This window comes from Pseudophryne corroboree, chromosome 7 (genome assembly GCF_028390025.1).
Source record: "Pseudophryne corroboree isolate aPseCor3 chromosome 7, aPseCor3.hap2, whole genome shotgun sequence".
In the NCBI taxonomy this organism is placed as follows: domain Eukaryota; kingdom Metazoa; phylum Chordata; class Amphibia; order Anura; family Myobatrachidae; genus Pseudophryne; species Pseudophryne corroboree.
The window spans coordinates 49,206,080-49,494,437 of record NC_086450.1 but is presented as its reverse complement, the minus strand read 5'-3'; the positions used below and the strand labels follow the sequence as shown (position 1 = coordinate 49,494,437).

General features: G+C 48.0%; 1 protein-coding gene across 5 annotated transcripts; it reads left to right on the top strand.

Moving 5' to 3' along the window:
• The first annotated feature begins 76,498 nt into the window (after nucleotides 1-76,498).
• Nucleotides 76,499-226,436, top strand: IKZF2 (IKAROS family zinc finger 2). Of its 5 annotated transcripts, none has more exons than XM_063933145.1 (9): nucleotides 76,499-77,076; nucleotides 87,603-87,800; nucleotides 87,899-87,947; nucleotides 97,466-97,570; nucleotides 190,989-191,180; nucleotides 200,848-201,015; nucleotides 210,180-210,317; nucleotides 212,317-212,460; nucleotides 215,917-226,436. In XM_063933145.1, the coding sequence occupies exons 2-9, from the start codon at nucleotides 87,630-87,632 to the stop codon at nucleotides 216,639-216,641; spliced, it is 1,692 nt and encodes a 563-aa protein (XP_063789215.1). In that variant the 5' UTR covers nucleotides 76,499-77,076; nucleotides 87,603-87,629; the 3' UTR covers nucleotides 216,642-226,436. The 5 variants fall into 5 exon arrangements, with proteins under 5 accessions (XP_063789215.1, XP_063789214.1, XP_063789217.1 ...); XM_063933144.1 differs by having other exon boundaries at nucleotides 190,989-191,258; XM_063933147.1 differs by lacking the exon at nucleotides 87,603-87,800 and having other exon boundaries at nucleotides 190,989-191,258.
• The last annotated feature ends 61,922 nt before the right edge of the window (nucleotides 226,437-288,358 follow it).

Below are 288,358 nucleotides of genomic sequence, written 5' to 3'. Positions count from 1 at the left end.
AAACCCAAAAATGGCCCACTCAGGGGAGAGGGGGACATAGTTAATTAATGTGGCTCCTGCATCACGTTTGACCCTCATCCAAAAGCCTCCAATTATTGGACAGTCCCAGAAACAATGGTATAAGTCTGCAAGACCCCGTGTGCATTTGGGACAACTATCAGAGGGGATTAAGCCTATGAGAAACTGTCTATTAGGAGAAACACAAGTTCTGTGTATGATATTATAAAACAGTTCTTGGTACATACTCGAAGATAAAAGTTTGCAAGAAACATTAAGAAATCGCAAAAGGTCCTGTGTGGAGAGAGTTGTTAAGTGGACCAACCACTGGCTCATCCCTGATTGTCTGGTGGTGTAATCAATAGGATTGCCCAGGAATAGTGAGAGGAAATAGCCTTTTTTTGTGAAGGTCCTTGACGAATAAGAGTATCTAGAGGGTTTTCCCAGTCGGGATCTTTAAGTTCCCTCAGCACAGTACAGATATAGTGTTGGGCTTGTAAAAATGCCACTGGATAGGATTGGAGTAATTCATACCTAGCCTCAACTTCTAAAAATGTGAGAGGTCTTTTAGCTTTCAAATGAAGTAAGTTCCCAATTAAAATAATCCCTCTTAACTGCCATAAAGTGAAGGGGTGAGCTGCCATGCCGCCCTGAAAGTCTGGATTTTTGCAGAAGGGAAGATGTGTGGAGAAATGAGCATTAAATCCATTTTTGGGTCTCAAAATGTGCCAGACCTTCCTCGTACTCCAAAGGAGAGAATTGTCTCGAAGAACAAGCGGGATATCCTGATCACAAGTGTGAAGAAAACTAGCAGTATTTGAATTGCCCAATAGCTGTGATTCAAGTAGTGTGTTTGCGTAAACGTTAGTGCCATGAATCCAGTCAATTAAATATCTCAAATGGGCTGCATGGCTATATCGCACCACATCTGGAAAATTAATTCCTCCATTGGCCCTAGTCTGGCACAGTTTGAGAAAACTAATGCGAGGCCTCTTTCCCTGCCATATAAAGGAACAAAACTGACTATTTATATGTTGTATATCTCTTTGGGTAAGTAACAGAGGAAGAACCTGTAATAAATAGAGTAATCTAGGAAAAGTGATCATTTTGATCAAGTTTTCTCTTCCAAGATAGAGAGTCAGATGTTTCCATCCCCTTAGCTCAGTAGAAATATTGTGAATTGCCTTGGTGATATTGTATTTATATAAGTTAGAAGGGTTTCTAGTTAAAGTTATACCCAAATAAGTTAAGGAGGAAGTCCATTTTATGTGGATAAAATTGCTCCACTGCGGAATAGGCCAACCTGATCCTAAGAGCATCCCCACCGATTTGTCTGCATTAATAACCAATCCAGAGATGTTGCCATAAGAGTTAATTTTGTCCAAAATAAGAGGGACTGTTTCGCGGGGATTATTAATTTATAATAGATCATCCGCGAAGGCAGATATTTTTATTTCACGCGATCCAAACACGCACAGCGTGGAATTGTGTCCAATTTTAAAGAATCCGTAATAGAGGGTCAAGTGATAAATTGAAAAGCAGGGGAGAGAGAGGGCATCCCTGACGAGTGCCCCTATAAAGGGTCAATGCATTGCTTCTCAAACCATTAATCAGGAGTGAAGTAGTGGGAGAATGATAAAAAAAAAGAAATTAATCTTCTGAAATCCATATCAAAGTCCCTATGTTCCAATATAGAGAACAAATGTGGCCAGAGCACTGTGTCAAATGCTTTGTGAGTATCTACACTAAGCAACATATTGGTTGAACCAGATGACTGAAAAGAGGAAATGGTTGCTGCTAATGACACAAACAGAGTGTCTACCTGCTACAAAGCCAAGTTGATGGTTAGTAAGCAAGTTCGGCAAAATTTGTTGCAATCGATTAGCCATGATTTTAGATAAAATTTTAAAGTCAACATTCAGTGGTGTTATGGGCCTATAAGACCCTAACAGTTGGGGGTCTCTGTCCGGTGTCGGTATTAAGATTATATGCGATTCGTTAAATGATGGGTAGATAGGAGAGTCTCTATAGATGGTTTGATAGAGCTCATGTAAGGTCGGGAGTATATTATCATGAAGAATTTTGTAGTAATCTCCTGGCAGACCATCCGGTCCTGGGGCTTTACGAGGCGCAAGCTTCCTGATGACCTGGGAAATTTCATCAAAGGTAATGGCACCACTCAGTTGGTCTCTTTGGATCTGTGTTAATTTTGGTAGACGGGCCTCTTGAAGAATACGATTTTGCAAATCTGAATCTATCCCGATCCGCATAGAGGTTGCTATAATATTCATGGAATAGGTTTAGGATTCGTTTAGAGTCCGTGACAAGGGTACGATTGTGAGGGTTTTTAATAACCACAACATGAGTCTTAGTTTTCCAGGGACAGGACATGGTTGCCAAAAGTCTGCCTGCCTTATTTCCCCACCTATAATATTTATGTTTAGATATTTTCCAATGATTTTTTGGCCTGGGTAATAAGAAAGGTCTCCAACAATTGCTTAGCTTTTTTATATGATTCCAAGGTACCGACATCTGGAGTTGAGGAATATGCAACAAAGCTGGATGAAACTTCCGCTCTAAGGGCATTATATGTGGCCATAGATTCCTTCCTTTTATTAGCTACATAACTTATAATGTGCCCCCTCGTCACAGCCTTCGAGGATTCCCAAAAGAGAAGGGGTGAATCCCAATGCTCAATGTTATCGTCTGTGAATGCAGCATCCAGTTTAGTATTTAAATCCTCAAGGGGCTTGTTTAGGAGGGGTAAGATGATTCTGGACATTTCTTTCGCCATATCAGCCAATGGAAGAGATTCCACTGGAATTACCTGTAGGATGGTGGGTGTACGGGAGTCTTGTGAGTCACCTGAAACCGGTGCAGAATGTGAAGGGACAGTCTTATCTCCCTTATTTTTGTGGAAGGAGACTGGTGTGATACCATTAATTTGTCCACAAATTTATCCATGCCCTACCCAGGGCCTGTCAGTAAGAATACGTTTCCTAAGTTACTCAGTTGAGAATCAGTAAATAGAAGCAAAGTTAACACTTGTAATTCACAGAATGGTCACACATTATCGCTGATAAATAACCCTTAGCCCCCATACTATAAGGCTAACATCCTAATTTACATGGTACAATGTGACAAAATAACGAATTTAGGGATATAACTAAAAGCTCCTCAATATTGCGAAGTCAACAATAGCGCAACTGGAGAGACTGGTGACCGAGCCCAATGCAGCAAGTAACACTAGTGCAGTGGAGCTCGTTATGTGGGAGAGTAAGTGATTAAACAGAAAGTGCTTGAAGAGAAAAAAAAAAGTGAAAAAAAAGGGGATATACCAGTATGAAATGTTCAGTTATGTGGTACAACAGAACTACAATACTCACAATCTGAGCGACAGGTTTAGTGTTAGTGTGCACTTAGATCACTAGCTGGAACAGTATCTTTTATAAGTGGCAAATTGTTATACTGTTGAAGTATCAATATATAAATTTACGAAAACCACTGCAATCTACGAAATGAGAGAGGTCAGTGTAACAGCCCTAGAACTGCTATAACCCTGCAGAGGGGTTACAAGCGACCTTAAATCTTGCAATCCAAGCAACAATGATTTTAGCTTTATATAGCAAAAAGCCTGGTAGTCCAAAACTATCTAAACAGTAAAGTCATAAACGGCAGTAGTAAACATGCAGTAATGTGGAAAAATATACACTGCTCAAAAAAATAAAGGGAACACTAAAATAACACATCCTAGATCTGAATGAATGAAATATTCTTATTAAATACTTTGTTCTTTACATAGTTGATTGTGCTGACAACAAAATCACACAAAAAGTATCAATGGAAATCAAATTTATTAACCCGTGGAGGTCTGGATTTGGAGTCACCCTCAAAATTAAAGTGTAAAACCACACTACAGGCTGATCCAACTTTGATGTAATGTCCTTAAAACAAGTCAAAATGAGGCTTAGCATCCGCCAACTCCTGGACAGTCTGTGGTGTAACGTGGCGTTGGTGGATGGAGCGAGACATGATGTACCAGATGCAGTGCCAGATTAAGGTTCACATGGGCCTGGAGCTGAAATTTATGAAGGGCCTATTGTGTGCCTCTGATGGAGGTGTGACAGTCGCTGCGGTGGTGTGACTAGTGATGTGACCAGTGTGGTGTGGTCTAAATAGGGGGTGTGGCCATCTCCATGAAGATCATAGCTAGTGTTTACCTTTAATCACTTAATAGTTAACTATAACAATAAAAAGTTTGTGACAACCATATAATACAGAACATCCGTGACCATAATATCAAGAATGGAGCATCACAGTGACCGCCATATAATACATAGAGCTGTATCAACATGCAAAGAAGGATGAAGGGCAATGATGGGGCAAAACAGAGCAGATGTGGAAAGATTACAAAAGATGGGGGCAATACAGACAGGGAACTGAGGGCTCTTGGGACACACTTACCGACACAGACGACACTTACTGACATAAACCCCCTACTGACACAAACACATTTCTATAGACACGCACACACACACACACACACACACACACACACACACACACACACACACACACCACTTATTCACACACACCACTGACACATACTGACACACGTTACTGACAAACACCTACTGATACACACATTTATTGATTCAGACACCACTTACTGACAGATACCCATTACGGACACAGACATCACTTATTGGCACATACTTAATGACAGACACCCCTTACTGACACAGATACAACTTACTGACACAAACACACCTTACTGACAGATGGCACTTACTTACACAGATACCCCTTACTGACACAGATACAACTTACTGACACAAACACACCTTACTGACAGATGGCACTTACTTACACAGACCCCTTACTGACACAGATACAACTTACTGACACAAACACACCTTACTGACAGATGGCACTTACTTACACAGACACCCCTTAATAAAACAGATTCCACTTACTGACGTGGTACACTGATACAGACACACTTACTGGCACATACACACTAAAGGTGCATACACACGGAGAGATTTTGACTATGAGAGATTGTGACTGAGCGTTATGCACTTTCTGAGAAAATTTGACTATATAGTCAAAATCGCTTAGCTATATCACTCCGTGTGTATGGACATTTACTGACAAACACACTTACTGACAACCAAATTTACTGACACAAACACCCTTTACGGATACCACTTACTAACACAGACACCCTTTACTGACACAGATTCCACCTACCGACAAACATACTGATAGTCAAACTTACTGACACACTGATGCACACACTTATTGATGCAGATACCCCTTACTGACAGATACCACTTACTGACACACATACCACTTACTGACACACACGACAGATACCACTCATACCCCTTTTCCACCTACGAGCACGGCTCGCAGCCGGGAGCCTGACACGGGAGCTGCCCCCTGCTGCGACCCGTGCTCGGCCCCTTTTCCATCAGCAGTCACAACCCGGCATATGCCGGGTTGGTGACGCTACTAGTGACGCGGCAGGGGCGGCGCAGGGAGATCACATGATCTCCCAGCGCCGCCCTTCCATACAGTGTAAACGGGAGCCGTGTCGCATCGACACGGCTCCCGTTTACACTACAACCCTACCCGGATCATTCCCGTGTCCTACCCAGGTAGATAGCCGGGTAGGATTCACGGGTCACTTGATCCGGGTTTACCCTTTTCCACTTGCAAAAAACACGGGTAAATGCGCGCCCCCGTGCATTTACCCGTGTTTTTTGAGCTAGTGGAAAAGGGGTTTTACTGACACATATACCATTTACTGAGACATAGACCACTTAATGTTCAATACCGCTTACTGACACACACATACTGACTCAGATACCACTTACTGACACAGAAAATACAGATAAACTTACTGACAAAGAAACCACTTAAATATGGGAGAGGAGACCCCCAAGCCTGGTGTGTTCTGCAACTCGCCGGGTTTTGCATGCCAGCTCTGCTCTGACATCCATGGAAGCATGGGCGAGCCAACGCGGTTTTCCAATGGACGGTAAACTGCGCATGTGCAGAACAGGTCCTGCAATCGCATCGTAGGGATGCTAACGTCTCTGCCTGTGTTATGCACACCAGTGCCTGCAGGAATGTACTGGTGTTTGAACTGTTATGCAAAACAAATGGACTCACAGACAAACTGGGGAATATGACATAACGTACACAGAAGGTGATAGGGTAACAAAATACACACACAGTGAACAGAGAAGCCCAGAGGCTAAGGAACTGGGTATCTCCCTTGTATTAGAACTGCTCAGATGTAAAAAGCAAGATGTTGTGTTTTAATACGTAGAGAACCCGAAATGCTGTTGCTAAGGGCAACAGCAAAACCCTAAAGGGTTACCAACGGGTGTGGCAGTAAACTCCTTGGTCAGAGATGGAATGATAGACACAAGGAGAGCCTCCACAATCCTGATTCTCACTTGCAGTGCACAGGTTTAAGCTTACTGCCACTAAACTGACCCCTGACACCTAGCACAGTGAGACAGGATTAGACAGGCAAGTGTTAGAATACAGCCGCAAACTTGCTAAGTTCACAGAGTAATAACAGAACCCCAGCAAGCTAAACGACTGACTCCAGTCTTACTGCTAGGTCTGGATTGGCAGAGTGTAATACCAAATCCCCAGGCCTATTTGCAGTAAGCAACAAACAAATACAAAGCTACACAGTACTGGCTAACTTTCATGAACTGACTAACCAACAGAGATTCAGCAGCATCTGCTTACCCTGAAAAGAGGCCTTATAAAGCAGGTGCTGTCCACGCCCCACTCAGACCTCACAGACGGTGAGCACAAAAACCAGCACCGGATCCCCTGCCGTGCACAGAGCCTATAACCACTGCACAGCAAAAGACCCGAACCGGAGTATCAGCTGCGCTCAGGTTACTCCACTAGCACTTGTCTCCCGGTTGCCATGACGACGTGGCAGCACAGGGCAGGAGACCCTAACAGTACCCCCCCTCTGACGAGGGGTCAAAGAACCCCTACCACCGGGTTTATCGGGGAACTGCGAGAAGAAAGAGCGTATCAGTCTGGGGGCATGAAGATCACAACTGCGCACCCACGACCGCTCCTCCGGGCCATACCCCTTCCAGTGCACCAAAATTGACAGCCGACCCCGAACCACCTTGGAGTCAAGAATCCTTTCAACAACAAACTCCCTCTGGCCACGTATCAGAAGAGGGGAAGGTCTTCCACTGGAAGAAGGATTACTAATCGCCCGTTTTAAAAGGGAACAATGAAATGTTTTATTGATACCCAAAGAACGGGGCAGATCTAACTGAAATGCCACCGGATTGATAACCCTGGTGATCTTATAAGGGCCGATGAACCGGGGCCCTAACTTATGAGATGGCTGTCTCAACTTCAAATTCTTGGTAGACAACCAGACGAAGTCTCCTAATTTGAAGCTGCAGGGTCTTTTCCGCTTATCAAAAACCCTTTTGGTCACTAATGACACAGACACAAGGGCTTTCTTCACTTTCCGCCAAATACCTCTAAGGACCGAAACCACAGAGGAACCACCAGGCGTGGAGTCCAGGGGGTCAAAAGAATTGGCCTTAGGATGATGCCCATACACACAAAGGAAGGGAGAGATCCCTGTAGCAGAGTGAGCCGCGTTGTTATAGGCAAACTCCGCCATGGACAGATATGCAACCCAGTCAGTCTGACACTTGGAGACATAACACCTGAGGAACTGCTCCAAGGACTGGTTCACCCTTTCAGTCTGCCCATTAGACTGCGGATGGTAGCCTGACGACAAGCTGACAGAAATCTGGAGATCGGAACAAAATGCCCTCCAGAATTTGGCCACAAACTGGGATCCGCGGTCAGAGACCACATCAAGTGGCAACCCGTGGAGACGCACAACATGCAGCATAAATAATTCAGACAGGCGTCTGGCTGATGGCAGCCCAACCAGTGGAACGAAGTGCGCCATCTTCGAAAACCTGTCAACGACAACCCAGATGGCTGTCATCCCCGAGGATTTGGGCAAGTCCACCACAAAATCCATTGAAATGTGGGTCCATGGCTTAGATGGGATAGAGAGTGGATGTAATGGGCCAACAGGAACCCCTCTAGGAGTCTTATTTCGGGCACAGATGTCACATGCCCGAACCCACTGATCCACATCCTTAGCCACCGAGGGCCACCACACCGCCCTAGATAGCAACTCCCGAGTTCTGGCAATACCCGGGTGACCTGCCGACTTCTTGGCATGGAATTCCAGGAACACTCGCTGTCTTAACCTAGGAGGCACAAACAAAAGACCTACCGGAAGGTCTGGAGGAGCCTGCTCCTGTGCTCTAAGGACTAATGATAAGAGGTCCACTTTAATACATGATGGGGAAACAATGGGCAACGGCTCCTCGGTGGTCTCCTGGATTGGAGCAAAACTCCGCGAGAGCGCATCAGCCTTGATGTTTTTTGACCCAGGGCGATATGTTATCAAAAAATTAAAGCGAGCAAAAAACAAAGCCCATCGTGCCTGCCTGGCATTGAGACGCTTCGCTGACTCTAAATATGCCAGATTCTTATGGTCAGTGAGAATTGAGACCACAAACTTAGCCCCCTCAAGCCAGTGTCTCCACTCCTCGAGTGCATCCTTAATAGCCAACAATTCCCGGTTACCCACGTCATAATTCATCTCGGCAGGCGAAAATTTACGGGAAAAGTAAGCACAGGGATGAAGGCGATTATCAGACACTCCCATCTGAGAAAGCACCGCCCCAATACCCATCTCAGAGGCATCCACCTCCACCACAAAAGGACGCTCTGGATCTGGGTGTCGCAGCACCTTGGCCGAAACAAATGCCCTTTTGAGACGGGCAAAAGCCGCTTTAGCCTCACAAGACCAGTGAGCAACATCCGCCCCTTTCTTAGTGAGTGCCACCAAGGGCGCCACTATAGACGAAAATCCAGCGATAAATCGTCTATAAAAATTCGCAAAGCCCAGGAAACGCTGAAGCGCCTTCAAACTAGTGGGCTGCACCCAATCCAGGACTGCCTGTACCTTGGAACCCTCCATTTGGAAACCTTCTGGGGAGATAATATATCCTAGAAATGCGATTTGCTGAACTTCAAATTCGCACTTCTCCAGCTTCGCCCCAAGCCGGTGGTCTCTGAGTTTCTGGAGGACTAAGCGTACATGCTTCCGATGTTCCTCCAGGGAATGGGAGAAGATTAGGATGTCATCTAAGTATACAACTAAGAATCTATCCAAATATTCCCTGAGCACATCATTCATGAAATCCTGGAAGACTGCCGGGGCATTACAGAGCCCAAAAGGCATCACCAAATATTCATAATGCCCTGAGTGGGTATTAAAGGCAGTCTTCCATTCATCCCCCTCTCTTATTCGGATTAGATTGTACGCACCGCGTAGGTCAATCTTAGAAAAAATGGTGGCAGTACGAAGCTGGTCAAACAAGACCGAAATGAGAGGCAGTGGGTATGAGTTTTTAATCGTGATACGGTTCAATTCCCTGAAGTCGATGCAGGGTCGCAACGAACCGTCCTTTTTACCCACGAAGAAGAACCCCGACCCAACTGGAGACTGTGAAGGTCTGATAAATCCCTTAGCCAAGTTCTCCTGAATGTACTCTGCCATAGCCTGAGTCTCAGGACGTGACAGGGAGTACAACCTGCTCTTGGGAAGCTTAGCATTTGGCAACAAATCAATGGCACAGTCATAGGGGCGATGGGGAGGTAGTACCTCTGCAACTTTTTTGGAGAACACGTCTGCAAAATCTGCATAACACCCTGGCAATCCTGGCAAACTTAGCTGCGAGAGCCTGACTGGAAGGCTCAAGCAACTCCTGAAACAATCAGTACCCCAACTAAGAATCTCCCCAGAGACCCAGTCAAATTGAGGATTGTGGGCCCTTAACCAGGGTAACCCCAACACCAATGGGGCAAAAGTACAGACAGTCACATAAAAGGACAACTCCTCAGAGTGTGTGGCTCCAATAAACAAAGAAATCTGGCTAGTGCAAGAGGTAATTTTACCTTGGGATAATGGTTCCCCGTTTAACCCACAAATCTCAATTTCCGATGCCAAGGGTACTAAGGGAACAGAGTGTTTTAGGGCGAATTGGCGGTCCATAAAAACCCCGTCGGCCCCACTGTCCACAAAGGCCTCAGTCTTGACAGTTTGACCGAGGATCTTCAAGGTCACCGGAATGATAAAAGTCTTCTTGGGAAATTCTGACTTCTGGCCTGACAGGATATTTCCCATCACCCTCAGGCCCTGAAGTTTTCCGGCTTTTCTGGGCATGATACTACCACATGACCTTTATTCCCACAGTACAAACACAACCCCTGCTGTCTCCTCCGCGTCTTCTCACGCGAGGAGAGGCGGGTAGCCCCAATCTGCATAGGCTCCTCAGAAAATTCCTCAGAGTCTGAGGTTCCCTTGGGAAGGAAGGAAATCTCAGTCTCCCTTTCAAGCCTACGCTCTCTCAGCCGTCTATCCACCCGGATGGATAACTGCATGAGCTGATCCAAGCTATCAGGCAAGGGATATTGTACCAGTTGGTCCTTTATCTGGTTAGAAAGACCTCTTCGGTACTGGTGTCTCAGGGCTGGGTCATTCCACTGGGTATCATGGGCCAACCTCCGAAACTCCGTACAGTAAACCTCAACTGGCCTTCGCCCTTGCTTAAGGATCGAAATCTGAGCCTCGGCTGAGGCCGTCTTGTCAGGGTCATCATACAACATGCCCAGTGCCGTAAAAAAAGCATCAACACTTTTAAGCGACGGACAGTCAGGCTGCAACCCATATGCCCAGACTTGTGGGTCTCCTTGTAGCAAGGAAATCACTATGCCCACCCGCTGAATCTCCGACCCAGAAGACTGAGGCCTAAGCCGGAAGTATAGCTTGCAGCTCTCCTTGAAACAAAAGAACTGCGAGCGATCTCCAGAAAAACGATCCGGGAGATTTACTTTCGGCTCCTTAACCCCTGCAGGTGCTGCTGCTGCGGGAGCTCCGCCAGCAGCCTGGGAGGTGTGCATTTTAATGGACAAATCATTAAATTGCCGAGTCAGGACCTGCACCTGATCGACCACCTGTTGCAACGTATTTTGAGGGGTATGCTCCATATTCCCACAAAATTTCAACAGGAGTATTAGGCTGCTGAATATGTTATGCACACCAGTGCCTGCAGGAATGTACTGGTGTTTGAACTGTTATGCAAAACAAATGGACTCACAGACAAACTGGGGAATATGACATAACGTACACAGAAGGTGATAGGGTAACAAAATACACACACAGTGAACAGAGAAGCCCAGAGGCTAAGGAACTGGGTATCTCCCTTGTATTAGAACTGCTCAGATGTAAAAAGCAAGATGTTGTGTTTTAATACGTAGAGAACCCGAAATGCTGTTGCTAAGGGCAACAGCAAAACCCTAAAGGGTTACCAACGGGTGTGGCAGTAAACTCCTTGGTCAGAGATGGAATGATAGACACAAGGGGGTATATTTACTAAGCTCCCGATTTTGACCGAGATGCCGTTTTTTCTTCAAAGTGTCATCTCGGTTAATCTCGGTCATTTACTAAACACTAATCACGGCAGTGATGAGGGCATTCGTAATTTTTTGCTAGTTCAGGTAAAAAATTACGAATGAATACACCATCGGTCAAATTACGCCTGTTTAGATATGAATCTCGGTCATTTACTAAGAAGTGCAAAGCAAAAAAACACAAAACACTGCCGTGAAAAATTACAACTCGTAAAAAAGTCCTAAAAAAAAACAGACCTGCTTTTTTTTTCCGTGATTTGAGATGCATGCAGGGATCCATGAGATCCGTGCATGTATATCAGTGGGAAGGGGTGGGAAAGTGTTTTTTTTTGCCAAAAAAAATTGCGTGGGGTCCCCCTCCTAAGCATAACCAGCCTCGGGCTCTTTGAGCCGATCCTGGTTGCAGAAATATGGGGAAAAAAATGACAGGGGTTCCCCCATATTTAAGCAACCAGCATCGGGCTCTGCGCCTGGTCCTGGTCCCAAAAATACGGGGGACAAAAAGAGTAGGGGTCCCCCGTATTTTTAAAACCAGCACCGGGCTCCACTAGCTGGACAGATAATGCCACAGCCGGGGGTCACTTTTATATAGTGCCCTGCGGCCGTGGCATCAAAAATCCAACTAGTCACCCCTGGCCGGGGTACCCTGGGGGAGTGGGGACCCCTTCAATCAAGGGGTCCCCCCCCCCAGCCACCCAAGGGCCAGGGGTGAAGCCCGAGGCTGTCCCCCCCCATCCAATGGGCTGCGGATGGGAGGGCTGATAGCCTTTGTTGTAAAATAAAAGATATTGTTTTTAGTAGCAGTACTACAAGTCCCAGCAAGCCTCCCCCGCATGCTTGTACTTGGAGAACCACAAGTACCAGCATGCGGCGGAAAAACGGGCCCGCTGGTACCTGTAGTACTACCACTAAAAAAATACCCAAAAAAACACAAGACACACACACCGTGAAAGTATAATTTTATTACATACATACACACATACATACATACTTACCTTATGTTCCCACGCAGGTCGGTCCTCTTCTCCAGTAGAATCCAAGGGGTACCTGTTGAAGAAATTCTACTCACCAGATCCAGTGGTCCAGGCTCCTCGGCAAATCCAGGGATAATCCACGTACTTGAATAAAACAAAAAAACGGTTGCCCGACCACGAACTGAAAGGTGACCCATGTTTGCACATGGGTCACCTTTCCACGAATGCCAGAAACCCACTTTGCCTTCTGGCTAAGTGGGTTTCTTCAGCCAATCAGGGAGTGCCACGTTGTAGCACTCTCCAGATCAGCTGTGTGCTGCTGTCCTCACTGACAGGCAGCACGCGGCAGTGTTACAATGTAGCGCCTATGCGCTACATTGTAACCAATGATGGGAACTTTCTGCTCAGCGGTGACGTCACTTTAGGTCAACCGCAGGGCAGAAAGTTCCCATCATTGGTTACAATGTAGCGCATAGGCGCTACATTGTAACACTGCCGCGTGCTGCCTGTCAGTGAGGACAGCAGCACACAGCTGATCAGGAGAGTGCTACAACGTGGCACTCCCTGATTGGCTGAAGAAACCCACTTAGCCAGAAGGCAAAGTGGGTTTCTGGCATTCGTGGAAAGGTGACCCATGTGCAAACATGGGTCACCTTTCAGTTCGTGGTCGGGCAACCGTTTTTTTGTTTTATTCAAGTACGTGGATTATCCCTGGATTTGCCGAGGAGCCTGGACCACTGGATCTGGTGAGTAGAATTTCTTCAACAGGTACCCCTTGGATTCTACTGGAGAAGAGGACCGACCTGCGTGGGAACATAAGGTAAGTATGTATGTATGTGTGTATGTATGTAATAAAATTATACTTTCACGGTGTGTGTGTCTTGTGTTTTTTTGGGTATTTTTTTAGTGGTAGTACTACAGGTACCAGCGGGCCCGTTTTTCCGCCGCATGCTGGTACTTGTGGTTCTCCAAGTACAAGCATGCGGGGGAGGCTTGCTGGGACTTGTAGTACTGCTACTAAAAACAATATCTTTTATTTTACAACAAAGGCTATCAGCCCTCCCATCCGCAGCCCATTGGATGGGGGGGGACAGCCTCGGGCTTCACCCCTGGCCCTTGGGTGGCTGGGGGGGGGGGACCCCTTGATTGAAGGGGTCCCCACTCCCCCAGGGTACCCCGGCCAGGGGTGACTAGTTGGATTTTTGATGCCACGGCCGCAGGGCACTATATAAAAGTGACCCCCGGCTGTGGCATTATCTGTCCAGCTAGTGGAGCCCGGTGCTGGTTTTAAAAATACGGGGGACCCCTACTCTTTTTGTCCCCCGTATTTTTGGGACCAGGACCAGGCGCAGAGCCCGGTGCTGGTTGCTTAAATATGGGGGAACCCCTGTCATTTTTCCCCCCATATTTCTGCAACCAGGATCGGCTCAAAGAGCCCGAGGCTGGTTATGCTTAGGAGGGGGGACCCCACGCAATTTTTTTTAGGATTTTACTTTGTTTAATTTAAAAAAAAAAAAAAATACGAACCCCAGCACGGATCACACAGATCCGGCCGAGATTGATTGTAAAAAAAAACGGCAGTGTTTTGCTAATCACTGCCGTCAAATTAGGTAAAAAAACACGAATGACATCGACATCGGAAGCAAAGAAAAATACGAATACGACAGCTTAGTAAATTAGTCGTAATCAATTCAAAAAGTTGCAGTTTTACACTGCCGATGTCATTCGTGATTGAACTTTGACCTATTTTCGGAAATTACGAATCTTAGTAAATATACCCCAAGGAGAGCCTCCACAATCCTGATTCTCACTTGCAGTGCACAGGTTTAAGCTTACTGCCACTAAACTGACCCCTGACACCTAGCACAGTGAGACAGGATTAGACAGGCAAGTGTTAGAATACAGCCGCAAACTTGCTAAGTTCACAGAGTAATAACAGAACCCCAGCAAGCTAAACGACTGACTCCAGTCTTACTGCTAGGTCTGGATTGGCAGAGTGTAATACCAAATCCCCAGGCCTATTTGCAGTAAGCAACAAACAAATACAAAGCTACACAGTACTGGCTAACTTTCATGAACTGACTAACCAACAGAGATTCAGCAGCATCTGCTTACCCTGAAAAGAGGCCTTATAAAGCAGGTGCTGTCCACGCCCCACTCAGACCTCACAGACTGTGAGCACAAAAACCAGCACCGGATCCCCTGCCGTGCACAGAGCCTATAACCACTGCACAGCAAAAGACCCGAACCGGAGTATCAGCTGCGCTCAGGTTACTCCACTAGCACTTGTCTCCCGGTTGCCATGACGACGTGGCAGCACAGGGCAGGAGACCCTAACAGCCTGATTGACAGGCAGATGCATTCAGAGAGAGGGGCAGGGGAGGCCGACGTTTATGGAAATGGGAGTGGCGAGGCCTTGGCCACGCAAGCCGCATAGTGACTGCTAGTCTGAGTAAACTCAGGCTTACTAGCCTGCAATCACAGATGAACATCGCGACCGATGGTTGCTATGTTCATCCAGAACTGCGATTGCATTACAGTTTAGAGATCGCAAATGCAGGAAGGTGGTGGTATGCACCTCCACCTGCAATTGCATTGCTAAGTTTTGCATTTGCAAAGCCCTATGTTCCCTACCACATGTACACGCACACACTTACACACTAGAGTTAATTTATGTCAAGAACCAATTAACCTGTGGGAGGAAACCAGAGCACCTGGAGGAAACCCACACAAGTATGGGGAGAATATACAAACTCCACACAGAGCCATTGTGGAAATCAAACCCACAACCTCAGTGCTGTGAATAAATGGAGTCATCTGTAACTTTATTATACATAAATGACCTTTAATATGAGAGAACTCCGCCCCTCTATAATACACTTTAAGATTATCGACGCAAGTTCCATTCTATGACAATACCAAGCACATCCTACATTAGGTTAGACCCATACCAAAATTCTGACAATACTTGGGGTTAAATAACATGAACCAATTTCATTTTTGTGCAATTACCCTATAAAAAAATATGTATACAGTATTTAATTCTTATATCCCTCCTGCCTTCACTCCTTATATAGGCATGGATTCAGCTTGTGTTTAGGGAGGCCAATCCCGGGGCATTTTTTCAATCCCGGGAATCGGGATTGAAAAATGCTCAATCCCGGGATTCCCGGGATCCCAGGATTGAACCGTGATTCAATTTTTCTCCCACCCAAGCCCCGCCCATTTCAAATTTAGATGAAAAAATAAATAAATAACATACTCACTACAGGCATGAGCACAGTCTGGCGGCGTCCTCCTCCATTTAAGGTCAAAGAAGGCGGGCTGGAGGGCAGCCACGATGCAGACCAGATGCGGTGGTCCGCCGGAGGGAAGGTGTGCGGATGCGCAGCGTGACCTCGCTGACGTCACGCCGTGCACAGACGGGCAGCCGGGGCCGGCCTCCTCCACTGATCAGGTGGGCTGGAAGGCAGCTGAAGAGTAGATGCTGCGGGCCACCGGGGGAAAGGTGTGAGATGCGCACGCCACGCACAGCCAGGGCCGGGCAGCGTCTGAGGCTGAGCCGAGCGCTAGTGCTCAGCAGCGCTGCCCGGACAAGAAAACCACAATGCGCATGTGCACTTTAATCCCGTGAATCCCGGGATTGGAGGCTCCAATCCCGGGATTCAAATCCCGGCATTTTTGGCCTCAAATCCCGGGATCCCGCCGATCCCGGGATTGGCCACCCTACTTGTGTTGTAGTCTTGCGAAAAATCGCGAAACTAAAACTCCTTTCTCTAGCATGCCGGGTCCTTCGCTAATTGCATTTTAAGGGAAGCCCCTTGTCAGTTGCCGGGCCGACATGTTTTGGATCGCAGTGGCTGCAATGAATGTTACGCAGCCTGCCCCACAAACGGTCCGGACACACCTCCGTCGCCCGGACTGCACCCCTGCATCACCGAATCCAAAACGCCGCCCACACCGGGACTTACACTGCGTGCAATCACAATCTTAGACTTCACGCATGCCCGCAGCGGTGTGCATGCTCAGAAGTGCGGAATTCTCTTCTGCTAACGATACTGAATCGGGCCCGTAACGTCTCATTAATGTGTGCAACCTGTTCTCTTTTATGCTTAATTTTAATGTGTACTTTATTTAAGTCACGTGCTCTTCCCTCACATATATATATTTAAGTTGTACCCCCGGTCTCCTCTTAAATAATCAATTTGTGTCCCCTGCCCAGCCTTATATATTTATCTTGTGCTTCCAGTTCTCCCTTATATAGTTAACATATGCCACTGTCCCAGCGTTAGATAATATTGTTCTGCCACCTACACCCCACATTTATATTTAACTTGTGCCCATCCTTCCCTTATATATTTAACTTCTGCCGCTATCTAATCTTAAATAATATATTAATGTATGATTTTATTAATTTATGTCACATGCCCCCATACATATTTAATTATATTGTCACTTGTCCCGTGATATGTATTTAGTTTGTACCCACATCCCCCCTTTTATATTTAAGTTGCGCCTCCTGAGTGACCCCGTTTATATTAAAATTGTGGCCCTTTTCCTCCTTATATTTAACTTATGCCCACTAACCCCCCTTTTATATATTTGTATAACTTGAGCTTCCTGGGGGGCTTTTACAATATCATTATTTAACTTTATATATGTACTGATGTTATGAAACCTGCCTTGCTCTTCTGCTGTGCTGTAACTTGTATTTATTATGTGCAGCCCCACACCATACAGGGTAAACTAAGAGGCTTACTGTATGTGCTGCCAGTGCCACAAACCACATCGAGTGTGGGGGCGGAGCTTCGGGCGGTCTGGGGGCGGAGCCTCGGACGTGACTGGGGGCGGAGCCTCAGGTATATATGGCAGGGGAAGCAGCCCGTTCTGGACAGGCTTTGGGGTAGTCAGAAGTCGGACTTTAACCAGCCGATCAGGGGTGGAGGTGAGTGAGCTGCTGGTGATGGCAGGATTTTTTTTTTCTCTGTCAACACTGGCTGCACTAGAGGGAGCCTGTGGGCCTATTTTCAATGGGGGGCCTGGAGCTGCAGCTCCATCCGCCCCATTGTTAATCCGGCCCTGCCCAGATGTGCTCAATTGGATTCAGGTCTGGGGAATGGGCGGGCCAGTCCATAGCATCAATGCCTTCGTCTTGCAGGAACTGCTGACACACTCCAGCCACATGAGGTCTAGCATTGTCTTGCATTAGGAGGAACCCAGGACCAACCGCACCAGCATATGGTCTCACAAGGGGTCTGAGGATCTCATCTTGGTACCTAATGGCAGTCAAGCTACCTCTGGCGAGCACATGGAGGGCTGTGCGGCCCCCCAAAGAAATGCCACCCCACACCATTACTGACCCACTGCCAAACCGGTCATGTTGGAGGATGTTTCAGGTAGCAGAACGTTCTCCTTGGCGTCTCCAGACTCTGTCACATGTGTTCAGTGAGAACCTGCTTTCATCTGTGAAGAGCACAGGGCGCCAGTGGCGAATTTGCCAATCTTGGTGTTCTCTGGCAAATGCCAAACGTCCTGCACGGTGTTGGGCTGTAAGCACAACCCCCACCTGTGGACGTCGGACCCTCATACCACCCTCATGGAGTCTGTTTCTGATCATTTGAGTAGACACATGCACATTTGTGGCTTGCTGGAGGTCGTTTTGCAGGGCTCTGGCAATGCTCCTCCTGTTCCTCCTTGCACAAAGGCGGAGGTAGCGGTCCTGCTGCTGGGTTGTTGCCCTCCTACGGCCTCCTCCACGTCTCCTGGTGTACTGGCCTGTCTCCTGGTATCGCCTCCATGCTCTGGACAATACGCTGACAGACACAGCAAACCTTCTTGCCACAGCTCGCATTCATGTGCCATCCTGGATGAGCTGCACTACCTGAGCCACTTGTGTGGGTTGTAGACTCCGTCTCATGCTACCACTAGAGTGAAAGCACCGCCAGCTTTCAAAAGTGACCAAAACATCAGCCAGAAAGCATAGGAGCTGAGAAGTGGTCTGTGGTCATCACCTGCAGAACAACTCCTTTATTAGGGGTGTCTTGCTAATTGCCTATAATTTCCACCTGTTGTCTATTCCATTTGCACAACAGCATGTGAAATTGATTGTCAATCAGTGTTGCTTCCAGAAGTGTGATTGACTTGGAGTTACATTGTGTTGTTTAAGTGTTCCCTTTATTTTTTTGAGCAGTGCAAATTCTTTTCTGCTTTGTTGTGAGGACCACCTATTTTATGTAGTCCACAATAACAGCAGACTGCGTATCATCAATAAGATGGTATGTGTGGACACAGTACCCAGAAGGATAACAGCTATAGAGCTGGTAGGCAAACAGATATGGGGAGAGCAGTGTAGACCCTCAATAAAAAAAAAAAAGGAAAAAACAAGTAGAAGTTTAGAGAGGAAAGCAGAAGGGGGAATCAAGACAGGGTAGGGGTGGAGAGGGGGAAGGTTGCAGTGGCTGGATAGAAATGACACAATAGGAGGGTATGGGACAAAGCAGGGAAAGAAGAGTATTAGAGTGGAATAAATAAAAATTGTTACAGACAGCGTTAGTACCGGGGGGGGGGGGGGGGGGGGAGGAGAAGGTGCAGCTGGATCATTAGGTCTCTCCAAAGTCTCTTTGAAGATGCAGACAGTCCCCAGTTACCGGAAGACTCCAATGGGCACCAGTCACAGGAGTACGGCAAGGAAAGTGTCCAGGAGCCAGAGGCAATCCTGCACCAGCCAGAGTGGATGTTCCCGCCAGCAACAGGGACAATGTGGAGGGTCCGGGCACAAGACCGCCAGCAGGAAATAGAGCGCGGCTCCTACAAAGCAATGGTCTCCGCACCCCACTGAACTTGAGAGACGCAGGAGGGAGAGTCCAACAGGCGGCAGGTGGAGAGGTCCGGAAGCGGTGAGGCCGAAATCTAGCCGTAGGACAATTAGTAGGTACAAGCGGGTATGTGTAAGCAGATGGGTGGAGGAGGTGACTTTACACAGCCGGCACGAGATAGAGGAAGGTCCCAACACCGAGCTCATTGGGGAGGTCAGGCCCCTGTCCAGCAGAGGTGGGCAGGTCCAGGAAGCGCCCTAGTTTAGCAGGCAAGAGGAGGAGGGAAGTCCCAACACTGCAGGTCACTGGAGATTCAGCTGCCTGGCAGGTATCGGTGATCAGGTTCAAGATACAGCGTAGCACAGCTGGCAGGCGAGGGATGGAGGTCTCGTCACTGCAGCCCACCTGGGACCCCGTTTTTGGGCACTATGTAGACACAGCGGGCAATGCCGAGGAGCAGCTCAGCGCAGCCTACAGGAGGGGGGGGGGGGGAGGGTCACGGCGCTCCAGTCACTGGCAGACTCAGGCGGGGAGTACGGGGAGCGGCAACGCGCCGCTGTATTAGAGCGGGTGTCTAAGGTTGACTCAGTGCACGGATACAGTATTAATCTAACGCTGGGTAGACAAGTGGGAGCATAAAGTCAGGTGAAGATTAGCAGTACAGAAAGCTCCAGCGTGAGCATACCGAGTACTACGACAAGCTTAACGCCAAAGAGATGGTGGTCATGCGGGCTGCTAAGTTCCGTTGCCAGACTCCGATGAATACAAAACCTCCCGATGTGAGAAAGGTATGCAAAGAGTCCCCTCCGCTTGGGCTATTTAATGGAGCATAGCTTTCCCTCCAAACGGGGGATGTTGTTAGATGTTATTAGCCTCCGTCGAGAGAGAAGCTAAGAAGCGGCTATTCCAGATGCCCCGCCCACCGGAAGTCCAAGTTGATGCAAGATTTATAGCGGCTTCTGTACTCTGGACAAGTCTCCAGGGGCAAAATTTACTAAAGTTCGATTGGTGATTCAAGGGATTTGGGATTCTATTTCAATTCCAATTCCATTCTATTTGGGTTGAACAGATTTTCTAAAGACCAGATCGAATGTCAAATCGATTCTATTGGCAGATTCAATTCATAGCCCAATAGAAATCAAATTTCTAAAAAGCATCGAAGTTTTCCCATAGAACAACATGAAATAGCCTCATTTACTAAGGTTCAATTTGAAATGGACCTCCAAATCGAACCTCAAATCTCCAAATGTTTAGAATGATCCTAGACATTCGATTTTTGGCTTCTAACCCAATTCTAAAGATAGGGAAATGATAGTGATTACTTTTTAAGTACCCCAGAACACATAGGTCATTGTGAAAGTATCAAAAATGGATGCCCAAGACAATGGTATGTTGTGCACCTACCTATACCATGCAAAACACCACCTGACTAAAAAAACTCAGAAATATACGTTATGGTATATATATATATATATATATATATATTCCCGCCCACTGGCTCAGGCAAATCAGTTGTATTCCAAAGCATCTAGGCAGGAGCATCATGTAGAGTCCTAATCAGGTGAGAAAAACACACATGCACACCCTTCCATACAAGAAGGAAGAGGTTTAGTGAGTAGAAAGATCCTCACATCAGGGGCTTCAGGGTGGGATCCCTGTGGACTTAGGAGAAATACAGTTATCAACGGTAAGTTCTTACCATAACGTATATTTCTCCGGCAGAGTCCACAGGTTATCCACAAGATAACAATGGGATTTCCCAAAGCAATTTAGTGGTGGGGACGTTCCTGATTAGACAGGAGAACCTTACGTCCGAATTCAGCATCATGAGAGGCAAAAGTATCCAAGGAATAATGTCTAATGAATGTGTAAATGGAAGACCATGTGGCTGCCTTACATGTCTGTTCTGTTGAAGCACCATTTTGTGCTGCCCATGAAGGACCTACCTTACGAGTAGAGTGAGTAGAGACATTATCCGGAACAGGGAGATCAGCTCGAGAATATGCTTCTAAAATTGTCATTCAAAGCCATCTTGCCAGCGTCTGTTTAGTAGCAGGCCATCCTCTCTTGTGAAATCCGTTGAGAATGAAGAGAGAATCTGTCTTTCTGATGGCACTGGTACGATCCACGTAGATCCTTAATGCCCAGACTACGTCCAGCGACGCATCTCCCGCAGAAAGTCCCGATACCTGAAAAGCCGGGACTACAATTTCTTCATTAAGGTGGAATTTAGACACCACCTTCGAAAAATACCCAGATCTAGTTCTTAGAACTGCTTTATCTGGATAAAAAGTTAGAAAAGGAGAACGACAAGACAGCGCTCCTAAATCTGATACTCTTCTAGCTGATGCCATAGTCAGTAGAAAGAGAACTTTAGCTGTCAACGATTTAAGATCCACTTTATTAAGTGGTTCAAATGGAGCAACTTGAAGGGCTTTCAGGACTAAATTTAAGTCCCAAGGCACTGTAGGAGGAACAAAGGGAGGTTGAATGCGCAGCATTCCCTGGAAGAAAGTACGCACATCCTGTAAATTGGCAATTTTCTTTTGGAACCATACAGTCAATGCTGATAATTGTACTCTCAAGGAAGCCACCTTCAAACCCTTATCCATTCCTGCCTAAAGGAAATCTAAGACCCTAGAAATTTGGAAAGATTTCGGGTCCACATTTCTTTCACTGCACCAATGAATAAAGGCCTGCCATATTCGGTGATAAATGCGAGCTGAGGAGGGTTTCCTTGCTCTGAGCATTGTTTGAACTACCTGTTGTGAAACTCCTCTTGACTTTAGGATAGAGGTTTCAAGAGCCACGCCGTCAACGATAGTCGATCGAGATGCCTGTGGTAACAAGGACCCTGCATTAGTAGATCTGGACGTTGAGGGAGCAGACGTGGAGCATCCATCGACATTCTCTGCAGATCTGTGTAACAATGCCTTCTGGGCCAAGCCGGAGCTATTAGAATCACGGCACCCTTTGCTTCTTTTATCTTCCTCACCACCCTGGGTAGCAGGATGATCGGAGGAAACAAATACGCCAGATGAAACCCCATTTCACTAACAGGGCGTCCACAAAGATTGCTCCGGGATCCTTTGTTCTTGACCCGTACACGGGTACCTTGTTGTTCAGACGGGACGCCACGAGATCTTTCTCTGGCAAACCCCACTTGTCTACTAGAGTCTGAAAGACTTCCAGATGTAGAGCCCATTCGCTTGCTTGAATGACGTGTCGACTGAGAAAGTCTGCTTCCCAGTTTAGGACTCCCGAAACGAATACAGCAGACAATGCTGGAAGATGGAGCTCTGCCCATTTTAGGATGCGACTTACCTCCTTCATTGCTGTTTGACTGCACGTTCCTTCCTGATGGTTGAGGTACGCTACCGCCGTTACATTGTCCGAGCGAATCTGGACTGGTCTTCCTTGAAAAGTGTCCTTTGCCTGAATCAGTGCCATGTATATGGCCTGAAGTTCTAACAGAGTTATTGGCAGGCAACTTTCTTCTGCGGTCCATTGTCCCTGGAACCATAATCTTCCTGACACTGCTACCCAGCCCTGAAGACAGGCATCTGTTGTCAGGATCTCCCAATCTGATATACAAAAGGGTCTCCCTTTGTTTAGATGGGATGTTTGTAGCCACCAGGCTAATGACTTTCTTACCTTTTGTGAAAGTACCATAGTCTGTTTCTTTATTGTCTGATGTATTCCATTCCATCTGGCCAGAATCAGATGCTGCAGAGGTCTTGAGTGGCATTGTGCATACTCCACCATGTCGAATGTTGACACCATCAAACCCATCAGTCGCATCGCTGCGTGGATTGATATTGTTTGACTGTGTAACAACTCCTGAGTCCTTGACTGTACCTTGGCTATCTTGTCCCGAGGTAAAAATATTTTCTGCAGACTTGAATCCAGTATAGCCCTCAAGTGAGTCATCCGTTGTGACGGAACTAGAGACGATTTTGCCCAATTTTTGAGCCATCCGTGTCTCTGCAGACATTGTGATTGTCTGTTGGAGATGGTCCCGGGGCATTTCCTGTGATTGTGCTAGAATTAACAGGTCGTCGAGGTATGGAAAAATTCTTATCCCCTGCTTGCAAAGATAAGCTGCCATAACCACCATGATTTTGGAAAACACTCTACGTGCCGTGGCTAACCCAAAAGGTAATGCCTGGAACTGAAAATTCTGCTGGAGGATAGCGAACCTGAGATAGCACTGATGGGACAGTGCTATAGGAACATGTAGTTAAGCATCCTGAATATCTAGGGATACCATATAATCCCCTGGTTCCATGGCCAAAACTATGGAGCATAACGTCTCCATTTGAAACCAAGGTACCCAAATGTATTTGTTCAGCATTTTGAGATTGAGAATTGGCCGGATTGACCCATTTGGCTTCTGAACCAAAAATAGGTTGGAGTAAAACCCCTGTCCCCGTTGTGCAGAGGGTACTGGAATGATTACTCCTGACTGAAGCAATTTCTGAACTGCTTCTTGCAAAGCCATGGCCTTTGTCTCTACCCGAGATGGGCTGGTGCAGAAGAACCTTGGAGGAAGATGCTTCTTGAAGGGAAAAAAATAACCCAGAGATACCACTTCTTGCACCCACGCATCTGTTGTAGACTGCTGTCATATCTGTGCAAACTGAAGAAGTCGGACCCCTACCATGGGGTCCCCCAGGAGGAGGCCTGCACCATCAAATGGCTTATTCTCTGGTTTTGAGGCTGGCGTTCTGGTAGCCCATTGCTTTTTCGCCTTACCAAATTTATTGTATTAGGGCTGCTTACGATCACTTTTCTCATACGTCCTAGAACAGAGGTTCTCAAACTCGTTCCTCGGGGGCACACACAGTGCATGTTTTGCAGGTCTCCTCACAGAATCGCAAGTGAAATAATTAGCTCCACCTGTGGACCTTTTAAAATGTGTCAGTGAGTAATTAATACACCTGTGCACCTGCTGGGTTACCTGCAAAACATGCACTGTGTGTGCCCCCGAGGACCGAGTTTGAGAACCTCTGTCCTAGAAGATGCTGGGGTCCACTTCATGACCATGGGGTATAGACGGTTCCGCAGGAGCCATGGGCACTCTTAAGACTTTTCAATGGGTGTGAACTGGCTCCTCCCTCTATGCTCCTCCTCCACACCTCAGTTTTAGAAATGTGCCCAGGCAGACTGGATGCACTCCAGGGGAGCTCTATTTATTTATTTATTACCAGTTATTTATATAGCGCACACATATTCCGCAGCGCTGTACAGAGAATATTTGCCCATTCACATCAGTCCCTGCCCCAGTGGAGCTTACATTCTATATTCCCTACCACATGTATACAGACACATTCATACTAGTGTTAATTTTGTTGGGAGCCAATTAACCTACCAGTATATTTTTGGACTGTGGTAGGAAACCGGAGTACCCGGAGGAAACCCACGCAAGTACGGGGAGAATATACAATCTCCACACAGTTAGGGCCATGGTGGGAATCGAACCCATGACCTCAGTGCTGTGAGGCAGTAATGCTAACCATTACACCATCCGTACTGCCAGCTCTACACAGCTCTACTGAGTTTCTCTGGAAAGACTTATGTTAGGTTTTTTATTTTCAGGGAGAACTGCTGGCAACAGACTTCCCGGTTCGTGGGACTGAGGGAGAAGTAGGAACCAACTTCCTGAAAAGTTTCATGGCTCTGCTTCTGGCTGACAGGACACCATTAGCTCCTGAAGGGAACTGAACGCTAGCCGTGTCTAGATGCTCACTCCCACAGCATGCCGTCACCCCCTCACAGAGCCAGAAGATAGGTGAGTGTAAGAAGATAGATCTTCAATCAAGTAAAGTGATGGCTGAGGTACCGCGTGGCTGGCTGGAGCGCAGCGCGCCATTGCTGCCCACACACACAGGCACTGCAGGGTGCAGGGCGCGGGGGGGCGCCCTGGGTAGCAAAATACCTATATAAACTGGCTAAAAGGGGGCATAAGATGCCCAGACACAGCCCTACCCCCGCCAGTATAAATATTCTGAAAACTCTCTGTGGTAAAAACGCGCCATTGCGGGGGCGGAGCTTCTTCCTCAGGCAGCCAGCACACTGCTCAGCGCCATTTTCTCTCTCTCCTCAGGCTGCAGAGACATCGCTGGTCCTCCTCCACTTCTGACTACAAGTATCAGGGTGCAAAACAGGGGGGCACAAGCGAATTTGGTGCTTTACAAGTGTGTTTACTGTGTAAAACAGCACTGCATGTCAGTGGGCATTTTGTGTTCACAGGCATTAGATACTGGCGCTGGGGTTGTGAACTGGCTGCTCCTAAACGGTGTCCCTCTTACAGATTTTACTGTGGGTCTGTCCTCTATAAGTCCCAGTGTGTCTGTGTTGTGCACATGTGTAAGACATGAATAAAGGCGGTAATTCCAAGTTGATCGCAGCAGGAAATTTTTTAGCAGTTGGGCAAAACCATGTGCACTGCAGGGGAGGCAGATATAACATGTGCAGAAAGAGTTAGATTTGGGTGTGGTGTGTTCAATCTGCAATCTAATTTGCAGTGTAAAAATAAAGCAGCCAGTATTTACCCTGCACAGAAACAAAATAACCCACCCAAATCTAACTCTCTCTGCAAATGTTATATCCCCCCCCCCCCCCCCCCTGCAGTGCACATGGTTTTGCCCAATTGCTAACAAACTTGCTGCTGCGATCAACTCAGAATTACCCCCAAAATACAATCACCCTTAATTGGATGATAATCCTCATATGATGATAAATGATGAATAGAGATTCACTCTAATTGATCCTTTTGTCGAGCACAATATTCAAATAGGACTAATAATATCCTTGAGAGACCTGAAAAATAAGTGCCTCTTTCCCCAATATGAATGGGAATGAAATAAGAGGCACCATTAAGCACAGACCATAGTGTAGTACTTTTTTAAAAACACGCACCAATTTAATGCACAGATATTATTAGTCCTATTTGAATATTGGGCTCGACAAAAGGATCAATTAGAGTGAGTATCTATTCATCATTTATCATCATATGAGGATTATCATCCAATTAAGGGTGATTGTATTTTATTCATATCATTTGATTATGTGTATGTTCTGTCATGGTATTTGGTGAGCGCTGTATCTACGTGTGCAAATTCTCTTTACACCTGTTGTTTTGCTCGAAGTGTGGGGTACACCTCTATCTGCACTCTTTATAGCTGCACTCCAAGTTTTATTGCGAATATACATTGAAAACAATTGTTAAAGCCATGTGTAAGACATGTCAGAGGCAGGGAGTTCTTCCCCGGAGGAAGCCATTTTAGGGACACAGACTTATTTATTTATTATTTATTAGCAGTTTCTTATATAGCGCAGCATATTCCGTTGCGCTTTACAATTAGAACAACAATTATAGAACAAAACTGGGCAAAGACAGACAGACAGACAGAGGTAGGAAGGCCCTGCTCGCAAGCTTACAATCTATAGGAAATAGGCATTGATACACAAGGATAGATGCTACCTGTTACATAATGGTTCCCCAGGTTGCTAGGTTCTTAATGGGTTGTATATGATATGATCACCCAGCAATGTTGGAAGACAAAATGTGAGTTTATGTGGACTGTACAGAGGGGATGTAACTTGATAGGGAAGCTGTGAAGGTTATGTGTGTGGGTCTGAAATTTGGTAGGCTTGTCTGAAGAGATGAGTTTTCAGAGAACGTTTAAAGGTTTGGAGACTAGAGGAGAGTCTTATTGTGCGTGGGAGTGCATTCCACAGAGTGGGTGAAGCCCGGGTAAAGTCCTGTAATTTTGAGTGGGAACAGGTAATACATGTGGATGAGAGACGCAGATCTTGTGCAGAGCGGAGAGGTCTGGTAGGGAGATATTTTGAGATGAGTGAGGAGATGTATGATGGTGCAGTTTGGTTAATAGCCTTGTATGTAAGTAAAAGTATTTTATATTTGACACGGTAGAATACCGGTAACCAATGGAGGGACTGACAGAGCAGATCAGCAGATGAAGAACGTCTGGCGAGGAATATTAGCCTCGCAGCTGCATTTAAAATGGATTGAAGTGGTGATAGCCTATGTTTGGGAAGACCAGTAAGGAGACTATTACAATAATCAATGCGGGAGATGATGAGTGCATGGATTAGAGTTTTTGCAGTGTCTTGTGTAAGATAAGGGCGTATTTTGGATATGTTTTTAAGGTGCATGTAACATGATTTAGAGACAGATTGAATGTGTGGAACAAAGGATAGTTCAGAGTCAAGAGTGACACCTAGGCAACGAGCTTGTGGGGTGTGGTGGATAGTTGCATTGTCAACAGTTATAGAGATATCAGGTTGGTAACTACTCTTAGCTGGTGGTAAAATAATTAATTCGGTTTTGGAAATGTTGAGGTGGCGAGATGACATCCAAGATGAAATGGCAGACAGGCATCCAGTGACACGATCCAATACTGGTGGTGACAAATCTGGGGAGGATAAGTAGATTTGAGTATCATCAGCATACAAATGATACTGAAATCCAAAGGAGCTGATTAGTTTACCAAGAGAGGAGGTATAGATTGAGAAAAGCAGAGGACCTAAGACTGAGCCTTGCGGTACTCCAACTGATAGAGGTAGAGAAAAGGAGGTAGAATCAGAGAAGTGAACACTGAAAGAGCGATTAGATAGGTAGGATGAGAACCAAGAAAGGGCTGTGTCCTGAAGACCTAGGGATTGTAGTGTTTGTATGAGAAGAGAGTGGTCAACAGTGTCAAAAGCAGCAGAGAGATCTAGAAGAATAAGTAGTGTGTAATGGCCTTTTGATCTAGCAGTGACTAGATCATTCACTACTTTGGTCAGTGCCGTCTCTGTGGAGTGTTGGGCACGAAAGCCTGACTGAAGTGGATCCAATAAGTTGTGCGAGTTAAGAAAGTGTGTAAGGCGAGTGTAGGCAAGCCTCTCAAGTAGCTTGGAGGGACTGGGTAGCTGAGAAATGGGACGGTAGTTAGAGAGTGTGTTTGGGTCAGAGTTGTGTTTTTTTAGAATGGGAGTAATGACTGCATGTATAAACAGAGAGGGAAAGATACCAGTAGAGAGAGAGAGAGATTACAGATTTTAGTTAAGGTTGGGATAAGCACAGGAGACAAAGTTTTACTGACCTGTGAGGGTATAGGATCAAGAGGAGAGGTAGTGGAGTAGGAGGATGAAAAGAGTGTTGATACTTCATCTTCACTTGTGGGATCAAATGAAGAGAAAGTGCCAGAGGGTTCAGGTAGGGAATTGAGCAGGTCACTGGCTGAGTTAGAGCATACCATTTCATCTCGGATTTTATCAATCTTATCCTTGTAGTAGGAAGCAAGTTCTTGTGCACTGATAGTAGCTAGTGGGGGAGGTGAGGGAGGGTAAAGAAGTGATTTAAATGTATTAAAAAGTCGCTTGGGGTTGTTGGCATGATAAGAGATGAGAGATTGGAAATATGTTTGTTTGGCAGTGTCCAGGGCCTAACGATAGGAGTGGTAGGTAGTCTTATATGTGAGAAAGTCACTTGGATTCTGAGATTTCCGCCACTGACGTTCTACTTTACGTGACAGTTTTTGTAGGTGTCTTGTTGATTTAGAGTGCCATGGTTGGCATCTAAGCCTACGTGGAGTATGATGGGTAGCTGGAGCCACTTCATCAAGGGCACTCTCTAGGGTCTGGTGCAGGTGTGATACAGCAGTGTCAGGTGTAGTAAATGTCGAGATTGGTGAGAGCAGTTGTTGCAGAGAAGTGGAAAGTTGTTGAAAATGTATATTGTTAGTGTTTCTGCGGGTTAGAGGAGGCTTGCTTGGTTTTAGTGTCCTAGAATTTAAAGTAATAGAAGAGATTGTGAAGGTGATCAGGTTGTGATCAGAGAGAGGGAAAGGAGTGTTAGTGAATTCGGAAACTGAGCAGAGCCTGCTGAACACAAGATCAAGGCAGTGGCCCTCATGGTGAGTAGAGGAGTCGGACCATTGGGTTAGGCCAAGAGAGGAGGTTAGAGAGAGGAGTTTGGATGCATGAACAGATTGTGGACTGTCAAGAGCTATATTGAAATCGCCCATAATGATGGTGGAGATGTCAGAGGATAAGAAGTGTGGGAGCCAGGCAGACTTGTAATGTGGTCGCGCTACCGGCACACCAAGAGCCTGCATGGGTGTATGCATCATATCAATAGGTGGTTAGATAAGTCTGAATCTCGTGCAGAATGCTGGAGAAAGTCTGTGGAAGATGTGATTTTTCAGGGTTCTGTTCTTCCACCCGCAGACGACCCCTCTGGGTCACATAAGAGACCGTTTGCAAATATTGTAAATACTGATACAGACACGGACACTGATTCCTGTGTCGACGATAGTGATTCCAGGGAAATAGATCATAAATTGGCGAAAAATATACAATATATGATTGTGGCTATAAGAGAAGTTCTGGAGGTTACTATAACCACTCCTGTACCTCAGGAGAAGGCCTATTTCTATAAGGAAAAGAAATCTAAGGTGACCTTCCCTCCTTCCCACGAGCTACATACTCTCTTTGAAGGGGTGTGGGTGAATCCCGAAAAGAAATTTCGTATTCCCAAGAGGATTCAGATGGCTTATCCTTTTCCTACAGAGGACAGGAAAAAGTGGGAGTCACCCCCGGTGTTAGACAGTGCACTGTCCAGGTTGACAAAGAAAGTAATTCTCCCTGCACCTGGGACGGGTTCACTAAAGGAGCCAGCATACCGCAAAATGGAGACTACATTAAAATCCATTTATATTGCCAATGGTACGCTGCTCAGGCCCACAATTGCTTGCGCGTGGGTGAGTCGCGCTATTGAAAAATGGTCAGAAAGCTTGTCATCAGAAATTGACACGATTGATAAAGATGAGATACTCCTTAAGTTAGGGAATATCAAAGATGCTGCCGCATACATGCTAGAGGCGATTAAAGAAATTGGACTCTTGGGTTCAACAGCCGCTACCATGGTAGTATCGGCTCGGCAAGCGTTGTGGATTCGCCAGTGGAACGCGGATGCAGATTCCAAAAAGAATATGGAGGCTCTCCCGTATAAAGGTGAGGTCTTATTTGGTGATGGACTGGATGCGTTAGTCTCAGCGGCTACCGCAGGTAAGTCGACTTTTTTGCCTTCTGCTCCTGCACCAGCGAAAAAGACATATCACTCTCACATGCAGTCCTTTCGGCCCAATAAATACAAAAAGACCAAAGGTTCCCCCTTCATTGCAGGTAGGGGAAGGGGAAATGGAAAGAAGTCCTCCATGACTTCAGGATCCCATGCGCAGAAGTCAACCCCTACTTCTGCCAAATCTACAACATGACGCTGGGGCTCCCTTGCGGGAGGCCGCTCGGGTGGGGGCACGTCTCAAACTGTTCAGTCAAAGTTGGATTCAATCTGGCCTGGATCCCTGGGTTTTACAAATAGTGTCCCAGGGGTACAAGCTGGAGTTTCAAGACGTTCCCCCATGCCGATTTTTCAAATCGACCTTGCCAGCTTCTCTTCCAGAAAGAAAGGCAGTAACAACGGCGATTCAAAAATTATGTCAGGATCAGGTCATAGTCCTGGTACCTGTGTCACAGCAAGGGGAGGGGTTTTATTCAAGCCTCTTTGTAGTTCCGAAGCCGGACGGCTCGGTCAGACCAATTTTGTACCTAAAAAATCTGAATCTCTACTTCAAGTTCAAAATGGAATCACTGAGGGCAGTGATTTATAGTCTGGAAGATGGGGACTACATGGTGTCAGTAGACATAAAAGATGATTACCTGCATGTTCCCATTTATCCTCCTAACCAGGCTGATCTGAAATTCGCGGTTCAGGATTGCCATTACCAATTCCAGACGTTGCCTTCCAGTCTCTCCACGGTGCTGAGGGTATTCACCAAAGTGATGGTGGAAATGATGGTCCTCCTTCATCAAAAAGGAGTCAGTATAATCCCTTATCTGGACGATCTTCTGATAAAGGCAAGATCCAGGGAGCAGTTGCTACAGAACATCACACTCTCCCTGTTAATACTCCAACAACATTGGCCCTCATTCCGAGTTGTTCGCTCGTTATTTTTCATCGCATCGCAGCGATTTTCCGCAAACTGCGCATGCGCAATGTTCGCACTGCGGCTGCGCCAAGTAAATTTGCTAAGAAGTTTGGTATTTTACTCACGGCATTACGAGGTTTTTTCTTCGTTCTGGTGATCGGAGTGTGATTGACAGGAAGTGGGTGTTTCTGGGCGGAAACTGGCCGTTTTATGGGTGTGCGTGAAAAAACGCTGCCGTTTCTGGGAAAAAACGCGTGAGTGGCAGGAGAAACGGGGGAGTGTTTGGGCGAACGCTGGGTGTGTTTGTGACGTCAAACCAGGAACGAAACTGACTGAACTGATCGCAGTGGCAGAGTAAGTGTCGAGCTACTCAGAAACTGCTTAGAAATTTCTATTCGCAATTTTGAGAATCTTTCGTTCGCAATTCTGCTAAGCTAAGATTCACTCCCAGTAGGCGGCGGCTTAGCGTGTGCAATGCTGCTAAAAGCAGCTTGCGAGCGAACAACTCGGAATGAGGGCCATTGTTGGATCATAAATTTCCCAAAGTCACAGTTGGAACCGATGACAAGATTGGCTTTTCTCGGAATGATTCTGGACACAGAGGTTCAGGGAGTATTTCTTCCGGTGGAAGGGGCTCTGGAAATCCAGGAAATGGTGAAACAGATATTGAAGCCAACAAGTGTGTCGATCCATCAGTGCATTCGGTTGTTGGGGAAGATGGTGGCTGCTTACGAGGCCATACAGTTTGGCAGGTTCCATGCCAGAGCATTCCAGTGGGACCTGTTGGACAAGTGGTCGGGATACCACCTACACATGCACCGGAAGATTATCCTGTCGTCGAAAGCCAGGATTTCACTCCTGTGGTGGCTACACAGTTCTGACCTACTAGAGGGATGCAGGTTCGGGATTCAGGATTGGCTCCTGGTAACCAAGGATGCAAGTCTCTGAGGCTGGGGAGCTGTCACTCAGGGGGAAATCTTCCAAGGAAGATGGTCAAGTCAGGAAGCCTGCCTTCACATAAACGTGCTGGAATTGAGAGCCATTTACAATGGCCTTCATCAGGCGGTACAACTTCTTCAAGATCATCCCGTCCAGATCCAGTCGGACAATGTAACAGCAGTCGCATACATAAACAGGCAGGGTGGACCGAAAAGCAGAGCGGCAATGGCAGAGGTGACAAAGATCCTCCTCTGGGCAGAAAGACATGTACAGGCTCTGTCGGCGATTTTCATTCCGTGAGTAGACAACTGGGAAGAAGACTTCCTCAGCAGACACAATCTCCATCCAGGAGAGTGGGGCCTCCACCAAGAAGTCTTCGCAGAGGTGATAAGTCTTGGGGAATTCCTCAAGTAGACATGATGGCGTCTCGTCTCAACAAGAAGCTTCAGAGATATTGTTCCAGGTCGAGAGACCCTCAAGCAATAGCAGTGGATGCGCTGGTGGCCCAGTGGGTGTTCAGGTCGGTGTATGTCTTCCCTCCACTTCCGCTGATCCCAAAAGCTCTCAAGATAATAAGAAGAACATGAGTTTGTGCAATCTTCATTGCCCCAGACTGGCCAAGGAGGGCTTGGTACACAGATCTTCAGGAGTTGCTCATAGAAGAGCCTCGGCCTCTTCCTCTTCGCAAGGACCTGCTACAGCAGAGGCCGTGCGTGTATCAAGACTTACCGCGGCTATGTTTGACGGCATGGCTGTTGAGCGCCGGATCGTAGCCCGAAAGGAAGTCATCCCCACTCTTATTCAGGCCAGGAAAGGAGTAACGTCTAAACATTACCACCGTATTTGGAGAAAATATGTGTCTTGGTGTGAATTCAAGAAAGCTCCTATGGAAGAATTTCAGTTGGGACGTTTTCTCCATTTTCTACAGGCTGGTGTGGAGGCGGGCCTTAGATTGGGATCAATCAAGGTCCAGATTTCGGCCTTATCAGTCTTCTTCCAGTAACAATTGGCCTCTCTTCCAGAAGTTCAGACCTTCGTGAAAGGGGTGCTGCACATCCAGCCTCCATTTGTGCCTCCAGTGGCACCATGGGACCTTAACGTGGTAGTGCAGTTCCTTAAATCGGATTGGTTTGAACCTCTACAAGAGATAGAGTTGAAGTTTCTCACTTGGAAAATGGTGATGCTTTTGGCTTTGGCATCCGCAAGGCGGGTGTCTGAATTGGGGGCCTTGTTTTACAAGAGCCCTTATCTGATCTTCCATGAAGATAGGGCAGAGTTGAGAACTCGCCAACATTTTCTTCCAAAGGTGGTTTCATCTTTCCACATAAACCAACCTATTGTGGTGCCAGTGGCTACTGACACCTTCAGTGAGTCAAAGTCTCTTGATGTGGTGAGGGCTTTGAAGATTTATGTTGCTAGAACAGCTAGAATACGGAAAACAGAGGCTCTGTTTGTCCTGTATGCTCCCAACAAAATTGGGTGTCCTGCTTCCAAGCAGACTATTGAGCGCTGGATCAGAGGAACGATTCAGCATGCTCATTCTACGGCTGGTTTGCCGTTACCTAAGTCGGTGAAGGTACATTCTACTAGGAAGGCGGCTGCCCGGGGGGTCTCGGCATTACAACTCTGCCGAGCAGCTACTTGGTCAGGGTCAGACACATTTGCAAAGTTCTACAAGTTTGACACCTTGGTCGATGAGGACCTCAAGTTCAGTCAATCGTGCTGCAGGGTCATCCGCACTCTCCCGTCCGTACTGGAGCTTTGGTATAAACCCCATGGTCATGAAGTGGACCCCAGCATCCTCTAGGACGTATGAGAAAACAGGATTTTAATATCTACCGGTAAATACTTTTCTCCTAGTCCATAGAGGATGCTGGGCGCCCGTCCCAGTGTGTACTTTACCTGCAGTTTTGTTATTAAGAGTTACACAAGTTGTGTCATATTAGTTTCAGCATTTTGCTGTAATTGGTTCATGCCTGTTGGCGTTTGTTATGTTGAAGGCCATGTGTGCGGCATGGTTGCGGTGTGAGCTGGTATGTATCTCACCGTTAGTTTTAAAGTAAATCCTTTCCTCGAAATGTCCATCTCCCTGGGCACAGTTCCTATAACTGAGGTCTGGAGGAGGGGCATAGAGGGAGGAGCCAGTTCACACCCATTGAAAAGTCTTGAGTGCCCATGGCTCCTGCAGAACCGTCTATACCCCATGGTCATGAAGTGGACCCCAGCATCCTATACGGACTAGGAGAAAAGGATTTATCGGTAGGTATTAAAATCCTGTTTTTCCTTTTGCTTTTCCTTGTGACCCACAGGGCCGAAAAGCGGGACCCCTATGTTTGGGGTTATATGTGGAAGGAAATTTTACCTTTTTGGAGTCTGCTTCTGACTCCAGAATATCTGTCAATTCTTTATCAGAGTGCTTCCAGTAAAAGGCAAAGATTCCAGAACCTTCTTAGATTCTGAATCAGCTTTCCATGTACGTAACCAAAGTGCTCTACGAGCAGCTATTGTTGAAGCTTATGCCCTCGAGGCGATAGTGCCCATATCTAATGCTGCTTCTTCCAAGAATATTGCAGCATGTTTTATGTGAGCTATATAGGATTCTTGCTCCCTTGAAGGTGCTGAAAGACCGTCTTCCAGTACCTCTATCCAAGCAGCAACTTCTTTTGCCATCCAAGCTGAAGCCATGGTTGGCCTTATAACTGCCCCAGACAGAGAAAATATGGTTTTCAGAAAACCATCCACTCTCCTATCCGTGACATCATCCAATGCCGTTGATGGCAAAGGCAATATAGAGTTTCGCACTAATCGAATGACATGCGTATCTACTTTGGGAGCCATTTCCCATTTTAAACAGTCCCCAGCTGGAAAAGGATAAATGGAATCCCATTTTTTGGGAATTCTATATTTTTTACTGGGTGTAGCCCAAGCCTCTTCCATGATTTCCGTAAGCTGGTCTGAACCTGGAAACTCAGTCTTACCTGCTTTGGACCGTTTAAATACAGGTGCCTTGTATCACTGACCTGGTTTGGGAGTGTTGTGGACTCGGGGTTTCTTCCGGTGACCGGGAAGAGGAACCGCAACTGGGCCGCAACAGAGATGGCCGGATGTAAGTTTTCCTCATGCAGGATCAGGTCGGCAGACAGGAGGCACGTGTGGACGCTGAAGGTCTCCTGAAAGACAGAACTTGAAAGGTGCTGGTGAATCAGAGAAGAATACTAGGTGCTGGAGGCACAACTGCGCTAACGTGCACTGGGGCTTGGAGACACTGAAGTGTTTGTAGGCGCTGAAGTGCTTGGAGGCGCTGAGGTGCTTGGAGGCGCAGAAGCGCGTGGAGACACTGAGGTGCTTGGAGGCACGGAGGTGCTGGGAGGCACGGAGGTGCTGGAGGCACGGAGGTGCTTGGAGGCACGGAGGTGCTTGGAGGCACGGAGGTCTGGCGATCACCACTCCTGGGGAACTGATGATACTCAGGCACTGATACAGTGCCTGATGCCTGAATTTCATACTTCCCACCACCAGCTGGTTGGTGGGAAGTACCTGATGACGTCACCCGCCCAGACGCCGGGCCGAGCGACGGGAGCCGCCAGCGAGGACGGCCGCAGAGAGGACCAGCGCGCCCGGAGAGGTAAGTAAAGAGCCAGCGGCAGCGTGACAGTACCCCCACCTCTAGGGGTGGCCCCTGGACACTTACCGGGTTTCGTAGGGTGCTTGGCGTGGAAGATCCGAAATAGTCGAGGAGCTGAGACCTCAGAAGCTCCTATCCAACTTCTCTCCTCAGGACCATAACCTTTCCATTCTACCAGGTATTGCAGGTTCTTATGAAGATAACGAGAGTCCAGAATAGTTTTGATCTCGAAGTCTGTCCCAGTTTCAGTTTCTACCGGAGTAGGGTTTGAGGGCTTAGAATGAAAACGATTAAGGATGAGAGAACGAAGGAGAGAAACATGAAAGGCATTCGGTATGCGTAGGTGGGAAGGTAATCCCAACTTGCAGACCACAGGATTCAGGATTTGTAGCACAGGGTATGGACCGTTGAACCTTGGGGCGAACTTCATGGTGAGTACCTTTAGCCGAAGGTTACGTGTGGAGAGCCATACCCTGTCACCAACCTTGTATTGAGGAGCGGATCGCCGTTTCTTGTCCGCGAAGAACTTGTATCGGACAGAAACCTTTTTAAGACTAGCATGAACCTTACTCCAAATTTGTCTGAAGTGTAGTAGAGTGGAAGTCACAGCTGGAACCTCCCCTGTTGGCAGAATTGGTAATTCCGGAACCTGTGGGTGGAAGCCATAGTTGATGAAGAACGGAGATTTGCCAGTAGAGGAATGAAATGAATGATTATGTGCAAACTCTGCCCAAGGCAATAACTCTACCCAGTTGTCCTGTGAAGGGGATAGATACAGGCGGAGGAAAGTCTCCAAGTCTTGATTGACCCGTTCCGTTTGCCCATTAGTTTGGGGGTGATAAGCGGATGAAAACTTAAGTTTAATTTGTAAGGCCGAGCAGAGAGCTTTCCAAAACCTTGCGGTGAACTGTACCCCTCGATCAGAGACTATTTCTTGAGGCAACCCATGCAACCGAAAATGTTCTCGGACAAATATTAGAGCTAATTTAGGAGCTGTCGGCAGACCAGTCAAAGGAACGAAATGCGCCATCTTCGAAAAACGGTCGACGATCACCCAGACATTGTTGAACCCTTTGGAACAGGGTAAGTCGGTGACGAAGTCCATGGAAATGTGAGTCCAGGGTTTCATAGGAATGGACAGAGGACGAAGTAACCCAGCAGGAGGTAGACGGGGAGATTTATGCTGTGTACACTGGGGACAGGAATTAACGTAATCCTGTACATCCTTCCTCATGAAGTCCCACCAGTAAGATCTTTGCAGAAACTTGTACATCTTCTGGGCGCCGGGATGACCGGAAAACTTGGAGATATGGGCCCACTGTAGTATCCTCGACCGGAATTTAGCTGGTACGGACATTCTTCCAGGGAGAGGACCTGGAGTAGTTGAGGCAGCAGAGACAGAAATTGGATTCAGAATTAAACTCCGTTCAAAAGAATCCTCTTCATCTGTGGGAGTTTGTGAACGGGACAGTGCATCCGCTTTAGTATTGAAAGTCCCGGCTCGGTACTTGATAACAAAAGAAAATCGAGTGAAGAAGAGTGCCCATCTAGCTTGGCGAGGATTCAAGCACTGTGCGGTTTTGATATACAACAAATTTTTGTGATCAGTGTAAATGGTAATCACATGTTTGGCCCCTTCTAAGAGATATCTCCACTCTTCCAAGGCAGATTTAATCGCCAAGAGTTCCTGGTCTCCAATAGTGTAATTTCGTTCAGCCGGAGAGAATTTACGAGAGTGAAAGCCGCACGGATGTAATTTCTTATCTGAGGCGTACTGAGAGAGAACGGCCCCAACTCCGACCGAGGATGCGTCGACTTCTAGGAATAAAGGTTCCTCCAAATTTGGTTGTTGGAGTACTGGAGCGGACATAAAAGCCGATTTCAAGTGGGAAAAGGCCTCTATGGCTTCGGGAGGCCACAAACCCGGGTTGGAACCCTTTCTCGTCAAGGCGGTAATGGGTGCAACAATGGTGGAGAAACTTCTAATGAACTTTCTATAATAGTTCGCAAAACCCAGGAATCTTTGTATTGCTTTCAAGGAGAGTGGCTGTGCCCAGTCCCGAATGGCGGAGAGTTTCTCCGGGTCCATGCGAAGCTCTATCCCCGAGATGATATAACCGAGGAACGGTATTGATGTTACTTCGAAGGTACACTTGGATATCTTGGCATAGAGATGATTCTCACGTAGACGGCGGAGTACCTCTTTGACCTGTATCCTGTGTTCAGCAAGGTCTTTTGAAAAAATCAGTATGTCATCCAAATACACCACGACACTTAGGTATAACATGTCTCGGAAGATTTCGTTGACGAATCCCTGGAAGACAGCAGGAGCATTGCTAAGACCGAACGGCATCACCAGATACTCATAATGCCCATCCCGGGTATTGAAGGCGGTCTTCCATTCATCTCCCTCTCTGATGCGTATAAGGTTATAGGCCCCCCTCAAATCGAGCTTGGAAAAAACGTGGGCACCACGAACTCTATCAAATAGCTCTGTGATTAGAGGCAAGGGGTATTTATTTTTGATGGTAATATCATTTAGGCCGCGGTAGTCGATACATGGTCTTAACCCTCCGTCCTTCTTTTTCACGAAGAAGAAGCCCGCTCCAGCCGGGGAGATAGAGGGGCGGATGAATACCTTGTGAAGATTGGACTTGATATAGTCTGACATAGCTTGTGTCTCTGGAAGGGACAGAGGATAAATGCAACCCCGAGGCGGCATTTTCCCTGGGATAAGGTCAATGGGGCAGTCCCAAGACCTATGGGGTGGTAACTGGTCAGCCGCCTGTTCCGAGAATACATCCCTGAACTCTTGGTACGCCTCTGGGATAAGTTCTTCCTCCGCCTTAGAAGAAACACGAAGCGGACAGACAGGGGTGAGACAGTTAGCGTGACAAAAAGAACCCCAAGACCGAATCTGTGCGGTCTTCCAATCGATATGGGGATTGTGAATTTTGAGCCAAGGTATTCCGAGAACCCGATCGTGATGCATTTCCGGAATCACCAGGAACTCCAAATATTCTTGATGTAGAGCCCCGACCTGTAATTTAACTGGAACCGTGCGTTCTGTTATGATACCTTTGGATATTCTAGTACCATTGATAGCTGTCAAGGAAATAGGCCGTTCGATGGACCGTACTTCCAAATTCAGGCTTTGGACACAGAGGGAAGAAACGAAATTCCCCGCAGCCCCGGAGTCCAACAGGGCTTCAAAAGACTTGGAAGTAGCCTTGGTGATTAACGTTACAGGAAGCAAACAGTCCGAAGTCGGAGAAGATTTGGTCGTAACCCCCAACTTGACTCCTCCGGAACAAGCTAGGCCTGCCCGTTTCCCGGACGGGATTTGCAGGACTTGATGAAGTGACCCGCAGCTCCGCAGTACAGACAGAGCTTACCCTCATGACGACGCTGTCGCTCCTTCGGGGACAATCGGGATCGGTTAATCTGCATGGGTTCGTCTGGACTTGGGACCACCGCTTGCCTTGCAGGGGGAAGCCGGAACCTAGAACGATCCGATCGGCTACGTTCACCTCCACGTTCCTGCATCCGGAGATCTACCTTGACACAGAGAGAGATCAATTCCTCTAAAGAATCCGGAAGCTCTCAAGTGACCAACTCATCCTTCAGGCGATCAGAAAGACCGTTCCAGAAAGCAGCTCTCAGAGCCTCATTATTCCAGCGAAGTTCAGAGGCAATGGTTTGGAAATGAACCACATACTGACCCACGGATCGGGAGCCTTGACGGATGCGGAGCAAGTCAGAAGAGGCCGAGGTCATCCTGCCGGGCTCGTCAAAAATTCGTCGAAAAGACGTGATGAATTCGGAGTAATTGGAAACCAGTGAATCAGAACGTTCCCATAATGGAGACACCCAATCCAAGGCAGATCCTTCCAGCAGAGAAATAATATATGCCACCTTGGACCGGTCTGTAGGAAAGTTGTGTGCAAGTAGCTCGAAATGTACTTCGCATTGGTTTAAAAAACCACGACAATTTTTAGGATTCCCATTATAACGGGACGGAGTAGGCAGCTGAAGGCGCGGAGCGGCACCGGCCGATGGTTGGACATTGCTGGAAGCGGCAACTGGTGCGGCTACTGGAACTGGTGCCGGAATTACCGAGGCTAGAGACGCCTGAATCTGATCCAGACGCCCGGACAACTCCTGGAGGTACTGCATCACCTGACCTTGTGCCGCTTCCTGACTTTGTACTCGGGAAGCCAGGTTCTGGATGGCACTTGAGTCCGTGTTCCGATCCCCCGGGTCCATGTGGCCTGAGTATACTATCACTGACCTGGTTTGGGAGTGTTGTGGACTCGGGGTTTCTTCCGGTGACCGGGAAGAGGAACCGCAACTGGGCCGCAGTAGAGATGGCCAGATGTAAGTTTTCCTCATGCAGGATCAGGTCGGCAGACAGGAGGCACGTGTGGACGCTGAAGGTCTCCTGAAAGACAGAACTTGAAAGGTGCTGGTGAATCAGAGATGAATACTAGGTGCTGGAGGCACAACTGCGCTAACGTGCACTGGGGCTTGGAGACACTGAAGTGTTTGTAGGCGCTGAAGTGCTTGGAGGCGCTGAGGTGCTTGGAGGCGCAGAAGCGCGTGGAGACACTGAGGTGCCTGGAGGCACGGAGGTGCTTGGAGGCACGGAGGTGCTTGGAGGCACGGAGGTCTGGCGATCACCACTCCTGGGGAACTGATGATACTCAGGCACTGATACAGCGCCTGATGCCTGAATTTATACTTCCCACCACCAGCTGGTTGGTGGGAAGTACCTGATGACGTCACCCGCCCAGACGCCGGGCCGAGCGGCGGGAGCCGCCAGCGAGGACGGCCGCAGAGAGAACCAGCGCGCCCGGAGAGGTAAGTAAAGAGCCCGGGGCGGCAGCGTGACACCTTGGTTTTTAACACAGGCTCTGCTGAATCCTCTGAGGATAGAATGGCCTTTATTTCTCTAGCTCAGCTATATCCACTGAGCCGAGACCTTCTACTTGTTCTTCGTATGCCGAAGTGGAGTATATAGAGCTTTCATCGTCCGATGAATCATTCTGTGTAGCCTGTGAAGTTGACAGTTTACTTACACTTGGTTTATCAGCTTGTCTTTTAGGAGAAGCTGGTGAAAGAAATGATATACCGAAAATAGGGAGCTGCATGTATGGGTTATTACTGTACCCCATTCCTGGTAGTGAAGCTGTAGGAATTACCTGTTCAGCTATACTTGATAAGGTCTGTGCAAACATCGCCCAAGGTGGATCTATCTGTACCTGACGTTGAACAGGGATCTGCCTTGTAATCTGCTGAAACGCAAAACAATTTGCACATAAACCATCCTGTACCAGATCCTGAGAGGAGAGGATAATACAGTTTTGCAAGACAAAAATGATATGAGTGTTGGTGTTACTGTGAGTGTACCCTCGTCACCTTTGCCGCTCTTAGACATCATAATCAGCACTTTCACAGTGTACTACACAATTTGTGACTGTCATCACTTTAACCTTCTAAAAGTGATATCAATCTGACCCTACCCATGCACCAGCATTGATCACCAGAAGAAACAACTGACAAACATATATTAAAGTCAGTAATCACACTAGCAGTCACATGTTATATATTAGTCTGTGAGCACATAATCAACAACAAACACATTTTAAAGTATGTAGGAGTACACATTACTGAATTCTGTTTTATACAGATCTTAAAGTATTCAGACACAATGCGAAGAAACCCACAGTAATGTACACAGACTCATATGCAATAGGCACTTAAATTTAACTATTCATACTGACAAAAGTAGATAGAAATTTAGTGCTGTATAACCCGTACTCAGTAGAGTGGGATACAGGGAGACTCACCCCACTTCCAGGATCAATCAATACGTTAGCGAATGCTGAATGGATCCAGACGCTACTAGTGTACACTGCTGCTCTGGGAACTCTTAAGTGGACACAGATGCACCGGTCATACAGACGCCTGTACTGCGACCGGGTCTCCTCACGGTAGCGCTTAGTGAACACAGACACAGCGGCCTATGCTGTGACCGAGACCCCTCGTGGTAGCGTCTGAGATGGAAGTGAGGCAACAGTCCATGGCTGGAGACTCGTGGAAACCGGTCATGAACTGGGGGGAGGGGCGACCAGAAGAGTGTCTAACTCCCCACCACTGACATCAACCCTAGGGATAGCAGCCTCATACTAGTCCTGGTGCCTTATGATACCTAAGGCCTAGCGCTGGAGCACCCATGGTGGCGGCGCGTCAGCTACTGTTTGGTAGTCTCCTCCCAATACAGTGCGGCTGTGTCCGTATTCCCCGACTACGTGGAACCGATGCCTTACCTTCTCCATGTGCTCCGGCCACAGCCTGGTAATGTCTCCTGGACCTGCTATTATATCAGTCACAGACACCCGTCGAGACAGCACTGTACGCATGGGTAAGCGTTGTTGCGACCCGGCGGAGAGTTGTTGGAGCGACTCTTTCCAATATGTGTATAAGACGCTGTTAAGAAAGATCGCTCAAAAACATAGTAAGACTATACAAATAAAATAAGAAAGCTTAAAGCTGCCAAAAACAGCAGCCCTCTGACCATGGTCCGGCTCCTGCCGCACCAAACTAAAATCTGATTTGCCTGAGCCAGTGGGCGGGGATATGTGGACGAGCCCGTTGCATCCTGGGAGGACTGAAAGCTTGTGATAATTTGGTGCCAAACTGCTGTCGCGCCATCATATCCCATTGTTATCCTGTGGATCCTGCCGGAGGAAAAAAATAAGATTTTACTCACCGGTAAATCTATTTCTCGTAGTCCGTAATGGATGCTGGGGACTCCGTAAGGACCATGGGGAATAGACGGGCTCCGCAGGAGACTGGGCACTCTATAAGAAAGATTTGGTACTATCTGGTGTGCACTGGCTCCTCCCTCTATGCCCCTCCTCCAGACCTCAGTTAGGATACTGTGCCCGGAAGAGCTGACACAATAAGGAAGGATTTTTTGAATCCCGGGTAAGACTCATACCAGCCACACCAATCACACCGTATAACTCGTGATACTATACCCAGTTAACAGTATGAAATATAACTGAGCCTCTCAACAGATGGCTCAATAATAACCCTTTAGTTAGGCAATAACTATATACAAGTATTGCAGACACTCCGCACTTGGGACGGGCGCCCAGCATCCACTACGGACTACGAGAAATAGATTTACCGGTGAGTAAAATCTTATTTTCTCTAACGTCCTAGTGGATGCTGGGGACTCCGTAAGGACCATGGGGTTTATACCAAAGCTCCCAAACGGGCGGGAGAGTGCGGATGACTCTGCAGCACCGAATGAGAGAGCTCAAGGTCCTCCTCAGCCATGGTATCAAATTTGTAGAATTTTGCAAACGTGTTTGCCCCTGACCAAGTAGCAGCTCGGCAAAGTTGTAAAGCCGAGACCCCTCGGGCAGCCGCCCAAGATGAGCCCACCTTCCGCGTGGAATGGGCTTTTACAGATTTAGGCTGCGGTAAGCCTACCGCAGAATGCGCCAGCTGAATAGTGCTACAAATCCAGCGCGCAATAGACTGCTTAGAAGCAGGAGCACCTATCTTGTTGGGTGCATACAGGACAAAAAGCGAGTCAGTCTTTCTGACTCCAGCCGTCCTGGAAACATAAAGTTTCAGGGCCCTGACTACATCCAGTAACTTGGAATCCTCCATGTCCCCAGTAGCCGCAGGCACCACAATAGGTTGGTTCAAGTGAAAAGCAGATACCACCTTAGGGAGAAACTGGGGACGAGTCCTCAATTCTGCCCTATCCATATGAAAAATCAGATAAGGGCTTTTACAAGACAAAGCCGCCAATTCTGACACACGCCTGGCCGAAGCCAAGGCCAATAACATGACCACTTTCCACGTGAGATATTTCAGATCCACAGTTTTAAGTGGTTCAAACCAATGTGATTTTAGGAAATTCAACACCACATTGAGATCCCAAGGTGCCACGGGAGGCACAAAAGGGGACTGAATATGAAGCACTCCCTTTACAAAAGTCTGAACTTCAGGCAGTGAAGCCAGTTCTTTCTGGAAGAAAATCGACAGGGCCGAAATCTGGACTTTAATGGAACCCAATTTTAGGCCCATAGTCACTCCCGACTGCAGGAAGTGTAGAAAGCGACCCAGCTGAAATTCCTCTGTTGGGGCCTTCTGAGCCTCACACCACGCAACATATCTTCGCCAAATACGGTGATAATGGTTCGCGGTTACTTCTTTCCTGGCTTTTATTAGCGTAGGAATGACTTCCACCGGAATGCCCTTTTCCTTTAGGATCCGGAATTCAACCGCCATGCCGTCAAACGCAGCCGCGGTAAGTCTTGGAACAGACAGGGCCCCTGCTGCAGCAGATCCTGTCTGAGCGGTAGAGGCCATGGGTCCTCTGATATCATTTCCTGAAGTTCCGGGTACCAAGCCCTTCTTGGCCAATCCGGAACCACGAGTATCGTTCTTACTCCTCGCCTTCTTATTATTCTCAGTACCTTTGGTATGAGAGGCAGAGGAGGGAACACATAAACCGACTGGTACACCCACGGTGTCACTAGAGCGTCCACAGCTATCGCCTGAGGGTCCCTTGACCTGGCGCAATATCTCTTTAGCTTTTTGTTGAGGTGGGACGCCATCATGTCCACCTGTGGCCTTTCCCAACGGTTTACCAACAGTAGGAAGACTTCTGGATGAAGTCCCCACTCTCCCGGGTGTAGGTCGTGTCTGCTGAGGAAGTCTGCTTCCCAGTTGTCCACTCCCGGAATGAACACTGCTGACAGTGCTAGTACGTGATTTTCCGCCCATCGGAGAATCCTTGTGGCTTCTGCCATTGCCATCCTGCTTCTTGTGCCGCCCTGTCGGTTCACATGGGCGACTGCCGTGATGTTGTCTGACTGGATCAGTACCGGCTGGTTTTGAAGCAGGGGTCTTGCCTGACTTAGGGCATTGTAAATGGCCCTTAGTTCCAGAATATTTATATGTAGGGAAGTCTCCTGACTTGACCATAGTCCTTGGAAGTTTCTTCCCTGTGTGACTGCTCCCCAGCCTCGAAGGCTGGCATCCGTGGTCACCAGGACCCAGTCCTGTATGCCGAATCTGCGGCCCTCTAGAAGATGAGCACTCTGCAGCCACCACAGTAGAGACACCCTGGTCCTTGGAAACAGGGTTATCATTTGATGCATCTGAAGATGCGATCCCGACCACTTGTCCAAGAGGTCCCACTGGAAGGTCCTCGCATGGAACCTGCCGAATGGAATTGCTTCGTATGAAGCCACCATTTTTCCCAGGACTCGTGTGCAACAATGCACCGATACCCGTTTTGGTTTTGGGAGGTCTCTGACTAGAGATGACAGCTCCTTGGCTTTCTCCTGCGGGAGAAACACTTTTTTCAGTTCTGTGTCCAAAATCATCCCCAGGAACAGTAAGCGAGTGGAAGGAACCAGCTGTGACTTTGGAATGTTCAGAATCCAGCCATGCTGTTGTAGCACCTCCTGAGATAGTGCTACTCCGACCAGTAACTGCTCCCTGGACCTCGCCTTTATAAGGAGATCGTCCAAGTATGGGATAATTAAAACTCCCTTTTTTCGAAGGAGTATCATCATTTCTGCCATTACCTTGGTAAACACCCTCGGTGCCGTGGACTGTCCAAACGGTAGTGTCTGGAATTGGTAATGGCAATCCTGTACCACAAATCTGAGGTACTCCTGGTGAGGAAGGTAAATAGGGACATGCAGGTAAGCATCCTTGATGTCCAGGGATACCATGTAATCCCCCTCGTCCAGGCTTGCAATAACCGCCCTGAGCGATTCCATCTTGAACTTGAATTTTGTTATGTAAGTGTTCAAGGATTTCAAATTTAAAATGGGTCTCACCGAACCGTCTGGTTTCGGTACCACAAACAGTGTGGAATAGTAGCCCCGGCCTTGTTGAAGTAGGGGTACCTTGACTATCACCTGCTGGGAATACAGCTTGTGAATGGCCTCTAGTACAGCCTCCCTGCCCGATGGAGTCGTCGGTAAGGCTGATTTGAGGAAACGGCGGGGGGGCGGCGCCTCGAATTCCAGCTTGTACCCCTGAGATACTACTTGAAGGATCCAGGGATCCACCCGTGAGCGAGCCCACTGATCGCTGAAATTTTTGAGGCGGCCCCCCACCGTACCTGGCTCCGCCTGTGGAGCCCCACCGTCATGCGGCTGATTTGGAAGAAGCGGGGGAGGACTTTTGGTCCTGGGAACCGGCTGTGTGTTGCAGCTTTTTCCCCCTTCCTCTGCCTCTAGACAGAAAGGACCCGCCTTTTCCGAGCCTGTTTTTCTGGGGTCGAAAGGACTGTACTTGGTAATACGGTGCTTTCTTAGGCTGTGAGGGGACATGGGGCAAAAATGCAGACTTCCCAGCCGTTGCTGTGGAAACAAGGTCTGAGAGACCGTCCCCGAATAACTCCTCACCCTTATAAGGTAAAACTTCCATGTGCCTTTTAGAATCTGCATCTCCTGTCCACTGCCGAGTCCATAAGCCTCTCCTAGCAGAGATGGACAAAGCACTTATTCTAGATGCCAGCCGGCAGATCTCCCTCTGTGCATCTCTCATGTATAAGACCGAGTCTTTTATATGCTCTATGGTTAGCAATATAGTGTCTCTGTCTAGGGTGTCAATATTTTCCGACAGGGAATCTGACCAAGCAGCAGCAGCACTGCACATCCAGGCTGAGGCAATAGCTGGTCTCAGTATAACACCAGTGTGTGTGTAAATAGATTTTAGGATAGCCTCCTGCTTTCTATCAGCAGGTTCCTTTAGGGCGGCCGTATCCGGAGACGGTAGTGCCACCTTTTTAGACAAACGTGTGAGCGCTTTATCCACCCTAGGGGGAGTTTCCCAACGTGACCTATCCTCTGACGAGAAAGGGAACGCCATTAGTAATTTTTTTGAAATCACCAATTTTTTATCGGGGAAAGCCCACGCTTCTTCACACACCTCATTCAATTCCTCAGATGGGGGAAAAACTATAGGTAGTTTTTTCTCCCCAAGCATAATACCCTTCTTTGAGGTACCCGGGTTTATATCAGTAAGGTGTAATACCTCTTTCATTGCCTCAATCATGCCACAAATGGCCCTAGTGGACATTAAATTTGACTCATCGTCGTCGACACTTGCATCAGTATCCGTGTCGACATCTGTGTCTGCCATCTGAGGTAGTGGTTTGTTTCAGGGCCCCTGACGGCCTTTGAATCGTCTGGGCAGGCACGAGCTGAGAAGCCGGCTGTCCCGCATTTGGCATGTCGTCAAATTTTTTATGTAAGGAGTCGACACTTGCACGTAATTCCTTCCATAAATCCATCCACTCAGGTGTCTGCCCCGCAGGGGGTGACATCACATTAATAGGCATCTGCTCCGCCTCCACATAAGTCTCCTCATCAAACATGTCGACACAGCCGTACCGACACACCGCACACACACAGGGAATGCTCTTACAAGGAGACAGGACCCCACAAAAGCCCTTTGGGGAGACAGAGAAAGTATGCCAGCACACACCAGAGTGCTATAATAATACAGGGACTAACTGAATTATGACCCTTTATAGCTGCTTATTATATTAAACTGCGCCCAAATTTAGTGCCCCCCTCTCTTTTTTACCCTTTCCGTAGTGTAGACTGCAGGGGAGAGTCAGGGAGCTTCCTTCCAGCGGAACTGTGAGGGAATAATGGCGCCAGTGTGCTGAGGGAGAAGGCTCCGCCCCTTTTTCGGCGGCCTTTCTCCCGCTTTTTTCTGTAATTCTGGCAGGGGTAATTACCACATATATAGCCTCTGGGACTATATATTGTGGTTATTTTTGCCAGCCAAGGTGATATTATTGCTACTCAGGGCGCCCCCCCCCAGCGCCCTGCACCCTCAGTGACCGGAGTGTGAAGTGTGTATGAGGAGCAATGGCGCACAGCTGCAGTGCTGTGCGCTACCTTGGTGAAGACTGATGTCTTCTGCCGCCGATTTTCCGGACCATCTTCATGCTTCTGGCTCTGTAAGGGGGACGGCGGCGCGGCTCCCGGAATGAACACCAAGGACGAGTCCTGCGGTCGATCCCTCTGGAGCTAATGGTGTCCAGTAGCCTAAGAAGCCCAAGCTAGCTGCAAGCAGGTAGGTTCGCTTCTTCTCCCCTTAGTCCCACGATGCAGTGAGCCTGCTGCCAGCAGGTCTCACTGTAAAATAAAAAACCTAATTTTAAACTTTCTTTCTAGCAGCTCAGGAGAGCTCCTAGTGTGCAACCAGCTCGGGCGGGCACAGAAATCTAACTGAGGTCTGGAGGAGGGGCATAGAGGGAGGAGCCAGTGCACACCAGATAGTACCAAATCTTTCTTATAGAGTGCCCAGTCTCCTGCGGAGCCCGTCTATTCCCCATGGTCCTTACGGAGTCCCCAGCATCCACTAGGACGTTAGAGAAAAAACATTCTAAATACTGTCAGCAGCTTCATGAATTGAGTAGAGCTCAAGAAAAAAATATGCAAAAGATACCACCAAGCACAATATTTGCAAATTTACAGTAAATTAAGATGAAATTAGCAAAAAACAAGATAGCAGTATGTGTTAATTTTGTAAAAAATCTTTGAGGGATATATAGCCACCCAATCCTTGGTAGAATGCATCTTTGTTTGATTTCAATAATATTTTTTACAAATTGCATATTTTTTTTATCAATATTTGCAAAAATTGTCTTTTTGCCCAGCTGCCGTCTATTGCATAATCGAGCAAACAGTAATAAAAATATAAAAATATATATATATTTTCATGTATAAAACAATGTAATGTGTGTTTCCCCTTTAATTAGTGAGCATGTGATACAAATGGACCAATAGGAAGCAATGAGAATGTTCTATTCGATTTTACATTCTGTTTGACTGGGGATTTCAATGGGGGTTCGATTTAGAAAGGGATTTCATAGATTCAATTCTAAAACCCTTCTAAACATGATTCAACATCGAATTGGATTTTAAAATCGAATGCAAAATCGATTTTCAGTGAATAAGGTAAAATTCAAAATGTTTAGAAAGACCAAATAGAATCAATTTCAATCGATTTGGAAGATTCATAAAGCCCCTTTCAAAATCGAATTTTAGTAAATATACCCCCAGATGCTCATTTTGTTCATTTCTGAAATGATTCCACTGATATGAAACATGGAACAATCTTTTTTTCATATTAAATTATTTAATAGGAGACACTGGGCCCGATTTAGGGGCGTACGCTAACGGCGCCCAATGAGCAATTATTTGCGACTGCGCATGCACTAAAATTTCAGAAACCTTCAACAGCGCACGCATTGCCGATTGTCCGCACAAAAGCGCTGGTGTGTACTGCTCAGGTGGTATCAGAAATAGAACGGCAAAGAGATGGACGGTGACTGGGAGGTGGCCGGAAGAGAATGCATAAAAAGTCAGTTTCGTGGGCGTGTTATGGGGGAATTGCAGGCGTGTCAGTGACAGTAGATCCGTTCTCAGGCGCACAGCCACTTCTACAGAAGCAATAGTCATATGGAGAAACTGCTCATGCAAGAGTCGATGATACACTGATGGTGACGTGTCCAGAATCACTGTCAGTATTACAGTGTGGAGAGATGCAGAAAGCGGGCATCTCAGGGCTTGCACATACATTCAGAGGGAGGCTGAAACCAGAATCTGCATACTATCATTCTCGTGACTCCGCCAACAGACGCGAGAGCAAGCAGAGCAACATCGACCTCTGTATCAAGACCACTATGTGTCATGCTTTCTGTCTGTATCAATCCACCATGACTAAAGGAGTGTGAATGATCAGCCACCTGCAGGATGCCATCTTGGGTCACCAGTGGAACGGCCCTGTCACCCAGCAGGGAGTGGGAGCTGCCCTATCAGGCAGTAGGGGATGGGGAGCTGCCCTGTCACCCAGTACAAGGGGTGGGAGCAACTCAGTTACATAGCAAGGGGTGGGAGCTGTCTTGTCACCCAGCAGGGGGTGGGAGCTGCCCTGTCACCCAGCAGGAGGTGGGAGCTGTCCTGTCACCCAGCAGGGGGTGGGAGCTGTACTGTCACCCAGCAAGGAGTGGGAGCTGCCCTGTCACCCAGCAGGAGGTGGGAGCTGTGCTGTCACCCAGCAGGAGGTGGGAGCTGTCCTGTCACCCAGCAAGGAGTGGGAACTGTCCTGTCACCCATTAGGGGGTGGGAGCTGCCTTGTCACCCAGTAGGGGGTGGGAACTGTCCTGTCACCCAGCAGGAGGTGGGAGCTGTCCTGTCACCCATTAGGGGGTGGGAGCTGCCTTGTCACCCAGTAGGGGGTGGGAACTGTCCTGTCACCCAGCAGGAGATGGGTGCTGTCCTGTCACCCAGCAGGGGGTGGGAGCTGTCCTGTCACCCAGCAGGGGGTGGGAGCTGTCCTGTCACCCAGCAGGGGGTGGGAGCTGTCCTGTCACCCAGCAGGGGGTGGGAGCTGCCCTGTCACCCGGCAGGGAGTGGGAAATGCCCTGTCCCCCGGCAGAGGGTGGGAGCTGCCCTGTCACCCAGCAGGAAGTGGGAACTCTCCGGTCACCCAGTAGGGGGTAGGAGCTGTCCTGTCACCCAGCAGTTAATGGGAGCTGCCCTGTTACCCAGCAGGGAGTGGTAAATGCCCTTGTCCCCCAGCAGAGGGTGGGAGCTGCCCTGTCACCCAGTAGAGGGTGGGAGCTGTACTGCCACCCAGTAGGGGGTGGGAGCTGCCTTGTCACCCAGTAGAGGGTGGGAACTGTCCTGTCACCCAGCAGAGGGTGGGAGCTGCCTTGTCATCCAGCAGGGGGTGGGAGCTGTACTGTCACCCAACAGGGGGTGGGAACTCTCCGGTCACCCAGCAGGGGGTGGGAATTGTCCGGTCACCCAGCAGGGGGTGGGAGCTGTTCTGTCACCCAGCAGGGGGTGGGAGCTGCCCTGTCACCCAGCAGGGGGGTGGGAGCTGCCCTGTCACCCAGCAGGAGGTGGGAGCTGCCCTGTCACCCAGCAGGGGATGGGAGCTGTACTGTCAACCATTAGGGGGTGGGAGCTGCCTTTTCACCCAGTAGGGGGTGGGAACTGTCCTGTCACCCAGCAGTTAGTGGGAGCTGCCCTATCACCCAGCAGGGAGTGGGAAATGCCCTTGTCCCCGAGCAGAGGGTGGGAGCTGCCCTGTCACCCAACAGGGGGTGGGAGCTGTACTGCCACCCAGTAAGGGGTGGGAGCTGCCTTGTCACCCAATAGAGGGTGGGAACTGTCCGGTCACCCAGCAGAGGGTGGGAACTGTCCGGTCACCCAGCAGAGGGTGGGAGCTGCCCTGTCACCCAGCAGGGGGTGGGAACTGCCCTGTCACCCAGCAGGGGGTGGGAGCTGTCCTGTCACCCAGCAGGGGGTGGGAGCTGTCCGTCACTCAGTGGGGGGTGGGAGATACTTAGTCACCCAGCAATGGGTGGAAGCTGTCCTGTCACCCAGCAGGGGTTGGGAGCTGCCCTGTCACCCAGCAGTTAGTGGGAGCTGCCCTGTCACCCAGTAGGGGGTGGGAGCTGCCCTGTCACCCAGCAGGGGGTGGGAACTCTCCGGTCACCCAGCAGGGGGTGGGAATTGTCCGGTCACCCAACAGGGGGTGGGAGCTGTTCTGTCACCCAGCAGGGGGTGGGAGCTGCCCTGTCACCCAGCAGGGGGTGGGAGCTGCCCTGTCACCCAGCAGGAGGTGGGAGCTACCCTGTCACCCACCAGGGGGTGGGAGCTGTACTGTCACCCAGCAGGGGGTGGGAACTGTCCTGTCACCCAGCAGTTAGTGGGAGCTGCCCTGTTACCAAGCAGGGAGTGGGAAATGCCCTTGTCCCCCAGCAGAGGGTGGGAGCTGCCCTGTCACCCAGTAGGGGGTGGGAGCTGTACTGCCACCCAGTAGGGGGTGGGAGCTGCCTTGTCACCCAGTAGAGGGTGGGAGCTGCCCTGTCACCCAGCAGAGGGTGGGAACTGTCCGGTCACCCAGCAGAGGGTGGGAGCTGCCCTGTCACCCAGCAGGGGGTAGGAACTGCCCTGTCATCCAGCAGGGGGTGGGAGCTGTCCTGTCACCCAGCAGGGGGTGGGAGCTGTCCGTCACTCAGTGGGGGGTGGGAGATACTTAGTCACCCAGCAATGGGTGGAAGCTGTCCTGTCACCCAGCAGGGGTTGGGAGCTGCCCTGTCACCCAGCAGTTAGTGGGAGCTGCCCTGTCACCCAGTAGGGGGTGGGAGCTGCCCTGTCACCCAGCAGGGGGTGGGAACTCTCCGGTCACCCAGCAGGGGGTGGGAATTGTCCGGTCACCCAACAGGGGGTGGGAGCTGTTCTGTCACCCAGCAGGGGGTGGGAGCTGCCCTGTCACCCAGCAGGAGGTGGGAGCTACCCTGTCACCCACCAGGGGGTGGGAGCTGTACTGTCACCCAGCAGGGGGTGGGAACTGTCCTGTCACCCAGCACTTAGTGGGAGCTGCCCTGTTACCAAGCAGGGAGTGGGAAATGCCCTTGTCCCCCAGCAGAGGGTGGGAGCTGCCCTGTCACCCAGTAGGGGGTGGGAGCTGTACTGCCACCCAGTAGGGGGTGGGAGCTGCCTTGTCACCCAGTAGAGGGTGGGAGCTGCCCTGTCACCCAGCAGGGGGTGGGAGCTGCCCTGTCACTCAGCAGGGGGTGGGAGCTGCCCTGTCACCCAGCAGGGGGTGGGAGCTGCCTTGTCATCCAGCAGGGGGTGGGAGCTGTACTGTCACCCAGCAGGGGGTGGGAACTCTCCGGTCACCCAGCAGGGGGTGGGAATTGTCCGGTCACCCAGCAGGGGGTGGGAGCTGTTCTGTCACCCAGCAGGGGGTGGGAGCTGCCCTGTCACCCAGCAGGAGGTGGGAGCTGCCCTGTCACCCAGCAGGGGGTGGGAGCTGTACTGTCACCCATTAGGGGGTGGGAGCTGCCTTTTCACCCAGTAGGGGGTGGGAACTGTCCTGTCACCCAGCAGTTAGTGGGAGCTGCCCTGTCACCCAGCTGGGAGTGGGAAATGCCCTTGTCCCCCAGCAGAGGGTGGGAGCTGCCCTGTCACCCAGCAGGGGGTGCGAGCTGTACTGCCACCCAGTAGGGGGTGGGAGCTGCCTTGTCACCCAATAGAGGGTGGGAACTGTCCGGTCACCCAGCAGAGGGTGGGAACTGTCCGGTCACCAAGCAGAGGGTGGGAGCTGCCCTGTCACCCAGCAGGGGGTGGGAGCTGCCCTGTCACCCAGCAGGGGGTGGGAGCTGTCCTGTCACCCAGCAGGGGGTGGGAGCTGTCCTGTCACCCAGCAATGGGTGGGAGCTGTCCTGTCACCCAGTAGGGGGTGGGAGCTGCCCTGTCACCCAGCAGGGAGTGGGAAATGCCCTTGTCCCCCAGCAGAGGGTGGGAGCTGCCCTGTCACCCAGTAGGGGGTGGGAGCTGCCCTGTCACCCAGCAGGGGGTGGGAACTCTCCGGTCACCCAGCAGGGGGTGGGAATTGTCCGGTCACCCAACAGGGGGTGGGAGCTGTTCTGTCACCCAGCAGGGGGTGGGAGCTGCCCTGTCACCCAGCAGGGGGTGGGAGCTGCCCTGTCACCCAGCAGGGGGTGGGAGCTGCCCTGTCACCCAGCAGGAGGTGGGAGCTGCCCTGTCACCCAGCAGGGGGTGGGAGCTGTACTGTCACCCAGCAGGGGGTGGGAACTGTCCTGTCACTCAGCAGTTAGTTGGAGCTGCCCTGTCACCCAGCAGAGGGTGGAAGCTGTCCTGTTACCCAGCAGGGGGTGGGAGCTATCCTGTCACCCAGCACATGGTGGGAGCTGTCCTGTTGCCCAGCAGGGAGTGGGAGCTGCCCTGTCACCCAGCAAGGGATGGGAACCATCCTGTCACCCAGCAGGAGGTGGGAGCTGTCCTGTCACCCAGCAGGGGGTGGGAGCTGTCCTGCCACCCAGCAGGGGGTGGGAGCTGCCCTGTCACCCAGCAGGGGGTGGGAGCTGTCCTGTCACCCAGCAGGGGGTGGGAACTCTCCGGTCACCCAGCAGGGGGTAGGAGCTGTCCTGTCACCCAGCAGGGGGTGGGAGCTGCACTGTCCCCCAGCAGAGGGTGGGAGCTGTCCTGTTGCCCAGCAGGGGGTGGGAGCTGTCCTGTTGCCCAGCAGGGGTGGGAACTGTCCTGTCACCCAGCAGTTAGTTGGAGCTGCCCTGTCACCCAGCAGAGGGTGGAAGCTGTCCTGTCACCCAGCAGGGGGTGGGAGCTATCCTGTCACTCAGCACATGGTGGGAGCTGTCCTGTTGCCCAGCAGGGAGTGGAAGCTGTCCTGTCACCCAGCAGGGGGTGGGAGCTGTCCTGTCACCCAGCAGGAGGTGGGAGCTGTCCTGTCACCCAGCACATGGTGGGAGCTGTCCTGTTGCCCAGCAGGAGGTGGGAGATGTCCTGTCACCCAGCAGGGGGTGGGAGCTATCCTGTCACCCAGCACATGGTGGGAGCTGTCCTGTTGCCCAGCAGGGAGTGGGAGCTGTCCTGCCACCCAGCAGGGGGTGGGAGCTATACTGTCACCCAGCAGGAGGTGGGAGCTGCCCTGTCACCCAGCAGGGGGTGGGAACTGTCCTGTCACCCAGCAATTAGTTGGAGCTGCCCTGTCACCCAGCAGAGGGTGGAAGCTGTCCTGTCACCCAGCAGGGGGTGGGAGCTATCCTGTCACTCAACACATGGTGGGAGCTGTCCTGTTACCCAGCAGGGAGTGGGAAATGCCCTTGTCCCCCAGCAGAGGGTGGGAGCTGCCCTGTCACCCAGCAGGGGGTGGGAGCTGTACTGCCACCCAGTAGGGGGTGGGAGCTGCCTTGTCACCCAGTAGAGGGTGGGAACTGTCCGGGCACCCAGCAGAGGGTGGGAGCTGCCCTGTCATCCAGCACAGGGTGGGAGCTGCCTTGTCACCCAGCAGGGGGTGGGAGCTGTCCTGTCACCCAGCAATTAGTTGGAGCTGTCCTGTCACCCAGCAGGGGGTGGGAGCTGTCCTGTCACCCAGCAGGGGGTGGGAACTCTCCGGTTCACCCAGAAGGGTGTAGGAGCTGTTCTGTCCCCCAGCAGGGGGTGGGAGCTGCCCTGTCTCCCAGCAGAGGGTGGGAGCTGCCTTGTCACCCAGCAGGGTGTGGGAGCTGTCCTGTCACCCAGCACGGGGTGGGAGCTGCCCTGTCACCCAGCAGTTAATGGGAGCTGCCCTGTCACCCAGCATGGGGTGGGAGCTGTCCGATCACCCAGCAGGGGGTAGGAGCTGTCCTGTCACCCAGCAGGGGGTGGGAGCTGCCCTGTCCCCCAGCAGAGGGTGGGAGCTGCCTTGTCACCCAGCAGGGGGTGGGAGCTGCCCTGTCACCCAGCAGTTAATGGGAGCTGCCCTGTCACCCAGCAGGGAGTGGGAAATGCCCTTGTCCCCCAGCAGAGGGTGGGAGCTGCCCTGTCACCCAGTAGAGGGTGGGAGCAGCCCTGTCACCCAGCAGAGGGTGGGAGCTGCCTTGTCACCCAGCAGGGGGTGGGAGCTGTCCGGTCACCCAGTAGGGGGTGGGAGCTGCCTTGTCATCCAGTAGGGGGTGGGAACTGTCCGGTCACCCAGCAGAGGGTGGGAGCTGCCCTGTCACCCAGCAGGGGGTGGGAGCAGTCCTTTTACCCAGTAGAGGGTGGGAGCTGCCCTGTCACCCAACAGAGGGTGGGAGCTTCCTGTCACCCAGCAGGGGGTGGGAGCTGTCTGGTCACCCAGCAGGGTGTGGGAGCTGTACTGTCACCTATCAGGGGGTGGGAATTGTCCGGTCACCCAACAGGGGGTGGGAGCTGTCCTGTCACCCAGCAGGGGGTGGGAGCTGCCCTGTCACCCAGCAGGGGGTGGAGGCTGTCCTGTCGCCCAGCAGGAGGTGGGAGCTGCCCTGTCACCCAGCAGAGGGTGGGAGCTGTACTGTCACCCAGCAAGGAGTGGGAGCTGTCCTGTCACCCAGCAGGAGGTGGGAGCTGTGCTGTCACCCAGCAGGAGGTGGGAGCTGTCCTGTCACCCAGCAGGGGGTGGGAGCTGTACTGTCACCCAGCAAGGAGTGGGAGTTGTCCTGTCACCCAGCAGGAGGTGGGAGCTGTGCTGTCACCCAGCAGGAGGTGGGAGCTGTGCTGTCACCCAGCAGGAGGTGGGAGCTGTCCTGTCACCCAGCACGGGGTGGGAGCTGCCCTGTCACCCAGCAGGGAGTGGGAGCGGTCCTGTCACCCAGCAGGGGGTGGAAGCGATCATGTCACCCAGCAAGGAGTGGGAGCTGCCCTGTCACCCAGCAGGAGGTGGGAGCTGTCCTGTCACCCAGCAGGGGGTGGGAGCTGTACTGTCACCCAGCAAGGAGTGGGAGCTGTCCTGTCACCCAGCAGGAGGTGGGAGCTGTGCTGTCACCCAGCAGGAGGTGGGAGCTGTCCTGTCACCCAGCAAGGAGTGGGAACTGTCCTGTCACCCAGCAGGAGGTGGGAGCTGTCCTGTCACCCATTAGGGGGCGGGAGCTGTCTTGTCACCCAGTAGGGGGTGGGAACTGTCCTGTCACCCAGCAGGGGGTGGGTGCTGTCCTGTCACCCAGCAGGGGGTGGGAGCTGTCCTGTCACCCAGCAGGGGGTGGGAGCTGTCCTGTCACCCAGCAGGGGGTGGGAGCTGTCCGTCACTCAGTGGGGGGTGGGAGATACTTAGTCACCCAGCAATGGGTGGGAGCTGTCCTGTCACCCAGCAGGGGGTGGGAGCTGTCCTGTCACCCAGCAGGGGGTGGGAGCTGCCCTGTCACCCAGCAGGGGGTGGGAGCTGTCCAGTCACCCAGCAGGGGGTGGGAGCTGCCTTGTCACCCAGCAGGGGGTGGGAGCTGCCCTGTCTCCCAGCAGTTAGTTGGAGCTGTCCTGTCACCCAGCAGGGGGTGGGAGCTGCCCTGTCACCCGGCAGGGAGTGGGAAATGCCCTGTCCCCCGGCAGAGGGTGGGAGCTGCCCTGTCACCCAGCAGGAAGTGGGAACTCTCCGGTCACCCAGTAGGGGGTAGGAGCTGTCCTGTCACCCAGCAGTTAATGGGAGCTGCCCTGTTACCCAGCAGGGAGTGGGAAATGTCCTTGTCCCCCAGCAGAGGGTGGGAGCTGCCCTGTCACCCAGTAGAGGGTGGGAGCTGTACTGCCACCCAGTAGGGGGTGGGAGCTGCCTTGTCACCCAGTAGAGGGTGGGAACTGTCCTGTCACCCAGCAGAGGGTGGGAGCTGCCTTGTCATCCAGCAGGGGGTGGGAGCTGTACTGTCACCCAACAGGGGGTGGGAACTCTCCGGTCACCCAGCAGGGGGTGGGAATTGTCCGGTCACCCAGCAGGGGGTGGGAGCTGTTCTGTCACCCAGCAGGGGGTGGGAGCTGCCCTGTCACCCAGCAGGGGGTGGGAGCTTCCCTGTCACCCAGCAGGAGGTGGGAGCTGCCCTGTCACCCAGCAGGGGGTGGGAGCTGTACTGTCAACCATTAGGGGGTGGGAGCTGCCTTTTCACCCAGTAGGGGGTGGGAACTGTCCTGTCACCCAGCAGTTAGTGGGAGCTGCCCTATCACCCAGCAGGGAGTGGGAAATGCCCTTGTCCCCGAGCAGAGGGTGGGAGCTGCCCTGTCACCCAGCAGGGGGTGGGAGCTGTACTGCCACCCAGTAAGGGGTGGGAGCTGCCCTGTCACCCAGCAGGGGGTGCGAGCTGTACTGCCACCCAGTAGGGGGTGGGAGCTGCCTTGTCACCCAATAGAGGGTGGGAACTGTCCGGTCACCCAGCAGAGGGTGGGAACTGTCCGGTCACCCAGCAGAGGGTGGGAGCTGCCCTGTCACCCAGCAGGGGGTGGGAGCTGCCCTGTCACCCAGCAGGGGGTGGGAGCTGTCCTGTCACCCAGCAGGGAGTGGGAAATGCCCTTGTCCCCCAGCAGAGGGTGGGAGCTGCCCTGTCACCCAGTAGGGGGTGGGAGCTGCCCTGTCACCCAGCAGGGGGTGGGAACTCTGCGGTCACCCAGCAGGGGGTGGGAATTGTCCGGTCACCCAACAGGGGGTGGGAGCTGTTCTGTCACCCAGCAGGGGGTGGGAGCTGCCCTGTCACCCAGCAGGGGGTGGGAGCTGCCCTGTCACCCAGCAGGAGGTGGGAGCTGCCCTGTCACCCAGCAGGGGGTGGGAGCTGTACTGTCACCCAGCAGGGGGTGGGAACTGTCCTGTCACTCAGCAGTTAGTTGGAGCTGCCCTGTCACCCAGCAGAGGGTGGAAGCTGTCCTGTTACCCAGCAGGGGGTGGGAGCTATCCTGTCACCCAGCACATGGTGGGAGCTGTCCTGTTGCCCAGCAGGGAGTGGGAGCTGCCCTGTCACCCAGCAAGGGATGGGAACCATCCTGTCACCCAGCAGGAGGTGGGAGCTGTCCTGTCACCCAGCAGGGGGTGGGAGCTGTCCTGCCACCCAGCAGGGGGTGGGAGCTGCCCTGTCACCCAGCAGGGGGTGGGAGCTGTCCTGTCACCCAGCAGGGGGTGGGAACTCTCCGGTCACCCAGCAGGGGGTAGGAGCTGTCCTGTCACCCAGCAGGGGGTGGGAGCTGCACTGTCCCCCAGCAGAGGGTGGGAGCTGTCCTGTTGCCCAGCAGGGGGTGGGAGCTGTCCTGTTGCCCAGCAGGGGGTGGGAACTGTCCTGTCACCCAGCAGTTAGTTGGAGCTGCCCTGTCACCCAGCAGAGGGTGGAAGCTGTCCTGTCACCCAGCAGGGGGTGGGAGCTATCCTGTCACTCAGCACATGGTGGGAGCTGTCCTGTTGCCCAGCAGGGAGTGGAAGCTGTCCTGTCACCCAGCAGGGGGTGGGAGCTGTCCTGTCACCCAGCAGGAGGTGGGAGCTGTCCTGTCACCCAGGACATGGTGGGAGCTGTCCTGTTGCCCAGCAGGAGGTGGGAGCTGTCCTGTTCCCCAGCAGAGGGTGGGAACTGCCTTGTCACCCAGCAGGGGGTGGGAGCTATCCTGTCACCCAGCACATGGTGGGAGCTGTCCTGTTGCCCAGCAGGGAGTGGGAGCTGTCCTGCCACCCAGCAGGGGGTGGGAGCTATACTGTCACCCAGCAGGAGGTGGGAGCTGCCCTGTCACCCAGCAGGGGGTGGGAGCTGTACTGTCACCCAGCAGGGGGTGGGAACTGTCCTGTCACCCAGCAATTAGTTGGAGCTGCCCTGTCACCCAGCAGAGGGTGGAAGCTGTCCTGTCACCCAGCAGGGGGTGGGAGCTATCCTGTCACTCAACACATGGTGGGAGCTGTCCTGTTACCCAGCAGGGAGTGGGAAATGCCCTTGTCCCCCAGCAGAGGGTGGGAGCTGCCCTGTCACCCAGCAGGGGGTGGGAGCTGTACTGCCACCCAGTAGGGGGTGGGAGCTGCCTTGTCACCCAGTAGAGGGTGGGAACTGTCCGGGCACCCAGCAGAGGGTGGGAGCTGCCCTGTCATCCAGCACAGGGTGGGAGCTGCCTTGTCACCCAGCAGGGGGTGGGAGCTGTCCTGTCACCCAGCAATTAGTTGGAGCTGTCCTGTCACCCAGCAGGGGGTGGGAGCTGTCCTGTCACCCAGCAGGGGGTGGGAACTCTCCGGTTCACCCAGAAGGGTGTAGAAGCTGTTCTGTCCCCCAGCAGGGGGTGGGTGCTGTCCTGTCACCCAGCAGGGGGTGGGAGCTGTCCTGTCACCCAGCAGGGGGTGGGAGCTGTCCTGTCACCCAGCAGGGGGTGGGAGCTGTCCGTCACTCAGTGGGGGGTGGGAGATACTTAGTCACCCAGCAATGGGTGGGAGCTGTCCTGTCACCCAGCAGGGGGTGGGAGCTGTCCTGTCACCCAGCAGGGGGTGGGAGCTGCCCTGTCACCCAGCAGGGGGTGGGAGCTGTCCAGTCACCCAGCAGGGGGTGGGAGCTGCCTTGTCACCCAGCAGGGGGTGGGAGCTGCCCTGTCACCCAGCAGTTAGTTGGAGCTGTCCTGTCACCCAGCAGGGGGTGGGAGCTGCCCTGTCACCCGGCAGGGAGTGGGAAATGCCCTGTCCCCCGGCAGAGGGTGGGAGCTGCCCTGTCACCCAGCAGGAAGTGGGAACTCTCCGGTCACCCAGTAGGGGGTAGGAGCTGTCCTGTCACCCAGCAGTTAATGGGAGCTGCCCTGTTACCCAGCAGGGAGTGGGAAATGCCCTTGTCCCCCAGCAGAGGGTGGGAGCTGCCCTGTCACCCAGTAGAGTGTGGGAGCTGTACTGCCACCCAGTAGGGGGTGGGAGCTGCCTTGTCACCCAGTAGAGGGTGGGAACTGTCCTGTCACCCAGCAGAGGGTGGGAGCTGCCTTGTCATCCAGCAGGGGGTGGGAGCTGTACTGTCACCCAACAGGGGGTGGGAACTCTCCGGTCACCCAGCAGGGGGTGGGAATTGTCCGGTCACCCAGCAGGGGGTGGGAGCTGTTCTGTCACCCAGCAGGAGGTGGGAGCTGCCCTGTCACCCAGCAGGGGGTGGGAGCTGCCCTGTCACCCAGCAGGGGGTGGGAGCTGCCCTGTCACCCAGCAGGGGGTGGGAGCTGTACTGTCAACCATTAGGGGGTGGGAGCTGCCTTTTCACCCAGTAGGGGGTGGGAACTGTCCTGTCACCCAGCAGTTAGTGGGAGCTGCCCTATCACCCAGCAGGGAGTGGGAAATGCCCTTGTCCCCGAGCAGAGGGTGGGAGCTGCCCTGTCACCCAGCAGGGGGTGGGAGCTGTACTGCCACCCAGTAAGGGGTGGGAGCTGCCTTGTCACCCAATAGAGGGTGGGAACTGTCCGGTCACCCAGCAGAGGGTGGGAACTGTCCGGTCACCCAGCAGAGGGTGGGAGCTGCCCTGTCACCCAGCAGGGGGTGGGAACTGCCCTGTCACCCAGCAGGGGGTGGGAGCTGTCCTGTCACCCAGCAGGGGGTGGGAGCTGTCCGTCACTCAGTGGGGGGTGGGAGATACTTAGTCACCCAGCAATGGGTGGAAGCTGTCCTGTCACCCAGCAGGGGTTGGGAGCTGCCCTGTCACCCAGCAGTTAGTGGGAGCTGCCCTGTCACCCAGTAGGGGGTGGGAGCTGCCCTGTCACCTAGCAGGGGGTGGGAACTCTCCGGTCACCCAGCAGGGGGTGGGAATTGTCCGGTCACCCAACAGGGGGTGGGAGCTGTTCTGTCACCCAGCAGGGGGTGGGAGCTGCCCTGTCACCCAGCAGGGGGTGGGAGCTGCCCTGTCACCCAGCAGGAGGTGGGAGCTACCCTGTCACCCACCAGGGGGTGGGAGCTGTACTGTCACCCAGCAGGGGGTGGGAACTGTCCTGTCACCCAGCAGTTAGTGGGAGCTGCCCTGTTACCAAGCAGGGAGTGGGAAATGCCCTTGTCCCCCAGCAGAGGGTGGGAGCTGCCCTGTCACCCAGTAGGGGGTGGGAGCTGTACTGCCACCCAGTAGGGGGTGGGAGCTGCCTTGTCACCCAGTAGAGGGTGGGAGCTGCCCTGTCACCCAGCAGAGGGTGGGAACTGTCCGGTCACCCAGCAGAGGGTGGGAGCTGCCCTGTCACCCAGCAGGGGGTGGGAACTGCCCTGTCACCCAGCAGGGGGTGGGAGCTGTCCTGTCACCCAGCAGGGGGTGGGAGCTGTCCGTCACTCAGTGGGGGGTGGGAGATACTTAGTCACCCAGCAATGGGTGGAAGCTGTCCTGTCACCCAGCAGGGGTTGGGAGCTGCCCTGTCACCCAGCAGTTAGTGGGAGCTGCCCTGTCACCCAGTAGGGGGTGGGAGCTGCCCTGTCACCCAGCAGGGGGTGGGAACTCTCCGGTCACCCAGCAGGGGGTGGGAATTGTCCGGTCACCCAACAGGGGGTGGGAGCTGTTCTGTCACCCAGCAGGGGGTGGGAGCTGCCCTGTCACCCAGCAGGGGGTGGGAGCTGCCCTGTCACCCAGCAGGAGGTGGGAGCTACCCTGTCACCCACCAGGGGGTGGGAGCTGTACTGTCACCCAGCAGGGGGTGGGAACTGTCCTGTCACCCAGCAGTTAGTGGGAGCTGCCCTGTTACCAAGCAGGGAGTGGGAAATGCCCTTGTCCCCCAGCAGAGGGTGGGAGCTGCCCTGTCACCCAGTAGGGGGTTGGAGCTGTACTGCCACCCAGTAGGGGGTGGGAGCTGCCTTGTCACCCAGTAGAGGGTGGGAGCTGCCCTGTCACCCAGCAGGGGGTGGGAGCTGCCCTGTCACCCAGCAGGGGGTGGGAGCTGCCTTGTCATCCAGCAGGGGGTGGGAGCTGTACTGTCACCCAGCAGGGGGTGGGAACTCTCCGGTCACCCAGCAGGGGGTGGGAATTGTCCGGTCACCCAGCAGGGGGTGGGAGCTGTTCTGTCACCCAGCAGGGGGTGGGAGCTGCCCTGTCACCCAGCAGGAGGTGGGAGCTGCCCTGTCACCCAGCAGGGGGTGGGAGCTGTACTGTCACCCATTAGGGGGTGGGAGCTGCCTTTTCACCCAGTAGGGGGTGGGAACTGTCCTGTCACCCAGCAGTTAGTGGGAGCTGCCCTGTCACCCAGCTGGGAGTGGGAAATGCCCTTGTCCCCCAGCAGAGGGTGGGAGCTGCCCTGTCACCCAGCAGGGGGTGCGAGCTGTACTGCCACCCAGTAGGGGGTGGGAGCTGCCTTGTCACCCAATAGAGGGTGGGAACTGTCCGGTCACCCAGCAGAGGGTGGGAACTGTCCGGTCACCCAGCAGAGGGTGGAAGCTGCCCTGTCACCCAGCAGGGGGTGGGAGCTGCCCTGTCACCAAGCAGGGGGTGGGAGCTGTCCTGTCACCCAGCAGGGGGTGGGAGCTGTCCTGTCACCCAGCAATGGGTGGGAGCTGTCCTGTCACCCAGTAGGGGGTGGGAGCTGCCCTGTCACCCAGCAGGGAGTGGGAAATGCCCTTGTCCCCCAGCAGAGGGTGGGAGCTGCCCTGTCACCCAGTAGGGGGTGGGAGCTGCCCTGTCACCCAGCAGGGGGTGGGAACTCTCCGGTCACCCAGCAGAGGGTGGGAGCTGCCCTGTCACCCAGCAGGGGGTGGGAGCTGCCCTGTCACCCAGCAGGGGGTGGGAGCTGTCCTGTCACCCAGCAGGGAGTGGGAAATGCCCTTGTCCCCCAGCAGAGGGTGGGAGCTGCCCTGTCACCCAGTAGGGGGTGGGAGCTGCCCTGTCACCCAGCAGGGGGTGGGAACTCTCCGGTCACCCAGCAGGGGGTGGGAATTGTCCGGTCACCCAACAGGGGGTGGGAGCTGTTCTGTCACCCAGCAGGGGGTGGGAGCTGCCCTGTCACCCAGCAGGGGGTGGGAGCTGCCCTGTCACCCAGCAGGAGGTGGGAGCTGCCCTGTCACCCAGCAGGGGGTGGGAGCTGTACTGTCACCCAGCAGGGGGTGGGAACTGTCCTGTCACTCAGCAGTTAGTTGGAGCTGCCCTGTCACCCAGCAGAGGGTGGAAGCTGTCCTGTTACCCAGCAGGGGGTGGGAGCTATCCTGTCACCCAGCACATGGTGGGAGCTGTCCTGTTGCCCAGCAGGGAGTGGGAGCTGCCCTGTCACCCAGCAAGGGATGGGAACCATCCTGTCACCCAGCAGGAGGTGGGAGCTGTCCTGTCACCCAGCAGGGGGTGGGAGCTGTCCTGCCACCCAGCAGGGGGTGGGAGCTGCCCTGTCACCCAGCAGGGGGTGGGAGCTGTCCTGTCACCCAGCAGGGGGTGGGAACTCTCCGGTCACCCAGCAGGGGGTAGGAGCTGTCCTGTCACCCAGCAGGGGGTGGGAGCTGCACTGTCCCCCAGCAGAGGGTGGGAGCTGTCCTGTTGCCCAGCAGGGGGTGGGAGCTGTCCTGTTGCCCAGCAGGGGGTGGGAACTGTCCTGTCACCCAGCAGTTAGTTGGAGCTGCCCTGTCACCCAGCAGAGGGTGGAAGCTGTCCTGTCACCCAGCAGGGGGTGGGAGCTATCCTGTCACTCAGCACATGGTGGGAGCTGTCCTGTTGCCCAGCAGGGAGTGGAAGCTGTCCTGTCACCCAGCAGGGGGTGGGAGCTGTCCTGTCACCCAGCAGGAGGTGGGAGCTGTCCTGTCACCCAGGACATGGTGGGAGCTGTCCTGTTGCCCAGCAGGAGGTGGGAGCTGTCCTGTTCCCCAGCAGAGGGTGGGAACTGCCTTGTCACCCAGCAGGGGGTGGGAGCTATCCTGTCACCCAGCACATGGTGGGAGCTGTCCTGTTGCCCAGCAGGGAGTGGGAGCTGTCCTGCCACCCAGCAGGGGGTGGGAGCTATACTGTCACCCAGCAGGAGGTGGGAGCTGCCCTGTCACCCAGCAGGGGGTGGGAGCTGTACTGTCACCCAGCAGGGGGTGGGAACTGTCCTGTCACCCAGCAATTAGTTGGAGCTGCCCTGTCACCCAGCAGAGGGTGGAAGCTGTCCTGTCACCCAGCAGGGGGTGGGAGCTATCCTGTCACTCAACACATGGTGGGAGCTGTCCTGTTACCCAGCAGGGAGTGGGAAATGCCCTTGTCCCCCAGCAGAGGGTGGGAGCTGCCCTGTCACCCAGCAGGGGGTGGGAGCTGTACTGCCACCCAGTAGGGGGTGGGAGCTGCCTTGTCACCCAGTAGAGGGTGGGAACTGTCCGGGCACCCAGCAGAGGGTGGGAGCTGCCCTGTCATCCAGCACAGGGTGGGAGCTGCCTTGTCACCCAGCAGGGGGTGGGAGCTGTCCTGTCACCCAGCAATTAGTTGGAGCTGTCCTGTCACCCAGCAGGGGGTGGGAGCTGTCCTGTCACCCAGCAGGGGGTGGGAACTCTCCGGTTCACCCAGAAGGGTGTAGGAGCTGTTCTGTCCCCCAGCAGGGGGTGGGTGCTGTCCTGTCACCCAGCAGGGGGTGGGAGCTGTCCTGTCACCCAGCAGGGGGTGGGAGCTGTCCTGTCACCCAGCAGGGGGTGGGAGCTGTCCTGTCACCCAGCAGGGGGTGGGAGCTGTCCGTCACTCAGTGGGGGGTGGGAGATACTTAGTCACCCAGCAATGGGTGGGAGCTGTCCTGTCACCCAGCAGGGGGTGGGAGCTGTCCTGTCACCCAGCAGGGGGTGGGAGCTGCCCTGTCACCCAGCAGGGGGTGGGAGCTGTCCAGTCACCCAGCAGGGGGTGGGAGCTGCCTTGTCACCCAGCAGGGGGTGGGAGCTGCCCTGTCACCCAGCAGTTAGTTGGAGCTGTCCTGTCACCCAGCAGGGGGTGGGAGCTGCCCTGTCACCCGGCAGGGAGTGGGAAATGCCCTGTCCCCCGGCAGAGGGTGGGAGCTGCCCTGTCACCCAGCAGGAAGTGGGAACTCTCCGGTCACCCAGTAGGGGGTAGGAGCTGTCCTGTCACCCAGCAGTTAATGGGAGCTGCCCTGTTACCCAGCAGGGAGTGGGAAATGCCCTTGTCCCCCAGCAGAGGGTGGGAGCTGCCCTGTCACCCAGTAGAGTGTGGGAGCTGTACTGCCACCCAGTAGGGGGTGGGAGCTGCCTTGTCACCCAGTAGAGGGTGGGAACTGTCCTGTCACCCAGCAGAGGGTGGGAGCTGCCTTGTCATCCAGCAGGGGGTGGGAGCTGTACTGTCACCCAACAGGGGGTGGGAACTCTCCGGTCACCCAGCAGGGGGTGGGAATTGTCCGGTCACCCAGCAGGGGGTGGGAGCTGTTCTGTCACCCAGCAGGAGGTGGGAGCTGCCCTGTCACCCAGCAGGGGGTGGGAGCTGCCCTGTCACCCAGCAGGAGGTGGGAGCTGCCCTGTCACCCAGCAGGGGGTGGGAGCTGTACTGTCAACCATTAGGGGGTGGGAGCTGCCTTTTCACCCAGTAGGGGGTGGGAACTGTCCTGTCACCCAGCAGTTAGTGGGAGCTGCCCTATCACCCAGCAGGGAGTGGGAAATGCCCTTGTCCCCGAGCAGAGGGTGGGAGCTGCCCTGTCACCCAGCAGGGGGTGGGAGCTGTACTGCCACCCAGTAAGGGGTGGGAGCTGCCTTGTCACCCAATAGAGGGTGGGAACTGTCCGGTCACCCAGCAGAGGGTGGGAACTGTCCGGTCACCCAGCAGAGGGTGGGAGCTGCCCTGTCACCCAGCAGGGGGTGGGAACTGCCCTGTCACCCAGCAGGGGGTGGGAGCTGTCCTGTCACCCAGCAGGGGGTGGGAGCTGTCCGTCACTCAGTGGGGGGTGGGAGATACTTAGTCACCCAGCAATGGGTGGAAGCTGTCCTGTCACCCAGCAGGGGTTGGGAGCTGCCCTGTCACCCAGCAGTTAGTGGGAGCTGCCCTGTCACCCAGTAGGGGGTGGGAGCTGCCCTGTCACCTAGCAGGGGGTGGGAACTCTCCGGTCACCCAGCAGGGGGTGGGAATTGTCCGGTCACCCAACAGGGGGTGGGAGCTGTTCTGTCACCCAGCAGGGGGTGGGAGCTGCCCTGTCACCCAGCAGGGGGTGGGAGCTGCCCTGTCACCCAGCAGGAGGTGGGAGCTACCCTGTCACCCACCAGGGGGTGGGAGCTGTACTGTCACCCAGCAGGGGGTGGGAACTGTCCTGTCACCCAGCAGTTAGTGGGAGCTGCCCTGTTACCAAGCAGGGAGTGGGAAATGCCCTTGTCCCCCAGCAGAGGGTGGGAGCTGCCCTGTCACCCAGTAGGGGGTGGGAGCTGTACTGCCACCCAGTAGGGGGTGGGAGCTGCCTTGTCACCCAGTAGAGGGTGGGAGCTGCCCTGTCACCCAGCAGAGGGTGGGAACTGTCCGGTCACCCAGCAGAGGGTGGGAGCTGCCCTGTCACCCAGCAGGGGGTGGGAACTGCCCTGTCACCCAGCAGGGGGTGGGAGCTGTCCTGTCACCCAGCAGGGGGTGGGAGCTGTCCGTCACTCAGTGGGGGGTGGGAGATACTTAGTCACCCAGCAATGGGTGGAAGCTGTCCTGTCACCCAGCAGGGGTTGGGAGCTGCCCTGTCACCCAGCAGTTAGTGGGAGCTGCCCTGTCACCCAGTAGGGGGTGGGAGCTGCCCTGTCACCCAGCAGGGGGTGGGAACTCTCCGGTCACCCAGCAGGGGGTGGGAATTGTCCGGTCACCCAACAGGGGGTGGGAGCTGTTCTGTCACCCAGCAGGGGGTGGGAGCTGCCCTGTCACCCAGCAGGGGGTGGGAGCTGCCCTGTCACCCAGCAGGAGGTGGGAGCTACCCTGTCACCCACCAGGGGGTGGGAGCTGTACTGTCACCCAGCAGGGGGTGGGAACTGTCCTGTCACCCAGCAGTTAGTGGGAGCTGCCCTGTTACCAAGCAGGGAGTGGGAAATGCCCTTGTCCCCCAGCAGAGGGTGGGAGCTGCCCTGTCACCCAGTAGGGGGTTGGAGCTGTACTGCCACCCAGTAGGGGGTGGGAGCTGCCTTGTCACCCAGTAGAGGGTGGGAGCTGCCCTGTCACCCAGCAGGGGGTGGGAGCTGCCCTGTCACCCAGCAGGGGGTGGGAGCTGCCTTGTCATCCAGCAGGGGGTGGGAGCTGTACTGTCACCCAGCAGGGGGTGGGAACTCTCCGGTCACCCAGCAGGGGGTGGGAATTGTCCGGTCACCCAGCAGGGGGTGGGAGCTGTTCTGTCACCCAGCAGGGGGTGGGAGCTGCCCTGTCACCCAGCAGGAGGTGGGAGCTGCCCTGTCACCCAGCAGGGGGTGGGAGCTGTACTGTCACCCATTAGGGGGTGGGAGCTGCCTTTTCACCCAGTAGGGGGTGGGAACTGTCCTGTCACCCAGCAGTTAGTGGGAGCTGCCCTGTCACCCAGCTGGGAGTGGGAAATGCCCTTGTCCCCCAGCAGAGGGTGGGAGCTGCCCTGTCACCCAGCAGGGGGTGCGAGCTGTACTGCCACCCAGTAGGGGGTGGGAGCTGCCTTGTCACCCAATAGAGGGTGGGAACTGTCCGGTCACCCAGCAGAGGGTGGGAACTGTCCGGTCACCCAGCAGAGGGTGGAAGCTGCCCTGTCACCCAGCAGGGGGTGGGAGCTGCCCTGTCACCAAGCAGGGGGTGGGAGCTGTCCTGTCACCCAGCAGGGGGTGGGAGCTGTCCTGTCACCCAGCAATGGGTGGGAGCTGTCCTGTCACCCAGTAGGGGGTGGGAGCTGCCCTGTCACCCAGCAGGGAGTGGGAAATGCCCTTGTCCCCCAGCAGAGGGTGGGAGCTGCCCTGTCACCCAGTAGGGGGTGGGAGCTGCCCTGTCACCCAGCAGGGGGTGGGAACTCTCCGGTCACCCAGCAGGGGGTGGGAATTGTCCGGTCACCCAGCAATGGGTGGGAGCTGTCCTGTCACCCAGTAGGGGGTGGGAGCTGCCCTGTCACCCAGCAGGGAGTGGGAAATGCCCTTGTCCCCCAGCAGAGGGTGGGAGCTGTTCTGTCACCCAGCAGGGGGTGGGAGCTGCCCTGTCACCCAGCAGGGGGGTGGGAGCTGCCCTGTCACCCAGCAGGAGGTGGGAGCTGCCCTGTCACCCAGCAGGGGGTGGGAGCTGTACTGTCACCCAGCAGGGGGTGGGAACTGTCCTGTCACTCAGCAGTTAGTTGGAGCTGCCCTGTCACCCAGCAGAGGGTGGAAGCTGTCCTGTTACCCAGCAGGGGGTGGGAGCTATCCTGTCACCCAGCACATGGTGGGAGCTGTCCTGTTGCCCAGCAGGGAGTGGGAGCTGCCCTGTCACCCAGCAAGGGATGGGAACCATCCTGTCACCCAGCAGGAGGTGGGAGCTGTCCTGTCACCCAGCAGGGGGTGGGAGCTGTCCTGCCACCCAGCAGGGGGTGGGAGCTGCCCTGTCACCCAGCAGGGGGTGGGAGCTGTCCTGTCACCCAGCAGGGGGTGGGAACTCTCCGGTCACCCAGCAGGGGGTAGGAGCTGTCCTGTCACCCAGCAGGGGGTGGGAGCTGCACTGTCCCCCAGCAGAGGGTGTGAGCTGTCCTGTTGCCCAGCAGGGGGTGGGAGCTGTCCTGTTGCCCAGCAGGGGGTGGGAACTGTCCTGTCACCCAGCAGTTAGTTGGAGCTGCCCTGTCACCCAGCAGAGGGTGGAAGCTGTCCTGTCACCCAGCAGGGGGTGGGAGCTATCCTGTCACTCAGCACATGGTGGGAGCTGTCCTGTTGCCCAGCAGGGAGTGGAAGCTGTCCTGTCACCCAGCAGGGGGTGGGAGCTGTCCTGTCACCCAGCAGGAGGTGGGAGCTGTCCTGTCACCCAGCACATGGTGGGAGCTGTCCTGTTGCCCAGCAGGAGGTGGGAGCTGTCCTGTTCCCCAGCAGAGGGTGGGAACTGCCTTGTCACCCAGCAGGGGGTGGGAGCTATCCTGTCACCCAGCACATGGTGGGAGCTGTCCTGTTGCCCAGCAGGGAGTGGGAGCTGTCCAGCCGCCCAGCAGGGGGTGGGAGCTATACTGTCACCCAGCAGGAGGTGGGAGCTGCCCTGTCACCCAGCAGGGGGTGGGAGCTGTACTGTCACCCAGCAGGGGGTGGGAACTGTCCTGTCACCCAGCAATTAGTTGGAGCTGCCCTGTCACCCAGCAGAGGGTGGAAGCTGTCCTGCCACCCAGCAGGGGGTGGGAGCTATACTGTCACCCAGCAGGAGGTGGGAGCTGCCCTGTCACCCAGCAGGGGGTGGGAGCTGTACTGTCACCCAGCAGGGGGTGGGAACTGTCCTGTCACCCAGCAATTAGTTGGAGCTGCCCTGTCACCCAGCAGAGGGTGGAAGCTGTCCTGTCACCCAGCAGGGGGTGGGAGCTATCCTGTCACTCAACACATGGTGGGAGCTGTCCTGTTACCCAGCAGGGAGTGGGAAATGCCCTTGTCCCCCAGCAGAGGGTGGGAGCTGCCCTGTCACCCAGCAGGGGGTGGGAGCTGTACTGCCACCCAGTAGGGGGTGGGAGCTGCCTTGTCACCCAGTAGAGGGTGGGAACTGTCCGGGCACCCAGCAGAGGGTGGGAGCTGCCCTGTCATCCAGCACAGGGTGGGAGCTGCCTTGTCACCCAGCAGGGGGTGGGAGCTGTCCTGTCACCCAGCAATTAGTTGGAGCTGTCCTGTCACCCAGCAGGGGGTGGGAGCTGTCCTGTCACCCAGCAGGGGGTGGGAACTCTCCGGTTCACCCAGAAGGGTGTAGGAGCTGTTCTGTCCCCCAGCAGGGGGTGGGAGCTGCCCTGTCTCCCAGCAGAGGGTGGGAGCTGTCTTGTCACCCAGCAGGGTGTGGGAGCTGTCCTGTCACCCAGCACGGGGTGGGAGCTGCCCTGTCACCCAGCAGTTAATGGGAGCTGCCCTGTCACCCAGCATGGGGTGGGAGCTGTCCGGTCACCCAGCAGGGGGTAGGAGCTGTCCTGTCACCCAGCAGGGGGTGGGAGCTGCCCTGTCCCCCAGCAGAGGGTGGGAGCTGCCTTGTCACCCAGCAGGGGGTGGGAGCTGCCCTGTCACCCAGCAGTTAATGGGAGCTGCCCTGTCACCCAGCAGGGAGTGGGAAATGCCCTTGTCCCCCAGCAGAGGGTGGGAGCTGCCCTGTCACCCAGTAGAGGGTGGGAGCTGCCCTGTCACCCAGCAGAGGGTGGGAGCTGCCTTGTCATCCAGTAGGGGGTGGGAACTGTCCGGTCACCCAGCAGAGGGTGGGAGCTGCCCTGTCACCCAGCAGGGGGTGGGAGCAGTCCTTTTACCCAGTAGAGGGTGGGAGCTGCCCTGTCACCCAGCAGAGGGTGGGAGCTGTCCTGTCACCCAGCAGGGGGTGGGAGCTGTCTGGTCACCCAGCAGGGTGTGGGAGCTGTACTGTCACCTATCAGGGGGTGGGAATTGTCCGGTCACCCAACAGGGGGTGGGAGCTGTCCTGTCACCCAGCAGGGGGTGGGAGCTGCCCTGTCACCCAGCAGGGGGTGGAGGCTGTCCTGTCGCCCAGCAGGAGGTGGGAGCTGCCCTGTCACCCAGCAGAGGGTGGGAGCTGCCCTGTCACCCAGCAGGGGGTGGGAGCTATCCTGTCACCCAGCAGAGGGTGGGAGCTGCCCTGTCACCCAGCTGGGGGTGGGAGCTGTCCTGTCACCCAGCAGGGGGTGGGAACTCTCCGGTCACCCAGTAGGGGGTGGGAGCTGTCTTGTCACCCAGCAGGGCATGGGAGCTGCCCTGTCACCCAGCAGTGGGTGGGAGCTGTACTGTCACCCAGCAGTTAGTGGGAACTGTCCTGTCACCCAGCAGCGAGTGGGAGCTGTCCTGCCACCCAGCAGGGGGTGGGAGCTGTCCAGTCACCCAGCAGGAGGTGGGAGCTGCCCTGTCACCCAGCAGGGGGTGGGAGCTGTCCAGTCACCCAGCAGGGGGTGGGAGCTGTCCAGTCACCCAGCAGGGGGTGGGAGCTGTCCAGTCACCCAGCAGGAGGTAGGAGCTGCCCTGTCACCCAGCAGGGGGTGGGAGCTGTCCAGTCATCCAGCAGGGAGTGGGAGCTGTCCTGCCACCCAGCAGGGGATGGGAGCTGTCCAGTCACCCAGCAGGAGGTGGGAGCTGCCCTGTCACCCAGCAGGGGGTGGGAGCTGTCCAGTCATCCAGCAGGGGGTGGGAGCTGCCCTGCCACCCAGCAGGGGGTGTGAGCTGCCCTGTCACCCAGCAGGAGGTGGGAGCTGCCCTGTCACCCAGCAGGGGGTGGGAGCTGTACTGTCACCCAACAGGGGCTGAAAACTGTCCTGTCACCCAGCAGTTAGTTGGAGCTGCCCTGTCACCCAGCAGAGGGTGGAAGCTGTCCTGTCACCCAGCAGGGGGTGGGAGCTATCCTGTCACTCAGCACATGGTGGGAGCTGTCCTGTTGCCCAGCAGGGAGTGGGAAATGCCCTTGTCCCTCAGCAAAGGGTGGGAGCTGCCCTGTCACCCAGTAGGGGGTGGGAGCTGTACTGCCACCCAGTAGGGGGTGGGAGCTGCCTTGTCACCCAGTAGAGGGTGGGAGCTGCCCTGTCACCAAGCAGGGGGTGGGAGCTGCCCTGTCACCCAGCAGGGGGTGGGAGCTGCCTTGTCATCCAGCAGGGGGTGGGAGCTGTACTGTCACCCAGCAGGGGGTGGGAACTCTCCGGTCACCCAGCAGGGGGTGGGAATTGTCCGGTCACCCAGCAGGGGGTGGGAGCTGTTCTGTCACCCAGCAGGGGGTGGGAGCTGCCCTGTCACCCAGCAGGAGGTGGGAGCTGCCCTGTCACCCAGCAGGGGGTGGGAGCTGTACTGTCACCCATTAGGGGGTGGGAGCTGCCTTTTCACCCAGTAGGGGGTGGGAACTGTCCTGTCACCCAGCAGTTAGTGGGAGCTGCCCTGTCACCCAGCTGGGAGTGGGAAATGCCCTTGTCCCCCAGCAGAGGGTGGGAGCTGCCCTGTCACCCAGCAGGGGGTGCGAGCTGTACTGCCACCCAGTAGGGGGTGGGAGCTGCCTTGTCACCCAATAGAGGGTGGGAACTGTCCGGTCACCCAGCAGAGGGTGGGAACTGTCCGGTCACCCAGCAGAGGGTGGAAGCTGCCCTGTCACCCAGCAGGGGGTGGGAGCTGCCCTGTCACCCAGCAGGGGGTGGGAGCTGCCCTGTCACCGAGCAGGGGGTGGGAGCTGTCCTGTCACCCAGCAGGGGGTGGGAGCTGTCCTGTCACCCAGCAATGGGTGGGAGCTGTCCTGTCACCCAGTAGGGGGTGGGAGCTGCCCTGTCACCCAGCAGGGAGTGGGAAATGCCCTTGTCCCCCAGCAGAGGGTGGGAGCTGCCCTGTCACCCAGTAGGGGGTGGGAGCTGCCCTGTCACCCAGCAGGGGGTGGGAACTCTCCGGTCACCCAGCAGGGGGTGGGAATTGTCCGGTCACCCAGCAATGGGTGGGAGCTGTCCTGTCACCCAGTAGTGGGTGGGAGCTGCCCTGTCACCCAGCAGGGAGTGGGAAATGCCCTTGTCCCCCAGCAGAGGGTGGGAGCTGTTCTGTCACCCAGCAGGGGGTGGGAGCTGCCCTGTCACCCAGCAGGGGGTGGGAGCTGCCCTGTCACCCAGCAGGAGGTGGGAGCTGCCCTGTCACCCAGCAGGGGGTGGGAGCTGTACTGTCACCCAGCAGGGGGTGGGAACTGTCCTGTCACTCAGCAGTTAGTTGGAGCTGCCCTGTCACCCAGCAGAGGGTGGAAGCTGTCATGTTACCCAGCAGGGGGTGGGAGCTATCCTGTCACCCAGCACATGGTGGGAGCTGTCCTGTTGCCCAGCAGGGAGTGGGAGCTGCCCTGTCACCCAGCAAGGGATGGGAACCATCCTGTCACCCAGCAGGAGGTGGGAGCTGTCCTGTCACCCAGCAGGGGGTGGGAGCTGTCCTGCCACCCAGCAGGGGGTGGGAGCTGCCCTGTCACCCAGCAGGGGGTGGGAGCTGTCCTGTCACCCAGCAGGGGGTGGGAACTCTCCGGTCACCCAGCAGGGGGTAGGAGCCGTCCTGTCACCCAGCAGGGGGTGGGAGCTGCACTGTCCCCCAGCAGAGGGTGGGAGCTGTCCTGTTGCCCAGCAGGGGGTGGGAGCTGTCCTGTTGCCCAGCAGGGGGTGGGAACTGTCCTGTCACCCAGCAGTTAGTTGGAGCTGCCCTGTCACCCAGCAGAGGGTGGAAGCTGTCCTGTCACCCAGCAGGGGGTGGGAGCTATCCTGTCACTCAGCACATGGTGGGAGCTGTCCTGTTGCCCAGCAGGGAGTGGAAGCTGTCCTGTCACCCAGCAGGGGGTGGGAGCTGTCCTGTCACCCAGCAGGAGGTGGGAGCTGTCCTGTCACCCAGCACATGGTGGGAGCTGTCCTGTTGCCCAGCAGGAGGTGGGAGCTGTCCTGTTCCCCAGCAGAGGGTGGGAACTGCCTTGTCACCCAGCAGGGGGTGGGAGCTATCCTGTCACCCAGCACATGGTGGGAGCTGTCCTGTTGCCCAGCAGGGAGTGGGAGCTGTCCTGCCACCCAGCAGGGGGTGGGAGCTATACTGTCACCCAGCAGGAGGTGGGAGCTGCCCTGTCACCCAGCAGGGGGTGGGAGCTGTACTGTCACCCAGCAGGGGGTGGGAACTGTCCTGTCACCCAGCAATTAGTTGGAGCTGCCCTGTCACCCAGCAGAGGGTGGAAGCTGTCCTGTCACCCAGCAGGGGGTGGGAGCTATCCTGTCACTCAACACATGGTGGGAGCTGTCCTGTTACCCAGCAGGGAGTGGGAAATGCCCTTGTCCCCCAGCAGAGGGTGGGAGCTGCCCTGTCACCCAGCAGGGGGTGGGAGCTGTACTGCCACCCAGTAGGGGGTGGGAGCTGCCTTGTCACCCAGTAGAGGGTGGGAACTGTCCGGGCACCCAGCAGAGGGTGGGAGCTGCCCTGTCATCCAGCACAGGGTGGGAGCTGCCTTGTCACCCAGCAGGGGGTGGGAGCTGTCCTGTCACCCAGCAATTAGTTGAAGCTGTCCTGTCACCCAGCAGGGGGTGGGAGCTGTCCTGTCACCCAGCAGGGGGTGGGAACTCTCCGGTTCACCCAGAAGGGTGTAGGAGCTGTTCTGTCCCCCAGCAGGGGGTGGGAGCTGCCCTGTCTCCCAGCAGAGGGTGGGAGCTGCCTTGTCACCCAGCAGGGTGTGGGAGCTGTCCTGTCACCCAGCACGGGGTGGGAGCTGCCCTGTCACCCAGCAGTTAATGGGAGCTGCCCTGTCACCCAGCATGGGGTGGGAGCTGTCCGGTCACCCAGCAGGGGGTAGGAGCTGTCCTGTCACCCAGCAGGGGGTGGGAGCTGCCCTGTCCCCCAGCAGAGGGTGGGAGCTGCCTTGTCACCCAGCAGGGGGTGGGAGCTGCCCTGTCACCCAGCAGTTAATGGGAGCTGCCCTGTCACCCAGCAGGGAGTGGGAAATGCCCTTGTCCCCCAGCAGAGGGTGGGAGCTGCCCTGTCACCCAGTAGAGGGTGGGAGCTGCCCTGTCACCCAGCAGAGGGTGGGAGCTGCCTTGTCATCCAGTAGGGGGTGGGAACTGTCCGGTCACCCAGCAGAGGGTGGGAGCTGCCCTGTCACCCAGCAGGGGGTGGGAGCAGTCCTTTTACCCAGTAGAGGGTGGGAGCTGCCCTGTCACCCAGCAGAGGGTGGGAGCTGTCCTGTCACCCAGCAGGGGGTGGGAGCTGTCTGGTCACCCAGCAGGGTGTGGGAGCTGTACTGTCACCTATCAGGGGGTGGGAATTATCCGGTCACCCAACAGGGGGTGGGAGCTGTCCTGTCACCCAGCAGGGGGTGGGAGCTGCCCTGTCACCCAGCAGGGGGTGGAGGCTGTCCTGTCGCCCAGCAGGAGGTGGGAGCTGCCCTGTCACCCAGCAGAGGGTGGGAGCTGCCCTGTCACCCAGCAGGGGGTGGGAGCTATCCTGTCACCCAGCAGAGGGTGGGAGCTGCCCTGTCACCCAGCTGGGGGTGGGAGCTGTCCTGTCACCCAGCAGGGGGTGGGAACTCTCCGGTCACCCAGTAGGGGGTGGGAGCTGTCTTGTCACCCAGCAGGGCATGGGAGCTGCCCTGTCACCCAGCAGTGGGTGGTAGCTGTACTGTCACCCAGCAGTTAGTGGGAACTGTCCTGTCACCCAGCAGCGAGTGGGAGCTGTCCTGCCACCCAGCAGGGGGTGGGAGCTGTCCAGTCACCCAGCAGGAGGTGGGAGCTGCCCTGTCACCCAGCAGGGGGTGGGAGCTGTCCAGTCACCCAGCAGGGGGTGGGAGCTGTCCAGTCACCCAGCAGGGGGTGGGAGCTGTCCAGTCACCCAGCAGGAGGTAGGAGCTGCCCTGTCACCCAGCAGGGGGTGGGAGCTGTCCAGTCATCAAGCAGGGAGTGGGAGCTGTCCTGCCACCCAGCAGGGGATGGGAGCTGTCCAGTCACCCAGCAGGAGGTGGGAGCTGCCCTGTCACCCAGCAGGGGGTGGGAGCTGTCCAGTCATCCAGCAGGGGGTGGGAGCTGCCCTGCCACCCAGCAGGGGGTGTGAGCTGCTCTGTCACCCAGCAGGAGGTGGGAGCTGCCCTGTCACCCAGCAGGGGGTGGGAGCTGTACTGTCACCCAACAGGGGGTGAAAACTGTCCTGTCACCCAGCAGTTAGTTGGAGCTGCCCTGTCACCCAGCAGAGGGTGGAAGCTGTCCTGTCACCCAGCAGGGGGTGGGAGCTATCCTGTCACTCAGCACATGGTGGGAGCTGTCCTGTTGCCCAGCAGGGAGTGGGAAATGCCCTTGTCCCTCAGCAGAGTGTGGGAGCTGCCCTGTCACCCAGCAGGGGGTGGGAGCTGTACTGCCACCCAGTAGGGGGTGGGAGCTGCCTTGTCACCCAGTAGAGGGTGGGAACTGTCCGGGCACCCAGCAGAGGGTGGGAGCTGCCCTGTCACCCAGCAGTTAGTTGGAGCTATCCTGTCACCCAGCAGGGGGTGGGAGCTGTCCTGTCACCCAGCAGGGGGTGGGAACTCTCCGGTTCACCCAGAAGGGGGTAGGAGCTGCCCTGTCTCCCAGCAGAGGGTGGGAGCTGCCTTGTCACCCAGCAGGGGGTGGGAGCTGTCCTGTCACCCAGCAGGGGGAGGGAGCTGTCCTGTCACCCAGCACGGGGTGGGAGCTGCCCTGTCAATCAGCAGTTAATGGGAGCTGCCCTGTCATATGATTTGTTTAACCCTTCCCACCCCCACGCCGCTATGGAGATGGATAAGTTATGTATGCAGACACAGCGATGCTGACAGGTGCCCTCTCGCCAGCACTGGGCGGCGGGAATACAGCGCGGCATGCACACCTTGCAGCGGGCAACTTTATCTTCCTTGTAAACTAGCAGTGGGCATAGGGGAGAGGCCAGCGCCGAGCACAGTGCCAGGCGGGGAGCGAGTGGGAGCGGGGCTGCAGATCCCGGGGATACTGTGTCCTGGATCCACCCCTGGCTGCTGCTGCTGCTGAGATCACTGGAGACATTCAAAGCAGCAGCGGATCAAGTGCATTGTCCTGTAATCGATTGCCGAGCGCCAGCCTGTGTGCACTGGCCGTGTGTCTGGGGAAGGCTGGTTGGCGGCTGCTGGATCCGTTTCTCTGGGTTTGACCAGCTGTCCCGGGCTAACCCCTGCCGCCTGGCTGGCTCTGCTGCTGCTGCTGCTGAAGATGGAGGAAGTCAGAGCTGGAGGATTATTACCTTGCTAGCACCAGCAGCGGCAGCGCTGCCCCGGCGCCCACACTCAGCCCCGCCGCGCATAGGGATGGCAGTGTGGCCCCGCATGCACTGCTGAGGTGAGTGCAGCCCGCCTGCGGGTGACTGGGGCACAAACTTCTTATTATGTATCATGGTGTCAGTGCGCTGCCGGGGACTTGTTGCTGTCAGGATGAGAGGAGAAGGGGAGGGCTGCTGTAGTGTCACCCTACTGTACCTGTCATCCCCCCTGTCATCCTACTGTACCTGTCACCCTACTGTACCTGTCATCCCCCCTGTCACCCTACTGTACCTGTCACCTTACTGTACCTGTCATCCCCCCTGTCACCCTACTGTACCTGTCACCCTACTGTACCTGTCATCCTCCTAGTCATTCTTCCTGTCACCCTACCTGATACCTGCCTCTTAACCTGTTACCCCCCTGTCATCCTACCTGTTACCCTACCTGTCATTCTCCCTGTCACCCCCGCTGTTACCCTACCTGTTACCCCCCCCTGTCACCTTACCTGTCATCCTACCTGTTACCCCCCCCCTGTCACCTTACCTGTCATCCCCCCTGTTACCCTACCTGTTACCCTACCTGTCACCCTACCTGTTACCCCCCCCCCCCCCCCTTACCTGTCATCCTCCTTGTTACCTTACCTGTCACCCTCCCTGTCATTCTCCCTTTCACCCTACCTGTCAGGGTGACAGGGAGAATGACTGGGAGGATGACAGGTAATGTCATCCTACCAGTTACCCTACCTGTCACCTCCCTTTTACCCTACCTGTCACCCTACATGTCATCCTCCAATGCATTCTTCCGGTCACCCTACCTGTCCCCTGCCTGTCACCGTACCTGTCACCATCCCAGTCATTCTCCCTGTGATCCTACCTGTCACCCTCCCAGTCATTCTTCCTGTCACCCTACCTGTTACCTGCCATACCTGCCAGCCTACCTGTTAACGGCCTGTCACCATACCTGTCACCCTACATGTCACCCTGCCTGTCACCCTGCCTGTCACTCTTTCTGTCACCCTACCTGTCATCATCCCTGTCACCTCCCGTCACCCCCCATCACTCTAACTTTCACCCTCTCTGTCACTCTACCTGTCTCCCTTCTTAACACTCTGCCTGTCACCCTAACTGTCACCAGCCTGTCACTCTACCTGTCACCCTACTTGTTACCCTCCCTGGTATCTGCCTGTCACCCTCCCCGTTATCCTACCTGTAACTCTACCTCTCACCCTCCCTGTTACCTGCCTGACACCCTCCCTGCTACCTACCTGTTACTCTACCTGTCACCCTCCTTGTTACCCTTCCTGTCCCCATTCTTGTTACCTACCTGTCCCCGTTCTTGTTACCTACCTGTCCCCGTTCTTGTTACCTACCTGTCCCCATTCTTATTACCTACCTGTTTCCATTCTTGTTACCTACCTGTTTCCATTCTTGTTACCTACCTGTTTCCCTACCTGTCCCCGTTCTTGTTACCTACCAGCTACCCTCCTTGTTACCCTACATATCACCCTTTCTGTTACTCTACATGTCATCCTCCTTGTTATCCTACACGGCACCCTCCTTTTTACCTACCTGTCTCCCTCCTTGTTATCTACCTGTTAGCCTACCTTTCACCTTTCCTGTTACTCTGCTTGTTACCCTCCCTTGTTACCTACCTGTTAACCTCCCTGTTACTTGCCTGTCTCCCTCCCTGTTATTTACCTGTCACCCTCCCTGTTACCTGCCTGTCAGCATCCTTTTTACTCTACCTGACACCCTCCCTATTACCTGCTTGTCACCCTAATTGTTACCCTACCTATTACCCTCCCTGTTACCCGCCTGTCACCATCCATGTTACCATGCTTGTCACCCTTCTTGCCACCCTGCCTGTCACCTTTCCTGCCATACTGTCTGTTGCCCTCTCTGATTCCTTATCACCCTTCCTTCTACCGTGCCTGTCACCTTCCCTGTTACCCAGTATGCTGGGGACATGATAATAGTGTAACAATAGTGTGACACTGGTAACACTGACACATGGAATGTTGTAGGGCACCTACACCCGTATTACAGATAGTGGGGATATATTGTGACACAGCTTACAGTGTGGGGTGCAATAGTTGTATACAGTGTGACAATATGCATGTCGGACAGCAGGTTCGAGTTGGTGACATTTAATATCGTGACAGGGGCCACAGAGTGGGTTTTTCTGATATACACTAGCGGTGTGGCGGGATTTCTCACAGTGACTCTCTGCAATATAGGGGTTATCACGGAATGCTGTGACACCAGACAAGAGGGAAAGGTCACAAGGTAGGAGGAGAGACAGGACTGATGCAGTTGTATATGAGGAGATGACACTTTTACTGACTATAACACAGGTGTATAGATAAAGTAGCAGTGTCCGTAGTATTACCACTTACACTGGTCTGGGTTATGATCAGGACTGAGAAAGGGACAATTACTGTGATAATCAGATATGAGTGTGAGTGAGCACAGGAGCAGGATTATTTATTATAGTACACTGTCAGGACTGACACTGGACATAAAGGAACACTGCGAGTGAATGGTGAGACATGCAGAATAATGTTATAACAGTGTAGTACTGGGAATGGTATCACACTGGTGACATATGATCGCATGACACTGGTGACAGTGTAGTATTGGGTATGGTGTGACACTAGTGACAGTGTAGTATTGGTTATGGTGTGAAACTGGTGACAGTGTAGTACTGGGAATGGTATCACACTGGTGACATATGATCGAATGGCATGACACTGGTGACAGTGTAGTATTGGGTATGGTGTGACACTCGTGAAAGTGTAGTATTGGTTATGGTGTGGCACTAGTGACAGTGTAGTATTGGTTATGGTGTGGTACTGGTGACAGTGTAGTATTGGTTATGGTGTGGCACTAGTGACAGTGTAGTATTGGTTATGGTGTGGTACTGGTGACAGTGTAGTATTGGTTATGGTGTGGCACTGGTGACAGTGTAGTATTGGTTATGATGTGGCACTGGTGACAGTGTTGTGTTGGTTATGATGTGGCACTGGTGACAGTGTTGTGTTGGTTATGGTGTAACACTGGTGACAGTGTAGTATTGGTTATGGTGTGGCACTGGTGACATTGTAGTGTTGGTTATGGTGTGACACTGATGGCAGTGTAGTATTGGTTATGGTGTGACACTGATGGCAGTGTAGTATTGGTTATGGTGTGACACTAGTGACAATGTAGTATTGGTTATGGTGTGGCTCTAGTGACAGTGTAATGTTGGTTATGGTGTGACAGTGTAGTGTGTTGGTTATGGTGTGGCACTGGTGACAGTATGGTATTGGTTATGGTGTACCACTAGTGACAGTGTAGTATTTGTTGTGGCGTGACACTGTACTATTGGGAATGGTGTGACACTGGTGACATGATATTGGAAATGGTGTGACACTAGTGACAGTGTAGTATTGGTTAAGGTGTGTGACATTGGTGACAGTGTAGTATTGGTTATGGTGTTACAGTGTTGTATTGTGAATGGGGTGCACTGGTGACAATATGATATTGGGAATGAAGTGACTTGTGACAGTGTAGTATTGGGAATTATGTGACACTGGTGACAGTGTAGTGTGTGTTATGGTGTGACACTGGTGACAGTGTAGTGTTGGTTATGGTGTGACAGTGTAGTATTGGTTATGGTGTGACACTAGTTACAGTGTGGTATTGGTTATGGTGTGGCACTAGTGACAGTGTAGTATTGGTTATGGTGTGGTACTGGTGACAGTGTAGTATTGGTTATCGTGTGGCACTAGTGACAGTGTAGTATTGGTTATGGTATGGTACTGGTGACAGTGTAGTATTGGTTATGGTGTGGCACTGGTGACAGTGTAGTATTGGTTATGGTGTGGCTCTTGTGACAGTGTTTTATTGGTTATGGTGTGGCACTGGTGACAGTGTTGTATTGGTTATGGTGTGGCACTGGTGACAGTGTAGTGTTGGTTATGGTGTGACAGTATAGTATTAGTTATGGTGTGACACTGGTAACAGTGTAGTGTTGGTTATAGTGTGACACTGGTAACAGTGTAGTGTTGGTTATGGTGTGGCACTCGTGACAGTGTTATATTGGGAATGAAGTGACACTGGTGACAATATGATATTGGGAATAAAGTGACTGGTCACAGTGTAGTATTGGGAATGATGTGACACTGGTGACAATATGATATTGGGAATAAAGTGACTGGTCACAGTGTAGTATTGGGAATGATGTGACACTGGGGACAATGTGATATTGGGAACAGGGTGACAGTGTAGTATAGGGAACGCTGTGACAGAGTGGTATTGGGAATGGTGTGATACTGGTGACAGTGTAGTATTGGGAATGGTGTGAAACTGATGACAGTGTAGTATTGGGAACACAATAATACTGGTGACAGTGTCATATTGGGAAATGGTGTGACATGGTGTGAAATTGTGGTATTGGGAATGATGTGACACTGATGACAATATGATATTGGAAATGGTGTGATGCTGGTGACAATGTAGTATTAACAGTATTGTGACACTGGACACTTTAATACTGTGAATATTGTGACACTGGACACTAATACTGGGAAGATTGTGACATTGGACACATACTGGGAATATTGTGATACTGGACACTAATACTGGGAAAATTGTGACATTTGACACTAATACTGGGAATATTGTGACACTGGACACTAATACTGGGAAGATTGTGATACTGGACACTAATACTGGGAATATTGTGACACTGGACACTAATATTGGGAATATTGTAATACTGGACACTAATACTGGGAATATTGTAATACTGGACACTAATATTGGGAATATTGTAATACTGGACACTAATACTGGGAATATTGTGATACTGGACACTAATACTGGGAATATTGTGACACTGGACACTAATACTGGGAATATTGTAATACTGGAGACTAATACTGGGAATATTGTGACACTGGACACTAATATTGGGAATATTGTAATACTGGACACTAATACTGGGAATATTGTAATACTGGACACTAATACTGGGAATATTGTGACACTGGACACTAATACTGGATAAGATTGTGATACTGGACACTAATACTGGGAATATTGTGACACTGGACACTAATACTGTGAATATTATAATACTGGACACTAATACTGGGAATATTGTAATACTGGACACTAATACTGGGAAGATTGTGATACTGGACACTAATACTGGGAATATTGTGACACTGGACACTAATACTGTGAATATTATAATACTGGACACTAATACTGGGAATATTGTAATACTGGACACTAATACTGGGAAGATTGTGACATTGGACACTAATACTGGGAATATTGTGATACTGGACACTAATACTGGGAATATTGTGACATTGGACACTAATACTGGGAATATTGTAATACTGGACACTAATACTGGGAAGATTGTGACATTGGACACTAATACTGGGAATATTGTGACACTGGACACTAATACTGGGAATATTGTGACACTGGACACTAATACTGGGAAGATTGTGATACTGGACACTAATACTGGGAAGATTGTGACATTGGACACTAATACTGGGAATATTGTGACACTGGACACTAATACTGGGAATATTGTGACACTGGACACTAATATTGGGAATATTGTAATACTGGACACTAATACTGGGAATATTGTAATACTGGACACTAATATTGGGAATATTGTGATACTGGACACTAATATTGGGAATATTGTGATACTGGACACTAATACTGGGAATACTGTGACACTGGACACTAATACTGGGAATATTGTAATACTGGAGACTAATACTGGGAAGATTGTGACATTGGACACTAATACTGGGAAGATTGTGACACTGGACACTAATACTGGGAATATTGTGACACTGGACACTAATACTGGGAAGATTGTGATACTGGACACTAATACTGGGAAGATTGTGACATTGGACACTAATACTGGGAATATTGTGACACTGGACACTAATACTGGGAATATTGTGACACTGGACACTAATACTGGTAATATTGTGACATTGGACACTAATACTGGGAATATTGTGACACTGGACACTAATACTGGGAATATTGTGACACTGGACACTAATACTGGGAAGATTGTGACACTTGACACTAATACTGGGAAGATTGTGACACTGGACACTAATACTGGGAATATTGTAATACTGGAGACTAATACTGGGAATATTGTGACACTGGACACTAATATTGGGAATATTGTAATACTGGACACTAATACTGGGAAGATTGTGACACTGGACACTAATACTGGGAATATTGTGACACTGGACACTAATACTGGGAAGATTGTGATACTGGACACTAATACTGGGACGATTGTGATACTGGACACTAATACTGGGAATATTGTGACACTGGAAATTAATACTGGGAATATTGTGACACTGGACACTAATACTGGGAATATTGTGATACTGGACACTAATACTGGGAATATTGTGACACTGGACACTAATACTGGGAAGATTGTGATTAGAGATGAGCGGATTCGGTTTTACTCGGTTCTCAAAACGGCATCTTATTGGCTCACGGATGTCACGTGTTTTGGATAGCCAATAAGATGCTGTTTGAGAACCGAGTAAAACCGAATCCGCTCATCTCTAATTGTGATACTGGACACTAATACTGGGAAGATTGTGATACTGGACACTAATACTGGGAAGATTGTGACATTGGACACTAATACTGGGAAGATTGTGACACTGGACACTAATACTGGGAATATTGTAATACTGGACACTAATACTGGGAATATTGTGACACTGGACACTAATATTGGGAATATTGTAATACTGGACACTAATACTGGGAAGATTGTGACACTGGACACTAATATTGGGAATATTGTAATACTGGGAAGATTGTGACACTGGACACCAATACTGGGACGATTGTGATACTGGACACTAATACTGGGAAGATTGTGACACTGGACACTAATACTGGGAAGATTGTAATACTGGACACTAATACTGGGAATATTGTGGCACTGGTGACTAGGAATGGTGTAACTGTGTGATATCAGGTATTGTGTTACAGTGTACAATATTGACACTATTACAGGCTAATATTGGGAAATATGTGACATGGTGTGACTGGTGACAGTGGGAGAGGTGTGATATTAGGAATGGTATGACACTGCTGATAATGTGATAATTGCAGTGGTGTAATGTTGTTGATAGTGTCTGATTATTGTGACATGAGACAGCTCCAGCAGACACATGGAACAGACTGAGAACTGATTGCCTCTCTCCGAGTACACCATGTCATTATTACTGGTGCTGTGTAATGTAAATGATCCAAGTACTGAACTGCGATAACATGGGCAGAATATGGGGGTCATCCCCCTTCTCTAGCAATAGAATAATATTATTATTAATGTGGCATCAGAATCCATGGGCCTCCTAGGTGCTTTTTATCCAACTCTGCATTACACTCATCCCCTGATGGTCTTGCTCGTTAGTCCCTCATCCCACCCACCTTACCTTGAATTTGGAGCTGGTCTTTTCCTGCTTCCCTCCCTGTTTTCTTCTCACCCCTACCTCCTCCCCTTTCCTCTCCTTTTCTTCTCCTGATTTTTCTCAGCTGCTTCAGAAATAACCGGTGGATCCAGTTTTGTTTCTTGTTAATCTCATTGCTGGAGCGATGACCTCCCTCTCCTTCTTGCTTTCCTGAAAGTACGTGACATTCCTAACTTTCTTCACTAGTCTGCCTAACAGCTCTACCCTGTACTGCACTCATCTCCTCCGCTGCCCTACTGATAGTCACCCACCCCAGGACTCCTCAATACTCCTGCCATCCACGGCCGCCCTGCTCCTCTTCATCTTCACCTGCTCACAGAAACCAATGGGACAGTCCTACACGTGAGGTAGCTACATCTGCAATGTGTGTTCTTACTCCCAACCCACATATCGACTCTTGTTGCACACGCATTATACAGCCAGAAATGTATACATAGTAGTACCTGCTCCAACAGCATCACACATTTTATATACAGTATGTGTATGTGTGTGTGTTAGATTGCTCATATATTTGCATGTACCTATATGGTTTGGTTTCAATAAAAAAAAAAAAGGAACTCTGACAGTTAGGGTTCTTTTTACTAAGCCTTGGAGAGAGATAAAGTACTAGTCAAGTCAATCCGCTCCTAACTGCCATGTTACGGGCTGTGTTTTGAAAAATGTCAGGAGCTGGTTGGTTGATAGTTTATCTTTTTTTATCTCTTTCTCCAAGGCTTGGTAAATAGACCCCTTAATATGTTATTTAATCTTGATTATCGTTTTTCAGGACATGTAGTGAGTCTTACTAGTGTTTTACTTGCCCCTAATCACTCCACGCTTGACATCACCATCCAGCCAGTTCTATCTGATGGGTAACTTGTTATCTTTTTTTCTCAACTTTTTTTTTTTTTTGTTAATCTCCTCCTAGGGGACAGTTAGATTAGGTGGTGAAACCTGCCGGTTCATTGAGCCATGCCTTCCCCTTATCACTTGCCCCATTTTTATCTAGCATTGCTTCCTGATTTTATCACTGCCTGTTCCTAGGCGTCTAACTGACAGGTCATGAGTGATTGAACTAAAAAGTCTGCTGTGTATTTTATATGTTCAGAAGTTTTCCATACTTTTCTTTCTCTTTTTCTCATGGTCGGCCTGTAGCGTGTTGAAACAAATGTGTTATCTGTTGCTTGTGACAGCAATTTGATTGTCTGACAGGGAAAAAGAAGGAGAGAAGGGGAAAACTGCTTATTCAGTATATGCAGCAGTTAGAATTATACGCGTTCTTTTCTTTTCTTTTTTTTTTTTTTTTACTTTTTTGGGAAGTGATTTGGAGACAAGACTTGAAGCAGCCTACTTTCCAGTAAGTAATGAAGAAATTCCAGGAGCAGTAGCTAAATATACTTGGTGGATCAATACAGAAATGGCTGCTTGTGAATAATTTAGCTGGCAGTGCTGGAACAGTTTGGATGCTGAAAGCAAACAGGGAAGAGGTGATAAGAAAATTCCACCTCCTGCCCTGTAATGTAGCTTTGAGCTCCGGACTAGTTTTCTGCTTCTTTGTTACAGTATTTATGCTATGCTACTTACCGGAGGAGTGTGACATTCATTCCACAGGTTCATGTGACACTTGCAGCCCAACTTCTGCGTTCTACTGTAGGTCCTTATAGTTGTGTAGCAGAAATCGCATTTCATGCAAAAATACACACAGCCTATAAATCCTTATGGCATCAACTTGACGTACAACCTTAATATCCATCCTGCATACAAATTTGTCCTGGGGGTAACTTTTTAATTCTCTTGTAAATTTCTAATCCTTAAACAACTTTTCTAAACTTGCTCTTCATGTGGGTTTTCCACGATCGGTTTACGCGGCTCATGGAAATTATTTTGAAAGAAAAAAAAAAGTTTGTAAAGATTATTATAACGTTGCGATGCTGAATTGTATGGTTCTCGACGCGGATGATGCTGTCTCTGAAATCTGCTTGCAAAGAGTTAAGGCGGTCATTACTTTCCTATAAATGTTTTGTTTAATGTAATGTCCGAGCGATCAGGAAGTAATCGCAGACTGACCACATAGTGATTTGGTTCCATATACTGTGCCCAGTGGGTTTCTCCGCAGCCATATACCCCATACATTATTTAATCTGGCACAACATTACCATGTCCATCAAATATAGCATACACAGTGTTGTAGAGGAAACCCACTTACGTACTCTGTATATTTTGCACGAAAGTGTGAGACAGACAATAGTGCCCCTTTTTGTGCGAGCGGAATCAGGTAAGACACTTGCTTTTTGTTTTTATAGCCATGCTAGAAAGAACTAACTTTGGACATTGTTGTCTGTCAATTGATAATACTTGAATCCATATCACCTACTAAGACAATATATGTAACTTGGGTTATTTTGTACATTGATGACGAAGAGCTTGCTTTGAATTTGGAGCCTGTACTTCAGAATTACTGACAAACGTAGAATAACTGCAAGGAATGCACACTGATATTACTCCAATTCCTATGCAGCACCTTAAAATGAATCTGCACCATTATATAATTGGTATACAGAAGGTTAACTGTGTGATGTAATAAGTCTTTTGATGATATGGTAACCTATAGCGCTTTGTGCAGAGTTGCAGCTTTTTGCTGGTTAGAGAAGGGTTAAGTCACATAACACAAGAAGACTTTAGCTTGTCACAGAAGTCATCTGACAGTGGGACATACGTATGTACATGTGTGCTGGGCTCTTGTTGGGAGACCATTTGCTCATCAAATTTTATTGGATTTTTTTATGTTTTTTTATGCTTTTGCTACGCCTTTTTTTTTTTTTTTACTTGTCTAAACTAACTTAGCTTCTATCTGGCAGTGGACATCTGACTTTTGAGCACCTGCCGTATAAATTTCATGTTCCCCGAGAAGCCTGACACCTTTGTAGAGAAAAAAGTTTAATAGTGTTAGCCCCTTTTTTATTTTATTTTTGTTATTTTTTTATATTTTTTATAACGTGAACCTTATTACTACATTACTCTATTAAATTGGAATTTTATTTTATTTTTTCATTTTATTTACAAAACTTATTTAATTTCAGTATCTGCTTAATTAGCAAAGCCATGCTATGCAGTTCATGGAGACGAACGACAGCAAAGCTTTTGAGAGGGAGTGTCAGTTTCCCAAAAACTTAAAGCAGACAGACTCCTCTGGAGTTCTACATCCTAGGAAGCGAAAGGCATGGATCACGGCAGGCTACCCAGTTATATGCCCAGTACAGCAGAAGCAACAGAAAAATGTAAATACATTGCAAAAAATGAAATGATCTATTGATTGTGGAAAGTTTCCAGATTTTTTAAAGATGTCCTTTTTTTTTTTTCTCGTTATATATTTCAGCACGGCTTTTTTACTATGGAAACAGAGAGACCTGATGGATATGTGACTAGTAAGTGCCTATTTTATTCCAACGTTGTGTACCACTGTTACTGCTGCTTTATTTGTGTTATTACCTCTTGTGCCAGTTCTGTTTATATAGTAAATCTATGTAGGCATTTTACAGAAGTGCATATTGGAACATACAGCATGGTAGCTTAGGAACATCATTAACAAATAATATATATATATATATATATATATATATATATATATATATATATATATGTATGTGTGTGTGTGTGTATATTCCCTTCAAACTACTTCCTGCAGGTTAAAGACTGTATGGCAAGTTGAAGTTTAAAGAGTCAGGGATGGCAGGGATCTTTGTGACAGTACATACATATATAGATATATGCATATATATCTGTTTTAATCAGACTGGGATGATTGCCTATTCTCTTGGTCAATGTTGGTCATGCTACTGCATTGATATATGGCAATGGTGCATGGTACATCCAGTATTCCTGGCTTCTTATAATGTCTAATAGACTCTATATGTAAGCACTTGGTTTCCGAATTCTGCATTATATTGCTTAGGCTATCTCTTGATTGCAAACTGTATTTGGCATGCATTGTTTGTCTATACAACCTGCTATTGGAATTCACTACAGCAAGGTACATTGTTGCCTGTAAAACTGAAATAATGGGAAATCCCCCCCCCCCTCCCCAAGATAATGAAATACAGTGTAGTCATTCTTATAGCCAATATAAAATCATCAAGTTAACAAATAAGAATTTGAATTAAAAAATGTTGCCAACAGGTGCAAGTACAGTAATGTACAGTATAATAAGGGATTTACTATAACGTGGGGTCATCAGCAGTAGTCCAATGTTAAACTTTACCCATTTTAAACACATTCTGCGTTCTTACCGCCATGTATGTAAGCTGGAATATCACTTTATCTAAGTCTTGATACCTGTGCATTATACGAGTCATTTTTACATTTTATATTTTTAATTTATGGTCTACACTATTTATTTGTTGTTGCAGCAGACACTGTATGTTTGGCAGGTTTTGGTTTGATTAAAACACCAGCATTGTTATTCAATTAAATGTAGGTACTCCTAGACACTGTGTCACTCATTCACTCTGTTGTTCTAGGAATTGTGTCTTTTCTGCATTCTAAACTTTTTGTTCTAACAATGTTTTGTGTTGTGACAGTTTTATCTTCAGGTATTAAATGCTACTTTGTCGAATAGCACAATATGGTTTTGTTTTATGTTGTTTATTGTAAATAAATGGGTCATGCAAAGTATTAGGAATTTCTAAAATGAACGCTGCCAGCCACTGTGGCATTCTAAGACTGGATAGGTGGAACTTTATGTCCATTTTATGTCACTCGCCATCAGTTGTAAACTTGTGATCTGACCTGGAACCACTTGACTGTATGTACTTGCCTTAATGGTAGTTTGCATATTTTTCAGAAATTAGTTCCAAGGATGTCAACTCGATAATTGTTCCTGCTGAGCATATTTGTTGTGTGATATAGTATAGTATTTTGGGCCAGTCATTTTGTGGAATCTTGGGTTTGTTTGTTATTTACCACCCATCTGATACCCCTTATTCATTTATTCTGTCTCTGTCACATCGGTGGGAACCGTTACCTAGGGGACTGCAAGCAGTATTAGTGCATGCTCCTGCTCCCACTGTGCATGATGGAGAAAGAACAACTTACAGCATTATATAATAGACAAAGAATACTGTACAACCTACTTTAAAGTTTAACTGTTCAAGTATCCTCATATCGTAGACTGAATATACTATCGTTATTATATATTCTGTGCTCAATGGCTGATCTATAGTAACGAGTACAAAGATTGTGACTACATAAAGGCACAAAACAGGCCAGTGAATTTCTAGATGACTTGTAATAGCCACACTTCTCCTACAGTAGAGGGCATGCTGTTTCTTATAGTACACGTTATAATAGACACACTCTCAGCCGCTGATAATTATATTTATAATTTACCCTCTAGTGTAGAAGTATTTCGCGAGCGAGTTGAAGTCACAAGTTAGTTATGTAACCATATCATTAGGGAACCCAATCCTTCCCAGTTTGTGGCCATTAGGCACTTCTTTGTTAATTAATGTAAGGCGCCCCCTGTCCTTTTATACTGTTCTAGATCATTTTTATAAAGCCGCATACTAATATATAGAAGATGTTTTAAAAGTCCGAAATACGTTTACGGGTAGGTTTTATTTAAGTTGTGACTGATAACACACCAAAATGCACTAATCTAAATACAGTCATTACAGATACAGAGTTCACCAATAAAGAAAGGAAGAAATGATTAAAGAGATCTAACTGAACCTGTTAAATATGCAAACCCCACTAATTACAATCTTCAGTACTGAATAGGCCTTTTACTAGCATTGCTAACCAATGCCAAGACTGTTGCACTTACAGGTTATATGGATCAAGAGGTTATTCTGTATATATTATATATATATATATATATATATATATATATATATATATATATATATATATATATATATAAAAACACCAATAGAATCGGCACTCACTGTAATTTTTATAAAATGCTCAGGTGCCCTCCGGAAAATTTTGTATAGTTACCACTCCTAGCAGGCGGCGGCACTCAGAGTCTGGTCTCAGCAATAAGGTGCAAACAGTGCTTTAATGGATCACTCCATTAAAGCACTGTTTGCACCTTATTGCTGAGACCAGACTCTGAGTGCCGCCGCCTGCAAGGAGTGGTAACTATATATATATATATATATATATATATACAGTACAAGAACCGGCACTCACCCTGCTAATTTCCAATATGCTCCTGTGCCCTCTGGAATCATTCGTATATATGTATCAATGTCTAACACGCAACGGCACTCAGAGACTCAGCACAGCAGATAAAGTCAAATGAACTGTGTTTTTAACCCATCACTAATACAGGTGACCAACGTTTCTGGGCCGTGATGCCCCTTTGTCAAGGTGATCACCTTGACAAAGGGGCATCACGGCCCCGAAACGTTGGTCACCTGATCCAGTGATGGATTAAAAACACAGTTCATTTGACTTTATCTGCTGTGCTGAGTCTCTTGGATGGATTCAATTTTTTTCACCCCTTTCCACACCTGTTCTGTTTCGGCCCTCAGGGATGTTGTATTATTATTTCAGCTAGCTACCCCCGGAGTAGCAAAGCACCCATCCCTTTACACAGCTAAACCTGATTACTATGGGAGCAATATGCGCGATAGCGGAGATCATTTTAGAAAGGAAATTGGGCTTGATATATTATTTGAATCTCACCCTCTGAGTGGCGCTGCGTGTCGGACATTGATATATATATGGGATGCAGTCAGTTTACCTCCAATCAAAATACCGACATTCAAAATACGACACCAATTGACCGATGGTCAAAATCCCGACATGGACAAAATACAGACATTTAAAATACCGACAAGGTCAAAATACCGACATGTAAAATGCCGACAGGTCAAAATACCGACATGAGTTTTTCATGATTTTTTTCATTGAAACCGACTTGTTCATACTTTACCATCCCAGTGGACCTGGAGGGGGAATATAATAGTGTGCCGAGCGCAGCGAGGCACCGTGCCCTAAGCATGGAGAGTGCAGCAAGCCATGCGAGGGGACGCGGTACACTTTATATGGTGTCCATGTTGACTTATGTCGACATACACACAAAAAAACAACAAAAACGGCATGTCGGTATTTTGACCTGTCGGCATTTTACATGTCGGGATTTTGACCATCGGTCAATTGGTGTCGGGATTTTGAACGTCGGGATTTTGATTGGAGGTATTTCATACCGATCCCATATATATATATATATATATATATATATATATATATATATATATATATATATATATAAAATGACAGTTGTCTCGGTGGAGCCTATGAAATGTCACAGGAGTGATAACTTGCTATATATTATATATATATACTATTTCAGTAGACTACCCATTTTTTTAAGTGGCACCTGTAATTTTTATTGGGCTGTAAAACGGTTCTTAGAACTGTCAAAATGCTTCTTAGAACTGTTTCCCAACTTTTCACTCAGCTGAGCACATCTTTGGCACACGGCTGACTCTTCTCAATCCTCAAGCACGTCTTCCGCTGTGTTCCATGTCCCACTATGGCTTTATTTGCAAAACTCAGCGTAGATTAAAAAAAAAAAAAAAAAATGTTTCATTAGAGGTTTTATCTGGATTCATTCAAATGGATATTGGTGAGTCACCCAAAGAATGCGTAGAACACGGTTGTTTGTTTCTACTTTTTATTTTTTTAAGATGATTGCTTTAAAAGTTCTAGCTGATAATAATTCTTAGCTGTGAGAAGTCATAAAAATCCCTAAGCAATGGAATGCCCTTCTAGCTGGGAATTGCATCCACAGGAAAGAACATGTTAAGACTCTGGGAGAAAACATTCTGTGAAGAGAACAGGGATCCTGTTGCAGATGTGATGTTCCTCAGGAGTTTGTTTAGGAAGGCGCGATGGATGTCCGTGTCTGTCCTGAGACTGCTGTTCTTTAGATTCCAAGTATCACGAAACAGTATCAAATATGAACAAATAGCTCCTACAATACTACTAGTAGCGTTATAGGCAATCAGCATCTCTACACATAATTTCCTTTCTTGGCATCAGTATTCCAATAATCAGTACTGACGGGGATATTCCATTTGCCCCGAAGAGACATCTAGAGTAAAAAACCCTGATGTTTCTTTGGGTGCTGCGGGCAGGCTATTCAATTAGCTCGGCTGGTAACATGTGCTTTTACACCCGTAAACACACAAGTTCAGTGAAACCTGTGTGTTTTCGGGGGAAATAGCCCCGTTTTCAGAATGAAAACGGGGCTGTTATCGGGGATCTTGCTTCGCCTGCTGGAGGCAGGTGAAACAAAATCCCCAATAAGCCGCAGCATGCACCGACTTATCGGGGCAATTAGATAGCCCCTTTCCTCGGCGAGACTTATCACCCGACAGTGACAGGGCTAATTGAATATCGGTGAGAGTAAATAGACAGGGTTGGGACAGATAGCTGTTCACCAATATGCTTAGTTCTAACAAGGCTGCCGTAACTGATGCTTTCTCAGCTGTTCTTGAACTACCTTGGACTACCCCAAAACGGTTTTGCAAGTTTCACCCCTCTCGCACAGATAGTTAGAAGAAGAAGTTGTGTTTGTCCCGTGCGTCGTAGAAATGCTTCGTTTAAAAGTAGAGCAACGTGTTATTTTATATTTTTCATTACATTGAACAAAACGCCCACCGAATATTTCTGTGTGCTAACCAAGGGTTACGGGGCAGATTGTATGCCACACACACATGTGTTTGAGTGGCACAAAAGATTTACTGATGGTCATGAGGATGTCAAAGATGATAAATGTCCCTGAAGGCCTTGCATGTCAAAAACAAATGAAAATGTGGAGAATTTTTTTTAATTGACAGTCGACTCAGCATCCCAATGATAGAAGAAATGGTAAACGTCTACAAAGAAACTTTTAGGCAAGCTTTGCATCATTGTCTAGCACAAAAGTTTGTGCTATGATGGTTCCAAGGCTTCTCACTGCTGAGAAGAAATAAGATTGAAAGCAAATTTGTACAGACATTTTGGAACAAATTCAAGCGGATTTGCATTTTTTAGATAAAGCACGATCCTGAGACAAAATGCCAGTCCATGCACTGGAAAACACTATCATCACCAGGAATGAAGAAAGCACGTCAAACCAAATCCAAATTCAAAGCCATGTTAATTGTTTTCTTTGATCAAGGGTGTTATTTTTGCAGACTGGGTACCAAAAAGTGCAACTGTGCATCAACATTACTACAAAAATGTTCTAGAAACTTCAGATCAGAAAAAAGAGGCCAGAGTTGTGGAAAATGGTTTCATCCTCTAAAAGGATAATACACCAGCCCACACAGCTCTCTCGGTGAAGAAGTTTTTGGCCGAGAAACAGATTGCAGTGCTAGAACACCCTCCACCTAGCACCGTGTGACTTCTTTCTTTTCAAATTTGTTGTCAAGGGAAGTGTTTTTTCATGAGTTACTGAGGTAAATCCATCATTTTTGAAGGATGCAGCCATCTTTCTTTGTCGCAGAGTTCAGTTGGGCTTGGAAATAATGTAATCACGAGAATTTACCTAAGTGTGACTGTAAATTCCCTAGATTTGGTACATATCTATATTGTCTCTTACCTGATCCACCTATTACATTTGCACCTGATCTCAACTTGATTCCACAATTACTTCTTCCTTTCAAGAGGGAACAAGACCCTTTCCACCAGATACTGTAGATTCAGTGCACTAGGGGTCCATAGGCGTAGTCTGACCTAGGCAAAAATAAATGCTGAATGTGGGAATTGTCCATTAAACAATTGTGTGATTTTTTTCTTTTCTTTGAATGTTAGAAAGACTTGTCAGCTGTAGTGAGCTTAGTATGTTTTTACCAAAAGTCCCCAATTCACGGTCAATGACTGTTGAAGTTTATGATGCAAGAATAAAAAGCAAATATATACGGTGTGTAAATATATATACAGTACAGTGTGTATATTTATATATATATATATATATATATATATATATATATATATAAAACATACACTCGTTTATGCTAAATTGAGACGTAATCTCCTTCTTCCAAGGGTGTTTGGGAATTCCCATTTCTTGTTTGGAGCTTTCCAATGAAGCACTCGGTGACTTCTGGGTAATTCCATCTGCACTATAAATATTTATTGCATGAATACGTTTCACCTGCTATAAAGTCAGATTGCCCTAAAGGTTCACTTAAAAGTGGTATATAAAACAAGTGACACATTTTTGCTGGTCCGCAGATTCTCACAACTTGCAGGGTTTCAGGCACAAATGACCACGGATACGTCTTACTTTGGGATGCGGTTATGTCACTGCCGGTCACAATACCGACGCCGGGATCCCGAACACTGAATAGCCTGCCGGTCGGCATGGCGACCAACAGGGACTATTCCCACGGGATTAGAACCTGTGGCGAGCGCAGCGAAGCTCTGTTGCGCTCGCATCCCCCTGCCAGCCAACTAGAAGCCAGGATTCCGGCGAACCCCTTATTTTGAGTCCTGTTGGAAAAAGAGCGCTATTTTAAAAAAATATATATATTATTATTATTAATATTATTATTATTATTTTGCACTGTTATAACTACTGTATAACAAAGCACTGAATATCACAGGCATCCACGAGGTGGATGTTTAAAGTGAATTCAAAGCGAGATTGACACTGTGGATATTATGTGAAGAGTTTATTCACATAGGTCTACATAACAGATCCCCAAAAGGGGACAGTCAGGGAGGAGAGAGAGGAATTTGGATCAGTCAGTAGGGGGACAACAAAGGACTCATGAAAAAAAACAAAACCCCATAGCCTAAGGATTTTGTTTGACATATGTGTTTGAATAACACGTACGCACATTGCAGTCTATAGAGGTGGTAGACGATTATACAGGGCTATTGATTTGCAGCAGGCAAGTAGTGTAAGTGATCATTGTTTCCAATGCCTAACTATTTGCATTGTTCAGACAGCACCTATTAAAAGCAGTACACAGTCCTAATGCTAAAAAGCCAGATATGAGATCATTCACCAGGATCAATAATTCTCTGCAAAACGCGCCGTGTATAAGTGCAGTTAAATTGCATAAATACTACTTTTGCTGATTGAGCCTTTACAATAGGTTACAACTACTTACCCCGTTGTCCCTATCTGAGCAGTCGAGAACTATCTCTATGGACTATCTTCTTTATACAAATTAAAAATGTTCCCATCATCTGCTAGTATTCAGAGTTAGCATTCGAAGTCTTAAATGCCTTTAAAAGTTAATGTACTGTACTTAGAAAAAAAAATAATCCAATTTTTCCCAATTCGCTAGTAGTTTTTAGCAGCCGTGCAAACGCTATGCCGCCGCCCACTGAGGAGTGTATTTTAGCTTAGCAGAAGTGCGAACGCATGTGCAGCCGAGCTCTGCAAAAAAAGTTTGTGCAGTTTCAGAGTAGCTCTGAACCTACTCAGCGCTTGCGATCACTTCAGCCTATCCGTGTCTGGATTTGACGTCATACACCCGCCCAACCACGCCTGCGTTTTTGCAGACTCTCCCTGAAAACGGTCAGTTGACACCCAGAAACGCCCCCTTCCTGTCAATCTTCTTGCGGCCGTCAGTGAGACTGAAAACTTAGCTAGAACCTGTGCACAACCACAACGGGCTTTGTACCCGTACGACGCGCGTGCGCATTGCGGCCCATACGCATGCGCAGAAATGCCGATTTTTAGCCTGATTGCTGCGCTGCGAACAACGGCAGCTAGCGATCAACTCGGAATGACCCCCATAGTGTGATGTTCGCTGTGGGAAAACACGCAACAGCAATGTGTTACGTTATGATCTGCTCTCACATACATCGCATTACTTTGTATCAGGGATATTTGGGGGCTGCATGTAAATGCGCATTCACCAAACCGTCCAAATGCCACCATAAACACTGGAAGAAGAAACCCAAGCACCTGACCAGCGCCAGTTCAGTAGATAGAACAGGCCTGGCCAACCTGTGGCTCTCCAGCTGTTGTGAAACTACACATCCCAGCATGCCCTGTCACAGTTTTAGAATTACTTAATGGCAAAACTGTGGCAGGGAAGGCTGGGACTTGTAGTTTCACAACAGCTGAAGAGCCACGGGTTGGCCTGGCCTGAGCTAGAACAAAGCACTATTATTCTATAGAATTCACAAGTGGGGCGGATATGGAGGTGGTCGGGGGTTCAACTTTTACTGGTTATAATCTAAATATTGGCACTAAAAACACTGTAATATAATGAGAATAACACAGAACTCTCCAAATATACTCAGAACAGAAAGATTAAAGCAGAAATGTCAAATCCATTGTCTAGTAATCAGTTCTGTATATTGGGCCTCATTCCAAGTTGATAGCACGCTGCCGATTTGCGCAGCGATCAGGTTACTACAGCGCATGCATATGCACCGCAATGCGCACGCGCGTCGTACGGGTACAAACAGCATTGTTGCTGTGCAATGCTTCTAGCGACGTCCATCCGCACAGCCGTTCGCAAGGAGATTGACAGAAAGAGGGCGTTTGTGGGTGTCAGCTGACCGTTTTCTGGGAGTGGTTGGAAAAACACAGGCGTGTCCAGGCGTTTGCAGGGCGGGTGTCTGATGTCAATTCCAGGACCGGACAGGCTGAAGTGATCGCAAGGGCTGAGTAAGTCCAGACCTACTCAGAAACTGCAAAAATCTTTTTCGTCCCGCTCGGCTGCACATGCGATCGCACACTTGCAAAGTGAAAATACACTCCCCCCGTGGGCCGCGACTATACGTTTGCACGGCTGCCAAAAGTAGCGAGCGATCAACTCGGAATAAGGGCCAATGTTCTTTAACACAAACATCCCATTAACTTTTCTTCCTGGCTTGACTTTAAAAAGTTGTGGCCATTTGGTTTTGCATTCCTAGCGCCTGCTAAGCTCTTGCCCCGCGGGCAGAAGAATCCTAACAGGTCTGTTCTTTATTTTCACAGGTGATAATGAGCTTGTGCCCGAGAGGGAGCATTCAAACATGGCTATAGACCTGACCTCCTGTGCACCGAATGGACAGCATTCCTCTCCCAGCCACATGGCAAGCAGTAAGTCACCCTTCAGTAGTCCATTCTTTCAGTAGACTGCACCATGTACGTGTGTGTGAATTGGCAAAACAATACTCCTTGGGGTAAATTTACTAAGATGGGAGTTCTATTTCAGATGGGATGTTGCCCATAGCAACCAATCAGATCCTACTTCTCATTTATCTAGCACCTTCTAGAAGATAATACCTGGTATCTGATTGGTTGCTATGGGTTAACATCCCATCTGAAATAGAACTCCCATCTTAGTAAATTTACCCCCTTGTCTAAGTTGAACATTTCTACTAGTTTCTTGTTGGATGAATGAAGAACAGTTACTGTAAATGATATTTGGGGGGAGATTCAAATGTTTGAAAAGTCAGTTGGGTGTCTGTTTTTTCCTATCTAATAGACAGGAAAAAACAGACACCCAACCGACTTTTCAAACATTTGAATCTCCCCTTGGTGTTTATAAAGCAGCTTTTCTAATTCATGCACATATTGCCATGTCCTGGCCATATAATTATTATTCAAACCAGTATTTAGCAATACACGAATTACAATCTTTCTTTAGTCTCAGACGGAGCACTTGTCTGATTGAAATTACATTCCTAGAAAGTTTATTGCAATATTACATAAGCAGACAGCAACAGTTTTGCTGTTCCCGTAGCGTGAGAAAGGCACGTTTATGGCAAGGCAGTAGTGTTTATTTCACTTATTGGTTTATACGCGCTGATTCATGCAACTTTTACTAATTATGTTGCTTTATTTCTGCTTGCCTCTGTGTTTTTCAGTCATGTAGTTATGCAATCGGGAAACTTGTATTTATTTATTTTTTGTGCATCGCCCTGGGATGCGACACTGCATAGGGAATAACTTAGTGTAAGATATCAAGGCAACACGATTATATTATGCCTGATATATAAAGACAGGGATAAAAAAATGTAGAAAGATAAAGCAATGTATTTGAATATTGGAATGTAAACCAATAAATGGTCCTACGTGTGCTACATAAGAGAGAAGTAGGGGATACTCAATTGCTGACCATATACGTGACGTGCCGTCTTGGTGGCCAAAAAGCTGGCACTTTGTGACTGCCAACGTCACCAGTTTTCCCTCGCACTGTATAGAGATGTACAGGAACGTTGGCAGTGTTTTGGTGCTGTGTTCTACCTTGATGTGTGTGGCTGTTTGCTGCAGAAAATAAGCCTCGGCCTTTGTGAAATTATGCTATGGACGGTAACACCTGTTTCTTACTGTGGGATCCTAATTCTCACAATGTGCTCTCCGATATGACGAACACCCACCTGCCTGCATGGAGTTGCTGCCTCCTGTACGCATTTCACTCGTAATGACAGTATACAATATTAGTACATTATTGCAGAATAAAATCTGTGACCTCCCAGTTGGTGTCTTGAATCTGTTGCTTTAATCCACATACATCTACACGCAGCTAAATAGCACTATAGCCCCGGAGTAACATTCTATCCCATTCTACAATGACCATTTGTAAATAGCACTGGCAACGACGTTTCAAGGCCGTAAAGCCATTTCGTTAGGTTGTGCATGAATTTCAAGTGAAAAAAATTGAATAGGTATCAGGATGATAAGGTCTACAGTCAATAGGTCGACTTCATATGGTTGTGTCGACAATTTGAACTTGTCGACCTAAGTTTTTGAATTTTTTTTTCATACTTTACCATCCACGTGGACTACATTTGGAAATGGTAACCTGTGCCGAGCGCAGCGGAAGCAGAGCAAGGAACCTTGCCTGAAGTGTAGCGAGCCCGCGAGGGTTACACATTTCCACTAATTTCACTTTTACATGGCTCGACATACAAAATGACACAAAAAGTAAAAAAAAAATAATCGGTGGCGACCATTTTTGTGTCGACTGTTTCCAAGTCGACCATTTCACCCTGTCGACCTTTTGTACCTGTCACCGACTCAGGTGTCTACCTTTTACATGTCTACATATACTGTATATATAGATATATATATATATATGTGTGGGTGTCTCGCGCTCTCTCTCTCTCTTTCTCTCTCTCGCTCTCTCTCTCTCCATAAAAATGTGTGTGTGTGTGTGTGTGTGTGTGTGTGTGTATATATATATATATATATATATATATATATATATAAAGATAGCATAGGTCCGGCACTCCTCGATGAAAATACACTATTGCATCGGTGCCTTCACATGTACTGCTGTACACAAATATAGTTACCCCAGTGCGGCACTCGATTCTTAACAAACGGACTCTGGAGACCGGTAAAGTTTCAACTTTACTGGTCTCCAGAGTCCGTTTGTTAAGAATCGAGTGCCGCACTGGGGTATCTATATATATATATATATATATATATATATTAATATGAGGCAGGGGTCCGGCACAGCCACTGAATAAGTAATCACACTGGGTGCCCTCACGAGACGGGTAAACATATACTCAGAGAAGGTGCGGCACTCCAATGATTTTCACACGACCACGTATTAGAACCACAACGTTTCAATGCCTTTAATCGTACAGCATTTTCATCAGGTAGTACAACAATGATTAAAATCGCTTACCTTATAAAGAAAGGTATCACCTCGTGGCGCCTGCACACCCGGCGGCCGCGCTTAATAGTGACGTCATGGCGCTCTACGGGAGTAAGCCAGACGACGTGTAAAAGAAAAGCCATCACCATGGTTACATAGAAAACAATGCACATTTAAAGCACTACAGAAAGCAATCGTATTATCAAAGCGGTAGAACAGATATAACCATATGAAAAGTATCATATATTACAACTGGAAACATAGTGATGAATGGCAGAATGTATCAATGAAGCATAAGTTAATAGCGCATGTTGCATATAAAGCTAGATCACTATAAACCAAACACTGGTGTATGTATCCATATATATAAGATCAGCAAATTAACTATTAATAGCAAGGACATTAATACCTGAATGTTCGTTCAGGCCTCTAGGGGCTAAGGTCCCCAATTTAAAAATCCAACGGGCCTCACACTGTACTAATTTTAAGCCACGGTTACCACCTCTCAACGACAGCGGTATGTGGTCAATCATACGGTATTTAAGTGTGGTCAGATTGTGTGCCGCTACTGCAAAGTGTCTTGCGACAGGCTGATCACTGGTCCCCGATGCCAGGGTGGCCTTAATGGCCGATCTATGGGCAGCCATTCTCTCTTTAAATGAACGTTCTGTCTTGCCTATGTATGATAGGCCACATGGGCAAATGATCTGATATACTGTAAATTTTGAATTGCAGGTAAGTCTATGTCTAATATATAGTGTTTTACCTGTCTGTGGGTGATAGAAAGTATCCCCTGGGATCAGAAATTTACAAGTACATCGGATACAACCAAATGTGCCTCTATATATATTAGGTACTGGCTCTGAAATATCTGATTTGACCAAAATGTCGCGTAGGTTACGACCTCTCTTGTAACATGACAATAGGTGAGTGTCAGTTAGATTGCATTCAGGGTCAGATTTAACGATAGGCCACAATTTTTTAGAGATCTTATTAATGGTTGAGCTGGCCGATGTAAATTGAGTGACCCATGGTAAAATCTTATCATTCTTGATTTTAGGTACAAGTAAGGTTTCACGCTCAATGTTTAGTACCTTAATTTTAGCTTGCTGTAAAAGGGAAAAATCATAACCACGTTCCAAGAATTTGTTAAACAAAATGTCAATCTCAATTTCCGCCTGCTTAGCATCAGACGCAATGCGTTTGGCTCGAATGAATTGAGAGTATGGGAGCCCTTTGATAAGGGAAACCGGGTGACAGCTACTGGGTAGTAACAAATTATTACGGTCTGTTATTTTGGAGTACAGGTTGGTTGTAATAACACCATCCTGGATAGAGATAGCAACATCCAAAAATTGGAACACCTCAGAGCTATAAGTGAAGGTAAATTTAACCGGGCTGGTACCCGAATTATGTAGGTTAATATGATTAACCAAATCATTGCTGTCTCCCTTCCAAAAAATTAGCAGGTCGTCAATATAACGACAAAAAAAGAGGATCCTGCTAGCAATCACCGGATCAGAAAAAAATACAGACTGCTCTATCTCAAACATAAAAATGTTGGCATATGACGGGGCTACTGCCGCCCCCATAGCACAGCCAACCAATTGGAGGTAAAACGACCCATTGTACAAGAAAAAATTACGTGTAAGGACAAATTCCAATAAATTTAACACAAAAGAGATGTCAGGCCCATTATAAGAGGTTTGACCTCTAAGGAAACGGCCTACTGCCGCCATACCTACATCATGGGGTATGACGGTATAAAGGCTGGCTACATCTATGGTAAACATAACTACATCTGAGTCCAACCTAGGCAAAGCTAACAATTTAATCAATAATGAAGTTGTATCCAAAAGGTATCTAGGGTGGACTCTGATGTATGGCTGTAATAAACTGTCTAAATAGACAGAAACAAATTGGGACAATCCGCCACGGGCTGCGATAATAGGTCTGCCCGGGGGGTCAACCAAAGATTTATGTATCTTGGGGGTAGTGTAAAATAACGGGACAAGAGGAAATGCAGGTAAAAGGGCTTTATAAAGCTGGTCAGAAATAAATCCATTATCCGTGGCCTCCTTGAGGATCCTTGAAAGTTCCGTTTTAAATATAGTAGAAGGATCTTGTGGTAGCAACCGGTAGGTAGCAGAATCATTTAGATGTAGTGCCACCTGTTCTTTATATAAAGTTAAGTCCTGAATCACCAGGGCACCCCCCTTATCCGCAGGACGGAATACAAGTTCTTTGTTATTAGATAAGTCCTCTAGCGCCAACTTTTCTTCAAGGGTTAAGTTGTGTCGTTTCGGTTGTATTCTCTGTATGGATGACTCCACATCATCTTCTAGTAACCGCATGAAGGTTTTTTTTTTTTTCAAATTATTTTTATTGCAATCTCACATCGTACAGGATAAGTAAGCAGCATTTCGAGACATGAAATATAGTATATAGTTAACAGTGTATAACATAAAATACATCATGCAAAGTCCTCCTAGCAGGAGATAAGGAGTCACATATTATTCAGTCTCATATAATCTCAGGTAGAGATCCAAACATATTTTCAAACTTTTCTTCTTATAATAACTTTTATACCCTTCCAAGAAAGGGAACATGTGTAGAACTAATGGTATCAGGGAATTTATGGTGTGCTTTAATCACAAGAGCGGAGAAGATTATAGATGGAACAAAATGTATCAAACACCGATTCTCCACTAGTAAAACAGGGTATCCAGAAAATCCCTAAACTTATATAAAATACCTAAAACATAAAGAAAAATAAACCAACATGTAATGCCTACTATGGGACACGGGTCGTCGATCCATCCACAGCACAATTTTCCCAAATCGGGGGTCTATATTTCCAAGCAGCCCGGTATATGGTTGAAAATAGAAGGGAGTGGAGAAGGGTCCAGAGAAGGAGAGAAAGGATAAGTCAGATATTTAAGGGGTTAGGGTGGTCTATAGCGTGGAGGAGGTACCATGAGGTGGATTGAAAGCATTTGTCTATGGCTTGTTTAGTATGTAGGGGGAGTGTCAAAATGTAAGGGTTCCAACATTGGAACAAAGCAGGGGTGAGCCTCTCCTTATGGATAGAGGTCTCCAGCCAGTCCATGGTGAATAGAAAAAATAGTCTAGAGGTCACCATCGAAATATTAGGAGGTATATTATGAATCCATTGTTGCAGGATTGCCTTCCTGCCAGCTGCTGATAATATCATAAGCAGTTTTTTGTTAGCCTTGGGGATGTCAGGTTGATCGGTTAGACATCCGAACAGTGCCCAGGAAGTGGTGCAGCTAAAGGATATGCCCAAGGATATAGTTCCATAGTGATGTACCTCATGCCAAAACTGTGACACCAGAGCGCATTCCCAGAAGCAATGGAAGAGGTCGGCCCCCTCCATTAGGCATTTAGTGCATTTACTATCCTCTGAGATGCCCATCAGTGATCGGCGTTTAGGGGAAATGTATGCCCTATGGAGCATTTTATAGGCCATTTCTTGGTAAGAACTTGCAGGAATAAGCTTCAAGGTCAACTGAAAGTGATTTAAGAGGGATTCAGGGGTGGCCGTTGAGATGTGGGAGGACCATTGGGACAGCTCCGGAAGGTCCGCATCTGGGATAAGTTCAAGACGGATACGTGAATAAATGGTTGATATGGAGTAGCAGGTCGACTGGATTAGTGTGTCCAGAGAGTTAAGAAAGTCGATCCCTGTCAGTTTAGATAGTACAGTTTTAAGATAGTGTGTTGCTTGGAAATAGGCAAACTCGTGGTGAGGAAGTAGGCCGTATTTCTCTCGCGCCTCCACGAAAGACAGCGGGGCGCGGGAGGGGTTAAGCAGGTTGCGCAGGTTGCGAACGCCAAGAGAGTGCCAGGTAGTAAAAGGTTGTAAAGCTCCCCCCTCCTGAAACTCTAAGTTGCCGATAAGGGGCAGTGAAAGTGAGTATAGATATTGGAGTTTGAGAGATTTCCTTGCCATTTTCCACGCCTGCATTATGGGGAATAGTAGTAAATTAGTGGTGATATGTAAGGCCAATTTGGAGGGCTTGGCATGTAAAAGATAACTGAGGGATAAGGGAGCACATAGTTGAGAATCTAGTCTAGAATCTGTGTAATAATTATTATTTCCAAGCCAATCCATAGCAATGCGTAAGAGGCACGCAAGGTTGTATTGTTTAATATCGGGTAGATTGATTCCCCCTCTAGGTACCGTCTGGGTTAATTTTTTCATGCTAATCCTCGGGCGTTTACCAGCCCAGATGTATTTGGAGATAGAAGCGTTCAAAGAGGATAGGTCTGATTTAGATAACAATAGGGGGGTCATCTGTAGAACATAGAGGAGCTTTGGGAAACTGGCCATCTTAAATAAGTTACATCTTCCTAGCATATTAAGGGGGAGGGATTGCCAGAGGCCAAGTTCGGTTCTAATCCTATGCAGGACTGGAGTGATATTGAGCCTATATAGGTGGCATGGTTGAGCAGGGAGTGCAACGCCTAGAAAGGTAATATGTGTGTTCGCCCATTTAAAGGGAAAGGTGGTTCCCCAACCCAGTTTCGCCTGTCCATATATGGCCAACGCTTCTGACTTACTATAATTGATGGTAAACCCTGCAAAAGAGGAGAAGCGATCAGTCATGGCAATTAGTTGCGGGATTGTATGGTGAGGGTCTGACATAAAAAGGAGGAGATCATCTGCGAATGCCACCGCCCTTAATTCCTGTGTTCCCACAGCAATGCCCTTATAGTTCTTGTGTGACAGGATATGGCGTATAAGGGGTTCCAGTGCCAGGTCAAAAAGGAGGGGGGACAGGGGGCATCCTTGCCTAGTGCCTCTTTCTAACGTGAAAAATGAAGATGTCACATTATTGACTAAGACCTGCGCCACTGGGTTGGTATATAAGGTTTGCACTAGGTTGCAAAACACTGTGCCAAACCCCTGGTGGGCGAGCACTCGGGATAAGTGAGGCCAGGCAATTTTATCAAATGCCTTCTCTGCGTCTAAATTTATAATGATGTTATTTTTGGCCTGGTTAAGGCGGGTGTAGGATATTGCAGTTAGGGCCGCCCGCACTCCCCGTGTGGATTGTCTACCTTTGACGAATCCCATCTGTGCAGGTGAAATGAGATGGGGTAAGTATACTTGCAACCTGTTAGCTATGATTTTAGTCAAGATTTTAAAATCCTGATTGAGGAGTGAGATGGGGCGGTATGACCCAACCTGAGTAGGGTCTTTACCAGGTTTTGCTAGCACTATGAGTTTGGCTTCATTGAAACGAAGGGGAGTCTCCCCTGTTGTTAGTATATGGTTATATAATCGTGTTAATATGGGGAGTATGTCGGCCTCTAGCACCTTGTAAAATTCAGCGCTGAAGCCATCAGGGCCAGGGCTTTTTCCATTAGGGAGGGACTTAATGGTGGCCCGCACCTCCTCCTCAGTTATGGGGGCATCCAACGATTCCCTCTCCTCTAATTCCAGCTTCGGTAACTGCGCCTCATCTAGGAATGATTGACCATCAGTTGCATTATCAACGTCGGCAGTATATAGAGACTTATAGAAGCGCATGAAAGCCGAGCAGATGTCAGTGGGATCAGAAAGAACACTTCCAGAGCTGTGCAACGAGTCAACCCATGTTTTGTTTCGGGGTCCCCTAACCAGGTTGGCCAGGAGCTTACCGGATTTATTCCCCCACCTATGAAACCTGTTCCTGCCGTAGTCATAGCTGATCTGGGCCTGCTCGGTGAGAAAAGTATCATAGATTTGTTTTGCCATGAGGTACGCCTCCTTGTGGGTAGGGCTATCGTTTTGTTTATATGTGCGATATGCAAGTGTGAGAGCCGCGCTGAGTTCCTGTAATTTTATATTAAATTTCTTGCGCTTAGAATTGACGTAGGAGATGATATGGCCACGGAGGACTGCTTTAGAGGCTCCCCAAAAAAGTGGAGTGTTAGATTCTTGATCTAGGTTGTCAGTAGTATAATTCTGCCAGGTGTGTTTAAGATGTAATAAGAAGTCCTCTGAGTGTGTGAGATATGCTGGGAATCTCCAACATTTAGATATGTTTTGAGGTAGGGACAGGTGTAGGGACAAGGTAATGGGGGCGTGGTCCGAAATAATGATGTCTTTAATTGAGGTGTGGGTAACTTTAGAAAAGAGGTGTTTGGATAGAAATAGATAGTCAATGCGAGAGTGAGTAGAATGTGGGTGGGAATAGAAAGAATAATCTCGTTGAAGGGGGTTATGTAGACGCCAGGGGTCTAATAAGGTGAGTTGAGAACAAAACGAGGAGAGTAGAGTAGAGGAGGGTTCGGGTTTTTTGGTACTTACCCCCGACCTGTCCATGGATGGATCGACTACCGTGTTGAAGTCTCCCCCTAGGATTAAGTTCTGGCTACCCCAGGATAAAACTCTTTGAAGAATATCTGCAAAAAAGAGATTGTTAGATCCAGTAGGTGCATACACGTTTAGAAAGGTATATATCACATTGTCGATTAATACATCTAAAAATATAAATCTGCCCTCAGGGTCGACATACTTTTTAAGAATAGAGAATTGAAGATTCTTATGAAAAAGGATGGCCACACCTCTGGTTTTATTGGTGTAAGGAGCAGACACGCATTCTCCGATCCAAGGGGCTCTCAATGACACAGGGGAGTTATGCTCCCAGTGCGTTTCTTGCAGGAACACTACTTGAGGGGACAAGCGAGAGAGATGAGCAACTACCTTCTTGCGCTTAATGGGGCTATTTAGACCCTCCACATTCCAGGAAACTATATTAAAGTCTAAAAGTGGGGTTGTCACCGGGGTTGAGGTCTGGGAAACAGTGTGGTTAGCCATGCTATCCTACCCCCGTAGATGGAGAATAGAATATCAAAATTGTACAGGTAAAACGGTGCCCCCCCCCGTCCCAGTGAGCAAGGAGGGGCCAACCTATGGAGGATCGAGACACATTATCCCAGCAGGCAAAACAAACAGACACATAAACATACAAAAATATCAAACTAACAAATAGAGAACAATGGGAGGCTAAGCCTCCAGCATGCATGAGTAGCATGCCTTGATCATATCCCGAACACTGTGTGACCTGTAGATGAAAGCAGTTGTGAAGATAGGCAAGCTATAAGTAAGGGTGGACAGTCAAGCGTCAGGGTGTGCCAAATGGGTCTTTGCCGCCATCGGATCGTCAAAAAAGCACGGTTTTCCATTGACCAAGACCCGGAGGCGGGCAGGGTATAACAATGAGAACTTGACGTTTTCTTCAAACAGTCGCTTGCATATCGGAGCGAACTCTCTGCGCTTGTTGGCGACATGGGTGGAGAAGTCCTGGAATATAAGCAGCCTTTCTCCCTTATAAAGGAGGTTCGCTGATTGCCGGTAGTGGTCCAAGAGCTTAGCTTTATCCGCGTAGTTTAAAATCCGTAGGATAACAGGTCTAGGGCGTCCCGCGGATTCTCTGCGTTCGGGGCCAATCCTGTGTGCCCTTTCAATGGCTAATGGTGAGCCCTGAAGATCCATACCTAATTTGTCGGGTAGCCAGTTGGATAGAAGGTCCAGTAGTGCGTGGCCTCTCACCGATTCCGGGATGCCCACCACCCGCAGGTTGTTTCGACGGCTCCGATTCTCCAAATCATCGAGTTTTTCCGTGAGGCCTTTGATTTCTGTGGTTTGGGTCTTTATGGTAGACTGTGCGGCTTGTAGATCGTCTTCCAATGTTGAGACCCTCTGCTCGACTTCATCTAAACGGTTACTGTGATGAGTCAGCTGGGCTAAGGTGGAATCGATGGCTTCTTTGATGCCCGCCAGTTTCTCGTCTAGCAGAGGTCCAAGAACCGCAGCGATGTCAGTGGGTTTCATTTTAGGCTGTTTGGTAGTTGAAGCGCCAGTACGTTTTCTTTGGGATCGAGATCGGGTGGTGGAGCAATCGGAGTCAGATGAATTTCTGCGGGACGTGTCTTCGCGTGTGCCTGAAATAGGACCAGTCGAGGACATTGGGGTGGATACCAGGAACTTTTCCATAAGAGGTCGCTAGAATTAAATATGTAGAGTAGAAGCAATGTAGGGCACAGCGAGTGGTTTAATGATGGTCACATCAGCGTTGGGAGGGTACTAGAAAGTTACATTGCTATGAAGATAGCAGGCATGTCAGGACGTTACGGATCAGGGTTGCCGGCAGCAACGTTGCAGAGGCGTCAGAGCGTGGCACCGCTGGGTACCTCAGCGACGTGATGTATATGTCAAAAGGTTCGGGGTAAGGTAGCGGGAGCCAGGCATCCACCGCTATGAGTCTGTAATTCCCGGGTGCGGCAGGTGACGATCGGGCCGATAAAGTATCACATCTGTTGTTGTAAGGCGTGATATAATGGTTCCTCTCCAGCCACCAAATAGGAGATATGAGAATAGGTAAAATGATGGGATTAGCTGTATAGTGGCTGCAGGTTGTCTAATTTAGAAGTCGCCACAAGAGGGAGCTGTGGTCATGGCTATTTCCAGCCATGAAGTGTGGACTGTGCCAATCGCAAGATGGCCGCCGCTTATCAGAAGTTGCTGTGCCAGTCGTAAGATGGCCGCCGCTTGTTGGTGTGGCCTGGTCCCTCCGGAGGTCACCCAGCCGTCAATTTTCATCGGTGAGGGGGGAAATCCTGCATATGAGTGGACATGTGAGGCGGGGGCCAGAAGGTGAGCGCTCAGTGGAGCCAGGTATTAGTGAGGCCCGGCGCAGGGTTCGGGCGGCGCCAACCACAAGATGGCCGCCGGCTGCCAGCCACACGCGGCCCAGCCTTCACCTCCCGCCGGCCGCCTGTTTCTCTGTCTCCCGCGCTGGCCAGCGCTCGATGGGCAGGCTGCCAGGTGTCAGGGGGTGCCCCTCAGGTGGAAGAGGGAGTTTGTAGAGCCGTCGTACCGGCTCCGATGCGTCGACGGGTCTGTTTTAAAATCGAGGTCCCGGCTTCTGAGACGGAGGTAGGCCGCAATCCGCAGGGGGCAACGCAGGGCCCCCCCGATTCCGCAGCTTCAACCTCCGGGTGTGGGGTAGTGCAGCAGGGTGAGGGGTTGGTGTTCCTGCAGGTGGGCTCTTAGATTTGGATCGGTAATGGGTTTTTTTTGGTTAACTAGCTGGAGCTGCACAAAAACCCCGACCTTCCCTGATGCCAGCTAGGCCACGCCCCCCCGCATGAAGGTTTTAATAGAGGGGTTAAATGACTGTGGCTCAAATGAAGATTTCGGTAATAATTTAGATAATTGCGGGGGAATCTCCGAGTTGAAAGCAGGGTCCCCGTAAGTCTGATCAGTGGCACTAGTAGCTTTACGTTTGCCATAGAATTCTTTTAATTTCAATTGTCGATGTAGTCTGTGCTGTTCAATTTTCCAATCTAGAGGGTTGAATCTAGATGAAGGTACAAATGATAAACCCCTAGATAGGACATCAGTCTCTATTTTAGAGAGCTCATATGATGACAGATTCACAATCAGGTTTTCTTCTTTATTTGCTTTTTGCCTCGACCCCTGCCTTTTCCTTTGGCCACCTCTCCTGGTGTACTTTCGGCGTCTCGGGAATACTGTGCTCGGGTAGTAACCCCTAAAGGGTCACTTTGTCCACGATTACTAGTATAAGCATTATTCCTCTCATTGTCGCTGGTGGATGAATTGAAATCTGTGGACGAGTCTCTCTGTGTGCCCCCCATTCTTCTATTCCGTCTAAAGAAGGGCCTTCTATAATCATTACCTCTTGCTGGGTATGTCCACTGATAGACAGTATTCAATTCGTAATCAGCGTCAACTTTCGCTTGTTGAGACTTTTTAAATTTAATTAGGTCTCTCTTATAAATCTGAAGCTGTGCATTCAATTTAGTGTACCAGTCAGTATCTTTATCATCAGTGAGGCTGGGTTTATGGATGGTTTCGAACGCATCAATTTTCTCTTTCATAGATTTGACCTCTTTAGTGGAGAATTCTATTATCAATAACATAAGGTCAAATGAACACTTATTTGTTATAGATATCCACTTTCTGCAAAAGGCAGGGTCATGCTTCCCAATATATATATACATATATATATATGTGTATATATATATATATATATATATATATATATAAATGTGTGTGTGTGTGTGTGTGTATATATATATATATATATATATATATATATATATATATATATATATATATATATATAATTTTCTTTTTTCTTATCTTACATTCTTTGAAGTGACTTCAGCATACCTAACAAGCGTTGCATTAAATAATCATGAATTCCGATTTAGTGTTAAATATAATTTCAAATATTCATTGCTCCATTAGGTTTTCGGTCAAATAATTATTTCCATGTGCCTTCCATACTTAAATGAAAAGCGTGCTGGGTAATTATTTTTACTGCGACAAAACCATGGTATTGATGGCTCCACTTTGCAGGAAGCATTAAGTTTTACAGTTTTACACGCTTTCAATTTCTGAAATTCTAATGAGGCCTCACGAGCTCCTACAGCAAGACGAATGTCTCAGGGCTGTCTGATCAAACGGTCCACAATCGAGAGCAACGGTCTCGCAGTGGTCAGCATCGCCATGATCTAATTTACATAGTAGCACAAGATCGAGAGCCTGCAATAATGGCTAATTCGTCAGGGTACATGGCAATATCTCAAGGCTTTATTGCTACGCCACAGAACTATCACTTGAATGCAGCTGAGGGTAACCTCTGCCTCAGCAAACCCGTCTCTAGAGAACCGTACACCTCATCTACAGGAACCGCGGTGTTAGTTTCTCCTGGGATCCCGGCATTAGATAACAGGTGATTCCAGCACAGATGCTGCTGCACATTGCTGTCTTGCTGGTAGATTTATGTACTGTATCCGTCATATTAACGTTATCCTCCCAATGACAGTTTCATTGGGGGATTTGCCATTTACAAGCTGTAAACTTTTGCTATCTAGAAAGGAATGTACATCACTCCGTTTTCACGGGGATCACTATAAACGGATGAAAGTTTATTAAATGACTTTAAGGGATTTGTGGCACTTGTGATACTTCACTTCGGATTTTTTGGGTGGAATTCAAATGTTTGAAAAGTCGGTTGGGTTCTGTTTCTCCCTGTCTATTAGATAGGAAAAAAACAGACTCCCAACTGACTTTTCAAACATTTCAATCTCCCCCATAGATGCTCTAGGTGAAATCACAGTGTTCATTGGCTGGGGTTATCTGTAGCGTAAGGCCGTGCGTGGCCAATGTGTAGATTATAATCTGACTTGGTCACGTCCAGATTTGACCTATTGCACTAAATTTTGTATCCATCCACCGTAATAAATGTATTAGCCTAGTAAGTCAATTTCCCGTAAGTAATGCTGTTCAGGTTTTCTTTTCTTGTTGTTCTAGCGCACAGGTTCTCAAACTCGGTCCTCAGGACCCCACACGGTTCATGTTTTGCAGGTCACCTGTAGGTTTTTGAAATGTGACAGTTGGTGATACACAGTGCAGCTGCTGGGTGAGAAGGAAAACGTGAACCGTGTGGGGTCCTGAGGACCGAGTTTGAGAACCACTGTTAGAGCACTAGCACTGGTTGAATTCGGCACTGGGTTTTGTAACTTTTCTTTATATTTACTATGTAAAAAAAGAAAAAACAAACGGCATAAAAACTTTCGGCCCCCAAATGCAATGGGTTCTATTTGGATAAGAGACAGATGTACTAAGCCTTGAAGAATGATAAAGTGGAGAGAGATAAAGGGGTCTATTCATGAAGCAATGAAAAGTGAGGAGAAGTGAGCCGGTGGAGAAGTTGCCCATGGTAACCAATCAGCATTGAAGTAACATTTATAATTTGCATACTGTGTACAGTGTACGGAAACAGCTGATTGGTTGCCATGGGTAACTTCTCCGCAGGCTCACTTCTCCACTCTTTTCACTGTTACAGGAGCTGATTGGATGGTACTTTATCACTCTACAAGGCTTAGTACATCTCCCCCAAAGTGTTTGGTTGAGCTAAAGCTTTTTTTTACATTATCTAGGATAATTACATGCATCTGCAACAAAACAGCATTTTCTACACAACCCCAAATGGGGAAGCGGTCAACATTCCGGCATTGGTGATGCCGGCACTCAGGTGACCGACGCCGGAATCCCGACATCTCTCGGAATCTTGGCACCAGAACACTGCATACCAGCATCTAGTGGGTAAGTATTGGGGCCAGGCCACTTAGGGGGCAGGGGGTTAGGGTAAGACACTAGAGGGGGGGTTAGGGTAAGACACTAGAGGGGGGGGGTTAGCCGTAGCTGCCACCCCCCTCGAACTTGTCCCTAGCCGCTACCCCCTGGGTCTTAGCACTAGCCGCCACTCCCACTATCTTATACCTAGTCACCACCCACCCCAGACGGGTTAGGGTAGGGGGCAAGGGAGGGTTAAAGTAATTACCCCGTCCCGTGTCAGCATTCTCATGGGATGCCAGTGTTGGTCATGTGAACGCTAGCATCCAAACCACCTTGGATCCCGTATCACCCCCCCACCAAATGTATGGGCTAGTTTGTGGAGACCTGTAAATTGCTTGTTATCTGATGTTGTATTCAGTGCCAGTAATCACTATACATCTGATTCTCATTATGATATACCCATGACCATATTATAGGACAAAAGGTGCCCATACTCTAGACGACTTGTAAACGATGCGTTCTCGTTAACGATTTCCCTTGAACTCCCCCGGCAGCTCCCCGGCAGTACTGGGCAAATGACATAGGGGGTTATTCCAAGTTGATCGCTCGCTGATTTTCGCAGCGCAGCGATCAGGTTTCTACTGCGCATGCGTATGCACCGCAATGCGCACGCGCATCGTACGGGTACAATGCGGATCGTTGCTGAGCGGTGGTTTTAACGAAGAATCCATTCGCATGGACGATCGCAAAGAGATTGACAGGAAGAGGGCGTTTATGGGTGTCAACTGACCGTTTTCTGGGAGTGGTAGGGAAAAGGCAGGCGTGTCCGGGCGTTTGGAGGACGGGTGTGTGACGTCAATTCCGGGACCGGACAGGCAGAAGTGATCGCAAGCGCTGAGTAAGTTCAGACCTACTCAGAAACTGCACAAACTGTTTTTGCAGAGCTCGGCTGCACATGCGTTCGCACTATTGCAAAGCTAAAATACTCTCCTATGCACCATGCGTTTGCACGGCTGCTAAAAGTAGCTAGCGAGCGATCAGCTCGGAATAAGGGCCATAGTACAATACACATAAGGTATATTTTAAGATGTGGGAGTGGCTACATCCAGGAGCATGCTGTCGTTGACGATAGCTTCAGTTCTTCCCTGCAGCAGGGAAGATCAGAAGCTACGACCAACGACCAGCGGGGAACCGCGCATCATGCTCATTATCGTTCACAGACACTGAACGATCTGCACTTTTAGGAACGATTTGTAGTAGTGTTCACTCTAAGCTCCTTTCGCAGGGCGCTGCGCCCTGCCCCTTTTCTGAGTGACAGAAAGCGCCCTGCCCGTTTGTGCCCGCCCTGCCGCCCTGTTAATCACCAAAGGACTGCCTTCTGCCAGCGCTGTCACTTCTCCCCGCGCCAGTGTGCTGTCATTTCTCCCCCCGCCGCACTGTTACTCCTCCCCCCGCCGCGCTGATAGCTCTCAGTTGAAGGTGGAGACAGGGTCAGCGTGCAGCGTGGAGGAGCAGCCAATCAGAGCCTGCGGTGTCTCCCGCCCACCAGTCCTCCGGCATAGTTTGAAATTCCCCCTCACCACGGCGCTGCACGGCCATTCCCCCTCACCACGGCGACCTGGGCTCCGCCGTCAGCATCAAGAGACTGGACCCGCTGCAACGGTGAGTGCTGCTCTGCATCTGCCCGTCCTCCCCTCCCTCCCAGTGCTCTCTCCCTGGTGCAATGTGTATAACGTGCTCTCTACCTGGTGCAATGTTTCTCAGTGCTCTCTACCTGGTGCAATGTTTCTCAGTGCTCTACCTGGTGCAATGTTTCTCAGTGCTCTCTACCTGGTGCAATGTGTATAACGTGCTCTCTACCTGGTGCAATGTTTCTCAGTGCTCTCTACCTGGTGCAATGTTTCTCTGTGCTCTCTACCTGGTGCAATGTTTCTCAGTGCTCTCTACCTGGTGCAATGTTTCTCAGTGCTCTCTACCTGGTGCAATATTTCTCGGTGCTCTCTACCTGGTGCAATGTTTCTCGGTGCTCTCTACCTGGTGCAGTGTTTCTCAGTGCTTTCTACCTGGTGCAATGTTTCTCAGTGCTCTCTACCTGGTGCAATGTTTCTCAGTGCTCTCTACCTGGTGCAATGTGTATAACGTGCTCTCTACCTGGTGCAATGTTTCTCAGTGCTCTCTACCTGGTGCAATGTTCTCGGTGCTTTCTACCTGGTGCAATGTTTCTCAGTGCTCTCTACCTGGTGCAATGTTTCTCAGTGCTCTCTACCTGGTGCAATGTGTATAACGTGCTCTCTACCTGGTGCAATGTTTCTCAGTGCTCTCTACCTGGTGCAATGTTTCTCGGTGCTCTCTACCTGGTGCAATGTTTCTCGGTGCTCTCTACCTGGTGCAATGTTTCTCGGTGCTCTCTACCTGGTGCAATGTTTCTCGGTGCTCTCTACCTGGTGCAATGTTTCTCGGTGCTCTCTACCTGGTGCAATGTTTCTCGGTGCTCTCTACCTGGTGCAATGTTTCTCGGTGCTCTCTACCTGGTGCAATGTTTCTCGGTGCTCTCTACCTGGTGCAATGTTTCTCGGTGCTCTCTACCTGGTGCAGTGTGTCTCAGTGCTCTCTACCTGGTGCAGTGTGTCTCAGTGCTCTCTACCTGGCGCAGTGTGTCTCAGTGCTCTGCCTGGCGCAATATGTATAACGTGCTCTACCTGTCGCAGTGTGTATAGGAGGTTCTACCTGGTGCAGTGTGTATTAGCTGCACTATTGTGTGGTGTAATGTGAATTGCCACTATTATGTGGCCATGCCCCTAACCCCACGAAAAACAACGCCCCTAAATTTTCGCCTTTGGCGCGCACTGCCCATTCTTTATCGTGTGGGAATGGGAGGACCAAGCATTATAGTATGTACCTAATTTTGCCCTTCTAACTGAAAAATGTGCCCTCCCGAACGAAAAATGTGCCCTCCCGAATGAAAAATGTGCCCTACCCGTGATCAGCACCCTGCCCTAAAAAATTCCTAGAGTGAACACTATGTAGTAGTATATCGTCTAGTGTATGGGCTCCTAAACTCTGTGTATTCTACTATACTTGCCCACTGTCACTTTAGATGGAGTGTATTGTAGATAGTTTTACTACAGTGAAGAGCTTTTAGATGTCACCTGAGCCACTGATTCATAAAACATTTGGTTCAGAGGTCACCTTGGCCGTTCCACTAAAAGAGACTCCTGTATAGAACGTTGTCCGTTATGGTGGAGGAAGTCCATCATTCTCCTCCTCAGCCCCGCACTGTCTCTCTCTGTGTTTGCGGTATCCAGGCCCTTTTCTCCTTCCTGCAGACTTCATTCTCTGACAAATCCATAGACAATAGCTGGGCAGACGGGATGCAGCGTATGCTTTAGAAACCACCCTACCTAGCTGCATTTTCCCAGCGTCCGCCTAGGACAATAGGAAGTTGAAAAACAAGTTGTTTGACGGAACAAGAGCAATGATGTTGAGGAGCTGCATGTTTTATATACATAAGACACAGGCAAACACTACTTAGGAGTTAGTCCCAATGCAAACTAAGGCAAAGGTTTGCTCTATGCATCGTGGTATTGCAGGAAAATTCAGGAGCGTAACGCTGAATGCACCCATGTGTGAGTCGGGAGATCAGATGTGTAAGGGCTGAACAGGACATTTATTAACTCCTGACGTGCCACAATGAAAGAGCCAACTTGGGTAGAGTGTATGGTCTGAAGAGCTTACAATCACCATTACACAGTTTTCCAGATATATTGCGATAAAATAAAAATATATGTAAGGGCTAGCTGCACCAAACTGGTAATTATATGCTTGAATGTGTATTAAGAGGGGGATAAAGAAATTGATATGCTATGTTTTCACCAGTAATAGCTCCATTCATGCTTCACAGACACTCTTATACAAAGCATTGGTACAGACCAAGATGGATGTGCGTCATGTCAGTCTGTAGATGACTGCGCTGTTATTATTAGATCTCGGACGCTGGTTCTGCATTGGCTGGAAGTATCTGACCTTACACTGCACCGCTCACTGTGCTACTGTATGTGGGCAGGCCTTAAAAATGTGTGAAACTCTAACTGGGCATTTAGCAGGCAGAAACTTTTATTCATGTGCAGTTGTGTAGGCATGCTGACCAGCGCTCGCACTTGCTGTAACAAACCATGGGGTACATTTATCAACGAGTGATAAACTTGTTGTGAATGATAAAACTCATTGCGTATACCAGTGGTTCCCAATTATTTTTTTTATTCAAGGCCTCATAGGGTATCAGAATTTGTTTCACGGCACCCCAAGGCCAAGAGTTTCTTATTGAGAAATTTACAAAGGAATATTAAATCAAGTAAATTGTGTTTTATAGTTCATCCTTGTGTACAATTGTGTGGTGAGGGACAGGATTTGCTTCTGTTTGTCCACATATTTTATGATCGGCGGCGACCAGCACTGTTTTTTTGCCTATTACATTGACCATAAATAATTTGAATTGGTCCTGGACCACTAATCCAAGGCACCCCTGCAAGTGTCCCGAGGCACCCCAGGGAGCCACGGCACACAGTTTGAGAACCACTGGCGTATATAATAAATGCTGCTCCAGCCAATCAGCTCCCAACTGTAATTTTTTTAAAACATGACATTTGGGAGCTGAAGACATGACAGTTGGGAGCTGAAGACATGACTGTTTGGAGCTGAAGACATGACCGTTTGGAGCTGAAGACATGACCATTTGGAGCTGAAGACATGACCGTTTGGAGCTGAAGACATGACCGTTTGGAGCTGAAGACATGACCGTTTGGAGCTGAAGACATGACAGTTGGGAGCTGAATGAGTTGGGAGCTGAAGACATGACCGTTTGGAGCTGAAGACATGACCGTTTGGAGCTGAAGACAGTACGGATGGCGTAGTGGTTAGCATTACTGCCTCACAGCACTGAGGTCATGGGTTCAATTCCCACCTTGGCCCTAACTGTGTGGAGTTTGTATATTCTCCCCGTACTTGCGTGGGTTTCCTCCGGGTACTCCGGTTTCCTCCCACAATCCAAAAATATACTGGCAGGATAATTGGCTCCCAACAAAAAAAATAACCCTAGGGTGAATGTGTGTGCGTGTACATGTGATAGGGAATATAGATTGTAAGCTCCACTGGGGCAGGGACTGATGTGAATGGCCAATTCTCTGTAAAGCGCTGCGGAATATGTGTGTGCTATATAAATAACTGGTAATAAATAAATAAGACATGACCGTTTGGAGCTGAAGACATGACAGTTGGGAGCTGAAGACATGACAGTTTGGCTGAAGACATGACAGTTTGGAGCTGAACACATGACCGTTTGGAGCTGAAGACATGACAGTTTGGAGCTGAAGACATGACAGTTTGAAGCTGAAGATATGACAGTTTGAAGCTGAAGACATGACAGTTTGAAGCTGAAGACATGACAGTTTGAAGCTGAAGACATGACAGTTTGAAGCTGAAGACATGACAGTTTGAAGCTGAAGACATGACAGTTGGGAGGTGAGCACATGACAGTTGGGAGGTGAACACATGACAGTTGGGAGCTGATTGTCTGGAGCACCATTTATTATACGCAGCAAGTTTTATCTTGCACAATGAGTTTTATCACTCGTTAATAAATGACCCCCCCATGTTTTAGTCTATGGCCACGTGTAGCTTTTATTCTGTACCCATGCGATTGACCTCGGTGTCTGCATTACTATGTTACTAGGGAGGAGAGATAAAGTACCAACTAGTAAGCTCCTGTCATTTATTAAACACAGGGGCATATGTACTAATCTGTGGAGAGAGATAAAGTACCAGCCAATCAGCGCCTAACTGCCACGTTACAGGCCGTGTTTGAAAATTGACAGAAGCTGGTGCCTTATCTGTCTCCACTTTATCTCTCTCCAAGCATCATGATAGTCATTATTAGGTCCTTTATCTCTCTCCAAGGTTTGATACATCTCCCCCCCTAGGTCTAATAAGCATAACGGCTCAACGGCCAAAGACCCCGTGATAATACTGGCAGCGCACGCTATTTCTACCAGTTATAGCAACTTTAATCACAACGTTTGAGCAGCTGTAAGAATCAAAGATCACTTTTTAAATAACTCATGTTAAACTAGCCTAGAGGTTCAGTAGGCTACATGCATGTAGCTGGATTATGTCTAATTACCACTTACTGTATGTGGCTGTGATTTAGTATTAAGGAACCCCGGCCAACATCATATTCAATGCCAGATACAATGTGTACAGTTTTCTGATGGTTCTCTACTTCTTATTACATATCTCCGCTTATATGGAAGGCAGTGTGCAGAAAACATGGGCGGAGTTTACTTTGTTCATGGTAACGTGCATTTATACTAAATATTATCTTCTGCTGCCCTTGGGTTAAACATAGAACAACGAGAATTACATCTTACATAAGGACACATTTTCAGTTCCTGGGTCTGTCACTGGGAGTTTGGGACAGTAGGCAAGTACAGTATAAGTAAAGTCGGTATATAAATCATTTATCATTTCCTAATACATTGTACTGCCTTATGGTATCTGCAAATATCATAGGACAGGTTGGACAGTCTTTTGCACCTGTTCTTTAGTCTCATGGGGGTCATTCCGAGTTAATCGCTCGCTAGCAGTTTTTAGCAGCCGTGCAAACGCATAGTCGCCGCCCGCGGGGGAGTGCATTTTCGCTTTGCAGGAGTGCGAACGCTTGTGCAGCAGAACGCCTGCAAACACATTTTGTGCAGAATAAGACCAGCCCTGTAGTTACTTATCCTGTGCGGTGATTGCTGGGACGAGTGACACGGTAATGACGTCAGATACCCGCCCAGCAAGGCTCAGTATTAGGACCGCTATTGTTCAATATTTTCATTAACGACCTAACAGAAGGTCTAGAGAGCATGGTGTCAATTTTTGCAGATGATACCAAATTGTGTAAGGCTATAAATACAGAGGAGGATGCCGAGTCTCTTCAGAACGACTTAGTTAAATTAGAAGCATGGGCAGCCAAATGGAGAATGCGCTTCAACACAGACAAGTGTAAGGTAATGCACTGTGGTAACAAGAACAAAAATTACACCTACCTACTAAATGGGGTAAAATTAGGGGATTCTGTACTGGAAAAGGACTTAGGTGTCCTCATTGATAGCAAGCTAAGCAGTAGTACCCAAAGTAGGACTGCAGCAAAGAAGGCTAATAAGATATTAGCATGCATAAAACGTGGTATTGATGCTAGGGACGAGAGTATTATACTCCCGTTATATAAATCACTAGTGAGGCCACACCTTGACTACTGTGTACAATTCTGGGCACCGTACTACAAAAAGGATATCCTGGAGCTTGAAAAGGTACAGAGGAGGGCGACCAAACTAATTAAGGGCATGGAGACGATGGAATACAAGGAAAGGCTTGAAAGACTAGGCATGTTTACATTGGAAAAGCGGAGACTAAGAGGGGATATGATCAACATCTACAAATATATAAGGGGACAATACACAGAGCTTGCGCGGGACCTGTTTTTGGTTAGATCAACACAGAGGACTCATGGACACTCGCTCAGGTTAGAGGAAAGGAGATTCCGCACAATACGGCGTAAAGGCTTTTTCACGGTAAGGACAATACGTGTTTGGAATTCCCTGCCCGAGGGAGTTGTAATGGCGGAATCTGTCAACACCTTTAAGAATGGGTTAGATAAATTCCTAATGGATAAGGATATCCAGGGGTATGGTGCATAGTCATGCATTATAGTTACTATAAATAGGGATAAAATGCAACGGCTGACAGCAGCATCAGTCAGAAATTTTAGTCAAATCATCATGCATAGGAGACCACAAATAGGTTGAACTCGATGGACAATTGTCTTTTTTCAACCTCAGATACTATGTTACTATGTTATGTTCGCAAACGCCCGGCCACGCCTGAGTTTTTCCAAACACTCCCAAAAAACGGTCAGTTGACACCCATAAACGCCCTCTTTCTGTCAATCTCCTTGCGTTCGGCTGTGCGATTGGAATCGTCACTAGAACCAGTGCAAAACCACATTGGACTTTGTACCCGTACGACGCGCGTGCGCATTGCGGTGCATTCGCATGCGCAGATTATCCGTTTTTTTCACTGATCGCTACGCAGCGAACAACGGCAGCTAGCGATCAACTCGGAATGACCCCCGATATTCGTTTAATAGGAATAAGTATTTCACATGAACAATTGCCCGCTGTCAGTCCATCTTTGTACATGAGTCTTTAAATGCTTTCTCAACGTTTCGGTTTTGTAAAAGTTCCTGTCACTTTATGGCCGGCGTGGATCTTGCGTGTTCTTGCTCTGGAACCATGCGTACGCAACTACGGGTGATGCAGAGTTGGACCCAAGTCAGTCGCTCCTCCATTGGAGTCTGAAAGAGCTTAACTGGGCTGCAAGGGGTGTAAATACATTAATTATTTTTTGCATGCAGGGTAAATATTGGCTGCTTTTGCATGTAGCCCACAAATGCTGGACAGCTTTATATTTGCACTGCAACTTCGATTTGAACTAGGACACTCCCAAATCCGAATTTCTCTGCACATTTTAATTGTCCTGCACCTGCAGTGCGATATGGTTTTACCAATGTGTAAAGTTACTGCAACTCAGGATAAGCCTCTTAGGTCAGTGCACTAAGTTATTGAGCAGTATACGTCCGGCATAAGTTCAACTCTGCAGCGGCTCTCCTCAGTGTCGGATTGGGGCATGAAGGGTGCTCCGGGGGAATCTTAACCAAACCGCTAAATTTGATTGCCAAGATGGCGGATCTTATATGGAAGCATTCATGTTCATCCATTCTCTTGTTCTTCCAGGTAACTTACCATCTAACAGAGTAGCAATGTATAATGCACAGTCTGGAACCTTACATTAGAGGAGGGGTTGGGGCCAGGCTCTACTATATGTCAGATCCTGGCACAGGGAAGTGAGTAAGCTGCTTTGTCACTAACCTAGTGTGCAGCTGACAGGTCCGCTCTTACCTGGCACTTGCTGTAGGTGTACAGTAATTAGAGCGCTGTAGCTGAAAAAGACTATTACACAGCAACGACCGCAGAGTGCAGATTGTGTAGGACACTAAAGAACAGTCAGTCATTTCTCTGTTACTGATGGCAATTCCTAGCAGTAACAGAGAAATGACTGACTGTTCTTTAGCCTCTGGGTGTCTCATTTGCATAATATATATAATGAGAAACCGAGAAGATTGGTGTTAATGTAATAGTGAACATTTTCTTTGGGCGATATTTAAACATTCTCGCCCCCCTTCGTGCCCACGATTACGCCTGCCGGCAGCTATTCAAATTTGTGCTGCCGACGGGCGCAACATCAGCATTTCGGCTCACTACCCCCGGGGTGGCGAGCTGAAATGTGTAAAAAGTAACCCATTTGAGCACCCAAACGGGACTTTTCTCATTGCATCCAATAGTTTATTTGGGTTTAGCCGACTGCTATGGGCGCGATCAGTGCGACTGCAGGGGACATTTGTATATCGCCTCCTGCGATCTTCCGCCACTTTAGACAGGAGATCGGGGGCGATAACATTTGAACCTCGCCCTCTGAATAATGTTAGTGCATGTCTTTTGGTATTCTACAGTAAATTACCCAGCATCTGTATGGATGAGCCAGTGCTCCGCCTATTGAGGCCTCTCAGTTACAAAGTGTCACTGGTGTGGTATAATACATGGTAGACAGTCGGGTTGGGGATGGAATCCCGGAGGTCCGTATGCCGACACCGGGATCCCAGCCGTCAGAATGCTCTCCACGCTGCGTATCCCAGTCGTCAGAATGCTCTCCACGCTTCCTAATCGTAGTCCACATGTGTCGACCAACGTCATATCGACGTTTTGAATCTGTGCACCTTAAGCACTGTTGACCTTTTGCAGCGGTCGACCTCGACTGTGTAGAGCTTTCATCCAGATACCAGTGTCACATACCTCAGCGATATTATTACCGCCTAGTAAATTAATTTTCATGCGTATATGTTTAGCAAACAAAAAATTTACTACTTCCATTAGTCCATCATAAAGTAACAGACAGAGCCGAGCCCAGATACTTATTCAATGTCCCTCTCAAGTCCTTTTCGTAATGGAAGTTACTTTTTACCTGTTTGCGCAATGAGGATCACTCCTAAAAACGCGCCCTCTGCACCCATTCATCTAATATCAGTAATGCTGCTCGGCAAACTAAGTTTACACGGCTTTCTAAAATGAGGTGCCCCGTTGTGTCTGCTCTTCTCTTAGCAAGGAGCTCCCACACTACGCCCAACGCCCATCTGTTATTGCAAATAGCTGCTCCTCTACAGATGTCACCACCTTGCTCCCTGCACTCACCTGTATGTGCTTTTTTAAAATGTAGGCACACTTGCGCGTATTGAGGAGGACAACACTAGGAAAGAGAGTTTTTTTTTTAAACAAACCATTCCACCGTGCTTCCAGTTTTCCTTATCATTTTGTTTTATGTAATTGAATTAGGTCATTATGGATTGATGGGCATTACAAAATCAGCAACTATTAATTAGAGCAGTAAGTTTGTTTTCCTCCCCAATTCCTTCCACCAGACTCATTCCATGACACCCTACTCCATACTCACTTTATTTTATGGTACTATTTACACTTTTTTAGTCATCAGTTATTTTGTTTTCCTTATGTATTCTTAATTGCAAATCATTTTACTTTACTATTGCAGCGTACATGGTGTAAAGATTCACTTTGAGGGGTAGATTTTCCCAACCTGCAGTTTGTCATCACCGGCGGCTTTGACCAATGGACTTAAACATCAAATGTAATGAATGCTGAACAAGCTTAATTTAACAATTTATTACAGTTGCCGTTTTAAGGGCCCGATTCAGCATGAGTTGTAGTTTTGCGAAAATTTGCATATCTAGCATGCGGGTCAAGGCCCCCCCCCTCGCGGAAATGCGCTCGCATCTTTAGGGTAGCCCCCACGAAGGCAGTTGACGGACTGCTAAGTTGTGGGTCGCAGCGGCGTCATGTAACATCATGCAGCCGCCGCGGTCCACCTCGCTAATGGTCTGGACATGCCTCCATTGTCCTGACCGCGTGTCCAAAAAACTACACGATGCCGCCCCGTCTCGGCCTTCCGCCGGCACTTAGACTGCGATCACTTGCGATCGCAGTTTATGTCCTTGCACGTGCGCAGAAGTGCGGAATAGCGATTTCCGCACTTCAGCGATCAATGTTGAATAGGGCCCAAAATTCATTGCTCGAATTCGCAGGTCATCGGGACATCTACCCTTGAATATTGTAATGTAGTTGTTTTTCCAAAATATATTATAAATTGCCTCCAGCCTCCAATAACAAGAATCCTTATTGCGGCATTAAGAATTCATTACCATCCGGTATTGCCGGAACTTGGGCTCCAATAATATCCCATCCCAGCGATCAGCTGAGCCACTGTGCATGTGTGGCTTTTCATCTGCTCATGAGAATGTATTGCAATTGGATTTGCGAACAGATCCAGTCTATCGGAGAGGGATCGCAATATCACTCACCGCCAGGGCAGCCCCATTGAAGATAACAGGCTAACGAAAATGGCGTTAGGCCACCCATGTAATTACGCTTTACGGATCTTGTTAAATACCGTCCCCAGTGAAAACTATCCCTCTCTCCGATATCTCCTGCTTTCTCTCTTGTTAAACATGGAGAAATAGCAGTTTTAAGTGCAGTATTGCTTAATAAATATCCTCTAAATGTTTATATTATTGTTAATATTAACATTTAATTGTACTGCACCAGCATATTCCATTGCACTTTACCATTTCTCTCGATTGTGATATTTGCTTGACTTGTTTTCTTCTTTCATTGCAATTGTGAATTCTTTAATAGACAGACTGAAAAAACAGGAAATCTGTTTAATATTGTACAGTTTATGCAGGAGAAGTGTAGTAGCCGACTTACAGTGCATCCAGTAAGTGTTCACAGCACTTCACTTTTTCCACATTTTGTTATGTTACAGCCTTATTCCAAAATTGAATAAATAAATTTTTCCCTCAAAATTCTACACACAATACCCCATAATGACAACGTGAAAAAAGTGGTTTTTTTTATAGATTTTTTCAAATTTATTAAAAATCAAAAACTAAGAAATCACATGTACATAAGTATTCACAGCCTTTGCCATGAAGCTCAAAATTGAGCTCAGGTGCATCCTGTTTCCACTGATCATCCTTGAGATGTTCGTACAGCTTAATTGGAGTCCACCTGTGGTAAATTCAGTTGATTGGACATGATTTGGAAAGGCACACACCTGTCTATGCATGTCTGAGCACAAACCAAGCATGAAGTCAAAGGAATTGTCTGTAGACCTCCATGACAGGATTGTCTCGAGGCACAAATCTGGGGAAGGGTACAGAAAAATATCTGCTGCTTTGAAGGTCCCAATGAGCACAGTGGCCTCCACCATCCGTAAATGGAAGAAGTTCGGAACCACCAGGACTCTTCCTAATGCTGGCCGGCCGTCTAAACTGAGCGATCGGGGGAGAAGGGCCCTCTTGAGGGAGCTGACTAAGAACCTGATGGTCACTCTGTCAGAGCTACAGCATTCCTCTGTGGAGAGAGGACAAACTTCCAGAAGGACAACTATCTCTGCAGCAATTCACCAATCAGGCCTGTATGGTAGAGTGGCCAGATGGAAGCCAGTCCTTAGTAAAAAGCACATGGCAGCCCGCCTAGAGTTTGGCAAAATGCACCTGAAGGACTCTCGGACCATGAGAAACAAAATTCTCTGGTCTGATGAGACAAAGATTGAACTCTTTGGCGTGAATGCCAGGCATCATGGGGGTAATTCTGAGTTGATCGCAGCAGCAAGTGTGTTAGCAATTGGGCAAAACCATGTGCACTGCAGGTGAGGCAGATGTAACATGTGCAGAGAGAGTTAGATTTGGGTGGGTTATTTTGTTTCGGTGCAGGATAAATACTGGCTGCTTTATTCTTACACTGCAATCTAGATTCCAGTTTGAACACACCCCACCCAAATCTAACTCTCTCTGCACATGTTATATCTGCCCCTCCTGCAGTGCACATGGTTTTGCCCAACTGCTAACAAAATTGCTGCTGCGATCAACTCAGAATGACCACCCATGTTTGGAGGAAACCAGGCACCGCTCATCACCAGGCCAATATCATCCCTACAGTGAAAGCATGGTGGTGGCAGCATCATGCTGTGGGGATGTTTTTCAGTGGCAGGAACTGGGAGACTAGTCAGGATAGAGGGAAAGATGAATGCAGCAATGCACAGAGACATCCTGGATGAAAAGCTGCTCCAGAGCGCTCTTGACCTCAGACTGGGGGCGACTGTTCATCTTTCAGCAGGACAACGACCCTAAGCACACAGCCAAGATAGGAGTGGCTTCAGGACAACTCTGTGAATGTCCTTGAGTGGCCCAGCCAGAGCCCAGACTTGAATCCGATTGAACATCTCTGGAGAGATCTGAAAATGGCTGTGCACCGACGCTTCCCATCCAACCTGATGGAGCTGGAGAGGTGCTGCAAAGAGGAATGGGTGAAACTGGCCAAAGATAGGTGTGCCAAGCTTGTGGCATCATATTCAAAAAGACTTGAGGCTGTAATTGCTGCCAAAGGTGCATCAACAAAGTATTGAGCAAAGGCTGTGAATACTTATACACATGTGATTTCTTCGTTTTTTTATTTTTAATAAATTTGCCAAAATCGGAAACAATTTTTTTGACGTTATCATTATGGGGTATTGTGTGTGTAGATTTTTGAGGGGAAAAATGTGGAAAAAGTGAGGTGCTGTGAATGCTTTCGATGTGCACTGTATTAACCTGCTGTGATGTTTCTCCACCTTCCATATGACCACATTGTTCCAGCAGAGTGATAAGGAGCGATCTTGCCATGGCAAAACCAGCTTGGTATTGCCCTTAAGAAAATGCTGCTTTAAATCCTGCGGCAAAATCACCGGAAAATCATCACTTTTGCAGAATTGAACCCGTGGTCTTTCTATCATCAATGTAGCCAGGTAGCTGCACTTGCAGACACTGTTAACAAAAACACACGGCCACATACGATCTCAGAAATGAGGACATTGACTCCCTTACACGTTGGATCCAGCTAGAGCAGTCTGCACACCACTGTCATAGGCATCCAGGCGCCTTCTGATAAATGTAATTTATTCGTATCTTTGTGGCTGACCGCTCCATTTTTTTTTTTGTCATGCATTTACAGTATATAATCCGTCAAACTTGAAAGACATAGCGATGTATCTATTTAAAGTTATGGAGAGCACGCACAGGCAACAAATTAGATAACTAAAGGTGGAAACACCGTTTAAGGTATTTTTGAGAAGTGGAAATTTTGTATATTTGTCCATTATCCCCGGTTTGCAGTCACCAACTGGGTTGTACAGATGAATCACTGAGCACGCAAGTCCATACGGTAGACGGATCATGTGACTCTTCCCCCTGCGCACGCGCTATGGGGGTTTCGGAGTCTTATGCATCTCAGCCGCACGTTCACTTGCGGCTGAGTGGATATAATCAGGCGTTGTAATTGATTGTAATGGGGCTGATTCAGAAGTGGTTGCAGCTGCATCGGTTGGCGGTCACCTGTCTGCAGCTCTGTACAAACGCCTCTACAAGGTCTTTCCCTGGCATACATCCGTGCTTCCGAATGCGCAAGGACTGAGATGCCCACTGTCTGCGTCCGTACGCGCTGAAATACCGCTTGGTGCATCTTTAGGCGCACCATCGAGACTTGCACCTGTTCTAGGTGCAGTTCCTCTGCCTGAGTTTGGTCTCCTAACTCAGCGGTTGAGCGTCTGTGTACGCAATCACTTTTACCGCCAAGCCCCCAACATACAGATGCGTCCTCATACATGTTCACTGCAGTCACGGCAAACAGCCCCTGTTGGCACGCCAGTTCGCGCGAGAATCTTCTAGCTTTGGGCATCTTTTATGCCAAAAATGCATCTTAGTCGCAATGCAATTTATTTATTACTTGTTATTTATGTAGCCCACACTTATTACGCTGCGATTTACAGAGAGAATATTTGGCCATGCACATCAGTCCCTGCCCCAGTGCAGCTTACAATCTATTTTCCCTATCACATGCACACTCACACGCATTCACGCTAGGGTTCATTTTGTTGGGATCCAATTAACCTATCGGTATATTTTTGGATTGTGGGAGGTAACCAGAGCACCCATGGGAAACCCACGCAAGTACGGGGAGAATATACAAACTCCACAGCTAGAGCCATGGTGGGAATCGAACCCATGACCGCAGTGCTGTGAGGCAGTAATACTAACCATTACACCATCCATACTACCCCAATGTGACTAGGACACACTGTGCTGATTAATGCAATATATGACACTTGTATATCTGTGTGCGACTGAGTCTCTGAATCTGTACATGAAGTGCTACACTGTAGCAGCTGCAGCTTTTTGCCAGTACAAGTCCTGTTCAGCTCCGTATACAGACTCAGGGCCTAATTCAGACCTGATTGCAGCAGCAAAATTGTTCTCTAATGGGCAAAACCATAGGGGTAATTCAGACCTGATCGCTGCTGTGCGATCCAAACTGCGCATGCGTATGCACCGCAATTCGCAGTCGCGACGGACAGCTGCAAAGCGGAACGCCGGTCAGCGACGGGTTTGTGCAAAGGATCCATTCGCACGGGCATTCGCAAAGAGATTGACAGGAAGAGGGTATTTGGGGGTGGTAACTGATCGTTTTCAGGGAGTGTTCAAGTAGGCGTGTCCAAGCGTTTGCAGGGAGGGTGTCTGATGTCAAATCCGGTCCTGAACAGCCTGATGTGATTGCAGCGGCTGAGTAAGTCCTGGGCTGCGCGGAGACTGCACAAAATCTGTTTGTACAGCTCTGCTACACATTCGTTCGCACACTTGCACACCTAAAATAGACTCCCCCTGTAGGTGGCAACTATCTGATCGCAGGGCTGCAAAAATCACTGGCCAGCAATCAGGTCTGAATGACCCCCCATGTGCACTGCAGGGGGAGGGGGGGGGGGGGGGGCAGATGTAACATGTGCAGAGACATTTAGATTTGGGTGGGTTATATTGTTTCTGTGCAGGGTAAATATTGGCTGCTTTATTTTTACACCGCAGTTTAGATTTCAGTTTAAACACACCCCACCCAAATCTAACTCTTTCTGCACATGTTACATCGGCCCCAACTGCAGTGCACATGGTTTTGCCCATTAGAGAACAATTTTTCTGCTGCGATCAAGTCTGAATTAGGCCCACAGTCACACACAATATACAAGTGTCATATATCACATTACTCAGCCCAGTCTCATTTGTGTAACGCATGTGCCGTATGAGTTTTTAGTAGAGATGAGCGGATTCGGTTTTACTCGGTTTTACTCGGTTCTCAAAACCGAATCTTATTGGCTCACGGATGTCACGTGTTTTGGATAGCCAATAAGATTCGGTTTTGAGAACCGAGTAAAACCGAGTAAAACCGAATCCGCTCATCTCTAGTTTTTAGGGATTTTCCTTCACGCACAGTAGCAAAGAGTCGCTCTACTACTGTACGGGATAACTCTATCAACAAAGTTCTTTCATTGTTTCTCTAAACAGTTTGTGTCCATATTCTGTTTCTTTGTGCATCGATCAGTGTGTAATTTGTCTTCATTGCAGGTTACTGTGCAACATGTTGGATCGTTTTGTATAGACAACACTACACAAAGCAGTTGTAAAACATTCTTTCTGCAGAGAGAAGCTGACTAGTCGTTCATATTGTATTACACCATAGTCTGGATTAAATCTGCTAATTATATAATATTAATAGTGTTTTCATAAGGCTACAGTTTTTTGTTATCGCTTGAGGTGCACTGAAAGTAGGAATTAAATTGGCCTCTATATATCACCTTATCGCTGGCCGTACAAGTGCGTTCGCTGGGACAAAGGTCTGGGTTTCAGGTGGAGGGAAGGGAAGCAAGAAGATCCAGTTCTGATTTATCGTCTAAACAACCATGTCAAATTCCACCTTCTTACAGGTATTTTTCCTCTAAACCCCTCCAGCAAATCAGTCCTTATGGGTGAAGTTTGTAGTTCTGCTTTGCAATTATAATTACTTCTTGTGAAGTTTAAACCATCGATCTGTCTGGCCATGTACATCTGCCTTTCCATATAATTGCCTACAGAATAAACTGCACAGATATTTATTTACTCAGGGGGGAGATGCACTGAGCCTTAGAGAGAGCTAAAGTACCAGCCAATCAGCTCTAGCTGCCATGTCAGGCTGTGTTTGAAAAATGAGAGTTAGGAGCTGATTGGTTGGTAGTTTAGCTGTCTTAACTTTAGCTCTCTCAAAGGATTAGTATGTGCCCCAAAGAGTGATGCTTAAATAGACATAATAGAATTCTGACCAATCTGACGCAGAAGTAAATGGCTAGTTCATTAGGTGCTAAAGCTTCTGATACTGAAGTGTATTCTTTCTCTGCTTGCCCTATGTACGGTATCCAGTCCTTAGGTCGACAGTAAGTAGGTTGACACTGTCTAGGTCGACCACTATTGGTCGACAGGGATTCTAGGTCGACATGAAAAAAGGTTGACATGAGTTTTTCAGTTTATTTTTTTTACTTCATTTTTTGAACCTTTTCATACTTTACGATCCACGTGGACTACAATTTTGAACAGTAACCTGTGTCGAACGCAGCGGTAGTGGAGGGAAACACCTTGGCGAGCCATGCAAGGGGACGCGGTGCACTAATTGGGGTTCCCGGTCACTGTGTGAAGAAAACAACACCATAAAAATTTTCAAAAATCACGTCGACCTAGAGTCCCTGTCGACCTAGAACCCATGTCATCCTACTTACTGTCGACCTAGACACTGTCGCTCTAACTCTAGTCTATCTAACATACCACACCCCTATGTACTTATGTCTGTTCAGTAGGTCTTATTCAGATAATTGGGTGATTTTAAAGGCAAAGATTTACTTTTTTAATGGTGACTTTTGCATGTGTCATTATATTTCTTTAAAGTACTTTATATGCGTATACGCATTCTTTTTCAGTTTTCTATGAAGGGGTTAATTCGTAGGTTGTAGAAGTAAGGACCTGATCAGGTGTCCGACTTTTACTCTTCCTGACCTTAAAAGTTGGTTTGCCTCTTCTCCAGTTGACACTGGGCGTGGCATCAAAGGGAGAGAAAACTTGGGGTGGCCGAAGGGAGAAATTGAGCCGGTCTGGAGAGGAAAGCTGACACGCTTGCCGGGAGTCTGGGAAACACAACTTCTCCCACTCCCTTAAAACATTTATATGCATTGATAGACAGCTCAGCTGAGATCTGCACAGGATAGCAGCTAAGGTGCAGCCACACGCTGGAATTTCGAGGCTCACTAAGTTATTGAGTGAATATTACTATTATAATATATAATATAACTACTTTTCGTGAAATAAAATATATTCACTCACTACAAAGGGAAAATGACCTGCGCTGTAGACAGTCAAATCGCTAGTCTACATCATTTTTATTATTGTTTATTTATATAGTGCCACAAATTTGCTCAGTGCTGTACAGGTTATATTTGTCATTCACATCAGTCCCTGCCCCTTTGGAACTTAAGGTGGGTACACAGTGGCCGATATATCGGCCGTTCTCTTGAACGGCCGATATATCGCGGGTCCGTCGCCCAGTGTGTACGGGCGATATGTCTGTGAACTCTGTCGTTCACAGACATATTGCGTCGGCCCCGCAGCACAGCCGACGGCCAATATATCTACCGATATATTGGCGCGGCCGTACACATGCTGCGGCAGCCGGCGGTGATTGACAGCTGAACAGTTCATGACGTCAGTCCCCGACGGATCGGACAGTGTGTATGCTCAACACACTGCCCGATCTGTCCATAGATATATCTGCCGATCAATTGATCAGCAGATATATCTATCAGTGTGTACCCACCTTTAGTCATAGGAGTTCCACAAAAGCCCGGATTCATTTAGCAAAATTTTGTTGGACTATTGTAGTACTGTGTTTGCCTACCACTATGGTGTTTTGGAATGTGGGAGGAAACTGGGGTTCTCACGCAAACATGGAGAGGTCATACAAACTCCAAACTGGTTGGGCAGCATTGCTAACCACTGCACCACCCGGCTACCCAGTACTTTGTGGTCAGTTAGAAGCAACGTAGGTGCGATGTGCCATTGTTGAGGCCTTTGAATGCTTACAGCGACGTCATCTTTCATTGTGCGTATTACCTCTCAGCCCTATAGTGTGGCACATGAACCGCGAGGAAACTTAGATGAACTTGGATTCCAACATGTGTGTATCAAACAGCTCCCACTGGTATAGAGACAGGACATGCCTAACCTAGCAGGAGAGGAGGAACAGGGGTTATTGGAGCAGGGGTGGGTGGCGGGGGCAGTTCTTAGCAGTGAGGGGTGGTTGGAGCAGAAGGCAGACACTGAGGTGACCTGGGTCCCTTTACTGTCCCTTTGAGCAGCACTTTAGTAGCCTTCAGACTTCCCCCAAAGTCCTATTACTAGAAATCATTATTTTAGATAGCTCTAGCTATATGCACCCGATAAGGTTGGACAGTATTGTTTCCAAAGAACAATGCCTTCCCCCCCAACCCTCGTTCTTAGTTGTTGCTCAGGAACGAAGAAGCAGCATGGAACACAACGAATATCTAAGTCATTGTTCTAGAATATTGTTCTGGTGCCGCTGCTAATTCCGTTCAATGTTTCTGCAACAAATCTGTTTGACTGGTAAAAAAATATTTTACTCACGGGGTGCAGCTACGTTATAAACACTTCTTTGTGGTCCAGATTCTATATGTGATTTCTTATGACTATTCTTTATTGCAACATGTGCAGTAGCCTGTGTCTCCACAAAGGTGTTTGTATTTGCACTGTCCTACCTGCTGGTTGCTTAAAATGCTATGGATTTTTAATCCTATTCTTTTCTGAATTATTTGTTCTCACTAATGTTATTACTTTTATGGCAATTGTTCTTTTTTTTTTTTTTTTAACAGCCAGTTTTGAAGCTGTCATTCTCCAGGATGTCCTTTCTATGGGGGGGTAATTCCAAGTTGATCGCAGCAGGAATTTTTTTTAGCAGTTGGGCAAAACCATGGGGGTCATTCCGAGTTGTTCGGTCGTTATTTTTTTCTCGCAACGGAGCGATTAGTCGCTAATGCGCACGCGCAATGTCCGCAGTGCGACTGCGCCAAGTAAATTTGCTATGCAGTTAGGAATTTTACTCACGGCATTACGAGGTTTTTTCTTCGTTCTGGAGATCGTAATGTGATTAACAGGAAGTGGGTGTTTCTGGGCGGAAACTGGCCGTTTTATGGGAGTGTGTGAAAAAACGCTGCCGTTTCTGGGAAAAACGCGGGAGTGGCTGGAGAAACGGAGGAGTGTCTGGGCGAACGCTGGGTGTGTTTGTGACGTCAAACCAGGAACGACAAACACTGAACTGATCGCACTGGCAGAGTAAGTCTCGAGCTACTCAGAAACTGCACAGAGAAGTCTTTTCGCAATATTGCAAATCTTTCGTTCGCAATTTTGAAAAGCTAAGATTCACTCCCAGTAGGCGGCGGCTTAGCGTGTGCAAAGCTGCTAAAAGCAGCTTGCGAGCGAACAACTCGGAATGACCCCCCATGTGCACTGCAGGGGGGGGGGGGCAGATATAACATGTGCAGAGAGAGTTAGATTTGGGTGGGTTATTTTGTTTCTGTGCAGGGTAAATACTGGCTGCTTTATTTTTACACTGCAAATTAGATTGCAGATTGAACACACCCCACCCATATCTAACTCTCTCTGCACATGTTATATCTGCCCCCCCTGCAGTGCACATGGTTTTGCCCAGTTGCTAACAGAATTCCTGCTGCGATCAACTTGGAATTACCCCCTATGTTTATTATTATTGTATAGTGCCAGCATTTTCCATTTGGGAACAAAATAGTCATAAAACAAGACTGGCTACTAACAGACAGAGAGGTAAGAGGGCCCTGCTCACAAGCTTACGCTCTATGGGGAAATACCCATAGATACACAAGGGTAAGTGCTACATATTGGATCTTGGTGGGCTGTATGATCAAGTCACACATTGATGGGTGGCCTAGGGTCAGGACAGGAGGATGTGAAAGTGCATAACCTAGCCATTCCTTTGTTAAACCACTCTCTGGGTAGTTCTATGGCCGCAACCGCAAGACACATTTTGGTTTCTGTTAAGGGCCGTATTCACGGCCCGATTTGGGGAGAGATGTGTGCTGAGCGAACCGCTCTAGCACCAGCGATAGCGATGAGCGGGGCTGCGCATCGCTATCGCTGTGAGGGGTACACACGGAGTGATCACGTCTTAAATTCTTAGCAATCTAGTCAGATTGCTTAGATTTTAAGCAGCGATCGCTCAGTGAGTACCCCCCTTAAGTTACCCTGATATCAGAGCTTATCAATCATGTAGCTGCTCAGTGGTCATGTGATGGCAGGAGGAGGGTGGGGTTAGGGGATTGTTCTATGAATGTGCATGCTGAGAAGAGGGGCGTTCCAAAGTCTCTCTGCTCACTACCTCATAGGAAAACAAACACACAGACTTTTTCATGGAACTGTAGATTTATAGAGTTCACTTAATGAACATTACTGAATTTGCATATTATGGATAATGAGGTTGTAAGTGTTATCTATAAACCAATGATTAAGAGGTCAAAATATGTAAAGACTTCATGTGCAGTAATTGCCATTATTATTGGTATATTATTTATTATTACCAGTTATTTATGCAGTGCACACACATTCTGCATTGCTTTACAGAGAATATTTGTCCAATCACATCAATTCTTGCCCCATTGGAGCTTATGACCTATTGTACAGTGCATCCGTAAAGTATTCACAGCGCTTCACTTTTTTCCACATTTTGTTATGTTACAGCCTTATTACAAAATTTTATAAAATTAATTTTTCCCTCAAAATTCTACACACAATACCCCATAATGACAACGTGAATTTTTTTTGTTTTGTGATTTATGCAGCTTTATTAAAAATAAAAAACTAAGAAATCACATGTACATAAATATTCACAGCCTTTGCCATGAAGCTCAAAATTGAGCTCAGGTGCATCCTGTTTCCACTGATCATCCTTGATATGTTCCTACAGCTTAATTGGAGTCCACCTGTGGTAAATTCAGTTGATTGGACATGATTTGCAAAGGCACACACCTGTCTATATAAGGTCCCACACTTGACAATGCATCTGAGCACAAACCAAGCATGAAGTCAAAGAAGTCTGTAGACCTCCAAGACAGGATTGTCTCAAGGCACAAATCTGGGAAAGGGTACAGAAAAATATCTGCTGCTTTTGAAGGTCCCAATGAACACAGTGGCCTCCATCATCCGTAAATGGAAGAAGTTCGGAACCACCAGGACTCTTCCTAGAGCTGGCCAGCCGTCTAAACTGAGCAATTGGGGGAGGAGGGCCCTAGTCAGGGAGGTGACCAAGAACCCGATGGTCACTGTCCGATCTACAGCATTCCTCTGTGGAGAGAGGAGAACCTTCCAGAAGGACAACCATCTCTGCAGCAATCCACCAATCAGACTTGTATGGTAGAGTGGCCAGACGGAAGCCACTCCTTAGTAAAAAGCAAATGACAGCCCACCTGGGGTTTGCCAAAATGCACCTGAAGGACTCTCAGACCATGAGAAACAAAATTCTCCGGCCTGATGAGACAAAGATTGAACTCTTTGGCGTGAATGCCAGGCATCATGTTTGGAGGAAACCAGGCACCGCTCACCACCAGGCCAATACCATCCCTATAGTGAAGCATGGTAGTGCCAGCATCATGCTGTGGGGATGTGTTTTAGCGCCAGGAACTAAGAGACTAGTCAGGATAGAGGGAAAGATGAATGCAGCAATGTACAGAGACATCCTGGATGAAAACCTGCTCCAGAGAGCTCTTGACCTCAGACTGGGGGCGACGGTTCATCTTTCAGCAGGATAATGACCCTAAGCACACAGCCAAGATATCAAAGGCGTGGCTTCAGGACAACTCTGTGAATGTCCTTGAGTGGCCCAGCCAGAGCCCAGACTTGAATCCGATTGAACATCTTTGGAGAGATCTTAAAATGGCTGTGCACCGACGCTTCCCATCCAACCTGATGGAGCTTGTGAGGTGCTGCAAAGAGGAATGGGGAAAACTGGCCAAAGATAGGTGTGCCAAGCTTGCGGCATCATATTCAAAAAGACTTGAGGCTGTAATTGCTGCCAAATGTGCATCAACAAAGTATTGAGCAAAGGCTGTGAATACTTATGTACATGTGATTTCTTAGTTTTTTATTTTTAATAAATTTGCAAAAATCTCAGAAAAACGTTTTCACGTCATTATGGGATATTGTATGTAGAATTTTGAGGGAAAAATTAATTTATTCCATTTTGGAATAAGGCTGTAACATAACAAAATGTGGAAAAAGTGAAGCACTGTGAATACTTTCCAGATGCACTGTATATTCTCTATCACATGGATGCATACACACATACACTTGGGTTACATTTTGTCAGTGTCCCATTAACCTACCAGTATATTTTGGGAAGAAACCGGATTACACAAAGGAAAATTACACAAACACAGAAAATAAGAATTTACTTACCGATAATTCTATTTCTCGTAGTCCGTAGTGGATACTGGGGACTCCGTAAGGACCATGGGGACAGCGGCTCCGCAGGAGACTGGGCACATCTAAAGAAAGCCTTAGGACTATCTGGTGTGCACCGGCTCCTCCCCCCATGACCCCCCTCCAAGCCCCAGTTAGGACACTGTGCCCGGACGAGCGTACACATTAAGGAAGGATCTTGAATCCCGGGTAAGACTCATACCAGCCACACCAATCACACCGTACAACTTGTGATCTGAACCCAGTTAACAGCATGATAACAGAGGAGCCTCTAGAAAAGATGGCTCACTACAGCAATAACCCGATTTTTTGGTAACAATAACTATGTACCAGTATTGCAGACAATCCGCACTTGGGATGGGCGCCCAGCATCCACTACAGACTACGAGAAATAGAATCATCGGTAAGTAAATTCTTATTTTCTCTAACATCCTAAGTGGATGCTGGGGACTCCGTAAGGACCATGGGGATTATACCAAAGCTCCCAAACGGGCGGGAGAGTGCGGATGACTCTGCAGCACCAATTGAGAGAACTCCAGGTCCTCCTCAGCCAGGGTATCAATTTTGTAGAATTTTACAAACGTATTTGCTCCTGACCAAGTAGCTGCTCGGCAAAGTTGTAAAGCCGAGACCCCTCGGGCAGCCGCCCAAGATGAGCCCACCTTCCTTGTGGAGTGGGCATTTACAGATTTTTGGCTGTGGCAGGCCTGCCACCGAATGTGCAAGCTGAATTGTACTACAAATCCAACGAGCAATAGTCTGCTTAGAAGCAGGAGCACCCAGCTTGTTGGGTGCATACAGGATAAACAGCGAGTCAGTTTTCCTGACTCCAGCCGTCCTGGAAACATATATTTTCAGGGCCCTGACAACGTCTAGCAACTTGGAGTCCTCCAAGTCCCTAGTAGCCGCAGGCACCACAATAGGTTGGTTCAGGTGAAACGCTGAAACCACCTTAGGGAGAAACTGAGGACGAGTCCTCAATTCCGCCCTGTCCGAATGGAAAATCAGATAAGGGCTTTTACAGGATGAAGCCGCCAATTCTGACACGCGCCTGGCCCAGGCCAGGGCCAACAGCATGACCACTTTCCATGTGAGATATTTTAACTCCACAGATTTAAGTGGTTCAAACCAATGTGACTTTTGGAACCCAAAAACTACATTGAGATCCCAAAGTGCCACTGAAGGCACAAAAGGAGGCTGTATATGCAGTACCCCTTTTACAAACGTCTGAACTTCAGGGACTGAAGCTAGTTCTTTTTGGAAGAAAATTGACAGGGCCGAAATTTTAACCTTAATGGACCCCAATTTCAGGCCCATAGACACTCCTGTTTGCAGGAAATGTAGGAAACGACCCAGTTGAATTTCCTCCGTCGGGCCTTACTGGCCTCGCACCACGCAACATATTTTCGCCAAATGCGGTGATAATGTTTTGCGGTTACATCCTTCCTGGCTTTGATCAGGATAGGGATGACTTCATCCGGAATGCCTTTTCAGGATCCGGCGTTCAACCGCCATGCCGTCAAACGCAGCCGTGGTAAGTCTTGGAACAGACAGGGTCCTTGCTGGAGCAGGTCCCTTCTTAGAGGTAGAGGCCACGGATCCTCCGTGAGCATCTCTTGAAGTTCCGGTTACCAAGTCCTTCTTGGCCAATCCGGAGCCACGAATATAGTGCTTACTCCTCTCCATCTTATCAATCTCAGTACCTTGGGTATGAGAGGCAGAGGAGGGAACACATACACTGACTGGTACACCCACGGTGTTACCAGAACGTCTACAGCTATTGCCTGAGGGTCCCTTGACCTGGCGCAATACCTGTCGAGTTTTTCCCAACGGTTTATAATCATGTGGAAGACTTCTGGGTGAAGTCCCCACTCTCCCGGGTGGAGGTCGTGCTGAGGAAGTCTGCTTCCCAGTTGTCCACTCCCGGAATGAATACTGCTGACAGTGCTATCACATGATTTTCCGCCCAGCGAAGAATCCTTGCAGCTTCTGCCATTGCCCTCCTGCTTCTTGTGCCACCCTGTCTGTTTACGTGGGTGACTGCCGTGATGTTGTCCGACTGGATCAACACCGGCTAACCTTGAAGCAGAGGTCTTGCTAAGCTTAGAGCATTGTAAATGGCCCTTAGCTTCAGGATATTTATGTGAAGTGATGTCTCCAGGCTTGACCATAAGCCCTGGATATTCCTTCCCTGTGTGACTGCTCCCCAGCCTCGCAGGCTGGCATCCGTGGTCACCAGGACCCAGTCCTGAATGCCGAATCTGCGGCCCTCTAGAAGATGAGCACTCTGCAACCACCACAGGAGGGACACCCTTGTCCTTGGTGACAGGGTTATCCGCTGATGCATCTGAAGATGCGACCCGGACCATTTGTCCAGCAGGTCCCACTGGAAAGTTCTTGCGTGGAATCTGCCGAATGGGATTGCTTCTTAGGAAGCCACCATTTTACCCAGAACCCTTGTGCATTGATGCACTGAGACTTGGCTCGGTTTTAGGAGGTTCCTGACTAGCTCGGATAACTCCCTGGCTTTCTCCTCCGGGAGAAAAGCCTTTTTCTGGACTGTGTCCAGGATCATCCCTAGGAACAGAAGACAAGTCGTCGGAACCAGCTGCGATTTTGGAATATTGAGAATCCAATCGTGCTGCCGCAACACTACCTGAAATAGTGCTACACCGACCTCCAACTGTTCCCTGGATCTTACCCTTATCAGGGAATCGTCCAAGTAAAGGATAACTAAAATTCCCTTCCTTCGAAGGAATATCATCATTTCGGCCATTACCTTGGTAAAGACCCGGGGTGCCGTGGACCATCCATACGGCAGCGTCTGAACTGATAGTGACAGTTCTGTACCATAAACCTGAGGTACCCTTGATGAGAAGGGTAAATTTTGACATGAAGGTAAGCATCCTTGATGTCCCGAGACATCATGTAGTCCCCTTCTTCCAGGTTCGCAATCACTGCTCTGAGTGACTCAATCTTGAATTTGAACCTCTGTATGTAAGTGTTCAAAGATTTTAGATTTAGAATCGGTCTCACCGAGCCGTCCGGCTTCGGTACCACAACAGTGTGGAATAATACCCCGTTCCCTGTTGCAGGAGGGGTACCTTGTTATCATCTGCTGGGAATACAGCTTGTGAATGGCTTCCAAAACAGTCTCCCTGTCAGAAGGAGACATCAGTAAAGCCGACTTTAGGAAACGGCGAGGGGGAGACGTCTCGAATTCTAATTTGTACCCCTGAGATATCACCTGAAGGATCCAGGGGTCTACTTGCGAGTGAGCCCACTGCGCGCTGAAATTCATTGAGATGGGCCCCCCACCGTGCCTGATTCTGCTTGTAAAGCCCCAGCGTCATACTGAGGGCTTGGCAGAGGCGGGAGAGGGTTTCTGTTCCTGGGAACTGGCTGATTTCTGCAGCCTTTTTCCTCTCCCTCTGTCACGGGGCAGAAATGAGGACTCTTTTGCCCGCTTGTCCACGAAAAGACTGCGCCTGATAATACGGCGTCTTCTCATGTTGAGAGGCGACCTGGGGTACAAACGTGGATTTCCCAGCTGTTGCCGTGGCCACCAGGTCTGAAAGACCGACCCCAAATAACTCCTCCCTTTAATAAGGCAATACTTCCAAATGCCGTTTGGAATACGCGTCACCTGACCACTGACGTGTCCATAACCCTCTACTGGTAGAAATGGACAACGCACTTTGACTTGATGCCAGTCGGCAAATATTCCGCTGTGCATCACGCTTATATAGAAATGCATCTTTTAAATGCTCTATAGGCAAAAATATACTGTCCCTATCTAGGGTATCAATATTTTCAGTCAGGGAATCCGACCACTCCAACCCAGCACTGCACATCCAGGCTGAGGCGATTGCTGGTCGCAGTATAACACCAGTATGTGTGTAAATACATTTTAGGATACCCTCCTGCTTTCTATCAGCAGGATCCTTAAGGGCGGCCATCTCAGGAGAGGGTAGAGCCCTTACAAGCGTGTGAGCGCTTTATCCACCCTAGGGGGTGTTTCCCAACGCACCCTAACCTCTGGCGGGAAAGGATATAATGCCAATAACATTTTAGAAATTATCAGTTGTTATCGGGGGAAAACCACGCATCATCACACACACCTCATTTAATTTCTCAGATTCAGGAAAACTACAGGTAGTTTTTCCTCACCGAACATAATACCCCTTTTTGGTGGTACTCGTATTATCAGAAATGTATAAAAACATTTTTCATTGCCTCAATCATGTAACGTGTGGCCCTACTGGAAGTCACATTTGTCTCTTCACCGTCGACACTGGAGTCAGTATCCGTGTCGGCGTCTATATCTGCCATCTGAGGTAACGGGCGCTTTAGAGCCCCTGACGGCCTATGAGACGTCTGGACAGGCACAAGCTGAGTAGCCGGCTGTCTCATGTCAACCACTGTCTTTTATACAGAGCTGACACTGTCATGTAATTCCTTCCAACAGTTCATCCACTCAGGTGTCGACCCCCTAGGGGGTGACATCACTATTACAGGCAATCTGCTTCGTCTCCACATCATTTTTCTCCTCATACATGTCGACACAAATGTACCGACATACAGCACACACACAGGGAATGCTCTGATAGAGGACAGGACCCCACTAGCCCTTTGGGGAGACAGAGGGAGAGTTTGCCAGCACACACCAGAGCGCTATATATATACAGGGATAACCTTATATAAGTGTTTTTCCCCTTATAGCTGCTGTATCTTTAATACTGCGCGTAATTAGTGCCCCCCCCCCCCTCTTTTTTAACCCTTTCTGTAGTGTAGTGACTGCAGGGGAGAGACAGGGAGCTTCCCTCCAACGGAGCTGTGAGGGAAAATGGCGCCAGTGTGCTGAGGAGATAGGCTCCGCCCCCTTATCGGCGGCCTTATCTCCCGTTTTTCTATGTATTTTGGCAGGGGTTAAATGCATCCATATAGCCCAGGAGCTATATGTGATGCATTTTTTGCCATCCAAGGTGTTTATTATTGCGTCTCAGGGCGCCCCCCCCCAGCGCCCTGCACCCTCAGTGACCGGAGTGTGAAGTGTGCTGAGAGCAAAGGCGCACAGCTGCAGTGCTGTGCGCTACCTTGTTGAAGACAGGACGTCTTCTGCCGCCGATTTTCCGGACGTCTTCTGCCTTCTGGCTCTGTAAGGGGGCCGGCGGCGCGGCTCTGGGACCCATCCAGGCTGGGCCTGTGATCGTCCCTCTGGAGCTAATGTCCAGTAGCCTAAGAAGCCCAATCCACTCTGCACGCAGGTGAGTTCGCTTCTTCTCCCCTTAGTCCCTCGATGCAGTGAGCCTGTTGCCAGCAGGTCTCACTGAAAATAAAAAACCTAAACTAAAACTTTCACTAAGAAGCTCAGGAGAGCCCCTAGTGTGCACCCTTCTCGTTCGGGCACAAAGATCTAACTGGGGCTTGGAGGGGGGTCATGGGGGGAGGAGCCGGTGCACACCAGATAGTCCTAAGGCTTTCTTTAGATGTGCCCAGTCTCCTGCGGAGCCGCTGTCCCCATGGTCCTTACGGAGTCCCCAGCATCCACTTAGGACGTTAGAGAAATAACATACAAACTCCACATAGTTATGGCCATGGAGGAAACCATACCCCTGACCTAGGTGCTGTGAGATAGTAATGCTAACCCCTACACCATCCGTGCTGATATAGTACCTTACTTGTCATTGCACCGCATTATACTGTAGTCTATAGCGGAGGTTCCCAACTCCGCCATTGCAGTCCAGGTTTTAAGGATATCCATTCTTGAGACCAGATCACACGCGCACGCAGGGAGGGGGCTTCTGAGTACCTAGTACCCTGTTCACCGATCTGTCAGCGCTGCTGATCGATTTCTTTTTTTTTTACCAAGCGCACATACGGTGATGCCGCTGCGGGGAATCAGTGCCTCATAAATCCGGGAGACTCAGTGGAGGGGAGGTAGTCTGTGTGTGTGTCTGTTATATGTATGTATATGCTATATGTGTATATATGTATGCTGTGTGTATGTTTGAAAGTATGCTGTATGTATGTCTATGTACAGTATACGTACAGATGTATACAGTATATACAGTACAGGTGAATCACTCTATGGAACGTAAGGATTTTTAAATGCAAGCTGTAGTTTCTCAACATTACAGGGTCAACCATGCCCCATTGTTAGGCTAAATATACAAACCAAAATACCTTTGTAAATGTATCCTGATGACGGTGCACAGTTGCCTCTAAATATTGAGAAAGTAAAGTCTGCACTTAAAAATCCTGAAGTGGCGTGAGATATATATATATAAAGAACTACCTGTCTAACTACACACTAAGGACTCCAAAGTGCCACCTTCTCTCTAATAGATATTCATGGGTTTCATACCCAAGGAGAGCACTGGAGTGAGTTGTACTATTGAAGAGTGCCAGGTAATCCCCTTATGAAGATCCTGCGTTTGTAGCTGGACCAGATGGTTAAATCAAATCAACCGAGGTACTAATTAAGTCACCTGTGCTTAAGCAAGGATATCCTTAAAACCTGGCCTGTAATGGCGGAGTTTAGGAAACTCTAGTCCAGAGGTTCTCAAACTCGGTCCTCGGGAGCCCACACAGTGCATGTTTTGCAGGTAACCCAGCAGGTGCACAGGTGTATTAATTACTCACTGACACATTTTAAAAGGTCCACAGGTGGAGCTAATTATTTCACTTGTGATTCTGTGAGGAGACCTGCAAAACATGCACTGTGTGTGCCCCCGAGGACCGAGTTTGAGAACCTCTGCTGTATAAGAATCACATACTGGGCTTGGTCCTGAGTTGAGTTTTGTGTTGCAGTCACTGCACGGTCTCCCTCACTACCCTTGCTCAGCCCTGGTGGCAGTAGACACATGTATGATTTAACCAACGTGTAACAGAATGGGGTGAATGTGAGATGGCATACATTATAAGCCAGTGTTGCTTTTTAACCCCCCTCTTGCCTTCCTGCCAGTCCATGCTGAGATTTGTAGTCCCACAACAGCTGGAGAACATAATCTATACAGTAAACTTTGTACAGTATTTTCAGCAAATCAGTGCAGAACATCTCCGGTCAATTGTAATATAGAGAACGTAACTTCTTATTCAAGGCAAATCTATACTGCTGTATCTACTGTGTATAGGTACCTTCTGGCTTCCAGGATATTACCCAGACGACCACTATTCTAATACGCAACTGCCCATCGTATATCTTAGTGCATACCTGTGCAGCTGGCAAGCCGCCATTTTTGTTGCAGCCCTACCTTTAATGCGTGCATAAAAGTATTCGTACAGCTCTTTAGTAGAAACCAGACACAGCTCCGTCTGCCCTGCTGTGCTCATTACTGGCAGTCCTGTGTTGCCGAGCCTGCTCTTTACATTTCATTACGCAGCACTGTACACGTTAGTGTAGCGCGGGAATGTCCAGCAGCAAAGGGGTTATCTTATTGGCTAATAAGGCCTGTATCGCACTGCCTTCTGAAGTGCAGGGAAGCAAGGGTTAATCAAACTCTTTTGTTTGTGTTACAGTTGAAATCGCACTACCCATTCCATCCACCCCATTCCTTAACAAACCTTTCGCCAGTCCCCTCCGCACCTTCCCAGCTACTCCAGGTTATTCTGGCTTCTGGCCAGGACCTGTCAAATAAAAGGCTTTTTTTTATTTATTATTTATTTTTTTACAAAAATTCCCTCCCACCTGTCTTTTCTTCCCACAGAACAGGTTTCTGGTCTTTCCACATTTTCTCTCAAACAGTTCCAAGGTCATATCCGGGTGGATTTAATAGTGTTTGATTTTTTAATTTTTTTTTTTTACCAAGACGCTGGTAGTCCAGTGACGATAAATAGGAGCTACTTGTATGAATTATTCTGAAGTCACATAATGAGCTGATTTCCCTGGCACTTGTTCCATATCTTTGTCATTCAATCCATATTTTTCCCTTCTTAGAACGTGAGCTGGAGTGGGGTATGGTAGCATGCACTGAACAACTTCTTAATACTGTTAACAGGACTATAATATTATTTCTCTGACGTCCTAGTGGATGCTGGGAACTCCGTAAGGACCATGGGGAATAGACGGGCTCCGCAGGAGACTGGGCACTCTAAAAGAAAGATTAGGTACTATCTGGTGTGCACTGGCTCCTCCCTCTATGCCCCTCCTCCAGACCTCAGTTAGAATCTGTGCCCGGCCAGAGCTGGGTGCTCCTAGTGGGCTCTCCTGAGCTTGCTAGAAAGAAAGTATTTGTTAGGTTTTTTATTTTCAGTGAGATCTGCTGGCAACAGACTCACTGCTACGTGGGACTGAGGGGAGAGAAGCAAACCTACCTGCTTGCAGCTAGCTTGTGCTTCTTAGGCTACTGGACACCATTAGCTCCAGAGGGTTCGAACACAGGGCCTGACCTCGATCGTCCGTTCCCGGAGCCGCACCGCCGTCCCCCTTGCAGAGCCAGAAGACAGAACAGAAGCGATGAAATCGGCGGCAGAAGACTCCTGTCTTCATTAAGGTAGCGCACAGCACCGCAGCTGTGCGCCATTGCTCCCACAGCACACCACACACTCCGGTCACTGTAGGGTGCAGGGCGCTGGGCGGGGGTGGCGCCCTGGGCAGCAATAAAAATACCTTTGGCATAAAAATACACATAATACAGTCTGTGACTGTATATGTGTAAAACCCCCGCCATTTTTAGTCAGAAACAGGACAGAAGCCCGCCGCTGAGGGGGCGGGGCCTTCTTCCTCAGCACACCAGCGCCATTTTCTCTTCACAGCTCCGCTGGAAGGAAGCTCCCCAGGCTCTCCCCTGCAGTATCCTGGTACACAAAGGGTGAAAAGAGAGGGGGGGGGGGCACATAAATTTAGGCGCAAAAATTGTATATACAGCAGCTACTGGGTAAACACTGAGTTGTAGTGTAATCCCTGGGTTATACAGCGCTGGGGTGTGTGCTGGCATACTCTTTCTCTGTCTCTCCAAAGGGCCTTGTGGGGGAACTGTCTTCAAATAGAGCATCCCCTGTGTGTGTGGTGTGTCGGTACACGTGTGTCGACATGTCTGAGGTAAAAGGCTCCTCTAAGGAGGTGATAGAGCGGATATGTGCGTGAGAGGGTGTCTCCGTCGACAACGCCGACACCTGTTTGGATATGTGTAAGTGCTAAGGTGAATTTATTGCACAAATGGTTAGGGAACAGACAGGAAATCTACCCATGTCTGTCCCTATGTCACAGAGACCTTCAGAGTCTCACAATGCTCACTATCCAAAATAACAAACACTGGTATCGACACGGAGTTTAACTCCACTGTCGACTACGATAATGCAAAGTTACAGCCAAGATGGCTAGAAGGTATTCAATATATGATATTGAAATAAAAGATGATTTGCATATCACTGATGACTCATCTGTCCCTGACACGAGAGTACACATGTTTAAGGGGAAGAATGCTGAGGTAAATTTCCCTCCTCTCATGAGGAAAAAGAGCGGGAATCTCCAGACAAGAGACGGCAGCTTCCCACAAGAGAATTCTCAGGCTGTATCCTTTCCCCACTAGGGCCAGGATGTGTTGAGAATCTTCCCATAGGGTGTCCTGTTTGCACAGACGGTAGCACTTGCTATTCTCAGGGATCCTGCAGATAGCGTGCACATTCTAGTATACTACCCAGACCGGCGATTGTGTCGGCATGGGTTTATAGCGCTGTGGCAGCGTGGACAGGTACCTTATCAGCAGAGATTGAGACCCTAGTAAATATATTAAAGATGCTGTCTTAAGTGATAGATATATAGTTATAAAGCATGCCCAAAGAGACATGAATATACTGGGTCCTAGAGTCAAAGCTATGTCGATCTCTGCTTGACGTGTCCTGTAGAATATGCATTGGACAGATGATGCCGACTTAAGAGGCATATGGAAGGCTGAGGATTGTGTGGAGAAGGGTTCTCGGGCCTGGTCTCCACAGCTATAGCTGGTAATTCTGCTAGTTTGCCTTATATTCCTGCACAGCCTAAGAAAGCACGACATTATTAATTGCAGCCTTTCGAATAAAGAAACAAGAAAGTCTGAGGTGCGTCCTTTCTTGTCAGAGCCGGGATCAGCACAGCTAGTTCCCAGGAACAGAAGTTCTCCCCGGCCCCTACAAAAATCCACCTATGCCGCTGGGGCTCCACAGGCGGAGCTAGGCCCGGTGGGGACACGCCTTCGTAAGTTCAGCCACAAGTGGGTTCACTCCCTGTTAGGTCCCTGGGCAATAGATATTGTGTCTCAGGGATCCAAGCTGGACTGTGAGAAGATGCCGCCTCACCGAGGCCCTGCGGGCTTCCCCCCCAAGAGGGGGAGCCAGTGTTAACTGCAATTCACAAATTGTATCTTTAACAGGTGGTGGTCAAGGGTCCCCTCCTTCAACAAGAGGGTGTTATTATTCGACCATGTTGTAATCCCGAAACCAGACGGTTCGGTCAGACCCATATTGAATTAAAAATCCCTGAACATATACCTGAGAAGGTTCAAGTTCAAGATGGAATCGCTATGAGCGGTCAGGGCAAGCCTAAAAAGAGGGAAACTTTATCGTGAATCGGGTCATAAGGGATGCATACCTTCATGTCCCAATTTATCCACCTCATTAGGCGTACCTCAGAATTGCGGTACGGGCTTGTCATAACCAAGGTAATGGCGGATATGATTGTGCTCCTGCGGAAGCAAGGTGTCACTATTATCACGTACTTGGACGATCTCCTCATACAAGCGAGATCAAGAGAGCAGTTGCTGAACAGCGTATCACTTTCTCTGGAAGTGTAACGGCAACACGGCTGGATTCTATATATTCCAAAGTCGCAGTTGGTTCCTACAGCTCATCTGCCTCTCCTAGGCACGATCCTAGACACAGACCAGAAAAGGATTTATCTCCCGATAGAGAGAGCTCAGGAGCTCATGACACTGGTCAGAAATCTATTAAAACCAAAACAGGTGTCAGTGCATCACTGCACTCGAGTCCTGGGAAGGATGGTGGCATCATACGAGGCCATCCCCTTAGGCAGGTTCCATGCGAGGACCTTCCAATGGGACTTACTGGACAAGTGGTCCGGATAACCTCTTCAGATGCATCGGTTAATCACCTTATCCTCAGCAGGCACGACCTCCACCCGGGAAAGTGGGGACTTCATCAGGAAGTCTTCACGCAGTTTTCAAATTGATGGGAACTGCCTCAGGTGGACTAGATGGCGTCCCACCTCAATAAAAAGCTAAAAAAGGTTTTAAGCCGGGTCAAGGGACCCTCAGGTGATAGCTTTGGTCGCACTAGTAACACCTTGGGTGTTCCAGTCGGTCTATGTATTCCCTCCTCTTCCTCTCATACCCAAGGGCTGAGAATTGTAATAAAAGGAGGAGTGAGAACAATATTCTTTGCTCCGAATGGGCCAAGAAGGACTCGGTACCCGGAGCTGCAAGAAATGCTCTCAGTGGACTCAGGGCTTCTGCCTCTCAGACAGGACATGTTGCAACAGGGGCCCTGTCTGTTCCAAGACTTACCGCGGCTGCATTTGACGGCATGGCGGTTGAACGCCGGATCATAGCGGAAAATAAGAATTTACTTACCGATAATTCTATTTCTCGTACTCTGTAGTGGATGCTGGGAACTCCGTAAGGACCATGGGGATATAGCGGCTCCGCAGGAGACTGGGCACAAAAGTAAAGCTTTAGGACTACCTGGTGTGCACTGGCTCCTCCCCCTATGACCCTCCTCCAAGCCTCAGTTAGGATACTGTGCCCGGACGAGCGTACACAATAAGGAAGGATTTATGAATCCCGGGTAAGACTCATACCAGCCACACCAATCACACCGTACAACCTGTGATCTGAACCCAGTTAACAGCATGATAACAGAGGAGCCTCTGGATAGATGGCTCACAACAACAATAACCCGATTTAGTTAACAATAACTATGTACAAGTATTGCAGACAATCCGCACTTGGGATGGGCGCCCAGCATCCACTACGGACTACGAGAAATAGAATTATCGGTAAGTAAATTCTTATTTTCTCTGACGTCCTAGTGGATGCTGGGAACTCCGTAAGGACCATGGGGATTATACCAAAGCTCCCAAACGGACGGGAGAGTGCGGATGACTCTGCAGCACCGAATGAGAGAACTCCAGGTCCTCCTCAGCCAGGGTATCAAATTTGTAGAATTTAGCAAACGTATTTGCCCCTGACCAAATAGCTGCTCGGCAAAGTTGTAAAGCCGAGACCCCTCGGGCAGCCGCCCAAGATGAGCCCACCTTCCTTGTGGAATGGGCTTTTACAGATTTTGGCTGTGGCAGGCCTGCCACAGAATGTGCAAGCTGAATTGTATTACAAATCCAACGAGCAATAGTCTGCTTAGAAGCAGGAGCACCCAGCTTGTTGGGTGCATACAGGATAAACAGCGAGTCAGATTTTCTGACTCCAGCCGTCCTGGAAACATATATTTTCAGGGCCCTGACTATGTCCAACAACTTGGAGTCCTCCAAGTCACTAGTAGCCGCAGGTACCACAATAGGTTGGTCCAGATGAAACGCTGAAACCACCTTAGGGAGAAAATGAGGACGAGTCCTCAATTCCGCCCTGTCTGAATGGAAGATCAGATAAGGGCTTTTACAGGATAAAGCCGCCAATTCTGACACGCGCCTGGCCTAGGCCAGGGCCAACAGCATGACCACTTTCCATGTGAGATATTTTAACTCCACAGATTCAAGTGGTTCAAACCATTGTGACTTTAGGAACCCCAAAACTACATTGAGATCCCAAGGTGCCACTGGAGGCACAAAAGGAGGCTGTATATGCAGTACCCCTTTTACAAACGTCTGAACTTCAGGAACTGAAGCTAGTTCTTTCTGGAAGAAAATTGACAGGGCCGAAATTTGCACCTTAATGGACCCCAATTTTAGGCCCATAGACACTCCTGTTTGCAGGAAATGCAGGAATCGACCTAGTTGAAATTCCTCCATCGGGGCCTTACTGGCCTCGCACCACGCAACATATTTTCGCCTAATGCGGTGATAATGCTTTGCGGTTACATCCTTCCTGGCTTTGATCAGGGTAGGGATGACTTCATCCGGAATGCCCTTTTCCTTCAGGATCCGGCGTTCAACCGCCCTGCCGTCAAACGCATGGAGCAGGTCCCTTCTTAGAGGTAGAGGCCACGGGTCCTCCGTGAGCATCTCTTGAAGTTCCGGGTACCAAGTCCTTCTTGGCCAATCCGGAGCCACGAGTATAGTTCTTACTCCCCTCCGTCTTATAATTCTCAATACTTTTGGTAAGAGAGGAAGAGGAGGGAACCCATACACTGACTGGTACACCCACGGTGTTACCAGAGCGTCCACAGCTATTGCCTGAGGGTCCCTTGACCTGGCGCAATACCTGTCCAATTTTTTGTTTAGGCGGGACGCCATCATGTCCACCTTTGGTTTTTCCCAACGGTTTACAATCATGTGGAAGACTTCTGCTGAGGAAGTCTGTTTCCCAGTTGTCCACTCCCGGAATGAACACTGCTGACAATGCTATCACATGATTTTCCGCCCAGCGAAAAATCCTTGCAGCTTCTCTACGTGGGCGACTGCCGTGATGTTGTCCGACTGGATCAGCACCGGCTGACCTTGATGCAGAGGTCTTGCTTGGCTTAGGGCATTGTAAATGGCCCTTAGCTCCAAGATATTTATGTGAATTGATGTCTCCAGGCTTGACCACAAGCCCTGGAAATTTCTTCCCTGTGTGACTGCTCCCCAGCCTCGCAGGCTGGCATCCGTGGTCACCAGGACCCAGTCCTGAATGCCGAATCTGCGCCCTCTAGAAGATGAGCACTCTGCAACCACCACAGGAGAGACACCCTTGTCTTTGGTGACAGGGTTATCCGCTGATGCATCTGAAGATGCGATCCGGACCATTTTTCCAGCAGGTCCCACTGGAAAGTTCTTGCGTGGAATCTGCCGAATGGAATTGCTTCGTAGGAAGCCACCATTTTTCCCAGGACCCTTGTGCACTGCTGCACTGACACTTGGCCTGGTTTTAGGAGGTTTCTGACTAGTTCGGATAACTCCCTGGCTTTCTCCTCCTGGAGAAACACCTTTTTCTGGACTGTGTCCAGGATCATCCTTAGGAATAGAAGACGTGTCGTCGGGATCAGCTGCAATTTTGGAATATTAAGAATCCAACCGTGCTGCCACAACACTACTTGAGATAGTGCTACCCCGACTACCAACCGTTCCCTGGATCTTGCCCTTATCCGGAGATCGTCCAAGTAAGGGATAATTAAAACTCCCTTCCTTCGAAGGAGTATCATCATTTCGGCCATTACTTTGGTAAAGACCCGGGGTGCCGTGGACAAACCAAACGGCAGCGTCTGAAACTGATAGTGACAGTTCTATACCACAAACCTGAGGTACCCTTGGTGAGAAGGGTAAATTGGGACATGGAGATAAGCATCCTTGATGTCCAGAGACACCATATAATCCCCTTCTTCCAGGTTTGCCATCACCGCTCTGAGTGACTCCATCTTGAATTTGAACCTTTGTATGTAAGTGTTCAAGGATTTCAGATTTAAATTAGGTCTCACCGAGCCGTCCGGCTTCGGTACCACAAACAGCGTGGAATAATACCCCTTTCCCTGTTGCAGGAGGGGTACCTTGATTATCACCTGCTGGGAATACAGCTTGTGAATGGCTTCCCATACCGCCTCCCTGTCGGAGGGAGACGTCGGTAAAGCAGACTTTAGGAAAACGGCGAAGGGGAGACGTCTCGAATTCCAATTTGTACCCCTGAGATACCACCTGAAGGATCCAGGGGTCCCCTGTGAGTGAGCCCACTGCACGCTGAAATTTTTGAGACGGGCCCCCACCGTGCCTGAGTCCGCTTGTAAAGCCCCAGCGTCATGCTGAGGACTTGGCAGAAAACGGGAGAGGGCTTCTGTTCCTGGGAACTGGCTGTTTGCTGCAGCCTTTTTCCTCTCCCTCTGCCACGGGGCAGAAATGAGGAGCCTTTTGCCCGCTTGCCCTTATGGGGCCCAAAGGACTGCGCCTGATAATACGGCGTCTTCTTATGTTGAGAGGCTACCTGGGGTAAAAATGTGGATTTTCCAGCCGTTGCCATGGCCACCAGGTCTGTTAGACCTACCCCAAATAACTCCTCCCTTTTATAAGGCGATACTTCCATATGCCTTTTGGAATCAGCATCACCTGACCACTATCTTGTCCATAACCCTCTTCTGGCAGAAATGGACAGCGCACTTACTCTTGATGCCAGTCGGCAAATATCCCTCTGTGCATCACGCATATATAGAAATGCATCTTTTAAATGCTCTATAGTCAGTAATATACTGTCCCTATCTAGGGTATCAATATTGTCAGTCAGGGAATCCGACCAAGCCACCCCAGCACTGCACATCCAGGCTGAGGCGATTGCTGGTCGCAGTATCACACCCGTGTGAGTGTATATACATTTTAGGATATTTTACTGCTTTCTGTCAGCAGGTTCCTTTAAGGGCGGCCGTATCCGGGGACGGTAGTGCCACCTGTTTAGACAAGCGTGTGAGCGCTTTATTCACCCTAGGGGGTGTTTCCCAACGTGCCCTATCCTCTGGCGGGAAGGGGTATGATGCTAATAACTTTTTAGGAATTAACAGTTTTTATCGGGGGAAACCCACGCATCATCACACACTTCATTTAATTCCTCAGATGCAGGAAAAACTACAGGCAGTTTTTTCTCACCAAACATAATACCCTTTTTAGTGGTACTGGTATTATCAGAAATGTGTAAAAACATTTTCCATAGCCTCAATCATGTAACGTGTGGCCCTACTGGAAGTCACATTCGTCTCTTAATCGTCGACACTGGAGTCAGTATCCGTGTCGGCGTCTGTATCTGCCATCTGCGGTAACGGGCGTTTTAGAGCCCCTGATGGCTTTTGAGACACCTGGACAGGCACAGGCTGAGTCGCCGGCTGTCTCATGTCATCAATCTTTTGTAAAGAGCTGACTCACATAATTCCTTCCATAAGCTCATCCACTCAGATGTCGACTCCCTAGGGGGTGACATCTCTGTTACAGGCAATTGCTCCGCCTCCACCTCATTTTCCTCCTCATACATGTCGACACAACGTACCGACACACAGCACACACACAGGGAATGCTCTGATAGAGGACAGGACCCCACTAGCCCTTTGGGGAGACAGAGGGAGAGTATGCCAGCACACACCAGAGCGCTATATATATATATACAGGGATAACCTTATATAAGTGTTTTTCCCCTTATAGCTGCTGTATTGTTATACTGCGCCTAATTAGTGCCCCCCTCTCTTTTTTAACCCCTTTCTGTAGTGTAGTAACTGCAGGGGAGAGCCAGGGAGCTTCCTTCCAACGGAGCTGTGAGAGAAAATGGCGCCAGTGTGCTGAGGAGATAGGCTCCGCCCCCTTCTCGGCGGCCTTTTCTCCCGTTTTTCTGTGGAATCTGGCAGGGGTTAAAATTCATCCATATAGCCCTGGGGGCTATATGTGATGTATTTTCGCCAGCCAAGGTGTTTTTATTGCTGCTCAGGGCGCCCCCCCCAGCGCCCTGCACCCTCAGTGACCGAAGTGTGAAGTGTGCTGAGGAGCAATGGCGCACAGCTGCAGTGCTGTGCGCTACCTTGGTGAAGACAGGATGTCTTCTGCCGCCGATTTTCCGGACCTCTTCTTGCTTCTGGCTCTGTAAGGGGGCCGGCGGCGCGGCTCTGCGACCGAGCTCCGAGGCTGGGCCTGTGTTCGGTCCCTCTGGAGCTAATGGTGTCCAGTATCCTAAGAAGCCCAATCCACTCTGCACGCAGGTGAGTTCGCTTCTTCTCCCCTTAGTCCCTCGATGCAGTGAGCCTGTTGCCAGCAGGTCTCACTGAAAATAAAAAACCTAAAACTAAACTTTCACTAAGAAGCTCAGGAGAGCCCCTAGTGTGCACCCTTCTCGGCCGGGCACAAAAATCTAACTGAGGCTTGGGGGAGGAGCCAGTGCACACCAGGTAGTCCTAAAGCTTTACTTTTGTGCCCAGTCTCCTGCGGAGCCGCTATATCCCCATGGTCCTTACGGAGTTCCCAGCATCCACTAGGACGTCAGAGAAAAGGGCATTCCGGATGCAGTTATTCCTACGCTGATAAAGGCTAGGAAAGACGTGACAGCAAGACTTTTTCACTGTATATAGCGAAAATAGGTTGCTTGGTGTGAGGCCGGGAAGGCCCTACAGAGGAATTCCAGCGGGGTCGATTCCTGCACTTCCTACAGTCAGGAGTGACTATGGGCCTAAAATTAGGATCCATAAAGGTCAAGATTTCGGCCCTATCCATTTTCTCTCAAAAAGAACTGGCTTCACTGCCTGAAGTTCAGACGTTGTTCCGGGGGTGCTGCATATTCAGCCTCCTTTTGTGCCACCGGTGGCACCTTGGGATCTTAACGTTGTGTTGGATTTCCTGAAATCCCACTGGTTTGAGCCACTTAAGACCGTGGAGCTAAAATATCTCACGTGGAAAGTGGTCATGCTATTGGCCTTAGCTTCGGCTAGGCGTGTGTCAGAATTGACGGTTTTGTCATGTAAAAGCCCTTATCTGATCTTCCATATGGACAGGGCAGAATTGAGGACTCGTCCCCAATTTCTCCCTAGGGTGGTATCATCATTTCATTTGAACCAGCCTATTGTGGTGCCTGCGGCTACTAGGGACTTGGAGGATTCCAAGTTGCTGGACGTAGTCCGGGCTTTGAAAATGTATGTTTCCAGAACGGCGGGAGTCAGAAAGTTTGACTCGCTGTTTATTCTGTATGCAGCCAACAAGGTTGGCGCTCCTGCTTCGAAGCAGACTATTGCTCGCTGGATCTATAGCACGATTCAGCGGGTTCACTCTGTGGCTGGATTGCCTCATCCAAAATCGGTGAAAGCCCATTCCACAAGGAAGGTGGGCTCTTCTTGGGCGGCTGCCCGAGGGGTCTCGGCTTTACAGCTTTGCCGAGCTGCTACTTGGTCGGGGTCAAACAAGTTTGCTAAGTTCTACAAGTTTGATACCCTGGCTGAGGAGGACCTTGAGTTTGCTCATGCGGTGCTGCAGAGTCATCCGCACTCTCCCGCCCGTTTGGGAGCTTTGGTATAATCCCCATGGTCCTTACGGAGTTCTCAGCATCCACTAGAACGTCTGAGAAAATAAGAATTTACTCACTGGTAATTCTATTTCTCGTAGTCCGTAGTGGATGCTGGGCGCCCGTCCCAAGTGCGGACTCTCTGCAATACATGTATATAGTTATTGCTTAACTAAAGGGTTATTGTTATGAGCCATCCGTTAAATGAGGCTAAGTTGTTGTTCATACTGTTAACTGGGTATGGTTATCACAAGTTGTACAGTGTGATTGGTGTGGCTGGTATGAGTCTTACCCTGGATTCCAAATCCTTTCCTTGTTGTGTCAGCTCTTCCGGGCACAGTTTCCCTAACTGAGGTCTGGAGGAGGGGCATAGAGGGAGGAGCCAGTGCACACCAGATAGTACCTAATCTTTCTTTTAGAGTGCCCAGTCTCCTGCGGAGCCCGTCTATTCCCCATGGTCCTTACGGAGTTCCCAGCATCCACTACGGACTACGAGAAATAGAATTACCGGTGAGTAAATTCTTATTATTAGCCAAGCAAATGTAATGCAATATACTGTACAGTAGTTCACAATCCTTACAACATATCGGCATATCATTCATCAAACACTGCCTTCCTAGGCTTGTGGCACATGCAAGATTCGCTCTGGCACAGTAAGGGTTAAGTGATCAGATGTGCAAATTATGATCGATATACAGTAATTTTCTATGCTGTGATTGGTTAAGCGTCTTTATCAGTATTGCTGAAACAGGAAGTGCTAAAACATCACTTTCTGTATTCAGTAAAGGGTCCTACACACTGCGCGATCCGCAGATCATCCATATTGTCCTGCATGCACAAGCGGCGGGGCACCAGCGATGAACGAGCGCGGAGCCGCGCATCGTTCATCGCTGGTGCCTCCACACTGAAAGATATGAACGGTATCACGTTCATTAATGATTCACTAATATCGCCTAGTGTGTAGGGCCTATAAGTCTTCAGCCTGTACAAAGCATGTGCTGTGTATGGTATCCCGGCTGTCACATGACCGACACCAGCATCCCGACACGGAGAATGCAGACAGCGAATGTTGCTCAACATGTCCTAAAGTGTGTCCCTTAAAAACCCCACTGTACAGATGTATCATGATACAGCATTGCTGCAGTTGCGCCAAACAGCCCCTGTCAGTGCGCCAGGCGCTAGTGTCGGGTGTCTTTTTTTTTTTTTTTTTTTGCAGATACAGCCAGGATGCACCAAGCGACAGGGCTGATACACTTGATATGTGACACCTGTAAATCTGTGTACGACACACCGGAGCGGTATCGGCCCGATGTAATCACAAATCGCCTACATCTCTCAGTGTGTACGGGTGATTGCGTGCTCCCGTGGTCGCTAGGTTTGATTTTGCTGCACATCAAAACTAGTGATTTCGCTAGCGACCTTTATGCTAATGACAGGCAGAACATCATAGTTCCGTCCTTTTTGTTAAACTTGTTCTGATGTGTACGGGCAGTTCCCGCTCAAGGGCATTCGTTCCGATGTCGCAACGAATGCTGATCGCTCAAGTGTGTACCCAGCTTGAGTCTCTGAATCTGTATAGGAAGTGCTACAATGTAGCAGCTGCAGCTTATTTCAATACAAGGTCCGTTGTGCTCCGTATACAGACTCAGTCACACACAGATATACAAGTGTCGCATATTAAATTAATCAAAACAGTCTCCTGGTGCATCCTAGTTGCATCGCTTTAAGACTAATACCCCTTTTCCACTAGCTCCTTAAAACACGGGTAAATGCGCGGGGGCGCGCATTTACCTGTGTTTTTCCCTAGTGGAAACGGGTCCCCCGGCAAATTCCCGGATCAAGTGATCCGGGAATCCTACCCTGGTAGCTAGCCGGGTTGAACACGTGTTCAACCCGACTAGCTGTCTAGTGTGAACGGGAGCCGTGTTGAGGCGACACGGCTCCCGTTCACAGTGCATAGGGAAGGCGGCGCTGGGAGATCATGTGATCTCCCAGCGCCGCCCCTGCCGCGTCACTAGCGCGTCACCAACCCGGCAATTGCCGGGTTGGTGAGCGCTGTCTGCAGGGGGCTGTAGCACGGGTCGCAGCCGTGTCAGGCGACACGGCTGCGACCCGTGCTACTCTAGTGGAAAAGGGGTATAAGGGGGTAATTCAGATCTGATCGCAGCAGCAAATTTGTTAGCTAATGGGCAAAACCATGTGCACTGCAGGTGGGGCAGATATAACATGTGCACAGAGAGTTAGATTTGGGTGGGTTATATTTTTTCTGTGCAGGGTAAATACTGGCTGCTTTATTTTTACACCGCAATTTAGATTTCAGTTTGAACACACCCCATCCAAATCTAACTCTCTCTGCACATGTTACATCTGCCCCACTGCAGTGCACATGGTTTTGGCCAATACCTAACAAATTTGCTGCTGTGATCAGATCTGAATTAGACCCCAAGACGCATTTTCTACAAATAAAAGACGCCCAGAACTAGCAGAGTTGCACGGGACCTGGCGGCTGAGTCGCGCCAGGAATCTCACGCTACGTGGCGTATTGAGGATAGTGGGTGTATTCAAAAAGAGTTGGATCCTTTCCGACAAGCATTGTCGGAAAGGTTCCATCTAAGCGCTATTCAGTGCCGGGCCAAACCCGACAGGTAAGGCCCGAACCCGACAATGGCAATCCGACTTTTTAAAAAGTCGGATTGACATTGTTGGAAACGGGGCTAAAACCTGTCGGGTTTGGCCCAGTTTCCGACAAGCCGCCGATCCACGTGCATTCCGACAGCTTTCCGACAAGTCTGAAAAAATGGCCCGCTAATGAATAGGTCTGAACCCCTTCCGACCTTAATCTGTCGGAAGCTGCCGTCTTTCCGACAAGACGGCAGCTTCCGACAGCTATTGAATACCCCCCTTAGATGTATGATACAGTATGAAGCATTTCCGTGTTTGCTCCAGGGAAGTGCTGCTTACAGTACCAGGCTTGTAGAGGAGCGTTAGGCTAGAATAGAAACGTACATCTGACAAGCTGTTAGTTGTCTGTTTCACCCTTTATCACTTCCAATAATGTGTTCCCAATACTGATTCTGACACGTCCACCCTTAGATTTAACGTTGCTGAGCCAACACTCTGAGGCCGTCGTCCTCCCTCTCCGCTTCCATCAACTTTTAAAACCTTCCTTGGAGTTTCTGTTCTCCCACTGGTGCTAGTTCCCAGAGGAGAGGAGCTGGAGGGTGACATAAGTGCGATTGTTTACTGATCTGCAGCTGAGATCAGCGCTTATACTCCACAACCAGCTGAATTATTAACCTTTACAACTACTTTCGTGTCTGTAATATTCCCATACTATTTATTCTAAAGTTTGTTGGATGTTATCACACTTCAAAATGCACAGATGTGATATAAAGGTGCGTTTACGAGAAAAACAGTACAGCTCTGTTATAAGCCAAGGTTGTGTTGTGGTAACGGCAGGGGACTGTCATTGTTATGCTCCTCACAGTTCTAATTTGACAACTACAGTACCTGTGTACAGTCTATACAACATACCGCAATGTGACACAGGGGAATGGACAGTATCTGGCTAAACACCTAACTCCTAGAGGCAGATTCAATTATCTACTGGAATGTCACGCTCTAGCACTGGAATAGTAGAGCGGGTAAGCCTTGCTTACATTCGCTTGCACCCTGTTGAGGTCTCACCTACCGCAATAACCACAAGTGTGCGCAGCCGCACATTGCGCAGAACCTCGCAACTAAATGAATGTGCACAATAATATCATAACTATAGATCTTGAGCTCAGGTAGGGCAGACATCCTATTTTATATTTTAAAAATACTTCAATCATATAATGAATATCATTGTATTCAATTGGAGAAGCATTGTATTCAATTGGAGAAGCACGGCCAACAGAACGCACTGGTTTCAAAGGTTTCAGTCCAAACAGGGCCGTGTTTGTGTGGAGTTTGAACCAATCAGCTTTTGTCATTTTTCAAACACAGCTTGTAAAATGACAAGTGGAAACTGATTGGTTGGTACTTTAGGGCAAACTGATGAAAAGTTTGGAGAGAGATCAAGTACCAACCAATCGGCTTCTAACTGCCATGTTACAGGCTGTGTTTGAAAAGTGCCAGTTAGGAGCCGATTGGTTGGTACTTTGAAGTCTATTCATGAAGCAGTGAAAAGTGTGGAGAAGTGAGTCAGTGGAGAAGTTGCCTATGGCAACCAATCAGCTGCTACGTATAATTTTTTAAATGCATTTTATAAATGTTACCAGAAAACTGATTGGTTGCCATGGACAACTTCTCCACTGGCTCACTTCTCTACACTTTTCACTGCTTCAGGAGTAGACCCCTTTATCTCTCTCCACTTTATCTCTTTCCAAGCTATGATAAATATTCTTCTTAGTCTGTAAGCTCCAACAAGGCAGTGTATTATGATATTATATATTATAGTAGTAATAATAAACAACAACAACAGACCATTATCTCCAATATGTTTTGTATTGGTTGTCAATCATGCATGAAGAAATGTCAAAATCCCTTCATTATGCCTAATATGTACCCGATTCTGATTTGGAAGTAAAACAAAGGAACAAGTACAGTATTATACCGCTTTCAGATTGCAAATGCTGCATCCCACCCGGTAAGAGAAACGGATCCTTACCGGGTGGGATCTGGCATTTGCTCTCCTTTGCTGGCTTTCCGACGGGGCAATATACCGGGTCGGTTGCCATAGCAGCGGAGGGGGGGGGGGCACAGCAGCAACAGTGGCGGGGGGTGGAGGCGGCGCTGGGAGATGAGCTCATCTCCTGCGCCGCATCTCCCTATGCTGTGAATGGGAACCGTGTCGCATCGACGCGGCTCCCATTCACACTGCACCTGACCCGGTATTCAACCCGGGTATAATCCTTCTTTAATACCGGGTTGAATTACCGTGTCAGGCGACCCACTAATTCTCGCAAAGTGCTTTCACATCGCACACTGACCCGTGTCGACACGGCAATATGCCGTGTCGATACCGGGTTATTTGTGCGATGTGAAAGGGGTATTATTGTATCTGGAACAAACCATGTTGTGATGCAAGGGAAACAAATACATATAGATTTTTTCTCTGCAGGGTAAATACAGGCTTTTTTTTGCATGCAGCCCCCAAATGTTAGTTAGTTTTATTTTTACACTCTAATTTAGATTTCAGTTTGGACACATCCCTCCCAAATCTAACTCTCTCTGCACATGTTACATCTTCCCAACTTCCAGTACGGTATCCGTTTGGATGGTCGACCATGTTAAGGTCGACAGTCATTAGGTCGACCACTATTGGTCGACATGGACATATGGTCAACAAATGAAAATGGTCGACACATGAAAAGGTCAACCTGTTTTTTTTAAATCTTTTTTTTTTTTTTTTTTTTTTCCATACTTGACCATCCATGCGGACTACGATTGGGGACAGACCACAGGGGAGCGTAGATCTGGCCATCCCTAACACTACTGGGAAACAGTAACTATAGTGCAGGTCTGAATTGCAGAAGACTCATGTGTTGTGCAAGGCTCAGCTGGGTCACCCAGGGGGTGAATTCATTAAATGCAGCTACTTTCTAAGGAAGCTGTCATGGAACCGGTTTCATGGCTGTGGGCTAGTCTTGGTGCTGCCAAACCAAAGCAAGGGTGTGTCTGTTGGGGGATCCCATATACAGTACGTTGTCCTACAGTCATATTCATATAATTATTTCCTAGAAGGGCACAGTCCTTGTAGAATACATCATTACCTTAAATTACTCAGTGTTCTGAATGTTGATATACCACACTATGTATACTATATGTGCCTCGCCCGTGTTCGCTACCGGCGTCTAACATATATCATATATTTCCTGTTAGACTTCCATGAATCTGATAAAATGATTTCTATCTGTGACATTGTTGCATAGGGCACTGTGTTGCAGTTATATGTTCTATATGATCTTTGCAGGGCAAACGCATACCAGATCTACACTGTACTGTATGTGGCAAAGTATATCCATACATACATTTTGTATTATAGGGAGTATATTTGCTAAAGTGCGGGATTATATAAGGGGAGGTGTTGTCAAGTGCAACCAATATGATTGTACTTATTTATCTAACACCTTCTAGAAGATAATAGCTAGAATCAGATTGGTTGCTATAGGCAACATCTGCACTTTTATAAAGCCACACTTTAGTAAATACAGTACAGGTTGAGTATCCCATATCCACATATTCCGAAATACGGAATATTCCGAAATACGGACTTTTTTGAGTGAGACTGAGATAGTGAAATCTTTGTTTTCTGTGGCACAATGTACTCAAATTTTGTTTAAAACACAAAGTTATTAAAAAATATTGTATTAAATAAACTTCAGGCTATGTGTATAAGGTGTATATGAAACATAAATGAATTATGTGAATGTACACACACTTTGTTTAGTACACAAAGTTATCAAAAATATTGGCTAAAATTACCTTCAGGCTGTGTGTATAAGGTGTATATGAAACATAAATGCATTCTGTGCTTAGACTTAGTTCCCATCGCCATGATATCTCATTATGGTATGCAATTATTCCAAAATACGGAAAAATCCCATATCCAAAATACCTCTGGTCCCAAGCGTTTTGGATAAGGGATACTCAACCTGTATACCCCTTTTCTACTGCCGCAATTACCCAGGTTATTGCCAGGTTATCGTGGGTTGTGGCTCAGTGGCAAAGGGTCAGAAAAAAAATTACCCGTGTCCCGTGACCCAGGCAATCTAACCCAGGTAAAGAGCAAGGTCGGACCTCGGAAGGACCCAAGTAGGGCTGCAGTGAAGGGGGAGCTGGATCACCAGTGCTTGGAGATGATGTCATCTCCAAGAGCGGCAGGGGAAAGAAGACTGCACACGGGTGCAGTATAAATGATGCTGAATAACCTAGGTTAAAGAACTATGAACTAGACCCTGCCACAAGTGGTGGATTGCCTCTGTCCAATGTCTAACATAAGGTATTGGGAAAAGTCCCTTCTTCAGTGCTCAGGACAGACCGTTATCCTTTCAGTGGTATCTATATACTGCACTGGGGGGACATTTAAACCTGAAGAAGGCATAGGATCCAGGTATCATGTCTGGGAACGTAAGCAATCAGTGGCATTTAAATTGCTGGGTTCCCAGACATGGCACATGGCTGCTATGTCTTTTGTGGGAAGCGTGGCAGATCCCTAGCCCCTAAAAATAAATAAATTGAATGTTAGTAGAGTTCTTCATTAAAAGCTTTTTGCTGAAATCCGGCTGTGCACTGAGAGCCGCAACACTCTGCTCCGATCACTGTATTTAAAAGCATAAGAAAACATGACACTAGTCAGTAAAATAAAACATGCCAGTAAATGACTGCTGGCAAGACCCTCGATTTACTAGTTTAGTTCAGTATCCCGTTATATGGCTTCTCAGGACAAACTGCTGAGCCCAGCTCATCTTTTTACTGCTACCAAAGGTACTGTAACACATTTTGAGAATCTATCATAAGAATTGTGTTTTCTACAGCTAGAGGCTGGCTGGTTTGTGAATGTGGGTGGAGGTACCAGAGTTTTGGGAATGAGTAGTGGATTGAGAGTGAAATTGCCTCCAGAAAAGATAGGAGAGGCCAATGTTCCCTCCTGTCAGTAGTAGTTACTAATCATAAGCTTAAAAATATATGGGAATAAACTTGAAAAGGGAACTATACAATAAGATAAACCTGCTCACTAACCCTAGATGGTCTGCGTTCATCAGAGAGTGAAAAGTTCCATGGTAGCAAAACTACAGGTGATTACTGGTGATATGTTTCTGTGCTTTGACAAAACAACAATTTTGTGAAGGATATCACAAAAATTAAGCATCCGTAAGATGTATAAAGGAGGCTATATAGAAATATCTGCTGCGGTTCCTCCATTTCTGGTTGCGAAAGCAGCCCACATATTGAAAGCGTTGATCGCCATGCAATATGCTCGCTGCGTCCAGGCTAGGAAGATATCACTTTGCGTCTGCCCTTCTACAGGACAGGGCTGTCTGGGAACCTCTCCTGGCCCCCCCACTTTGAGAAATACATGTGAAAATAATTTTTGCATTGCGAGTTCGGGGCATAATTATCAGATCATATCCGCATTCAAAATGATAAATAGGCCCCGCTTGTTTTAACAGTTATTTTAATGATATTAAACAAAACTGTATGGGAGGATGAAGCTTTTACTCAACTCCCAGATGTGAGAGGTGGGCTGTGCAAACTGTGCAGAGCCAAGCTGGAACTTGAATATTATACATTGAAATGTGACCACTTTTTCCTTGATGGCTTCTTCCATTGTGTATGTGGGGAGTGTGGACCAAAATGCTCACTAGATGCCTCTTATACCCCTTTCAGACATAAAACCCTGATTTCAACCTGGCTCGGACCCGGGACACAGAGAACAGGGGGTGGCCGACGACCCGGGTTATTCCCAGGCCATCACCCTTCACACCGGACCTGGGTCTTCCAGTGACCTGGGACTTCCGGCTGTGGGTAGTTGGAGATGATGTCCCCGGCCAATGAATTTCTTTTAGGCATACCCTGGGTCATCAAGACCAAGGTCGCACCTTTCGGATAAAAGTCAGGTCAGACCTTTCAGACATATTCTGGACCCAAGTTTTTGGCTTATGTCTGAAAGGGGTATTAGTGATGCTTTTTAAAAAAGACCAAGTGACTGTGGTCTTCATTGAGTGATGGATGCGGTTAGCACAGCTGCTGCATCTTTGCATGCAGCAGCTGTGCTAAAATATGCAAAGGCTGCAAGAGGCGCCTGTAGTAGAAAGATGCTCGCTGCATCCTTATGTCAACCGCTGCTACATCCGAGGATGCACCATCAGATGATCTGTGTGAATATCGGTCATCTGAATAACCCTCAGTTTACTCATGATGACTAGGAAATTCACGCTGCTGTAGCCAGTGCAGCTGTGACGCAGGATGTGGCACGCCCAGAAAATGGGACCGGGATGACACTGTTTTGTGCAACGCTTCCTTTCACCGCCCCATAAAGCCAGCGACTTCTGTGCATTTGCAGATCCAAAATCATTGGAGGTGTACGTAAAACATCAGGGTGCAAATACATGATTTATTTTTGCATGTGGGCCGAATACCGGCTGCTTTTGCACACAGCCCATAATTGCTGGACAGCTTTATTTTTACACTGCAATTTAGATTTTTAGTTTGGCCACAACCCTCTCTAGTCGTAGTCTCTCTGCACATGTTAAATCTGCCCCACAAGCAGTTATTTGTTCATTCTATTCCCAGCGCAGAATCAGGCCCTGTATACTGTAGATGGGTGTGAACAAACCCCAGTCTTCAGTATAGAGTCTAGCACATTGTAATAAATGCAAATTTAGATTACTAAAAATGTATTGAAAGAAGAAAGTAAAATAGTGTTGTGTTTTTTATGCTGTTAGTTATTAGTGTACAGTAAACATGTTTTTTTTCCAAGTGCTGTTTTGCAGTTTTGTGTCGTATATTAAAATGCAACTAAAAAACCCCACCGTCCGTGCAATAGATTTTCATATTTTTTTTGGTGTTGTTTAGTTTATTTTTTTTAACATGCACCTTTGACGAAACCTTCTCCTTCTTTTGCTTCTCATCGTGTTTCAGATATGATCCCAGTCTTCAATTGCATTGAATCGTGTCAATCAGACACTAAAACAGTGTGCAGAAAATGCACAATGACGTGTGTCACGATGGACCTTCCATCTCTTACCATAACTAGGGGTTCAGTGAGTCGTACTGTAGGTTTATGGCCAGAGTATCCAAGCCTTCCTATATGAGAAAGGCCCAACCCCCATGGTATCCGTTCACATGGTCGACCATGTTATGGTCGACCGTCATTAGGTCGACCACTATTGGTCGACATTGACATGGACACATGGTCGACACATGAAAATGGTCGACACATGAAAGGTCGACATATGAAGAGGTTGACATGAGGTTTTTAACTTTTTTTTGGGGGGGGGACTTTTCCATACTTTACGATCCACATGGACTACGATTGGAACGGTAAAGTGTGCCGAGCGAAGCGGTAGCGGAGCGAAGGCACCATGCCCGAAGCATGGCGAGCGAAGCGAGCCATGCGAGGGGACGCGGTGCACTAATTGGGGTTCCCAGTCACTTTTACGCAAAAAACGACACCAAAAAAAGTTAAAAAACTCATGTCAACCTTTTCATATGTCGACCATTTTCATGTGTCGACCATGTGTCCATGTCGACCATGTCAATGTCGACCAATAGTGGTTGACCTAATGACTGTCGACCATAACATGGTCGACCATTCATACCGGAACCAGACCCATATATATCCCTTGTGCAGAGAGCCAGGCTGTAGCACATGCACTGAGTGAAATAGAGCACACACCTTGAGTTTCAGAAGAAACCTCAAACGTCAGTATGGTATATGGTATCTGGTATCATATTTTGACTTTCCAGTGGTTGAAGCAGTGACTCACCCGCCAGCCATGCACATGACATTTTCACAAGCAAAAGCTCCTACATTGGTGTTGTGTATTTGATTTTAAATTTTTTCTACCACAAACAGAACAAAATAATGCAATTTATTGCTCTCCAAAATCTAGCAACATTCCTGCGGAGCATTCAGGTAATATGCTCTTTCAGCTTTAGGCTACCAGCAAAGGAATTTTTGCATTTTTTGTGCATGAGGAAAGCCTATTGCGTGATAACCTATATGGAACTAATATGCACATACAGTAGCCTGTGTTTGTCAGTAATGTTCTAGCCATACCTGCCGACTGGCCGAGGCTCCCGAAATAGTGAGGGATCTCTTAAGATTCTGGCTTCTAGGGAAGGAACACAGGGCCTAATTCAAGGTTGATCGCAAAAGAGAAATCTTCCTCTAATGGGCAAAACCATGTGCACTGCAGGAGGGGTAGATGTAACATGTGCAGAGAGAGTTAAATTTGGGCGGGGTGTGTTCAAAATTGAAATCTAAATTGCAGTGTAAAAATAAAGCAGCCAGTATTTACCCTGCACAGAAACAATATAACCCACCCAAATCTAACTCTCTCTGCACATGTTATATCTGCCGTAACCCATTGTGCCCCAGAGTTACTTACAGTATTTGCACTGGCACACCTGGGGTAAGCCTGCAATGTTTCTCATTTCATATGGTGCCCTCTGGCACTTGTTATCTCACCCTTTTAGAATCCTGTCCTCTCCCTGTTTAGTTGGACCACCTTGTGCTATATTTGGAGCCAGGGACGTTACTTGGGCAGCGCATGAGGGCAGCCACCAGGGCGCAGATCAGAAGGGGAGGCGTGTGGGGGGGGGGGGGGGGGGGTAGGGATACAGTAAGTTACGAGAATGTAGTTACACTTGAGGGCTTGGGAGCTTTCAATTCTCCTTCTTTTGCCATGTGCTAAAATTTCTAGTTACAGCTCTGTATATTGCTCTGATTTATTGGTAGAACCCATGCTGCTGTACTGTATGTGTTTTATCTATCTACACTTACTAGGATATCATTCTCAGTATTAGTGTTTATATATTTTAAAGAGCAGTATCTATCAGACTCGTATCTCCCATTTTTGGAATCCCCCTGTGGAACCCTGCACTTGCCAGAGGAGCGATCAGACCTTTCGGAACTGTCCTGATTTTACAGTTAGGATTAGTTGGGAATGGGATGAGATTTCACTCTAATTTATATATATATATATATATATATATATATATATATATACAGATATGTATTTTAAAGTGTCTTAGATGTAGATACTACAGGGGAAATTCCTGAAGGACAGTATCCCCAGCACCCTACTATTCCGTAACTGTATATGCAATAGGAAATATAGTTATTGGTATTGTTAGATGTCAGACTGGAGTAAGAGGAGCCCACAGGTAAATCAGGTTTCCGTCATTCCGCCATACATTTCTATATGTGCAGTATTTGGCTCTTAGTGTAGAATGGCTTTTATGAACTGAGCAGACGTCTACTTACACAGTATCTCTGTTTTAATGTTTTTGGAATCATACAATAAGAACATATTTATTTACTGAAAGGTTTTCTGATATTAGGAAGATTTTATATCCCTTTACCCCAGTTGTCCTTGCTTCATACACATTACTGTGCTCTCTTTGGCTTTTTGGGGACTAAAGGATAATTTAGTAACTTTGATGCCTAATCCTAGTTTAATGGGTAAACAATCACACCAATTTTATTTTTTATTTTCTTTCTTTCTTTCTTTCTTTCTTTCTTTCTTTCTTTCTTTCTTTCTTTCTTTCTTTCTTTCTTTCTTTCTTTCTTTCTTTCTTTCTTTCTTTCTTCTTCGTCCTAGTGGATGCTGGGGACTCCGTAAGGACCATGGGGAATAGACGGGCTCCGCAGGAGACTGGACACTCTAAGAAAGATTTAGTACTACTGGTGTGCACTGGCTCCTCCCTCTATGCCCCTCCTCCAGACCTTGGTTAGAATCTGTGCCCGGAAGGAGCTGGGTGCATTTTAGTGAGCTCTCCTGAGCTTGCTATTAAGAAAGTATTTTAGTTAGGTTTTTTATTTTCAGAGAGCTTCTGCTGGCAACAGACTCTCTGCTACGAGGGACTGAGGGGAGAGAAGCAAACCTACTAACTGCGGCTAGGTTGCGCTTCTTAGGCTACTGGACACCATTAGCTCCAGAGGGATCGAACACAGGAACTTAACCTTGGTCATCCGTTCCTGGAGCCGCGCCGCCGTCCCCCTCGCAGAGCCAGAAGACAGAAGCCGGCGGGTGAAGCAAGAAGACGTCAAAATCAGCGGCAGAAGACTCCTGTCTTCATATGAGGTAGCGCACAGCACTGCAGCTGTGCGCCATTGCTCCCACACTAACCCACACACTACGGTCACTGTAGGGTGCAGGGCGCAGGGGGGGGCGCCCTGGGCAGCAATTGAGTACCCCCTGGCAAAAAGCAGCATATATACAGCTGGGCACTGTAATATGCATGAGCCCCCGCCATTATTTTTACACAAAATCGCGGGACAGAAGCCCGCCGCTGAGGGGGTGGGGCTTCTTCCTCAGCACTCACCAGCGCCATTTTCTCTCCACAGCTCCGCTGAGAGGAAGCTCCCCAGGCTCTCCCCTGCAGATTCACGGTAGAAAGAGGGTAAAAAGAGAGGGGGGGCACATAAATTTAGCGCATTAATCATATATACAGCAGTTACTGGGTAAACACTAAGTTACTGTGTATTTCCTGGGTTATATAGCGCTGGGGTGTGTGCTGGCATACTCTCTCTCTGTCTCTCCAAAAGGCCTTGTGGGGGTCCTGTCCTCATATAGAGCATCCCCTGTGTGTGTGGTGTGTCGGTACGCTTGTGTCGACATGTTTGACGAGGAGGGCTATGTGGAGGCAGAGCAGGTGCAGATGAATGAGGTGTCTCCGCCGACGGCGCCGACACCTGATTAGATGGATATGTGGAAGGTGTTAAATGATAATGTAAACTCCTTGCATAAAAGGTTGGATAAAGCAGAAACCTTGGGACAGTCGGGGTCTCAGCCCATGCCTGATCCTACAGCGCAGAGGCCGTCAGGGTCTCAGAAGCGCCCACTATCCCAAATTGTTGACACAGATATCGACACGGATTCTGACTCCAGTGTCGATGGCGATGATGCAAAATTGCAGCCTAAAATGGCTAAAGCCATCCGCTACATGATTACAGCAATGAAGGATGTATTGCACATATCAGAGGTAAACCCTGTCCCTGACAAGAGGGTTTATATGTTTGGGGAGAAAAAGCAAGAGGTGACTTTTCCCCCTTCACATGAGTTAAATGAGTTGTGTGAAAAAGCGTGGGATTCTCCTGATAGGAAAGTGCTGATTTCCAAAAGGTTACTTATGGCGTACCCCTTCCAGCCAGCGGACAGGATGCGCTGGGAATCCTCCCCTAGGGTAGACAAAGCTCTGACACGCTTATCTAAGAAGGTGGCCCTGCCGTCACAGGATACGGCCTCCTTAAAGGATCCTGCGGATAGGAAGCAGGAAAGTATCCTGAATTCTGTTTATACACATTCAGGTACTCTACTGAGGCCGGCAATTGCGTCGGCCTGGATGTGTAGTGCTGTAGCAGCATGGACAGATAATCTGTCTGAGGAACTAGATACCTTGGACAGGGATACTATTTTACTGACCCTGGGGCATATAAAAGATGCTGTCCTATATATGAGGGATGCCCAGAGGGACATTTGCCTACTGGGCTCTAGAATAAATGCAATGTCAATTTCTGCCAGAAGGGTCCTGTGGACTCGGCAATGGACAGGTGATGCCGACTCTAAAAAGCACATGGAGGTTTTACCTTATAAGGGTGAGGAATTGTTTGGGGATTGTCTCTCGGACCTAGTTTCCACAGCTACGGCTGGGAAGTCAAATTTTTTGCCATATATTCCCTCACAGCCTAAGAAAGCACCGTATTACCAAATGCAGTCCTTTCGTTCACAAAAAAGCAAGAAAGTCAGAGGTGCATCCTTTCTTGCCAGAGGCAGGGGTAGAGGAAAGAAGCTGCACCATACAGCTAGTTCCCAAGAACAGAAGTCCTCCCCGGCTTCCACTAAATCCACCGCATGACGCTGGGGCTCCACAGGTGGAGCCAGGAGCGGTGGGGGCGCGTCTCCGAAATTTCAGCCACCAGTGGGTTCGCTCACAGGTGGATCCCTGGGCTATACAGATTGTGTCTCAGGGATACAAGCTGGAATTTGAAGTGATGCCCCCTCACCGTTACCTCAAATCGGCCCTGCCAGCTTCCCCCATGGAAAGGAAGGTAGTGTTAGCGGAAGTTCACAAGTTATATCTCCAGCAGGTGGTGGTAAAGGTTCCCCTCCTTCAACAGGGAAGGGGTTACTATTCCACAATGTTTGTGGTACCGAAACCGGACGGTTCGGTCAGACCCATATTGAATTTAAAGTCCCTGAACATTTATCTGAAAAGATTCAAGTTCAAAATGGAATCACTCAGAGCGGTCATTGCAAGCCTGGAAGAGGGGGATTTTATGGTGTCTCTGGACATCAAGGATGCTTAATTGCATGTCCCCATTTATCCACCTCATCAGGAGTACCTCAGATTTGTGGTACAGGACTGTCATTACCAATTCCAGACGTTGCCGTTTGGGCTGTCCACAGCACCGAGAATATTTACCAAGGTAATGGCGGAATTGATTGTGCTCCTTAGAAAGCAAGGAGTCACAATTATCCCATACTTGGACGATCTCCTCATAAAGGCGAGGTCCAGAGAGCAGTTGCTGATCAGCGTAGCACACTCTCAGGAAGTGTTGCAACAGCACGGCTGGATTCTGAATATCCCGAAGTCGCAGCTGATTCCTACGACGCGTCTGCCCTTTCTGGGCATGATTCTGGACACAGACCAGAAGAAGGTGTTTCTCCCGGCGGAGAAGGCTCAGGAGCTCGTGACTCTAGTCAGAGACCTCTTAAAACCAAAACAGGTGTCGGTGCATCACTGCACGCGAGTCCTGGGAAAGATGGTGGCATCATACGAAGCCATTCCCTTCGGCAGGTTCCATGCAAGGATCTTTCAGTGGGATCTGTTGGACAAGTGGTCCGGATCGCATCTTCAGATGCATCGGCTGATCGCCCTATCCCCCAGGGCCAGGGTGTCTCTTCTGTGGTGGCTGCAGAGTGCTCACCTTCTCGAGGGCCGCAGGTTCGGCATACAGGACTGGGTCCTGGTGACCACGGATGCGAGCCTCCGAGGATGGGGGGCAGTCACTCAGGGAAGAAACTTCCAAGGGTTGTGGTCAAGTCAGGAGGCTTGTCTGCACATAAATATCCTGGAACTAAGGGCCATATACAACGCCCTGGGTCAAGCGGAGCCTCTGCTTCGCAACCAACCGGTGCTGATTCAGTCAGACAACATCACCGCAGTGGCTCATGTAAACCGCCAGGGCGGCACAAGAAGCAGGGTGGCGATGGCGGAAGCCACCAGGATTCTTCGTTGGGCGGAGAATCACGTGCAAGCACTGTCAGCAGTGTTCATTCCGGGAGTGGACATCTGGGAAGCAGACTTCCTCAGCAGGCACTACCTCCACCCGGGAGAGTGGGGACTTCATCAAGAAGTCTTCACGCAGATTACAAATCGATGGGAACTGCCACAGGTGGACATGATGGCATCCCGCCTCAACAAAAAGCTAAAAAGGTATTGCGCCAGGTCAAGGGACCCTCAGGCGATAGCTGTGGACGCACTAGTGACACCGTGGGTGTTCCAGTCGGTCTATGTATTTCCTCCTCTTCCTCTCATACCCAAGGTGCTGAGAATCGTAAGAAAAAGAGGAGTGAGAACAATACTCATTGTTCCGGATTGGCCAAGAAGGACTTGGTACCCGGATCTGCAAGAAATGCTCACAGAGGACCCATGGCCTCTGCCTCTCAGACAGGACCTGTTGCAACAGGGGCCCTGTCTATTCCAAGACTTACCGCGGCTGCGTTTGACGGCATGGCGGTTGAACGCCGGATCCTAGCGGAAAAAGGCATTCCAGAGGAAGTTATTCCTACGCTTATAATGGCTAGGAAGGACGTGACAGCAAAACATTATCACCGTATATGGCGAAAATATGTTGCTTGGTGTGAGGCCAGGAAGGCCCCTACAGAGGAATTCCAGCTGGGCCGGTTCCTGCACTTCCTACAGTCAGGAGTGACTATGGGCTTGAAATTGGGGTCCATAAAGGTCCAGATTTCAGCCCTATCCATTTTCTTTCAAAAAGAACTGGCTTCTCTTCCTGAGGTTCAGACGTTTGTTAAGGGAGTGCTGCATATTTAGCCCCCTTTTGTGCCACCAGTGGCACCTTGGGATCTCAACGTGGTGTTGGTTTCCTGAAATCCCACTGGTTTGAGCCACTTAAGACCGTGGAGCTAAAGTATCTCACGTAGAAGGTGGTCATGCTATTGCCCTTAGCTTCGGCTAGGCGTGTGTCAGAATTGGCGGCTTTGTCATGTAAAAGCCCCTATCTGGTTTTCCATATGGACAGGGCAGAATTACGGACTCGTCCACAATTTCTGCCGAAGGTGGTGTCATCTTTTCATTTGAACCAACCTACTGTGGTGCCTGCGGCTACTCGTGACTTGGAGGATTCCAAGTTGCTTGATGTAGTCAGGGCTTTGAAGATTTATGTGACCAGAACGGCTGGAGTCAGGAAAACTGACTCGCTGTTTATCCTGTATGCATCCAACAAGCTGGGTGCTCCTGCTTCAAAGCAAACTATTGCTCGCTGGATCTGTAACACGATTCAGCAGGCTCATTCTGCGGCGGGATTGCCGCATCCAAAATCAGTAAAAGCCCATTCCACCAGGAAAGTGGGCTCTTCTTGGGCGGCTGCCCGAGGGGTCTCGGCATTACAGCTTTGCCGAGCAGCTACTTGGTCGGGTTCAAACACCTTTGCAAAATTCTACAAGTTTGATACCCTGGCTGAGGAGGACCTTGTGTTTGCCCATTCGGTGCTGCAGAGTCATCCGCACTCTCCCGCTCGTTTGGGAGCTTTGGTATAATCCCCATGGTCCTTACGGAGTCCCCAGCATCCACTAGGACGTTAGAGAAAATAAGATTTTACTCACCGGTAAATCTATTTCTCGTAGTCCGTAGTGGATGCTGGGTGCCCATCCCAAGTGCGGACTTTCTGCAATACGTGTATATAGTTATTGCTTAATAAAGGGTTATGTTATGTTGGCATCCGTGGTTGATGCTCTGTTGTTGTTCATACTGTTAACTGGGTATGTTATCACAAGTTATACGGTGTGATTGGTGTGGCTGGTTTGAGTCTTACCCTGGATTCCAAAATCCTTTCCTTGTAATGTCAGCTCTTCCGGGCACAGTTTCCTTAACTGAGGTCTGGAGGAGGGGCATAGAGGGAGGAGCCAGTGCACACCAGTAGTACCAAATCTTTCTTAGAGTGCCCAGTCTCCTGCGGAGCCCGTCTATTCCCCATGGTCCTTACGGAGTCCCCTGCATCCACTACGGACTACGAGAAATAGATTTACCGGTGAGTAAAATCTTATTTTTCTCTGACGTCCTAGTGGATGCTGGGACTCCGTAAGGACCATGGGGAATAGCGGCTCCGCAGGAGACAGGGCACAAAATAAAAGCTTAAGGATCAGGTGGTGTGCACTGGCTCCTCCCCCTATGACCCTCCTCCAAGCCTCAGTTAGATTTTTGTGCCCGGCCGAGAAGGGTGCAATCTAGGTGGCTCTCCTGAGCTGCTTAGAATAAAAGTTTAGTTAGGTTTTTTTATTTTCAGTGAGTCCTGCTGGCAACAGGCTCACTGCATCGTGGGACTAAGGGGAGAAGAAACGGACTCACCTGAGTGCAGAGTGGATCGGGTTTCTTAGGCTACTGGACACTAGCTCCAGAGGGACGATCACAGGTTCAGCCTGGATGGGTCAACGGAGCCGCGCCGCCGTCCCCCTTACAGAGCCAGAAGAGACGAAGAGGTCCGGTGAAATCGGCGGCAGAAGACATCCTGTCTTCAGACTAAGGTAGCGCACAGCACCGCAGCTGTGCGCCATTGCTCTCAGCACACTTCACACTCCGGTCACTGAGGGTGCAGGGCGCTGGGGGGGGAGCGCCCTGAGACGCAATATAACAGAATACCTTAGGTGGCAAAACAGAATACATCACATATAGCTCCTGGGCTATATGGATGTATTTTAATCCCCTGCCATTTTACACAAAAAAGCGGGAGATAAGGACGTCGTGAAGGGGCGGAGCCTATCTCCTCAGCACACAAGCGCCATTTTCCCTCACAGCTCCGCTGGAAGGACGGCTCCCTGACTCTCCCCTGCAGTCCTGCTTCAGAATCAGGGTAAAAAAGAGAAGGGGGGGCACGTTTGGCAGCAAATAAATATATTAACAGCAGCTATAAGGGAGTAACACTTATATAAGGTTATCCCTGTATATATATATAGCGCTGGGTGTGTGCTGGCAGACTCTCCCTCTGTCTCTCCAAAGGGCTAAGTGGGGTCCTGTCCTCTATCAGAGCATTCCCGGTGTGTGTGCTGTGTGTCGGTACGCGTGTGTCGACATGTATGAGGAGGAAAATTATGTGGAGGCGGAGCAGTTGCCTGTGTTGGTGATGTCACCCCCTAGGGAGTCGACACCTGACTGGATGATTGTATTTAAACAATTAAGTGATAATGTCAGCAATTTGCAAAAAACTGTTGACGACATGAGACAGCCGGCAAATCAATTAGTGCCTGTCCAGGCGTCTCAGACACCGTCAGGGGCGCTAAAACGCCCGTTACCTCAGTGGGTCGACACAGACCCTGACACAGATACTGAGTCTAGTGTCGACGGTGACGAGACAAAAGTAATGTCCAGTAGGGCCACACGTTACATGATCACGGCAATGAAAGAGGCATTGAACCTTTCTGACACTACAAGTACCACAAAGAAGGGTATTATGTGGGGTGAGAAAAAACTACCAATATTTTTTCCTGAGTCAGAGGAAATAAATGAGGTGTGTGAAAAAGCGTGGGTTTCCCCCGATAAAAAACAGCTAATTTCTAAAAAATTATTAGCATTATATCCTTTCCCGCCAGAGGTTAGGGCGCGTTGGGAAACACCCCCTAGGGTAGATAAGGCGCTCACACGTTTATCAAAACAAGTAGCGTTACCGTCTCCTGATACGGCTACCCTCAAAGAACCAGCTGATAGAAGGCTGGAAAATATCCTAAAAAGTATATACACACATACTGGTGTTATACTGCGACCAGCAATCGCCTCAGCCTGGATGTGCAGTGCTGGAGTCGCATGGTCGGATTCCCTGACCGAGAATATTGATACCCTGGATAGGGACAATATTTTGTTAACTATAGAACATTTAAAGGATGCATTACTATATATGCGTGATGCACAGAGGGATATTTGCACCCTGGCATCAAGAGTAAGTGCTATGTCCATCTCTGCCAGAAGAGCGTTATGGACGCAACAGTGGTCAGGGGATGCGGATTCCAAACGGCACATGGAAGTATTGCCGTATAAAGGGGAGGAGTTATTTGGGGCTGGTCTATCGGACCTGGTGGCCACGGCAACGGCTGGAAAATCCACCTTTTTACCCCAGGTCACTCCACATCAGCAGAAAAAGACACCGTCTTTTCAAACTCAGTCCTTTCGTTCCCATAAGTACAAGCGAGCAAAAGGCCATTCTTTTCTGCCCCGGGGCAGAGGAAGAGGAAAAAGACTGCACCATGCAGCCGCTTCACAGGAGCAGAAGCCCTCCCCTGCTTCTGCCAAGTCTTCAGCATGACGCTGGGGCTTTACAAGCAGACTCAGATATGGTGGGGGCCCGTCTCAAGAATTTCAACGCGCAGTGGGCTCACTCGCAAGTGGATCCCTGGATTCTACAGGTAGTATCGCAGGGGTACAAACTGGAATTCGAGGCGTTTCCCCCTCGTCGTTTCCTGAAGTCTGCTTTACCAAAGTCTCCCTCCGACAGGGAGGCAGTTTTGGAAGCCATTCACAAGCTGTATTCCCAGCAGGTGATAATCAAGGTACCCCTCCTGCAACAAGGAAAGGGGTATTATTCCACGCTGTTTGTGGTACCGAAGCCGGACGGCTCGGTGAGACCAATTTTAAATCTGAAATCCTTGAACACTTACATAAAAAGGTTCAAATTCAAGATGGAGTCACTCAGAGCAGTGATAGCAAACCTGGAAGAAGGGGACTATATGGTGTCTCTGGACATCAAAGATGCTTATCTCCACGTCCCGATATACCCTTCTCACCAAGGGTACCTCAGGTTTGTAGTACAAAACTGTCATTATCAGTTTCAGACGCTGCCGTTTGGATTGTCCACGGCACCTCGGGTCTTTACCAAGGTAATGGCCGAAATGATGATTCTTCTACGAAGAAAAGGCATTTTAATTATCCCTTACTTGGACGATCTCCTGATAAGGGCAAGATCCAGGGAACAGTTAGAAGTCGGAGTAGCACTATCTCAGGTAGTGTTACGTCAGCACGGGTGGATTCTAAATATTCCAAAATCGCAGCTGATTCCAACGACACGTCTACTGTTCCTAGGAATGATTCTGGACACAGTCCAGAAGAAGGTGTTTCTCCCGGAGGAGAAGGCCAGGGAGTTATCCGAGCTAGTCAGGAACCTCCTAAAACCAGGACAGGTCTCAGTGCATCAGTGCACGAGGGTCCTGGGGAAAATGGTGGCTTCTTACGAAGCGATTCCATTCGGAAGATTCCATGCAAGAACATTTCAGTGGGATCTACTGGACAAATGGTCCGGATCGCATCTGCAGATGCATCAGCGGATAACCCTGTCGCCAAGGACAAGGGTGTCTCTCCTGTGGTGGCTGCAGAGTGCTCATCTACTAGAGGGCCGCAGATTTGGCATTCAGGATTGGATCCTGGTAACCACGGATGCCAGCCTGAGAGGCTGGGGAGCAGTCACACAGGGAAGGAATTTCCAGGGCCTGTGGTCAAGCTTGGAAACGTCTCTTCATATAAACATTCTGGAACTAAAGGCAATTTACAATGCCCTAAGTCAAGCAAAACCTCTGCTTCAGGGTCAGGCGGTGTTGATCCAATCGGACAACATCACGTCAGTCGCCCACGTAAACAGACAGGGCGGCACGAGAAGCAGGAGGGCAATGGCAGAAGCTGCAAGGATTCTTCGCTGGGCGGAAAATCATGTGATAGCACTGTCAGCAGTATTCATTCCGGGAGTGGACAACTGGGAAGCAGACTTCCTCAGCAGACACGACCTTCACCCGGGAGAGTGGGGACTTCACCCAGAAGTCTTCCACCTGATTGTAAACCGTTGGGAAAAACCAAAGGTGGACATGATGGCGTCACGTCTAAACAAAAAACTGGACAGATATTGCGCCAGGTCAAGGGACCCTCAGGCAATAGCAGTGGACGCTCTGGTAACGCCGTGGGTGTACCAGTCAGTGTATGTGTTCCCTCCTCTGCCTCTCATACCAAAAGTACTGAGAATCATAAGAAGGAGAGGAGTAAGAACTATACTCGTGGTTCCGGATTGGCCAAGACGGACTTGGTACCCGGAACTTCAAGAGATGCTCACGGACGAACCGTGGCCTCTACCTCTAAGAAAGGACCTGCTACTGCAGGGGCCTTGTCTGTTCCAGGACTTACCGCGGCTGCGTTTGACGGCATGGCGGTTGAACGCCGGATCCTGAGGGAAAAAGGCATTCCAGAAGAAGTCATCCCTACTCTGGTCAAAGCCAGGAAGGACGTAACCGCAAAACATTATCACCGCATTTGGCGTAAATATGTTGCGTGGTGTGAGGCCAAGAAGGCCCCTACAGAGGAATTTCAACTGGGTCGTTTCCTTCATTTCCTGCAAACAGGACTGTCTATGGGCCTAAAATTAGGGTCCATTAAGGTTCAAATTTCGGCCCTGTCGATTTTCTTCCAGAAAGAACTGGCTTCAGTACCTGAAGTTCAGACATTTGTAAAAGGGGTGCTGCACATACAGCCTCCTTTTGTGCCTCCAGTGGCACCTTGGGATCTCAATGTGGTGTTGAGTTTTCTAAAGTCACATTGGTTTGAACCACTTTCCACTGTGGACTTAAAATATCTCACATGGAAGGTGTCGATGCTGTTAGCCTTGGCTTCAGCCAGGCGTGTGTCAGAATTGGCGGCTTTATCATATAAAAGCCCTTACTTAATTTTTCATTCTGACAGGGCGGAATTGAGGACTCGTCCTCAATTTCTACCTAAGGTGGTTTCTGCATTTCACATGAACCAACCTATTGTGGTACCTGCGGCTACCAGGGACTTAGAGGACTCTAAGTTGCTTGACGTTGTCAGGGCCTTGAAAATATATGTTTCCAGGACGGCTGGAGTCAGAAAATCTGACTCGCTGTTTATCCTGTATGCACCCAACAAGCTGGGTGCTCCTGCTTCTAAGCAGACGATTGCTCGTTGGATTTGTAGTACAATTCAGCTTGCACATTCTGTGGCAGGATTGCCACAGCCAAAATCAGTAAAAGCCCATTCCACAAGGAAAGTGGGCTCATCTTGGGCGGCTGCCCGAGGGGTCTCGGCTTTACAACTTTGCCGAGCAGCTACTTGGTCAGGGGCAAACACGTTTGCTAAATTCTACAAATTTGATACCCTGGCTGAGGAGGACCTGGAGTTCTCTCATTCGGTGCTGCAGAGTCATCCGCACTCTCCCGCCCGTTTGGGAGCTTTGGTATAATCCCCATGGTCCTTACAGAGTCCCAGCATCCACTAGGACGTCAGAGAAAATAAGATTTTACTTACCGATAAATCTATTTCTCGTAGTCCGTAGTGGATGCTGGGCGCCCATCCCTAGTGCGGATTGTCTGCAATACTTGTATATAGTTATTGTTACAAAGATTCGGGTTATTATTGTTGTGAGCCATCTTTTCAGAGGCTCCTTTGCGTTTATCATACTGTTAACTGGGTTCAGATCACAAGTTGTACGGTGTGATTGGTGTGGCTGGTATGAGTCTTACCCGGGATTCAATATCCTTCCTTATTATGTACGCTCGTCCGGGCACAGTATCCTAACTGAGGCTTGGAGGAGGGTCATAGGGGGAGGAGCCAGTGCACACCACCTGATCCTTAAGCTTTTATTTTGTGCCCTGTCTCCTGCGGAGCCGCTATTCCCCATGGTCCTTACGGAGTCCCAGCATCCACTACGGACTACGAGAAATAGATTTATCGGTAAGTAAAATCTTATTTTTCCTTTCTTTCTTTCTTTCTTTCTTTCTTTCTTTCTTTCTTTCTTTCTTTCTTTCTTTCTTTCTTTCTTTCTTTCTTTCTTTCTTTCTTTCTTTCTTTCTTTCTTTCCCTTTCTCTTTCATTTTCTCTTTCTTTGTCTTTCTTCTTTGTCTTACTGTTTATTGAACAGATCACGATAAAATACATCAAGCAGATAGCAAAAACATCTGAATAGCAAAGTGTAGGCACACATACTGTATATACATTGCTATGAACCTATAATAACGTAAAAGTGATCCAATTTTGTAAGAAAAAATTTAACAGCTTGAGAGGCTTCTCAATAACAACAGCAAGACTAACCGTCTGAGAACAGAATAGTTAAAGCGGAAAAAGAAGGAAAGGGACTATTAGAAAGTAGAAAAGTGTAACACAGTTGGGGAGGACAGCGTATAGTGATAACAGCAGTAGGACCAGTTCAGAGGTTCACTTGCGGAACGGGGAAAAAGCATTCTCAGTGGTCAGCCAGGGGCCCCAGTTTTTAACAAGTGACTTAGATGAGTGATTTATTATACTAAACATATTTTCCTTTTTGATGAACATACCGTTCTCGTCACATGATTGACTGCATAGGGAATGGTGTAGGCTTTTTCCAGTCAAAAGCGATTTAGAATGTCATGGCTTAGGAAAAATGTCGTAACAACTTATGCTGGTGTCAAGAGAGGGTAGGAACGCTTAGGGGAAGAAGGAAAAGTTTAGGGTCATAAGAAATGGTAACATCGAATACTGTAGGTGTGAGAGGAAGGTGATTACTTCTTGCCATATTGCGAAGATTTATTCTTTCTTTCTTTCTTTCTTTCTTTCTTTCTTTCTTTCTTTCTTTCTTTCTTTCTTTCTTTCTTTCTTTCTTTCTTTCTTTCTTTCTTTCTTTCTTTCTTTCTTTCTTTCTTTCTTTCTTTCTTTCCTTCCTTCCTTCCTTCCTTCCTTAAAATAAGAGACTAGCCTTTGACTAAAATTCTGCTAAATAAAAAGGTTTGTAAAAACAGTCTGCTATTAACATAAAAACATTTGCAGTAAGCAGAGGAGCAATTTCTAAACTACTTGGTTACAAAATAGACATTTATACCATGGCTGCAGTCATGCAAACAGCCCCTCTTGCAGCGCCAGGTCCCATGAGACTCTGCAAGCGGCAGGCACCTTTTTTGCATCTTCACACTGCGTGGTATAGTGAGGTTAGATGCATGAGGACAAATCTGTACTTAGCAAAAGTGATTGTCTCATATTGTGCACTCCTAATTCCATTAAAACAAGGGTCTGGCTAATACCTGCCCCCTGACTCAATTGAAATGATTGCAAAAAAATTTACCAGGATTACTTAGAAACATAGAAACATAGAATTTGACGGCAGATAAGAACCACTTGGCCCATCTAGTCTGCCCCTTTTTTTATCCTTTAGGTAATCTCAACCCTTTTTGAACCTTAATTCTTTGTAAGGATATTCATATGCCTATTCCAAGCATGTTTAAATTGCTCAACCATCTTAGCCTCTACCACCTCTGATGGGAGGCTATTCCACTTATCCACTACCCTTTCTGTGAAGTAAGTTTTCCTTAAATTTCCCCTGAACCTGCCTCCCTCCAGTTTCAGTGTATGTCCTCGAGTTCTAATACAGGTTGAGTATCCCATATCCAAATATTCAGAAATACGGAATATTCCGAAATACAGACTTTTTTGAGTGAGACTGAGATAGTGAAACCTTTGTTTTCTCTAACGTCCTAAGTGGATGCTGGGGACTCCGTAAGGACCATGGGGAATAGCGGCTCCGCAGGAGACTGGGCACATCTAAAGAAAGCTTTAGGACTATCTGGTGTGCACTGGCTCCTCCCCCTATGACCCTCCTCCAAGCCTCAGTTAGATCTCTGTGCCCGAACGAGAAGGGTGCACACTAGGGGCTCTCCTGAGCTTCTTAGTGAAAGTTTTAGATTAGGTTTTTTATTTTCAGTGAGACCTGCTGGCAACAGGCTCACTGCATCGAGGGACTAAGGGGAGAAGACGCGAACTCACCTGCGTGCAGAGTGGATTGGGCTTCTTAGGCTACTGGACATTAGCTCCAGAGGGACGATCACAGGCCCAGCTTGGATGGGTCCCAGAGCCGCGCCGCCGGCCCCCTTACAGAGCCAGAAGGCAGAAGAGGTCCGGAAAATCGGCGGCAGAAGACGTCCTGTCTTCAACAAGGTAGCGCACAGCACTGCAGCTGTGCGCCATTGCTCTCAGCACACTTCACACTTCGGTCACTGAGGGTGCAGGGCGCTGGGTGGGGGCGCCCTGAGACGCAATAAAAACACCTTGGATGGCAAAAAAAAATGCATCACATATAGCTCCTGGGCTATATGGATGCATTTAACCCCTGCCAGAATCCATAAAAAAGCAGGAGAAAAGTCTGCGAAAAAGGGGCGGAGCCTATCTCCTCAGCACACTGGCGCCATTTTCCCTCACAGCTCCGTTGGAGGGAAGCTCCCTGTCTCTCCCCTGCAGTCACTACACTACAGAAAGGGTTAAAAAAAGAGAGGGGGGCACTAATTAGGCGCAGTATTAACTATACAGCAGCTATAAGGGGAAAAACACTTATATAAGGTTACCCCTGTATATATATAGCGCTCTGGTGTGTGCTGGCAAACTCTCCCTCTGTCTCCCCAAAGGGCTAGTGGGGTCCTGTCCTCTATCAGAGCATTCCCTGTGTGTGTGCTGTATGTCGGTACTTTTGTGTCGACATGTATGAGGAGAAAAATGATGTGGAGACGGAGCAGATTGCCTGTAATAGTGATGTCACCCCCTAGGGGGTCGACACCTGTGTGGATGAACTGTTGGAAGGAATTACGTGACAGTGTCAGCTCTGTATAAAAGACAGTGGTTGACATGAGACAGCCGGCTACTCAGCTTGTGCCTGTCCAGACGTCTCATAGGCCGTCAGGGGCTCTAAAGCGCCCGTTACCTCAGATGGCAGATATAGACGCCGACACGGATACTGACTCCAGTGTCGACGGTGAAGAGACGAATGTGACTTCCAGTAGGGCCACACGTTACATGATTGAGGCAATGAAAAATGTTTTACACATTTCTGATAATACGAGTACCACCAAAAAAGGGGTATTATGTCGGTGAGGAAAAACTACCTGTAGTTTTCCTGAATCTGAGAAATTAAATGAGGTGTGTGATGATGCGTGGGTTTCCCCCGATAACAACTGATAATTTCTAAATGTTATTGGCATTATATCCTTTCCCGCCAGAGGTTAGGGTGCGTTGGGAAACACCCCCTAGGGTGGATAAAGCGCTCACACGCTTGTAAGGGCTCTACCTTCGCCTGAGATGGCCGCCCTTAAGGATCCGGCTGATAGAAAGCAGGAGGGTATCCTAAAAGGTATTTACACACATACTGGTGTTATACTGCGACCAGCAATCGCCTCAGCCTGGATGTGCAGTGCTGGGTTGGCGTGGTCGGATTCCCTGACTGAAAATATTGATACCCTAGATAGGGACAGTATATTTTTGCCTATAGAGCATTTAAAAGATGCATTTCTATATATGCGTGATGCACAGCGGAATAATTGCCGACTGGCATCAAGTCTAAACGCGTTGTCCATTTCTACCAGTAGAGGGTTATGGACACGTCAGTGGTCAGGTGATGCGTATTCCAAACGGCATTTGGAAGTATTGCTTTATTAAGAGGAGTTATTTGGGGTCGGTCTTTCAGACCTGGTGGCCACGGCAACAGCTGGGAATTCCACGTTTACCCCAGGTCGCCTCTCAACATGAGAAGACGCCGTATTATCAGGCGCAGTCTTTTCGTGGACAAGCGGGCAAAAGGTTCCTCATTTCTGCCCCGTGACAGAGGGAGAGGAAAAAGGCTGCAGAAATCAGCCAGTTCCCAGGAACAGAAACCCTCTCCCGCCTCTGCCAAGCCCTCAGTATGACGCTGGGGCTTTACAAGCAGAATCAGGCACGGTGGGGGGCCCGTCTCCATGAATTTCAGCGCGCAGTGGGCTCACTCGCAAGTAGACCCCTGGATCCTTCAGGTGATATCTCAGGGGTAAAAATTAGAATTCGAGACGTCTCCCCCTCGCCGTTTCCTAAAGTCTGCTTTACCGATGTCTCCTTCTGACAGGGAGACAGTTTTGGAAGCCATTCACAAGCTGTATTCCCAGCAGGTGATAATCAAGATACCCCTCCTGCAACAGGGAACGGGGTATTATTCCACACTGTTGTGGTACCGAAGCCAGACGGCTCGGTGAGACCGATTCTAAATCTAAAATCTTTGAACACTTACATACAGAGGTTCAAATTCAAGATTGAGTCACTCAGAGCAGTGATTGCGAACCTGGAAGAAGGGGACTACATGATGTCTCGGGACATCAAGGATGCTTACCTTCATGTCAATAATTTACCCTTCTCACCAAGGGTACCTCAGGTTTATGGTACAGAACTGTCACTATCAGTTCAGACGCTGCCGTATGGATGGTCCACGGCACCCCGGGTCTTTACCAAGGTAATGGCCGAAATAATGATATTCCTTCGAAGGAAGTGAATTTTAGTTATCCCTTACTTGGACAATTCCCTGATAAGGGTAAGATCCAGGGAACAGTTGGAGGTCGGTGTAGCACTATCTCAGGTAGTGTTGCGGCAGCACGATTGGATTCTCAATATTCCAAAATCGCACCTGGTTCCGACGACGTGTCTTCTGTTCCTAGGGATGATCCTGGACACAGTCCAGAAAAAGGTGTTTCTCCCGGAGGAGAAAGCCAGGGAGTTATCCGAGCTAGTCAGGAACCTCCTAAAACCGAGCCAAGTCTCAGTGCATCAATGCACAAGGGTTCTGAGTAAAATGGTGGCTTCCTACGAAGCAATCCCATTCGGCAGATTCCACGCAAGAACTTTCCAGTGGGACCTGCTAGACAATTGGTCCGGGTCGCATCTTCAGATGCATCAGCGGATAACCCTGTCACCAAGGACAAGGGTGTCCCTCCTGTGGTGGTTGCAGAGTGCTCATCTTCTAGAGGGCCGCAGATTAGGCATTCAGGACTGGGTCCTGGTGACCACGGATGACAGCCTGCGAGGCTGGGGAGCAGTCACACAGGGAAGGAATATCCAGGGCTTATGGTCAAGCCTGGAGACATCACTTCACATAAATATCCTGAAGCTAAGGGACATTTACAATGCTCTAAGCTTAGCAAGACCTCTGCTTCAAGGTCAGCCGGTGTTGATCCAGTCGGACAACATCACGGCAGTCACCCACGTAAACAGACAGGGTGGCACAAGAAGCAGGAGGGCAATGGCAGAAGCTGCAAGGATTCTTCGCTGGGCGGAAAATCATGTGATAGCACTGTCAGCAGTATTCATTCCGGGAGTGGACAACTGGGAAGCAGACTTCCTCAGCACGACCTCCATCCGGGAGAGTGGGGACTTCACCCAGAAGTCTTCCACATGATTAAAAACTCGACAGGTATTGCGCCAGGTCCAGGGACCCTCAGGCAATAAGCTGTAGACGCTCTGGTAACACCGTGGGTGTACCAGTCAGGGTATGTGTTCCCTCCTCTGCCTCTCATACCCAAGGTACTGAGATTGATAAGATGGAGAGGAGTAAACACTATATTCGTGGTTCCGGATTGGCCAAGAAGGACTTGGTAACCGGAACTGCAAGAGATGCTCACGGAGGATCCGTGGCCTCTACCTCTAAGAAGGGACCTGCTCCAGCAAGGACCCTGTCTGTTCCAAGACTTACCGCGGCTGCGTTTGACGGCATGGCGGTTGAACGCCGGATCCTGAAGGAAAAAAGGCATTCCGGATGAAGTCATCCCTATCCTGATCAAAGCCAGGAAGGATGTAACCGCAAAAACATTATCACCGCAATTGGCGAAAATATGTTGCGTGGTGCGAGGCCAGTAAGGCCCGACGGAGGAAATTCAACTGGGTCGATTCCTACATTTCCTGCAAACAGGAGTGTCTATGGGCCTGAAATTGGGGTCCATTAAGGTTCAAATTTCGGCCCTGTCAATTTTCTTCCAAAAAAGAACTAGCTTCAGTCCCTGAAGTTCAGACGTTTGTAAAAGGGGTACTGCATATACAGCCTCCTTTTGTGCCTCCAGTGGCACTTTGGGATCTCAATGTAGTTTTGGGTTCCAAAAGTCACATTGGTTTGAACCACTTAAATCTGTGGAGTTAAAATATCTCACATGAAAAGTGGTCATGCTGTTGGCCTTGGCCTGGGCCAGGCGCGTGTCAGAATCGGCGGCTTTATCCTGAAAAAGCCCTTATCTGATTTTCCATTCGGACAGGGCGGAATTGAGGACTCGTCCTCAGTTTCTCCCCAAGGTGGTTTCAGCGTTTCACCTGAACCAACCTATTTGTGGTGCCTGCGGCTACTAGGGACTTGGAGGCCTCCAAGTTGCTAGACGTTGTCAGTACCCTGAAAATATATGTTTCCAGGACGGCTGGAGTCAGGAAATCTGCATCGCTGTTTATCCTGTATGCACCCAACAAGCTGGGTGCTCCTGCTTCTAAGCAGACTATTGCTCGTTGGATTTGTAGTACAATTCAGCTTGCACATTCTGTGGCAGGCCTGCCACAGCCAAAAATCTGTAAATGCCCACTCCACAAGGAAGGTGGGCTCATCTTGGGCGGCTGCCCGAGGGGTCTCGGCTTTACAACTTTGCCGAGCAGCTACTTGGTCAGGAGCAAATACGTTTGTAAAATTCTACAAAATTGATATCCTGGCTGAGGAGGACCTGGAGTTCTCTCATTTGGTGCTGCAGAGTCATCCGCACTCTCCCGCCCGTTTGGGAGCTTTGGTATAATCCCCATGGTCCTTACGGAGTCCCCAGCATCCACTTAGGACGTTAGAGAAAATAAGAATTTACTTACCGATAATTCTATTTCTCATAGTCCGTAGTGGATGCTGGGCGCCCATCCCAAGTGCGGATTGTCTGCAATACTTGTACATAGTTATTGTTACAAAAATCGGGTTATTATTGTTGTGAGCCATCTTTCAGAGGCTCCTCTGTTATCATGCTGTTAACTGGGTTCAGATCAAAGGTTATACGGTGTGATTGGTGTGGCTGGTATGAGTCTTACCCGGGATTCAAAATCCTTCCTTATTGTGTACGCTCGTCCGGGCACAGTATCCTAACTGAGGCTTGGAGGAGGGTCATAGGGGGAGGAGCCAGTGCACACCAGATAGTCCTAAAGCTTTCTTTAGATGTGCCCAGTCTCCTGCGGAGCCGCTATTCCCCATGGTCCTTACGGAGTCCCCAGCATCCACTACGGACTATGAGAAATATAATTATCGGTAAGTAAATTCTTATTTTTTGATGGCTCAGTGTACACAAACTTTGTTTAATACTCAAAGTTATTAAAAATATTGTATTAAATGACCTTCAGGCTGTGTGTATAAGGTGTATATGAAACATAAATGAATTATGTGAATGTACACACACTTTGTTTAATGCACAAAGTTATAAAAAATATTGGCTAAAATTACCTTCAGCCTGTGTGTATAAGGTGTATATGTAACATAAACGCATTCTGTGCTTAGATTTAGGTCCCATCACCATAATATCTCATTATGGTATGCAATTATTCCAAAATACGGAAAAATCCGATATCCAAAATTCCTCTGGTCCCAAGCATTTTGGATAAGGGATACTCAACCTGTACTTCTCTTCCTTTGAAGACTGTTTCCCTCCTGAACTTTGTTAAGACCCTTGGTATATTTGAAAGTTTCTATCATGTTCCCCCCTTTCCCTTCTCTCCTCCAAACTATACATGTTAAAATCTTTTAGCCTTTCCGGGTAAGTTTTGTGATGTAGGCCATGCACCATTTTAGTTGCCCTTCTTAGTACACTCTCTAATGTACTTACATGGTAACTGCACAGATAGAAGCACCTAGAGACACCCACTAGACAAGTTTGTGACATTTAGTAAATATAATAATGTTCGGCAAACCTGAGCAGAACTTGGTGCCTGTTCTGCCAACGTTTGCCAACTGTTGGTGAATTAATATTCCGTAAAAATATAGGCAAATTTACACTAGTCAGTAAGCAAATGGTAGTATTAGGTACAAATAAGACCATATACTGTACAATGGTGGTCATTCCGAGTTGATCGCTCGGTAGCAGTTTTTAGCAGCCGTGCAAACGCTATGCCGCCTCCCATTGGGAGTGTATTTTAGCTTAGCAGAAGTGCGAACGAAAGGATCGCAGAGCAGCTACAAAGTTTTTTTTTGTGCAGTTTTAGAGTAGCTCAAAACCTACTCAGCGCTTGCGATCACTTCAGACTGTTCAGTTTTTGTTTTGACGTCATGAACACGCCCTGTGTTCGCCCAGCCACGCCTGCATTTTTTCTGGCACGCCTGCGTTTTTCCAAACACTCCCTGAAAACGGTCAGTTGACACCCAGAAACGCCCACTTCATGTCAATCACTCTGCGGCTGCCTGTGCGACTGAAAAACATCGCTAGACCCTGTGCAAAACTACTTAGTTCATTGTAATAGTACATCGCGCGTGCGCATTGCACCGCATGCGCAGAAGTGCCGTTTGTTTTGCTTCATCGCTGCACAGCGAACGAATGCAGCTAGCGATCAACTCGGAATGACCCCCAATGAACTATAGTAAAATCCAGCAACAATGATTTTGACATTGTGGGGCAGATGTATTAAGCCTGGAGAAGGCATAAGGAAGTGATAAAGCAGTGATAAGTGGAATGTGATAACGCACCAGCCAATCAGCTCCACTGTCATTTTTCAAATCCGTAATGATTGGTTGGTGCGTTAACAATGTCTTAAGTCCGACTTGTACAGTTGGACAGTTGTATTTATGGGGCAGATGTATTAAGCCTGAAAAAGTGATAAAGCAGTGATAAGAGCAAGGTGATAACGCACCAGCCAATCATTACAGGTTTGAGGAAAAAAAACAGGTAGGAGCTGATTGGCTGCTGCGTTATCACCTTTCACTTATCACTTCTTTATCACTTCTCCAGGCTTGATAGATCTGCCCCTCTGTGTCAGTAAAGATAGTAGCAGTCAGTCAGTATTTAAAGCTGTTCATTAACAATTGTTATCAAAGGATGACAACCCTGGTTCTGCTGTCTGATGTAACGCAAGCAGAACTAGATTCCTGACGCTTTTCACTGGATCCATAATGGGTGTGGTATTGAAAGTCGACAGTAACTAGGTCGACAATGTCTAGGTCGACCACTATTGGTCGACAGTAACTAGGTCGACAGGGTGTCTAGGTCGACAGGGTCTTTAGGTCGACATGTTCTAGGTCGACAGGTCAAAAGGTCGACATGAGTTTTTAATGTTATTTTGGTGTCGTTTTCTTCGTAGAGTGACCGGGAACCCCAGTTAGTGCACCGCGTCCCCTCGCATGGTGCCTTCGCTCCGCTACCGCTTCGCTCGGCACAGATTATCGTTCCAATCGTAGTCCACGTGGATCGTTAAGTATGAAAAGGTTAAAAAAAAGAAAAAAATTGTGAAAAACTCATGTCGACCTTTTGACCTGTCGACCTAGAACATGTCGACCTAAAGACCCTGTCGACCTAGACACCCTGTCGACCTAGTTACTGTCGACCTAGACATTGTCGACCTAGTTACTGTCGACCTAGACATTGTCGACCTAGTTACTGTCGACTTTCAGTCCGGATCCCATCCATAATAGCCAGCCTTTGCTGTATAGAAATACCCATGTCGGATTTCAACAGTACAAGTAAAGAAGAAATAACTTTTTACAGTGTTCTCTCTTTTATTTTCAAAGATGTTTTCTTTTGATAAGTGAAGATAATCCCCGACCATGAGGCAACTGTTTAAAAAAAAAAAAAAAAAAGTCTTGTGAATGCAGGAAGAGGCAGTTACCGAGAATGTTGCTAAAACAGCAAAAGAAAGATAGATAGCGGAGACTTGCATAATGATGAGATGCTTGTCACATTCCCTTATCAGAGGCTGAGAACAAGAGCTTGTGAAACCAAAAATGACAGTGCCTGAATGTTCCCTAGCTGATGGACGATGAGCCCGGTAGTGTCCCAACATCATACTTGCCTACTTTTGAAAAAGCAATTCAGGGAGATGTGAAAGTAACACCTATCAGCGCGGGCGCGTCCTGTTACATCTGAGAGGCGTGTCATAAACATGACTTACATCCAAATGTAAATGAGCCCCAAAGTTACTAAGATCTACTTGTTGAAGAAAAGACACTGATATTTTGCAGGATTTGTTTGTGTATTGTGCTTTACAAGAGGTTCCATATACTGTAAGTGGCCACGAGAAACTTTATTTAAAATGCATGTAGCCATAGGGATCATTGTGCCTTATAACCAATGCAGGGAAATGGCACTGATGTTCCCATTTGAATTTATGTATGTGTGTTATTTTTTCCCCCCAAGAATGTAACAGCTGCACAGTGGGGTTAAGGTGCAATCAGGGAGATTGCTGTTCTATTCAGGGAGTGAGGGAGATTGCTTCTATTTCAGGGAGTCTCCTGCAGAATGAGGGAGCGTAGGCAAGTATGCCCAACATGTCACTGTAAGCTGTACAACACAACCGCGTGTCTTGCAGACATCTTTACATACAGTTTTCTAGTAGGAGTCGCTTCCCAAATCTGTGTTTCACCCAAAAAATTGTTTTCGGGAACGCTGAATGCAAAAGGACTCTATATAGGGAACCAGATGCCAGTGGCAAGTATTCAACAGCAAAGAGGGTGTGTCCAAACAATGCGGCAGATGTATTAACCTGGAGAAGTGATAAAGCAATGGTAAGTGCAAGGTGATAATGCACCAGACAATCAGCTCCTAACTGTCATTTTTCAAATCTGTAATGATTGGCTGGTGCGTTATCACCTTCTACTTATCACTGCTTTATCCCTTCTCCAGGTTAATAAATATTCCCCAATATATTGTAAGAACTTGCCACTTTAGGGATCTGTTTGAAAGAGAATATGAACCTAATTTGATCATTTGTGGGTAACTGTTGAACCCTCTGAGGTTCTGCTGTATTACTGACATACTATGGTCTGCTGCCCTCTGCACTTTCTAGTACTTACTATAGGTCTGGTACATGGCAGCATATTGTACTACTGTATATAGCCAGCATTAAAGCTTCCGAGTGCAGCATTAAACCTGATGCAAATCGAGAGATGGTCAGAAAACAGATTATTTAACCAGGCATATGGATATGTCGGTACTAACGCCTGTCTACGAGGTATTAGGTTGCCAAAAGTACATAAAGATGGCATCTAGGTGAGAACCATGCCGGGAAATGAATGGATCAGTCCCTCCAATACTCTTCAGTCTTAGGGCAAACTTTCGCAAAGTTAAGGGGTTCCCTAAGTTCACGTCTGTCAGGGCAGCATTGTGTCCCATTACTCCAGTTAATAAATAGTTTATGAAATCCTAGTACTATATTCAGTAATGAACATGAATGCGTTTGGTAAGTATCACAGTAATCCCCCACTGACCAACGCTGAATATTCATATATGGCATCCGACACAAAACCTTTCACGCACTCAACTATGCACCAAGCCATAAATGTGGTATGTGCTCCACGCCGCACATCCATTTTACTTTTAAACCAGCACTTTGCCCAGTCTACGTCGGAAACCCGTGCCGTGGCAAGTCAAGTTTTGCCCTGAAGTTGTTTCTTGAGCTTCATGGCTTGCCAGCAGACAGGTATTAGTAGTTTAACGCAGATGGCTAGTATATAAAGATTGGCCTACAAAATATCCCTGGCAAAAGAGAAGGCGCCATACGTAGTGCTTTCCCACAAGGTAGAGGTTTTAGTATTAGTCATTGCTGTGATATCTGATCATTTAAAGTAAAACCCAGACCCCAATTACAGATTATCATTATTCTGCCGTACAGCCAGGAACGCTCGGCTATAGCTGCTCTGGTTATTCCGCTTACCATAACAGCGTGGTGTGACAGAATTATTATTACACAGTTAGGTTCTGTACAGCAGTGAGGAGATCCCTCTTGCAGCATGTATCCTCTGTGGAGACATGCTGTTCGCTGCTCCATCCCTGTGGGAGAGGATTACAGGCACACAACAAGTTCTGGCGGCAGGATCTTTAAGTGGAAGGATGGAGATGTGTTGAACAGATCAGGGCTGCGTGAGGTCAGGCTCCACTCCCTCCTGCGCTGGCGGGGGCTGTGCACCCTCGTTTGTGGGCTTGTACAGCGACCACAAGGAGAGGGGGCAAACAGCTTGCAGCGCGCACCTGACAGCTGTTTGGTCCTGCTGGAAAAGAGCCAGAAAGCAGCAAGATGAAACCATACGGTGAGAAGTTATGAGGTAGAAAACTGTCAGCTCTGTCTGCCAGAACAGTCTGCCTCCTTCATTGATCTTTTTTTTCTTTTTCTTTTTTACTCGCTTGTGTCGTACTTCTCAATGGCGTTCTGTGTAACTAGTCTGCTGCTGCATTTCTTACCTGTAATCTCAGTATTTTTTATAGATTAATGTCTTAATGCCTTCTCCCAATCATTTAACAAACTTGCTTCATTTTCCTATTTTCTTAGCACCTGTACAGTTTCCTCCATCACCTCTTTCCCCACTACCTGTAATACATAAGACAGAAGCGCAGAGGGTCAAAGGCCTGTATAAAAGTTTATCTTGTCGGTGGTTTGCGTAAGCGTGCATCTTGGTGTCTTCAGCTATGCACTGCCTTCTACAATAAAGATTGCTCGCTAGATCCAGTTATTTTTGCATTAAATGGTACATTATGATTGGTGGAGGCACTTGTTCATGACGTTGAATTTTAAATGGTACCTTCTTACGATACCACTTCTTATCATATCAGCAGTTGTTCTCCAGCCATCTGAGGTTTCATGTAGTATATCACTACAAAACTTACTTACTTTTGTCATCCTCATCTTTATCTTCTAAAATGCACACAAAGGTGAAGTCAGGTTCTCGCACCATGCAAGTCGCCTCTAGTGAGCTATACTCTGTACATAAAGCATAAAACTTGTCATTGAGAGTCCAGCTGCAGTATACTTGCGTTATAACAGACAAACTAAGAGGTAGATGTATTAAGCCTGGAGAAGTGATAAAGAAGTGATAAGTGCAAGGTGATAACGCACCAGCCAATAATTTTGGATTTGTAAAATGACAGATAGGAGCTGATTGGCTGGTGCGTTATCCCCTTGCACTCATGACTGCTTTATCACTTCGTCATCCCTTCTTCAGGCTTAATACATCTGCCCCTAAGTGTGTTTGTATATGTGTGTGTGTGTGTGTGTGTGTGTGTGTGTGTGTGTGTGTATATATATATATATATATATGTGTGTATATATAATTGGAAATGGTACAAGTAATGTGTGCAACTTGAAGGTTTGCTTTCTTGCTTGTATTCCAGCAAACTCTGTGAAGCTGGAGAGGCACAGTGATGAGGAAGGAGAGCGGAAGTCCCTTCGCCGAGACACAACGCCGCTCCAGTCACAGGATGAGGAGAGCGGCCTAGAGGAGCCATTAGCTGAAACCAACGGGATCTCTGACAGCCGCATGAGCCAGGAGTTGTCTCTGGACGGCAGCATCCGGCTTCCGAATGGTAAACTGAAATGTGACGTCTGTGGCATGGTTTGCATTGGCCCCAATGTGCTAATGGTCCATAAGAGGAGTCATACGGGTAAGCAGCCAGAAGCCTACTGCCTGTAGCATCTGATGTTAATATTACCTGATACTATTGCCTGTCATTGCTTGCTTATACTCAGAGGCAGGGTCTCACCCGTTGTGTACCACCAGCATGTTAATAAATGCAGCTGACGGGGCTGGTACCTTACTAAGAATAAACACCATTCTCCCTTTTTACTCACAGAGATACTTACTGTATGGTCTCCTTCAATAGAACTACAATAATTAGATTTTCACCTTTTCAAACAATTATATTCATTTACTTCTACAGTGCTGTGTCTGTCCATGCTTGGGCACACTTCCCGTGAGAGTACTGTAGATAATCCTCCCGCATCCCTTCATTTCTGAAGCAAATTGAGCAGGTCTGTGGTGACGCGTTTCGCTGTGAAACGCGTCATTTTGATCCATGCGGCACAGTGTCATGAATTGTGGCATTATGCACCGGGGTGGGGTGGGGGGGCCGTGATGATGCACCTGCCCCCAGAAACTCTGAGAGGATAGTTTCAATATGTTGGGGACAACTGCTGTGGATGTTCACTGTCTGAGTGCAGTGCACTGCTGGAAATGTGCTGAGTAGATAGTATTGCAGTGCCTGAAACACTGCATGCCCTTTTATGCACCAGTAAAAATCACTTTCATTATCTCTACCTGCTCCTGCACTCACTGCTGTAAGCCCCTCTGATTAAAAAGGGTCGGTGTCATTAATGTGTTTAATAAGGTTCCAAGTATACATGGTTACTTGATAGGTTCGGGAGCAGTGCTAGGCTTGCAGTGGCCTAAAAAAAGGGGTGTACTGTACCTCCAGTCTGAGCTGTAATAAGTTAGTAAGTAATAATGTGGGATAACAGTTGAGCAAACTTTTTTTTATAGAAACCAAACATCTGCAATATGTTTAATGAAAATTGGTGTATTTGGAAAAGGTGCTGTAACCCCTAGCAACCAATCAGGTTGTACTGTACTAGTAAATAACTGATTCTAGTAAAGATTTGCAGGAATAGTTTGCAATAAAATTATCACTTTAATTATACAGTATGTAATGGACATGTTGGTTAATACCACAGTGGGTTTTGCCTGCATTAAGTTTATGGGATAATCCTATAGGGTAAATGGACTTTTGGGTACAGTACATATAGTTAAGAAATTTATGCACTGCCGCAAAAACTGTAATAATGGAGTCATTTATCTTAACCATTTCAATGTCACACTCACACTTAAGGGGGGAATTCAGTTAGCTGCAGTAAAACGGAGGTAGCCTCGGCCTTTAACGCCTGTGGCTATTCATTTGCACTCCCCTTTTCACCTGAAAGCCTTGTTAACGCCCCTTAAATTAGCGTGTTAAAGCAGGATAACGGGTGTTAATACACAGAATCTATGAAAAGTTCAGAGATGTGAAAAAAAATCCCCAATAAGGGCTACCGGCAGGGGCTAATTAAATAGCCCCAGGGGAACAATTAGCCTGCTCTAAATTCAAGCAGCTAATTGAATTCCCCCCCTTAGCGTTCCTGTCATTTACACAAAAAAAAGTCATAATTTTGTGATCTAAACCAATCTTCGCTGTTAGTGATGTCACTGATTCTTAGTGAATTGATTGGTTCTATTCACATGAATACTGGCTCGGCCCACAAATTGGCCAATCTCCACTATATGTAGACAACATGTAGACAATACGTAGTATACTTAATAGGAAAATTGTAAGTGGGCATTTTCCGATTGTCATGCAGTTTTATACACTCACACACTTTAACGCAAATATCTAATAGCCAATCATGTGGCAGTAACTCAATGCATAAAAGCAGGCAGATACGGTCAAGAGATTCAGTTGTTGCTCAGAACACACACCATAATGGGAAAGAAATACGTGACCTTGACCATGGAATGATTGTTGGTGCCAGACGGGGTGGTTTTAGTTTCTCAGAAACTGCTCATGTCCTCAGATTTACACACAAATAACAGTCTCTAAAATTTATGGAGAATGGTGTGCAACGCAAAAAAAAAAAAAAAATCCAGCGAGCATCAGTTCTGTGGACAAAAACACCTTTTGAAGGCAAATGAGAATGGCCAGACTGGTTCAAGTTCACAGGAAGGCAATAGTGACTCAATTAGCCAATGTGTTACATCAGTGGGCTGCAGAAGAGCATTTCTGAACACACGGCTCGTCAAACCTTGACGTGGATGGATTACAGCAACAGAAGTCCACCCGGGTTCCACTTATGACTGCTAAGAACAGGAAACAGGCTACAGTGGGCACCACGGTCAACAACACTGGACAGTTGAGATCGCCTGGTCATACGAATCTCAAATTCTGCTATAACATCCAGATGGTTATAGCAGAATTTGGTGGAAAAACACAGCTTCTCAACACGTCATCTCAGGGTGGTTCCAGGAACATGACAAGGAGGTCAGTGTACTGCAATTGCACCAGATGTCAGTATTATAGAACACCTACGGGATGTGATGGAACTGGATACTCACAGCCTGAATGTCCTCCTGACAAATCTGCTGCAACTGCGAGATGCTATTATACCATGGACCAGATGTCTAAGCAATGTTTCCAGACCATGTTGAATCCATGCCGCAAAAAACTTGGGCTATTCTGGAGGCAAGTGGATTCCTACCGTGTGCTAGAAAGGTGTTCCTGATAAGGTGGCCACTGAGTGTAACATTCACAGTTAGCCTCCTAAATGCACTTAATCTACGACTTAAACTGCACTGAAAGCATCCCCATGTCATGTAATGATTAAGGTGCTCATTACACACACAGGATTTTATAGAAAATAAGTAACTTTTTTGTAAATGAGCCATGGGCATGCGTGACAGATGCAACAATAGGCTATATGATCAACCCTTTTCCACCAATGTCCAGAATTTGACCCGGGATCTGGAACACTGTTCCATTGCAAATCAGACCCAGTACAGTCCCCATCGTCTCCAAGCGCCGTGAAATCCTGCTCTACCCAATGCTGTAATCCAACCCGAGTTGCCCATTTACCATGTAGCTCACCCGGGTCCTTCCCTGGTCCCACCCTTGTCACTACCTGAATTGGTTTCCCGGGTCACTAGACCCAGTTTTTTTTTTTTTTAATGAGCCGTTGCCACTGAGCCTTGACCTGAATTATCACGGCAAAAACCTGTATTTTAGCGGCAGTGGAAAAGGGGTATGAGTCAATATATCCTCCTCATCCCAGGAGCCCTTGGTGTAGGCAGCAGAAAAGCGCTCTCTATATCCAGAGCATAACAAGTGGCAGTTGTCAGGACGTGAAAACAGTCACCTAATTCTGAATTTATGGTAGATAGCTTAGTCACCATTCCACTATACTTGAAAGAATGGAATAGAACCTCATAGGTAAAACTAAGCCAATTAAGTGAGGAGTGATATAGGACACATCAATAACGATAGTTATTTATTATTTAATTACAATATTTGTCAGGTTTTAGGAACCAGTTTATGATGACGGTGCCCTGGAGAGATGTTATTAGGATTGAGAGTTACATGTAATGGTCTGACTCCCTATACGGGCACATCATTCTCCGCTGGCTGAGTACAATGGGAGCTGTAGTCTGACAGCAGCTAGAGTGCCAGTCAGGTTTTCTGCCTTGTATTAAGAAATGATGATGTAATTATGTATTATGTGTGTGCTTGCAATAGCTCAGGTAATATTACAATCTGATCCTTCAGGTGTTCTTCAGTGGAGCAGCCAACCCAAATCTATCCTCTTTAATCATTTTTGAAAGTGACCAGCACCAGCTAAATAAAAGCCTTTTATTGCTTTCCAGACAACCTAACAGAAACTATTTTTATTTTGGGTGATATTACGTCCTTGAACATGTAACTTGTTGCACCTGGATGTACTGTAATGAGTACAGATATGCTGTAGCAGTGTTTCCCAGCTCCAGTTCCCTAACAGTGCATGTTTTCCAGATCTCCTAGTTGGTGCATTGGTGTATTCATTACTGGCTGACACACTGAGGACTGGAGTTGGAAAACATTGTAAAGTGTGTCATCCCTATACCAACTCAGTACAACGGACATTTGTCTGTCAGTGGGAACAGTGGGATGTGACATACAGATGTAGCCATGCTCATCCAGCCTGCGCGGGTGCAACTTAGTACGCTGAGTTGCGGCTTAGTGCGCGTACTAGTGGCGGGCACACTTGCCGTGCCTGGGTTGTAGCAAACACGACAAGCTGCAGGCTGCATGAGCATGGCTACATCTGTGTGTATACTGTATGTAATAGATATACATATATGTCCTCATACATCTTTGCTGCACTCACACCAAACAGCCCCTCTTGGCACGCCAGGTTGCGTGATCCTCTTCTAGCGTTGGACGTCCTTTTTTGCTTCTTTTTTGCAGAAGATGCGTCCTCATCGCAACACAATTCGACTAGGATGCACGAGGAGACAGTGCTGTGTAATTTATTACACTTTATATTGTGTGCGACTGAGTCTCCGAATCTGTATACAAAGTGCAACAATGTAGCAGCCGCAGTTTTTCCCCAATACAAGTTCTGTTTTGCTCCATATACAGACTCAGTCGCACACAATATACAAGTGTCATATATCACACTGCTCAGCACAGTCTCCTGATGCGCGCTAGGTGCATGGCATTGCGGCTAAGACACATTTTCTGCAAAATAAGACGCCTGACGTTAGCAGAGTTGCACAGGAGCTGGCGGCTCACTCACGCCAGGCATCTCATGGTGTAATGAGGCTGGATGTATGAGGACACATCTGTACCACTCTTGGGTGTGCGGTCCCGCTCTGATATATGCTCACCAAGGTGTGTATACAGTATATCACAGCGCGACTGCTCACCCAAGAATGGTATATCTATTACATACATACTTTTGAATTAACCAGGTGTGTGCATTTTGTTATCTGCATTGTTTCTGCAGTGCTGCTGTGTACGGCGGATTCATTCATTTGGAAATTGATGTCACACCTGTGAAATATAACTTTATAATATGAGCAGTTTGAATCCCTGTACAGCCAGCTGTGGAAGTTATCCCTGTATTTGCCATGAATAATGTCTGTTATTGCTGTGGGCATGTTAGGACATTCCGCACTGGTGTCCCAGGGTGACACAAATGATACACTTCACATTTGTTCACACACTGTGTTTGGAAATAATGACATCTTCTCTCCCTCGCACCGATCACACCTCAGCATTGCGCTGATGACACTGGCACTGCCCCATCACCTCCCACTGTCAGACATCCAGTCACTAACGTCTTATATCATACTGTATGTAATAAATGTGGCTCATAGAGATCACTTTGGGGTTCTGTGCCTTGTCATTGTGCCTTCTGTATGGTCACAGAATTCACAGGTCGCCTGAAACAAACAACTTGCAATGTTTTAGGAAGAAACATATTGAACACATAAGTATACTTGTATACTTACATGTGTTGTATGGAACCCTATTCTAAAATAGACAATAATACAAGCAGGTGTAATATATATATATATATATATATATATATATACATACAGTGTATATATATACATACAGTGTATATATATATATATATATATATATATATAATGGGAATGCAGTCACCATCCTGGCGGTCAGGCTCCCAGCGGTCAGCATACCAACGCCAGAATTCCAGCCGCTACAATGCCGGCAGGGGGCCGAGGACTATTCCCACTCGTGGGTGTCCACGACATCCATACAGTGGCAGTAGAACCTGAGGCCAGCGCAGCAAGCCAACGAGCCCACAACGTGGCGAGTGCAGCGAGCCGCAAGGGACTTTGCTGCGTTCGCCCCCCTGCTGGCATTTACCCATACCCAACGCACACTGAACGGTCAATAAGTGTGGAAACACCCTTATAACAAGGAAATGAGTGAGGAAATATTAATCTAGTGTCTACACATATGATGCAGGAATAGGGGAAATCTTTTTAGAGTATGTCACCGGTATGGCGGCCATCTTGAAGTCGGCCAGCTTGTATGCAACTCAATTTTTTAAATTGGGAAGATAGTCATGTGACCTATCAACCAGATACAGAATTTCATAAGAAAAACAATGTTGTTCTTCGTTTTAACTTATCTTCATTCATTCTCGAGTTTAAGGGTTTGTCTCTGACCTGTACCTGTGGTCCTGTTTACCTCACCATTGACAAAGAAACCATTGCCTCATCACTAACAATAAAAAAAAAATTCCCCCACTCCACTCATATGTGTAGACACTGGAGTAATATTTCCTTACTCATTTCCATTTTAAATGGTGTTTTCACATGTATGGACCACCCTGTATAATGGGGGTCATTCCGAGTTGATCGTAGCTGTGCTAAACTTAGCACAGCTACGATCCTAAACTCAGACATGCGGGGGGACGCCCAGCACAGGGTTAGTCCGCCCTGCATGTCAGTGCCCCCCTCCCCCCCCCCCCCCCCCCCCGCACAAATACAAAAGCCTTTGTATTTGAGGAGTAACTCCTGCGGCTGGCCGGGAGTTGCTCGTCGCTCCTGCTGGCCGCCGCGGCCCGCCCCCCCAACGGTCCGGCCACGCCTGCGTTGGCTGGACCGCTCCCCCTAAATGGCGGCTTAACGCCGCTGCTCAGCCCCCTCCCGCCTAGCGACCGCCTCGGTCTCAGAGGTGATCGCTAGGTAACGAATGCTGCCATGCACCGACGCACTGCGGCGCCGGCGCATGCACAGTTCCGACCCGATCGCTGCGCTGCGACAAACTGCAGCGAGCGATCGGGTCGGAATGACCCCCATAGTGTATGTATATACTGTGTGTGTATAAGCTAACCTGCAAATGACGGGAGTCTTTTTTTGCCGAAAATACGTCCTTTAGTCACAACACAGTGCAACTACCACATACCAGGAGACTGCACTGATTAATGTGATATATGACACTTGTATACTGTGTGAGACTGAGTCTGTATATGGGGGGTAATTCCAAGTTGATCGCAGCAGGAATTCTGAAATCTTTTAGCAATTGGGCAAAACCATGTGCACTGCAGGGGGGGCAGATATAACATGTGCAGAGAGAGATAGATTTGGGTGGGGTGTGTTCAATCTGCAATCTAATTTGCAGTGTAAAAATAAATCAGCCAGTATTTACCCTGCACAGAAACAAAATAACCCACCCAAATCTAACTCTCTCTGCAAATGTTCTATCTGCCCCCCCTGCAGTGCACATGGTTTTGCCCAACTGCTAAAAAATTTCCTGCTGCGATCAACTTGGAATTACCCCCGTGAAGCTGAACAGATCTTGTATTGGGAAAAAGCTGCGGCTGCTACATTGATGCACTTTGTATACAGAGTCAGAGACTCAGTCGCACGCAATATACAAGTGTAATAACAAATTACACAGCACTGTCTCCTCGTGCGTCCTAGTCGCATTGTGTTGCGATGAGGATGCATTTTCTGCAAAAAAAGAAGCAAAAATGACATCCAACGCTAGCAGAGGCTCCAGGAGACTGCACTGATTAATGTGATATATGACCCTTGTATACTGTGTGAGACTGAGTCAGTATATGGAGCAGAACAGATCTTGTATTGGAATAAATCTGCGGCTGCTACACTGTAGCATTTGGTGTCAGATTCACAGACTCAGTCGCACACAAATATACAAGTCTCATATATTAAATTAATCAGCGCAGTCTACTCGTGCATCCTATTCACTTTGTGTTGCAACTAAAGGTGCATACACACCAGAACAATATCACTGAGATACAATATGATCTGCGACGGGACCAGTGCATACACACTTGTTGAAGGGGAAGGGGGGGGGTCATGCTGCATTCGGCAGCATGACCCTCGCAGGCAATGCCGCCCGTCGGACCTGCATGCATGTCAACGATGACGCTGAAGCACGCATCGTCAGCGACATTGGTGGTCATTCCGAGGTGTTCGCTCGTTATTTTTTTTCCGCAACGGAGCGATTAGTCGCTAATGCGCATGTGCAATGTCCGCAGTGCGACTGCGCCAAGTAAATTTGCTATGCAGTTAGGTATTTTACTCACGGCATTACGAGGTTTTTTCTTCGTTCTGGAGATCGTAATGTGATTAACAGGAAGTGGGTGTTTCTGGGCGGAAACTGGCCGTTTTATGGGAGTGTTTGAAAAAACGCTACCGTTTCTGGGAAAAACGCGGGAGTGGCTGGAGAAACGGAAGAGTGTCTGGGCGAACGCTGGGTGTGTTTGTGATGTCAAACCAGGAACGACAAGCACTGAACTGATCGCACTGGAAGAGTAAGTCTCGAGCTACTCAGAAACTGCACAGAGAAGTCTTTTCGCAATATTGCGAATCTTTCGTTAGCAATTTTGAGAAGCTAAGATTCACTCCCAGTAGGCGGCGGCTTAGCGTGTGCAAAGCTGCTAAAAGCAGCTTGCGAGCGAACAACTCGGAATGAGGGCCCTTGTGCATACACACTGGACGATATCGTGAACGATGTGTTCGAATTGAGCACATCGCGCCGATATCGTTCTGGTGTGTACACACCTTAAGACCCATTACCTGCAAATAGAAGCCGAATGCTACAAGATTCTGACGCGACCTGGTGTGCCCAGAGGGGCTGTTTGGAGTGACTGCAGCAAAGATGTATAAGGACATACTGTATATGTATGTATATGTGTGTGTGTAGATATGTATATAAATGTTACAAGAACTGCATCCATTATATGTCTTAGCTAATCGGATGACCTCTTATAGTGGCACTGTGATGATTCCTGATACGACATTAATTGTACTGATGTCACTAGATGTCACTTATTTGATGTGCATACAATACATATAGGGTGATTTCCCCGTTAAGCGCATATACTTTGCACTTTTTCCATCTAATTTGTTTTATTCAGTGCTGGTTTCGAATTTTGATAGGAGGAAGCGTGTTATATTCTCATTATGCTATTGTTTGGAAAATGATGTGATAGGTCCTAAAGCTCTGCTCTTTCTGTCACTGCTGGTAAAGGTTACTAACTGATGCTGGTCACTGTGAATCCGCCATGGCACAGCGTTAATCTATTTGTACATTGTTGTTTGCTTGTTAATTGATTACAGTTGGTCCTCTTCAGTCTAGGACAGGAAAGGAAAGTTACCGGACGTAGGACCTGTGCGTGGGGTTTCTATGGGGTTATATATCCCACCTTGCTGCCCTGATAGATCTCATTGTAGAGTTTAATACTTCTGCAAGCGGCTCAGCGTGTAAAGTGCCCTATAGATCCTTGTATAGATCCTGCATGTGATTATATAAATACGTAGATGGGTTTTTTCCACCTTATTTTGCTTTTTGCTGCTAAGCCTAAGGGGCATTCTACACATTCTGTAACGAGAAGAGAGATAATTGTGCAATACAGCCGGTGGTGATGGGTGCACGTCCTAGTGATAATGTAGGAAGACTGGCCAAATAGAAGCTGCAAGTAACTTCCTCGTCTTGGCTCACTTATAGTACCAGCCGGGCACTAAAATAACATTGACGATGATACATCTGTAGCTAGCCCTGGATCTATGCTGTCCCTTTGTGGGTCTATATCTTGATGACAAAAGGAAATATACTGGCATATTTGTAACACTTTACATACATGTACCCGTGGTTATAATTAAATGGGCTCCATTGTGTCTTTGTTTAGGGGAACGCCCTTTCCATTGCAACCAGTGTGGCGCATCCTTCACTCAAAAGGGGAACCTCCTGCGCCACATTAAGCTTCACTCCGGGGAGAAGCCCTTTAAGTGTCCATTCTGCAGCTACGCCTGCCGGCGGAGAGATGCGCTTACAGGGCACCTCAGGACGCACTCAGGTTAGTTCCCTTTACTCTTGGTTATAATAGTTTCCCACCTTTAGATCCCTGTAATACATTGACTTGTTCATGCCCTGCTGCAGTGTTTACCAACGATATTGCTTTATCTTTCTGTATCCCTTCTATATTCAAGTAGAGATGTTTATATGTGTTGCCCGGTGTACAACACAGTCCTGCTGTTCTCCCTGCATTGTCTGGAGAGAGCAGCTCTGCATCATATCCAAGGGCAACAGCAACAGACAAATCTGCCAGACAATGTAAAGACCTAGCAAAAAAAGTACAGAAACAAGGAAAAACATAAACTTTTATATCAATATGTCATTTATACTATGTGTATAATTTTCTATTTATATATACAGTGTTCCCTAACATTATGAAGAGGATGGAGTATATTGATTGAACAATATGGAATAGTTTCCTATATTTAGCAATAATATTCTTTAGAACAGTCTTCTGACAATGCTGCAGCAATAAAGTTACCGTTTAGCAGAAGCAGATATCACTTAGGCCATCGTGAACCACCACTAATTCTATTACCATGGTCATATTCACCGTCACATATAGCTCCAGCAACAGCATAACTGGGATATCCTATAGGAGCCAGATCAACCTTTGCTGCAGTAATAGTAATAACCTTTCACAGTGCTGACGGCTGTGTCTTCAAACGCCAATTCCAGGAACCAATTTTAATGGTTCCCTGTTCCTGGCAGGTGCATTAAGGTGGAGAAGTATCCAGCGTACATTAAAATACTTATTAAAAAGGCATGTATAAATTGAACAGGACATCATAGTATCCCCTAGCAAAGAGCCAACAAGTAAAGGATTCCAATCTATGTTATAGATAAGGCTTGCGCACGTCCCCAGTGCTATCACAGGTTTATTTCCCTGTAGATAAACCTTTACTAGAAGGTTAGGGTGTGGCTCTGCCTGGAAGTGAGAAGTCACATTGGCTGGGGTTTCCAGTGTGGTGTGGCTGGCTGCTATTCCTCTTGTTCATCAAGGAAGTTCAGGAGTCAAATTCAAGCCTTTCTCCAGGGCCTGATGGAACATTGTATCCTCATGTGCTTGGAGAGAAAATAAGTACCAACCAATCCGCTTCTGTCATTTTACAGGCTGTATTTGAAAAATGACAAGAGCTTATTGGCTGGTACTTTATCCCTCTCCAGGCTTTGCTTAATCTCCCCCATAGTGCCATCTTAAACGGCGCTGTGCTTACTTAAAAGCCCTATTGCTGTCTCCTGATCTTCACGCAAGCGCAGTACGGATTTCATGCAGGCGCAAAGGGGACGCATAGGAGTCATTACATGTAGCGTCACAGGGCTGGTGCAATACAGAGGAACAGAGACTTCCGGAAGGGTGGGTTACCATCACACCTCTCCGATGACTCACTTCTTATTACATTCCAGCGCTAAGACATTCTGGGGTCTATGGGGGTCATTCCGAGTTGATCGCTCGCTGAAGTTTTTCGCAGCGCAGCAAACAGGTTACTACTGCGTATGCACCGCAGTATGCAGGCGCGTCGTACGGGTACAAAGTGGATCGTTGCTGGGCGATAGATTGAACAAAGAATCCATTTGCACAGCCGATCGCAAGGAGATTGATCAGAAGAGGGCGTTTATGGGTGTCAACTGACCGTTTTCAGGGAGTGTTTGGAAAAACGCAGGCGTGTCCAGGCGTTTGCAGGGCGGGTGTCAGTCTGACGTCAATTCCGGGACCAAAAAGACTGAAGTGATCGCAAGGGCCGAGTAAGTTCAGACCTACTCAGAAACTGCAAAAAACGTTTTCGTCCCGCTCAGCTGCACACGCGTTCGCACACTTGCAAAGCGAAAATACACTCCCCCGTCTGCGGTGACTATGCGTTTGCACGGCTGCTAAAAGTAGCTAGCGAGCGATCCACTCGGAATGACCCCCTATGTACTAAACCTTCTAGAGAGATAAAGTACCAGCCAAACAGCTCCTAACTGTCATTTTTTGCAAACCCGGCCTGTAACATGGCAGTTAGGAGATGGATGGTCGGTACTTTATCTCAGTCAACTTTATCTCTCTCCATGGCTTAGTACATCGATCCCTCTGTCTCAATACAATAAGTGGCGATGCTGGATGTCTAGTAGCGTAGTGATACATTGACCGCCGCTCTCTGGTACTTACCACCATCATCTCAAGTTCATCTGACAATCATATATAAATCATATATCATCCATAATTATTTATGTATAAATTAATAGCCTTCAGTTTCATTTCATATTGCTTTCTTAATCGTCCACATTGCAGAAATTATTTGGGGCCAAATATAGTAGCCTGTGACTTGCGGGAGTCAGGGTATCCGTTCACATGGTCGACCATGTTATGGTCGACAGTCATTAGGTCGACCACTATTGGTCGACATAGACATAGTCGACATGGACACATGGTCGACGCATGAAAATGGTCGACACATGAAAGGTCGACATGAAAAGGTCGACATGAGGTTTTTTTTTTTTTTTTGTTTTTTTCTTTTGGGGAACTTTTCCATACTTTACGATCCACGTGGACTACGAAGCCGAGGGGACGCGGTGCACTAATTGGGGTTCCCAGTCACTTTACGCAAAAAACGACACGTAAAAAAAACTCATGTCGACCTTTTCATGTGTCGACCTTTCATGTGTCGACCATTTTCATGTGTCGACCATGTGTCCATGTCGACCATGTCAATGTCGACCAATAGTGGTCGACCTAATGACTGTCGACCATAACATGGTCGACCATTCATACCGGATCCGGGAGTCAGTGCTAATCCAGCGAGATAGTGACTAGATTTAAAGCGGCAATCGGCTCTTTAAATCTTGTGACTATCTCTCCAGAGTAGCACTGGTAGTTCTATTTGTCTCACATATTTAATAAGACACTGAGGCTGTTAGTGTAGGAAGTGCACATGCCCACATTGCACTGGCCACGCCCAGATGACATTGGCCACACCCCCACAACACTGGACACAACTCCTCCTTCTAATGATTTCTTGTTCGAGCACACGGCAGATTCTTGCACCATTCCAAGCTCAAACTAAAGTGTATTTTACTATAATTAGCGATGTTGAAACTTTAGCTCGTTAGTAGGCTCTATATTCATATTGCTTTAATAAAAGATGTTAGTGTAACTATATTAATACATCACCACTAGCATAGATCTCTATAACGTAGTCACATTTTTCCAGTTTCATTAACCATAGTTTAATAAATGTTTTTACTTTTTTATGTTTATTATTTATTACCAGTTAATTACGTATATAGCGCTTACATATTCTGCAGTACTTTTCAGAGAAAAAACGTGTCCATTCGCATCAGGAGCTTACAATCTATGGGCCTGATGCAGAGATTATGCTAATGCCACCGCACCCGCAAATTTGGACAAAATTGTGCAAATGTCGTAGCTACCTGGATTTATATTGAGACACCCAACGGCGGCTTTGCAAATTCCAGCGACTGCATACAAAGATGCAACATCTTTCATAGTCAGTTATTTGCATTCCGAGTAACCCAATGGCCAAGTTAACTGAGACTCCGGAGCCAACCCATATGCAACTACAGCAGACGGCACAAAACCTAAGCGTAGAATCAAGGTGGATTAATACCGAAGCAAGAACTGCAAAGTGCTTCTTGGTGGTGGTTCCAAAAAAATCCACATATTTACTTTCACTTTCTTGCAATTTCGACAAGAACTCACGGTTGGTTCTAAATCGGAGTGGGAGAAGGGACCTTCTGACGTCACTAGGGGAGGAGACACGTCACCAGGGGGAGGAGCTACGGCCGAACAGGATACCCAAAAGTACGCTCGCCACCGGGTTACTAAAGGTAATAGTTGGTGGCGTGGATAGTAGAGGAACTATCCCGCTGGCCTAGCTCTTCCCCCTTGTGTCGTGGCTCCTCCCCCTGACGTAAAAGGTCCCTTAGGCCACTTGAATCTAGCATCTACTAAGAACTCACTGGGAGTAATTCAGACTGCAGCGGCTGCGATCGCAGTCTTAATTTTTTGTGTGGAGTGCGCACGCGCACCCCGGGAGCTCGGAAAAGCATCTCAGGGCTGCGATCACCTCTGCCTGATTGACAGGCAGAGGGGGCGTGCCAGAACGTCGTTGGCGGGGCGCGGTCCAAACAACGCAGGTGTGTCCGGACCGTTAATGGGGCGGGCCACGCCGGCTGCGGTGGCATCACATGCAGCCGCTGCGACCCAGGACGCAGTGGGTAGTGGCCTGCCAGCGTGCGGGAGCTGCGCTGATAGGGAGTTACTCGCCGGGTGCTAAAGCATCGCCGCCGTGCTATGCTTTTGCACCAGTGCGGGGGGGAAGGGCCAGACATGCAGGACAGACTAGCCCTGTGCTGGGCGTCCCCCCGCATGTCAGAGAAACTGATCATAGATGTGCTATACTTACACATCTACGATCAGATCTGAATTAGGCCCACTGTTTTGGGCAGATTGTTTTTAACGTGTGAGGAGAAACAAGCGAACTAATGCCATTTTCTGTAAATTCAAAGTCTTTTTGAGAAAAAAATAATACAGTATAATATGGGCTTGATCCAGTTAGGTGTGAGCCTGCCAATGCAAGTTAGTTTCATGAAATTCGCAGACTTCACACAAATGCACGCACCTGAGTAATGCAAGCTCCAATTAGAAATGTCAATTTGTAGCAGTCGCTGTACTTTTGCGCAAATTGTCTGCAAAATGTGACCTGGGAGAAGGGCATGAAAAAGTGGGGAGGCCTTCCAGGACCCCAAAAAATGTGTCAAGTGATCAAGGAAAGTACGGGACGCTCTTAAAAGTTGTCATACGGCTGATTTGTGCATTTTATAAAAAAGTGAAATAAATGATATAAAGCAAATTAATTTTGTTTAACTACAAAGGAATTAAATGAAAAATGCAAAATAAGAAAAATAGAAAAAAGGGTGATTTGGGGGTTATTTGAGGCCACTTTAAATTTAATAAATCACCAAAAGCAATAATTTTTGGTTGAATATATACAGTCATTAATTTTTGGGTGCATATTCTAAAGAAAATGTTGATTTTTGGGGTAATCTGAGGCCATTTTTTTTAAACCCAATAATGACATGCCCAATTAAACTAATTGAAAACTTCCAAATCCCTAATTTGGCATTAGGGGTGTGTCCAAGGGTTACCTTGAAAAAAAAGATCTTCCCTACCTTTTCACACCCTCTGGTGTCTTTGCAAATAAAACACGCATTTCCTCTAAAAGCGCAATTTCCAATGCAAATTTGTCATAAAAACGGCTCGCGCAAGCCAACTCGCACCTAATTGGATTGACCCCTTTTTGTGAGTTGGCCAGCCCAAATTCCTAAGTAAGATCAGCATTGAGCACTTAAAAGGGGCCCTTAATTCGACATTCCCAGCCACCCCCTATGTAACAAGTGCATTCATGTTTTTCTGGGATGATTTTTTTTATATTACCACTCTTTTTAAACAGAGCTACCTGCCTCGTTTGTGGGGTCGACCAAGCTCATTTGCTCATTTGATGCGCAGAGTTAGGGTAGGTTACATATTAAAGTGGTTGGTCACTTGTATGCACCCTTTAGAGTTTAGAACTGGCCTGTGTTTGAAATCTAGTAGGCACCAGTTTAGTCTGCAACAATATATGGAGACTGTAGGAAAACATTATAAAGGGTGTTTATATCATATTTTTCAAGTGTGTTAAGTACCAGCTCTTTCACCCAGTGAAAAGGAGAAAAAACCCCAACTAGGAGGGAAGAAAAATCCAGCCTGAGAGGGAGTGTTGGTCCAGCAACATTCCAGGAGTGAGCTGGGGATTCCACGCCCTGCAATCAGTCTACTGATTACACCAGGGCTCCTGTAGCCTGTCCCGAGACTGAGGCCTGTGGGAAAAATACCTGGGGACCTGGCCCACCTCAAACATATGATACCTTGCAAGCGGCAAGCTCAGGGGGTTTCTACCAGGGAGTTTCCAAATGTTTGATTCAGGAAAAAACATAAAAATAAAAACTTGCCACAATAAGCCTACAATATACATTTGTTGTTGTTGTCAGATTGTAAATAAAAAGCAATGTTCAGTCACAAAGTGTTGCTTATTCACGTATGGTTCTCAAATAGCGAGATTGAGGATAACAGTATATTTAAAAGTGATTTTATCTGTGCCTAGCACACAGTGGGGTATATTTACTAAGCGGAGATAACTTTTTTTTTTCCTCTGCGTAAAAGGGGATTATCACTTTGTTAAATTATAAAGGTAGCTGCATCAAAATAATATTCTCTTCTCCCGCCCATTGAAAACTTCTAAAGTTCCAATCACAGTTAGTAAGTACTAAATAAAATGTACGTGTGATTGACATAACTAAAAAAAATACACTGCTCAAAAAAATAAAGGGAACACTAAAATAACACATCCTAGATCTGAATGAATGAAATATTCTTATTAAATACTTTGTTCTTTACATAGTTGAATGTGCTGACAACAAAATCACACAAAAATTATCAATGGAAATCAAATTTATTAACCCATGGAGGTCTGGATTTGTAGTCACCCTCAAAATTAAAGTGGAAAAACACACTACAGGCTGATCCAACTTTGATGTAATGTCCTTAAAACAAGTCAAAATGAGGCTCAGTAGTGTCTGTGGCCTCCACGTGCCTGTATGACCTCCCTACAACCCACACAAGTGGCTCAGGTAGTGCAGCTCATCCAGGATGGCACATCAATGCGAGCTGTGGCAAGAAGGTTTGCTGTGTCTGTCAGCGTAGTGTCCAGAGCATGGAGGCGCTACCAGGAGTCAGGCCAGTACATCAGGAGACGTGGAGGAGGCCGTAGGAGGGCAACAACCCAGCAGCAGGACCGCTACCTCCGCCTTTGTGCAAGGAGGAACAGGAGGAGCACTGCCAGAGCCCTGCAAAATGACCTCCAGCAAGCCACACATGTGCATGTGTCTACTCAAACGATCAGAAACAGACTCCATGAGGGTGGTATGAGGGCCCGACGTCTACAGGTGGGGGTTATGCTTACAGCCCAACACCGTGCAGGATGTTTGGCATTTGCCAGAGAACACCAAGATTGGCAAATTCGTCACTGGCGCCCTGTGCTCTTCACAGATGAAAGCAGGTTCTCACTGAGCACATGTGACAGACGTGACAGAGTCTGGAGACGCCAAGGAGAACGTTCTGCTGCCTGCAACATCCTCCAGCATGACTGGTTTGGCAGTGGGTCAGTAATGGTGTGGGGTGGCATTTCTTTGGGGGGCCGCACAGCCCTCCATGTGCTCGCCAGAGGTAGCCTGACTGCCATTAGGTACCGAGATGAGATCCCCAGACCCCTTGTGAGACCATATCCTGGTGCGATTGGCCCTGGGTTCCTCCTAATGCAAGACAATGCTAGACCTCATGTAGCTGGAGTGTGTCAGCAGTTCCTGCAAGACGAAGGCATTGATGCTATGGACTGGCCCGCCCGTTCCCCAGACCTGAATCCAATTGAGCACATCTCGGACATCATGTCTCGCTCCATCCACCAATGCCACGTTGCACCACAGACTGTCCAGGAGTTGGCGGATGCTTTAGTCCAGGTCTGGGAGGAAATACCTCAGGAGACCATCCGCCACCTCATCAGGAGCATGCCCGGGCATTGTAGGGAGGTCATACAGGCACGTGGAGGCCACACACACTACTGAGCCTCATTTTGACTTGTTTTAAGGACATTACATCAAAGTTGGATCAGCCTGTAGTGTGTTTTTACACTTTCATTTTGAGGGTGACTCCAAATCCAGACCTCCACGGGTTAATACATTTGATTTCCATTGATAATTTTTGTGTGATTTTGTTGTCAGCACATTCAACTATGTAAAGAACAAAGTATTTAATAAGAATATTTCATTCATTCAGATCTAGGATGTGTTATTATAGTGTTCCCTTTATTTTTTTTAGCAGTGTATATATGCACATGGTTGGGGGTTTAAAATGCAACTCCCAATTTTCTCTACGAGATGGGAGTTGTAGGTAAACAGTAACTGGAAGCTGGTTTAATAAATAAGTAGTTACAGTGGTGCTTGAAAGTTTGTGATCCCTTTAGAATTTTCTATATTTCTGCTGAAATTTGGCCTTAAACTACCTCAGATTTTTACACAAGTCCTAAAAGTAGATAAAGAGAACCATATCAAACAAATTAGACAAACATTAGATGTCCTCATTTTTTTGTATTGAGGAAAATGATCCAATATCGCATATCTGTGAGTGTCAAAAGTCTGTGAACCCCTAGCCTTAGAAGATATTTTGAAGGTGAAATTATAGTCCGATATTTTCAGTCTATGGGATTGTGAGTGGACAACCTATCTTTCTAAAAGAACAGGGCTCTATCAAAGTCTGAACACGTGTGTGGAAGTATATCGTGCCATGGACAAAGGAGATTTCTGAGGAGACCTCAGAAGAAGAGTTCTTGATGATCATCAAGCTAATTTTTTGGTCTCATTTGTTTGATTTGGTTCTCTTTATCTACTTTTAGAACTTGTGTGAAAATCTGAGGTAATTTTAGGCCAAATTTCAGCAGAAATATAGAAAATGTCATAGAGTTGACATTTGCATTAATTAAGGCAGCACAGGTGGCATAGTGGTTAGCATTACTGCCTCACAGTACTGATATGTTAAGCATGATTCCAACCACATAGATGTTTGGAGTTTGTATGTTATCCTCATGCTTGCGTGCATTTCCTCCTCATACCCCGGTTTCCTCCCACACTTCAAAAATATGCTTGTAGGTGATTGACCAACAAAACAAACCCTAGTGTGTATGTGTGTGTGCATGTGGTACAGATTGTAAGCTCCTCTGGGGCAGGGACTGATGTAAATGGCCAAATATACTCTCAGTAAAGCGCTGCGGAATATGTGTGCGCTATATAAGTAACTGGTAGCAAGTTACCACCCAAAATAATGCACTTTTCTATAAGACATTATACTCTTTCTACAACCAATACAACCTGCATTTCAACAGCGAAAACTTGTTTTCAATTTTGTTAATGGTGTTGCGAATAATACAGAAGGTTTCGTCTGTAAATGCAGGATAATCCTAACGTGTGATATATGTCAGATACTATTAGTTATGCTGAAAGAGAATTTAACAAAATGCTAAGTTGTCTTCCCCTTAGGCGAAGAGTGAATTAACCTGATCTCCTGTCACTCCGCAGTAGGCAAACCCCACAAGTGCAACTACTGCGGCCGCAGCTACAAGCAGCGCAGCTCCCTAGAGGAACATAAAGAGCGATGTCACAACTACCTGCAAAACGTGGGGATGGAAAGTGGCCAGGGAGCAGAGCGCCACGGTGGTAAGTACTGCTCTTATCCTGTCCTTCATTATTTGTACACTAATAAATGCAGCTTCCTTTACAGTATAAGTAACTGTGATATTATAATGACCTACAGATTCATTTATTTTATTATTACTGTATTAGCAGTTATTTATATAGCGCACACATGTTCCACTGCACTTTACAGAGACTATTTGGCCATTCACATCAGTGCCTTTCCCAGTAGAGTTGACAGTCAGTATTCCTTACCAGATACACACACGCACACATATTCCCTACCGGGATCCAATCAGGATTACTGAATTCAGGATCCCAGCAGTCGGAATCCCGTCACTGCTCAGTATACTGACGCTGGGATCCCGATATGGATCACAATGCCGGCACCGGAATTCAGAATGCGGGGATGAAGGATTTCCGGCTCTGCAGCGAGTTAAGCTGCGCATGCGAGGTGGGGGTGTGTGTGTTAAGTTTAGGCTGCGGGGGAAGGGTTAGGATTAGGTTGAGGGGTGGGAAGGTTAGGGTTAGGTTGAGGGATGGGAGGGTTAGGGACGGTTATGGTAAGCTGCAGGTGAGGAAGGGATAGGTTTAGTTTGCGTGGAGGGGGGTTAGGGTTAGGCTCCACTGAGGAGAGTTAGGGTTAGGCAGCGTGGGGGGGGGGGGGGGGGGGGGGCTGGGTTAGGGATGTTAGGAATTATGGCTTCCTTAGTTACCTTTCAGGTGTCGGGATCCTAAGCGTCGGGATTATCCCGATACCATCCCTTCTATAGCACATGCACCCACATATTCCCTACCACATGTACACACACACACACACACGTTAGTTTTTTAGCTAGCTAACCTACTAATATATTTTTAGATTGTGGGTGGAAACCGGAGTACCCAGAGGAAACCCACACAAACATGGAAAGTTTATTCAAAGTCCACACACAGTCAGGCCTTCGGGTGAATGAAACCCATGGCCACAGCGTTGTGAGGCAGCACTGCTAACCATTACACCAACCATGTCCCATTTAACTGACAATGCAAATTCTGGCACCTCACTGACACTGGTTTCTCCAGTTGTTCCGTGCACACCATAGAGGTGCTTAGGAAAACAGGTGATGTTGGGTTACCGTAATTATCGGAGAATGGCACAGCCGAACTTTGTTGGTTGCACATTGCCGAGAATATAATTCCTCTAATAGGTCACTGGCGTTACTGAGGGCTCTTGCTCATGGTAACTATGGTACATTAAACTAGCTACTGACAAGAGTGTGGGACTGCTAATATGCAGCTAATACCCTTCTAGCCCCAAATCACCGCCTCATAAATATCACTTCTCAAAAGAGCCAGACAGTTGTAGCCTCGCTAAGAAAAAATTGCGTTACGCCAAAGTGTCTTGTCTAGGCAATACGTAAGTATATAAGTTTTTACAAAGTACTCTATGATAGACAAATATTGTCATTTAAGTCTTGTTTAGCTAAATCATGGTTCCTGCAGGTGAGAAGTGGTTTGTCGGAGGCCTTTGCACTTATAACGTATCGGACGCAGCCATACACTTTGATGTTTATTTCTACTGTGATCAATACTGTTCTTATCAATTGTGCAAATGGATGGATCCTAAACATGCTCTGTTTATTCTTCCAAATTACCTGCCGTATATTAATGATATAGCAGGGGAGCCCCCATCTAGAAAACAAAAACATTGCTTGAGCACAATTTCAGGAATTAATAATTACAGTATGCCATTCTTTGGTGCAAGCAAAGTCTCAGCGTGCTTTTGTTTTATTTAGCGGGTGTGGGGGGGAACGATTGCAGAGCTTTAAATACTCTGGTTTCCGTAACGATCTCCTAAGTGGTCTTGATGATTTTGGTCTTCAAACTCCATTAACTCCTGACTATATGCAGAGTTCTAGTAGCCAGCAGGATCTGGAGAACAGTCTTAATTGTAGGATAGCTTTGCTGTACAGTAATGGTGTCTTGCTTGGATGTCGCATGCCGGCTAGTGATTCTGATGTGACATTTTGGTTCTGTATAGCATCTCCTATGGATGAGTGTAAGAATCCCGAAATCCTGATGGGGAACAACATGTCTCTGATGCCCTTTGAGAGACCGGCTGTCATAGAGCGATTTGCCAGCAACATGGGCAAGCGTAAGAGCTCCACCCCACAGAAGTTTGTGGGTAAGCATTCGCCTTCTTTTCCATAGATTACCTTCATGCATAAATTGTGCGGTTAAATTTAACTATAGCCTGAAGAGACAAATGCCCCTATAACTGATGATTGAATGTTGACTGTAGCAGATACCACTTCATTCGTGTTACCTATGAGACCGCGGACAGGAGTTGCTAGGGGTCACTTTTATCACTGATAGCAACTAGTGGTCTGGTGTGTAGTATACTGTGAGATCACGTATGTTAGTTGTACATAATATTGTATGCCACAGCAATGGAATACAATAGTCACGCACTGGAAATGTGTAGATACGCAAAATAACACAACAACATTAATTTAGATCAGTAGTCAATATATTTAAATTTAAGTGAATACTCTTCATGAAGAGGTCACAAGAAAATCACGGATCACTAGCGTCCATTCACAAGCTAATCTCCCAAATGTCCATTTCAGAGAACGAAAGTGTTGGCCGCGCACGGAGCCTCCGTCAAGATGCGCATGCAATAAGGCGCCCACTGCGCACTTTGCTAAAGGGCGCAGCCACTTTTGGACTTATGTGCGACTTTGGCTCTTTACTGTGCATGTGCAGTGGTAATATTCTGTTCCCCTTTAAGAATTATATAGTAAGATTATTCTGTGCGAGCAAACCACTGTTTCCTATGAAGGGAAATGACATCCATTAAACACTACTATACGGGAAAGTCCCTCGTGCAGTGTTTAGATGGCTTCGTTGCTTGCATGTATCATACACCTCTCTGTGGTGAATGCCGTGTGTTAGCACACTCTGGTTAGCGGATGTCGCTTGTGTACCTCTTGCATCCCACAGAAGGTGAAGTTACCCCTTTATAAGGCAGAAGAAATCATGGGCCTCTGTACTGGTGTACATATTCGGACCCAGTTAATTTTCTTTAAATCAGGCATGTTTAATTGTTAGAAGATTTTAGGACAAGCACATACTGTAGCGCAGTACGTCACACAGCATGGGGGAGGTTTCCCAAAATGTCTAAAGTATGTCATGTGATTCTAAGAGCTCACGGAGAGGGAGGAGCGAGCACGGCATGTGATTCTGGGAGCTCACTGAAGGGGAGGAGCAAGTATGTCATGTGATTTTGGGAGCACACTGAGAGGGAGAAGCGAGTGTGTCATGTGATTCTGGGAGCCCACTGAGAGGGAGAAGCGAGTGTGTCATGTGATTCTGGGAGCCCACTGAGAGGGAGAAGCGAGTGTGTTGTGATTCTGGGAGCTCACTTAGGGGGAGGAGCGAGTATGTCATGTGATTCTGGGAGCTCACTGAGGGGGAGGAGCAAGTATGTCATGTGATTCCGGGAGCTCACTGAGGGGGAGGAGTGAATATGTCATGTGGTTATGGGAGCTCACTGAGGGGGAGGAGCGAGTATGTCATGTGGTTATGGGAGCACACTGAGAGGGAGAAGCGAGTGTGTCATGTGATTCTGGGAGCCCACTGAGAGGGAGAAGCGAGTGTGTCATGTGATTCTGGGAGCCCACTGAGAGGGAGAAGCGAGTGTGTTGTGATTCTGGGAGCTCACTGAGGGGGAGGAGCGAGTATGTCATGTGATTCTGGGAGCTCACTGAGGGGGAGGAGCAAGTATGTCATGTGATTCCGGGAGCTCACTGAGGGGGAGGAGCGAATATGTCATGTGGTTATGGGAGCTCACTGAGGGGGAGTAGCGAGTATGTCATGTGATTCCGGGAGCTCACTGAGGGGGAGGAGCGAGTATGTCATGTGATTCTAAGAGCTCACTGAGAGGGAGGAGCGAGCATGGCATGTGATTCTGGGATGTCACTGAGGGGGAGGAGCAAGTATGTCATGTGGTTCTGGGAGCTAACTGAGGGGGAGGAGCAAGTACGTCATGTGATTCTGGTAGCTCACTGAGAGGGAGAAGCGAGTGTGTCGTGATTCTGGGAGCTCACTGAGGGGGAGGAGCGAGTATGTCAAGTGATTCTGGGAGCTCACTGAGGGGGAGGTGCGAGTATGTCATGTGATTCTGGGAGCTCACTGAGGGGGAGGAGCGAGTATGTCATGTAATTCCGGAAGCTCACTGAGGGGGAGGAGCGAGTATGTTATGTGATTCCGGGAGCTCACTGAGGGGGAGGAGCGAGCATGTCATGTGATTCTGGGAGCTCACTGAGAGGAAGGAGCGAGTATGTCATGTGATTTCGGGAGATCACTGGGGGGGGGAGGCGAGAGTATGTAATGTGATTCTGAGTGCTCACTGAGGAGGAGCGAGTATGTCATGTGTTTCTGGGAGCTCACTGAGGGGGAGGAGCGAGTATGTCATGTGTTTCTGGGAGATCAGTGTGGGGGAGGAGCGAGTATGTCATGTGATTCTGGGAGCTCACTGAGGGGGAGGAGCGAGTATGTCATGTGATTCTGGAGGCACACTGAGGGAGAGGAGTAAGCCAGTAAGCATGTCATGAATGACTGAGAAGGCTTTAAACCTCCACTGTCATTAGCAATATATATTGCACCAACTTGCAGACACGATATATAAATAAGTATAGACATCAAATAGTAGCATTTTATATATATATATATATATATATTTATATATAATATATATATCTCTATCAATCGTGTAAACACAAGTAGAACTTTCTCTATACATCTACAGTACCTCACAGAAACCAGCATTCCCTAATGCAGAGACAGTGCCTGAGCCGTTTAACCAAATCAATCAGTTACTGCAGAAGTCCATAGGCTGCACCTCACACTAACCTACAAATGATGGTGTAGGTACCCTTATATAAAGTATATATAGCCATATAGATCATAGGTAGGCACGTCTAGTTATTTAACTAGCTGTGAAAGTACAGTAAATCTCCTAAGTTGCCCAGTCCATCTGAATGCTGATGTCGCCCTTTGTTATTGTGGATCATGTCCGCACTTACCCCACATTTCTCCAGACAGGCTGCTAGGACTCTGCAAGTTGGAGTTTGCAAATTGTGTTGTCACTTTGGCAGATATTTTATTGGAAATACAGTATTTAGTGTGTGTCAAGTTCCTACTGCACATGTTGTAGGGCAGATTTACAGTGTGGAGATGCTTAAAGCCAGTGTTATATGAGGTGCTGCATAGGAATATCGTATTATTGTTCTTGTATGAGTAACCCCGCAGTAGGGTGCACCTGCCCCAGCTGGCATCGAGTGTAAGTGGCCAGAACATCCTTTCATATGACACCCCTTTTAGCAAGTAACCCTCTGCCGCTGCCAAGCTTCCTGGTTAATCATAAAAAGTGATAGCTTAAGCCAGGCTTATCCGTTCCCTTTAAACAGGACACTCTAAGCAGGGATCATGAAATATTATATTGTTTCTCAGCAGGGAAGTTACACAGGGAGGATGTATTGCATTTCCAATCTGCAACTTTACATATGTATCAGACACCAACAAGATCAGTCCAGTAAAATGTCCAGTGTGATATTAAATTTGGTTTTATTGTCCACAGGTGAAAAGCTAATGAGGTTTGGTTATCCAGACTTCCAATTTGACATGAACATGGCCTACGAGAAGGAAGCAGAATTAATGCAGTCACAAATGATGGACCAGGCCATCAACAACGCCATCACTTATTTGGGAGCAGACGCATTGCGGCCCCTAATACATCACCCTAGCGGCACCATCTCTGAGGTGGCCCCTGTTATAAGCTCAGTTTACTCTCAGGTCTACCATCCAAGCAGAGTGGAGAGGCCTATCAGCAGGGAGACATCGGACAGCAATGACAATAACATGGATGGCCCAATATCCCTCATCAGACCAAAGAGTCACCTTCAAGAGAGAGAGGCATCCCCGAGCAACAGTTGCCTGGACAGCACTGATTCCGAAAGCAGCCACGAGGACCGCCAGTCATACCAAGGGAACCACGCCTTAAACTCCAAGAGGAAGCAGAGTCCTGTCTATCCCAAGGAAGACGGCAAAGCTCTGAATGCCACGAAGGCTAGTTTGGGATCTTCCAAAGATGTCTATCGAGTCTTCAACAGTGAAGGGGAGCAGATCAAAGCCTTCAAATGTGAGCACTGTCGTGTGCTATTCCTTGACCATGTCATGTATACCATCCACATGGGCTGCCATGGTTATCGGGACCCTCTAGAATGTAACATTTGTGGCCACAGGAGTCAGGACCGCTATGAATTCTCCTCACACATAGTCCGGGGAGAGCACCCCTTCCAATAGCTGCAGATCTGGAGAGGTGCTTCTATGAAGTAGAACTGTACATGAAGAATACTGCACTTACTCACCCACCTTCCTTCAGACTTTAGGTAGCCTAAAACAATTTAAGCTAGATGCGTTTTTAAAGTTTACCTAATATCCTTTCTCCAGAATAACCCCCCAAGAAAAAAACTTTTCACTCCACTCTCGTGAAGCAGTCTACGGAGCGCCTACCATACGTTTTTTGGTATTGCCTATTGAACTGTTTGCTTTGCTGGAGTTTGTTGTGAGTTCTGAAATAGCTGTGCTATTCCATACACTGAACTTCTAGTTGAGGTCAGGCTTCATAAAACATTTCTTTTAGTTTTGATTTAGCTCAAATTCTTTTCAGCGCTGGTTGGCGATTCAGCAGTGGGGGGGACCCTGCCCCTCTAGCCACAGACTACCAGGCTACAACCTTAGTGGTCACCAGCAGGCGACGTTACCTATGTCTCTAGTTCTCCCCTTTATGCAGCAGTTCTGTTGTCTCTGAATTACAGTGTGTTACATTTGAAGCATCTGGGATTGAATTTGGGTGAGTGATAATGGCAGTTGGAAGACCAACGCAACTGTTACACACAGCCTACCTATATGCTGCTAGCTGTCCATTGCAGCAGAGAAGACTCCTCATCCGAATTTAATGCTTTCGATTATTTGTACACATACTCCCCCCTGCGTTTTATATCCGTCTATTTTAAGGTTGTTAAGATATTTGGGATTTCTTAACCATGCATTCTTGTTGTGTAAAAGTTGTGGAAACTGCATACATACGATGGTTTTTTAAAGCCAATCTCTCTGCCAGTGAGCGAAAGGGCGATCATTTGCCCTTCCCCGAGACCCCCTGCTAATTAGGCATCCTAAAATTACGTCAGCACCAGGCTGTTGAGGCTGTTCGTCACAGACGTACAATCCTATCTAGGATTCTGTTACAGTCTTCAGGTTTTCTTATGAATAATTTGAATTTGTAACTATATATATATATATATATATATATATATATATATGGAAAATCCCTAATCTAATTTGTCTTGGGAACACCACCGATGGGTAGATTTACTAAGCAGAGCATTTGAAAGCTGTCACAGCGGTTTCGGACACTGGATATAAAGGGGCAATAATATTGAATAAGAAATACGTCTGATTTTGCAGTTAATATTTTCAGCCCTTTAAATTCAGCAGTTGAAACAGCCAAAGTCACTGGAGATCTAAAAAAAAAATGCAGAATGTAGTTGATAAGCAGTATTCCGGGGTCGATATATGAAATGCACCAGTGCTTTGCTCTTTGCAGTAGATAACTAAAATGTTTTTATTTTTTTAGCAGTGCAACTGGTGTATGCTGCATCTCCGCAATAATGTGGTGAGCATGAAACTGTGGGCCTAATTCAGACCAGATCGCTCCTCTGCAAATTTGCAGAGGTCTGCGATCAGATAGTCGCCGCCCAGAGAGAGTGAAAACTAGCCCCTTGCAAGTATGTGAATGCATGCGTACGCCGTGTGAAAACTTTGCCAGACAGCGGACATCTGCAAATCCGTTCGCAACTCACTCACCATCGAATAATTTTTCCAGTCTGTGCATAGCCCAGGACCTACTCCTACAGTGCGATACACACAGGCTGATCGGGGCCAGAGCTGACGTCACACACCGTCTCAGAAAATGCTTGGGAACGCCTGCGTTTTTCCTGGCACTCCCAGAAAACGGCCAGTTACCACCCCCAAACATTCGCTTCCTGTCAATTAACTTGTGTATGCCTAGCGATCTAAATTTTCACACCATTCTGGTGCTGTTTGGGCTTGCGCCTGCGCATTGCGATGCATACGCATGTGCAGTCATTCGATAATCGATCGCTGAGCGATGTCGCACAAAAGCGATCAGGTCTGAATTAGGCCCTATGTTCCAGATTGTAGTTCGACAGACACATGTCACAAAAACAGCTAAGAAAATACATAGGGGGAGATTTATCAAATCTTGGAGATAAAGTGGAAAAGTTACACATACCAACCAATCCACTACTGACATTTTACTGGCAGTTCAAGATTAATGACAGTTAGAAGCTGATTGAGCAACTTCACTTTTATCTCTCTCCAAGATTTGATAAAGGTTGGCTTTCCACATGTACTATAAATACAAGGCAGTCCCATGTCTTTTGCTGTCTATACAACCAGCATGTGTCATTGTGTCTCCAGTGTGTGAATTGTCACAAAAAAATTTACATTATTTGTGGTGTATTGGGAGGAAGCCTTAAATTGCTGGACTTAGGACTGTGTAACCTGTAATTATTATTTTATCCTTTATTTATATGGAGCCACAAGGGGGTTGTTGCACCTTTCTAAAAAGTATACAAGCTCTTGTAATGAGAGAAAATATTCTCTGGTCTTCTTGATGAAGCAATTTAGAGCTGTAGTCCTGTTAAACACAAGGGATCAATTGTAACATACATATCTACATTATTTTGGCATATCCACCACTAATTTACATTGGAAAAGCAAATATGGTATTGGACAAAACCTGTAACTTTACCATATTTTACTATAAAACTATTTTTATGTAGTGCTTCTGATGAAGATAGGAAATTTCCAGATTGTGCGCTTATAAGTGCTGGCAAGTGCTAAGAAAACGGAAATTCAAACAATCCCAAGTGGTCTAAGTAACTTTAAGTTGTAGCTCATTTGGTTTGTATGTGGGTTGAGCTGTTTGTGATAGACTGTATTGTTTTTCCCGTTGTTGGATCTTATTAAGAGGCAGCTCAGTTGGTCATACGGGATTGTCCCTGACTCCAGAATTGGGTTAGGTGTTTCTAAATGGTAGGGTACAGGATGCCGGCGTACAGAACACTGACAGCTGCATCCGGACAGTCAGAATCCTGACACATTTTAGTAAGTCTGCTAACCCTTCTCCTTACCCAAACTCTCCCTACCGCAGCCTAACCCTATCCCTCCCCCTGGTGCCTAACCCAAACCCTCCCCCACCACACACACACACACACACACACACACACACACACACACAGCCTAACCCTAAACGTACATGCAGCCTAACCCTAACCTCCCCCTCCCGCAGCCTGACCCTACCCCTCCCCTTGTGACTAACCCTAATTCCCCCCCCCCCCCCCCCCCGCAGCCTAACCCTCCCCCCCCCCCGGTGCCTAACCCTAACCTCCCCACCACACACGCACAGCCTAACCCTAAACGTGCCTGCAGCCTAACCCTCCCCTTCCGCAGCCTGACCCTAACCCTCCTCCTAGTGCCTAACCCAAACCCTCCCCCACCCACACACACACACACACACACAGCCTAACCCTAAACGTACATGCAGCCTAACCCTAACCTCCCCCTCCCGCAGCCTGACCCTACCCCTCCCCTTGTGCCTAACCCTAATTACCCCCACCCCGCAGCCTAACCCTCCCCCAGGTGCCTAACCCTAACCTCCCCACCACACACACACGCACAGCCTAACCCTAAACGTGCTGCAGCCTAACCCTCCCCTTCCGCAGCCTGACCATAACCCTCCCCCTAGTGCCTAACCCAAACCCTCCCCCACACACACAGCCTAACCCTAAACGTGCCTGCAGCCTAACCCTCCCCTTCCGCAGCCTGACCCTAACCCTCCCCCTAGTGCCTAACCCAAACCCTCCCCCACACACACACACACACACAGCCTAACCCTAAACGTACATGCAGCCTAACCCTAACCTTCCCCTCCCGCAGCATGACCCTCCCCCTCCCCTAGTGCATAACCCTAATTACTCCCACCCCGCAGCCTAACCCTCCCCCCGGTGCCTAACCCCCCCCCCAACACACACACACAGCCTAACCCTAAACGTGCCTGTAGCCTAACCCTCCCCTTTCGCAGCCTGACCTTAACCCTCCCCTAGTGCCTAACCCTATTTACTCCCACCCCGCAGCCTAACCCTCCCCCCCATTGCCTAACCCTAACCTCCCCCTTCCCCCACACACACACACAGCCTAACCCTAAATGTACCTGCAGCCTAACCATAACCCTCCCCTTTCGCAGCCTGACCCTAACCCTCCCCTAGTTCCTAACCTAATTACTCCCACCCCGCAGCCTAACCCTAACTTTCCCCCTCATACTTATGTTCAGGATGCTGACTGTTGGGATTCTGGCATCTGGATTCTGAGTGCTGTCGGGATTCCGGCATCAGTCTTCTGACTGCCGGAATCTTGGCCATCGGGATACCAAATACATCCCGCTGACAAAACATTTCAAAAATATAATTTCTAGGTCTAGATTCTGATCTTTTTGCATGTCTAATTCAATTAACCAAGAGGTTCCGACACCGGCATGATGCATTGTGTTTACGTGTGATGTCTAGGTAATGATCTGTGCTTATTATTTGCGGTGTGACGAAAATGAGCAACGTATTTGTTACTGTAATTGATACTAATGTACGCTACATTACTACAGATCTACACAGCTCATTGAAGCGGCCCCATTGTCTTGGTTTATTGGTCCTGTAAAGGGAGGAAAATATGCACATTTAGGGGTCTATTCATGAAGCGGTGAAAAGAGTGGAGAAGTGAGCCAGTGAAGAAGTTGCCCATGGCAACCAATCAACATTGAAGTAACATTTATAATTTGCATACTGTACAATTGTACGGAGCAGCTGATTGGTTGCCATGGGCAATTTCTCCACAGGCTCACTTCTCCGCACTTTTCATTGCTTCATGAATAGACTCCTAAGAGTGAAAGTGAAGATACCCTGATATTGAGATATATATATATATATATATATATATATATATATATATATATATATATATATATATATCAGATCTTAGAAAGCTGTACTCAGCATAAGCACCTATATTTCCATACAGGGACTTCCTCCATTGTTAGTCTATCTTGCACTTACCTTTTTCTGTGAAAGAAAGATGACCTATTTCACCTCATAATCTTTGTTGATTTTGGAAAGGGAACTGCCTGTGTTCTTGGGTTAAATAATATTGCTCATAGTATGCTGTGGGGAAGAAAATTGTTGTGTTGCCGTATTGCTCCATATTTGCGGTTGTAGGTGGAACGTAGTGACCCTTTAAATTCAGCTGCTGTCCTTATGTTAGCTGGTACTTGATGCAGGCTTGGCTTCCCTATGTTTGTATTGCCTGTATCCAGCATTTACACACAACGGGGGCAGCCGCTGGTTCCTAATTATCACACTGCTTTCATGAATGTATGTTGAGCTGGCACAATGGCTTCATCCAATGTATGTAGGATATAGATGCATTTTAAAAATTGAACCTTTTAAAAAATGTAGAAGATTATAACTAAAAGTCAGTGAAAGAACTAGTTTAATAATTTATCTGAACGTTCAGATATACCCACTGTAGCCGCATGTCTCTGGGTCAGGGCAAGATCAACAATGGGATGGATGGAACTACAGCCACAGTCCCCCCATAAATATAGTCCCATCATCAAGACAGCGTGATGACCGGACGCCCAGCTGGACACACGGCTGCCATAAATTATAAATATTAAAATTGTATTTCTATTTTTCTCACAAAATTAAGCAATTTTCTACTTGTACACATCTACGGAGATATTGGAGCTGATAGTGTTAGGATGGACCCGCCCACACGGCACTGGTCACACCCACATGGCAGTCACCACACCCACACAGCACTGGTTGCACCCACACAACAGTGGCCACACCAATAGAGCAATGGATACGCCCACCTGGCACTGGCCACACCCACACAGCACTGGTCATAGTTCCTCTGCTATCTCACAATAGGCACTTGATCATTTTCAGCCCCAGGCACATGTGTTCTTTAATCCGACCCTGTCTCGTGTCTTTCCAGTAGTAGTTATACTGGGGTAGTGAAGAACTCTCCCCACTTAATTGACTTTCAGAATTGGTAGTCATGTGATTCAGCTGTACCCATCATACACAGAAAGAGTCTTCTCACTGTTCATTAGACCTTTGTTAGTGAGGCAGGCCCTGCAAACTAGAGGGGATGGACCATTATTTGTCAGAGTTCGCTGTTTGGCCCATTGTGTGAAAGGAAAAAAAGCTTCATTCTAGTAGCCCACATTGAGCCACTGTATTGCAACACGAGACATGTTGATGAAACTCTTGGTGGACTCCAACGAGGATATTACTGTCTCTCCTAACCTTGGTACGCACTGGAGCCATGTCGGCCAGATATGTTGTTTCCGGCTGAATCGGAACGACATATCCAGCCGCATTGTTCAGTGTGTACAGCCAATCTGCCCGCTCCCGTGGTCGTAAACGATATCTTCTGGTTGGCTATGCGGTGTCTCTATTTAATGTTGCGCCATGCAGTGTAATAAAGGACGGAACAAGGTAACGTTCTGTCCTTCGTTAAATCGTTCCACAAATATGATGTGGCGTCCGCCATATTGTCGGAGGACACATTGCTGCAGTGTGTACCCAGCTTAACCGTCGTTGCCAGCGACCAGGAACTAGAATATTTCAAGCAATGTTATTTCCTAGCATGCCGGTCTTATTGAAGAGTCATCTGAATTTCTGGGAGCGAGTGAAGGTGCTCGGTGCTCGTCCTTACACTGTAAGATGTTATTATGAAACTGATCTACTGATTTCTCTGTACTTTTGTCATTTTATGTTCCTGCAAGTTTTCACTGGAGCTTTCGGCCGTTGCGTTGGCTGCAATGGGAGAGCAGATGTATGTTACAGAGGTATTGCTGGGCATATGAAAACGGGTGTTTAGCATGTTACATATCTGATACTGTATGTTTCCTAAATGTGAAGGGTATAAATGCTTTTTCTCCTGTACGTCGCTCAAAGTTTCCCCAACCTTTCTATAACTTGAGCAGTGATAGCCCATGGGGACAAACCTATGGATTTTCATAATGCACTGCGCCTGGATGTGGGTCTCTAAACCCCAGACTTACCTCAAGTGACACTCCAGAGTGTCTGAAGAGGATGCGTCACTTTGTCCCTTTCGCTATGCACTTAACTGGTGTCTAACATCGCTGCACAATGTATCAAAGCGTGGACTCTTATGTATCTTTTCTTATACTGTGATCAACAATAGAACTCCAGGGTCATCACTGCTGGGATTGTCGTAGCCACGTTCTAGCCACAATTTCATGTAGCAACATTTCCAAACCGGTATATTATTACAGTAGGTGTGTGCCGCAACTAAAGTGTATTGTTTTGTATATATATCTTTTTGGGGCTGCTTAAGCCATCACCACCAGATGACTTATACATTAATTTATGTTCTTTTACACGCCCCCCTACACATTTTACTAAATGCATTGCTTTGTTTCTATTTGGGGTTTCTATTCTGTGCTTTTCAGTCATGCATTTATATAATCGGGGGAAAAGTCGATCTGGTGTTTTCACTTGATTCCGTACAGCTGTGTCATGTGCAGTAGCAACAGAAATAGGAGGACTAGAAAAGGAGGCCAGGAAACATAAGCAATGTACAATACTTAGTAAAATGTTTTGCAGCTGTAACATTGAATAACCTTAAAAGATAGTCTTATCCAGTGACAAAGAAACAGCAGCTCCCATTATGTTAATTAATAATGCATTTATAAAGATATTTCATATAATATGTAAAATGACATTGAAGTGACTCTTCAATTTTCTTTCAGTTAATTTCAACACGTAGCTTTTTATTTATACTGATGTGTACAGCTACAGCCAATAGAGAACTGTTAGTCCCATTTTTACAACTTATATATTATATGAAGGCCTTACCAGATACGTTATCATAAGCAAAGGTTCATGTAGGACATTGGAAAAGCTCAGTGCAATGACATTTTGCGAAGCCCATGCCTACTTTTGCACAGATGCACCCTGTTTTTCGGGAAAGCTCATAGTGCTACCTGGGGGTGCAAAGGTTTGCACCGTGTGACTGGAACAGAGGGGCAGTTCCAAAGCCTCGGAAGTTGGCACCTTGAAATGCGCCATCTGGATGCACATGCGCACTGTTCATAGTTTGTAAATGACCCTTAGTGAGGGGTATTAAGTAACATTGCCTAACGTACCCTGGTGCCCTGGATAGATAAAAGCTAATTGTTAATTGCCCGCTATGGTTTATTGCACATTTGCACTTACTGTAAATGCTATGTTAGTAAATATTCTAACATAAATGACAAAGCCCAATTGTTATATTTCACACAGCATATTAAACTACAGTACAAGTACAGTATGTAGTAGTTCTCCATTAAATTATATATCCCATCACACTCACTGACAGAAAAGGGGCCAAAGGTGATATTTCAACAGGTCACTTGCCTTTTGGTTGGTTTTACCATTGTCGTGAACTCTGAAAGCAACAGTGATCTACATACTCTTCTGTCAAACACGTTTGGTCATTGCTTGTACAGTCTGTTTACATATTTTTGTAATGAAATGTAGTTTTGTATTTAAAACGAAGAAAAGGCATGGGCAACTGGAAGCAAAATGTGTAGATGATCCGCGTAGTCCGAATTCTTATGGTACATAATCTTTGTAATGCATTAACTAGATAATCTGGTAACGATCTCATTGTATAAACTGTATAATTGCCTTTTTGTTCTCCTCAATTTAAAAATTCTGGTTGTATATTTTGTTTTTGTGTTGTTCTAAAATGCATATCTTTGTACAAAAAAACCTGGAAGCTTTTAATTCATATATTTAGGAAAACAATTTAAAATTGTAAAGTTGTAAATGTTCTTATACAGTTGTTTTCCCGTGGGAAGAACTGTGCTTTAAATATAAATACATATATATAAATTTATGGTCACATTCCAGCAGTTGATGGGGAATCTCTCAAATTCTGTTTTATTCCAATACGTTTTTGTTTTTATTCATTTTATGTGGAAACTGAATATTTACCTCTTAACATGGGAACAAAATATAAAATCACTTTTAAAGAAATGATTTATGGTATTAGACAATTTTAGGATTATTTTCAAATCTGTACTTAAACACAGGGCCGCCGAGAGTGGGTACGAATTACCCAGGCCAGTGCTTAGCCCAGCAGAGACCTGGCTTGGGACAGCTGCTAAGGATTTTGCCGCTGGCGTCCCTTGTGGAACACTGTATTTTTTTAAGCAGGCCTCCCTGGATTTGGCCACGCCCCCCCTCAGTACCCATGCCCATAGCTACTCTCGGCTGCCCTGCTTCTAAAACCATTTAATTTATTGATCATGTCTAATAACTTCTGGCTCTGAATACTGTGCAAGAGGTGACACATAAAGATTTTCTATTAGTTTATTTGTCACCTATAAACCGAATTTTTGTTTCCATCCTTCTCAGTGGTTAGCAGAGCATGCTGGGGTTTGTAGTTCAACAACATCACAAGAAGCTACCTCTAATTTATAGTCATTTGCAAATGGCGCTGTAACCTATCGCAAACTCCTCTCGTTTGTAGGATGTTGCGTGATCTGTGCTTCATTTAATCAAACCAACAGATTGTATTCCACGTTCCCAATTTGAAAGGTAAATGTTGAGACACACATGCCTGCTTGCCCTCACTTCATGCACTTTTAGGGGTATACAACTGGAAAGCAGATAATGTGATTTTCTATGTGCATGTCCTGCGGGAAGGGCTGGCGCCCAACCCCAGGTGTAACATGTTCTTATTTTATATTGTACCCACTAATCTGGGATCTTTGCTGCCCTACTGAGTGAATGTGCTTGTGTATGCATTGGGGGAGGGGTGGTACGTAGGAGCCTTTTGTGTTAATATATGAAACGGGGGTCTTTTATCAAATTGAGAGTTGTAATAATTTGATTGCACAACTACTGGAATAAACTTTTCTAGGGAATCTCAGGAACCAATGTACCTCTGTCGTCATCTCATTTATTGTTTCTGAAAGTTTTGGAAGTCTATTGTATTGGCATAAGGTACTGTGCTGCCACATTGCAGTAAGAGTACAGACATGAAGTCACAAGCCTTGACGCTACAGCAGACAGAAATATTGTCCTAGTGTACAGTATGTGCAGTAACTTGCCAATTCTACATGTATAATTAATATGAATGGAAGTGTACTGTACTTTAACTGCAGTTCCAGTCCTCCGAAAATAGACTCTTGTTGGGTATTCTATAGTCTTGGTGCCAGAAGTGGGATTTTCCAAAAATCTGCACATTCCATAAAAATATTAATAATATGTTTTACATTAATAATGGTTCACCCCATTATCATTACACCCCACACAGTAATGCCCACTGCTCCATATTATACCCCACGCAGACTGTAATGCCCAGTCATACTCACTGCAGCAGGGCCCGGGGGCCTCTCTCAGGGGGTAATTCAGATCTGATCGCAGCTGCAAATTTGTTAGCAGTTGGGCTAAACCATGTGCACTGCAGGGGGGGCAGATATAACATGTGCAGAGAGAGTTAGATGTGGGTGGGTTATATTTCTGTGCAGGGTAAATACTGGCTGCTTTATTGTTACACTGCAATTTAGATTTCAGTTTGAACACACCCCACCCAAATCTAACTCTCTCTGCAAATGTTATATCTGCCCCACCTGCAGTGCACGTGGTTTTGCCCAACTGCTAACAAATTTGCTGCTGCGATCAGATCTGAATTAGGCCCTCAGTCTGTTAAACTTAGTCATTGGCCTCTCCCAGAGTCTGGGTTGGTCCTCTTCTTCTCCGGCTGCATGCTTCCGCACCGCACCCCACCCATCAGTGCCATCCGAGCTCTTTAAAATGACGGCCGCCCACTCTTCATTGGTGTCTGCTTTTAATTTGGGGCAATCCCGGGTGTGTGTCACCTACACTGTGTATAACTTACAGCGGATACGACGATACTGCATCATACCACTGAACTCCGACCAGCCAGCGAAGTATTACGGAGGAGAAGTCTTCTGAGTTCGGGCAGCAGCAGCCAGAAGAGGTCGCGGTGGGCACCCTGTGCAATTGCACTGCCCGTGCAATCCCCATCCCCAAGAGATCTCATTATGGTATGCACTGCTCGTCTGCCGGTAGACATGAAACTGCATACCATAATGAGATTTCTTGGGGATGGGACCCAAGTCTAAACACAGAATGCCTTTATGTTTTCTATACACCTTATACACATAGGCTGAAGGTTTTTTTATACAGTATTTGTAATAATTTTGTGCATGAAACAAAGTTTGTGTACATTGAACCACCTGATAGCGAAGGTGTCACTATCTCAGTCGCGCTCAAAAAAATTCAGTATTTCGGAATATTATGTATTTCGGAATTTTGCATACGCGAGACTCAACCGGTAATATAAGATACACTGAACTTTATTTAAATAAACCTGAATGCAGAACAAAAGCAGCAAATAAACATTCTTACTGTTTATGACCATGTCTAATTTCAAAATCCTGCAGACGGCATGCAGTTAATATACCGGCTGTTGGGATCCCGGTGTTCAGGAATCCAACGCCGGAATCCAGACAGCTGGTGAAATTCCGCCGGCTGGAATCCAGACATTCGCTGGGTATTCCCACTAAGTTGGTGTGTTCACGCCACCAACCAAAGGGGAATATAACCTGTGGCGAGTGAAGCAAGCCACCAGGCCCGAAGAGTGGTGAACGCAGCAAGCCCGCAAGGGGACTTGCTGCCGGGATTCTGACAAACGGGATGCCGCTGTCTGTATAGTGACAGCCGGCTTCCTGCCTGTCGGTAAATCATATCTCACAATATCTCACAATTTCCAAGAGTAAGAATCCGTTGTACTGTATACAGAAAGTATATGCAATAAGTCAATGCTATTTCTATTTGAAAAATAGCGCCAAAGTCACAGCCAATGGCATCTATTTATGTGTCAGTGTAGTTCAAAGCCACATAGGGGGGTTATTGAGGCATGAGTCATCATATTTTGGGAGTCGTAACTCAGTGAAGTTTTTATAAACATTGATTTTTGCCATTTCATTCTGTTCCATTGTATTTGTCATTTTTTTCAGTGCAGCCATTTTTATAACTGTCCCATGTTACAGCTGAGAAGGTAGTTTCTCTACTGTAAAAGCAAGCTATGTTCAAGTGCATTTGAAAAAGTATTTACTTCTGTGCAAGGCGTAGGTGCAGGGAGTGCAGCTGCTATGGGGCCCAGAGCTGAGAGGGGCCACCTTCCCTGTCACAGTTGCATGTGTTCTATACAAGGGTGTAGCTACCATAGGTGCAGGGAGTACAGCTACTGTGGGGCCCAGAGCTGAGAGGGTCCAGCCTTCCCTGTCACAGTTACATGTGTTATATACAGGGTGTAGCTACCATAGGTGCAGGGAGTGCAGCTGCTATGGGGCCCAGAGCTGAGAGGGGCCATCTTCCCTGTCACAGATACATGTGTTATATACAAGGGTGTAGCTACCATAGGTGCAGGGAGTGCAGCTGCTATGGGGCCCAGAGCTGAGAGGGGCCATCTTCCCTGTCACAGATACATGTGTTATATACAAGGGTGTAGCTACCATAGGTGCAGGGAGTGCAGCTGCTATGGGGCCCAGAGCTTGTGCTACGCATCTGTTATGCAGGGGGAAGGCGGTGGTGGTAGTGGCCCCGCTAACAATAGCTGGCAGTGAAGGATGTGAGCTTGTGCTATGCCGCGATGCCAACCACTGCCATGCTATGCAGCCTTCCGCAGCAAAGACAGAACGGACACATCTGTACATAGGGGCCCTTACTTTTGTCTTGGGTCCTGCAATATATCTAGGTATGCCCTTGGATCTGCTCATTAATGTGGTAGAAGATGATCTAGATGGCATTACAGGTTGAGTCCTTGGAACCAGAAGCTTTCCGTATATGGGATTTTGGGGCAAATTCAGGTTGGATTGCAGTGTGTGATCCAAACGGAATTTTTGCTGAAAAGATGCGGGTCCCGTCCTGCGCATGCGCCCGCATTTTCTGCGGGGGGGGGGGGGGTCCGCAGAAAATGCGATCGCCTCTGCCTGTCAAGCGGGCACTGGGTGGTGGCGGGGCGGGCAACACTCCATTTCCAGGGAGGAAACGGATCATTGCAGGGGCGGGGCAACTGGAATGGGCAATGCGGCACAAATGGGGGCGTATAGGAAGCGTGGCCACAGTGGCTGCGTGACGTCACGTGCAGCCGCCGTGACAGGTAAGATGGCGCAGAGAATCCTGCGGCCGAAGCTAAGTTGCTCCGGCAGGAGTCATCTTTAGTTTCTGCTGACAAGCAGACATTGCGAATCGATCGCAATTTCTGCTTGTTGAAGGGGGGGAGGCACCAGTCAGTATGCTGGGCGGCTCCGCCCAGCGATGGACGGCCCCCAGCATGCGACCAAAAGGATAGCAAATTCTGCTGATTAGTGGCATCTGCTATCCTTACTGAACTAGCCCCTTTGTCCACATTTCGTAAAATTTACATACCCCTTAATGATGATGCAACAGGGACACTGTAGGGGTCTTGGGGGCTGCCTGCTTGGTGGATGACGCACCAGCTCTGATGATGTCACGTCTGCACTGACAAAACTTCAGTTTTCTGAATATTGCGGTATTTATGTACATAATATGAACTGGGTACATTGGTATGTAGTTATGTGACTGGTGGTCAGGAGACCACTGGTCACAATACCGACGTCTACATCTCGCTCCCTCAAAATCCCGACAGTCGGCATGCCAACTAGCACGCTCGCCACCGAGACCGCAAGGGGCTTCTTTGCATAGCACCCCCCGCTGCCCCCACCCCCTCCCTGCATTCTAATCCCCGGGATCTCAAGCGCCGGTTACCCATACCCAACCAATGGGGTAATTCCAAGTTGATGGCAGCAGGAATTTTGTTAGCAGTTGGGCAAAACCATGGGGGCATTCTGAGTTGTTCGCTCATTGCCGATTTTCGCAACGGAGCGAGTAAGGCGAAAATTAGAGATGAGCGGATTCGGTTTTACTCGGATTTACTCGGTTCTCAAAACTGTATCTGATTGGCTATCCAAAACACGTGACATCCGTGAGCCAATAAGATGCCGTTTTGAGAACCGAGTAAATCCGAGTAAAACCGAATCCGCTCATCTCTAGCGAAAATGTGCATGCGCATGGTACGCAGTGCGCATGCGCTAAGTATTTTAGCACAAAACTTAGTAGATTTACTCACGTCCGAACGAAGAATTTTCATCGTTGAAGTGATCGGAGTGTGATTGACAGGAAGTGGGTGTTTCTGGGCGGAAACTGACCATTTCTCTGACGTCCTAGTGGATGCTGGGAACTCCGTAAGGACCATGGGGAATAGCGGCTCCGCAGGAGACTGGGCACAAAAGTAAAGCTTTAGGACTACCTGGTGTGCATTGGCTCCTCCCCCCATGACCCTCCTCCAAGCCTCAGTTAGTTAGTTAGATTTTTGTGCCCGACCGAGAAGGGTGCACACTAGGGGCTCTCCTGAGCTCTTTGTGAAAGTTTAGTTTTAGGTTTTTTATTTTCAGTGAGACCTGCTGGCAACAGGCTCACTGCATCGAGGGACTAAGGGGAGAAGAAGCGAACTCACCTGCGTGCAGAGTGGATTGGGCTTCTTAGGCTACTGGACACCATTAGCTCCAGAGGGACCGAACACAGGCCCAGCCTCGGAGTCCGGTCCCAGAGCCGCGCCGCCGGCCCCCTTACAGAGCCAGAAGCAAGAAGAGGTCCGGAAAATCGTCGGCAGAAGACATCCTGTCTTCACCAAGGTAGCGCACAGCACTGCAGCTGTGCGCCATTGCTCCTCAGCACACTGCACACTCCGGTCACTGAGGGTGCAGGGCGCTAGGGGGGGGCGCCCTGAGCAGCAATAGAAACACCTTGGCTGGCGAAAATACATCACATATAGCCCCCAGGGCTATATGGATGAATTTTAACCCCTGCCAGATTCCACATAAAAGCGGGAGAAAAGGCAGCCGAGAAGGGGGCGGAGCCTATCTCCTCAGCACACAGGCGCCATTTTCCTTCACAGCTCCGCTGAAAGGACGTCTCCCTGACTCAGTCCTGCACTACAGAAACAGGGTAAAAAAGAGAGGGGGGCACTAATTGGCGTAATAATTACAAATAGCAGCTATAAGGGGGAAAAACACTTATTTAAGGTTATCCCTGTATATATATAGCGCTCTGGTGTGTGCTGGCATACTCTCCCTCTGTCTCCCCAAAGGGCTAGTGGGGTCCTGTCCTCTGTCAGAGCATTCCCTGTGTGTGTGCTGTGTGTCGGTACGTTGTGTCGACATGTATGAGGAGGAAAATGATGTGGAGGCGGGGCAATTGCCTATAATAGAGATGTCACCCCCTAGGGAGTCGACACCTGAGTGGATGATCTTATGGAAGGAATTACGTGACAGTGTCAGCTCTTTGCAAAAAACAGTTGACGACATAAGACAGCCGGCTACTCAACTTGTGCCTGTCCAGGCGTCTCAAAAGCCATCAGGGGCTCTAAAACGCCCGTTACCTCAGATGGTAGATACAGACGTCGACACGGATACTGACTCCAGTGTCGACGGGGAAGAGACAAACGTGACTTCCAGTAGGGCCACACGTTACATGATTGAGGCAATGAAAAATGTTTTACATATTTCTGATAATACTAATACCACTAAAAAGGGTATTATGTTCGGTGAGAAAAAACTACCTGTAGTTTTTCCTGAATCTCAGGAATTAAATGAGGTGTGTGATGAAGCGTGGGTTTCCCCCGATAAAAAACTGATAATTCCTAAAAAATTATTGGCATTATATCCTTTCCCGCCAGAGATTAGGGCGCGTTGGGAAACACCCCCTAGAGTGGATAAAGCGCTCACACGCTTATCAAAACAGGTGGCTCTACCCTCTCCTGAGACGGCCGCCCTTAAGGATCCTGCTGATAGAAAGCAGGAGGGTATCCTAAAATGTATTTACACACATACTGGTGTTATACTGCGACCGGTAATCGCCTCAGCCTGGATGTGCAGTGCTGGTTTGGCTTGGTCGGATTCCCTGACTGAAAATATTGATACCCTAGACAGGGACAGTATATTACTGACTATAGAGCATTTAAAAGATGCATTTCTATATATGCGTGATGCACAGCGGGATATTTGCCGACTGGCATCAAGAGTAAGTGCGCTGTCCATTTCTGCCAGAAGAGGGTTATGGACGCGACAGTGGTCAGGTGATGCGGATTCCAAACGGCATATGGAAGTATTGCCGTATAAAGGGGAGGAGTTATTTGGGGTAGGTCTGTCAGATCTGGTGGCCACGGCAACAGCTGGGAAATCCACATTTTTACCCCAGGTCGCCTCTCAACATAAGAAGACGCCGTATTATCAGGCGCAGTCCTTTCGTCCCCATAAGGGCAAGCGAGCGAAAGGCTCCTCATTTCTGCCCCGGGGCAGAGGAAGGGGAAAAAGGCTGCAACAGACAGCAAATCCCCAAGAACAGAAGCCCTCTCCCGCTTCTGCCAAGTCCTCAGCATGACGCTGGGGCTTTACAAGCGGACTTAGGCACGGTGGGGGCACGTCTCAAGAATTTCAGCGCGCAGTGGGCTCACTCGCAGGTAGACCCCTGGGTCCTTCAGGTGGTATCTCAGGGGTACAAATTGGAATTCGAGACACCTCCCCCTCGCCGGTTCCTACAGTCTGCTTTACCGACGTCTCCCTCCGACAGGTAGGCGGTATTGGAGGCCATTCACAAGCTGTATTCTCAGCAGGTGATAATTAAGGTACCCCTCCTGCAACAGGGCAAGGGGTATTATTCAACGCTGTTTGTGGTACCGAAGCCGGACGGCTCGGTGAGACCTATTTTAAATCTGAAATCTTTGAACACTTACATACAAAGGTTCAAGTTCAAGATGGAGTCACTCAGAGCAGTGATCGCGAACCTGGAAGAAGGGGACTATATGGTGTCTCTGGACATCAAGGATGCTTACCTCCATGTCCCAATTTACCCTTCTCACCAAGGTTACCTCAGGTTTGTGGTACAGAACTGTCACTATCAGTTTCAGACGCTGCCGTTTGGATTGTCCACGGCACCCTGGGTCTTTACCAAGGTAATGGCCGAAATGATGACACTTCTTCGAAGAGAAGGCGTCTTAATTATCCCTTACTTGGACGATCTCCTGATAAGGGCAAGATCCAAGGAACGGTTAGTAGTCGGAGTAGCACTATCTCAAGTAGTGTTACGACAGCACGGGTGGATTCTAAATATCCCAAAATCACAGCTGATTCCGACGACACGTCTGCTGTTCCTAGGGATGATTCTGGACACAGTCCAGAAAAAGGTGTTTCTTCCGGAAGAAAAAGCCAGGGAGTTATCCGAGTTAGTCAGAAACCTCCTGAAACCAGACCGGGTCTCAGTGCATCAATGCACAAGGGTCCTGGGAAAAATGGTGGCTTCCTACGAAGCGATTCCATTCGGCAGATTCCACGCAAGAACATTTCAGTGGGATCTGCTGGACAAATGGTCCGGATCGCATCTTCACATGCATCAGCGGATAACCCTGTCCCCAAGGACAAGAGTGTCTCTCCTGTGGTGGTTGCAGAGTGCTCATCTTCTAGAGGGCCGCAGATTCGGCATTCAGGACTGGATCCTGGTGACCACGGATGCCAGCCTGAGAGGCTGGGGAGCAGTCACGCAGGGAAGAAATTTCCAGGGCTTGTGGTCAAGCCTGGAAACGTCACTTCACATAAATATCCTGGAACTAAGGGCCATTTACAATGCTCTAAGCCAAGCAGGACCTCTACTTCAGGGTCAGCCGGTGTTGATCCAGTCGGACAACATCACGGCAGTCGCCCACGTAAACAGACAGGGCGGCACGAGAAGCAGGAGGGCAATGGCAGAAGCTGCAAGGATTCTTCGCTGGGCGGAAAATCATGTGATAGCACTGTCAGCAGTGTTCATTCCGGGAGTGGACAACTGGGAAGCAGACTTCCTCAGCAGACACGACCTCCACCCGGGAGAGTGGGGACTTCATCCAGAAGTCTTCCACATGATTGTAAACCGTTGGGAAAAACCAAAGGTGGACATGATGGCGTCCCGCCTCAACAAAAAAATAGACAGGTATTGCGCCAGGTCAAGGGACCCTCAGGCAATAGCTGTGGACGCTCTGGTAACACCGTGGGTGTACCAGTCAGTGTATGTGTTCCCTCCTCTGCCTCTCATACCCAAGGTACTGAGAATCATAAGAAGGAGAGGAGTAAGGACTATACTCGTGGCTCCGGATTGGCCAAGAAGGACTTGGTACCCGGAACTTCAAGAGATGCTCACAGAGGAACCGTGGCCTCTACCTCTAAGAAAGGATCTGCTCCAGCAGGGACCCTGTCTGTTCCAAGACTTACCGCGGCTGCGTTTGACAGCATGGCGGTTGAACGCCGGATCCTGAAGGAAAAAGGCATTCTGGATGAAGTCATCCCTACCCTGATCAAAGCCAGGAAGGATGTAACCGCACAACATTATCACCGTATTTGGCGTAAATATGTTGCGTGGTGCGAGGCCAGGAAGGCCCCTACAGAGGAATTTCAACTGGGTCGTTTCCTGCATTTCCTGCAAACAGGACTGTCTATGGGCATAAAATTAGGGTCCATTAAGGTTCAAATTTCGGCCCTGTCGATTTTCTTCCAGAAAGAACTGGCTTCAGTTCCTGAAGTTCAGATGTTTGTCAAGGGGGTACTGCATATACAACCTCCTTTTGTGCCTCCAGTGGCACCTTGGGATCTCAATGTAGTTTTGGGGTTCCTAAAATCACATTGGTTTGAACCACTCACCACTGTGGACTTAAAATATCTCACATGGAAAGTGGTAATGCTGTTGGCCCTGGCTTCAGCCAGGCGTGTCTCAGAATTGGCGGCTTTATCCTATAAAAGCCCTTACCTAATTTTTCATTCGGACAGGGCAGAATTGAGGACTCGTCCTCAATTTCTCCCTAAGGTGGTTTCAGCGTTTCACCTGAACCAGCCTATTGTGGTACCTGCGGCTACTAGGGACTTGGAGGACTCCAAGTTGCTGGACGTAGTCAGGGCCCTGAAAATATATGTTTCCAGGACGGCTGGAGTCAGGAAATCTGACTCGCTGTTTATCCTGTATGCACCCAACAAGCTGGGTGCTCCTGCTTCTAAGCAGACTATTGCTCGCTGGATTTGTAGTACAATTCAGCTTGCACATTCTGTGGCAGGCCTGCCACAGCCAAAATCTGTGAAAGCCCATTCCACAAGGAAGGTGGGCTCATCTTGGGCGGCTGCCCGAGGGGTCTCGGCGTTACAACTTTGCCGAGTAGCTACTTGGTCAGGGGCAAACACGTTTGCTAAATTCTACAAATTTGATACCCTGGCTGAGGAGGACCTGGAGTTCTCTCATTCGGTGCTGCAGAGTCATCCGCACTCTCCTGCCCGTTTGGGAGCTTTGGTATAATCCCCATGGTCCTTACGGAGTTCCCAGCATCCACTAGGACGTCAGAGAAAATAAGAATTTACTTACCGATAATTCTATTTCTCGAAGTCCGTAGTGGATGCTGGGCGCCCATCCAAGTGCGGATTGTCTGCAATACTTGTACATAGTTATTGTTACAAAAATCGGGTTATTATTGTTGTGAGCCATCTTTCCAGAGGCTCCTCTGTTATCATGCTGTTAACTGGGTTCAGATCACAGGTTATACGGTGTGATTGGTGTGGCTGGTATGAGTCTTACCCGGGATTCAAAATCCTTCCTTATTGTGTACGCTCGTCCGGGCACAGTATCCTAGCTGAGGCTTGGAGGAGGGTCATGGGGGGAGGAGCCAGTGCACACCAGGTAGTCCTAAAGCTTTACTTTTGTGCCCAGTCTCCTGCGGAGCCGTCATTCCCCATGGTCCTTACGGAGTTCCCAGCATCCACTACGGACTACGAGAAATAGAATTATCGGTAAGTAAATTCTTATTTTTCTGGGAGTGTGCGGAAAAATGCAGGTGTGCCAGAATAAAACGCAGGAGTGTCTGGAGAAACGGGGGAGTGGCTGACCGAACGCAGGGCGTGTTTGTGACATCAAACCAGGAACGAAACGGGCTGAGCTGATCGCAATGTAGGAGTAAGTCTGGAGCTACTCAGAAACTGCTAAGAAATTTCTATTCGCAATTCTGCTAATCTTTCGTTCGCAATTCTGCTAAGCTAAGATACAGAGAACGGCGGCCTAGCGTGTGCAATGCTGCTAAAATCTGCTAGCGAGCGAACAACTCGGAATGACCCCCCATGTGCAGTGCAGGGGAGGCAGATTTAACATGTGCAGAGAGAGTTAGATTTGGGTGGGGTGTGTTCAATCTGCAATCTAAATTGCAGTGTAAAAATAAAGCAGCTAGTATATACCCTGCACAGAAACAAAATAACCCACCCAAATCTAACTCTTTCTGCACATGTTATATCTGCCTCCCCTGCAGTGCATATGGTTTTGCCCAACTGCTAACAAAGGCCCTCATTCCGAGTTATTCGCTCGGTAAAAATCTTCGCATCGCAGCGATTTTCCGCTTAATGCGCATGCGCCAAGTAAATTTGCTATGCAGTTAGGATTTTTACTCACGGCTTTTTCATCGTTCTGGCTATCGTAATGTAATTGACAGGAAATGGGTGTTACTGGGCGGAAACAGGCCGTTTTATGGGCGTGTGGGAAAAAACGCTACCGTTTCCGGAAAAAACGCAGGAGTGGCCGGAGAAACGGAGGAGTGTCTGGGCGAACGCTGGGTGTGTTTGTGACGTCAAACCAGGAACGACAAGCAGTGAAATGATCGCAGATCCCGAGTAAGTCTGGAGCTACTCAGAAACTGCTACGAGGTGTGTAATCGCAATATTGCGAATACATCGTTCGCAATTTTAAGATGCTAAGATTCACTCCCAGTAGGCGGCGGCTTAGCATGAGCAAATCTGCTAAAATCCGCTTGCGAGCGAACAACTCGGAATGACCCCCAAAATTCCTGCTGCGATCAACTTGGAATTACCCCCCAAGTACACTGTTTGTCATAACGTGAATTGGGGGTACTGTGCGGCATAATGTGTACTGGCAGCTCTACAATGTGACATAACGTGAACTAGGGCTCTACTATGGTCCATAAAATAAACTAGGGCACTATTATGGGGCATAACATTAATTAAGGCATTTCTGTGGTTCAGAATATGTAGTAGGGCACTATAATTAGAGATGTGCACCGGAAATTTTTCGGGTTTTGGGTTCGGTTCTGCGGCCGTGTTTTGGGTTCGAACGCGTTTTGGCAAAACCTCACCGAATTTTTTTTGTCGGATTCGGGTGTGTTTTGGATTCGGGTGTTTTTTTCAAAAAACCCTAAAAAACAGCTTAAATCATAGAATTTGGGGGTCATTTTGATCCCAAAGTATTATTAACCTCAATAACCATAATTTCCACTCATTTTCAGTCTATTCTGAACACCTCACAATATTATTTTTAGTCCTAAAATTTGCACCGAGGTCGCTGGATGACTAAGCTCAGCGACCCAAGTGGCCGACGCAAACACCTGGCCCATCTAGGAGTGGCACTGCAGTGTCACGCAGGATGGCCCTTCCAAAAAACACTCCCCAAACATCACATGACGCAAAGAAAAAAAGAGGCGCAATGAGGTAGCTGTGTGACTAAGCTCAGCGACCCAAGTGGCCGACACAAACACCTGGCCCATCTAGGAGTGGCACTGCAGTGTCAGGCAGGATGGCCCTTCCAAAAAATACTCCCCAAACAGCACATGACGCAAAGAAGAAAAAAAGAGGCGCAATGAGGTAGCTGTGTGAGTAAGCTAAGCGACCCTAGTGGCCGACACAAACACCTGGCCCATCTAGGAGTGGCACTGCAGTGTCACGCAGGATGGCCCTTCCAAAAAACACTCCCCAAACAGCACATGACGCAAAGAAAAAAAGAGGCGCAATGAGGTAGCTGTGTGACTAAGCTCAGCGACCCAAGTGGCCGACACAAACACCTGGCCCATCTAGGAGTGGCACTGCAGTGTCAGGCAGGATGGCCCTTCCAAAAAATACTCCCCAAACAGCACATGACGCAAAGAAGAAAAAAAAGAGGCGCAATGAGGTAGCTGTGTGAGTAAGCTAAGCGACCCTAGTGGCCGACACAAACACCTGGCCCATCTAGGAGTGGCACTGCAGTGTCACGCAGGATGGCCCTTCCAAAAAACACTCCCCAAACAGCACATGACGCAAAGAAAAATGAAAGAAAAAAGAGGTGCAAGATGGAATTGTCCTTGGGCCCTCCCACCCACCCTTATGTTGTATAAACAGGACATGCACACTTTAACCAACCCATCATTTCAGTGACAGGGTCTGCCACACGACTGTGACTGAAATGACGGGTTGGTTTGGACCCCCACCAAAAAAGAAGCAATTAATCTCTCCTTGCACAAACTGGCTCTACAGAGGCAAGATGTCCACCTCATCATCATCCTCCGATTCATCACCGTGTACATCCCCCTCCTCACAGATTATCAATTCGTCCCCACTGGAATCCACCATCACAGCTCCCTGTGTACTTTGTGGAGGCAATTGCTGCTGGTGAATGTCTCCATGGAGGAATTGATTATAATTCATTTTAATGAACATCATCTTCTCCACATTTTCTGGAAGTAACCTCGTACGCCGATTGCTGACAAGGTGAGCGGCGGCACTAAACACTCTTTCGGAGTACACACTTGTGGGAGGGCAACTTAGGTAGAATAAAGCCAGTTTGTGCAAGGGCCTCCAAATTGCCTCTTTTTCCTGCCAGTATACGTACGGACTGTCTGACGTGCCTACTTGGATGCGGTCACTCATATAATCCTCCACCATTCTTTCAATGGTGAGAGAATCATATGCAGTGACAGTAGACGACATGTCCGTAATCGTTGTCAGGTTCTTCAGTCCGGACCAGATGTCAGCATCAGCAGTCGCTCCAGACTGCCCTGCATCACCGCCAGCGGGTGGGCTCGGAATTCTGAGCCTTTTCCTCGCACCCCCAGTTGCGGGAGAATGTGAAGGAGGAGATGTTGACAGGTCGCGTACCGCTTGACTTGACAATTTTCTCACCAGCAGTTCTTTGAACCCCTGCAGACTTGTGTCTGCCGGAAAGAGAGATCCAAGGTAGGTTTTAAATCTAGGATCGAGCACGGTGGCCAAAATGTAGTGCTCTGATTTCAACAGATTGACCACCCGTGAATCCTTGTTAAGCGAATTAAGGGCTCCATCCACAAGTCCCACATGCCTAGCGGAATCGCTCAGTGTTAGCTCCTCCTTCAATGTCTCCAGCTTCTTCTGCAAAAGCCTGATGAGGGGAATGACCTGACTCAGGCTGGTAGTGTCTGAACTGACTTCACGTGTGGCAAGTTCAAAAGGTTGCAGAACCTTGCACAACGTTGAAATCATTCTCCACTGCGCTTGAGACAGGTGCATTCCACCTCCTATATCGTGGTCAGTTGTATAGGCTTGAATGGCCTTTTGCTGCTCCTCCAACCTCTGAAGCATATAGAGGGTTGAATTCCACCTCATTACCACTTCTTGCTTCAGATGATGGCAGGGCAGGTTCAGGCGTTTTTGGTGTTGCTCCAGTCTTCTGTACGTGGTGCCTGTACGCCGAAAGTGTCCCGCAATTCTTCTGGCCACCGACAGCATCTCTTGCACGCCCCTCTCGTTTTTTAAATAATTCTGCACCACCAAATTCAAGGTATGTGCAAAACATGGGACGTGCTGGAATTTGCCCATATTTAATGCACACACAATATTGCTGGCGTTGTCCGATGCCACAAATCCACAGGAGAGTCCAATTGGGGTAAGCCATTCTGCGATGATCTTCCTCAGTTGCCGTAAGAGGTTTTTAGCTGTGTGCGTATTCTGGAAAGCGGTGATACAAAGCGTAGCCTGCCTAGGAAAGAGTTGGCGTTTGCGAGATGCTGCTACTGGTGCCGCCGCTGCTGTTCTTGCGGCGGGAGTCAATACATCTACCCAGTGGGCTGTCACAGTCATATAGTCCTGAGTCTGCCCTGCTCCACTTGTCCACATGTCCGTGGTTAAGTGGACATTGGGTACAACTGCATTTTTTAGGACACTGGTGAGTCTTTTTCTGAGGTCTGTGTACATTTTCGGTATCGCCTGCCTAGAGAAATAGAACCTAGATGGTATTTGGTACCGGGGACACAGTACCTCAATCAAGTCTATAGTTGGCTCTGCAGTAATGATGGATACCGGAACCACGTTTCTCACCGCCCAGGATGCCAAGGCCTCAGTTATCCGCTTTGCAGCAGGATGACTGCTGTGATATTTCATCTTCCTCGCAAAGGACTGTTGGACAGTCAATTGCTTGGTGGAAGTAGTAAAAGTCGTCTTACGACTTCCCCTCTGGGATGACCATCAACTCCCAGCAGCAACAACAGCAGCGCCAGCAGCAGTAGGCGTTACACGCAAGGATGCATCGGAGGAATCCCAGGCAGGAGAGGACTCGTCAGAATTGCCAGTGACATGGCCTGCAGGACTATTGGCATTCCTGGGGAAGGAGGAAATTGACACTGAGGGAGTTGGTGGGGTGGTTTGCGTGAGCTTGGTTACAAGAGGAAGGGATTTACTGGTCAGTAGACTGCTTCCGCTGTCGCCCAAAGTTTTTGAACTTGTCACTGACTTATGATGAATGCGCTGCAGGTGACGTATAAGGGAGGATGTTCCGAGGTAGTTAACGTCCTTACCCCTACTTATTACAGCTTGACAAAGGCAACACACGGCTTGACAAATGTTGTCCGCATTTCTGTTGAAATACTTCCACACCGAAGAGCTGATTTTTTTGGTATTTTCACCAGGCATGTCAATGGCCATATTCCTCCCACGGACAACAGGTGTCTTCCCCGGGTGCCTAACTTAAACAAACCACCTCACCATCAGAATCCTCCTGGTCAATTTCCTCCCCAGCACCAGCAACACCCATATCCTCCTCATCCTGGTGTACTTCAACACTGACATCTTCAATCTGACTATCAGGAACTGGACTGCGGGTGCTCCTTCCAGCACTTGCAGGGGGCGTGCAAATGGTGGAAGGCGCATGCTCTTCACGTCCAGTGTTGGGAAGGTCAGGCATCGCAACCGACACAATTGGACTCTCCTTGTGGATTTGTGATTTCGAAGAACGCACAGTTCTTTGCTGTGCTTTTGCCAGCTTAAGTCTTTTAATTTTTCTAGCGAGAGGCTGAGTGCTTCCATCCTCATGTGAAGCTGAACCACTAGCCATGAACATAGGCCAGGGCCTCAGCCGTTCCTTGCCACTCCGTGTGGTAAATGGCATATTGGCAAGTTTACGCTTCTCCTCCGACGATTTTATTTTAGATTTTTGAGTCCTTTTTTTACTGATATTTGGTGTTTTGGATTTTACATGCTCTGTACTATGACATTGGGCATCGGCCTTGGCAGACGACGTTGATGGCATTTCATCGTCTCGGCCATGACTAGTGGCAGCAGCTTCAGCACGAGGTGGAAGTGGATCTTGATCTTTCCCTATTTTTGGAACCTCAACATTTTTGTTCTCCATATTTTAATAGGCACAACTAAAAGGCACCTCAGGTAAACAATGGAGATGGATGGATACTAGTATACTTATGGATGACGAGTGACTGCCGACACAGAGGTAGCTACAGCCGTGGACTACCGTACTGCGTCTGCTAGTATAGACTGGATGATAATGATATAAAAAATATATATATATCACTACTGCAGGACAGGTATATATTATATAATGACGGACCTGCTGGACACTGTCAGCAGACTCCTAAACTACTAGTATGAAGAAGATAGAAAAAAAAACCCCACTACAGGTAGGTATACAATTATGGACGAGCGACTGCCGACACAGAGGTAGCTACAGCCGTGGACTACCGTACTGCGTCTGCTAGTATAGACTGGATGATAATGATATAAAAAATATATATATATCACTACTGCAGGACAGGTATATATTATATAATGACGGACCTGCTGGACACTGTCAGCAGACTCCTAAACTACTAGTATGAAGAAGATAGAAAAAAAAAACCCACCACAGGTAGGTATACAATTATGGACGAGCGACTGCCGACACAGAGGTAGCTACAGCCGTGGACTACCGTACTGCATCTTCTAGTATAGACTGGATGATAATGATATAAAAAATATATATATATCACTACTGCAGGACAGGTATATATTATATAATGATGGACCTGCTGGACACTGTCAGCAGACTCCTAAACTACTAGTATGAAGAAGATAGAAAAAAAAACCCACCACACAATTATGGACGAGCACTGCCGACACAGAGGTAGCTACAGCCGTGGACTACCGTACTGCGTCTGCTAGTATAGACTGGATGATAATGATATAAAAAATATATATAAATCACTACTGAAGGACAGGTATATATTATATAATGACGGACCTGCTGGACACTGTCAGCAGACTCCTAAACTACTAGTATGAAGAAGATAGAAAAAAAAACCCACCACAGGTAGGTATACAATTATGGACGAGCACTGCCGACACAGAGGTAGCTACAGCCGTGGACTACCGTACTGCGTCTGCTAGTATAGACTGGATGATAATGATATAAAAAATATATATATCACTACTGCAGGACAGGTATATATTATATAATGACGGACCTGCTGGACACTGTCAGCAGACTCCTAAACTACTAGTATGAAGAAGATAGAAAAAAAAAACCCACCACAGGTAGGTATACAATTATGGACGAGCGACTGCCAACACAGAGGTAGCTACAGCCGTGGACTACCGTACTGCGTCTGCTAGTATAGACTGGATGATAATGATATAAAAAATATATATATCACTACTGCAGGACAGGTATATATTATATAATGACGGACCTGCTGGACACTGTCAGCAGACTCCTAAACTACTAGTATGAAGAAGATAGAAAAAAAAACCCACCACAGGTAGGTATACAATTATGGACGAGCGACTGCCGACACAGAGGTAGCTACAGCCGTGGACTACCGTACTGCGTCTGCTAGTATAGACTGGATGATAATGATATAAAAAATATATATATATCACTACTGCAGGACAGGTATATATTATATAATGACGGACCTGCTGGACACTGTCAGCAGACTCCTAAACTACTAGTATGAAGAAGATAGAAAAAAAAAACCCCACCACAGGTAGGTATACAATTATGGAAGAGCACTGCCGACACAGAGGTAGCTACAGCCGTGGACTACCGTACTGCGTCTGCTAGTATAGACTGGATGATAATGATATAAAAAATATATATATATCACTACTGCAGGTATATATTATAATATAATGAATGACGGACCTGCTGGACACTGTCTGTCAGCAGAATGCGTTTATAGAATAAAAATAAAAAAACACCACACGAGTGTTTAACTTTTTCAGGCAGACAATATACTGGTGGTCACTGGTCAGTCACACTGGCAGCAAAAGTGTGCACTGTTATGTACTCCTGCTATAACTGCTCCCCAGTCTCCCCCACAATTAAGCTGTGTGAGCAGTGAGCACTCAGCACAGTCAGATATACATAGATGATATTATCATGCAGCACACTGAGGCTGAGCACAGATATGGTATGTGACTGTGTATCGTTTTTTTTCAGGCAGAGAACGGATTTTAAATAATAAATAAAACTGGTGGTCACTAGTATAACTATCAGCAAAACTCTGCACTCTCTGAGTACTCCAGTCCTAATGCTCCCCAAAATTACTAAAATTAAATTACTAGTAAATCAAGTGTCTCACTCTCTATCTAAACGGAGAGGACGCCAGCCACGTCCTCTCCCTATCAATCTCAATGCACGTGTGAAAATGGCGGCGACGCGCGGCTCCTTATATAGAATCCGAGTCTCGCGATAGAATACGAGCCTCGCGAGAATCCGACAGCGGGATGATGACGTTCGGGCGCGCTCGGGTTAACCGAGCAAGGCGGGAAGATCCGAGTCTGCCTCGGACCCGTGTAAAAAGGCTGAAGTTCGGGGGGGTTCGGATTCCGAGGAACCGAACCCGCTCATCTCTAACTATAATGGGACATAAGATTAACAACTGCTGGGGACAGGTGTTTCTCAAGAAGCATTGGGACGAGAGCACCTTCAGACTGTTGTTCTGGGGCGCACAAAGTTCTGGCTACACCCCTGCCTCTGTTAATAAAATCTTTACTTCCCTTATTATATTGGCTACATGCAGTCCCCATAAAAGCATTCATCTGTTACATGTGTAATGCTATAAATGCAAGCAGGCCTAGCTAAGTGTGTAGTATGGTTTGCCGGCGGCCGGGCTCCCGGCAACCAGCATACCGGCGCCGGGAGCCCGACCGCCGTCAGCGCAGCGAGCGCAAATGAGCCCCTTGCGGGCACGGTGGCGCGCCACGCTATTTATTCTCCCTCCAGGGGGTTGTGGACCCCCACGAGGGAGAAAATCTGTCGGTATGCCGGCTGTCGGGATTCCGGCGCCGGGATCCCGACAGTAGGCAAACAGAAGACCACCCCTAGCTAACTACGGGCCTAATTCAGACCAGATCGCTAGCAGGCGATTTTTTCACTGCTGCGATCAGATAGTCGCCGCCTACAGGGGGAGTGTATTTTAGCTGTGCAACTGTGCGATCGCATGTGTAGCAGAGCTGTTCAAATAGATCTTGTGCAGTCTCTGCGCAGCCCAGGACTTACTCAGCCGCTGCGATCACGGAATTGACGTCAGGAACCCTCCCTGCAAACGCCTGGACACGCCTACGTTTTTCCAACCACTCCCAGAAAACGGTTAGTTACCACCCACAAATGCCTTCTCCCTGCCAATCTCCTTGCGTTCGCCCGTGCGAATGGATTCTTCGCACAAACCCATCACTGAGCGGCGATCTGCTTTTTACCCGTGCGACGCACCTGCGCATTGCGGTGCATACGCATGCGCAGTTCTGTCCTGATCGCCCGCTGTACGAAAACTCAGCCTAGCGATCAGGCCTGAATTAGCCCCTACAGTGTAACTGACAGCGCAGCCGCACGTGCCATGCAAAGTAACAGGGAATGTGACAGAAGCAGGCCACGGAGAGAATGTAGCAGCCACTGACTTTTAAAAACTTGGATTTTCCAGCGAGTTTCAAGTCTCCATATGTAATAGAATGAGATTAGGGGCCTAAATCAGATCTGTTCGCTCGCTAGAGTTTTTCGCTGCGCAGCGTTCAGGGCACTACTGCGCATGCGTATACACCGCAATGCGACGTTGCATCGTATGGGTACAAAGCGGATCGTCGCTGTGCGGTGGATTTAACAAAGAATCCATTCGCACAGCCGATCGCAAGAAGATTACAGGAAGAGGGCGTTTATGGGTGTCAACTGACCGTTTTCAGGAAGTGTTTGGAGAAACGCAGGTGTGTCCCAGCGTTTGCAGGACGGGTGTCTGACGTCAATTCCGGGACCGGACAGGCTGAAGTGATCGCAGCGGCTGAGTGAGGTCAGACCTACTCAGAAACTGCACAAACTGTTTTTGTACCGCTCGGCTGCACATGCGATCGCACACTTGCACAGCTAAAATACACTCCCCTATAGGCTGCGACTATCTGATCGCAGAGCTGCAAAAAATAGCGAGCGAACAGATCTGAATTAGGCCCTATGTGCAAAATTGCCAGAAATCCTCCAGAATCATTCACTGGATAAAAATCGCTGTTCCGATTTTTGTAGTGTCAAACATACAAGTCGTCAGATGTAATAGCCTTCAACTTATGGTCACTTGGCGATGTCAGCGATTTGGACGATGATCGATCTGAATGATGATCGATATCATCCGAATTGGCTTGCATTGAAAAACAATGGAAAACCAACAATGAATGACTCTGGGACACGCATCGTTCATCGTCGGTGCCTCCACACTAAACGATATGAACGATATATCGTTCATATCTTAACGATATCGTCCATATCGATCATCGATGACGCCAAGTGTGTAGGGCCCATTACAAACTCGGCGGAAAATCGTCAGGAAAACTTGCAGCATAAATTGGTGCCTCTGGCTAAGGAGATTGCTCATATTGTATGCGATCGGTCCTTAAAGTTAAAAAAATAAATGCATTTTAGATTATGAAAATTATATATTTATGTTAATTGAGCTCATATTAATGATACAAGTACATCCATGCTGGCATTTGTAGTGCCACAAGTTTGGTGCTTCTACAGTATCATTAAATAATTAATATGGTACCAACTGATATCATGCATAATTTGAAATGGTATTATGTTTAAACATTATTGTCCCCAATAATAAAATCTTTAATTATGGCTCATCAATATTTTTTATGCGTTTGGGGGCCCATAATTGAGTATTAATTAGTAACAAAGCCATACATCTGTTTAATGTGGCTCTTAGTTATGTTCTGTCCAGACAGACAGCTCGGAATGCGTGTAGTTTCAGCAATGTCTGGCCAGAGACGGATTCTGGTGAGTGTCAGCGAGTTTCTGGTGAGCTTGTCTTTATCTGCCACAAAGTTCTGAATCTCACCAGTCATTTTCATGCTATGCCACGAAAGGTCACCTTCCATTACATTTGGCGACCTTGAGTTGAAAGTCCTGTGGGAGTTGGGGGGGGGCGATTGCATATTTCTCATCACTTTTGATTGAGTGATGCCACTGTCATGTCAGTGCTGAATTCAGAGCTGTGTCCTGGTCCTGTCTCCCCTCTCTCCTGTCCCTGTCACCTCTGTCCTGTCCCTATCTCTCCTCTCTCTTGTCCCTGTCACCTCTGTCCTGTCCCTATCTCTCTCTCTTGTCCCTGTCATCTCTATCCTGGCCCTGTCTCCCCTCTCTCCTGCCCCTGTCACCTCTGTCCTAGTACTGTTAACGCACTCTCCTATCCATTCAGTTCTCTCCCTGTCTCCTCTGTCCTGCCCCTGTCACCTCTGTCCTGTCACTGTCTCTCCTCTCTCTTGTCCCTGTTATCTCTATCCTGGCCCTGTGTCCCCTCTCTCCTGCCCCTGTTCTGTCCTGTCCCTATCTCTCTCTCTTGTCCCTGTCATCTCTATCCTGGCCCTGTCTTCCCTGTCCGGTCCCCTCTATCCTGGCCCTGCCACCCATGTCCTGCCCCTGTCACCTCTGTCCTGTCCCTGTCTCTCCTCTCTCTTGTCCCTGTCATCTCTATCCTGCCCCTGTCACCTCTGTCCTAGTACTGTTAACGCACTCTCCTATCCATTCAGTTCTCTCCCTGTCTCCTCTGTCCTGGTTCAGCCCCTGTCTCCTCTATCTTGTCCCTGTCACCTCTCTCTTGTCCCTGTCATCTCTGTCCTGGCTCTGTCACCCCTCTATCCTGCCCCCTCTGTTCTGGCCCTTTCACCTCTGTCCTGGTCCTGTCCCTGTTGCCTCTCTCTTGTCCCTGTCACCTCTCTCTTGTCCCTGTCGCCTCTCTGTTGTCCCTGTCGCCTCTCTCTTGTCCCTGTTGCCTCTCTCTTGTCCCTGGTCCTGTCCACCCTTTCCTGGCACTGTCCCCTCTGGTCTTGTCATCTTTGTCCTAGCCCAAAAATATATATAATTTCCCCTTTTTTTTGAGTGGTCGGGGCACCAAACTCTAACTTGCCTCCGGCGACGGGGATGAACTTACGCTACTAAACGGAAGTGTCACATTTTAGAACCCGACACTTAGTAATTAAACCCTAAGCGATAAAATATTTCCTATATCTCTGTAAAAAATACAAACCTTATACGAAACAACAAATTAATATACAGTTAGTGGCCACTTCATTAAACCTGTACACCTACTCATTAATGCCAATATCTGCTCAGCCAATCATGTGGCAGATCCCCAATGCAAGCAGTCATGAGCAAGATCTTTATTTGCTGTTGAGACCAGACACCAGAATGGGGAAGAAATTAGAGATGAGCGGGTTCGGTTTCTCTGAATCCGAACCCGCACGAACTTCATGTTTTTTTTCACGGGTCCGAGCGACTCGGATCTTCCCGCTTGCTCGGTTAACCCGAGCGCGCCCGAACGTCATCATGACGCTGTCGGATTCTCGCGAGGCTCGGATTCTATCGCGAGACTCGGATTCTATATAAGGAGCCGCGCGTCGCCGCCATTTTCACACGTGCATTGAGATTGATAGGGAGAGGACGTGGCTGGCGTCCTCTCCATTTAGATTATAAGAGAGAGAGATTTACTGGAGCTTAGGACTAGGAGGAGTACTGTAGAAGTGTAGAGAGTGCAGAGAGTTTACTAGTGAGTGACCACCAGACAGTGCAGTTTATTTAATATATCCGTTCTCTGCCTGAAAAAAGCGATACACACAGTGACTCAGTCACATACCATATCTGTGTGCACTGCTCAGGCTCAGCCCAGTGTGCTGCATCATCTATATATATTATATATCTGTCTGACTGCTCAGCTCACACAGCTTATAATTGTGGGGGAGACTGGGGAGCACTGCAGTGCCAGTTATAGGTTATAGCAGGAGCCAGGAGTACATAATATTATATAGTGAGTGACCACCAGACAGTGCAGTTTATTTAATATATCCGTTCTCTGCCTGAAAAAAGCGATACACACAGTGACTCAGTCACATACCATATCTGTGTGCACTGCTCAGGCTCAGCCCAGTGTGCTGCATCATCTATATATATTATATATCTGTCTGACTGCTCAGCTCACACAGCTTATAATTGTGGGGGAGACTGGGGAGCACTGCAGTGCCAGTTATAGGTTATAGCAGGAGCCAGGAGTACATAATATTATATTAAAATTAAACAGTGCACACTTTTGCTGCAGGAGTGCCACTGCCAGTGTGACTGACCAGTGACCTGACCACCAGTATAGTTAGTAGTATACTTATATTGTGATTGCCTGAAAAAGTTAAACACTCGTCGTGTGACTTCACTTGTGTGTTGTTGTTTTTTTTATTCTATAAAAATAAAACTCATTCTGCTGACAGACAGTGTCCAGCAGGTCCGTCATTATATAATATATAATATATACCTGTCCGGCTGCAGTAGTGATATATATATATATTTTTTTTGTTTTTTTGTTTTTAAATTGTTTATTTTAATTTTTAGGTTATGCGTATCACCACAGCTCCCCACCACACGTGGGGTGAGCTGTTGTCATGTAACAAATACAACCAAAAACAGAGATATAACCTTAGAACATAGATCATACGGTTCCCAGCTTGCGACAGGAAAGAAAGGAGGGAAATAAGAGGAATAGGATAACATATGAGTCCTTAATCATACATTTGTTAAAATGAGAAACAGTTATGGGTTATACCTCTGGGTGAGAATAAAGAGAAGACCATACTGTCGGATGGGGACCGGAGATTACGCACTTAGCTATGGCATTAGAAGGATGAAGACTAAGGAAAGAAAGAGAGAGCAAGAAGAGAGAGAAGAGGGAGCGGGACAAGACGGGATGGGAGTAGGATAGGGGGGGGGGGGGGAGACCCAGGTTTGGGGGCGCCGCTAGTGCGCCTCCACTATCCGCTGATCACGTGTAGGGCGTTAGTATATAAAGGGAAAATGCTGCCTGAGGGACACGAAGGGGTCACATTTGGGGGGCAAGCTTGTAACCACTTGTCAGGATAGGTGAACACCGTACTCAGAGCAGTAGAGCCATCGAGCTCCCGGGGGATCGTAATCCACTTGCGGGAGCCTGTGAATCGAACCATAGTTCCCAGCTCAGAAGAAACTGGAAAGATCTATTATGGAGATATGCAGTGATTTTTTCCATGCTTGCGAGATACCATACTTTGTTGATGACCTGCCTAATAGGGGGGGGCTCCCTCTGTTTCCATTGAAGGGCAATTGAGCATCTAGCTGCGTTTAGGATCTGTGTCAGCAGTTTACCGGAGTTTGGGGGTGCGTTAGTAATGGGGAGGCCTAGTAGGAAGGACCAAGGGGCTTTTTGTACTTGGGTCTGGAGTACTGCACTCAACAGACGTGCGACTGCATCCCAGAATATTGTGATTTTAGGGCACGTCCACCAAATATGGAGGAAAGAGCCATGTTCCCCGCATTCTCGCCAGCACATGGGTGATGAGGATGGAAACATTTTGTGGAGTCTTGAGGGGACAAGATACCACCTGTATAGGATTTTATATGCGTTTTCCTTTACCAGGGTTGAGATAGAGGACTTCGCGACCGCAGCGAAGATGTCCGACCAATCATAGTCCTCAGGTACCGGCCCTAGATCCCGTTCCCACTGGAGCACGAAGGCCGGGGTCGTCTTCTGATCCCAATTCTGGAGAAGGGAATACAGCAGAGAGATGATTCCTCGCTCGAGTGGTTTGTGGTAACAGTAGGACTCCATCGTGGTGAGAGGTTGGAACGGGGACGAGTTTGATAAAGAAGTGATAAAATGTCTCAGCTGGAAATAGGTGAAAGGGTTTGCCTCCGGGAAGTCAAATTTCGTCATGATGTCCGATAGAGGAGCGCAAGTTCCATCGGAGAGCATGTCCTGAGCAAAGCGAATGTTCCGTTCCACCCATGGACCCGAGCGGGACAATGACTGACCCGGTGCAAATGAAGGGTTGTCCCATAAGGGGGTAAGCGCCGAGGGAGATGACAGTAAGTGAAAGCGACGCGTGCAATAGTCCCAGATCTGACAGGTGAAATCTAGTACCGGGTGCAATTGTAGATGGGGAGATCTGGATCTAGGGGGGGATAGGAGTAGGGATGACAAAGATGGGGTGTGGCTAAGTGCCGACTCCAGCTGAAGCCAACGTAAAGTCTGTGTAGGGGCGAACCAGGTTACCGCCTGGCTAAGGTGGGAGACCAAATAATATAGGCGGATGTCTGGGAAACCTCTACCTCCTTCCTGCACTGGTTTGTGCAGGGTTGAGAAGCCTATTCTAGGCACCTTGTTTCTCCACACAAATCGGAGCAGCCATGAGTGGACTTGTGCTAAAACAGATTCCGGAACCTTCACTGGTAGTGTCTGAAACAAATAAAGTAGGCGGGGGACAATGTTCATTTTCAGAGCTACAATGCGCCCCAACCAGGAGATAATTAGTGATTGCCATTTATGGAGGTCGGCTTTAAGGTTTTTGAACAGTGGCGAAAAGTTTTCCTTATATAAATCTCCATAGCAGCGTGTAATAAAGATCCCCAGGTAACGGATTTTAGAGGCGCACCAGGTGAATTTAAAGTTGCTTTGCATGTGGGATAATCGGGGAGGGGGGATGTGGAAGGGGAGAGCCTCCGTTTTGGACCAGTTAACTTTGTACCCCGAAACTTGGCCATATTCAAGGAGGAGGTCAAGAAGGTTCGGCAAAGAAGTGTGTGGTGAGGAAAGCGATAGGAGGACATCGTCTGCAAATAGAGAGATTTTATAAGTAGAACCCCCCACCTTCAATCCCCCGATGTCGGGCGAGGCTCGGATGCGGGCTGCTAGAGGCTCTATAACTAAGGCAAAGATCAGAGGCGAGAGTGGGCAGCCCTGTCTGGTGCCGTTGGAGATAACTAGAGGGTCCGACTGCACTCCATTCACGGATACTCTGGCGGAGGGGCTCGAGTACAAGGCCTGGATTCCTGTGAGAAATTCCCCATGAAAGCCGAAATGGGCAAGTGTTTCGAATAGAAAGGGCCAACCTATCCTGTCAAACGCCTTCTCTGCGTCCAGAGAAAGCAAAAGGGCAGGAGTGTGCGTAAGGTTAATGTAGTGAGCAAGGCTAACAATACGTCTTGTGTTGTCACGGGCTTGGCGGCCGGGGATAAATCCCACCTGATCATTATGGACAAGGTGTGGTAATACACTATTCAATCGTAGGGCTAAAATTTTTGCGTAAATCTTGATATCCGAGTTAAGTAGCGAAATAGGTCTATAGTTAGCGCAATTAGAAGCGTCTTTGCCGTCCTTGTGGATAACTATAATTTTAGCCTCCAGAGCTGATTTGGAGAAAGAAGCTCCCTGTAAAACAGCGTTGAAGAGGGATGAAAGGTGGGGTGCAAGTTGGGGAAGAAAGGTCTTGTAATAGGCGGCCGTAAAGCCGTCTGGGCCCGGCGCCTTGGTAAGTTTTAGGGCTTTAACCACGGTGGCGATTTCTTCGTCGGAGATCTTTGAGTTTAATCCTGCGGCGTCCAGTGGGCTCAGACAAGGCAGCCGGCATTGGGACAGGAAGGCACGGATGGCCTCGTGTAAGTCCGGTTTCGATTGAGTGGGCCCATGGGCATTGTATAGCTTTTCGTAGAAGCGAGAGAAAGCTTCTGTAATACATTTAGGGTCAACTGTTTTCTTGCCTGAGGAGGACTGGATAGATAGGACATTGTTCCTAGCAAGTTTAGCCCGCAGTCTAGAAGCTAGTAGTCGGTCAGCCTTATCCCCTTTTTCGTAAAAGGACTGATTAAGCCATTTCAGGCTAGTCTCTGCCTTCGCCGTCAGGAGCATATTTAGTTCTCCCCTGGCCGCGGACAAGGACGAAAGATCTGCTTCGGAACCAGTTTTTTTGTGTTTTTGGGAGAGGGACAACACTAAGTCCGAGAGCTCCCGGATGCGTTTGGATCTGGTCCTCTTATTATAAGATGAGGCACTAATCAGGCTTCCACGTATTACTGCTTTGTGGGCGTCCCATAATAATATAGGGGAAATAGATGGGGATGTATTTGTTTCAAAGTAGTGAGAAATTTCGGCAGCTATGTGAGCTTTTGTTTGAGGGTTCAGGAGGAGTCTGTCATTCAGCCTCCAAACAGGGTGCCGAGCGGGGGGGTGCGGGCCAAGGACGTCTACAGAAACCGGGCCGTGGTCTGACCACGTGCTCGGGTGGATGGAGGCGTCAAGAATGCATTGGGCTGGTTCCGCACTTAGAAATATCATGTCCAATCTTGTGTAGACATCGAAAATGGGGGAATAATATGTGTAGTCCCTAGCATTTGACTCCTTCACTCTCCAGGTGTCGAAGAGGAGGTGCTGTGACAGCAGGTGGTTTAGAGCGGCTGCGTTACGCGAGTGTAAGGAGCGCATGGATCTGGGCAAAGGTTTTGATCTGTCCAGGTCGCTATCCAGAGTTATATTAAAGTCTCCCCCCAACACCACGCTGCCGTTTCTGTGCAAGGCTAAGAGGCTATTTAGGGAGCGGAAGAAAGGGGCCTGAAGCTGGTTTGGAGCATATACGTTCAAGAACGTATAGGGGGAACCATTTAGCAACCCTACTAATAGCAAGTATCTGCCTTCTGGGTCTCTCAGTATTTCAGAGGGGGTAAAATCTAGGTGGCTGGCAAAGAGTATAGAGACCCCCTTTTTCTTGTGCATGGGGTCGCAAGCATGGAAAGATTGTGGGAAAGATTTTGATCTGAGTTCAGGGTGCGACTTACCCGAGAAGTGGGTCTCCTGTAGGAATACGATGTCACCACTGAGTTGTTTAAGGGACTGGAACAAAAAAGAGCGTTTACGTGGGCTGTTTAATCCCTTCGTGTTCAGGGTAATTATTCTAAGAACCATGATGTTGAGGTGGAGCACAATTTCTGCGGGAGCGCATCAGCGGGACCCCTGGGAAGAGAGGGGAAAGGAAAGGGGAGGAAATCGGAGAGAGATGGGGAGAAAGAGTAAGAGAACAGAAAGAGCATAGGCAAAGATTAGTACCAGTAACTTGATGATAGAGAAATTCCATTCTCACTAGTCGGACCCAAGGAAAAAGGAGACCCGCAGGTCCAGTTCGTCCGACGTCGACCTCGGAGGTCGAGTGGGGGGGTGGATGAACCCGGCCGGTCAAAGAGGAGACCGGGTCCCGTGTGTGTAGAAACTCAATTTAAATGTATGTATTGCGGCTTATAAGCCAAAGGAGCTAACTGGGAGGGGAGTGGGGAGAGGAAGGGGGTGAGCCGCATATTGCGGTTGGTAGGCAGAAGAAACCAACAGGGGGGGGGGAGAAAAGCAGGTTCGAGGGAACTAAAGGTACATATGATATGTCTATTGCGAAGCAGCAGTAGTAGCATTGGGATCAGTTTGGATTAAGAAGAGAAGGTTCGGCCCAGTCGGGCCGCCCGCGACAGGAGCCCGCGCGGCCAGGCGCGCGGGACCCTGTCCCAAGGGCCCGGGAAGGCCCACCCAAAACATATTCACCAAGGCAACAAGCGGACAACAGCAGTTATCTAGCGGGCTTCGCGCCATCGAATGGGGGGTGAGTGGAGGCGAGGGGGGGGGGAGGGAGGAAAGGGAGCATAAAGGAACCAGGGGTAAACACGGCATGGCATTCACAGAGCGGTAAAAGCAACACTTAGAGTAGTATAAGGTAATAAGAGAGAGGCGGCGGCCCAGTCGGGCCACCGGGGACAGTAGCCCCCGCGGCCAGCCGCGGGGAGCCCCTGCCCCAGGGGCCCGAGAAGGCCCGCCCACCAGACATGCAGCAGGGTAATAAACAGTAAATAATTGTTATATAGAGGGCCTTGCACTCCACACGAGCCTCAGCGAAGCACACCGGGATCCTCCGTGGTACGCTGAGAGCCCGTTCGGGCATCACGGCCCTGTAAGGCCCCTAACATATAGCGGCTCATGTATCCAAGGAGGTACGTGTTGTCGGTCCAACTGTGTTCCATTCTGGGGATGGGGCCGTGAGGGGAGGGGAGGTGTTGACTGGTAGAGGTCGTTGAGAGGCGGCCGGGGGGGCGGAAATGTTCAGTTGACGGAGCAGTTGTAGGGCTTCGTCCGGAGATCTGGCAGAGAGGAATTTACCATCCGCCTTGACCTGGAGGGCAAAGGGGAAGCCCCATCTATATCTGATGTTGCTGTCTCTCAGGGCTTTGGTCATGTCCTTTAATTCCCGCCTCCTATTCAGCGTAACCGGTGACAAGTCCTGGAAGATTGAAAGATCTGAACCTTCGAAAGAGGTAACCGGAGTCCTCCGGGCTTTGGCGAAGACTTGGTCTTTGACCGCAAAGTAGTGAAACCGTAGGATCACATCTCTCGGTGTTGTAGCATCCTGGGATCTAGGACGCAGGGCTCTGTGAGCTCTATCTAGGAGTAACATGTCGTCTGGAACGGAGGGGGCGAGAGTGCGGAAGAGGCGGAACAGGTAATCCATGAGGTGGGATTGCTCCACCGTTTCGGGAACGTTACGGATTCGAAGATTGTTCCGACGGCCTCTGTTGTCTAAATCTTCTTGTTTATCTGCCATCAGCATAACATCGGTACGCATTTGGGTCATCTCCTGTTCCGATTCTTGTTGGAAGGCGATGAGCTCTTCTTGTTTTCTTTCGATGGCGTCGACTCTGGAGCCCAGGTTGTCCACATCGTTTTTCAGGCCCGATATCGCCTCCTGTACCTCCGCGCGGATTGATTTCTTAATGTTGCGCATTTCGGACAGGAGAAGGGCGACGTCTGCTTTTGTGGCGGGTGTAGAGGAAGAGTCATCATCTGAGTCCCGGTCAGAGGTGGGCGGGGGTGAGGCAGTTTTCCGGGTGGAGGATGGGGTAGAATTCTTGAAGTAGCCCACCAAGTTATGGGCGTTCGTCTTTTTCCCCCCTTTAGGCATCGTGGTGGTGAGGGGTGAGAAAAATTGGTAGTCAACACCTGGGCAGGTATGGGGGAGCTCCTAGAGCATTAGAATCGCACACGGGACCCGGAGCGCTGTATGACAAGATCACATGATAAGCGGTTCACGGGAGGATGGCCCGCAGAGCCCAATCGGGTGCGCTGAGGTGGGAGGGTACACCCTTGAGCCCCCCGTTAGTCTAGGATCTCCTGGGGTCACCGTTAGGGTCGTCCAGTGGGCCACATCAGTTGTCTATGTGGGCGTAAGAGATGGCGCCCTGAGGGTGCCCCTGGTGGTATCAGTGTTCGTGGGCCCACGATTATATGTCAGCCAGCAGTGGTGATTAGGAGGGGGAGAGCACGTGTCAGGTAGTGTGTTTCCTTTGGAGCTGTGCGTTGCTGTGCCCCGTCGTCTGTGCGTGCGAGGTAGTGCAGCCAGATGGGGGGAACGGCTCCTATGAGGTGAGCTTGGACCATAAGGTTCTGTTCTGTGGGAGCTCAGACCTAATGTAGCACCGCGAGTCTGGGGAGGGTAGGTGAAGGGGTACTCGGTTACTCAGACTCCGGGCCGCGGGCTCATCCAACCCCCGCTGCAATGCAGGGTTAAACTCTGTATTTATGTTCCCTGGCCCAGGAGTGAGAGTTTGAGCGAGGGCACCTACGGCGTCTCCGGGGGATCCAGAGCTGAGCCAGGTCCCTGCTAAGATGGCCGCCGCTTCTCCCTCTGTCTCGTCTGGCAGGCCGGGGATGTGAGCAGGGCCAGGATAATGTCCCAACAAGGGCTGGTGATGCTATGCCCCGTGGGCAAAGAAAAGATTTTTCTTTTATGTGTCGGGGCAGCGGGGAGAGCTAACCGCGGTGAGACGCTGGGAAGCACCAGCGTGTGACTCACCCGTCACGCGAGGCTGCCTCCGTCCGCCGCTCAGAGCTCCGTCTTCCTACCTCACTTGCTGAGGGCTCCAGGGAGCTCCGGTTCGAGGGGTATCTCTCTCCGCCCGCCAGTAGTCCTCGTCGGGGTAGGTTGAGTACGTCTCCCGGGAACCGCCGTCCGCGGGCCGCAGGGCTGTGCTGTGTAAGGGGGGGGGGGGGAAGCCGTACTCCAGCCCCCGGCTTCTGATGGAGGGGAAGGCCGCAACCCGCGGGAACCCTTAGAAGGGCTCCCCGGCTCCGCGACCGAGGCCCCTCGTCCTGGGTGATAAGGGGCACAGGAATCTGTGTCTGTGCTCCCGTGGGGTATGGCAAGTCGCTGATAATAGTCGATTTATGTGTGGGGCTGCAGGAGCTCACATGAAACGCTTCCTCACAGCACACCAGCCAGGCCACGCCCCGCTCCCTCTCCGATATATATATATTTTTTATATCATTTATCATCCAGTCGCAGCAGACACAGTACGGTAGTTCACGGCTGTGGCTACCTCTGTGTCTGCACTCGGCAGGCAGTCCGTCCATAATTGTATACCACCTAACCGTGGTTTTTTTTTCTTCTTTATACATACATACTACTACGACATCTCTTTATCAACCAGTCTATATTAGCAGCAGACACAGTACAGTACGGTAGTTCACGGCTGTGGCTACCTCTGTGTCTGCACTCGGCAGGCAGTCCGTCCATAATTGTATACCACCTAACCGTGGTTTTTTTTTCTTTCTTCTTTATACATACATAGTTACATAGACATCTCTTTATCAACCAGTCTATATTAGCAGTAGACACAGTACAGTACGGTAGTTCACGGCTGTGGCTACCTCTGTGTCTGCACTCGGCAGGCAGTCCGTCCATAATTGTATACCACCTAACCATGGTTTTTTTTTCTTTCTTCTTTATACATACATAGTTACATAGACATCTCTTTATCAACCAGTCTATATTAGCAGCAGACACAGTACAGTACGGTAGTTCACGGCTGTGGCTACCTCTGTGTCTGCACTCGGCAGGCAGTCCGTCCATAATTGTATACCACCTAACCGTGGTTTTTTTTTCTTTCTTCTTTATACATACATAGTTACATAGACATCTCTTTATCAACCAGTCTATATTAGCAGCAGACACAGTACAGTACGGTAGTTCACGGCTGTGGCTACCTCTGTGTCTGCACTCGGCAGGCAGTCCGTCCATAATTGTATACCACCTAACCGTGGTTTTTTTTTCTTTCTTCTTTATACATACATAGTTACATAGACATCTCTTTATCAACCAGTCTATATTAGCAGCAGACACAGTACAGTACGGTAGTTCACGGCTGTGGCTACCTCTGTGTCTGCACTCGGCAGGCAGTCCGTCCATAATTGTATACCACCTAACCGTGGTTTTTTTTTCTTTCTTCTTTATACATACATAGTTACATAGACATCTCTTTATCAACCAGTCTATATTAGCAGCAGACACAGTACAGTACGGTAGTTCACGGCTGTGGCTACCTCTGTGTCTGCACTCGGCAGGCAGTCCATAATTGTATACTAGTATCCATCTCCATTGTTTACCTGAGGTGCCTTTTAGTTGTGCCTATTAAAATATGGAGAACAAAAATGTTGAGGTTCCAAAATTAGGGAAAGATCAAGATCCACTTCCACCTCGTGCTGAAGCTGCTGCCACTAGTCATGGCCGAGACGATGAAATGCCAGCAACGTCGTCTGCCAAGGCCGATGCCCAATGTCATAGTACAGAGCATGTCAAATCCAAAACACCAAATATCAGAAAAAAAAGGACTCCAAAACCTAAAATAAAATTGTCGGAGGAGAAGCGTAAACTTGCCAATATGCCATTTACGACACGGAGTGGCAAGGAACGGCTGAGGCCCTGGCCTATGTTCATGGCTAGTGGTTCAGCTTCACATGAGGATGGAAGCACTCAGCCTCTCGCTAGAAAAATGAAAAGACTCAAGCTGGCAAAAGCAGCACAGCAAAGAACTGTGCATTCTTCGAAATCCCAAATCCACAAGGAGAGTCCAATTGTGTCGGTTGCGATGCCTGACCTTCCCAACACTGGACGTGAAGAGCATGCGCCTTCCACCATTTGCACGCCCCCTGCAAGTGCTGGAAGGAGCACCCGCAGTCCAGTTCCTGATAGTCAGATTGAAGATGTCAGTGTTGAAGTACACCAGGATGAGGAGGATATGGGTGTTGCTGGCGCTGGGGAGGAAATTGACCAGGAGGATTCTGATGGTGAGGTGGTTTGTTTAAGTCAGGCACCCGGGGAGACACCTGTTGTCCGTGGGAGGAATATGGCCGTTGACATGCCAGGTGAAAATACCAAAAAAATCAGCTCTTCGGTGTGGAGGTATTTCACCAGAAATGCGGACAACAGGTGTCAAGCCGTGTGTTCCCTTTGTCAAGCTGTAATAAGTAGGGGTAAGGACGTTAACCACCTCGGAACATCCTCCCTTATACGTCACCTGCAGCGCATTCATAATAAGTCAGTGACAAGTTCAAAAACTTTGGGTGACAGCGGAAGCAGTCCACTGACCAGTAAATCCCTTCCTCTTGTAACCAAGCTCACGCAAACCACCCCACCAACTCCCTCAGTGTCAATTTCCTCCTTCCCCAGGAATGCCAATAGTCCTGCAGGCCATGTCACTGGCAATTCTGACGAGTCCTCTCCTGCCTGGGATTCCTCCGATGCATCCTTGCGTGTAACGCCTACTGCTGCTGGCGCTGCTGTTGTTGCCGCTGGGAGTCGATGGTCATCCCAGAGGGGAAGTCGTAAGCCCACTTGTACTACTTCCAGTAAGCAATTGACTGTTCAACAGTCCTTTGCGAGGAAGATGAAATATCACAGCAGTCATCCTACTGCAAAGCGGATAACTGAGGCCTTGGCATCCTGGGTGGTGAGAAACGTGGTTCCGGTATCCATCATTACTGCAGAGCCAACTAGAGACTTGTTGGAGGTACTGTGTCCCCGGTACCAAATACCATCTAGGTTCCATTTCTCTAGGCAGGCGATACCGAAAATGTACACAGACCTCAGAAAAAGAGTCACCAGTGTCCTAAAAAATGCAGCTGTACCCAATGTCCACTTAACCACGGACATGTGGACAAGTGGAGCAGGGCAGGGTCAGGACTATATGACTGTGACAGCCCACTGGGTAGATGTATGGACTCCCGCCGCAAGAACAGCAGCGGCGGCACCAGTAGCAGCATCTCGCAAACGCCAACTCTTTCCTAGGCAGGCTACGCTTTGTATCACCGGTTTCCAGAATACGCACACAGCTGAAAACCTCTTACGGCAACTGAGGAAGATCATCGCGGAATGGCTTACCCCAATTGGACTCTCCTGTGGATTTGTGGCATCGGACAACGCCAGCAATATTGTGTGTGCATTAAATATGGGCAAATTCCAGCACGTCCCATGTTTTGCACATACCTTGAATTTGGTGGTGCAGAATTTTTTAAAAAACGACAGGGGCGTGCAAGAGATGCTGTCGGTGGCCAGAAGAATTGCGGGACACTTTCGGCGTACAGGCACCACGTACAGAAGACTGGAGCACCACCAAAAACTACTGAACCTGCCCTGCCATCATCTGAAGCAAGAAGTGGTAACGAGGTGGAATTCAACCCTCTATATGCTTCAGAGGTTGGAGGAGCAGCAAAAGGCCATTCAAGCCTATACAATTGAGCACGATATAGTAGGTGGAATGCACCTGTCTCAAGCGCAGTGGAGAATGATTTCAACGTTGTGCAAGGTTCTGATGCCCTTTGAACTTGCCACACGTGAAGTCAGTTCAGACACTGCCAGCCTGAGTCAGGTCATTCCCCTCATCAGGCTTTTGCAGAAGAAGCTGGAGACATTGAAGGAGGAGCTAACACGGAGCGATTCCGCTAGGCATGTGGGACTTGTGGATGGAGCCCTTAATTCGCTTAACAAGGATTCACGGGTGGTCAATCTGTTGAAATCAGAGCACTACATTTTGGCCACCGTGCTCGATCCTAGATTTAAAGCCTACCTTGGATCTCTCTTTCCGGCAGACACAAGTCTGCTGTGGTTGAAAGACCTGCTGGTGACAAAATTGTCAAGTCAAGCGGAACGCGACCTGTCAACATCTCCTCCTTCACATTCTCCCGCAACTGGGGGTGCGAGGAAAAGGCTCAGAATTCCGAGCCCACCCGCTGGCGGTGATGCAGGGCAGTCTGGAGCGACTGCTGATGCTGACATCTGGTCCGGACTGAAGGACCTGACAACGATTACGGACATGTCGTCTACTGTCACTGCATATGATTCTCTCAACATTGATAGAATGGTGGAGGATTATATGAGTGACCGCATCCAAGTAGGCACGTCACACAGTCCGTACTTATACTGGCAGGAAAAAGAGGCAATTTGGAGGCCCTTGCACAAACTGGCTTTATTCTACCTAAGTTGCCCTCCCACAAGTGTGTACTCCGAAAGAGTGTTTAGTGCCGCCGCTCACCTTGTCAGCAATCGGCGTACGAGGTTACATCCAGAAAATGTGGAGAAGATGATGTTCATTAAAATGAATTATAATCAATTCCTCCGCGGAGACATTGACCAGCAGCAATTGCCTCCACAAAGTACACAGGGAGCTGAGATGGTGGATTCCAGTGGGGACGAATTGATAATCTGTGAGGAGGGGGATGTACACGGTGATATATCGGAGGGTGAAGATGAGGTGGACATCTTGCCTCTGTAGAGCCAGTTTGTGCAAGGAGAGATTAATTGCTTCTTTTTTGGGGGGGGTCCAAACCAACCCGTCATATCAGTCACAGTCGTGTGGCAGACCCTGTCACTGAAATGATGGGTTGGTTAAAGTGTGCATGTCCTGTTTTGTTTATACAACATAAGGGTGGGTGGGAGGGCCCAAGGACAATTCCATCTTGCACCTCTTTTTTCTTTTCTTTTTCTTTGCATCATGTGCTGATTGGGGAGGGTTTTTTGGAAGGGACATCCTGCGTGACACTGCAGTGCCACTCCTAAATGGGCCCGGTGTTTGTGTCGGCCACTAGGGTCGCTAATCTTACTCACACAGTCAGCTACCTCATTGCGCCTCTTTTTTTCTTTGCGTCATGTGCTGTTTGGGGAGGGTTTTTTGGAAGGGACATCCTGCGTGACACTGCAGTGCCACTCCTAAATGGGCCCGGTGTTTGTGTCGGCCACTAGGGTCGCTAATCTTACTCACACAGTCAGCTACCTCATTGCGCCTCTTTTTTTCTTTGCGTCATGTGCTGTTTGGGGAGGGTTTTTTGGAAGGGACATCCTGCGTGACACTGCAGTGCCACTCCTAGATGGGCCCGGTGTTTGTGTCGGCCACTAGGGTCGCTAATCTTACTCACACAGCTACCTCATTGCGCCTCTTTTTTTCTTTGCGTCATGTGCTGTTTGGGGAGGGTTTTTTGGAAGGGACATCCTGCGTGACACTGCAGTGCCACTCCTAGATGGGCCCGGTGTTTGTGTCGGCCACTAGGGTCGCTAATCTTACTCACACAGCTACCTCATTGCGCCTCTTTTTTTCTTTGCGTCATGTGCTGTTTGGGGAGGGTTTTTTGGAAGGGCCATCCTGCGTGACACTGCAGTGCCACTCCTAGATGGGCCCGGTGTTTGTGTCGGCCACTAGGGTCGCTAATCTTACTCACACAGCTACCTCATTGCGCCTCTTTTTTTCTTTGCGTCATGTGCTGTTTGGGGAGGGTTTTTTGGAAGGGACATCCTGCGTGACACTGCAGTGCCACTCCTAGATGGGCCCGGTGTTTGTGTCGGCCACTAGGGTCGCTTATCTTACTCACACAGCGACCTCGGTGCAAATTTTAGGACTAAAAATAATATTGTGAGGTGTGAGGTATTCAGAATAGACTGAAAATGAGTGTAAATTATGGTTTTTGAGGTTAATAATACTTTGGGATCAAAATGACCCCCAAATTCTATGATTTAAGCTGTTTTTTAGTGTTTTTTGAAAAAAACACCCGAATCCAAAACACACCCGAATCCGACAAAAAAAATTCGGTGAGGTTTTGCCAAAACGCGTTCGAACCCAAAACACGGCCGCGGAACCGAACCCAAAACCAAAACACAAAACCCGAAAAATTTCAGGCGCTCATCTCTAGAAGAAATGTGATCCAAGTGGCTTTGACCATGGAATGAGTGTTGGTGTCAGATTGTGTAGGGTTGAGTACTGTATCTGAGAATCTGCTGATCCTGGCACTGTAATGCGCACCAGTCTCTATAGTTTACAGATTATTGTGATCAAAACTAAAAACATCCAGTGAGCGGCAGTTCTGCAAATGACAGCACCTAGCTAACGAAAGTGGTCAGAGGAGAATGGTCAGACGGGTTCAAGCTGACAAATGACACAACAGTAGTATCTCTGACTACACAGCATGATGTGGGTGGGTTACAGCATCAGAAGACCTCACATGGGTCCTGTCCACTAAGAACAGCAAAAAGCGACTACAGTTGGCTTAGGCTCATCAACACTGGACAGTTCCTGGTTTAAGGAGTCTCATACAATACTGTGCAAAAGTTTTAGTCAGGTGTCCAAACAATGCTGCACAGTAAGAATACTCTCAAAAATAAAAGTGGTAATAGTTTATGTTTATCGATTAACAAAATGCAAAGTGAATGAACACAAGAGAAATCTAAATCACACCAATATTTGGTGTGACCGCCTTTCTCCTTTAAAACAGCATCAATTCTTCTAGGTACACGTGCACACAGTTTTTGAAGGAACTCGGCAGGGAGGATGTTCCAAACATCTTGGAGAACTAACCACAGATCTTATATGGATGTAGGCTTGCTTAAATCCTTCTGTCTCTTCATGTTATCCCAGACAGACTTGATGATGTTGAGATCAGGGCTCTGGGAGCCATATCATCAATTCCAGGACTCCTTGGGGTATATTCACTAAAATTCGTATTTGTGCCGATTTGGAGGGAGATTCATCACAAATGACATAGAATGTGTAATTGTGCAACTTTTTGAATTTTTTACGCCTCATTTACTAAGCTGCCGTATTTTAAATTTTCGTGTTTTCCGATGTCGATGTCATTCGTTTTTTTGGCAGTGTTTTACGGGAGTGAATAGTAAAACACTGCCGACATTACAACAATGAAACTCGGCCGGATCTGTGAGATCCGTGCAGGGTTTCATTGTGCATCTTTAAAAAAAAAAAAATAGTTTAAAGTTGAAAAAAAATGCGTGGGGTCCCCCCTCCTAAGCAAAACCAGCCTCGGGCTCTTTGAGCCGGTCCTGGTTGACAAAATATGGGGGGAAAAATGACAGGGGTTCCCCATATTTCATCAACCAGCACCGGGCTCTGCGCCTGGTCCTGGTTCAAAAAATACGGGGGACAAAAAGCGTAGGGGTCCCCCGTATTATTTAAACCAGCACCGGGCTCCAGTAGTCAGGTACATAATGCCACAGCCGGTGGACACTTTTATAGTGGTCCCGGCGGCCCTGGCATTACATACCCAACTAGTTACCCCTGGCCGGGGTACCCTGGAGGAGTGGGAACCCCTTAAATCAAGGGTTCCCTCCCCTCCAGCCACCCAAGAGCCAGGGGTGAAGCCCAAGGCTGTCCCCCCCATCCAAGGGTGGCGGATGGGGGGCTAATAGCCTTTTGAAAAAAAATTTGAATATTGTTTTTAGTAGCAGTACTACAAGTCCCAGCAAGCCTCCCCTGCAAGCTGGTACTTGGAGAACCACAAGTACCAGCATGCGCTGGAAAACTGGGCCCGCTGGTACCTGTAGTACTACTACTAAAAAAATACCCCCAAAAAAACAGGACACACACACCGTGACAGTATAAATTTATTACATACATGCACACCTCCAAACATACATACTTACCTATGTTCCCACGAGGCTCGGTCCTCTTCTCCATGTAGAATCCTCGGGGTACCTGTGAAAAAATTATACTCACATAATTCACGGTATCTTGTTTTCTTTGTATAATCCACGTACTTGGCAAAACAAAAAAACGGAAACCCGACCACGCACTGAAAGGGGTCCCATGTTTACACATGGGACCCCTTTCCCCGACTGCCAGGACCCCCCCTGACTCCTGTCAAAGAGGGTCCCTTCAGCCAATCAGGGAGCGCCACGTCGTGGCACTCTCCTGATTGGCTGTGTGCTCCTGTAGTGTCTGTGAGGCAGCACACGGCAGAGATACAATGTTGCGCTTATGCACTCCATTGTATCCAATGGTGGGAACTTTGCGCTCAGCGGTTGACCGAAAGTAACCTCACCGCTGACTGCAAAGTTCCCACCATTGGATACAATGGAGCGCATAGGCGCTACATTGTATCTCTGCCGTGTGCTGCCTCACAGACACTACAGGAGCACACAGCCAATCAGGTGAGTGCCACGACGTGGCGCTCCCTGATTGGCTGAAGGGACCCTCTTTGACAGGAGTCAGGGGGGGTCCTGGCAGTCGGGGAAAGGGGTCCCATGTGTAAACATGGGACCCCTTTCAGTGCGTGGTCGGGTTTCCGTTTTTTCATTTTGCCAAGTACGTGGATTATACAAAGAAAACAAAATACCCTGGATTATGTGAGTATAAATGTATTCACAGGTACCCCAAGGATTCTACATGGAGAAGAGGACCAAGCCTCGTGGGAACATAGGTAAGTATGTATGTTTGGAGGTGTGCATGTATGTAATAAACTTATACTGTCACGGTGTGTGTGTCCTGTTTTTTTGGGGGTATTTTTTTAGTAGTAGTACTACAGGTACCAGCGGGCCCGGTTTTCCAGCGCATGCTGGTACTTGTGGTTCTCCAAGTACCAGCTTGCGGGGGAGGCTTGCTGGGACTTGTAGTACTGCTACTAAAAACAATATTCACAATTTTTTTCAAAAGGCTATCAGCCCCCTATCCGCCGCCCTTGGATGGGGGGGACAGCCTCGGGCTTCACCCCTGGCCCTTGGGTGGCTGGAGGGGGGTACCCCTTGATTTAAGGGGTTCCCACTCCTCCAGGGTACCCCAGCCAGGGGTGACTAGTTGGGTATGTAATGCCAGGGCCGCCGGGACCACTATAAAAGTGTCCACCGGCTGTGGCATTATGTACCTGACTACTGGAGCCCGGTGCTGGTTTAAAAAATACGGGGGACCCCTACGCTTTTTGTCCCCCGTATTTTTTGAACCAGGACCAGGCGCAGAGCCCGGTGCTGGTTGATGAAATATGGGGGAACCTCTGTCATTTTTTTCCCATATTTTGTCAACCAGGACCGGCTCAAAGAGCCCGAGGCTGGTTTTGCTTAGGAGGGGGGACCCCACACATTTTTTTTCTTTCTAATTTTACATAATTTCCCACCCATTCCCACTGATAACCATGCACGGATATCATGGATCCGTGCATGACTATCAGAACACGGTAAAAAAAAAGCAGGTCTGTTTTAAAACTGCTTTTTTTTTCGATTTGTATTTTTTCACGGCAGTGTTTGGCTATTGCCGGCAGTGTTTGTGAAATACAAATTTTAGTAAATTACCGAGTTCTATCAAATAACAGGCGTATTTGACCGATGGTGTATTCATTCGTAATTTTTTTCTTTGACTTCAAAAAAAATACATATGCCCTCATCACTGCCGAGATTTGTGTTTAGTAAATTCCCGAGATGACACTTTGAAGAAAAAACACCAAATCGGTCAAAATCGGGAGCTTAGTAAATATACCCCCTTGTTCTTCTTTATGCTGAAGATAGGCCCTCATTCCGAGTTGTTCGCTCGGTATTTTTCATCGCATCGCAATGAAAATCCGCTTAGTACGCATGCGCAATGTTCGCACTGCGACTGCGCCAAGTAACTTTGCTATGTAGAAAGTAATTTTACTCACGGCTTTTTCTTCGCTCCGGCGAACGTAATGTGATTGACAGGAAATGGGTGTTACTGGGCGGAAACACGGCGTTTCAGGGGCGTGTGGCTGAAAACGCTACCGTTTCCGGAAAAAACGCAGGAGTGGCCGGAGAAACGGTGGGAGTGCCTGGGCGAACGCTGGGTGTGTTTGTGACGTCAACCAGGAACGACAAGCACTGAACTGATCGCACAGGCAGAGTAAGTCTGAAGCTACTCTGAAACTGCTAAGTAGTTAGTAATCGCAATATTGCGAATACATCGGTCGCAATTTTAAGAAGCTAAGATTCACTCCCAGTAGGCGGCGGCTTAGCGTGTGTAACTCTGCTAAATTCGCCTTGCGACCGATCAACTCGGAATGAGGGCCATAGTTCTTAATGTTTGGGGTCATTGTCCTGCTGCATAATTAATTTGGAGCCAATCAGATGTCTCCCTGATTGTACTGCATGATGGATAAGTACGATCAGGGTAGGGGTGGCCTCTCCTGGGTTAGATGGGCACCTCAAACACACAGCAGCCAGGAAAACAGCACACCAGCCCAGGGATTTCATGCAATCTAGCCGTGGCTAGTTTTATTGTGCAGTATAAAAACAAAACATATCAATAAATCCTAGCCCGTCTGGGCACTAGCTAAACATAATAGATTCCCTCTCTAAGGGGGACATGTACTAAACAGTGATAAAAGTGGAGACGTGAGCCAGTGGAGAAGTTGCCCATGGCAACCAATCAGCATTCACGTAACATATCTACTTTGCATACTATAAAAGTATACAGAGCAGCTGATTGGTTGCTATGGGCAACTTTTCCACTGGCTCACTTCTCCACTTTTTTCACTGCTTAGTACATGTCTCCCTCAGAGTAGTAGGACCTAATGCCCCTACCACAAAAACAGGCATATACACAGTACCTTACAGTCAGTAAATCACAGTGTCTCATCACAGGCCTGCTGTCTGTTTCCCCAGGTAGTGAGACCCTGAGTCAAGCCCTGACACAGCAGTGTTCCAGCTATGCTGTGTGACAATGGGCAGTGGGTCAGGAGATTCAGCTGCCTGCAGCATGCAGAATCAGCATTCACGGGCGCACTGTCGCTTGCTGCAGCGCAGGCTGAGCGGTACCAGGAGGTAGCTGTTCTGTCCCCTATTGCAGTTGTAAGCAGGGCTTCTGGAACAGAGCCGATTAAAACTGCAGCAGTGGGGGCGCCGCAGAGCTTCATTGAAAGAGCAGTGGTCACACTTGGATACCACTGTGAAGTGAACACACAGGTGCTGCTGTACATGTAAGTCATACTTGCCTACCCTCCCGGAATGGCCGGGAGGCTCCCGAAAATCGGATGACCCTCTCGGCCCCCCGGAAAGGTGGGCAAGCCTCCCACTTTCCCCCTCGGCCGCCCGCAGCAGAGAACAAGCGGGCGGCCCGAGGGGGTCCGATGACGCGATTCGCGATGAATCGCGTCATCGTAGCTCCGCCCCCCGCTATGCAGTGGCTCGTTTCTCGGCACAGCGGGGGGCGGAGTCACGATGACGCGACCCTGATGTAACGCCCCCGGACCGCCTATCCTGTGCCGGCCACGCCCCCCATACACCTAGTACGCTGCCTCCTCCCGGAGGAGGAGGCAGCAAAGTAGGTAACTATGATGTAAGTGCCTCTTCACGGCTTAGAGCCCGGAGGCTGGAGTCTCCATTGCCTCTGGGAGTTCCATCCCTGTGGGTGGCCCTGCCTATAAGATTTAGGGGGAGTTGTGCTAAGCCTTGGAGAGAGATAAACTACCATCTAATCAGCTCCTAACTGCCATGTTACAGGCTGTGTTTGAATAATGACAGGAGCTGATTGGCTGGTACTTTATCTCTCTCCAATGCCTAGTAAATAGATTGCTTAGTTTGAAAATGACATTTACAGTAGGAGCTGATTAGCTTACACTCTCTCCACTATAATTTTCTCCAAGGCTTAGTACATCTGCCCCTAAGTAAAGAATGTGGTATGATAGATACAGGGGAATGCTAAGTAAATGTTTTTTGCCAGGGCCAATCAGAGGATGTGGAGGATGCCCAAATTTGGTATTTTGTCTGGGGCCCCATGGGGCATGTCGCAGTCCCAAGAAACTGACCCTGGGATTCAAACCAGTGTCTCCAGAAAGTGTCACTGTTCTATAATAATAATAAGAAGAAGAAGAAGAAGAAGCAGCAACTGATAGTCTACTCTCTCTCATCTTTTATAACTAGACTACAATAACTGGCCCGTGAGGAGATGAATCAAAGCTTGGCGAGAGAGAAAGTACCAGCCAACCCACCTCTAATTATAATTTTTCAAACACAGCCTGTAAAATGGCAGCTAGGAGCAGGGGCGTTTTAACAGAGGAGGGGACCCACGTGCAGCCTCCGTTGTGGGCCCCCTCCTCTCCGGCAGCAACTAGACTCTGGCATACTGCCACAGTCTAATGCGCATTTGCAGGTCTCCGGGAACATGGCGCCCGCACCTTGTTCCCGGGGACACCTTCAGTGCGCATGTGCAAACCACTCGGAAATGGCCTCGGCGGCCATTTTCTGAGTGATTTATGCCTGCACTAGAGGGAAGTCGCCGCGGGACTCCGAAATGGTAAGTATATTAAATGGGTGCAGTTTGGGGCCCCCCTGGACTCAGGGGCCCGTGTGCACCGCAAACACTGCACCCATTATAGAAACGCCAATGGCTAGGAGCTGATTGGCTGCTACTTTATCTTTCTTCGAGGTGTAATACACCTCCCTCCACAGTGATGGAATGTCCAGGACAGCGGTCTCTCCCAAGTCCACAAGACCTGGTGGCCTCATGCTCAGTAGCTGTATTCTGTGGAGCTGTACACTACAGGGAGCAGGGCCGCCATCAAGGGGGTACTATGTGTACACTTGTCCCGGGCCCGGCCACTCTGACAGAGAGTGGAGTGGCCGGGCCGTTCGTACTGCCCGCCCGCCGCTGCTGCTAATCCCGGCGCCGGCGGTACTGCCCACGGTCGCCGCTGCTGCTATTCCCAGGCCACTGCCCACCGGCCGCGCCGCAGTTACTTTTAAGCAAGCTGCAGGAGAAAGATCCCTGTCAGCTTGCTGTACAATAAAGTTTATCTTGTACAGCGTGACGTTATGACGTCACGCCGCACTAGTGCAGAGAAGAGGAGCCGCAGCGCCGGACTGTGAGGGGAGCAGATACAAGAAGTGAGAGCCGGAAAGAAGCAAAAGAGGAGGACGGATTTCCACCGCATGAAGGGTAAGTATGTGTGTAATTGTGAGAAAGTTAGAAGGGTGCCCTGGGCTGGCTGTGAATAAAATTCTAGGACGACACAGGGCATATATGTACACTGTGAGTCCAGGACTCATCCATAGGGGGTCGGAGGGCTGCCTGGCTGTGTTTTCCACTGATTACATGAAAGCCTATGAAAGGACACAGACAGGTTTCAGATCATCAGCTATGCATCTGCAAACTTCTCAATGGTCTATTTACTTTTGAAGAGAGCTTACATTTATCAAGTGACAAATATGTTAAAACTGTGCTTAAAATGCATTATGTCATCCCGACAACCCCCCTGAAAGTACCCTAGCCTCCCTGCCCCTACCCTAACCCTATACCTCCCATGTGGGTGCCTAATCCTTCCCCACTGCCTAAACCCCTAACCCTCCCCGCTTGGTGCCTATCCTCCCCTTGAAAGTGCCTAGCTCTAACCCCCCCTCCCTGGTACCAAACCATAACCTTCCCGTGCCGGCATCCTAAACCTAACCCCCTACCCCATCCCCTGTGGCAGGATGTAATCCTGTTCTAACACCGGCAGTTCTTCTTACTTAGCTCAGGCAGTGGTGAATTTCCTATTAGGCACATGCCTAGGTGCAGCACTTGTATGATTGTGTTGGTAATATCAGCACATAACGTACCAGTTACTGCAAAATATTTCCACTTTACTGTACCATATGCCATCTTGAACGGAGTGTAAATGGGTAGGACAGGGGCAGTGTGCGCATGTTAATACATATACATTATTTTTTTTAAAAGTCAGTTACTGTCAGGCCCGGCGCTACCCGCTCAGCAAGGTCTGCAAAGCAGGGAGCAGCTCTTCCTGCTCTGCTACCTTGCTGATGCACAGTGTTGCTGCCGCAGCCTGCACCTGTCACACTGTATGACAGGCTGCGGTGCCGGCAGTATGATGAGCAGAAGCTCTTCGGCTACTGTGATTTCCTCCTGTGTCAGGACCCAACCCCCTGCTTGCTCCTCCCTGCTGTGCTCGTCAAGCTGGAAGACAGGCATTCCGCCCCCCCCCCCCCCCCCCCCCCTGTGACTGAAGAAACAGCAGTCTTCAGCACTGCCCCCCTCCCCTCTCTCCCCTCCATCAGTGGTAGATTCAAGTAGGGGGCAGTGCCACCAGAGTTGGTTCTAAATCGGAGTGGGAGAAGTGACCTCCTGACGTCACCACGGGGAGGAGCTACGGCCGAACAGGGTACTCAAAAAGTACCCTTGCGGGCTCGCTTTGCTCGCAACGCTTCGCTCGCCACCTGATTACTAAAGGTAATAGTTGGTGGCGTGGATAGTAGAGGAACTATCCCGCTGGCCTAGATCCTCCCCCTTGTGTCGTGGCTACTCCCCCTGACGTAAAAGGTCCCTTAGGCCACTTGAATCTAGCATCTACCGTGCCACCAGTGCACGGGAAGTCACGTGATGTACACCTGACTGTGTCAGTCCCAAACCCACAATTCCTGATGGCAGCCCTGACAGGGAGACAAATATGTTTGGGGTAATGACTAGAGGTAAGGAAAATGTCTATAGAGAGAAAGCAATAGTCATGTATTGCATCAGTGACACTAAATAATTACAGATGAAGCTGTATAATTATCAGAAAGGAAAATGAAATCTGCATAACAATTAAATATTGCCTGTACTTTCTGTGCAATTTCCTGAGAGTCCAGAGCTGTCCTTTCTCGTCACGCACTGTCCAATCTGATTTCAAGCAAAAAAACTGACTTTCTATTTAAGATAACTTATTTCTGAACTGCCTGGCTGCTTATCTGAGATAGTAGACTTCTCTTCCAGGGTTTACACACTTCTCATTTTCCGTTTGAACTGCACAACTTCATGTGATCCTTGTCTACAAAACATTATCGGGACATCTTCTGTGCATGGTGTTATAAGTGTCTTATACATATTTACACACTCCCGCCAAGGTATGTCTAAATTGGCATAAACTGGGACATTGTGCCGTGCAGGGCCCCCTTGGTCTTCCATCGAAGGTGCCAACTTTCTACCAATGTCTTTGAAAAGATGGCACCAGCGCAAAGACTTTCTTTCCAAAGACATCAATGGAAATATAGTGCCAAGGTTAGAAATGCTTGTTTTTCAGAACTTGATAAACAGGAGAAGACCACAGTTTCTATAGCACAGACATGGGGACTGCGGTATCCTGTGGTGTTTAGCTGAAGGCAGGAACTATCTTTGATACCTTGTGCGTTCACTCTTTGGTAAATTGCTGAGAAACTAAAATCAAGTGGGGGCCTCACATATTGATAAATAGGCCCCATAGTACGATAAGTTAGTATAGATGGTGGGGTGTTCAAAGTGGGATGTAGTCAAATGGTCGACAAAAACATTCGGAATGTTGACAGTTGTGTTATTGTTAAATAACGGAATGTCAACATTAGGATTAGGCTGTGGACGGGAAGGGTTAGACTGCGGGGGAAGGTTAAGGGTAGTAGAGAAATACTTACTGTAACGCTGGTTTGACCCAGAAGTGACAGTCATCTGACTTTAGAGACCCTGAAGATGCTGCTGCTGCAGCCACCAGGAGAAGGTAAGTCTCCGCTGGGCCACCAGGGACAAAGTGTCGACAGTATGGCCACATCAGCATTCTCATGTCAACATTACGACTGTCGATGTATTGTACCCAAACCTTCAAATCACGGTATGAAACAATTACACAGTTGCGTCACATTATTATGACCACCAGCTTATAGCCAGAGTAACCGCCATGTGCAGCACGGACAACAGCTAGACGGGCTGAACTGTAATTTTAGACACACGTCTGGTAGCCCCCAGGTTCACAGTGACGGTGAGCTGCTCCACTCTAGCGTGTCGGTCGGCCCTCACGCACCTTCATAGCCGACATTTGCTCTCACATTAATGGCACGTGTTGCTTCGCAGTTTCCACATCGGTTATTCACAATGGTGCCATCTGTCCAGTCACGACACACCTTCACCGCAGCAGCACGCGGACAGTTCACAAACTGCGCAGTTACAGAAATACTGCCGCTCTTTGGCCAAAAAGCCCATAATCATCCCTTTTTGCCACTCGGATAAATCGCCCCTTTTACTCATCACAGCAACGAGTGATATGTGTGCAGAAGGCCTATCACACACCTTATATACCCACCGAGCCAGCGCACGACATGTGACGTACTTCATGGGCTACGCGCTGCCGACGTCAAATGTAGGAGGTGGTCATAATAATGCGACTCGACCGTGTATAACGTCTGGTTTTATAACATTTGATGAACATACTGTTTATATGCCTGTTCCTATATCCTATATAACTTAACAGTAACTGTCTCCCATGTCACAATGACTTATGTGTCTCCATGATATGTAAGATGTACCAGATATCACCTCCTCCGAACCTCACTCTCTGGCACTGTAACACTGTCAGCCCCAAATCAGGCTGTGTACATGCAGAAGGAGGTGGAGATGAGCAGCGATTGGGACAGTAGCCTGTGAGGTGACGAGGGCACAGGCTGATGATAGCATAACCTCACTCACAGATAACATCAGGAGTCTGTTCCTCTTTCAGTTGACTGATGGAACGGTTGTGTCTGTGGTTTGTTTGACATTTTAGGCAGAATTAGGGCGAGCACTTATCTCAGGGAAGACACTGCAGTTTCTTATCACCGCGTTTGGAAGTATCAGCAAAGTGCCTACAGATGAGATGTCGATCAGCGTATGCCTATATTAACCATTTTGCTTCCCTCTGGGCCTGTAAGTCTGCTCCCATCTAGCACCTGGATACCAACGCTGAAAGAAATCATTCCTGCGCTCATTATGAGCAGGTGCATCCCCATAGAGAGGGAAAGCAAATGTGCAGATGTCACGTTGTGTGCAGGAAACTGGGTTATCCACCTCAAAATTAACCAGAACTGTTGTATTGAAGGGATTAAAACGTATCACGCTAACCAGTGTTTCGCACTTGTTGTCATCTGGTTTCTCAAGTGTACTGACAGTAAAACCCCACAAGCAAAACACCTCCGGAACATTTTTAATATAAACCAATATTTTATTTATAAAAGACACCTTGCCGTGTAGATAGCTGAGAAACATTGTGCACTTGGGGGTCTATTCAGTGGCGTAAGTTCGTCCCAGTCGCCCGGAGGCGAGGTAAATGTTGGTGCGCCCCCTCCCATATATATATATATATATATGTATATATACAGAGAGAGAGAGACAGTAACAGGAAGCCTGTGCCACTCAGGTATGCCAGCGGCTCTATCTCGCTGTGGCTGCCTGCCAGGACTCCAGTCCCCCACTGATGGTGATGGCCAGGCCCAGGGGCATACTTAGACCCATGGGGTTCCCATAGAAAATTTCCACACCCCAAAGCTCATCCCAAAAAAAAATAAAAAATAGTATTATGATCTTATCAAGTGGTAGTACCCTGCTGGTGGTTGCTGCGGGACTCAGGAGGCGGGGACTGCCAGCAGCCCAGTGTACAGGCTGCACAGCGGTCTGGTCATTAAAAGTTAGTAACAGCGCATGTACTTTACTGGATTTGTGTCCTGCTTCCCGCGAATATATTACGCGTCCTGACGTCAAGAAGATGAAGGGGCCTGCCTACGCAGCCACTGACGGCCAGGTACGGAGTCTCTTTGCCATGATTGGGTGCAGGCAGTGGTGCCTGCCCTGAGCGCTTTGGCTTTTTTCCTGTCAGTGTGTGAGACAGCGACTGTCAGAGATTTTGAGAGGGGTCTACTCTCCCGGTGGTCATATCTGCTTCTGGAGCAGGCAAGGAGAAGCCTGTGTAGCTGGGTGCAGGGGGAGTGCCCTTTGTGATGGCATCCCTTAAGAGTGGTGCCACTTTGAGGGCAGGAGCCCGGCGGCAGCCGACTTCACTGCCTCCCAGAGTTCCGCCCCTGGGTCTATTCATAAAGCAGTGAAAAGAGTGGAGAAGTGAGCCTGTGGAGAAGCTGCCCATGGCAACCAATCAGCTGCTTCGTACCATTGTATAGTATGCAAATGATAAATGTTACTTCAATGCTGATTGGTTGCCATGGGCAACTTCTCCACTTTCTCACTTCTCCACCCTTTTCACTGCTTCATGAATAGAACCTTATGTTTATTGCAAAAGGTTATGAAATATATTTTTTTGCAGAATTCAACAGCTATTTTACTAGTGCCTGTAACATGACAGGAGCTGATTGGATGGTACTTTTAAGGGCAGGAGAACCGCTGCCATCTTCACGATCGTGTCAGCTGCATGTGACGTCACGCAGCCACTGAGATCACGCCCCCAACACGCCCCGTTTGTGCCGCACCGGCCCATTCTTCCAGCTCCGCCCCCGCAACGCTCCGTCTCCTCCCTGGAAACAGAGTGTTTCCCGCCCTGTGACCGCCTCTGCCTGATTGACAGGCAGAGGCGATCACATTTTCTACGCTCCCCCTGCAGAAAATGCAGGCGAGACTTCCGGTGGGCGGACCTACGGCTGGCCGCATTTTACATAGAGCTCTCTGTCCCCTCGCTCATTCACCACCTAATAAGGGGATCTACACCGCACTCCAGACCCTCAAAACATCACAGGGCCTGGCGTAGATAGAGGTGGGTAAGAGGGCACCATCACTCCGGCTCCCCACCGCCTCCAACCCCGGATTTCGGACGACAGCTGTGGCGTCTGCTGCCCGCGGCCGCCATTTTGAGAGTGGCCGGGCACCCTGCTCCCCTTCTTCCCCGCCCTGCTTGCTGCCCGGGATGAGCGAAGCGGGTGCCTTCAGACGGCTCCCCGCACCCCTGTGCTCTGGCTTGTAGCAGCGGCCGCTGCTAGGCAATGGAACGGAGCTAAGCCTCCGGAGAAGAGACGCCGCTGGTTGTCCGGGGAGAACGCCGTGTGGGCCCCCCCCTCCCCCACACTACAAGTGCCGCTCCTGTCTGCACCGGACCCCTCAGCTGAGCCCACGCTGTATATATTATATATGCATCATATAACTCACCTACAATGTCCTCCCTGATGTTGCTGGCTGCCCCTGCTGCCTGAGTCCCTGCCTGGTGCCTCTCACAGACCACAGGCGCCACAAGAATCATAAGAGCAGCCCTCCTACTCTGCTCCCCTCGGGAGAAGAGGGAATACTCACACTCCCTACTACCCTGCCTACCTTCCATTTGTGCCGACACTTTACCTGTGGAGGGAGAGGAGAGATCATTGACCCTCGCATAGCTTCTGGAGTTGCTGCGCGCAGAATATATATTACCCCATAAGCGCTTGACGTGCCGTTTTGTCGTCAGCTGTGCCCACGCACTTGTAACTCAACAGACACAATACTCCCTGCAGGGCAGGATAACTGATTTCATCTACTTTCTCATCGTGACACGACGCATCCTTTTTATTGTCATGGATAAATATGTGGCGAAATCACAGCGAGGGGGTCGCGGATCCGCACCGGTGAAAGCTAAGGAAACTAGGGCCTCGGCCTTAATGCACGCATGTTCTCCACCTCCTTCACCCAACGCCAATGTCTTGGATAGTGTGCCGGACCCCTCTAGATACACGGCAGACGCAGTGACCAGGGCGCAGGAAATCTCTGACATCCTCTCACCGCTGTTGGATAAGAAACTCGCTGGTCTGAAAGACGCCATTGACTCCACCATGACGCAGCTAAAAGAGCACAGCTCCCGGCTGGATGAGGCAGAACAACGTGTCTCGAACCTGGAAGATGATCTGACGGCGACACGTTCTGTCGTCGATAGTCAAACATCCACTATCTCTGCAATGCAAGAAAAGCTCGAAGATTTAGAAAATCATAATCGTCGAAATAACCTCCGGCTGATTGGCTTGCCGGAATCCGTTAAACCTCGGCAGTTGATGTCCCTGGTTTCTGCCTGGCTGCCGACGGAACTCGGTTGTCTGACGGAAGGCGAATCCATGTTGATTGAGCGAGCTCACCGCATCGGTCCTGACTTCCATACAGATCGCCGCAGACCCCGGCCAGTTATATTTAAATTTCTTAACTACACGGACAAGGTCAAGACGATGGAAGCATACCGCAAAGCTCAAGGCCTCGCCTATCACGGCGATAAGTTGCTTCTGTTCCAAGACTTTTCGTATAATGTAGCCACGAGAAGGCGGGAATTCTCCCCAGCTTGCAAAATTCTATTTGAAGAGGGAATCCGTTTCGCCCTGCTTTATCCAGCAAAGCTTCGTGCTCAACATAACGGGAAAACTTATTTGTTCGACACCTCTTCAGCAGCCAAGACGTTTGCGGAATCGTTACGAGGTCCGTCCTCGCCGGCCTCCAGAGACAAAGACTTATAACATGTTTACCCATGGACTCAGAATATAACTCATCCTTCTTACTGCTTTCATGTTTGGTAATGTATGGCTGATTACAAACTGCCTTATTGTTATGATTATTGCTGCACAGTATATTTGTGTAACTGATTGTTCCTGGATACCCCAACCCCCCCTCCTCCCCCTTCTCCCTCTCTTCTTAATCCTGATCCCCTTTCTTCCCCCTCCTTTTTATGTTTATTTAGATAGAATTATGTTTATGGTTTATAAAGTGTCCTTTGGACCACTGTTTTGGGTTAAAAAAAAAATATTAGAAAATGGACACACCACTATATATTGCATACAACAGTTTTTCCTACTGATCACATGGTATAGCTTTATCGGTTTTTACAGTAGTTGGACCTCCCTACTCGCTGGGATAGGGGGAGCCACATGGTTTACTATATTAATGTTTTGCACGTCCGACAGGACAGGCATCGGTTGATCTTTGTTTGAAATGGCGGTTTCTTCGGAGACTAAGACGAGCCTCAAGTTCCTTACTTGGAACGTTGAAGGCTTAAATACCCCGATTAAGCGTAGGAAGATATTGCAGCACCTTAAGCGTCTACGGCCAGATGTTGCGATGTTACAAGAGACGCACTGGAAATTAGGAGACCCTAATGTCTTGAGAGACAATTGGTTTCAAGACTACAAATCGGCCTCGTTTACTTAAAAAAAAAGGTGTGTGATAATTATATTCCACAAATCTCTCAGATATACTATATTAGATACCCGTACTGATGACGAAGGCCGATTTTTGTTTATAAAATTACAACTGGAAGGGGAACTTTATACCCTTGTGACTTTATATGCACCTAATTCAGAACATAACGCTTTCTTCACGGATATCTATGTCCGACTTCAGGAATGGGCTGAGGGCAGGTTAATAATTGGGGGAGATTTTAATTCTACACTTCACCCGACTTTGGATAGATCACATACATCTAGTGGCCGCACACATTCCACACCAGCCGCATTACAATTTCTATCGTCCTCACTTAACTTAGTAGATCCTTGGCGACATCAGCATCCTGTCGGCCGAGAATATACGTTCTTCTCACACCCACATGCTACTTCCAGCCGAATTGACTTCTGGATGCTCTCTGGTACACTGCTCTCTAGGGTAGGCGACTCCAAAGTAGAAAACATTGCCATCTCTGACCATGCACCCACATGGTTCACTTTAGATCTGCAGTCTCCCAAAACTACCTCTTTTAATTGGAGATTTCCCTCTTACCTATACACATCTTCTGAATTTAAGACTTACCTAGAAACTAATTTCATACATTATGCTAAAGACAATGCACAGCATGAAGGAGATATAAATCTCTTCTGGTCTGCCTCCAAGCCGGTGATGAAGGGTTATGTGATTGCATATGTTGCAAATAAGCGTAAGAACCTTAATCAGCGATATCGGGACCTGGGTCTGGCACTCACTAATTCATATGCACAACTGCTATCTTCCCCAACAGATGATAATCGTAGACTTTATACCGAAACAAAACACCTCTATGATACTCTCTGCACGGAAAGAGCACAATACGCCCTGGATTTTCAAAAACATAGATATTATAAGTGGAGTAACAAAGCAGGCAAACTTCTAGAGAACATGGTTCGTAGTCAGCGCCCCACCCCAACTATTCTATCCCTGCATACAGGCCCTCAACTGTCCTCTGACCCAACAGTCATCGCTGACTCCTTCTTGACCTATTATAAGGAACTTTACACTGCCCCACCGGACGACCCTATTGGTGGCATGGCCTTCCTCCGTTCTGCCGGATCCCCTATACTGACTGAAGACGACAGAACTTCCCTCATGGCACCGGTCACCGACTTAGCTAATTTCTTAACCACCGTCAATAATTCTAACGGCAAATCTCCTAGCCCAGACGGTTTGAGTGCAGAGTACTATAAATTGTTGTTACCCCATGTTACACCTCATCTCCTATCACTAATTAATTCCATTTTATCGGGAAATGCTGCCCCTCCTACTTTTAATCAGGCTTGTGTGATAGTACTACCAAAACCGGGGAAAGACCCCACCCACGTTCAGTCATATCGCCCAATTTCCCTCTTAAATCAGGACTTTAAGATTCTAACTGCCCTTATGGCGAATAGGCTGCAACTTATACTGCCCACGATATTACACCCGTCCCAGACCGGCTTCGTGAAGGGAAGAACTTCAGTACATAATATTAGACAATTGTTGGCGGCATTGACCACGTCGACCCAGTCACCGGGGGGAATGTCCCTGCTGGTGAGTTGCGATGCTGATAAGGCATTTGACCGTGTGTCGTGGTCACATCTGCTAAGAGTCCTTTACTGTCAGGGATTTGGGGCTGATTTTGTTACATTTTTCCGCACCATCTATGCCTCTCCGGCCGCATTCCTCACAGTGAATGGAATGAACACTGATAACTTCATATTGCATAGAGGCACGAGACAGGGATGTCCATTATCCCCACTTTTATTTGATCTTGCACTGGATCCGCTCATCAGACACTGTCACCTCAATACTACCTGGCACGGTGACAAAGCTAAATATTTATCGTATATATAACCCTTTATGAGGTCTAAGAACACTGTACGCTATCTACGTGAGAAGTACCGTAAGGGTACGCAAGTTGCGTATCGATCGCTTAGCCGTGATCGAGACGCTCAGGCGTCACGTTCACTCACGGCCGAGTGATCGCAGGCAGGCAGACTATTGGCTGTTGACTTATCGTAATGATTCGCTATAGCGTAGCGGCGCTCGGGACCACGAGGAGATCACCAGCGATGCAGACGCTCACAACGTTGAACCTTTATACCTATACCCTTAACAATGAAATACACAGTAAACCTTAATGTAGAGACAAAGTGTAAGTGCAACCTTGTGTAACCTGATTAACTACAAAGCTGTTTGAGCGTAACAAACGCTCAGAGAATACTTAATACTATAAAGAATACACAGATACCTGGGCTTAGGGTCCGAAACCTATTATGTGTATTATGACTATTATACTTGCAAAAGGAATCACAGTACAAATGATACACTACAATATAACATAAACCAACTAACCAGATAAACTACACAGGAAATACAATATAATTAATTTAAGTCTAATCAAGGGAAAATACGAGAGAAAGAGAAGAGAGGGAGAGAGAGAGAAATGGCTCACAGTAAGACAGTATGATTACGGAGAGAACTTACGCACAAGGGGAACGATCGCATGCGCCTCGATATCAGGCTCCCGATTATCAGCAATGAGAACCGTTGAAGAGAGAGAAGTTGGATATGGTCGGCCTGCTATTTATGCTCCACACACAATACAATTCAATGGTCCCTACAATCTCATTGTTCATTGGACACAGGAATTCGGCTTCGCACTATAACAAAAGGTCATAGGTTGATTCATACAGGTGGGCTGTGACTATTTCCAACTGCTCAGGTGGGAGGGAAACTGAGTTTCCCGCCGCATGGGTAATAAAGTGCAAATAAAGTAAATGTTCATAAACTTCTTATGTCCATAACTATTCGCACGAGCGATTGATCTGCTTCAAACCAACACCGGAATATTTCTAATTAAATATTCTTCCGATGGATACTAAACACCACTGTATTACTCCTATCTGACCCTTCGTATCAAACAAAGAGGGATTCCTCTGTTCATGAACATTCTATATTAACCAAACTTTCAGAATCTATCAAAGGGACCATGATCTACAAAATACATTATTAGTGAAAATATGTAATGATTGAGTCGCACGCTACGATCGCATAAACTCTACCGTAAATACGCATACCATGCGCCTGCGGGTGCCCGCGACTGTGAGTATGCGCACGTACGGGAGAGCGTACGCATGCGCAGCACGGACCTGTGTGCGGTGCAAATATGGTAGCGTGCATAGAGATATTTTTCTGACTTTGACAGTCCACCCTTTGGCAGTCAATAATAACTGCCACTTCCTGAAAACATTTCAAAAGGAGAAAAATATATGTCAGGGGTTAATTCATTTCCATGGTTGGGTAAAGGAGGAGAGAGGAGTAGGTGGGAAGAGGGTATGGCCTAGTGAGATAGCAGAAGCATGTGTGTATGAGTCCATGTTTGGGGGGTCATGTATCATCGTGCCGTACGTGTTGTAAATCAAGCTTCGAGGTATTGCGAAGTATACATTTGAATTCCTTCTTATCCCGTGGTACAGGTCTGTGGATGGGCTGTCAAACTTTACCGAGCTCTTTTCGGATTTTGAACAAAATGGGGAGCACATTTTAGTTGATGATACATGAATGGGGGAATATGTGATTGCTGATATCTGTGCCTGTATTCCCTATACTATGTGTGTCATTACCTGAGGGTAGTAGAAATGAAGAAAAGACATAATTACGGTAAATGCGGTGGTATTCTATGTCAGGTTAATGTACATCTGTCGGTTGAAGTTTTGTTCGGTATCAGTTGAAAGTCGTCTTCTTTGCGCTGTTTTGCTCATTAAGCGTGAGCAATAAGCTTTGTCAATGCCATTAGATTTACAAAAAATGTTGGGCTAGCGTAATTTTAAGAATTCTAGGGAAACTGGGGATCCATGGCAAAGTTCATCAAGTGTCCATATCTCAAGTGGTCAAAACTTCTTCTTTGGTCTATCCGTTGTCTGTATAGCGTCTCATCAACTTCCTCGTCCAAGGGGGTCTTGTTATCTTGGAGAAAAACCAGAAAAACAGGTGAAAGAAACGGACATTGTTTCTATCGTTGGGTCGTAAATCAAATCCAGGTTAATTACAGTTTCCTCACTCCTCAAACTCTGGTACTTTGTTTGCACCTCATTAAAGCCTGCCCGCATCTAAATATCAATCCAATCGATATAACGACACCTAAGATACATAGTAGAAACTTCCCAACATCCATTATGACTCCTTGAGCCCAGTCTCCTAAACCAGAGAACCAATTTCGCGGGTTCAACCATGACACCCAACCAGTCAGCTCATTACCTACAGCAGCAAGAGTGAGATTGTGTTTTCGACGAAATTCCCACTTTAATTGGAGAATATCGTCCATCTTTTGGTCTATGACCTCTACCGGATCCTCGGTGCTATTCGTGATATACGTGCAACACTTCACGCCGTACTGTGTTGCTAATGTAACACAATATCCGCCTGTCACTGCTGTGAGGTAATTAAGAACCATTCTATGCTGTACCAGTTCTGTTTTATAAGCCTGGAGTTCTCTTCCAGTATATCTAAACGTGTCATCATACATTTCAGTGATATTATCTAACAAATTGGCGAGTGCGGAAATGTATCTATAATTCATCACTCCTCGAGCGGTGCGAGTGAAATCTAACGCCACCAGAACCTGAATCCCGGTGGATTCATGGATCAGATCAGAGGCCGGATGCTCTAACCTTTCTGACAGTTGTCTTTTAACGAGGTGCTCGTAATGAGTGTGAGTATAAGGAGCTTGGGCACCGCGGTGTATGTCTTTCATTTTATCATGAGTTACAGTCATTACTTCAGGCAATACTCTTCCAATATAACACAATCCTTCAGAGTTTGGGGCAAGCCACTTGTACGCCTTTCTCCCGCATATGAAATATGCATCATCGGGGAGAACATATGGGACGGAGAAAGACATTACCATATTACACACCTTCCAGGTGAAATCTCCTAGCCCTAACTCTTCCATCTGCTTAATGCACGTATCAGGTTGTACGATATGTGCACAGTATCCTGGTGATACTTCTCCAACTCTAGTAATCCTATTTCCTAAGGTGTATCTATACCGGAAAGATTTTCCTCTACTGGCTATGTGGCGTACAAGCTCTGTATCTGTAGGCATTCTATCTGCTCTGTGTGAAAAGGTCATGGTGTGGTCGCTCCATGATACTTCCCAATTTCCCGGCTTTCTGGAATTGGAGATGTTAAAACATAATAGGGACCTATCCACGTGGTATTGGTGGAGCTTCAAACTAGGAGGGCTGGAGATATTAAACCTCCGGTCCACCGGTCTCCCACCATTTAACTCAAGTACCTCCCCTATCGTTAAAGGAAATGGTACTAGCCCTGATTTGCTATGACCCTGAGGTACTTGAGAGCATACCCAACAATCTGTTTTGTTTAATACATTACCCACTAAGGAGTGATAATCACTCAATGGATGCCGGTCCATATGGATATTAAAACTGGATTGGCATTTCTTAATGCACCCATCTTCAATGACATTGTTACAGAGCCTACAGATACAGTTTTCTTCAGCTAACAATCCGTCACAATTTCTTCTATGGTCAATGCTATCGGATCGTTTTCTGATACTCGCCTTTGCTTGTTGGTTAGGTTGATCTTGGAAAACTACGCCTCCATCTTTATCATCAGAACCCATTCCAGAACCTCTATCGACCTCCATGGTACTCTCGCCGGAACAGACTGCTCTGGTCAACATCATGGTCAACAGGAAAATCCGGATCACAGTCTCTTGGGGCAAGTCCATCTTTGAGGAGGAGACGAAGAAGAGTGAGAAGGAGGAAAAATACATTTGAGGGAGAGGGGATGGGAAGTGGAGAAAAACAATAAAAGGGAGTGGGGAGTCGACAACAGCTCTCGGTCTTCGAGGCTCAGGTGCCGCCTCAGTCCTCCTGGAACAGACACTCCAGTGATACAACCTCTACCGTCTGTTCCTTATCACGGGACTTCTCTGGATCAGCAACCTTCTTGCAGTGGGATGAATGGACCCAAGTCTCTCTCTCAGCAACCTTCAATGCTGTCGTGCTAGTCAATAAGACCTGGTATGGTCCTTCCCATCTGTCAATAAGGCAACCTGAGCGTAGAAAATTTCGTATCATTACATAATCCCCAGGTTCAATGTCATGACAACTACTATCAGGTAGATCAGGAATCACCAACTTTAGATTATCATTTTGATTCCTTAACTGTTTACTCATGTTAATCAAGTACTTTACAGTTACTTCATTGTTACATTTCAAATCATCCTGAGGGTTAATCATGACATGCGGTTGTCGACCAAATAAGATTTCAAAGGGGGACAGATTAAGAGGGGACCTGGGAGTGGTTCTGATACTGTACAATACAATGGGTAAAGCTTCTGGCCATGTCAATCCTGTCTCTGCTATCACTTTACTCAATTTATTTTTAATAGTGCTGTTCACTCTTTCGACCTTTGCACTCGCCTGTGGACGGTACGGAGTGTGCAGCTTGCTATCAATTCCCATCAACTTACACATTCCTTGAAAGACATCACCTGTAAAATGGGTACCCCTATCGCTTTCGATTATTCTAGGGATACCATATCTACATACAAATTCCTGCACAATTTTCTTAGCTGTAAACATAGCGGTATTTGTAGCTGCAGGAAATGCTTCGACCCAATTCGAGAAAACATCTATACAAACAAGTACATATTTCAAATTCCGACAAGGGGGTAATTGAATGAAGTCAATTTGTATTACCTGGAAAGGGCCGCCGGCAGGTGGGATATGGGATGGTTCTGTAGGTATTGCCTTTCCAATATTCTTTCTCAAACAGGTAAGGCATGACATTGTTCTTTTACTCGCATGAGAGGAGAATCCTGGGGCGCACCAATAGGCTCTTACCAATTTGCACATTCCCTCCTTGCCTAGATGAGTCAGCCCGTGAGCTGCTTCAGCCAGACATGGAAGATATGCTCTGGGGGCCACTGGTTTACCATGTCCATCCGTCCAGAGTCCTGAGGACTCTTGGCCACATCCCTTTGCCTTCCAGACTGCCCTTTCCTGTGTGGAACACAAATTTTGCATTTCACACAACTTCTGTGTGTTAATGGTATTGAATACCATCAGTTGTGTGGTGTCTGTCTGTATGGGGGTAGCAGCTGCTAACTTAGCAGCTTCGTCTGCTCGGCTGTTACCAAGTGATACCGGGTCTTGGCTATATGTGTGTGCTTTACATTTGATAACAGCCACTCTGTCGGGTTCCTGTATCGCTGTTAGAAGCCTTTTTATGTGAGCTGCATGCGCTACCGGTGTACCAGCTGCCGTCATGAAATTTCTGAGGCGCCATAGGGCTCCGAAATCATGGACTACCCCGAATGCGTATCTAGAATCGGTGTAGATATTGGCTGACTTACCCTTAGCCAATTCACATGCTCTGGTTAGGGCGACCAGTTCAGCAACCTGGGCTGAGTGAGGTGGGCCTAGCGGTTCCGCTTCTATGGTGTCTTGGTCATCTACGACTGCGTATCCAGTACACAAGTCTCCCGAGTCTGACTGTCTGTGACAACTACCGTCCGTGTAGAACGTGAGTTCTGCATCTTCCAGTGGGTTGTCACTGATGTCAGGCCTTGCGGTAAAATTTTGGGTCAAATATTCCATACAATCATGTGTATCTTCCTTTGTATTAAATCCTCCTTCCCCAGCACTCTCACCTTCCACCCTTTGTGCCTGACCAGGCACACCTGGGAGATATGTTGCAGGATTTAATGCACTGCATCTCCTTATGGTGATGTTTACGGGGGCCATTAGTGCCAATTCCCATCTTGTAAACCTTGCTGATGAGACGTGTCTGGTTTGGGCAGAATTCAATAAGGCTGATACCGCATGTGGCGTATGGATTGTGAGGTTGTGGCCTAGCACGACATCTTCGCTTTTTGTCACTAGCAATGCTATCGCAGCAACGCTTCGCAAGCATGTGGGGAGGGATCGCGCTACCGTGTCTAGCTGAGCGCTGTAGTATGCAACTGGCCTGCTGGCATCACCGTGTTTTTGGGTTAATACACCTGCCGCGCAACCAGCACTTTATGTTCCGTATAGTTCAAAGGGTTTCCCATAGTCTGGGATACCTAGTGCTGGTGCCTGCGTTAGGCACTGTTTGAGTCTCTCAAATGCTGTTTCGGACTCGTCTGTATGCGAAATCCTATCAGGTTTGTTTGAGGAGACCATTTCCTGCAAAGGTAACGCTAAAATGGAAAACCCTGGGATCCAATTACGGCAATACCCACACATTCCTAAAAACGTTCTGATCTGTTGCTGGGTTTGTGGCAGGGTCATGTCTCTAATTGCTTGGATTCTATCAGCGGTCAGGTGTCTCAGTCCTTGTGTTAGACAGTGTCCCAAATATTTTACCTTAGTTTGGCATAATTGCAACTTGTCTTTGGACACCTTGTGTCCGGTGTCTGAAAGATGAAACAGGAGCTGTTTCGTATCCTTCAGAGATGCTTCCAGTGAATCTGAACACAGTAATAAATCGTCCACATACTGTATCAATACTGATCCACTGTCTGGTTGAAAAGACTGTAAACAATCATGCAAAGCCTGAGAAAATATACTTGGACTATCTATGAAACCTTGGGGTAATCGAGTCCACGTGTATTGGACTCCTCTGTATGTGAATGCAAACAAATATTGGCTGTCAGGGTGCAGAGGTACCGAAAAGAAAGCGGAGCAGAGGTCAATAACAGTGAAAAATTTGGCAGTGGGAGGGATTTGCATTAGGATGACAGCTGGATTTGGCACTACGGGGAACTGACTCTCAACTATTTTGTTAATCCCCCTTAGATCCTGCACTAGCCTGTAACCCCTCCCCCCACTCTTCTTAACAGGGAAGATGGGACTATTGGCAGTGCTGGACGTTCTTACCAGAATGCCCTGTTGTAGCAAGCGCTCTATTACTGGGTAAACTCCTAACTCCACCTCTGGCTTCAGAGGATATTGTGGGATTTTTGGAGCTATCCTACCATCTTTTACTTGTACAACTACTGGAGCTACGTTTGCCATTAATCCAGTGTCCTGTCCGTCTTTTGTCCAAAGTGACTCTGGTATCTGAGATGTCATCTCTTCTATCTGGGATGGATTCCTATTTGTCATAATGGTATGTGACATTAATTTTGATGGGGAGTCTAACATGTCTCGCACTTCCTGAGCGTGTTTCTCTGGTATGTCCAAGAATACACCTTCAGGAGTACAATAAATGACGCACCCCATTTTACACAGTAAATCTCTTCCCAGGAGATTGGTTGGTGCCGATGCAGCCAGCAAAAAGGAATGCTTGGTATGCAAAGGCCCTATTGTAATCTCGGCTGGTTTGCTAACAGGGTAGTGCTGGACTACTCCTGTTACTCCCATGGCTGGAATTGTCCTACCAGTGGTCCTCATGCCCACTGTCGAATTTATCACTGACTTGGCCGCCCCTGTGTCTACAAGAAAGTTTAAAGTTTTACCAGCTACATTAATTGCGACCTCTGGTTCACTTTCAAGGTTGGCAATCAATTTCACTGGCTGCAGATTACAGGTATGGCCACACCCCTATTGGGTATGGTGACCTCCCTGAATCCCGCTGGCAGCAACTACTTGTGAGGGAGATAGTTGGGAACTACCAGAGGCATGCCAGTCTCTGTTTGGGGGATATCTTTTTGTTTCCCCTGTATGTGGCTCATAACTCCGTTTCTGCGGACCTTGCTCCCAATGTCGTGTGTCGTGTCGTTGTCTAGGGGGTTGGTATGATCTTTGCGAATTTTTCGCTCTACAGTCTCGTGCATAGTGCCCCTGTCTTTGACAAGAATAACATGTTATCATAGTTGACTTACCCACAGGGTTGGATGGTACATACGCAGGCTGCTTTGTGGTCAGAGCCTGTATACTTACTGACATTAATTTGTCACCTTGTTGTTCCCTGTGTCTGGTGATGTTTCTGTCGTGATCAATAGCAGCCTCTCTCAAAGTAGCCACAGACAGACCTCGCCAACATGGTTGCGTGGTCTGTACCCTAGTCTTCAATGACTCTTTTAAACCATCCATCAGTACCGATACTGCTACTTCCCGATGGTTTGTGTCTGTTTTAATGTCCTCTATACCTGTGTATTTTGCCATTTCTAATAATGCTCTGTGAAAATACTCTGCAGCTGTCTCTGACTCCTTCTGTTTAATGGAGAATATCTTATTCCATTTAGCTACTGCTGGGAAATACTCTTTTAACTGCAAGTTTATTCTTTTCACATTATCTTGGTTGTACACATCTGTAAGAGGTACATCATGACCTAGTCCGCAATCAGCTAAAAATTGAGTTGCGTCGACATTTGAGGGTAAACATGCTCTCAGCAATATCTGCCAGTCTTTATTGTTGGGCTCTACAGTGTTACCTAAGTCTCTG

Excerpts from the sequence above, each read along its gene's own strand:
- IKZF2 (XM_063933144.1), top strand. The coding sequence starts at position 87,630 with ATGCAGTTCATGGAGACGAACGACAGCAAAGCTTTTGAGAGGGAGTGT. Across the intron at positions 87,801-87,898 it reads AGCAGAAGCAACAGAAAAAT|CACGGCTTTTTTACTATGGA; the intron begins GTAAATACATTG and ends TATATATTTCAG. Across the intron at positions 201,016-210,179 it reads GCACCTCAGGACGCACTCAG|TAGGCAAACCCCACAAGTGC; the intron begins GTTAGTTCCCTT and ends GTCACTCCGCAG.